The 288358-nt window shown below is 43.1% G+C and overlaps 5 protein-coding genes across 13 annotated transcripts; 2 read left to right on the top strand and 3 right to left on the bottom strand.

Moving 5' to 3' along the window:
- Positions 1–5165: 5165 nt before the first annotated feature.
- On the bottom strand, positions 5166–12350 carry NEFL (neurofilament light). 3 transcript variants are annotated; one of them, XM_030552031.1, is made up of 4 exons: positions 11222–12350; positions 8823–8947; positions 7342–7673; positions 5166–5798 (listed from the first exon to the last, which is right to left on the bottom strand). In XM_030552031.1, exons 1-4 carry the CDS (start codon positions 12281–12283, stop codon positions 5446–5448), a joined length of 1872 nt encoding a protein of 623 aa, XP_030407891.1. In that variant the 5' UTR covers positions 12284–12350; the 3' UTR covers positions 5166–5445. The 3 variants fall into 3 exon arrangements, with proteins under 3 accessions (XP_030407891.1, XP_030407892.1, XP_030407890.1); XM_030552032.1 differs by having other exon boundaries at positions 5445–5724; XM_030552030.1 differs by having other exon boundaries at positions 5445–5724; positions 7417–7673.
- Positions 12351–75119: 62769 nt separating this feature from the next.
- On the top strand, positions 75120–217165 carry DOCK5 (dedicator of cytokinesis 5). 4 transcript variants are annotated; one of them, XM_030552017.1, is made up of 52 exons: positions 75120–75171; positions 104320–104403; positions 114752–114792; positions 118447–118502; positions 121144–121240; positions 130715–130863; positions 133515–133650; positions 134440–134597; positions 135220–135301; positions 136995–137124; positions 139942–140014; positions 141453–141595; positions 142343–142468; positions 146507–146631; positions 147484–147582; positions 148683–148755; positions 150449–150552; positions 151860–152049; positions 153931–154028; positions 155460–155549; positions 156969–157069; positions 158458–158592; positions 160536–160647; positions 162235–162305; positions 163570–163676; positions 166466–166602; positions 167217–167312; positions 168576–168674; positions 175563–175657; positions 176567–176645; positions 178178–178278; positions 180525–180583; positions 181608–181762; positions 183714–183799; positions 184234–184390; positions 186445–186485; positions 186599–186689; positions 188911–189030; positions 189906–189995; positions 190818–190922; positions 192615–192756; positions 195324–195405; positions 196575–196659; positions 197494–197580; positions 198755–198931; positions 201807–201890; positions 202831–202968; positions 203084–203250; positions 204066–204243; positions 206936–207074; positions 209510–209625; positions 212048–217165. In XM_030552017.1, exons 1-52 carry the CDS (start codon positions 75129–75131, stop codon positions 212147–212149), a joined length of 5631 nt encoding a protein of 1876 aa, XP_030407877.1. In that variant the 5' UTR covers positions 75120–75128; the 3' UTR covers positions 212150–217165. The 4 variants fall into 4 exon arrangements, with proteins under 4 accessions (XP_030407877.1, XP_030407878.1, XP_030407880.1 ...); XM_030552019.1 differs by lacking the exon at positions 75120–75171 and adding an exon at positions 79402–79461; XM_030552018.1 differs by lacking the exon at positions 189906–189995.
- A 2234-nt stretch (positions 217166–219399) lies between these two features.
- Positions 219400–226552, bottom strand: GNRH1 (gonadotropin releasing hormone 1). The gene is made up of 3 exons (XM_030552029.1): positions 224330–226552; positions 222586–222681; positions 219400–219861 (listed from the first exon to the last, which is right to left on the bottom strand). The coding sequence occupies exons 1-3, from the start codon at positions 224468–224470 to the stop codon at positions 219820–219822; spliced, it is 279 nt and encodes a 92-aa protein (XP_030407889.1). The 5' UTR covers positions 224471–226552; the 3' UTR covers positions 219400–219819.
- A 93-nt stretch (positions 226553–226645) lies between these two features.
- On the bottom strand, positions 226646–242580 carry KCTD9 (potassium channel tetramerization domain containing 9). The gene is made up of 12 exons (XM_030552028.1): positions 242349–242580; positions 236264–236385; positions 235099–235142; positions 234817–234913; positions 234269–234327; positions 233556–233684; positions 232827–232894; positions 232617–232712; positions 231590–231739; positions 230497–230602; positions 230005–230138; positions 226646–229077 (listed from the first exon to the last, which is right to left on the bottom strand). The coding sequence occupies exons 1-12, from the start codon at positions 242394–242396 to the stop codon at positions 228961–228963; spliced, it is 1170 nt and encodes a 389-aa protein (XP_030407888.1). The 5' UTR covers positions 242397–242580; the 3' UTR covers positions 226646–228960.
- A 318-nt stretch (positions 242581–242898) lies between these two features.
- Positions 242899–270303, top strand: CDCA2 (cell division cycle associated 2). Of its 4 annotated transcripts, XR_003998993.1 has the most exons (16): positions 242899–243121; positions 245565–246268; positions 248177–248304; positions 250794–250947; positions 251891–252102; positions 253952–254039; positions 255252–255490; positions 255925–256012; positions 260448–260704; positions 261161–261212; positions 262304–262368; positions 263188–263325; positions 263854–264037; positions 266221–267536; positions 268894–269020; positions 269536–270303. XR_003998993.1 is itself a non-coding variant. In XM_030552023.1 (15 exons), the coding sequence occupies exons 2-14, from the start codon at positions 245725–245727 to the stop codon at positions 267492–267494; spliced, it is 3423 nt and encodes a 1140-aa protein (XP_030407883.1). In that variant the 5' UTR covers positions 242899–243117; positions 245565–245724; the 3' UTR covers positions 267495–267536; positions 268894–269501. The 4 variants fall into 4 exon arrangements, 3 of the variants coding, with proteins under 3 accessions (XP_030407883.1, XP_030407884.1, XP_030407882.1); XM_030552023.1 differs by lacking the exon at positions 269536–270303 and having other exon boundaries at positions 242899–243117; positions 268894–269501; XM_030552024.1 differs by lacking the exon at positions 269536–270303 and having other exon boundaries at positions 250797–250947; positions 268894–269501.
- Positions 270304–288358: the final 18055 nt, after the last annotated feature.

Below are 288358 nucleotides of genomic sequence, written 5' to 3'. Positions count from 1 at the left end.
AACAGAATAACATATATTTCTAAATATTTATAATACTGCATGTTTTAGATTAAATTAATATTTAATTTTTCCGGGGGGGGGGGGTTGTCTGCTGACATCTCATATCAAGCACAGTTTGAAGAGAGAGAGTAAATTCAGGTCATGGAGGCAAAATGGTTATTTCATTTGTCTGATTTGTACCAGTTACTTCTTAAAATCAGCATAATCACTGGAGGGATTAATTAATCTGAAACCCCAGAGAAGTTCATTAATTGATCCAACAGCCCCCATGAAAGGAATTTTAAAAATCTGAAGTTATGTGTGGCAGATACGTGTGTTTAAATTTAAGGACAGACATGCAAAGACTACTACTGGACTACCAGTGATCTCAATGGGTTTTGGGTCAGGTCATAAATTACTAATGGATGATTAATGAAGTCATAAAAGCACCACCACTGCTCAATAAGGGACAAGACAAGGTGAGCAAAGCAAATATAGGTCAGGACTGAGATTCATAGGGAGGGCTGTTTGGAAGGAACCTTATTCTGGGCCATTGCCATCAGTCCTAAATTTTCCAGAACTAAAACCCAGTTTAGAAGAAGAAAAATATGCTTCTTTTCTGGAAAGCTAGCAGCTGTACTTCACAGGATATATGAATGAGTCCCCATTCCCAGTGTATGTCACACATTACACTCAACACCTGGAGTTGGCTTGTTTTTCATTTGTTTGTGGCTTCCCCCCCCCAACAATGCTAAAAATAATATTAAATAATAAATGAATGGAGCAAATAATTAATGGTGAAATATTGAGCAAATACAATATCCACAATATCCTGAAGCTTTCAAGCATTTTATTCTACCTAAGAGGAAAACAAAACAAAACCAACTTGATTAATAAGAAAAATCATTGGTTTGAATACAGTTCTGATCAGTTGTGACCTATGGATGTTTTGCTCTCCTAAGATTCAGTCCCAGCATTGTGCTGGGGGGAGACACAATAGATCTTGTAATGAAGACAGAGCCTAGGGATGGCAACTTCACTGACTACCCTAAACTGCTGCCCAGATTAAAGTGAGAGGAGGAAAAGTTTCCTCATGTTTCCCCCTCTGCCCGTCTGGTTTACTGCATTGCGTCAAAAAGAGCTCCCAGGTTTATAAACATGAAACAAGTGTTTCTAGCAGAATAACTAGGTGCCCTGGGGTCTGTTCGAACTCCCACGCACAGCAAATACAGATTGTCCTATTCCTTTTTACCAACACAGCAGAACTCCAGGAACCAAACAAGGCTGAGCAGTCCCTGCAACCTGTAAATATCTACAGTACATTTTTCCCTGTCTGTTTCTTGCACATTTCCTAAAGAGCTGGCTTAAACCTTTAGCCTTTTCTTCCAACTAGCCTGTAGCGTGTTCCAAAGGATGAAGATAAATGGGATCTTCTACAAGAAAAGTGCAGTCAGAGGAAATCTTTGATGACAGGAGTCTCACTAAGCTTCTTTCATCTTTGTTTATTTGCAAATTTCAGGTAGAGCTGAAGTGGCAGAATAACTGTTTTAAACAAAGCAACTCCTGGAGGTAAAAGAAATACACAGGCCTGAATAGGGCAGGGGGCTGATCCCAGAAAAAACATGAATAGAGGGACAAGGCAGGTGAGGTAATATCTTTTATTGGAGCAACTTCTGTTGGTGAGCAAAGCAAACTTTTGAGCTTGCACAGAGCTATAGCAAGGTCAGTTCAGATGATATGCGAGACCTGGATCAACAGCTGATGCTCCTAGATGGTTTGACATTGTGCAGTGTTGAGGAGCTACAGTTTCTCCTGAAGTCAATGAAAGTGGTAGGTGCTCAGCATTCCACTAAATCAAGCCCCGAGGTGGGAGGCAAGCCCATTAATTTTGTACAGTTTTGCTTTAATGTCCTGGGGCCTGATCCTGAGGTCTATGGGAGTTCTGCCTGTAAGATCAGACTGTGATGTCCTATGAATATGGCAATTATAAGCTTGTGTAAGAAAGGCACATAAATGAAATTCCAAATATTCTATTTCACATTGATAAGACACTGCTGTACTTAAATGCTGCTTTGGTGGCCAGGGAAACCACTTAGCAAAAGACACAGGAATTATCAGGTAGTCTGAACTTCTCCTGCCTTCTGATCAAATGTCAAATAGCATTGCTTGTGATTTCCTCATCCTTTTCACCATAATTGTTATGCATGGTTGTTTTTGCTTCACTGGAAAGGGAAAGAAAATGTGTTTAAAATAGCAAGAATCTAACAGTGTAAATTTTTGATTGTGGTTAGCAGAATTGGCCAACTTTGGAAAGAAACTCTCCCACCAAGAAAGATGTTAAAAAGGAAAAGCATTCTGAGTTGTCTAGCTTCACGAGCATTACCAGATGTAAGGAGAATTAGAAAAAAAACTAGCTTTGACAGTGCTATTAGGATTCCTTGCCCAGAACCAGCAGTCATTCCAGTTATCACAGATTCCAAAGCCAGAAGAGATCATTGTGATCATTTACTCTGACCTCCTGTACAGCACAGGCCATAGAGAATGCCCAGAATAATTCCTACAGCAGATCTTTTAGAAAAACATCCATTCTTGGTTTAAAAATGGACCATGATAGAGAATGCCCTCGACTCTTGATAAATGGTTCCACTGTTTAATTGCTCTCACCCTTAAAAGATGATAGCTTATTTTTGTTCTCTCTGTGTGAGGACAAGGTTGCACTTCCTGAGTACCTTCTTGCTAAACTCCCTCATGGCTTGTCTACACATAAACCGCTACAGCGGCACCGCTGCAGCACTTCTGTGAAGACATTATCTACACCAACAGGAGGGGTTCTCCCATCTCTCCATAGGTAATCCACTTCCACAAGAGGCAGTAGCTAGGTTGACAGGAGAATTGTCCCATTGACCATGGGCTGTATACACCTGGTTGATTTAACTTGTGTTGCTCAGGGGTGTGGATTTTCACACCCCTGAGCGACATAGTTATAGCAATCTAATTTCCTACTATAGATCCGCCTTAGTTTCTATTCCACTGTTTCCTGGGAGTTTGGGGGGGAGAGAAATCTTTTTAAAGGCTGACACCACACAATCTCCTCTTCACAGCTCTTTTCTCACTATCACACAGATGCCTTTGGAAAAAACACTTGAAAACTCTTCAAAGAATGAAATACACCCTCTATCTCTTGAATGGTTTAGTAGGCAGAGTGGGGGGAAATAACCACTTACTATTTAAAAAGTGCTATCTATGATTTATTTCATTTTGTAAAAGCAGCAAAGAGTCCTGTGGCACCTTATAAACTAACAGACATATTGGAGCATGAGCTTTCGTGGGTGAATACCATTTCGTTGGATGCATGTATTCACCCACGAAAGCTCACGCTCAATACGTCTGTTAATCTATAAGGTGCCACAGGACTCTTTGCTGCTTTTACAGATCCAGACTAACACAGCTACCCCTCTGATGCTTATTTCATTCCGACTCTTAGGAGTGCTGTACATTAGAAAACTTGCTTTGGTTTAACTCCTAAATCAGTTTTAAATCGATTTAGCTAAACCTGTGCAAACCCTTCATGTAGACACATTTAAACTGGTGTAGAATCATAGAATCATATATTATCAGGGTTGGAAGGGACCTCAGGAGGTCATCTAGTCCAACCCCCTGCTCAAAGCAGGAACAATCCCCAACTAAATCATCCCAGCCAGGGCTTTGACAAGCCGGGCCTTAAAAACCTCTAAGGAAGGAGATTCCACCACCTACCTAGATAACCCATTCCAGTGCTTCACCACCCTCCTAGTGAAATAGTTTTTCCCAATGTCCAACCTAGACTTCCCCCACTGCAACTTAAGAGCATTACTCCTTGTTCTGTCATTTGCTACCACTGAGAATAGTCTAGATCCATTCTCTTTGGAACCCCCTTTCAGGTAGTTGAAAGCAGCTATCAAATCCCCCCTCACTCTTCTCTTCTGCAGACTAAACAATCCCAGTTCCCTCAGTCTCTCCTCATAAATCATGTGCTCCAGCCCCAGGATAATCTTTGCTTAAATTGGTTTAGCTTCATTTGGTAATTTATCTAAGTGAGACTTAAGTGTTGCGTAAGTCTTGTGCTGGCCCTCTGCATAGGGGCAGAATTTCATCCTGTGTCCCTATACACTAGCTTCAGTGCTGCTTCATTTATATGCACTTGAAATAAATATGCTCAGAACAAGACATGAGATACTTATCTTGTTTTGAGAGCTGCTGTCTTGTTTTGCATCTCTCTTCCCTTTCTAGTTGCTTTCATTTTTTGTCTACTCTGTGATCCTATTTCATGCAATTTTAGGCTGATCTTTGGAAGTTGAAAGTAATTGGGTGATTTGCAGTAGAAAGGAAGACTCCTGGGGGGAAAGTACGGAGATAACTTAGTGAAAACTCTATGGGAAATCAGGTCCCATTCAAGTAGAAAGATATAAATGTTTGCTGTCATTCCCCTTGAGTTTCTCATAATGCAACACAGCTTTGATCATTTTTATTAAGGAACTGATCCAAAGCACACTGAAATGAATTTCCATTGACTTTAGTGGGCTTTGGATCAGGTTGTAAATCATAAAGGACCTGAGTGATTCCAACTGATGCCCTCTGAGAACTGTGTTTGTGCTAGAATATGCTAATATATATATTTTCCCCTTTCTATCCACATTGGATTATCTCATATTCAAGTTGAATTAAATCTGTCCCTTATGCCAGTATGTGTGCAATGCAACTCCCAAGCTGCAATGTAAAGCCTTTCCAGAAGTGTAGTGACTATGGCTTTAAATCATGCAACGGAGAGCATACACTCAGACTGCTGTGCCCGTATGGAATCACTATTTCTTCAGTGGGGTTCTGCATGAACTTGGCAGTGTGTCCATGTGCTACACTTTGCAGCTGGGGGGGGGGGCTTATAAATACCCCCCCCCATTATTTCCTTCACTACTCAGACTGTTCAATACAGATTATATTCCAGACACATGAAGAATTTGTGAATGATAACTCAGTGCTTACATCCCCAAAAGCACCAGCTGAAGAGGAATATTTACCAATATTACATGTCCATCTGTATAGGACTGGAACATTAGTACTTTGTTCTAATCGTGTGTATAATTTCATCAGTCATTTCCAGATCTATTTGGTAACATATGACACACACTCTGAGAAAATTGTGTATGCAGTTCTTTATCTTTATTGTCTAGCTTTATTGCACATACTTTATTGAAGCCTTCATTACTTTACCACTCAAGGTTTCCATAGCTATTTTGAATTTAGTTTAAACATATTTTGTCTCCCAAGTGACTTAATTTTATTTTAAGGTTTTGAATCATCCAAATTGAACATAGCCCCTGAACTGATAAGTAAACACCATGCATATTCTGGAAGCAAGCCAATGGGCACTCTGCAAGCATACTGATACTGTGCATAGAGAAAAAACATCATAGAACTTTAACTTTAAACCTAAATTGTCTCTGAATTAAATACATGGTGCGACATTTTTAGCTCAGTAAATTTATGGATTGTTTTGTGACCTGATTGGGAAATCGACACACAGTCTAAATCAATCCTTCTTCTTCTCCTCTTTTCTCTCTTCCTCTCCTGCTGCCTCTTCCTTCTTCTCCCCATCTTCAGCTTCCTCAGCAGCCTCTTGGGATTCCTCTCCTTCTTCTGCTTCTTCCTCTTCTCCTCCTTCCTCCTCCTCCTCACCCTCTTTGGCTTCCTCAGATTCCTCCTTGGTACCTTTAAAAATTGAGCAGCAATAAAGCATTCCACATCTTGCATGTAGCAGCTGCTGAGCCAGGGTCTTGATTCTGCTTTAATTGAAGTAAATGATAAAACCCCTACTGACCTCAATGGGAGCATAAATGAACTTAGGCTACATCTACACTACAGCCAGGATCCATGCTCTGAGATCGAGCCACCAGCAGTCGATTTAGCAGGTCTAGTGAAGACCTGCCAAATCGACAGCAGATCACTCTCTAGTCGACCCCTGTACTTTACCCCTGATGAGAAGAGTAAGGTAAGTCAATGGGAGAGTTTCTCCCATCAACCACCCGCGGTGTAGACCCCGTGGTAACTTGACCTAAGGTACGTCAACCTATTCATGTAGCTGGAGTCGCATAGCATAGGTCGACTTACCATGTGAGTGTAGACATGGCCTTAGTTTGGGGGCTTCAAAAAAAAACTTATATTAAGTTCAGGGTGTGTTTATTTGGGCTAGGGCTTTCAAGAGACTAAGGGAGTTAGGCACTAAATCCTATTGAATTTTAAAGGGATTTGGGTATTTAACTTCTCTAGGCTCCTTTGAAAATCCTGGCCTTAAAAAAACGCAAATGATTGGCAACTCATTTTAAGCCTTGGTCCAAAACCCACTGAAGTCAAAAGGAGTCTTTCCACTGACTTCAGTGAACTCTGGATGAGCACATTGATGATACTCTGGAAAATGCACTATCTAGTTACAGATGAGCTTTCATACTAAGTGGATCTTAGATAACTGTTTAAATAAAAAACAAATTTGCTTTCAGATGCGTGTCGTTGAAATCCTCCCCCAAGGATTAATCATAGATCATTAATATCTGCCTGTTTAATTTTTTTTCCTGCTGTTTAGGCATTTAAGATTTTACAATCCATTGTTTAGTGCATTAGACTATGTGCCCTGAGAATGATTATAGCACCAAAAAGGGAATGAAGATTCTCTGTGGAGCTCTAGTTCAAAGACACAGGATAACAAAACAAATTGCAACAGGAACTGCGAAAGGATGCTCCCGAGAATAATTATTTTTAAATGTTTCTTTAAAAACTTCCGAGTTTAGTAAAGAAAGTAATGGAAAAAAGTACTTTGGTGGAAGGACAGTGGAAATAACTGGCAAGATCCCCAGCTGATGTAAATCAGCACAGTTTCACTGAACTCAATAGCATTGATTTATGCCAGCCGACGATCTGGTTCAAGATGTTCCTGTTCTTTTCAGGAATGTCTGCAAATAGTAAATTAAGTATTGTTTATTGGCTTGAGAATTTGCCCATAGCACTTTCTATTAACATAGCCCAATGCTCTTTCTTTGAAAGTCAATTGCAAAGCTCCCATTGACTGCCAGAAGAGCAGGATTGGCCTCATAATGTATTGAATATTCAATATTTGTCTGATTTCATCCTTCATATTGTACTTAGGTTTTCCTACACATGAATCATGGGATCAATCCAGCAATTCCTTACATATGTGAATAGCCCCATTTAAGCCAATGGGTCTATTCACTTGAGTTAGGAGTGTTTATATTAACAAAGATTTGCAGATTGAGGCCTCATATATGAGCACAGGTGAATTCTGGAATAGCATGCTTTGAAAGTAACCAAATGTACCTTCTTCCTCTTCTTCAGCTTCTTCTCCTCCCTTCTCCTCCTCAGCCTCCTCCTTCTCCTCCACCTCCTCCTCACCTTCTCCTTCTGAAGGGGGCGCTGCTTTCGCCACTTCCATTTTTGCTGCCTCAATAGTCTCCTCTACTTCTATCTGTTCTTCCTGAACGTGACTGGAGTAGTAAGCAGGGAAGGAACGGGCTGGCATCAAATAGGAGCTGCTCTGTAAACCGCTGAAGGCAGATCTGCCAAAGACTGGGGCACTCTGAGTGTAGCCACTGGTTATGCTTCCAACACCAGTGAAACTAAGCCGTGTCTCCTCACCTTCCAACAATTTTCTAGAGGAGAAAAACGAAACTATTATGTATTGTTTGTCCTGCAGTTGGGCCTAGAAGCACCATTCATGGGCCAGGACCGCACTGTGCTAGAGGCTGTACAAACACGGAACAAAAAAGATGATCCCTGCCCCCCAAATATTACCATCTTATACCCTTTTAGTAATAAAGACCATTATTCTACAATAAACAACTGTCTGGCAATTATACAGTGGTCCAAAAAGGATGGCATTTTATCAAATTGAGTTACAGAAGGTAGAAATAAGACATCAATGTGCATCACGGGATGTAAAGAACCCTTAGAAAGGGAACTAATAAAAAACAGCATGAAAATAACATCACTACACCAACAATGGAAGATAGTTGTATTCTGTTATCCTGTAGCACTGCACAGAGTAGGGACACCCAACAATTTGACCTCCTCCTTTTGTTCCAGGGGGTGCATGTTTAATAAATATACCAAGCAGTTTTATACTGAAAAAACACTCCCTTCCTCTACACTCAGATACAGGTAGTCAAAATAATTTTAACTTGGTGTTTGCAGTTTCCATTAATGCCTAAGATCAAGCATAAAACAATGATGTAGCAGTAAGTTTGCTCCCAAACATTAGCCTTCAGATGAGATTTTAAAAGCACCTAAGTAAATTGTAGTGGGATTTGTGCTCCTAAAACACTTAGGCACTTTTAATAATCCCAGCCTTTGTATTTATTATTTTAATTAGGCATTGCTGGTTCTAACAAACTTTTTGTATTCAACAAATATAAGCATGGAAGGTTTATTATATAGTGAAGACTTTGTTCTGAAGCAAACATTTCACCTTCAAATCATTTTTGGTTGGCTTTTTTTCTCTGAGTGGGTTTAGGGGCTAGTTAATAAAAAACCTGAAGAATAAAATAGAATTCTATAGGAAACCTGCAGCAGTGTTTTCTATAGTGATGAGAGAGTACAGAAAATGACCTCATAGTTCTTATCTATTTCAGATACCTATTAGTCTATGAAAGGCTAACACAGTCAGCAGCTATAATTCTTGCCAAATATTAGAGCTAATTATGTAAAGGGCTTAAAGCTAGTGAGAGGTATGAAAAATAAAATGGAATTTCTCCAGCTGCAAGAGAAAATTTCTGATTCACTTAACACTTTCTCCATCATACCTGTAGGCTGCAATTTCAATATCCAGAGCCATTTTTACATTGAGAAGATCTTGATATTCTTTCAGATAACGGGCCATCTCACTCTTTGTGGTTCTCAGTTCATTTTCTAATTTATTAATTGTGTCCTGTTGGGAATAAGAATATTCAAAGACATAAAATCTTTATTCCCCTACAATCCTATTAAATGTAATCCTGCTGCAGCAAGGGAATGTATTTGATGGACCCACGTCTGGCCTCAAATATAAGGCTGAAACTCTCATTAAGTGCCACACCATCTGATAAGGTTTTTCCATGCCTAACATATGATTCTATTTCATTTAATGGTTTTAAGATCCAAAGTGGTTTTGATTTTCCCTATATCCCACAAACAATTGCCAGAATATATTTTAGTCCCCACTATTTTTTAAAGAATAGGTGCTTATTTGAGAGCAGAAAGCAAGTTATGTTGTGAAGCTACAATCGTTCAATGGATAGTATTTTACATTTTAGCCTAATGTCATTTTTCTTTAGTTCATGGAACTTCATGCCAATAAACACAATGGGCCAGATCCTTAGATGGTATCTACTGGCATAGTTCCTCAGTGGAGCTACATCGATTTGTACCAGCTAAAGATCTGGCCCATTAGATTCTGTGCCCACTACCTGCATTTGCAGATATGTTTATCTAGTCCATTTCCATCCCTTTTCATTAAAGAAGTGATGGATTCTTTGCTAATTCAAACTAGTTAGTTCCTAATATGGTGGTTACTAAAAGAGAGAATGACCCTCTTGAATCATATCTTGTTTTAATGATATAATCCAGTACTTCTTACTATGGCAAAACTTCCAGTTGACTTTAATCACAGAGTCATAGAAGCATAGGACTGGAAAGGACCTCAACAGTTCATCTAATCCAGTCCTGTGCACTCAAGACAGGGCTACCTAATAACTAGACTGTTCCTGACAGATGCTAATGAAGAGTTTTACCTGAGTAAGGGCCACAAGATTTTACATACAGTAATAAGTGATTCAAGGACTAAATTATTCCAGAAATTTTTGTATTTTTTTAAACACAAACTCCCTTCATTTTTTTCTTAATTTTTTATTCTTTGCTTATTTTGCATTTTCTAGTATTATTTTCTTAATTACATTTTTTTCATTAAAGGATCAATCAAATCCTTTAAAAATGTATCCATGTAATTAATATCACCTAACATGCATTAGAACTAATACCACCAGTTCAGATTTTATTAATTAACTACAATATACAATTCATAACTCACCCAACCCAATGAATTTTAATCCTGTTAATAGAGCTGTACTCTGTTTATTAAAATGATCATAACTAACAATGTTTTTAATTGTAGTCATGTAATTAGCACTGTGTAGAACACCATTGTAAGTAATGCAGCTCATTTAACTGCATTCCGTTATAAGCATTACAAAACATTCATCATAACTAATGGCACCTTTTTAGTTGCTACTCATTTTGCTGAGTTCCGCTTATTTCACCAGAATTGGGTTTTAACTTAACCCTTTAAAAACCATTCCTGTAATGAATATACATCCTACTTAATGCAAACCTTTGTGTTACTTTCTCTTATACCTGAGGATACAAGCACCATGGACATTTTGCATTTAGTTGCAAAGAAGCACTGTCTATGTTCTGGGGGGTCCATGCCGAAGGGAGATCTCTTACCTGCCTAGAAGACTGCAGGGGTCAATTCCCTGAGTAGGGCCAGATCCAAAGCTTGTGTTAGTGTATTCCCACTGAATTCAATGGGCTTTGAATCCGACTTTAGGGGGTGGGGATTTCTGTACCGTGCCTGTACAGATGCTGGGGTTGCCGCCTTCATTACTTATCTAGGTGCTGGACAGCTCCCTGGGTCGGCGCTAGAGATAAGACACCCCGCGGTGCTGGACAGCTCCCTGGGTCGGCGCTAGCGATAAAACACCCCGCGGTGCTGGACAGCTCCCTGGGTCGGCGCTAGCGATAAGACACCCCGCGGTGCTGGACAGCTCCCTGGGTCGGCGCTAGCGATAAGACACCCCGCGGTGCTGGACAGCTCCCTGGGTCGGCGCTAGCGATAAGACACCCCGCGGTGCTGGACAGCTCCCTGGGTCGGCGCTAGCGATAAGACACCCCGCGGTGCTGGACAGCTCCCTGGGTCGGCGCTAGCGATAAGACACCCCGCGGTGCTGGACAGCTCCCTGGGTCGGCGCTAGCGATAAGACACCCCGCGGTGCTGGACAGCTCCCTGCCTGGGCGCTGGGGATGATGCCTGTAGCTACCGGCCCGGGCGCTCGGGATGCAGGACAGCTCCTGCTGGGGATACTGCACCGTTGCCCGCCCGAGTGACCTGCCCAGGCTCTGCAGGGGTCCCGGGTACCCGCCTGCCCATATCCCGGGGGAGGCTCACCTGCATGGCGGCGATGTCGGCGTTCTGCTTCTCCTCCAGCTCCTGCAGCTGCCTCTCCATCGCCTCGTTCATGCCGCGGGTGGCCTCGATCTCCAGCGTCTTGGCCTTGAGCAGCCGGCGGCTCTCGGAGATCTCGTCCTTGGCGGCGCGCACGGCGTCGGTGTTCTTGGCGGCGCTCTCGGTGAGCACGGTGAAGCGGCTGCGGAACCACTCCTCGGCGTTCTGCATGTTGCGCGCCGCCAGCTTCTCGTACTGCGCCCGGATGTCGCGCAGCGCGGCCGAGAGGTCCGGCTTGGCCGACACGTCCATCTCCACCGAGAGGTGCGCGTACTGGATCTGCGCCTGCAGCTCGGCCAGCTCCTCCTCGTGCACCTTCTTGAGGAAGGCCAGCTCGTCCAGCAGGCTGTCGATGCGCTTCTCCAGCTCGGCCCGGGCCAGCGCCGCCTCGTCCGCCCCTTTGCGCACCTCCAGCAGCCGGCCCTCGGCGTCCTCCCGGCTCAGGATCTCCTCCTCGTAGCGCGCCTGCAGCCCGCGCAGCGTCTCCTCCAGGCTCTCCCGCTCGCCCTGCAGCGCCTGCTTCTCGCCGCTGGCCTCCTCAGCCGCCAGGCGCAGCTCGCGGATCTCCTGCTCGTAGAGGGCGCGGAAGCGGGAGGGCTCGGTGTGCTTCTGCCGCAGCACCAGCAGCTCGGCCTCCAGCACCTTGTTCTGCTGCTCCAGCTCGTGCACCCGCTCGATGAAGCTGGCGAAGCGGTCGTTGAGGTCCTGCAGCTGCGCCTTCTCCTGGCTGCGGATGGACTTGAGGTCGCTGCTCATGGCCGCCACCTGGCTCAGGTCGAAGCTCTCCACCGAGGGCAGCAGGCAGCCCGAGGCCGACGAGGCGGCGTAGCTCCGGCGCACAGACACGGAGGAGACCGGCGCCGAGAGGCTGGAGTAGGTGGAGCGGGACAAGCCATAGCCGCCGCCGCCGCCGCCGCTGCGCACAGTGGCGATGTGCAGCCGGGGGCTCTCGGCGTAGCGCCGCTTGTAGGCGGGGAAGAAGGGCTCGTAGCCGAAGGAGCTCATGGCGCCGCCCGCGCAGGAGGAGAAGCTGCTCTGCGCTCGGCCGCCGCCCGCCCGCCCCTACTTATACCCGCACAAGGGGGCTCTGACGCAGCCGCCCCGTCGCGGGGAGAGGCCGCGGGCGCCGGTGTCAAGAGCAGGGAGCGCGCTGCGCCAAGGGGAGGGGCCGGGCTCCGCCTCGGAGACTGGGCTGGTCTGATCGCCCGCTCCGCGTCAGTAGTTCCTCTCAGCCCGCTTCAGCCCGTCCTCCCAGCTCCCCTCCCATCGCTCCCAGCTCCCATCGCCCCCTTCGCCCCCATCATCGCCTCCTTCACCCCCATCCTCCCGCAGCAGCTCTGTACCTATTGGGTTCCAGGACACAGCAGCTCTGTAGCAGGGCAGTTACCCCACTCCTAGGGGGAAAGGTAGGCTGAGTGGGGAGGCAGCCACAGCTCTGGCCACAGCCAATCAGGCCACAGCTGGCCCTGATATAAGGGCTAAGAAAAAGAGTGGGTCAGTCTTACTCCAGTCTTGGAGTGGGAAGGGCCAAGCTTCCTGGGAGCACAGCCTACTTGAAGCAGAGCAGTGCTGAGGAAGGGCAAGAAGAACTGGGGAGGTCTAGTCTGGCCACTCCCCAGGCTGAGGCCTTGTTAAAGCCTAGGGAGGTACTGGGGCTGCAGAGGCAGCTGGTCCAACCCCCTTGCTAATGATGAGTAGCCATTACAGACTGCAGTCTGCCCTAGCAAATGGGGCTAGATAACAACTGGCAGTAACCACTGAAGCAAGGTGGGCATCGGGGTTGGGGGTTCCTCTGGGAGGGGAGACCCAGAGTGTGGGGGTATTGCTGTAGGCGGCACCCCAAGGTAAAGGGCACCAGGGTCTGGGAAGGACATGGGTGGGGAGGGGGTGGGCTGAAGCAGGAGAGACACCAGCCAGCAGAAGGTGCTGTGAGGCTGGAATTGAGCTACTTTCTGGATGACCAACAGGAAGTGCTGCAGTGGTGAGTCCTTGATTTCTTACAAGCTCCCATTGCCCCCCCTTGTCCCCTTCCCTCCATCCCACCCCCAGGAGCTCCTATTGACCATCAGCCCCTGCACATCCAGCAGCTTCTTGCCACCCTTGTCCCATCAGTCTGTCACACTGTGTTGGTTTATTTCATTCCCCAGCTGCTCCTTAAACCCATCTCCATTAACTCCTTTCAATCCAACCCCTTTTCTATCAACTCCTTTCTTCTACAGCCCATCATCTTGTCCTCACCCTCCTCTCATCTCATCAGTTGTTTCACCCAATCTCATTCCAGTCCAGCCCTCTTCCCCCAATTAAATTGTGTCAGCCATCATCCCATCAGCACCTGATATTTCCATCACGTCCTTTCACCTGAATCTCCCCATTACCTACGTTCACTTTGTGAACTCTAGAACTAATATACAGTGGGCAGCCAAAGTAACTACAAATAATTCAGGATTTTTCCTAAGTCTCAAATCTATGCAGTGGAGATGGCTGCAAATCACTGAATAGGGATGTGATTCCTGCCTGTGTGGCTTGTGTAGTTTGTAAAGACCTTGGGGGGGGAATGAAAATGGAACAATTGCTAAACTGCTGGCTGACTTGGCACATCATTATTGACCACATCCATGTTTATTTCAAGTGAGTACTTAGTTTACCATATGCTCTGGGTGTCCCTAGGCTTCTGGTTGATAGAAGCTAGGACTGGATGATGGTGGTTGGATCACCCGATAAGTGTTCTGTTCCTTTCCTCTGAAGTATCTGATGCCAGCACCTGCTGGAAGGCAGGATACTGGCCCAGATGAACAATTGGTATGACCCAGTAGGGCCATTCTTATGTTCTTGTGTGCTACATGGATCTGATCTAAATCCCAGCCAGTGGAAAGACTCACTGACTTCAGTGGGCTTTGGATCAAGTTATTATGGGCCAGATTCTTGGCTGGTGCAGATTGGCACAACTCCATTGATTTCAATGGTTCTACACTGACACTCACTGGAGAGCTGATCCTCTAGTTTTGTAGTATTTTTTTTTTAATATCTGAGTTTCAAACTTGAGGAAAATAGGATTAGTAATAACTGGTCCTTATATAGTATTAAAAATCTGGAGCTCTAACACTCAAGTAGTCCCAGGGTGGGGATGAAAAGTGTGCAAAACCCATTCTTTTGGGTCAACAACTGGTGCCAGGAAGAAAGAGGGCTAGTGTCCTCCAGCTCTCAGACACTTTCAGGGCCAGCCATAGGCAAAATGGCACCCTGGGTGAATTTGTATTTTGGCCCCCACTGCCTCCCTGTGCTCCACACCCTTTGCCCCCCCATCATCCCTGGCCCCCATTGCCTCCCCATTACCTCTGCCCCCTGCTGGCTCCCCAGGGCCCCGCTTCTTCTTCCTCCCACCCCCCATTGTCCCAAGATCCCTTCTGGGGCTTTGCACCATAAGCCCACCCTGCTCCTAGCCTCTTGACCACAGCACCCTGGGCAGCTGCCTGCATCACCCTCCTGTAAGACTAGCTCTGGACCCTATAGAAACCTCTGCATACCAGCTGTGGTGTTGGGCTACTGTGTGGCTTAGTGGGGACCTTGTTAGCTAGGAAGAGAATAGAGCAAATAAAAGTCATTGTTTAAGCCTTCATCCCTTGGAAGTTTATAAGTATTTAGGGTAATGCTGGCTCAGATTTTTCTACCTACCTTTGTCCTACTGCTGTTTCTTTTCCCAGTGTGAAGAGCATAGTCTAGGCCCTGCTGTTTCACTGTAAATAAAAAACAACCTAAAAGTGAAAAGAACAGGAGTCCGTGTGGCACCTTAGAGATGAAAAAATTTATTTGAGCATAAGCTTTCATGGGCTACAGCCCATTTCATTGGATGCATAGAATGGAACATATAGTAAAGAGATGCCCCTCTGTCATGTACATTGGCCAAACTGGACAGCCTCTACACAAAAGAATAAATGGACACAAATCTGACATCAGGACTCATAACATTCAAAAACCAGTAGGAGAACACTTCAGCCTCTTCGGTCACTCAGTAACAGATTTAAAGGTGGCAATTTTGCAACAGAAAAGCTTCAAAAACAGACTCCAAGGAGAAACTGCTGAACTTGAATTAATTTGGAAACTAGATACCATCAATTTAGGCTTGAATAGAGACTGGGAATGTCTGAGCCATTACACATATTGAAACTATTTCCCCATGTTAAGTATCCTCACACCTTCTTGTCAAACTGTCTGTAATGGTCTATCTTGATTATCACTACAAATGTTTTTTCTCTTAATTAATTAGCCTCTTAGAGTTGGTAGGACAACTCCCACCTTTTCATGTTTTCTGTATGTGTGTATATATATCTCCTTACTGTGTTCCATTCTATGCATCCAGTGAAGTGGGCTGTAGCCCACGTAAGCTTATGCTCAAATAAATGTTAGTCTCTAAGGTGCCACAAGTACTCCTGTTCTTTTTGTGGATACAGATTAACATGGCTGCTACTCTGAAACCTAAAAGTGGTGGTGAACAGAGGATTGTTTATCCATTAGCATGTAAGTGCTCCTGCTACCTCTCCTGAAAAGCTGTCTGCATTTTTAGTACTCACATGAAAAAAACATGAATGTGGTCAATAGAGATGTGCTGAGTCAGCCAGCAGTTTAGCAATTGTCATTTACATCTGCTGAAGCAAAAACCTGAGGCTACACCCTTGCTGTATGAATTAGTTATGGGTCTCCCAGTTCCATCTGAATTAAACTTCCAGGGAAAGAATCCAAAATCCAGGCTTGTGCTGAATTCTATGGAAATAACTCTGGTGGCAAAGGACTGACAGCTGCTCAGCCATTTACTAGTACTGCATAGACAAAAGCAAGTAAGAGGTCCATGGAAATAAACACCTGTAATAAACAGTTAGCAAACCTCCCTCTCCTCTATATAATGCAGTTATATTCTATGTACCTAATCCATCATTGAGATTACAGACCCAGGGACAGATTCTCTGTTCTGCTAAGGCCACTTTAAGCAGGATGGAGTGGTCTCGATATAGCCAGTGGAGAATACCCCCTGTGCTGGTGAACTCTTTGCCAGTGGAGATGGCTCTGCTTCCTCCTGGCTCCCAGCATAATGAAAGAGAGGGAACATCTTGGAGGTGTCAGGGGCAGGGTGTTAGGGTGGGAGACAGAGAGGGGAAAGAGTGTGGGGGAGCAGAGGCTGGCAACATCTGATTCAGATCTTACACCAGTGATGTACATTAGGCTGCCCCATGCAGTCCTAATTTCCACTGGAGCTATGTTGCCCAGCCACCTCTCTGCAGCTCCCCTTCTCCACTCCAAACAAGCACAGCTAAGACAGAACAGAGACTCAAACCTCTGTGTTTAATATGTTACTACCATGTAATGTCATGTCATTCACATGCTACTGTATACATTGTGACGCGTACTGTGGTGTGATGCCATCTTTCACTGCACATCACCCACACTCACACGATTGGTGATAGAGAGATGCTATTATGCATTTTACTTTACAGCTTGGGGATTCCCCTTCCCTAGGCCTTTTTCTCATTCATAGATGTATTGCTGGTTAAAAAGCACCATAGGAAACTTTGGACATTGAGACCCACCAGGACCGGCGCTAGGGGTTTGAGTGCCCTAGGCAGCCGGCAATTTTGCCGCCCCACGCCTTGGTCCCGCGGCTCCGGTGGAGCTGCTGCAGTGATGCCTGCGGGAGGTCCACCGGAGCCACGCGAGCAGCCGACCGTCCACAGGCACCACTGCGGCAGCTCCACCGGAGCCGCCTGCCGCCCCCTCCAGCAAAACAGCACCCACCATTTATTCTGGCGCCCTAGCTGATTGCCTAGGCTGCCTAAATGGTAGCGCAGGCCCTGAGACCCACTCTTCACTTGCAGAGCACCAGTACAGCAAGGGCAGTCAAGGTCTGCCATGTGCGGCAGCTCTGAGCTGAACTGCAGAAACCATCTCTAGGTCTCATATTTTTCTGTGTTTAATTCTAATGCATTTTGTTCTTTGTGAACTAGGGACGTATCATATCTTTTACAAAAAGTTTCAGCTTCCTATATCCTAAATAACCCTTTAACATGAGGCAATACTGACACAAGTCATTGGTGCCAATGGGAGTTTTGTCTGCGTGGAGTAAAGAATTTGCGCACATATTGTATAGTATATAGAAGATGAAGAAAAATTTGCTAACAGGTATTTGTTTGTTTCCCTTGAGTTCTTGTTTGCTTTTGCCTGCCGAGTGGCTGAGCAGCTGTCATTTTATTATTTCAGCCAATTCCATATTGTTCAACACAATAACATTAATTTCTCCATTCTGAGTTTGTTCTGCCACTTGATTACAAGAGCAAGTGGAAACATCCAGCAGCTTCTTTCATCTAAACTCCTTCAGTGAGTGCCTAATCAGATGTCATTAGTTCTGTTTACATTTTGGATCAGGATTCAAAACCAGGCCACACAATCAGATGGCAAATCCCTCCTTGCAGCTTCAAGGGGTTAGAGCTGAGCCCCGGAAATCAATTCAATGGATGACATGGGTTTGTCTGCTTCAAGCAATTAAACCTAAATACAAAGAACAACCGATTTCAGATGTTTGTACAAATGAGCTCAAATTACCCTGGCTTGCCAGAAGTGAGGTGCACTCTTGGTGGTGAGAGTACCATAAAACAAGCCTACCCTGAGACCACTTTTGAAGAGGTCACTCTTTCCTTCTTCAGGCAGTCAATGGATCTTTTGTCTAAGTAAGAAATGCAGGTGCAAGTTTAAGATTCTGAAGGCCAGATCCTCAGCGGGTAAGAATTGTCACTGTGCTATAGACAAGCTATGCCAGTTTACACCAGCTAAGGATCTGGCTTTTGGATATGAAGTATCTCATTTCCCTGTGGTTGATCCCCATCTCCAGGTTGTTTTGTTACTAGAAAAACAAAATTTTATGCTGCCATAAAAGAAGTAAGAATAACCATGGCTTTGGGGTGATCATGAGTTCCTCCCTTCCTTTTTCCTCTCACTGCATGGTGAACTATAGGCCAGGTTCTGATTAGTTGTATCCCAGTATAACTCCATTGCTTTCAGGGGAATTACTCCTGACTTATACTAGAGTAAGTGAGGTCAGAATCAGGCCCATTATGTTGTGTGATATGTCACCCAGCTAATCTGTGCAACATAACATCCAGGTAACCACAGGAGGAACACATCAGGAGTAAGGAGATGACAAAGCCCCCTTTAGAGGCATCCACGTATCATACTTATCTTGCTAGCATTGTAACCATTGACATATGTTCCCCCCTTCAGCTGCTTCTCTAAGTCATTCTTTGAACCTGTTCATGTAACTTCCATCATTATCTTTGGAAACCTTTCTCTCCACATGAAGTACCTTCTGGCACAAAGAAGTTTCCCCTGGACTCTCCAAATATGCAGTGCTTTCTTATCTTCAAAATTCTTGCACCATTATGTTGACCTGATGCTTTCTCACTCTCAAAAAGATTAAATCCTGTGCAGCTGTTGTATCAACCAGTTTACAGAGAGTTGTATCAACCAGTTTACAGAGTTAGTAGTGTTCTGCCCGAACAATAACATGTTTAACAGTGATTAAGGCTGAGATTTTTCAAAAGAGCTTAAGTTCCCAATTCCCATTGGCATTCTGTAACATTTGGACACCAAATTCCTTGAAACTCCGTTGAAAATCTCAGCCTAATAGTATGCTTGCACAGCTGTGCTTGCAAAAATGGATGAGCAGTTACCATGCTTGTGCACACACATCCTTGATTAGTTGTGCAAGCAAATGGACACACATGAATAGAAATGGCAATTTTTCTGAGCAAGCAAATGGACACACATGAATAGAAATGGCAATTTTTCTGAGCAATTGCCTGATTTCTGCTTGCAGTCACAGCCAATGTATGTGCAAATAAGGCACGTGGTTTTGCATGCATTTTTGCATATGCGAGGGTGTGTAACATTTTAAAAGCCAGACTCAGAATATAAATTTTGTAAAAAATACACAACTGTTTAGGCATTAGGTTATGAGAGATATCTGCTGTAAAAAAACATACTTGGGCAGATAGGAACAGTAACAGTGATACAGACAATAAAATGTGTATTTCAGCCAATCTCAAAATGGGTTGCAAATATAATTTAAGCCTGACAACATCTCTAAGTATTATGCCTACTTTACACTAGGGTCACGGAGTGGTTAATTGAGTTGGTCTAAGGTTAGACAGGAAATCAGTGGCAGAGTCCGGCTTTGAACACCAGAATTCTAACTCCCACTCCCATTCTACAGCTATTCCATGCTCCGACAGAGAAGTCATGGAGAGCTTATAATCGCCAGTTGCAGTTTACACAAATGAATGTTGTCTGCCTCTCTGTTGCTTAGCCCTATTGAATATTGCTGGGTATAGCTTGTTTCAGAGACCTTGGCAGTGACTATATAAACTGCATCATTAGCCTGAAGGATAAGAACTACGGTGACCTGCAACAAGGAAGCATATCCATCTTTTATTAAGTGTTGATGCTCCCACTAATGCATTCATTGAGCTTTTATAATGAAATCAGCAAACATTTAAGAAAATTAAACTTCAGCTACTGTCTTAAGACCATGTGACCATACCAGACATAAATCATAGGCATATTTTCCTGTCCAGTTCTACTAATGCATCCCCATCCTGGCTAGCCACATAACAGCTATGTTAGCCTTAGGCCTTCCTTGAGCAGGAACTGCTGGTGGCACAAAGTGTAAAGGTCCGTGAAGGATTAAGCAGAGTCCACCACGCAATTCAGAGAGTATAAGGGTTCTGGATTTCAGGAACAGCTGAATCATCACAAAAGTATTTTTATGTATCTGTATTACACTAGGACTTAGAGGCTCCAAGAGAGATTGAGGCCTCATTGTACTAGTTGCTGTACCATCATGTAGTGAAAGACAGTCCCTCCCCTGAGGAACTTGCAGTCTAGATAGACAAGACAGGCAAAGGGATGTATAACAGGCAAAGGAAGGATAATTATCTTTGTTACTGATGGGGAGTCGAGGTTATGTGACTTGCCCAAGGTCACATAAGAAATTAGTGGCACAGCTAGGAACTGAACCCAGATCCCTCCTCCAGAGGCTTTATAAGACCATCATTCCCCAGAGTGTGGAGTCTAACTAAACCATGGGGGAGTTCATCCCTTTTTACTGAAATGTCTAGTTCTTCTGTAGAATTTTGAGAGTCTCCTCATCTCTGTGTATAGACAGAAGTCCAGTATAACTAATGTGAGTTACACACAAACCCCTCCAGGCCCTCTAATATATGTATAAAATATTGCTTAGCAAGACACAAGTATCCAGACATGGAGCAGTTTGGCATGTGCTGCTGGCAGTGGGATGCCAGTAAAATTCTCTGTGTTGTACTGCAGTTTGCTGGTGGAGTGCGGTAACAGAGAACAGCTGCGGCTGTTCAGCTCTGCTGTCTCTAAGCAAAACATTTAGGCAGGCAATGCACCTAATTTCCCACACCAGATCTTTTTGTGCAAATCAGGCTGCAGACACCGCCTTTGGGTCAAAGAAATGATTGACAAGGACTTGTGCATACCAGAGGGAATGCGAAATTCATGCCACTGCTCCAGTATTACAACAGTATAACGCCATTGAAACCAATGTATCTGCTAAGGAATAATCCCTCTCAGTGCTTTTCCCTGAGCAAAATAGCTTTGCATCACTTCATTGTGAGGCTATTGTAATTTACACAGTTTGGATGACAGTATCCACAAGGCTCTCACATCATGCATTACATGTAAGAATGAACGTGTTTCATCATTGCTAATAATTAGAGCTGGTCAGGAAATAATTTTTTTCCTTTAAACAAATTGATGAAAATGAAAAAAAAATCATTGTTGTCCACATTTTTCTTTAATGTTTTTTGGAAGGGAGGGTATTGAAAATCCAAAACATTATTTTTTTTTTATTTGAAAACTGTGGCTGAACTCCAAAGATGTTTCATTTCTCAAGATTTGGGGTCGTTGACACACACACACCTATACATTTTGACCAAAAAGGAACATGTTTTCATGTAAATTTTCATGTAATCCAAAAGCTGTTTTCCAACAAAAAAATGTCAAAAGAAAATGTTTGACCCATTGTCCTAATAATACTCACACCACCAGTGGCAAAATCAGTGGGGGACAGCCTTTAGGTGTATGTATGGTACCATGTCACAATGCCACCCACTGAAATCTTGCCTGTCTGCCCCTCAGGAGAGTCCGAGCCAAACCTGAATGGCACTGCAGCCCCATGCGCCAGGTCACAATACCCAGAGTGGGAAGCTGGCCCAGCCCCAAGGACCAGGAGCCACCACTGCCAAGTGAGTGCAGGGCAGGCTTGCCCTCCAGCACCCACCCCAGGCCCTCCCCTCTGCTCCAGTCCAGGATTAGGGTTGCAGTGCAGAGGCAGCACGTGCTGCTGTGGATGGTCAGTGTCCACTCAGGGAGATGAGAAGGAAGCAGCAGCAGAGCAGGAGAAGGAGGATAGGGAGCAACACCAATGACCCATCACCCCACTGGTTGCAAAACCTGGCTCCACCACTGAATGCTACTTATCTTAATCATTTTTATGTTAAGCACCAAGAATGAGCTGTCAGTGCTGTGCAAGATACAAAATAAATCTGGCCCTTCCCCCTGGAGCTCATAGTCAGAGTCTGATAAGGCAAGACAAACCCATGCTGCGTAACAGAAATGAAGCTAGGCCTATGTGTATTCTATTGCTTATGCAGCATATTGTAATGATACCCTGTATGACACTGCAATTAGTATCCTCTGAATTGAGTGACATACTGACATAACTTGTGATGGACTATCCTGTCAGTTTGTTAGGGGCCTAGCAGAGATCTCCTTTCAACATCCTCCCCTTGAATGAGAAGAGCTTAGGGTGAGAGCAAGGAATATACTTAGTTCTGTCACCAGAGGGGGAGCCCAAGAGTACAACACACTTATTTGAATGAGTCACACAAGAGGAATAAATAATATTCCCTGCCTTTGGAGGTCCAGTGCCTCTCATGATAGGCAGTCCGGCTGGATTAAAGGAGGTTCTCCCAACCTAATTCTCTCAGCTGAATTACAATACTGCATTTAGACCCAAATCCGGCAGCATGGGGGGTAAGGATTATCTCCTCTGCTGCTGCAGACTTTGCCTTCACCCAATTGAGCTACTGAGGTTGAGTTACTGGGAGAGGATTTGGGTCTTACTGAGCAGTGCTTTAGTGAACTTCAATTTGTCCAAATACTTAGTCACAGCACAAGATGAAAACTTTGTCAGTGGAACTTTACAGAGGAATAGGAGAGCATCAAAGCTCTTCACCGCTATGCATCCAGAAAGAGATATAGCCATGTGGGGCTTCAAGGCACTCAGAAACTAAGGACTGTGCTAACCAAGGTGTGCCATACCATAAAACACACTAGCATGGCTCGCCTAAAGGCTGAGCAGCCAACTCTTTTTTCAAGCTGCAGCATGCGCTGCAAATATCAGACTGTGATCTCGTCAGTGAAGGGACAGTCTTTTACTGGGTTACGGGCAGTGCCTACTAAAACGGGACCCTGATCTCAGCTGAGGCCACTGTGCAGCACTGTAATGCACATAATAATGATGAGAGTGATAATTACATGACTGAAAGAAAGCAGATCAACAAATTGTCAAAAATGTGCTTGAGCCGTTCCCAGCAGAAAGCTGTTACTAATTATCTGTTGAGATGGGATGTGGGTGGGTATCCATACATTATCTTTTGTGTACATTGCTCTTTATGTGTCTCTAGACCTTCCCCTGAAGTCAAAGGCAAAAACATAGATTTTCCTGTGAGCAAGAGTTGACCATTCATTGGTCTGGATATTTTCTTGTATCCTCTAAATATTTCCCAAATATTTATATGAATGAATTCCTACTGATTTGTAGCTAGATCTTTTGCTTAATCACTTTAGTCATATCTTGTTTCCATTTGTAAAATATGCATTCATAAAATCCTTTATTAGTTCTGCTGTATGTCTCTTGCCATACATACCCTTCTATCTAGCAATGGTATTTCTAGGGCCTCCACCCTCACAGTGGTCTAGATTCTCACAGGCATTTAGATGCCCAACCCCCACCAATTTCAATGGAAGTTAGGTGCTTAAATACCTTTGCAACTCTGAGCCTAAGCATCTGCCACACTCTCATACTGTCATTACCTCAGTAACAACTTATGGAAACAAGTGAACTTTAGTATTTAATAAATAAATAAATAAATAAATTCTCATTGTAACATCAATTTCAGACACATTTAACCTAGGTAGCTGACCAGACTATGTCTGTGTATATGTGGTATTGCCAAAAGGCACTCACTCATTTGTTTTAATTACACCAAAATCTCAATGGGATGTTGTGGCAGTTGAGCAGATGGTAATGAGCGTTCTCTTCTAAGTGACAGTCCGCTTCCTGTCTAACAGCAGAAATTGTGGAACACAGATTCTCTGTGGGACCAATAATTAATCCATGTGAGTTGCTGGGATTGTTCGTCTCATCTAGATTGCTGTGCCCCAGCTGGGATGGAACTACATTAGCAAGATGCAGTAATGCATTTATTGGGTCAAAGAAAGGAGATAAATCTTCTTTGAAGAGGCCTGATGATTCACAAATACAGCCATCGAAGTTCACCAGAAATAGCACTAACTTTGTTTTCCAGGAGAACTACTTGTCTATTTATTACGAGACTGGAAATAGCTCTTGAGGTTACAATGTAGGGAATAAATCTGCACTGGCAGGTGGAATGGGCAGGATAATAACCCCTTTTAATTCTCATTTCCATGCATCTGTTGCTTGAATTCATGGGTGGATTTTGTGATGCTATGATAAGGTGCATGTCAAACACTTAAATAAGCCAAACATGAGAGGTAATGCTTCACCTTTCAACAGCTGCATTTTGCACTGAAGAATGACAGCATGAAGCAGTGCTATAAAAGGGTTTTTTTGTTTTTTGTTTTTGCTATTGGCGGAAAGAATGAAATGGAGTTTGCAATTAGATTTGTAGGGCTGGATTCTTACCCGCATCTGGGGGTTTCACAGGTTTCCACAGACTTTGATGCAGCATAATTATATTCCAGCCACTTCTCAATGGATTTCTCCAGGCAGAGATAACTGGGGTGTAGAACAGCTATTGGTGTTGAGTGAGCTACAAGGGCGTGGCAGATTTGGGTTGATTTATTTCTCACTTGCTACAAAGCAATTTAAACCCTGTCACAGCTGTTGCAATGGCAGCCATGCTCAGGTGTGAAGATATACACATGGGTGATCGCTGGTGTATTTTATTTCAGGTCAATATTGTTGCAAAACATATGTGTTGGCAGAGAAGCAAATGATATTTGAATGCAGATATATTGATATAGAGAAAGAGAATAGAGAGGCAGAGATATATAGAGAGAAGCCATTTAAACTTCCTAGGAAATGGACATGCAATGTGCATGTAAACCGGAGACAAACATGCAAGCAGAATGATCAATATTAACAGTTAGTCCTCAAGCCTCAGCTGGTGTAAAATGGCAGCTCGATTGACATACCTTTTCTCCTTACTTGCTCCACTAGTGAAAATCAGCCCAGACTGTTGCATTTCATCAGCTGGATGTCATCAGACATCTCTCCATCTAGCACTCATGCTGAGACAGTTAATTTACAGATAAAGACATGGGGGGATTATCATTCCAAAGTGAGAGCTGTGCTGTTGATTTAAAACACCAACAAGGTTTTACAGCACGTCCAGAGAGAGTTTTTCTTAATCCACAGTTCTTGTCAACATACTGGGTCCATGTACCTAATGCCACCAAAGTGACAGAGTAAATGTGAACAGGAAATGTGCAGAGGACGTCTGGCTGCTGCAGAGTGATCTCAAGTATGCATTTCACTTCACTGTCAAAGTAAGAGGCCGCTGCTCCATCACTTTATGAATTGTAAATCCAGTCATGACCTACCATTCAGTTGTGTACTTTGACTTTCAGCGCTTTAAAGTTTGGACTGGAGAAGGCCATTCCACCTTTGGGAAAACTGGGCTATGAGGTATTTTCAAATCCTAGGATTGCAGCATTCGGTCCCTGGGTTTCCATTTCAATGTGAGGTGTGTGTGCTTAGGATCAAGCTCTATGGCCCAGATCTTTAACGAGAGTTAGGTACTAAACTCTCATTGAAATTAATGGGAGCTAGGTGCCTAAATACCTTTGAGGTTCTGAGCCTTAATGCCTTGAAACAAGAAGGGGTGTCAAAAGGAGATTTATTTAGCTTCTTGTTATAAAGGAATGTTATCGGCATTATAAGCAATCCCAGCATCAGAGTAAAATGGATTCTCACCTCCCAGGGATCTACAAGGCTGCAGACCCTGGGATTTGCTCATCCTCAAGTTCTCTGACTTCCACTAGCAGAAACCCCAGAACAGAGCTCCCAAAAGAAAGCGCAGAGTTCCTAATCCTGTTCCATTAGGGAGCCTAGAGCCAGCTGGCACCGGTTCACAGATTGGCTAGCTAAGAAACAAGGATGGCCAGGAATCTGGAGCATGGACTTATTTAGCAAATTCTCCAGGTGCCCTCCAACAACTGAGCTGCTGGGGCTGTAGGCACCCAGGTTAAATCTACCCTCCTTCAGTGGAATGCCTCCATACCATATCTCCTCCCCAAGGGGTGTAATTGACCCTATTTTGTATCAGCAGGAGTAAACTACGTCTCCTATGTTTAACATCTTATAGGATAAAATGTTACCACTGTTAACCACGTGCTATTCCCCGTAAGCATTACTGTCCCACATAATGACATTAATGACAGGGTATTATACTCTCTATGGTACCCATGAAGTGGCATTAGTGGCTTGTTGCCTGTCATAGTGTTCAAAAGAATAATCCAGCACACTTACATTAGCAGTATACTGTATCACAGGAAAGTATTTCATTTGGTTTCTTGGCCAATCCCACTGCAAACACCTGGAATTTGAACACAGTCTTCAGAAATATGACCAAAACTTATTGCCATTGGACCTAATCAAGCCCGTTTTCCAGAATGTAAATTATATTTATTATTATTTTATATACTCTTCTTTCTTGCCACTTCCCTATATGGGGTCAGTGACTTTTACTATTTTTATATATTGATTATTATTCTATTATTTCTACCATTTAGTAAAGCTGTTTGGAGTTGCACAAACCCTGGCTGGTTCTTTAAAGTGTTGTTTAGAGCCTTCCATAACTGCAAACCTAGAAAGAATATAAAAGTGACACTCTAGTACTAGACAGCCTTTCGCTCCTAGGGACTTGCTCAAACCTAGTACCAGCCAGTAATGACAGGAATTCATTCCCATCTCAACTCTTTGCTAGCATTCATGAAATATTCCTGCTGTCTGCCCATGGCACACAATAGCTTAGTCTCCAGAGGGCTGTATTATTTTAGTCTAATCCAGGTTATTGGGTTTAATTCAGGGATAACTGGGTGAGATTTAATGGCCTGTATTATACAGGAGGTCAGACTAGACAATCCCTTCTGTCTTTGAACTCTATGAAAAACTTCTAGAGGATCACTGTTCAATTCCAAGTGGACAACTGTCTGTATCACAAAAGCTATCAATACAGTTTGACAGGCTTGTGTGAAGTATCAGCAGAGAGACGAAGGACTAACTGGGCCACAGAGACAAGCCCCTTTCTCACTAAAGAAGGTATGGCCTTGTGGGTAATGCAGGAGAAAAGGCTTTGTTCCTGCCTCTGCCACAGACTTATTGTATGATGTTGGACCAGTCACTTCCCCTTCTAGGGCAGAGTCTCAGCTGATGTAAATTGGCTAGCTCCATGAAAGTCACCATCAATGAAGGATCAGCCCTTCCCTGCCTTGGTTCCTTATCTGCAAGATACTAACAATAAAGCATCTTTTCCTCCATTCTATGTCTGGTCTATTTAAATTGTAGGTTCTTAAAAGCAGGTGCTGTCTCTTGTTCTGTCTGTATGCTGCATCCTGATGGCGGTTAGGGCCTCTAGGTATTAATGCAGTATAAATAATAATAAACTTGTAGAGGTGATCCTTCCAGATCAGTTAAGACACAATGACAGCATAAGGAAAATCACACTGCTGCATCTGTTATTCCTATAAAGGAAGACTTCATTTTCCAAGGCTGTCAGTAAAGCACATTTTATGAGTAGTAAAATCCCCCACCCCCGTTTTTTTTTTTTTTGGAGGGGGAAGTGATTTATTAAACTACTTTTCACTATTTTAAAAAAAGAAAAGATTCTCTGTTGTTTATAGCCCCTATTGGAAGCTTAAAACAGAAATCAGCTACTTTAATTCAATTGTTTATTCAGTATGCTTAGTTGCTATCTGATTTTTTTGGGGGGTGTGTGTGTGTGTGTGTGTGTGTGTACAGAAACTAGGAAAATTTAGCACTGATCTCAATGGGACTGAGCATTGTGTGTAAAGTTAAACATGTGTAAATCTGGATGTGGGCACTGGTTCCCACTTATTTGGTAAAGCTGCTTGAAAACAAGGTGTGCACTTCTGTTTTCCCTACATTTTGTAAAAATCATGGAAATATTTCTATGCATACTAGGTTATCAAAATTAACAATAGAGCATCACTTGTTAATATAAGGGAAGAAGGGGAAATAGCTAATTGTTTTCTCTAGTCACATTATGAGTATAACTGAAGTATAAGATAAGATAATACATGCTTCATTATATTATTGTTATTATTAGTGGTCAGAAAATATTGTCATGGGAAATTTTGATATATTTTCTTCTTTCTCCCCTAGAATTTCTCAGGACATTTTTTGGTTTGTGTTTTTTTTTTTCCCCCTCCTTTCCTCTGCCAGTGTGCAACCACCTGTAACAATAATAATGTCGTTCTTGTTGTTCTTTGTTATTTATTTGTTTATAACAATGGAGGAGGGAGTAAACGGATTGCTTCCTGTAGCTAATGTGGTTTTTAGTTCTGATTAACACCCAAGGGCCAATGGACAAACAGTAATAAGCCTTTCACAGAGGCGGTGCTTGCAATGCAGATAAGAAGCAATGAGTGTGCAAAAGCGAAGCTGGTTGGCCAGTTTGCAGCCCCAGCACAGAGCTGCTGCAGTAGCATTGGGTTGTCAATAGCAGGGAAATGCCATGTGCGGCCCAATCTAACCGGCTGCAGCAGAAAATTTGGGGTCTGTTCTCCAAGTGAGGGTGAGAGGAGGGGAGAGCGAGTTGTTTCTCTCAGTGACACGATGAGTGGAGCTGAAGGGAGCAGAATGAAGTACATGCCCTGTTCTCTCAGCCATCAGATACTGTGCACGGAGAAAAGTGCATTGCAGATGACCCTGCACCTGGTTGGGCTGCTTCTGGGGAGGAACGTAGATTTCCTGGCTACCTCGCCACCAGAGCGCTAGTCACGCCTCTCAGCAGCCTGCACTGAATGTCCTGGCACAGGGGGAGAAGGGAAGGCTGGGTGCTCAGCAGCTCATCCTGAGTCACAGCTTCCTGGAAGGCTGCAGTCATGGGCCATGTTTCCCTCCTTTGCCTGTGCCTGCAGCGCCTCCTGCCTATAAGTCACCGTGATTGGAGCTGCAGCTTGGGGGTCAGGAGGGGTGGCTGGGTGGGTTAGGAGAGCTGAAGCCGCAGTGTATCTGCCTTCCCTTATGCAAAGCTGGGAGGAGAGCTGCAGTTCACGGGCTTGGGGTGAGGAAGGAGGCGTGGGAGAGGCAAGGCAACCCCCTGGGGTCATGTAGATGGCTGCATGTGGAATAGAAGGAGAAGGTAAAAGCTGCAGCCCTGGGTAGCACCGCTTGCCTGTGCATAACAGGGGAGGGAGGTGTAGATGAAGAGAGACAACCCCTGCGATTGGGGGTGGGGTGGAGTGGGCTAAAGCCCCCCCCATGCCTGTGCATAATACAGGGGCAATCCCTGTGCATTAAGGGGTGGACTTGGAGGGAGCTACACCTCCCTTGCATCACAGGAAATGTGAGGAGATGGAGAGAACTCTAGCCCCAGGCATGGAGGGGGGGGCAGTTAGAGTGGGCTACAGCCCAGTGGGCAGCATCCTCTGCTTGTGACCTGGGGAGCTGTAGATGCAGAGAGAGCTCAGGGTGCCATCCTGAATGGTATCTCCTGCCCAATCATCATGGGTTATGTGACTGGGGTGGGGGCATTGGTCAGGAGGTGAGGATTGAGCAGCTGCCCTGTGACACGACTTAGGGGGGAGTGGGGAAGCATCACTCAGCCCTCCTGTGCCCTCCTCCCTGTCTGAAGCTGCTGCTGCTTGCTGCTGCAGACCAGTTGCTGGCAAAAGTTCAACACTGCACCAACTTCCAAAGGAAAAGTGTAGGAGGGAGGGAGGACGAGAGGTCCGCATAGAGGAGGAGCGACTGTGTCCCAGGCTTCCCCTGGCCAGGAGCCCAGCTGCTGCAAGGTAGAAGGGAGTGGGAGAAAGCAAGCCTGCCCAGTTACTGTTCAATACCAACCCTGTCCCTTTGCACGGGGCTTGTGAACTTGGGATCTCGATGCCTTTCTCACTTGCTTCAAGGACCAAAATTCCCCATGTGGTACCAAAGCTCATCCAGAAACATTTCCCCCTTAGAACAGGTTTTATTCAAGAGATGAGGGATTTGGCTTCCACTTTAAGGGCTTTTGGCCCAAACAGTGTCTCTGCCCCAGGATTGCCAGCCTCCCCATCTCTTGTGCCCAGTGACACCAGGTCATCTGATTCCTTGAGATACCCTGAGGATGGGGAGGAGAGTGGGGATCATGCAAATAAAGTAATTTTAAAAAGTGAGGTGAGGCAAGGGTTAAAAAGTACAAAACAGCAAGAGAAATAGAGGATGGAAAAATGTTTGAGGCAGGGGGGTCAAACCAAACAGTGCAGGAAATAAGTGAAGGGGTAAGGAACAAACAGGGGGACCTTATATAAATCTTGTACCTCTTCTCCTTAGCTTCCTTTTGGCCCAGTTCTGCAACTCTTATGCTGAGCAATGCTAGCTGGTATGAGCAGCCCTGCTGAAATCAAGTAAGTGTTAGTCCTGTGAATAAGGGTTGAAGAAACTGGGTCCACTCCTGCAGTGGGAGTGGAGGGCCCTCAGCACCATGCAGGATCAAGCACACCGTCTGTAACTGGCCTAGTCACATTGTAAAGCACTGTGAGACATGGAGTTGTCTGCAAAGTTCCTTCTGGCCCACACTGGGCTGTTCTCTAAATAGGTGACGATCCCTTTCCCCACACAATGAGAGCCCTGGAGTCTTCTTTGCTTCTCTCAGTGAGTAGGAGCTGGGTATGTGAGGGTAGGACTAGCTTTTCTGCAGTGCTCAGTTGTTAGTAGCTGGGGGAGTGTAGTGGTATGGGGGCGTGTGCAGGGCCGGCGCTACCATTTAGGCAGCATAGGCAATTGCCTAGGGCGCCAGGATTATTGAGGGGGCGGCATTTTGCTGGGGGGAGCAGCAGGCGAATCCGGTTGACCTGCCACAGGCATGCCTGCGGAGGGTCCGTTGGTCCGCGGCTCCGGTGGAGCTGCCGCAGTCATGACTAATGGACCCTCCGCAGGCATGACTGCAGCAGCTGCACTGGAGCCGCGGGATCAGTGAGGGGGCGGCAAAATGGCCATGCGCCTAGGGCACGAGAAACCCTGGCGCCGGTCCTGGGCATGTGACAGCTTTGCTGCTGCTGTCAGGGGGCCAGGGCTTAATTAAGTTTGAGGGGAGTCTGCAGCTGTTATGGTTCTGGAGTCCCCTCTGTGCATAATCAATTCCTTCCCCTGGCTCTTTTACTGCCGCCCATGGCCGATGCCATAAATTACCTTAGTTATACCGTTCCCGGTTTTAGAGGTGAGAGACCCATCCTAAAGCTGGATGGCAGTTATAACAAACAAAAGCATTTTAATTTTGGCACATATCTGGAAGTCATGCACATAGTGACACTAATTACCTAAGTGCCTGAGTATGGGATATATGTTTGGGGGGCCCTCAAAATATGAAGGCCTAGGCTACAGCCCCTAGAGCCCCTGCATTAATCTGGCCCTGGTGTGATGTAGTGACTCCTTTGGTGGTCTCAGTGAGTAATGGCCAGGGAAGGGGAATGTGGCAGCCTCTCTTGTGCTGTGGCTGGGACAGTGTGTGTCCAGCCCTCTGGGGCTCCCAGTAAGTACTGGGGCATGGCGGGGGTGGGAGGTAGGCATCGGTGTGTCTCCTTCAGCTCTCAGTAGGTGGAGATGGGGCAGTGGCTTGTGCAGACTCAGTCAGGGAAAGTCGGTGGTGTCCTAGGATGTTCCCTCTTTGCCGCAGAATGATGCTGAGTCACTTCTGCAGCATCAGCTCCTCTCTTTGAGCTCCCCAGCCCTCCCTTCCCTCCAACACGGAGACTGATGGAAACAGCTCAGTTCCCTCTCTCCCCACCCCTAGCTTTCTCGCTCTCCTCTGCTGGGTGCCAGCTGAAGCAGCCTTTGCTTGAAAGAAATTATTGCAGTAGCCACCATAAGGAGATGTTGAATCTGTTCCCCCTTTGGTAACAGATCTTCCTGCTCCTCTAGGGAGTAGCAGTAATAGCAGATGAATTCAGTATGTGCTGCAGCAATTTTCTCCGTTAAAGAAGACCTCCTGGGCACTTAATCAGCAGTGATCATGCAGCTTCAGGCAGGCAGGTCTTGGAAGAAAGGTTGGGAGGGTGGAGAAACTTGATTTCTTGTTTATGCAGGAATAGGCAGCATTAAAACCCTCTGTTCTGTACTAAGGCTGCCACACAACCTCTCCCTCCTTAGGGTTTGCTGCAGAGACATCTCAATAAAGTTATACATTGCACGCAACGCAGCTTTGGAGAGATGTTCCTGGGGAGAAGAGAAAGTGATTCAAGAATCTAAATGCAGGATTGTGTCAGTTTCATGAGGGGCTGGGTTTGGGGTGAAATAGTTGCAGCATAAATATTGATAGATGACAGGGGGCGGGGGCGGGTTCCAGCAGGGGGAAAAAGTTCCACCCTCTTCTTGTTCTTGTTTGTCCTTTCAGAATGTTAATGGCATGTTTATGTCTTTGATAACAAATCTGAAAGGAAGAAAGTTATTTATATGACACACTAGTCCCTATTCTCCCCCAAATCCAAGCACAATTAGAGCATTTTTTACTGTGATTGGATCATTCATCGCCTTATATATACCTTACATCTCCATTATTTACTATCATATAGCTGTATCTTCCATATTTTATTACAGACAGGGCTAGCAGCATCCCCTATTTTTAACATTTCCCGACCCTTCCCCTTATGAAACTTGGTTTTCAATTGTTGATAATTTTGCCAAATTTTTAACCACTCAGGCTGATATTTTACATGCTAGTGGTTTGTCTAAGGTTTGAATTTATTTGTGTATTTATTTTGGAAAATTTCAGCCAAAATAGTTCTTGCGTTTCTGAGAATGATACTGGGGAAAAACACATTGTTTTGCTTATATTAAAAAAAATATATCTGGCCCCCTTTTCTGTGAAAATCTCTAGCACCCCGACTCTTTGGAACTGAGAATTGAAATACATCAGGGTGATAGTGTTTGTGTCAGGGAGGTGCCTTCTGCCATCACCATAATTAACTATGAAATTCCAGAGAAAGAATTAAATGCTTTGAGTGTTTTTTTAATTGTAGCGTGAACTGGTCAAATCCAATCTCACGATCTCCTTATTTCAGAGATTTTCAACAACTCAAAGGACCAAAATTGGTTTAAACAAGTGATAATCTTGTTTCACTAAAGTAAACTATTCAGATGCATCAAGAAAATACTATGCTAGTTTTGTGAGCTTCTTGGGGCAGAGACTTGTAGTCCAATGGTGCCCTGATTTCTGATTTTGACCTCTGGGCATTATTACTATAATCTACTATTGTTACTACTACTAATAATAGTGTCATCTTTGGAGACAGGTTACCAGACTATAAGCCAAATTTTCAATTTTCAAAACCGCTCAGCCCCTATAATCAGGGCCAGCTTTTCAGCAGAGTTCAGCTCTCCTTTAGCCATCTAACTAAATGGCCAGATTTTTGAAAGTACTCAGCACATTGGCTCCTGGGATTTTTTGAGAATCTGCCCATAAGTGTCACAATGAGAATTTTCTGGGTGATGAGCTCTTTTGAAAATTGGTTCTGGGTACTTGAAAAATTTGGCTCTGACCCCTTTTGAAAATCTGACCTCAGATGAAACATTGGTAAGATGTGTCCCAGTGGGTAAAAACTCCCATTTCCTCAGCATATTTTAAAGAAACTCCTTGCCTATACACTGGGCCTTTCATGCCTCCTTTTGTAGATTTCTTTCTAGCTCAAACCATGTTTAGTTTGATTCCTTTGTGACTATGCAGGTGTTAGATAATGAATGCATCATTTTCGTTTTGGGAAGCCAGTTTTTATGAGTACCCAGAATGGGGGATTCATTTTGGCCAAGTTCTGTGATGTTCATAAGTATCTATCAGTCTTCCTGTGTATAGCAGCTATCAATCATGTCTTTGTGGGAATAGTTATTCCAGGGATGAATAAGACTTTGCAGGATTTCACCCTATCCGTTTATCTATCTGTCCCTCCCACTTTATCATTAAGCTCTATGAGCTCAGTAAACTGCACTAGAACATTTGGAGAGATGTCTATGAATGTTTTCTATTAGCTAATGGGCAGATCATTTCCAATGCACTTGGTCTTGCTGCAAATGGAGCATTAAGGCCTTGGCTCTTTTTAAGTATAGTAATTTATCAAAGAAATAGAATCAAAACTGAAAAAAAACACTGCAAGGACTTTGTCCTGGTATTTCATTTTAGCATGTGGCTCCTTTGCTTGAATAAAACAGTAATAAAACATTGTCCTTGTCTGGAGCCTTTCATCAGAAGATCTCAAAGCGCATAACAAATACTACTGTTACATTTATAGTACTCTAGTATTGGCCTAGCTAAACTGCAGTTGGGTAGCTTTTAACCTGCACAACCAATGTTTTCTAAAAGTTATCTTTTATATCACCCTCATTATCACAGTATCTGGCCACCTCACCAGTATTAATGAAGTTATCCTCTCAACACCCCTGTGCTGTAGAGGAGCATTGTTCCCGTTTCACAGATGGGAAACTGAGGCACAGAGAGATTATGGGCCAGATGCTCAAGTGCTCAGCACCCACAATCGGGCCAGATTTTCAAGAGCTCAATTCCCATTTAAGCTCTTAAGTAAGGGCAGAGTGTCAAAAGAGTCTAGTGCCTCCCAGCAAGCCCCTATTGGGACACTTATGGACAGATTTTCAAAAGAATCAGCATCCAATGTGCACCCAAAATGCAGGGCTCTGTTTCAAAATTTGGCTCTTTTTTAGGTGCCTAAATAGGAGCTGAGCTCTTTGGAAAATCAGGCCCCAATTTTGTTTGCTGAGCACTTAGAAAAATCTGGCCTGAATGGTGCAAGGTGACACTAAAAGTCTATGGGGGAACCAAGAACTGAAACTGGGTCTTGTGAGTTCTATACCCCATGCTTTAGAGTGAAACCCATCATTTTTCAGACCTTCCAAAAATAAGTGCATAGTGTTGCTCCCATGGAAGTCAATGGGGGTGTGATGGGGCAGAGCAGCCCCACACTGGTACTGCAGGGGTTAACGCTTCCTTTCTAGCAGAGGAAGCCACACCCTTGAGGCTCTTGTGGACATGTTCCAACTGGAGAACAGGTATAAAAGCCTGCAGAGCTGCTCAGTCTGGGTGGCCTGATGGAGGGGAAGGAGGGTCTCTAGCAGGAACAGCCTGTGCTCCAGGATCTGGAAGCCAACCAAGCAGGACATGCCCTGATGGAGCACATCACAGCAGGAGAACAAACCGGAGGATCCCTAGACATCAAGGACCCGGAGATTATGGTAGGAAGTGACCCAGGGGAACTCTAGAGGAAAATGGCATTAGAGCTGCACAGAGGCTTGGTGTGTTTTGGGTGGATCTCTGCCGAGCCAGTGGCAATCCAGGCTGGGGGAGTGGCCCAGCACAGGAATCATACCAACTCTGGTTGCTAGGCTGCATTACCCTGCCAGCGAGGGGTGATTATATGGCTGTTGTGCCACACTGCCCTGGTGTTGGGGCAACTTCCATGGACTCTGGCCATTGGGCCATACTGCCTTGATGCTTGAGATGAGCCACATGGACTCTGGCTGCTAGGCCACACTACCTGGCTTGTGAAGGGGATTATATGTGCTCTGGCCACTGGGCCACACCACTCTGACACTGGGAGGGATTTATATGGACTCTTGCCATTAGGACACACTACACTGACTAAGGGGTGATTATGTGGAGGGAGGCCATTAGGCTGCATTGGGCTGCCCACAGAAAGGTGAGCATACAAACTTGGGAATGGTGAGGTTCTGACAGCCATTCTTTCTGCCCCCTTTCTCCCCCCTGCCCCAAAGGAGCAGTAAGGTGCCAGGACCACGACAGGGGGTTTTGTCATCAATTTCAATGGGAGACATGAGACTGGGATGAGGAATTCCTTGTGTAGTCTCTTATGCAAATTTGATTAATTAACATTGCCTTTAGGAATTTGATGGTTGCTCATGCTTTTTTAACAAGCTGCATCTTTATTGCAAGGGCCAATCAACAATACACTCTTGACCGAAAGCAGCCATAGCAATAACTTGCTTGTTGTCATCTGCAAAAATTATTGAGCAAAATGTAACTTTTATCTCAGTCAGCCACTGCACTGGGTATGTAAACCATCCCCATCAAAGGAACAATTTTCCCAATGAGGGACACAATTGGACTTGCTGTCCATGCATAACAGGAATGAGCATATACCACGTGCTCCCTGTAATAACTAGTAGTGCCCTGTTGTGGTCTGATTTCTTTTCCGTATTGGCATCCCATCCTCTCTAGTGAGTAGGGGATTTGCATCATGTGTATAACATATGATCACTATGGTTCAATGCATGTTCTTGTCAAAGCAGCACATGTTCTATGAATAGGTTAGGCACATATATGCTCTGCATTGGGAAGAAATATATCAGTTCATACAGATCCTGAGCCAGATCCTCCATGACCACTGTACAGCACTGGTATATTCTGCCCCTAAAATGAGGTTCAATCAACTGTGGGAGGATTAGCTCAGTATAAGGGGGAATCTCCACTGATGTAAAGCCCTTGTAGGCCTGCTGAAGGAAAAGGAGCATGGTAGAAGGAAGAGGGTATGGCCAGAATGCCCACAAGCTATGCTGGTTCATTTTTGGCCACACCATCTCAGCCTAAGTTAAAACAGCCTTTAGGCTGTGCCTAGGGGATAGAAAAAGTGACTGGACAGGACTCCTGGGTTGAACTTCCAGATTTGGGAGGGAGTCTGATATGAGATCCACTAAAGAGCAGGAGACTGGAAGATAGGACCAGAAAATACCTGCAAGAGTCTCTAGCTTTTCTTCTGCATTGCTCATGCAGTATGCTCTTCTCTCCCCCCAAAAACCCATACACAGCAAAAGCAGAGCCAGCATAGCTCACGTGTTTGTGCTTAATGAACGAAGGGAGCCTTCAGAGGATTTGCATGTTACAGGGATTGCTTGTCTTAATTTTCACAGAACAGCTCTCCCTTCCTTTAGCAGTTTCATTTATTTATGTTTTCCCATTTTATGCATTCATTTAGCAAAGCACATGAGATGTCAGAACTTATTACTGGTGGGTGAGACAGACAAGCTTTTGAGCTCAAACTTGTCCCTCTCAAAAGTAGTACTACCTTTTATTGGACCTACCCTACCCACCTTGTCTCTTTCATATCCTGGGACCAATACCGCTACAATGACACTGTGTAAAACTTATCTTTTTTAGGCTATGAGTTGAAGAATCTGTGTTTGCTAATGATGATCTGCCATCCATCAAATGCTCTGAAACGCCAAGGTTTGTAAGTAACATTTGTATTTCCAAGCAGAAGGTGCACATGCAGACCAGTCTGTTCTAAGACTTGGCACAGTGAGTTTTTCTATTCCTGAATGCTGGATCAAAGGCATGTTAAGAAAAATTGCTTAACCCAGGCCATCCTGTTTTCCTCACGCTCAAAAATAATGGGAAGGAAAAGTCCCATTGGAAGAAATGTAAGATAAAGGAAAATGAAGGACTGTAGCTTGTATAATCAGCTGCAGCCCCTTGGGGTCTAAATGCAGCAGCAGCTTTTGCAAGGTTTGCAAAATGTCCCAGGTAGGGGAGGGCAGGGTCTGGTCCTTAATGCTATGGTTCTTTGCAGGTTTGGTGGTGATTATTTATGGGCCAGATCCTCAGATGGTGTAAATGACTTCAGGGAAGTGTGGACGAGGGAGTGCCGGGGCTCAACCCTCCCTGGGGAGGAGAGGAGCCACACCGGCCTCGTCTCGTCGTCCGAGGGCCTCTGCCCTCGGGATCACATTCCGCTCCGGCGGTTTGGACCCTGTGTGCGGGACCGAACAGCTACACAATTAAATACTATGGGCCCAGCCCTTGGTTCGGGCAGGGCACCAAACACAGTTATCAGCTCTGGCCCTTTGGAGCAGGGCAGAGCAGTGGCGAGTCAATAGGGGCCCAGCCCTTGGTTCGAGCGGGGCACCAACAAACACAGTTACAGTTGGCTCTGGCCCTTTGGAGCAGGGCAGAGCAGTGGCAAAGTCAAAGGGGGCCCAGCCCTTGGTTCGGGCAGGGCACCAAACACAGTAACAGTTGGCTCTGGCCTTTGGAGCAAGGCAGAGCAGTGGCAAAGTCAAAGGGGGCTCAGCCCTTGGTTCGAGCGGGGCACCAACAAACACAGTAACAGTTGGCTCTGGCCCTTTGGAGCAGGGCAGAGCAGTGGCAAAGTCAAAGGGGGCCCAGCCCTTGGTTCGGGCAGGGCACCAAACACAGTAACAGTTGGCTCTGGCCTTTGGAGCAAGGCAGAGCAGTGGCAAAGTCAAAGGGGGCTCAGCCCTTGGTTCGGGCAGGGCACCAAGCACAGTTCAGTTAGCTCTGGCCTTTGGAGCAGGGCAGAGCAGTGACACTAGGCGGGAAGTGAGGGAGTCTGCCACCCGGTTACGGGTGGCAGGGGGAACGCAGGCCCACCCACTCCTCTGCGTTCCAGCCCGGGGCCCTAGTAGTGGCTGACGCCGCGAGTGGCGGTCAGTGGGGAGGTCCTGACCGAAACACACTGACATAGGTGCAGGGCCTTCTGCAGCCTGACTGTAGTCAGCTGCCCCCGGGCTACTTCCAGCCTCCCCCCTGGTTCCTGCCTGGTCCGTCGGGGTGTCCAGTACCATGGGCTCCTCCCAGTCCGGGCAGGGCGGTAGGTCCGGGAATACCTCCGGGACAGCGGACCAGGTCTGGTCTAGCAGCTCCTCGGGGCCGTAGTGGGGCTGGGGCAGCTCCGGCAGCTCCTCGTCATAGCGGCTGCGGGGCAGGTCCCACCGGCCTCAGGCTTCAGCGGCTTCCCGGTGAGGAGGGTCAGCAGGCACGTCTGCTCCTGCTGGCAGCCGGGCCCTGACTGAGGGCTGAGGCCCAGCTTTTATCCTTCCGGGTTGCCGCCTGACCCTTTGAGGGGCGGGAGTTCCTCCTAGCGGTTCCGCCCTGGGGGGTGATTGACGGGGCTCAACCCTCCCTGGGGAGGAGGGGAGCACACCGCCTCGCTACAGACATTACACGGATTTGGAGATCTGGCCTTATCTCCCTATTTGGAGAGAAATGCAAGAATCTCACATGAAGGAGATAAGGATCTTGCATGTAATAGTTGTAGGAGTGTCCATAATGAAGCACGATGCTTTCATGAAATTTTGAGCAGCTGATTCTTTTATCTCCTATGTGTGCTCCTTGCACCTTGGCTGAGGTGGGTCATAGGGATTTCAGAGGATGGAACCTCACATGATTACATTTAATGGACTGAAATATCTCACATACTCTGGATTCTGCTGCCTTGGTATTGTTATGCCAGCCCCCTTCATTCAGGAGCCCAGAAGCAATCAGCTACAGCCAGGAAAGCCCCTCAAGGTAATTTCCTTTAGAAATCTTGGGACAGATCCTCATCTGGCATAGGTGGATTACAGCTGCATTGACATAAACAGCACTACTTCCATTTACATCAGCTGAGGATCTGGCCCATAACGTTTCAATACAAGATCAATTAAGGTAAATCACATGACTTTGTAGCCCAAGCACATAGCCACTTTCTGACAACACAGACTAATGTCCTTATGACTCATGCTGGTTGAAACTTTTCAAAGTTTTAATGACCTTTTTGGGAGGGAAAGGAGGAAACATATTAAATTGTCGTGAAATCTCCCCCTTATATTTTTTGACCAAGTCAAATCATGTTACAGAGATGACACAGATTTATCAAATTCCTTCTCATGTGGTGTCTGTCTGTCACTTTCACTTATGTGTACAGATATGAAAGCTGTATATTTCTAATGTGTTCCTAACCCCATGAGATTTTTAGTGGCTGTTAGCTTCCCTGGTAGCTTTCCACTCCTCAAAGAGCATAAAACTAATTGGATCTATCTAGAAAAGATGGCGGTCTGAATTGATTCCCATTAATTAATGCAACGGGGGCTTGTCTGAACATCTACCCGGCAATTAAACCGGGTGTCTAACTACCATGTAGACATAACCTCTGTGCCTTGCCATCAGTTAAATGGGGATAATGGCACCCAGAGGGGGCAGCTGGGTGATGAAATGAAGGCCAGATAAGCATCTAAGAAAGATAGAAGTCAATGGAAAGGACTCCACTGACTTCTTTGGCTTTGGATCAGGCCCTTCCGCAGCTGTGGGAGGAGAGTCAGACCAGTAACTGACCACTTCTTCCAAAATCGGGGGTTATTTCCAGAGTTCTGTATTTATCTTTCCTTTCAAAAATAAAAAAGTTTTATTTACATTTCCAGTCCCCCAGACATCCATTTTCATACTTGGACAGGAAAGAGGAGATAAAACCCACCTGAGGTGCAATTCACCCTGCTTCCAGCTCTCAGGCAGAATCATAAAATAATCTGCTGTCTGGCTTGCCATAATAAGATTTTCAGCAGAGAGACCCAAAGTTAAATGAAATTTAACCTGTGTTTAGATTTATGCTGGGTTACTTGTGCTTGCAAAACACTCAACTACTCACCCTCTGTCATTGCAACCCATACACCAGAGCCCCACTCAACCATGATTATGTTTGAAAATTCCTGCTTTCGCTCATGTCAGTGGGGTTTTGGATCGAGAATGGATCCCAGGGGTTGTGTGTGCTAAAGCATTTTGCAGGTTGCAAATGGGGGCATTTGTGGTGAATTTCAGTGGATCCTAGGGACAGAATGCAGCTGCCTTATAGAAAAGGAAGTTGTGTATCAAAGCCTTGGCAAAGTGCACATGCTGCAGTAGAAGAGGTTGGTGCCCTGTTCTGTAGGATGCTAAACACCACTGACTCCTTAGCAACATCCACAGCCAGACCTTTAATGGGTTTTCAATGTGCACTGTTTCTTAGAAGTATAATGGCCACGATTTATGATTGAACCCATGGAGCTAAGAGCACACAGCTTGAGCTAACAGATTTAATCCCCTGTTGGGCATAATAGCAGACTCATAGCCTTTGTAGATCAGGCACCCCTGAACAGGGGTTACACAGTTTCATCCTTAGGACCAGCTCTTCTCCAGGTGGATGTGTTGGGTATAATTCATTATCAGACACAGCTGGGGATGAACTTGAGGCAGAGAGGGGAGAGACCAGGAGGGAAGGGGTCTAGGGCTCTCTCTTTCTCTGGGAAAGGAATTTTGAAGAAACTGTAGTCTGGAGCTAGCCTTTTTGTGGGTCCTGAAGTAGGGGTGAGGCTGCAGAGAGGTAGCTCTATGCATTAGTGTTAAGGAAGAAGAACATACATATGAGGAGAGCCCAGAGGGACTAATAGTTCCTACGTGGGGCAGGCAGAAGTAGCTTAAGTTACCTTTAGCTTCCTTTGGGGGGTTTTGAGTTTTCCTGGGGAGAAGCCAGGAACCTCCTTACTCTGACAGAAGAGAGGGATTGAAGAGGAGCACAGGCAAGGTGGAAGATATTCTTTTGATGTCCAGGATGGTACTGAATGCCCTTTACTTGGGACTCTGGTACCGTGGAATGGGTGAGATGGTATGTGACCTGGCTGGAGGGCTGAGTTACCAAAAGAACCAGACCACCACAGGGCCTGACTGTCAGAAGGGAGGCAGCTGGGAGGAAGGTTCTTAAGTGCTGTGCCCAGCCAAGAGAGGGTGCTCTGGATCATAAATCACTCTCTCCTCCTGGGGGTGTGGACTGAGGGGTGATCGAGTGGTATCAATACTGGCCACATTGGACTAGCTGCTGTCACACCTCTCTGCTAGATCAGAGTAAGGAAGGCAGGCAGGGAATAATGAGAAGGAGCAGATGGCTGGTGGAGAGGAGTCTCTGGAGCAGTATCGCTTGGGTGGGAAGGAGGCATTACCAGGTGAGCCTATGGAACTGGATGAGGTAAGAGCTGTGAGGTGAGTTGTTAGAGTGGGTACCGGTTACCATTGGTTTAAACAGCTAAAAATGGTACCTTATGCTACAACTTGTAAGTCAGCTAGAAAATGTGCCTGTCATAGCAACATGTTAACACACACATACAGAAGCTGATGTTTGTGTGGTTATTTCACTCAATTCATCCTCCATTGCTGTGCTTTGAATACTTTAAAGCAGCAAGAGCTGAGGGGGCTTTGAGAAATGTTCCTTCCTAAATATTTCACAATGAGACCCTTCCAGCAATTAGCTCATCTTCTCCAGGATCCGATGCATGGAAGCTGCTGCGTTGTTGTTGTTTTTTGTAGTTGGTTGGTGGGGTTTTATTTATTTACTACTTTGTTTGCTAATCCTACATCTAAGCAAACTACAGAGAAACGGGAATTGTGTTGCAGATTTGCTGCTTTTCCTGGTAACCTGCTGTGAATTATTTATGCCGTCTCCTTGTCGTCCTGAAGGCTTTCATTAAGGGAAAGGCATGAGTCTGCAGTTTCACTTATAGGCCTTGGTAGCATGGAGTATGAAAAAGATGCATCAGCAGGGAGCGGAGTTAGTTACCACAGTCATTATGAGAATAGGCTGCCCACCTCAGGAGATACCTTGTATATTAAAATTCAGACCAGATTGTAGTGAGAGGAAAATGGCTGTAGTAGATCAGAGTGATTAGTTATTGGCTGAAAAGCATCCTATTCTCCTGATTATACTTGTGTAAACCTGTTGTAACTGACTGAATAGCTGGGCAATGCATTGATTAAGGTCTTGATTCAATAAGGTACTTAGGCATGTACCTAGCTAAACAATAATACTTAGCACTTGACGAAGGAGGTCAGTATCATTCCCTTCATTTCACAAATGGGGAAGCTGAGGTGCAGAGAGGCCAAGTGACCTTTTGGAAGGTTACCCAGTAGCCCAGAAATAGAACTCTGCTCCCCTGGTCCAGTGCTCTATCCACAAGGCCACACTGCAATCCTGTTTTCAGTGGCACTGCTCACATATTTGCAGTTAGGTGCATATTTAAGTATCTTGCTGAAATAGCTTCCGCACATCCCTACTGCATCTTCCACTAGACAGGTTCCTATGGGAGCTACTATGCCACTTTGAGCTGCCCCCCAAAGCAGGAGAGCAATGGAAGTCCCCACAGGAATGTCTACCCATATATTTAGAATAACGCCTCTTCTCTGTCTGCCATACAGTGTATCTTGCTAGCTACCTTTTCTGCCTTTTCCTGTGTACTTTAGCTTTTAATCTTTACAAACATTGGTGTCTGCCCAGGGGATTCAGGGGGCCTGGGCCAAAGCAATTTCAGGGGGGCCCTTCCTTAAAAAAAGTTGCAATACTATAGAATACTATATTTTTATGGGGGCCCCTGCAAGGCCCAGGGCCTGGGGCAAATTGCCCCATTTGCCCCCCCCCCCATGGGCAGCCCTGCGAAGACCTGGCCATTTTGTGTCCAGGTCATTCAAGGCTATCACATGGACTCTGTGCTTGTAATACTGACAGACCCCAGTCACTGGCTGGTGGGATCGAACATGGGATCTCTGGAGCTAAATGCATGAGCTAAAAGCCATATGGCCATTAGCTAAGGCTCTAGAGCAGACTCATTAATCTCTCTCTAAGTGGTCTCGGTGCCATGAGATGCGACAGAAGGTGTGTGGGTTACACGTGCTCATGGCAACTTTCCTTTTGTTTGTTCTTGTCTTTGTTCTCTAACTCTAAGATGAAGGCTGTTCTGACCACAAGTATCCATTTGTGTCCAAAGAAGCATAACAAGTGTTCTGGTGATGATGATGGGACTGTACATTAACAAGAAGATTTGCCTCAGCTTCTCCTATGGCCACCACTGCTGTAGTATCTGAGCACTGCATAAGTAATATATTTATCCTCACAATAGCCCTGTGAGGTAGGGAAATGCTGCTATCCCCATTGTATAGATGGGGGAACTGGGTCACAGAGAGCCTTAGGTCAGATTTACAAAGGTGCTGAGGTACCTATCAGTGCCAGCGCTAGGCACGTAACCTGCTTCGGTGCTTTTGTAAATCTCTCAGGGTACCTGCATCTCTAGGTACCTAAATACCTTTGTGGATCTAGCCCTAAGTGACTACCTCAAGGTGTGTGTGGCAGTGGTCAGTTCCCTACTGTCTCCCCAGTCTTAGCCTCACAGCTTAACTACTAGACTATCCTACCTTCTGAGGTGTGGGCTTCCTGGTCACAAAAGGAACCAGACTAGCACTGGCCTAATAGTTACACTGCCTGTATGACATATTTTGTTATGTATCTGTCTTTTAATGCCTAGATAAATGGTGCTAGTTGTGTATAATGCTGAATTTTTAACTGACTTCAACGTCTGTATCTCTATGCTGGTATACTTGCTAGGTCAGTTACCAGTTTATGGCATAAAAGTGAATCTTGTAGCTTCTCTGATATGCACAGCTGTGGCCACACTTTTTAAATTCAATCAAGGCAAAGGTATAGACACCATCTCTATTAAATCCTCTCCTTATAAGGAGATGATGGATATCTGTGGCCATTACCTAATGCCATATGCTACCCTCAGTCATGTCCTCAGTACAATGTAAATTGCAAACAAAGGAACAGTCGGACACTGTTATCCTTTGTTCACACAGACCAGCAGACTAGCATTGGGATGGGAGAGGGGGAGAGAGAGATGATACAGGATTATTGTGCCATAGGCGTCTGACTGCATGATTCTTTAGCTTTTCATGCTACAAAGTATCCTGCTATGAAGTTAGACCACATGTGGTGAGTCTAATCCTGCTCCCACTGAAGCCAGTGGTATCTTTGCTATTCATTTCAACAAAAGCAGCATCAGGCCCAATAACACCTTATCGGTGGTATTGTGAAAGCAGCCATTGCTGTAGTATCTAGCTATCGCTGCTGCTGTTCCTTCAGCATATGCAAAGCCAGCAATAACAATATAACGTCACACTAAACTTTGGGTCTGTACATACTACTATCCCTATTGTGCAGATAGGTAAACCGAGGCACATCCCAATGATACTAAGGAATAGAAATCAGACATGTTGACTTCCAGTTCCTTGCTCCAACTACTAGCCGCTATTCCCTCCCAGCGGTGGCTATAGAATTTAGAGGCCCTGATTCCCTGTCCCACCTGCTCTAACTACTGGACACCACTCTCCACCCAGCCTCAAGAAGAGAACACAGGGGTCCTGATTACTAGGCCCCTGCTGTAATTACATGAGTATCATGTTTCTTTGAAGAAAAAGGAAGCTTTGTTTACTGTGACACAGATGTACACCACCATCCCAATATAGCATTTTATTTGGACAACCCTGCTCTGCATATTTATTTGAAAGAAACATTCAGTGCCTAGCACAATGTTGGTCCATGACTGGAGCTACTGGGAGCTACCCTACAATAAATAATAAACAATAGCAGTAAAGAGAGAGGCTCTCTAATAATTCATTATCTACAATCTTTCTAAACTTGCAGTTGGATTTAATATGGAAATCCATGCTAATTAGTCACTGAGCCCTATTTGATTAGCAGTGTGTTTGCCCAGAAAGCTTTTTTCTTCTATTATATTATTTCTGCCTGCCTCAGAGTGTGCTCATTGATTAGCAGTCCTGCTCAGAGCAAACGAATGAAAAATTACTACAGAAAATGTAGATTTCTTGCAACTAATCAACGAGCTGGCTTCCAAATGTCAGCAGGTCATACTGGAAGGGCAACTGTTGCTCTGGGTTCATCAGATGTGGCTGCAAACTGTACTCTTGAGCCCAAATGTGATTTAAAAATAAAACACTAGCCCTCTGGCATGCACGTGTCCTGGATTAAAACAGTCTGCCCATTCAGTCTCACTAGGATGCAGTTGTTTAACTGCTCATTTCTATAGCGGGAGGCTGGGCTGTGTCTACACTAGCACTTACATTGGCAAAACCTTTGTTGCTCAGGAGTGTGAAAATACCCTCCGAGCGACATAAGTTTTGCTGGCATAAGTGCTCGTGTGCACGGCGCTATGTCGGCAGGAGAGCATAATTGAGCTGGTTTTATGGTGTCGATGGGAGATGGCATAACCCGGCTACACAAGCACTCTGACAGCAGCACAGTTGTATCGGTGCCGTTGTAAGCTTGTAAGAGTAAGCATGGCCTAAGATATCTCCTCACTGTTCCGTTCCCTGTGTAAGTGAAAGGAATTAGGCATCTGAAGACTCTGCTGCTCCTTCTCGATTAATTTCATTGGGCCCAGCTTGCATACGCTAGCAAAGCAATTAACTCTCATTCTTCCTCCTAGTTCCTCTCCTGAAGAAGCTAGCTGCAGACGATATTGATTCAATGGCATCTTCACGGAAATGAGCAATTTAGTGAATAGTGGTTCTCTTGACATTTCATAAACTAGTATTTCCTCTTGCTGCATTTACCCAGGGGTACTTGTTACTCTAGATGGAATATCTTTATAATGTGGGCATTATAATACTGCCTAGAAGTCCCAGCTGATATTAGGGTCCTATCGTGGTAGGTGCTGAATAGACATATAATCAGTCCATGCCCCAAATAGCTTACCGTCTAAAGTCATGAGATACAGAAAGCAGAGAAGTAGATTTTCCCAAGATCACACAGCAATTTGATGGTAGAGTCAGAATAAGAAGCCAGGTTTCTTGTGGCCCATTTGTGTCCTATCCAGTAGATCGCACTGCCTCCCTCATTGCAATTCACCCAAACCAAAAAGGAATGTATCCAAATCAGAGACAGATTCGGTTTCCAATTCTGGTCTCACTCACATTGGTTTAACTCCATGGACTTTGGTGGAGTTTCTCTTGGTACAAGTCTTCATCTGAAGAGACTGGGAGTCTTTTCATTGACTTTCAGTGGGCTTTGAATCAGGTCATCACAATAACCTGCTTCACTGAAGTCAATGGGAGCTTTACCATTGATTCCATCAACACAAGATCTGGCCATGAGTGACTGGAAAATCAGGAACGGTGTGAAGGCTTATAAACCAAGATATGTTGTTAGTCAGGGGTAGCCCCATGGATATTTAAATAACTGGTAATTCTGTTTGAAAAGTTTTCTATTCAGTATATTGTTCCAATACTTGTTGATGCTCTTCATGGATCAGTGCATGTGTGGGGTGGAGGGTTTCACATGTACTTCTTCACAGCTAATACTTAAAATATTTGTTCCTATATATTGATAAGCTTTTTTTATACCTTTGATGAAATGCCAAATGGCAGCAGGAATGAGGCTAGAAAACTTTACTTGAGTCTTAGTATCCTTCTCTAGAATCAGATTTTGAAGAATCAGTTAGTATGATCAAATCTTACCTGCTTGCTTATTGCTTGGTGAGTCAATGGATGTTTTGTATGGATAAATGCTAACAAGATTTAGTGAGGTATCTTTCCCAAGATCATCTTATCTAACCTGTTTTTGAGTATTGGTAGCAGAATAGTCAGTGTCTGTGAGGCTTATAGCAATGAACAATGACAGCAAAACATGACATACTTGTGCAGGGGTAGATAACAGCAAGTTGATTATTGTTAAGTACCAAAGATATATCGGCAAGCCAAAAAAACCTTTAATCTACTGAAAATAACCTCTTCTTCTTCTCTCCAGTTTACAATGTCAATGGCTCAGCCAATCAGGGTGCTGCTCATGTACCAGGCTGGAGTGATTGCAGGGTTTGGAGTGTTTGAGTGGGCGACTAGCGTCCATGTACTCCTGAGTGGTATGCCAAGCTCTGACACAGACTTGCTCTGGAGCCTTGGGCAAGTCACTTAGCACCAAGGTTTGTCAGTTTTCCCCATCTGTAACTTGACTTGGGTTCTTCATGAGAGGAAAGAATCCTCTCTCCTAGGAGGCATACCCTACTCTAGCCTAATGGCACTTCTAAAGACATGCCTACATTGTAGGGGAAGATGTGATCCTAGCATAGGTAGGCATACCCATGCTCTCTTTCATCTAGGTAGCACAGGTAGGGTGCGGTAGCAGGGGCCAGAGTATGTACCCGGATCCCTGATGGACTTGTACATGCTCACATTGCCCCATCTTTCCTCTATAGTTACTCATACTAGCTAGATTAAAGATGGCATGGGCAGGTATACCGGTGCTACATTTGCACCTTTGCTTTGCAGTGAAAACCTACAGAAGCCACTAAGTGGAAGGAGGGAAAGACAGGAAGATCCATGAAGCAGGGAATGCTCCTGCTCCTACACCTCCCCCATGGAGCTGGGCTCTGTACCATGTGTGCTTACCCCCACATGGCCTCCATAAATCATGCTCCTTCCCTCGTGCAGCAGAATCCCAATAGCTCCCCTGCCATAGGACCCTCTCCACTCAAAAAAGGGGGCAGTGTTTTGCCCATTACTTCAGATTCTCCCCTTCTGTTACCAGTCCTCCAATATATTCCATGGATTCTGTGCACTGCAGACCCGTCTCCTTTTTTTATCATTAGTTAATCTATTCCTGAACACTTTCAATCCAATAATGTAATATCATGCAGTTTGTCTGCATTTTTGATGACCATTTTGATGACTCTTGCATATGAGAAGCTGTGTGAGGGGGGCGGTGTACAGAATCTATAATCAATTACCAGCAAAAGTTATGGCAGACAAATAATTTTGTCTGTGACCAAGTAGTGAAGATAGCTGGAACCTTTCTATAATGCCACTGTCTTTGGGGTTTCTTGCTAGCCTGATTTAAAACACTTTAAATACACCTTAGATTCACTGGTCTTGGTCAGAACATCTGTGCATCATCCTTCTTTGACATGACACCTAATCGCATACAGGGGATTAACAGACTTTCCAGTTGTGCTATCACAAATCATGGCACCTGAACTTTAGTTATGGGTTGTAGATGTAAGTAAAAGTTCCCGAGAAACAAGCTTGGAAAGCCAATCACATTTTGCAGCTTGAAAAGATGACTGCACAGTATATTCTAGGTTTGTGGCTAAAGACTTGGAAATGACTAAAGGTCAAAATTTTCAACAGTAAACTCTGATCGCAATTGCCCAACTTGAGACGAGTGGGGGGGGGGCGCTTTCATAACTACTAATCTACATTCCCTAAGAATGGAACCCATGAGTTCAGACTCCCTGGTCCCTTGCTCTGACCACTATATATGATTTTTAGAAGGGGCTACTTCCTGTTCTACTCAGCCAGTGCTGAATGATTTGTGCTTCTAAAGATCAGGCTCAGGGTGTCTCCAGCTGGCTGTTTAGGAATGGAATTACCCCAAACTAGAAGCCACCTTTGAAAGTAGTGGCCTTATCAGCCTCTGGGATTTATGCCAGACCCCAAATTAAGGGGTCTCAAACTGAGTACCCATAGCTAGCATAGATTGGGAGTATTGTGGAAACAGAATGGATGGTGGGAAGAAAGCCTTCTCTGGTTTAGGCTTGTCCAACCCTCTTCGTCAGAGGGAAAGCCCCCGAGATGTAGAGCCTTTGAAAAAGGGATAAAGGAAGATGAAAAATCAGGGATCCTGAAGGATTCCCCTGCTTCCCCCTCTAAATCAAAACAGGGGCCTGAGCTGTTGAAAATCAGCAAAGTTCTGTCAAAATCCAGTTTCTACCAGCTAAGGATCTGGCCCCAAATATCCATTCTGATCACTAGGTCCACAGTGGGCTGGAACAAAAACCGTCATGGAAACATCCTCTGACTTTGAGAGATTTTTGGAGCTCGACCTGGATGTGGACTTTGCTGTTTGGCCTCCACCTCTGCCTTTTAAAATAAGAGTCTATGAATGCAAAGTGCTTGCCTCCTTGTTTAATGCTCTATGGTGTCAGATGTGCTTCCTTTTCGTTCTTCCCTCCCCAGGGAAGAATCCATAAAGGCCTAATCCCAGTTCCCTGCTCAAACTAGTAGACAGACAAGGATTTGCCTGCAATGAGATCCTTGGGTTATGTGGCAAAGATTCAGCTGGAGAAACTGAATAGAGGGCTTGCATTCATTTTTCCTTACTGACAGGTTCAGATTCCAATGTGAATACAAAATAATGGCTGCATCCCATTATGTTCTTGTGTCATGCTGTCATAAACAGATAGCTAAGGGTTAATGTTCTTTTACCTGGAAAGGAGTAACCTGAAACTCCTGACCAGAGGACCAATCAGGAAACAAGACTTTTTCAAATCTGGGTGGAGGGAAGTTTGTGTGTGAGTCCTTTGTTTTTGGTCTTCTGCCTGTACTCTCTCTTGGCTATGAGAGGATTTCTGTCTCCTGTTTTCTAATCTTCTGTTTCCAAGTTGTAAGTACAAAGATAGGAAGACCATAGGTTTGTTTTTTTGTATTTACATGTGTGTAGTTGCTGAAATGTGTTAAATTGTATTCTTTGTGAATAAGGCTGTTTATTCATATTTCTTTTAAGCAATTGACCTTGTATTTGTCACCTTAATACAGAGAGACCATTTTTATGTATTTTTCTTTCTTTTTATATAAAGCTTTCTTTTAAGACCTGTTGGAGTTTTTCTTTAGTGGGGAACTCCAGGGAATTGAGTCTGTAGCTCACCAGGGAATTGGTGGGAGGAAGAAGTCAGGGGGAAAACTGTGTGTGTTAGATTTACTAAGCCTGACTTTGCATACCCTCTGGGTGAAGAGGGAAGTACTTGTGTTTCCAGGACTGGAAACAGGGAGGGTGGCATCCCTCTGTTTAGACTCACGGAGCTTGCTTCTGTGTATCTCTCCAGGAACCCAGGGAGGGAACACCTGGAAGTGAGAAGGGAAGGGAAATGGTTTATTCCCCCTTTGTTGTGAGACTCAAGGGATTTGGGTCTTGGGGTCCCCAGGGAAGGGTTTGGGGGGGACCAGAGTGCCCCAAAACACTCTAATTTTTTGGGTGGTGGCAGCTTTACCAGGTCCAAGCTGGTAACTAAGCTTGGAGGTTTTCATGCTAACCCCCATATTTTGGACGCTAAGGTCCAAATCTGGGAATAGGTTATGACACATACTTATGCCTAAAGGGTCCCTGTTGCTTGTGTTTGCAACCCTATTTTGACCTCTCTCTTTTATATATTTTAATTGCTTCAGGAAATAATTTGATATGTTATTGAGGAGTTCCTGCAATCAAGGCAGTATCAATTTTGTCTGCATGGCACAGCTACCCATTCAGCAGCTAATAAACACCACAGGCCTCTCCCAGAATGCACCCAGGTAAAGGCTGAAGGCCACATTCTGTGCTGCACCTCTCAGGAAGGGTGAGGACAAAGGTGGCTTAGCTCCAGGGCCTGCTACACCTCTTTTTGCTACCCCAAGTGACGAAGGGGGGAAAAAAAGATAAAGCCACAATAGGCGGCAGCTCTACTGAGCTGTTTCATTCTTTGGAGGCAGTTCGGCAGTTGGTCCCTCCCTCCAAGAGGGATGGAGGAACCTGCTGCCGAAGACCCAGACATGCCGCCCCAAGCACCTGCTTCCTGTGCTGGTGTCTGGAGCTGGCCCTGCTTAGCTCCTACCAAATTCTGGACTGGCACCTGGGGCTGCTCTAACTTGCACTGCCTGCAACAGCTCCCTGTGGAGCCACCAGGCAGCCAAGAATCGCTGAGCTGCCAAACATTGTCCATGCTCCCTCATGTCCTAACTGTGGGGCTGTGAGTGGAGGGAGGTGTAGGGCCAGTAAATGTTCAGAAGTCATCAGTCAGTGGGAGAGAATTCTGGCAGTGAGAGATCCCAATCAGGGCCCCAGTGTGATGGGAAAGATACACATGTGTAGTAATGAAGACAGCCTGGGCCCCAAAAAGCTTACAGTCTAAACACTGGTAGGTTGGGTGAAGCATTGAAGCACTGTCATGTCTGCATTGTACCAGTTCTTTGAAGGAGGATCCTGGAGTCTAGACTGCCACGCTGGCAATCTGACAAAAACTTCTCTCTGCAGCAAGCACTTCCTAGCTGAGAAGCTGCTGACTGAAATATCTCCTGGCCTTAACTATGGAAACTATTTTGCTTTGAAACATAAAAGAATCCTGTCTCTACCTAGCCCCCACATGTCCCAGTGGTTTCAGCTTAGACATTGCGTCAGATGTCTGTTTTCTTTTCCAACTCAGTGTTGAAGTTTGCTCCGAAGGGTTAAGCTTGCTGTTTGTCAACAGTATTGCAGCAAAGGGGATGAGGTATGTCTGAAGGGCAGAAATGATGTACTGCATCTTTAACAGGCCACGTCCAGCCCATTTGCTGCAGTCTCTGCTGCAGTGAGGTTTTACGTAGGACTTGCACGGTGCAGTAGCTATAGCTGCTCTCTTCAGTCTCCCCATATACAGATTGCTGGAGAGAACTTTACCCAGAAATTCATGCTCCTCAAACTGTGACATAATGCTGGAATGGTCCTTGGTCTGAAACAGTTAATCTATCTAACTAAGGGATGCTCTTTATAGGGCATCTCACCAATCCATCTGATTAGCCCCCAGTTTAGTTAGTGATTGCTCCACTTAGTCAAACTTTTGCAGGGGTACTGATGCTGTAAGTGTCACTGAGCAAAAAGGATCCCTTGTTCAGCTGTATACAAAGAGGTTTAGCCGGAGTTTTCAGTGCTATAAAGAGCAACTGATTTTTTAGTCATTTTGTATAGACATCAAACACACTGTGCTATGGCTCTGCTGAATCCATTTTGCAAAAATACCATTGAGCTGTTGAAGTTCCTTGCCATTGTTAATACTCTCTCTAAGCTTCTGGTCATGGAAGACAGCAGCTTTTCACATTTTAGTGCAGTAGCTGCTGAAGTGTTAAACAGAGAGCATTTGGATCTCTCTTCTCTGCTAACCCAGCATAACTGGAGTGTTAGTGTTGCTTTACTAGGCAGGTGACAGTTCAATACCAGATGCATCCCTATTGATTACTTGTTGGTGTGGTTCTGCACGTTCTTCACTGGTTCCAGGAGTGTGGTGTTTTGATTTTTTTGTAAATGTACAAACATGTATCGGGAACTACAGCATCGGTTATAAATCTTGTAAAACTGTGCATTCACTCTGTATGCCAGAGCTATCCAAAAATCACCCCGCTCTGTTTGTTTCAAGTAGCAAGAACCCAAAGTTTTCTCAAAGCAGCTCCTTGTTTATTACTTCACTAAGATGTGGCCTTATTAAAAGAAATGCTCTAATGCACCAGAATGCATGTAACCTTTCCTTGGGGGATTTTTTTTAACTGCTGTTGTGTTCATAATATACAACCAAGGGCTTGGGTTTGAACTGAAGCTGATGGCAAATCTCACATTAACCTCACTGGCTGTAGAACTGGGCCTCGATTGTAGATTTATTAGCACCATTTACATAATTATGGCCCTGACTCTGCCCAGCATGAGGCAACCCACTGAAATCAATAAGGCTCCGTGCTGGCATGAGGGTCCACCTCTACAGCTCTGTTTGCAAGATGGGGTCAATGATCATATCAGGGCAGAGGCCATGTGCCCACTGTACTTTTGGACCTATACATAAATAAAACAGCAAGAACTATGTCCTATGTCACTAGAATTCCAAGTCCCATTTAGACTTCAAATAAAATATTAGACTTGTAGGGGAAAGCAAAAGGAACAGATAGTATTTCATACAGGATTTTACAACCTATATAGTCACAGAGCCAGGCTTCAAAACTTATTGAGTGATGTTAACTCTAGTATAAGGCAAACAGACCTAGGTAAAATTGTTTGTCATCTTGAGTGAACAGTTCATACTGGTGCTGATTCATCTGTTATGTTTGTAGCCAGCTGTATGAGCTCTACTGCCCTCAAGTGTCAGTCCCTAGCAAGAGTGCAATTCCTGGCAGCGTCCACAAACAGATACTACTTTAAATGACACCCTTGTTTCAAGGGCTACCGGGAGCAGAAGCATTGGGGACTTCCAAGAGCAAAACTAATTTACTCCACCCTGGAACATGAAAATCAGAAGCCTTGTAGTTGTGATTTTCAACATAGATCCTGCAAGAACCTTAAATCTCTCACTAACTGGGTAGTTAAGAAACATATCTAGCCACACCCTTGTCTGTGAGTCAGCACAACTCTACTGACTGCAGTGGATAAAATTGTTCACTAACATTAAACTTTGTAGCCACACTGATTTACACCAGTTGAGGATCTGGCTCTGTAACCTGAGCACCACCTTTATCTCCTAACCACAAGATTCAGTAATAGATTCTTCAGCAGAATTTTGAGATGTGACCTTAAAGGAAATACCAGATTTAAAACAACAATAACAAAAACCACCATAGCTGCAAATACCTCATGCTTCTTCAAAAGAGAAATCATGGACCCTGCACTTAAAAAAATAATCAAGGAACAAACGCATCACTCCTCCTCCACTACTCCCTAAAAAGCAATTCAGAAAAAGTCTAACTGCTTCTGGGCCAAATTTACATCAGCTGATGATCTGGTCTAGAGACTTTGAATTAGTTTAGAACTCATTCTCTTGGTCCCCAAAATGCTAGTTCTGCAGGTGAGGGATGAAGGAAAGTAAAGGACAGAGGACGCTCTTGTGGGATGGAAGTGTGGCTGTTTGAAGGTTACGGTGACCGAGACAATGCACTTTTCATCTCAGAGAAACGATGGTGCCAAAGCAGCAGCAATTAGAGTGGAAGCAGCCTTTCAGAAGCAGACTCTGAAATGGACTCTGTCTGCCGGGTCTCCTGCATTTCCTTATTTGGTTGTTTTTGTCTCTCCTCACAGGGAGAGGAGGTTCAGAGAATTATAGCAATTTAAGGCTCATACTCATTACTCAGTGATGGGAGAAAGGACTGTAATATGGGCAATGGGGCTCAGAGCCTCAAATGGTGTAAATCAGCATAGGTCCAGTGACTTGAAGAGTTTGCATCAGCTGAGGATCTGGTCCTACATCAAGTGCCCAAACTTTTAACATGCTGAGCATCCTCAACTCCTTTTTGCAGTTGATTCTCCTTTTCCTTACACTAGCAACTGTATAGTTCTCCAAGATGTTCCTCCTTATAACATGAAAATAAGTGAGTGGGGCAGATCAAACTCATTTGCAATGGGAGTAGTTGCAAGAATTGTTTAGTCCCTCTCAGGAGTGGGTGCCTCACCCAGTGCAGAATTATTCCTTACAGCACATACTCTAGCCACAGTGCTGATTGTCTCAAATGATAGGGCTTCCATCTCTTTCCATTGCCTAATAGATTATGTCCCTCTCTATTGTCTGATTGTAACTTATCAGTGTTTCCTTGACTGTAGACATGATTCATTGTAGCTTTAACCCCAGTGCAGGCACACAGGCAAAAAAGCTGGAACAACTGAGTGGTGAATCAGATCCTGTGAATTTTCCTCTTCAACCTTAAAGGAAAGAGCTAAAAGCTCCTCCGCCCAGGCAGGCTGATCATGTGCCTCCTCAGCAGATTTGTCCCTTCCCTGCACTGCTGAAATAAATATTGTATGAACATGGTACTTGGAGACTGCTCATGGCTGGATGAACCTAAGGGAAACATAGAACCGCCTGTGTTACACCACAGCACTATACTGAGCTAGGGGATTTGATCCAGGGGGCCATATCCTGCTCTAGGTGAAATCAGGAGGAATTTAATCACCAAATTAAACAGCAATCAGGCCATTAATTGGTGTGTCTAGATTTAAATGTACCACCCTAAAAAAGATTCAAGACGGGAGAGTGTTAGTCCAGTGCTAGGCTGATTTACATCAGCTGAGGATCTGAAGTCAGTGAAGCTCTGTTGCTTGCCCTCTGAGAATCTGGCCTTCTATTTTGTTCTTTCTAATGCAGAGTTTGGTCCACTAATTATAGATTTAAAAAATAATCTCATCTAGTTGTGTTTCACAGCCCAGTTTGCACAACTCTAAATGACCCAAAGTGTAAGGCAGCAGAAAATCAGGCCCATCTAGATCATGGTTTAGTAGGTCATGCTCTCTGTATTAAAAGCTCTTCCACGTGTGAAATTATACTGATTGTTTTCACACAGCTTGAATAGTAAAAGGCTGCAGAAAATGACACAGCATGTCCTGTCTCTATCTCCAACTGAGGAGGCAGTAAATCGTGTATAACAGAAAGACCAAATAACTTCATTAAAAGCGAATGAAATTTTTTTTGTTCATCTTTGCTGCAGAAGGTTTAGAGGAAGCCCTGGCCCTCTGTGAAGCATCTCTTTGCAGCAACTCGCTATTCTGTGGGCCAGATCCTCAGCTCCTGCAACTTGGCACAGCCCCATTGATTTTAAAATGGAGCTCTGATTTACACCAGCTGAGGATCTGGCCTTTTGGTTTTAAGGACCATCAGTGGCACAGTGCCTCTGCCATAAAATGGTCCAGAGAGGAGTTTGCTGTCTGCAGTGTAGAGGATTTTGGTCTTCCTAAGATGAGTATGTTCTCAGTGAGCATGGAAAGTCTTTTGTTTTCCTTGTTGATCTTAGAGTGACACCTAGAGTGTACAAAGTGCAGTGACTTAGCTCTGCTAAACTTCGGCTGCTGAAACAGCCTCATGGAAGTGCTTTGAATAAGGTGTATTTAAGCCACTGGGACCAACAATCCACAGACTCTTATCTAGGCAGAATTCCCATTCCTGTATGAGGATTGCAGGCTTGGACTGTCTAACTTTAAGATCAAATTCCTACCCAATGCCTGCCCAGTACTCCTGTGTTTTAGCAAGTCTCATCTTAGACTTTTGATGTATTAGTCATTACTTCCCTTGAATCATATTTCCTCTCTCCAATACAAATCTCCTTTTTTACACAATAGGATTTTTCCGCCCTCAAGAGATCTGTGGCCAGGGGCTGAGACTGGGGATAGGGTGACCAGACAGCAAATGTGAAAATTCGGGACAGGTGGTGAGGGGTAATAGGAGCCTATATAAGAAAAAGACCCAAAAATTGGCACTGTCCCTATAAAATCAGGACATCTGGTCACCTTAGCTGGGAGTGGGAGTGGAGCTGCAGCCAGGCCATGGTGGGGGCTGGCAGTCACATGCAGAGCCAGGAGCTGAGGCTGTGGCTGGGGGTGGGCCAGAGCACAGCTGGGGATGGGATGGGTCTGGATGGCGCTCCCTCCCAACCCCCATGGGGGCTTGCCTGGGCCTGCTTCACCCCACCCCCAAGAGTCCTCTCTGCCCCCCTAGAGGGGCATGTCGCACAGTTTGGGGACCTCTGACTTAACAGGTGTAGTCTGCTCTCAAATGTCCTAACTATCAGGACCGGATATTTGACGATGGAAATCTGTAATGGAGATTTCCCAGGGGAGGGGAGAAAGGGAGTGGCTTTAAAAAAAAAGGAATTATTGATTGCAATCCACTTAATGCAACTGTGACATCTACAAATGGTTGCTAAGAATGAGTGGAGGCTCATTTCCAGCCTTAGAAATATTGATTAAATCTGACCACGTTACTCCCCTAGTGAGGACGCTTTCGGGAACAGGCTCTTCTAGCATTCAACATGTAAAAGGTACATTAAATATAAAAGTCAATATTCCAGACTCAGCTTTGATGGACGGGCACCACAGGCATTGCAAGAGGGGGGTCCCGCTAATATGCACTCTGCCGGTATCCAGTGATTCTTAATGAAGACATCTGACACTGTTTCCTATTTTTAATTATTTTGTATGATATAATGAGAGCAGAGAAAGCTGGTATCATTTGAACAATAAGTGTGACTATGGATCCTACAAGTTGCCCTTTGGTGATTTTTATTACAGAGCTACAGGAGCCCCATTGTGCTAGGTGCTGTATAATATATAATAAAGGATAGTCCATGACTCAAAGAGCTACACTCTAAATAGTAAAGATTCACAAAGGATGGAAGGGAAACTGAGGCATAATGAGATGAAGTGACATGGTCAAGAATAGAATCCAGTTCTCCCGAGTCTCAATCCATGTTACAGAGTGATAGAGTTACAATCTGAAGACAGGACAGTTTGAATTTAGGTGCAAATTTGGGGGGGCTATATCTAGGTGGACTAAATGGCTTTTCCAAAGTGAGCTCTTTTACAGACTGGCAGCGTTTGCCTACAATGCACTGTGCTGTTAGCAGTGTTTATTCTGCCAGAGAACATTAGATGAATTTTGCTGTCTCGCGGAGGCAGATGCCTCCTTACATCAGCCAGATATAAGGGAGCTGGGAGTGGCTCTCTCATGAAAGAGAGGATCTAGAATGTGGGCAGAACAATGCAGAGAGAGGAGCCTGAGGAGCGGCTAACACTGAACTGATCTGATTGTTATATTATGTTATTGTTATTAAAGACAGAAAGGGGTGAATTTTTGACCCTATACAGCTTATCAACTCTGGTTTAGAGCAGGTTGGAAACAGCACCGGCTCACATGCCCATGCAGCCCCATTCTTCAGTAAAGAATCTGACCCTAAGTAAACTGTACTGAACATTGACTTCCATCCAGCCAACTAAGGGATAAATTCTGCTCTGTTACCTGGGTGTGAATCTGGAATAACTCCATTGAGTAGAGTGACTACATATGTATACTAGGGTAAACAAGTAGATTGTGAGTCTAAGCTGCCAAACTACAGCTTTGGAGCAGAATTTATACTCACTAGTGGAATGCCACTGAAATGGAGTCAGTCACAGAATCCTAGAAATGTAGGACTGGAAGCAAACTTGCGAAGTCATCAAGTCCAGGACCAAGTTCACCTAGGGTCACACCAAAGATGAATTGGGACCTTTGAATGTAGCAGGCCTAAGGTGACATTCTGGTCCAATAAAGTCAATAGCAAAACTCCTGTTAACTTCATTAGGGGCGGGATTGCATCTATATTCTTTTATCGGGTGCTTGCAGAATAATTTTCTTCATTTATTTGTAGATATTAAAGCTAACTTCCATCACTGGCCGCTTTGCTATTTCATTTTTTGTGCATACAGAATGCCTATGTAATTTAATAATTGTTATCCTTTCTATTCCTTTGCAATCAAATGTCTCAGGAGCTGGGTGAAGTATGACACAACAGCAGCATTAATTTCCTGATGGAAGAATAAGCCTTGTTAACCAAGCTGTATTGTACCTCACTCATTATAAAACCAGTTTAATTTCCCATAGTGAATGAACTAATGGAGGATGATATAAAATAATAAATCCCCTAATAAGTTGCCACTCAATATTATTTTATCCATGATAAATTTCTACCAGACATTTATCTGCACTCTAGTTATTCAGTAAGATAGGACAGGGGTTCCCAAGCATTTTCACAGTGTGAACTGTAATTTAATATAGACACTGTGTTACCACCTCTCCCATTCAGAATCATGGAGAACATCAGTCCTTTCATTCACGGTTGTACAAATCCCTCGGGCTGCTACAACAGTTGCTTAAATGGAAAAGTAATATTAGAAAATGAGTTAATGTGGGTTTGATACACCTTAGCAGTTGGAAATTAGGAAGCAGAGCCATGTGACCAACCAGCTCTCCATAGACTAATAATCAGGTGAAAAGACCCTATCCCAACTAGCCACTTTACCATCGACCAATAGTAACTGGAAACAGAGCCTGAATAAACCCAGCAACCATTACAATTGTCTTTCTTTAGACTGTATACGTGATCTTTCTTAAAATTGCACCAAGTTTCAATCAAAGCAGACTTTTACCTTTTACACATCTAGTGGGGAAATGAAATCTGGTTTTTAGAGCATGGAATGGGATATCACGATTCTTGAGTCCTGTTCCAGGCCCTACAATATGCTTTACCCTGATTATTAAGGACAATTAACTATATTGTAATCCCCAGCTCAAAGAAATTGTTCATAAAATAACATTTTGCAAGGCCATGCTAACCCTAGACCATTCTTTCTCTCCAAATGTGGGTTCACCTTTAAGAATCAGAGGATGGTAAGACCAGGATTTGATACATTAAATGTAAATAGCAAAGAAGGAGATTCAGTGGAGTTATGCCAATTTTATACAAGTGGAGGATCTGGCCCCTTCAGTAGGATACTAATTTTAATAATAGTAAGTCAGATTTCAGCAGTATCTGTTTCATAAGATGAAATGCTAGATTTGCTGTTGGCCCAGGGGAACCTTTGTCATTGTATGTGGCAGCAGTAAATGGAGCTGAGTGAATTTTAAGAGATTTACAAGTGAGCTCTTTGAGCTGTCTAGCACTGGGGGGGGTTGATTTCTCACTTTGTCTCATTTCAGTAATATTGGGGTGTGGGGCTTATGGGAGTGAAGCGCCAGCTTTATGATGCTGAATTGGTGCAAATGAGTAATGTGTATTGTGCTGGGATTTGCAGCAGAAAAGATATGGAAGTCTCTTGAAAGAGTTAACGATACTGGGTTGCATCCTGCATTCCTTCCTCAGGCAAAACTAACACTGGTGCTTGTGCCCTGCATACAGATCTAATTGCAGGACTGGAGCTTTAGTTTGATGGAAGTTGTGCTTTAATAAGGAGAGAGCTTGTCATCTGGATACAGCACAGGTCAGAGATGAAGTTTCTGAGCTCTACCCTGATGTAGAGAGGGAAAAAAATGGGAAGCTTTAAAATTGTAATCAACTCATAAATGGAAATAGAAAGCTGTTCAAAAGGCTAGTGCCAACAAGTTAATCATTCAGAACCTGTTCATCTGAGGTAAAATATCCCAAAACTGAGTTGTTCAAAGTTGCCTTAAGAGTCTGGACTCCCAATTCCAATCAAAGAAAAGGGAATTGGATTCCAGCTCCTCTAGTCACAGCTGGAAACCCCTACGTACCTCCCTAAAGTAAATCATAACTACCATTCATTTCTAGGATGTCTGTTGAGGAAGAGGGACAAAACTCTACCAAAACCAATGTGTCCTATTCACCACCATGTTATATCTATATCATCATTGAAGATGACAGTTACACCCACATAAAATAGATTAATGCAATGGTGAATCAGCCTTGTTATTCTTTAGAAACCTTGGAAGCTCTTTTTTTTAAAACATATTGGGTAGATTTTGCTGCCTGATCCTTGAAGCCCTTACTCATATGAGTAATCCCATTAAACTTGATGTGACTGCCTCAGTTGAGGTAATGACTAAGGCCCAGTCCTTCCATTGAACTCATTGGAAGTTAGGAGCCTAAATACCTTTGATGATCGGATTCTAGTTTCCTGAGCAAAAGCTACAGAATCAGGCATTTATTTCTGATATACTTCAAAGCCTGAGATTTTCAAAGCCACTTGGGGATGTGGAAGCCTAATACCCATTCATCTGGGCAACTGATCATCCAAATCCCTTTGAAAATCTTTCTTTTTTGCCACTTCAGTCAAGATGGCAACAGCCCAGGGGACGAATGGGTCTGTTGCATGACACACAGCCTTGCGTTTTGTTTATATAAACATGAAACTATATTAATGTAATAATAATATGTGAAAATAACACAGTACTCTGCAATTGTTCTGCAGTGTCATTGATTTAGTTCGACAAAAGGTAAGGTAACATTTTCAAAAATATCTAAGTGGCTTAAGCGTTTAAGTCCCATTGACTTTCAGTGAGACTTAGGCTCATGAGGGACAGATTATTTTTAAGTATTTAAATGCTTAAAGATACATGATTTCAATGGGAGTTAAGTGCCTACCCATTTTTGAAAATTGCATTGTGTCTATTGGCATCTTTCGGTACCTAAATACCTTTTTAAAACCTTGCCCTGGGTGCCTAAGTCACTTTGAAAATATGATTTGGGCTCTTCAGTCACTTGGATGCTTTTTAAAATTTGCCCCAAAATAACTAAATATTAAACTTCTTTTTAAAAACACCTTCCCTGCTGCTTACTTTATTGTCTTTATTTGACCACAATTCCACCTTTAGAATGAGTTCCTCAGTCTCCCTACGCAATGAACATTAGTGACAGCTTTCTCGCCAGTCCTGTTCAAAGAGGTATTTTATGTCCTTAAAAACCAATCTCTCCCACATATAAATAAAACAAGAAACAAACGAACATCCATTCCTTTTAATCCTTGTGTCAGTGAGCTGTGCAACAGGGCTGCAGGTTTGCACAAAGGTACTGCTGGTTTCTTCCACTGCATTGTTTCCTTCTATCAAAGCAGGAACACACAGGAAACTCTGAAATATAATCCTAAGAGGCTGGCACCTTTATAAGGCATAATGTGATGCATTGTAGATTACACAGGTCATTAGTTATACTTCGGCTACTAAACTATTGCTCTGTGAACTTGCCATATCTACACTTGCTATTGTGTGTAAATCAAAAGACTGGATTGCAGTACATTTCACATTTGATGGTGTAGGTCCTCGGTTTAGCTAAAACAGATGTCTGTCCTTTCCCAGAGCTGGGCAGATGCTGTATTTTCTATGAGCAAGGGCACAAATTTTTTTTTATGTGTGATACTGTACAATGCTGCAAGACTAACACACCATACTTATTGAGTTGAATTCCATAGCAAAATTGTATACTTCTGCTCATATTTCCTTCTTTATTCTAGATACATCACTGCCTCTAAGAGTTATGTTTCAAGTTTACTGTAGTGAAATAAAGCTATATTTTATGGTGAAAGGATTAGCACCAGCCGCAGAATAAATCTGGGTTTAAATTACCAACCCCCATTAAATAATACCATCAAAGAAAATGACTCAAAATACCACCGGCAGGAAGAGGGGAAGAAAAGAGAGAACAGAAGTTAAGAAAATGCAAACTGTAAAGCCGTAAAAGTCTAAATCTGAACTCAAGATATATCTTTGTTTTGAAGAAAACACTATCTGAGAGAGAAATGTTGTGGAAACTTTAGCTAGGAACTCAATGGTATGAAACAAGATTTGATGGTTACACTTTAAAAAAAGCAGAGAGAGAGAAAGGATGGTCTTGTGGTTAAGGCACTAGCCTGAGACTTAGGAGCACTGACTTCAGTTCCTAGCTGTGCTACAGACTTTGTGCGTCCTAGGGCAACAAGTCACTTAGGCTTTCTATAATACATCCTTCTGGCTGATTATTATGCAAAAAGGGGCTATGATCCCAGTCATCTCCAGGTATTATTGTCAAATGACTAATAATTTAAGATCTAGAATCCACTAATAAAAAAATAATAAATAGTTAAAGTTGATTTTTTTCATGTGAAAAATTAAAATGGCAACAGCTAAACTCATATGTATAATGTATTTTGCATGGAATGTAGTAACTAAGAGAGCCTGTATCATTATATTTAGAAAAATAAAAGAAAATACATGTGAAATCAAGACAGTTGGGAGACTCCACTCAATGGATGTTGAGTGTTCTCAGTCCACCCAGGAGGTGGTCAGGAACTCACAGGATCAGGGCCTTTCAGGTATGAAGAATGCCTGGGAATCAAGATATTAAAGGGTTAGAAATTGCAAAGCAGATGCCTCTTTTAGACTTATTCCTTTGTGTCTTGTGACCACTACTTGTCAGCCAACTGCAGCGTTGCAGTGAATTTCCAACTAGCTATTGTTAAAGTTTCCCTTCACTGTATCAGTTCTTCGTTGTGTAGGTCTGCTTAGGACACCAAAACTTAAGCACGTACTCTGCCACCAATGGACTTAGAGGAAGGACCCTTCCTTCTTCTGATCCACAATAGACAATCTTGGGGACTTAAGAATCAGACACTGGCAGCTTCTTTTATCACGTAAGGAGAAACTCTTAACATAATAGGGTGCACAAATGTCCAGCCATTGTTTTGCTATTCTTTTATTGGCAGAAGGCTGTTTTATGGCAGGTTTGGATGATATAACCTGCCTTTGGCGTCAACAAACTTCTAAAAATAGATCTCCTTGAAGAAAAGATCACCTATGCAGAAAGAACCTGTGTCCAAATGTCAGTGGGGTGATCTCCTAGTATAATTGGTGGGAAGACATCTGTGATTTTTTAGGGATTGCTGTTTAAATGATATGACCTAGGGAAAAATGAGTGTTGTCATTAAATACCTGTATTCTCTTCCTGCTATAAAATCCCCATGCAAATGAATGTGTAACTATCTTGGCACTATACAAATACTATTAGGTTTATATAGATCCTTTGATCGATCTATGCAGATGAAATCAAATTTGCAACAAGGGCAGTTTAGGCTGGACATTATGAAAAACTTCCTAACTGTCAGGGTGATTAAGCACTGGAATAAATTGCCTAGGGAGGTTGTTGAATCTCCATCATTGTCCAGCCTGCTTTTAAAAATCCCCAAACACCTGTCAGGTTCCCTTCCAGTTTTAGCTAGATCTATAGGCACAGGTTAGAGTTGGGCAGAGAGGTAAAAGCTAGCAAGAGCTATATATGCAGGTGAGATCTAGATAGATCCATATGCTCTGGATAAGTCTATATACACAGATGAGAGCTAGATACATGGATAGATAAGATAAGCATAGATGCACTCCCCACAGGCAATAAGGAGCAACTAGGCAAAATCTAGTTTAAAAAATGGGATCAGATAACTATTTGGAGGGTAAATGATTGAGAGTTTTAAACAGCTAACTGCAAAGGCAATATTTATCTCTGAGCTTTCTGATTTTTCCATTCCAAAGTGTCAAATATTTCTATGAACAAAAATAATTTCTTCATAAAAAATAAGACACCATGGCTTTTTTGTGATCATAGAAAGCATAGTTATGAAATCAGAAGACCAGAAACCCACTAAATTATTACTGAGGAAATAGATATGCTGGTCTCCTCTGTCCAAGAAAACAACATCTATGGGAGCAGATATGCCAGGAAAACCTTGCAAAATATGCTTTGGATGCTGGCATCCTTGCAAATCTTCTGTGAACACACAATCTCCACTACCGAGTTACTAAAGGGAGAGATGGGAAATCCATTTCTATGAGAACCTAGCCATCCCAGTCCAATGAGATTTTCATACTATGCCAACTAAGAAAAGCAAGAGGGGATTCAGACTAGGCCAAACCCTGGAGATCCCTATGAACAAAGGGGCTTTAACCTGCAGGATGATCACTGCCTGCCTTGGAAAAGATCCCAGAAGTATATTCCCCTACCTCCACACACAAAGGAGCATTGAGGGTCATCAGTGGGATTCTTCCCATAGACTTCAGTGAGCTTTAGATCAGGCCCCACATGCAGACCTGGGACACAATCAATGGGTTTCTTCATTCCATGGATCAATTGGGAGCTAGATGATAGGGGCTGTGGGTTTGTGTTCACTGAAGTTTTAGCTCGAGATATAACTCAAGTGTTGCCCCTAACCCAGCTCCTGTCCACACACGCAAATCTCTAATTTGCCTTAGGTTGTACTTTAAACTTGAGCTGGCTGACCCAGGTGGGAGTGTGGGGTGAAACTCAAGTGCTGCCAGTGCTCAAGCTAGTAATCCAGTGGGGTTGCAGCTACTCTGTGCTGCTAATACAATGGCTCTGTGGTGCTTCAGTATTAGAATCATAGAATATTAGGGTTGGAAGAGACCTCAGAAGGTCATCTAGTCCAACCCTCTGCTCAAAACAGGACCAACACCAACTAGATCATCCTCTATGATAGAATCATAGATGATTTTATTCTTTTGGAGGTAACTCCAGCTAACAATGAGGTAAAGAAAAGCCTTGTATCTGCTGCTCCAACCCTTCTATGTTTTGAGTTCAACCTAATCACTCGGTGCTCGGGATTATTATTTAGTATTATATAATGGTAGCACTGTGTTGGGCACTAAGGAAACACACAGCAATCCCTGCTTCAGCTAACTTGTGGTCCAAAAGACTGGGATCAGCTAGGGAGAGAAGCTGGTCCTTGAAAGAGTCAGGCCCTGGTAGAATGAAAGATTAATAGCTGTGGAAATTGTGGGAAAAGACCGAATGAAAGGTAAATACATCCTTAGTTGGTATAAAACAGGGGAGCCCCATTGATTTCAATGGAGCTACACTGGCGTACACCAGCTCAGGATCTGGCCGACTAGGTTTCCATTGGATATGTTTGACCGTAATCTTTAGTGCTAATTTAACATTTCAGTAGAGGCAACAGGCCACTAAATGATTTAACAGCATCTGGGATGGTTCTAAATTAACTGTGAAATCATGTGTTTTTTTAAATGGATGATACCAAAAGACAATATTTCCTGAAACATAATGCAAGTGGGAACTAAATTGCGCTAGAGAAACATCTCTGTAGCACTTTGATAATGCATGGTGCATTTGTTTTAGCAGCTTACTGGAGAGAGAAATTAGCACTTGTGTTTCCAGTGAGGTTCAGTATAAAGTAGCATTATTATATAATTGTAGATTTCTGTCATGGGGTAGTAAAGTGACCTGTGAAATGGATGTAACAATACCTATCCACCTTTGTAAAGTGCTTGGAGAGCCACAGATATGACCCAAGTATTATTATATAAAGCAAATATGTACAGGTAGACCATGTTGAAACACTTGTTTCTAATGTTCATTTTGCACAGCTGTGTTTGTATATTGCATTGTGTTAGCTTTTTATTATTATCCATTGCCACATTGTCAGGCCTAAGTCAGCTCCTGGCCTTCACCATCAAAGACCTGTGAACCTCCAAAATGGCAGCCCGTGTGTTAAAATTAAGGTAGGTTCAGCTGGTAGCTTTAATAAGTGGATTCCATAAGCTAAAATCAATGCAACCAAAGATTTAAAAGAGCTGTTAAATCATCTAGAGTATTCCTTGCCCTGCCCGTGCAGTTTGTGGTATATTCCTTAGAGCTGTGCCAACATTAAATGACTCAGGTATTAGAGCTTCATTGCTTTCCTGGTAAGATACCTTTTCAGACTCTAATTGTAGAACACTGAGACATAGCTGATATCATATTAATTCTAGTATCTGATGTCCATGTTATTCTTTTCACCATAGCAATTTCATAGTGCCGTTACCCCCTCCAATGACAGGATAGCCAAGCTCTGCCACACAGAGTGCTTATTATGCTCTACATTTACAGTGAGATGTACGGTGCTCCCAGCCTGTAAACTGGAGTTTGATCTGACCTTACTGTGCTAGGTTCTGTACTAGCACAGAATAAGAGACAATCCCTGACCCGAAGAGTTTACAACCTAAATCCACAAGGCAGACAAGGAATCATTATTTATACCCATTTTACAGATGAGGAACCGAGTGGTCAAGTGTCTCTCCCAAGGTCACATAAGAAGCTTGTGGCAGATTGAGGAACTAAACCCAGGTCTCTAGAGTCCCACTCCTATGCTTTAGCTACAAAACCATCCTTATTCTCTCTTGTTTTGGATCCTTTACCATTATAACTACTAGGTCTTGCACAATGATGTCAAACTTGTGGTTACTGTTGGAGCTGCTGATAAGGCTTCCATAAACCTCTGACCAAATCTCCAAAAAACAAGGAGGCAGATGGAACTTGTCTTTAATGTTTGGGAAGAACTTTGAAATCCTCAGAGGAAAGATCTCGTGGGCTAGATCCTGGTTGCTTTTCTGTCTGCTTTGTACCACTTTGGCAATAAAAATCAGGCTAAAAACCATCTTCACCAGATGCCTGAGTATTTCCTTGGCATGGAGGAATCCCAAGGATGCTTAGGGCTAGTGTAGCAACTTCTATAACACCCCTTGCCATAGCATTGGGTTACGAGGACACAGGGATTTTGGGGCCAGAGGGAACTACTAAGTACAAACAATCATTACCATCATGACAGCCTTTTGGGAGGAGAGCTGCTGCCAGCCAATGCTCCTTAAAGAAGACAAGACACTGCCAATTGTGCACTTAAAATACAGACTGCAAGGGGCTTCGTGTTATAGGGGCAACTATACCCACCCATCCCCAAAAGTATGAATTTTTCACACTTGTTATCTGGTCACCCTAGGAGGAGATAGGTAAATAGTGAAATAAGAAATATTCTTTACACAGTATTAGTATCTTGCTGTCAGGTTAGACAGGAAGGAAAGACGGCCGTTGTGTTTATTCTTTAGCGAGACAAGCTGGGTGAGGTAACATCTTTTATTGGACCAACTTCTGTTAGTGAAAGAGACAAGCTTCTGAGCTACACGGAGCTCTACTTCATCTCTCTAATAGCCTGGGAGAGTAACAGGGTTGCAACAACACTGCAAATAATGGAAGGTATTTATTCTTTAGCATTTGTAGTTCTTAATTCTAACAGACTGGGGCACTAGAATCACACTCCTTCCGCCTTTTGGTTAAACTACAACAGTGGATTAGCTCAAGGGAGATAGTGTTATAGAGGCGTTCCAAGGTATTGTACAGAGAGTTCTTTCCAAGGATTGGGATATTGTAAAATTATGGGTTTAGACGAGGGCAGCAGTTGACTTCAACGGTTCAAAATGTTTAGCAATGTGCTGCTCTTTCCAATAGAAATTAAAAGCTAAAAAAGCACGTAAATTTCCAGCGCGTATGAAAAGGCAACAGAAATAGTTGGCCACACATTCTTCACTGACTTGGATTGACTACAATGTAATTGCCTGGGAAGTAAATCCACACAGAATTCAACCTTGACCTTTTATGATTTATATTTAAAAAAATCAGACTAACAACTGTTATGTTAGTCTGATCTTTTTTAAATATAAGTAATAAAAAATTGCCTTTTCATACACTGGAAATTTATGTGCTTTTTTATCTTTTAATTTCTATTGGAAAGAGCAGCACATTTCTAAACATTTTTAACTGTTGAAGCCAACTGCTGCCCTTGTTTAAACCCACAGTTTTACAATACCTCAATCCTTGGAAAGAACTCTGTACAATACCATGGTATCCGTACAATACAAGTAGATATCATTGTCCCCAGGCCCATGAGGGGCCGTGAATTGTCCATAGTCGCAAAGCAAGTCAATGACTGAGCTGGGAGTAAAACCCTTGTTTCTCTGTCTCCTTCTAGCTGGGTTATCTTGCAGGCATTGAGTTCCAGCCCTGCAATCAAACATCCAGGTAACAGATCTGACATACTGCTCACAACATTTACTATCTGTCCTTTAGCTCAGTGATCCACAGGAAGAGAATAGTTTTGCTCCTGCAGAGTGTATCTTCTTGTTCCTGGAAGACAATGATTATAAAATTCCCCCTCAGCAAAAAATAAAAAAAAAGAAAGCAAGAAAAATTAAAGTTGCACAGAAACTTTGAAAATCTGTCCGGAAAGGGTGCTTTGTATTAAGCTAGGTAAGTGTCTTTCTTGGGGACCATTGGGCCATATTCAGAGGTGATGTAAATTCTATTATCTAGACAGGGCCGGTGCAAGGAAGTTTTGTGCCCTAGGCGAATCTTCCACCTTGCACCCTCACCCAGCTAACCCCACCCCCACGGCAACTAACCCTACCTGGGGAGACTTTCCCCCCTCTCCCCCCTCGCCATGGCAGCTAACCCTGCCTTGAGAGACCTCTCCTCGTAGAAGCTAACCCTGCCTGGGTAGCCCACTCCAGCTCACCTCCACTCCACCTCCTTGCCTGAGGGGACTTTTAGGCGCCCACCTAGTTTGCCTAAATGGTTGCACTGGCCCTGTATCTAGATACTTATGTGGCCCCATCACAATAGTAACTGAGGAGCATCAATATCTTCAAGGATCTGGGTCTACCTTTGATTGAAATCAATGCAAGTTAGGAACCTAAATTCCTTTGAGGATCTGGGCCTGAGTAGCTCAGAACCATTAATGAATATATGTTCACAACATCCCTGTGAGACAGAGAGAGACTATTAATTTTTCTAGTTTTAAAGGTGCGGAACTGAGACAGAGATTAGGGGCTAGTTGAGGTTAAGGATCAACACCTCTTAAAATCAAATTCTAAAGTGCCTTGGGCTAAGATCACACTGGGAACCAGGAGCTGAATGTAAATCTCCTTAGTCCCAATCCAGTATATCAACCACCAGACCATCCTTCTACATTGCTAAATTAGTGTAGGTGGGCCAAATTCGTGTCTGGCTGTCATAAACAGATAGTTAAGGGTTAATGTCTTACCTGTAAAGGGTTAACAAACAGTGACCTGCAACACCTGACCAGAGGACCAATCAGGAAACGATACTTTCAAATCTCGGTGGAGGGAAGCCTTTGTTTGTGTTTTTTGGGTTTTGCTTGGTTCTCTCTGGGCTCAGAGTGACCACACGTACCTACAGGCCCTCTAATCTTCTATTCCATTGTTGTAAGTATAAAGGTAGAAAGGTGATATAGTCTTTGTTTTCCTTTATGTGCAAATGTGTATTTGGCTGGAAGTATTTTAAATTGTATTTCTATTGGAGGAGGCTGTTTCTTCAATTTCTTAAGCTGACAGACCCTGTAACTTTTTACCATCTAAATTGCAGAGATAGACCTTTTACTTTTTTCTCTCTTTTTATTAAAAAAGTTTTGCTTTTAAGACCTGTCTGAATTTTTTTCCCTTGTTGAGGCTCAAGGGAATTGAGTCTGTACTTAACAGGGAAGGAGAAGGGAGGGGAAGGGTGGAATCCCTTTGTTTTAGATTCAGAGCATGAATCTGTCTCTCTCCAGGAGACCTAATTTCTCTGTGTTGTGATTCAAGGGGTTTGGATCATAGTAATCTTCCAGGGTAACCCAGGGAGGGGAAGGCAGACAAAGGCAACGGTGAGGAAAGGGGTTTACTTTCCTTGTGTTAAGATCCAGGGGGTCTGGGTCTTGGGGGTCCCCAGGGAAGGTTTTGGGGAGAATCAGTGTATCAGGCACTGGAATTCCTGATTGGTGGCAGCTTATCAGATCTAAGCAGGTAATTAAGCTTAGGGGAATTCATGCTAGTACCCATATTTTAGACACTAAGGTATCTTTCCCAATTCTGAACTATGACACTGGCATGACTTCAGTCAGAACTTAGCCTATGGTTCTGTTGAGGGAATAGACTCCAGCTCACTCTTCCATAGCTATCTTGGTTAAGCAGTGTGTAAGCTGGTCATGTTGGGGCTCGTCCCTCTCAGGCACGGCAGGGAGCCAGGGCACCTCCTAGCACGCTGCAGTCCAGGTAGGCTTAGCCCCTCCGCAGGTGTTGAGGGGGTACAGGGTCTGCAAACAAGGTAGAGCCCAGGCCCTCTAGCCAGGGTCAGGGCTCTCAAAGTAAATAAGCCCCAGCCCGTGGACAGGGCAGGGCAGTAGCAGTTCAAGCCCAGGCCTCTAGCAGGGGCTGAGCAAACACAGTATCAGCCCAGGCCCTGGGCTCGGGCAAGGCACCAAACACAAGTCTAGTTAGCTCTGGCCCTCTGGATCAGGCCAGAGCAGTGGCAATAGGCAGTAAGAGGGGGAGTCTGCCACCCGGTTACAGGTGGCAGGGGGAACGCAGCCCTCCCACTCCACTGCGTTCCAGCCCGGGGCCCTAGCAGCTGTCAAGACCTGCTGCGATCAGTGGTGATCCTGGCCGCAACACACTGACATGGCTTTGGGCTCTTCAGGAGCTAAATCAGGGTCAGCTACCCCTGGGCCACTTCCAATCTCCCCCTCTCTGGGTACCTGGTCCTTGCCAGCATCATCTGGGGGGTCCCAGACCATGGGCTCCTCCTGGTACCAGTCATGGGGAAGCTCAGGCCGTTCCTCAGGGTATCGGGTACACGGCAGGTCAGGCCGACGTTCCTCTGGGTAGTGGGTGCGAGGCAGGTCCGGCCAGCGCTCCTCCGGGTAGTGGGCGCGAGGCAGGCTGGGCCTGGCGGGAGCCCGGGTACCAGCATCTGTCCTCTCCGGCAACCTGTACCCAACTGAGCGCTGGGGCCGGGCTTTTATACTTCCTGTCCCGCCCCTTGACTTCGTGGAGTGGGGGGAAAAGAACAGGCAGTGCTGGCTCCGCCCACTGAGGCACCTGCTCTGGCTCGTCCCTCTCAGGCGCGGCAGGGAGCCAGGGCGCCTCCTTACACAGTGATATAACTTTAAAAAAAAATTGAGCAGATATGACTGAAGACCCACAGGGAGCAAATGCGTGAAGGAGATGTTACTTGAACAGAGTCACTTTTCTAAGCCAGAAACACACACTGAGAGGAAGTCAAGTATCAGAGGGGTAGCCATGTTAGTCTGGATCTGTAAAAGCAGCAAAGAGTCCTGTGGCACCTTATAGACTAACATACGTATTGGAGCGTGAGCTTTCGTGGGTGAATACCCACTACATTCATCTGACGAATGTAGTGGGTATTCACCCACAAAAGCTCATGCTCCTATATGTCTGTTAGTCTATAAGGTGCCACAGGACTCTTTATTGAGAGGCAGGAGATCCATCTGAGACTGTTCACTACATACAGCACGGATGCTGATGAATCCTTACATTTAATGAGAAATTCACCAACTTTTCCTATTTCACTAATAAAAACACCAACGCTACTTACTGTTTATTCACCAGTTGTGTTTTGCTTTTGGTTTTCCACTTGCTGCCAAACATTTTCCTTGCCCCCATTGGAACACAGGGGCAAAATCTTAAACACCTTGAAAAAAGTTGTCATCATTACAATGTTTGACACCAGCACACAGCCAAAGTTACCTGACACCCATGGCACTAGGTAGCAGTAGAGGGTTGAACATACTACACTTCATGAGTCATTTAAAAAAAAAATCAGCTCCCACTTAAGCACCTAAGTAAGGGCCAGACTTTCAAAAGAGCTCAGCACCCAGACATATAGCCTGCATGCTGAGCTATACTGAAAATCTGGGCACTTGGTTTGGTGCCTTTTTTGATAAGCTGAGCCCAATTGTGGGAACTGAGCGCTTTTCAAAATGAAGCCCTTGTCTACAAAATATTTCTCTATCCCTCTTCTGTTCTCTGACAGTACAGAAAGTCACTTCAAAGATAAAAGTGTAGTCTGTGTGATAAGAAACAGGGCCGCCTTACTCAGAAAGAAACAGACATTATCCACTATCTAAGGATATCCTAGGGAGGGGCATTGAAACTGAATTGAATGTTTGCTCAAATGTAACACACTGCATCAGTGAGAAGAATGGTTAGCTTGAAGCATTGATCGAGATTGTCTACTGCTACAAGCACTTTAGGCCAGATTCTTGGTCCAGCACAGGAAAGCAAGAGTAAGACTGGCCTCCAGGAGCAATTGACAATTGCTCTTTCTCAGAAGGGAGGATGTCAGGGGGTGGGGAAGGCTGCTCTAAATTACATCAGGGGACATTTTGGATACCAGACAGAACAGAAAGATCTGGAGTTACCATTATTATTATGATCCCTTATCACATTCTTGTCAGCTGCTTCAAGTCCAAACCTAGCATGGTTGAGCATCTGATCGCATTGGCAAAGATCTCAAAGCATTTTACAAAATGAAGCTTCCTAAGGTGGGATGGGTGAATCTTGTGGATTTCAAGGATTTGCAAAACCCTTCTACCTGCTCAGATTAGTTATGCACAGTAGGAGAAGGAAAGGTGTTCTACACACTTAATCTTCACTCATTCTCATAATTTCATACGATGCTCACATCCCATGGTAATGAACATGATCTTGTAAGGTGCTGTGCATTTCTGTGAGGATCTGGTCTGATAAATCTTTTAGGGCCAGGAACTATATGCTTTTAGGGACAAGGTTATTGTCTTCTTACATATGCCACATGTCAACCACCTAGCATATAGTTGAGTTGGTGTTTATATAAAGAATAAATTATTTAACTTGTTCTGACTTGCATGTCTTTTTTTCCTGTAATGTAAACCCTTGTTTCTTGTACCAGTCATAAAACACACTCCATCTCCGAGCTGCTGGTAGAAGTTACCACAACCAGTTCCAACTATAAGCGTCAAACCACACTGCCTCTGACATTCATTGCTTTAGATGGGTTTGTCCAAATAAAGGTATGGCCATCATAAAAATACTGTGAGCAGCTCTTGGAAACAAATGCAAGACATCTTTTTAGTGAAGGGCCTGGGTTTTTCTAAAAGAAACTGGGTGTAACCTTGCAACACATCTCCACCACAGGATGACTAACTTACTGTGCATGTAAGAAACCCTTGAGCTACATATTTTTGACACAGTGGACCAGGTTTATTTAAAATACAGTATAGCATAGAGTGTTAGCAAGGACTGTAATAATAAAAATGGTTCTTTATGCCTGAAATTGAGGTTCTGTCAAGCAGCAAATAAGCCATGTATTGGGAGAAGAGGCAATATATTATTTATTACAGTAGGATGTACAGGTCCCATTCAAGGTCAGGACCCCACTATGTAAGGCATAACCTGAGTAGTGGCGGGAGTTGCTTGCCGCTGGACATACATACCCCTGCAAAACCATGGGCACATATTCAGAGCAGCTAGCCTATCCTGCTGCTGAGTGCTAGCTGAATGGGAGTTATTGCCAGGATGTCTCCTTGAGCTGGGAATCATGCCCCCAGCTCCAAGTATAAATGCACCACAAAGGTACATCCGCACTAGCCATTGCCCATGTGTGTGGTTGTGCCATAGCCTCCCATTGTCCACATTTATGTTATTTAAGAGACTGAATTTCTTGGGTCTGTTTGAAACCCTCCACTCCCTCTCCCACACTATAAATAAATGGTGGACCTTTTTCAGCAGAAGCAGATATCCAGGTTTGGGGCATAAGTTTCAAACCAGCACAGATCCATGTGCAGGAACAGGGCCCACACGCAATGTAAAAAATAAATTATGTGTTGAGCCTTTGAAATTGGCTCATAGGAGGTCCCAAGCCTGTCCTAGCTGAAGTCAATAGGAGTTTTGCCATTCACTTCAAGGGAAGTCTATAGTTCTAGTTTTATTGTTCCTGCAAAAATGTGCTCTTGCAATTGCGTTTCTACTGTTGGTAATAGTTTTATTGCAATGCTTTATTTATATCTGTTAAACTGAAGGGACTTTTAATTTAATTAAAATACCAACTAAATAACGCTGCTAATGCTTGGAAACGTTCCCCCCTATGGACTTTTGTTTTTTCGAGTAGGGTAAAAGGAAGGACTGGTAAGGGGGTCTTTCCCCAGTGGCCTCTGCTTTTTTCAAAATCGTCTTCTCCGATCTGTGGCTTGGCTCGCGTTTCCCAACTGCAGATCAACATCTTGCAAGCGAATAAGGAGGGGAAAACGCTTCAGTAGCAACAGCCACTGGAATAGATCCAGGCTGCAGTCATCACAGGGTTAACAAATCTTGTCAGAAACAAATCTGTGCCTTGCTGGAAAGTTGCCCAAGTCTGGTGAGGAGGGGGTATGTGTGTAGATCTGATTAGGTGCCCGGAGGATAGTGGGAAAGCGGTGTAGCTCCGAGCCTAAGGAAAGGGGGTATAGATCCGAGCCTGTACTGGGTGAGGGGTGCTAGATCCGAGCCCGGGGTCAGAGGGTGCTAGATCCGAGCTTGGGCTGGCTGAGTGGGTAGTGCCCAGGAAAAGGGGATGCTAGATCCGAGCCAAAGCTAGGTAGGGGTGTAAGATCCGACCCCGGGCTGGGGTGTGTGTGCTAGACCGGAGCCCGGGCTGCTAGACTCGAGCCCGGTCTGGGACGTGCTAGGTCCGAGCCGGGGGGTGCTAGACTCGAGCCCGGTCTGGGACGTGCTAGATCCGAGCCCGGGACGGCATCCAGGGCGGAGGGGAGGGCGCGGAGCAGGTGATCGCTCCCGGGGCGGGGAGAGCCGCTGGGGCCGGGCGAGGCGGGGAGTTGCCGGGAAGTTCGCTGCAGAGCTGCGGGAGCGGAGCGGGGCCCCTAACATGGCGGAGCAGCCCGAGGCGCCCAGCCCGAGACAGCAGCGCCGGGGGCCGGGGGCAGAGGAGCGGCCGCTGCCGCGCTGAGCAGCCGCCGGGGGAGAGCCCGGCCGCCCGCCGCCAGCATGACCCGCTGGATCCCCACCAAGCGGGAGAAGTACGGGGTCGGTGAGTGCGCGGAGCCGCCCGGCGGCGGGGCACGCTGGGGAGACCCCCACTGCACCCCCCGCCCAAACACTCTTCTTCTGCACCCCCCGCCCCACTGCACCCCCTGCCCAAACACTCCTCCACTGCTCCTCTGCACCCCCTGCCCCATGGCAGCCCTGCCCAAACACTCCTCCTCTGCACCCCCTGCCCCACTGCACCCCCTGCCCAAACACTCCTCCACTGCTCCTCTGCACCCCCTGCCCCATGGCAGCCCCGCCCAAACACTCCTCCTCTGCACCCCCTGCCCCACTGCACCCCCTGCCCAAACACTCCTCCACTGCTCCTCTGCACCCCCTGCCCCATGGCAGCCCCGCCCAAACACTCCTCCTCTGCACCCCCTGCCCAAACACTCCTCCACTGCTCCTCTGCACCCCCTGCCCCATTGAACCCTTTGCCCAAACACTCCCCCCTGCCGCACTGAACCCTCTGCTCAAACACTCCTCCACTGCTCCTCTGCACCCACTGCCCAAACATTCCCCCCTGCCACACACCCTCCTACACCCGGCACCCAAACACACTCCACTGCACCGCCGCCCCACTGCACTCCCTGCCACAACACTGCCCCACTGCACCCCAATTGCACCCCCACTCAAACACACCCCACTGCATCCCCACCCAAACACTCCCCCTGCACCACTGCACCCCCCACTGAAACACTCCCGTCTGCCCCACTGCACCTCCACCCAAACACTCCCCCACTGCTTCATTGCCTCATTGCACCCCCACCCAAACACCCTCTGCCCCTTGCATCCCCCACCCAAACACTCCCCCTGCCCTTGTGTGCACACTGCTCCACTGCACCCCCCACCCAAACACTTCCCCTGCCCCACTGCACCCCACAAACACTCCCCCCTGCCCCACTGTGCCCCCCTCTGCCCTACTGCACTCCCCACCCAAACATTCCTCCTCTGTCCCACTGCACCCCCTGTCTCCTAGCACCCATGCCTCACTGCACCCCCACCCAAACACTCCACCCTGCCCCTGTGCACCCCCTGCCCCACACCATCCCCACCCAAACACTCCACCCTGCCCCTGTGCACCCCCTGCCCCACACCATCCCTACCCAAACACTCCCCCCTTCCCCTGTGCATTGCCTGACCCACTCCCCCCACCCAAACACTCCCCCTCTGTCCCTGTGCACCCCTCACCCAAACACTTCCTCCTGCTCCACTGCACCCCCTGTCTCACTGCTCCACTGCACCCCCCACCCAAACACTCCTCCACCCTACTGCGCCCCCTGCCCCACTGAAACCCCCAACCCAAACATTCCCCCTCTGCCCCACTGCACCCCCCTGTGGCTCCCCCAGTGCTCTTTCTTTGGTGTATTGCCCCTGCCCCACTGAACCCCCCCCCAAACACTCCCTCTCTGCCCCACTGAAACCTCCAACCCAAACATTTCCCCTGCACCTCCATGCACTGCTTCTGGGACTCTCTCACCCCCAATGCTCTGTCCTCTCTCTCTGCCCCTACTCCACTGCACCCCCCTGCACTGTCCCTAGGGCTCCTCCAGTGCTTTGCCTTGTGCCCCACTGCACCACCTTTCACACACCCTGTCCCACCCCTAGTTCTCTGTACTCATGCCCTACTGCAACCCCACTGTCCCCCCCCTGCACTGGCCCCTGGAACTCCCCCCCTGTGCTCTGTCCTCATGCCCCATTGCAACCCTTCTGCCCCACTGCACCCCCCTGCACTGCTCCTAGGGCTCCCCCACCCCCAGTGCTCTGTCCTTGCTGTATTGGCCCTGCCCCACTGCACCCCTCTAACCCAGCATTCCCCTCCGCCCGCCACCCAAATACTCCCCTTCCACCTCACTGCAATGATTCTGCCATGTTGCAATCCTCTTCCTACCCAACATTCCCCCTCTGCCCCACTGCAACCCTTCTGCTGTCCTCTTCCAACCCTAACACTCCCCAACCACCCCACAACAACTTCCAGCCCAAATTCCGTCTCTCACCCCATTCAGGGCCTTTTGATTTCATCCCATCCACCCCCTCTAAATTCCCCCTTGGAATTCTTCTGACTGCATTTGGATTCCCTTCTCAGTACTCTTTGATTCCTACCCCACTTTGTCTTTGCCTGGAGGTTTCAGCTGCTGATATTCCCTGGGACTTTATTTAACTTCAAGCCCTTGGAGTTGGAAGGGGTGATCTGGCTCCAGTTTGGTTCTGTACTGCTCTGGTGTTTGCAATAATGCAAGTGTGTCTGCTGCCTTAGGACTGACCCTGTTTTGGGGGTAATTGTTGACTTGAGTCTGCCTCTAGGACTGTCTCCAAAGGCTATCAGGATGGGGAAGGACGGGAGAGACAGCTGCAGTGACTGTGTTGCAGTGTCCAGCTTCCCTGCCCCCATGGGTTATAGGGAAGGGAATGGGGTACTGAGGACAGAGTATGGCTGTGCCATGTTCTGGGGAGAGGAAGCTTTGGAGTTGTGTTATAGGGAAGTGGATACTGGGGAAGTGGGAGTGAAGAGATGAACTGCAAAAGCTGAGGTTGTATCTGTTACCAACTGCCCTGCCTGTTTGCTGGCATTTAAAAATAATCATGAAATGCTGATTTACTACTTCTTAGGACAAGCTTAGCACCTGCTGCAATGGTTTGCGAGTTCCCCCTTTTTGTGGAGAACGTGATACATTGAAAGCCACAACTTTTGAGCCGGTGTAGAAAATATCCTTTAGAAAACAAAAGAGCGGCAGGCAGGAAACCGCTAATGACACAAACCACCCTTCAGTTTGCTTGAGCAAGAGGACGCTTCTTTTCCCCTGGGAAACTTGTTGAAGTGCTGGAAGGTTTTAAATTGGATATATGAAAAATGCTAAGCACAGCTGCTGTTGTGATGCTGTTTCGTATAGTTCCATCCGCTAGTTCAAAGTGATCAAGGCCCCAATCCTGCACTCATTTGTACAGGATAGGGCATGTGCACTCACGAAAAGTCCCCATTGACTTCGAAAGGCTCCACATGACTGCTGGGGTTGGCCCACTGCACAATCAGGGCTGCAGCGTGGTTTATGGCTTAACAACATTATTAAACGTAGCACTGTCTTATCTAGCGACTCCCATGCTAACTTTTAGGGCGTGTAACATTTGCGCACCCTGAACTTTGTTTCTTTGTGTGCTGGCAATGACTCGGGCTGTCTCGTACGTCGGTATATTACATGGGTGGTGCGGGAGATCGTGTCTGTGGATTATCAGGGTTGCTCTGAGGGCTGCCATCTGGCAGAATGTACGATAATTGGCATAATGATGCCAGGTTAACAAAATAATCCTCACCCAAACAGTTGGGACTAGATGTGAGTTTGGGCACACTCCTGAGCAAGGTGTGGCAGGGGAGCTGCGCTTCAGAAACAGCGTTGGGAAGTAGCGTGACTCAGACGCAATTCTTTCATATTTCAGGGGTTAGTAATTTGCTGCTGGTCTATATTTTCCCAGAAGGCTGAGCTGCACTGGCCTGTGAGTAGGTGGAGTGGAGCCTTGGTTTTGCCCATTCCCTGATCTCCTGACATAGGAGGAGTAAGCAGGTGCACAGTGCTCTTATTCCTGTGCCCAGACAGGTATGTAAAGGGGCAGGGGAGGATTCTTATTTCCCCTTTACTTGGGCATGGAGTCCATAGAGTTCTGGCTTTTTTGTCTATTTCGCTAGCACATTTAATAGGGTTAATTCATCCTTTCTTTAACGAGCCAATGTTTGATGCTTATACTTGGCATGAAGTATTTCTAGTTCTCACTTTCAGATCTGGCTGGCTAATGGGTTACAGAAGCGCATGTCAAGTGCTTTTCTCCTAGGCCCCAATCCTGTGCTTGCAGAACATGTTTAATTTTACTAATGGGATGTGTCGTCATAGGTGCTGACTTCATGGGTGCTTGAGACATGGAGCACCCACAGAAAAAAATTAGTGGATACTTAGCACCCACCGGCAGCTAGCTAGCGCCCCCCTTCTCCACCACAGTGCCTCCCACCTGCCGGTGGCCCCACTGATCAACTCCTCCCCTCTCTACCAGCACCTCCTGCCCGCCGTGATCAGCTGTTCCGTGGTGTGCAGGAGGAGCCGGGGGAGGAGTGGAGGACAGGGCATGCTCGGGGGAGGGGATGGAACTAGGCAGGAAGAGAAGGGGCGGGGCAGAGCAGAGGTGGAAAGGGGTAGGACCTTGGGGAAGGTTGAAGTGTGGTGGGGCCTGGGGCTGAGTAGGGGTTGAGCACCTCCAGGGAAATGAAGAAGCTGGCGCCTGTATGTGTTGTGGTAGTAAAGATAAGCAGGTTTGCAAAATCTGGGCCTTTCATAATAAACGCTTAAGAGATTTTCTTTAATGCTTGAGATGGCACAAGATGGAAGAGCTGGGAGAAGGGGCATTTAACTTTTTCTCCCAACAATATGCTCTCCCTGAGGATTCCAGCCTTGAGGAGTCCCCTCTTATTGAGAGGATACTTTAATACCCTTGGTAAGACTGCCAACAAGGGTGTCTATTAGTGCTAATTATGCTGGTGTTTGTGATGAGGAACTGAGCTGAGACCACCAGTTCATATCATTTAGGCTATTAGACAGTAACAATTTTCATTCACTACTTGCCTGGGCCGTGTTTCAGCTGGTGGCTCAGTGAAAGGATCAAAGTTGTGTGTGGTTGTTTTTATTTATTTATTTACTTTGGAGGATAGAATAGAAACATTATGGCTGGTAGAAAATAATCTGTGTTTTTGAAATTACCATAATGACATTTGAATGTATGTCAAATGGGGATCTGCATGTTTTAACAGCATTGTGAAGAGTTCCCCAAAAAGTAACTGTTGTGTTCCAGTGCCATCCTTTGTTTTGTGCAAATTTCAGTACACTAAGATTTGTTTCCTGGACCGTTGTGACCAGTCTCCTCTAGTGGTTTGGCAGAATAACCTCTTCTCTTTGGACTCGGGGCTAGAGCGCGTCATTTGCAAAGTGTATTTTAATGAGTGTATCTGTATTATGCAAATATGCAATGAGATGCTTGAAGTTGTATGGAAAGGAGTTGCAGTTGACTCCCTGGGGTTCTTAATGTAATGCGTCCATCATCTGATGGATTTAAAATGATTAATTTTGTGACAAAGAAAACCCATAGCAGTATTCCTTTCTCTGCTGGCTCCTTTTATTAATCTTTGATCTATTAGTTCCACCAGATTTTGCCTACATTTACTAGAGTGTTACAAGACTGAGGTTCCTTAACTCATGTCATTTTCTTTGGTACATCAAGCTCTTTGCTGAATAGGGGTTTTAATTAGGTCTGTCAAGCGATTAGAAAAATTAATCGTGATTAATCGCACTGTTAACCAATAATAGATTACTATTTATTTAAATATTTTTGGATGTTTTCTACATTTTCAAATATATTGATTTCAATTACAACACAGAATACAAAGTGTACAGTGCTCATTTTATATTTATTTTCTATGGCAAATATTTGCGCAGTAAAAAACAAAAGAAATAGTATTTTTCAGTTCGCTTCATACAAGTACTTTAGTGCAATCTCTTTAACATGAAAGTTGAACTTACAAATGTAGAATTATGTACAAAAAATAACTGCATTCAAAAATAAAACAATGTAAAACTTTAGAGCCTACAAGTCCACTCAGTCCTACTTCTTGTTCAGCCAGTCACTCAGACAAACAAGTTTGTTTACATTTGCAGGAGATAATGCTGCCCACTTCTTATTTGCAATGTCACCTGAAAGTGAGAACAGATGTTCTCATGGCACTGTTGTAGCTGGCATCGCAAGATATTTGTGCCAGATGGGCTAAAGATTCATATGTCCCTTCATGCTTCAACCACCATTCCAGAGGACATGTGTCCATGATGATGATGGGTTCTACTTGATAATGACAAAGTAGTGCAGACTGAGACATGTTCTTTTTCATCATCTGAGTCAGATGCCACCAGCAGAAGGTTGATTTTCTTTTTTGATGGTTTGGGTTCTGTAGTTTCCTCATCAGAGTGTTGCTCTTTTAAGACTTCTGAAAGCATGCTCCAGACCTCGTCCCACTCAGATTTTGGAAGGCACTTCAGATGCTTAAACCTTGGGTGAGTGCTGTAGCTATCTTTAGAAATCTCACATTGGTAATGGTACCTTCTTTGTGTTACGTCAAATCTGCAGTGAAAGTGTTCTTAAAACGAACAACATGTACTGGGTCATCATCCAAGACTGCTCTAATATGAAATACTTGGCAGAATGCGGGTAAAACAGAGCAGGAGACATACTATTCTCCCCCCAAGGAGTTCTGTCAAAATTTAATTAACGCATTATTTTTGTAACGAGTGTCGTCAGCATGGAAGCATGTCCTCTGGAATGGTAGCTGAATCACGAAGGGGCATACGAATGTTTTGCATATCTGGCACGTAAATGTCTTGCAATGCCGGCTACAGAAGTGTCATGTGAATGCCTGTTCTCACTTTCAGGTGACATTGTAAATCAGAAGCCAACAGCATTATCTCCCGTAAATGTAAACAAACTTGTTTTTCTGAGTGACTGTCTGAACAAGAAGTAGGACTGAGTGGACTTGTAGGTGCTAAAGTTTTACATTGTTTTGTTACATAACTGCACTCAGAACCAAAACAATCTATATTTCTAAGCTGCACTTTCACGATAAAGAGATTGCACTACAGTACTTGTATGAGGTGAATTGAAAAATACTGTTTCTTTTATTATTTTTACAGTGCAAATATTTGTAATAAAAATAATATAAAGTGAGCAGTGTACACTTTGTATTCTGTGGGGTAATTGAAATCAATATATTGGAAAATGTAGAAAAACATCCCAAAATAGTTAATAAATTTCAAGTGGTATTCTGTTTTACAATGTGATTAAAACTGTGCTTAATCGCGATTAATTTTTTTATCACTATTAATTTTTCTGAGTTAATCGTGTGAGATAACTGTGTTTAATCAACAGCCCTCATTTTAATATCCTCAGTGCTGTCTCAGGAATCTAATTAAAGGGCCATGCATGCATGCATCCTTTCCATATTGCAGTAGGTAAGTCAATAGTATTGTTATCGACTCTCATTTCCTGCGTAGAAACGAACTGTTCGTTGTAGTGATTGAACTATACTGATTACTTTAAGAGTTTAAAGAGACAGTACATGGGTCTGCATTTGGCCTTCGTCAGTATTTCATTTGGATTGCAGAAAGGTTTTTCTTTAAATTGTCACATTATTTTCTTTCGTTAATCATCTTTTACTTCTTGCAGTGAACCTGAGGTGGTTGCTTAGTGATTTTGGTACCAGGTCTGAAGTACGTTACCTAGACTCCCTGGTCCAAAGTACTTTCAGATCCCACCAGGGTCATATTTAGAGGGATGAAGGACTGAGATCCGTAAATTTAGAATTATGCAGTTTACTGTGTGTGTGTATGTTAAACCCATTTACAGTTAATGTCTTGCAAGTAAGATTGTACTAATTGGCGGGGTGAGGGGGCCTCTGTCTGTTCTGCAGAGACTTCTTTGTCACTAAGGATTATGAGTGTAAAAATTAGCATCTGTGCTAGTACCCCCAGCCAGAGCTTCCCCTTTCCTTCCCCATAGCCATTTGATTATTTCAGTGAATGAGTTGGTGTCCTCAGGTGAGATTTGAGTGGACAGATCTCCATATCACACAATCACCAGCACATTAAGCACTAATAACCCCCTTCCTGGCACTGTTCTCTTGGGACCAAGCTGCCATTGCAGTAAGGGTGCATTACCGTAATTGTTTAACTCCACTCTCCCAAATCTGGAGTATCAGAAAAAATCGATTATGAAAAGAACTCTGAGGTTGTAAATGAGCTCTTATCTGCAGTAAATGGATTGTTTTTGTCATATGCCAAAAAGCATGACACATTTGTTGCCTTTGCAGTTATTTTTGCAGCAATGACGCATGAGTAACTTTACCTGTGAGAACACTGTCCCACATAAATGTCATGTTTTATCATTTCTTCTTGTCTAACTACTCGAAAGGTATAGGTCTGATATGCATATGGCTCATCATAATGGAAGGGGAGTGGGGGAGCGATAGCTCAGTGACTTGAGCATTGGCCTGCTAAACCCAGGATTGTGAGGCCACTTAGGGATCTGGGGCAAAATCAGTAGTTGGTCCTGCTAGCGAAGGCAGGGGGCTGGACTCAATGACTTTTCAGGGTCCCTTCCAGTTCTATGAGATAGGTATCTCTCTATATATTATATGTAGCTTTTCACTGTAAGGTCACCAGTTTGAATCCAGCTCATACTAGTAACTGTATTATCTGAAGGTTTAGGCCCCGGTCAGGCACGTGCTTAACTTTACATATGTGAGTAGTTCTACTGAAACTACTCGCATGCTTAAAATTAAGCGCATGCATGAGTCTGTGCAGGATCGGGGTTTCTGTGGTCTATATGAAGTGAGTTGGTGGGTCTCAGAAGAGACAACCTGCATTAAGGATTCTTTACTGTGTTATCACTACAGAAGGGCCATGGTCTATTATACCTTTACGGAATTTCAGTTTTAATTTTTGATAATTTTGTCACAAAATATTATTGTTTGTTCATTTTTAAAGATTTTAATCTATTTAATTTTTCACAGTTGTGGGTTTGAAGCATATTTTAAAAATGTGTTTTAATCTTTCACAATCATGGGAAATTATGGGGAGGTCAGACAATTCTTTTATGACAGTAAACATTGAGATTCAAAAAGTTAAAGCTTTATTAGAACACACATCAGTATTACGTGTCAAAATATACTAAGTAAATATTCTTCAATCAAACTCTAAGTTCTCAAGGAGCATTTTTCTTTCTTTGCCTATCTGTAAATTTCAGTTATCGATGGAAATATTTTTTCATCGGTTGGTGTGTGTACAGTGAAATCAACATTTACCAATGAAAATCTAATCCTTCAGAGCCTAATTATACCTTGGGGTAGGTAGCTGCCCTCAGTCTCCTGGACTGTCAATCCAGCATCTTCAGTTTTGATGTCTTTTTAAATAAATACACCTTTATAAAATGACAAATAATTACTTTTAATTGTTATAGGTGATCTGTTAAACTTGCAATATTCTTACCTTCTAGAGGAGCCGGGGCTTGGACCTATTCTTATAGAAGAGCAATATTCATACTGTGGAATTACCATGTAGGCATTTGAGTTACAATCAACTGCCTCATGTTATAGGAATGGCAGTAATTTTTCAAATGTAAACCTGTGCCTGCCAACTACATTCATAATTTATGGGACTAGAAATGCACAGGGACAGTGGATAAGAGAGCGCAGCAGAATGAGATTTCATTCATTTTTATTTTAAGCAACATTTTGAGTTGTGATTACTTCTGATATGGACGGTTGTCATGACTGGGCTATTGCTCAGACTGCATCTGGTTCTGCAGAGTGGTCTGTGAGTGTGTTTTGTGCTTTGCGTAACCTTGCACTGTCGCAGCATGTCCCACTTTACTGTTAAAACTGTTCCATGTTACTAATAGGCTTTATTATTGGACAACAAAGTTCACTTTAGTTTTCGAGATTTGTTTAAACTTGTTGCATGCTTATAATAGATACTGGAATGTGCTAAGTGAAGGCCCCAATTCTGCAGCCGGATGCATGGCTGGGTCTTTAAATGGATATAAGGATCAGGCCACGTGGATCCAACTGCAGGAGTGCATTCTAGGGGCTGATCATGCCATCCTGACCTGGGTAAAACTTCCCCTAACTCCAATAAGCATATCTCATTCTAAGGGTTTAATGTACAGACAGTTGCTCTGGTTTAACTTACCAGTTTTAAATCAGCTTAGGGTATGTCTTCACTGCCGGCCGGATCGGTGGACAGCGATCGATCCAGCAGGGAGCAATTTATAGCATCTAGTCTAGATACAATAAATCAACCCCTGAGTGCTCTCCCTTTGACTCCTGTACTCCAGCGCTGTGAGAAGCACAGGCAGAGTCGATGGGGGAGCGACAGCAGTCGACTCACCGTGGTGAAGACACCACGGTAAGTCGATCTAAGTACGTTGACTTCTGCTACATTATTTACGTAGCTGAAGTTGCATAACTTAAATCGATCCCATCCCCCCTCCTCCCCAGTGTAGATCAGGCCTTAGTTAAATTGGTGGGAAAATACTGCATGGAGATTATTATTATTTCAGTTTAACCAAACTTGTTTCGGTTTAGCTGAAATGGGTTAGTAGAAGGTTTAAACTACATTGAACGTAAGTCCTGGTCTATGCACAGAGTTGTATAGATATATCTAACGGTGTGATTTCTTTTATACCAGTTTCACTAAACTGGTGCAGCTTTTGTATGTGGACTCTCATATTAGTTTAGACCTGGTTTATATCAGTTTGGCTTGCTCTTGTAAATTTACAGATGCAAGCTAAACCGCTATCATGAGTTTTAAACTGATTTAAGAGAGTCCACATAGAAAAACAGCACCAGTTCAGTTAAACTGATTTATGTTTAACCATTGTGAATTCTGTGTGTATACAAGCCTGAGTTATTCTTGAACTAGAAGAGAAGTGTCCACGTGTGTGGGGGGTTGCACCAATTTAGCTAAACCTGTGCAAGATTGTGTGTAGACAAGGCCCGAGTCATTTTTGTGTGCATGAAATTGGGAAGCAGATTATGTTAAGTGCCTGTCTCTTTCTTATGGTTCTGATCCTATTTCTCTTGCGGTTAGTTAAAAGGTTAGTCAAAGGCAGACCCTCCCCATACCACCGACTGTAGTGGGAGCACAATGAAACCCTGTTGTGTTTGCTGCTTTGTCTTTTGGCAAAACTTTTTTTCAACACAGGGGTTTTCTTAAACACTCTCAACTGCATAATGACAGCCTGTTCCAAAACCACCTTAAACCTTCCTGCATTGATTTTTACCAAGTAATCATTCTGAAATGTACACTTCGTGTTAATTGTTCTACTGGAACATGTGATTTGAACCTTGTTTTTGCAAGCTCCCTGATTTAAGGATTTTCCCTCCCTCCCTCTTCTGGATGAAAAGGTATAATTTCCCAGTGGCCTTAAAACAACAAAAGTGAAACCGACCATATACTTCAGGATCTATGGCTGTACCTAAAGTATGAGTGATGCAGAAGTATTCTGTGCGCACGATACATTGTTTGGATGAAATCTATGTTAAATGATTAAAAGGGCAGGTTGTGTGCATGTGTCCAGGGAAAGGGATTTAAAAAAAGGGGGCCTGGAGGATGGTATTGGAGAACTGAGTCTATGTGCACGCTTCTCTCATCTCCTATACGAGGGTTTTTTTAAGACCATGTGCTTGCGTACCTCGGGTTGGCAGTTGACTGGAGCAGGGAACAGAAGAAGAATAGAGTGGAGCAACTTAAGTTTAACAGGACTGTATGGAGCCGACCAACCCAAGCCTGGCTAATGCTTTTCAGGGAAGGAGTTGCTGTGTTTTTCATGGGAAGGGAGGTGGGAGGCAGGGAGTAAGGTGACCACTGAATCCTGCTTTTTTGACAGGGTGGAGGGAGGATGTGAGGATCTGGGTGGCTTTTGAGGCACTGCTTTTTTAAGAAGAGGGGAGAAGGAGCCCCGGGGATCAGATTGAGAGGAGGGGCTAGGAAGCTAAATGCCTCCTGCGTGTCCAGGACAGCGAAAGGACAACAACAACAGAGGGGCACTGCAAAGGCATGCGAGGCAAGAGTGGGTGAAGATGTGCCAGTGGTAATCAAATCTACCCGGCGACAGGAGTGTGGCATGTAGGTGTGTTTAACCCAGGTTAGTAGGCTGTGTCCTCGGGGGAGGAAGTGTTGGGGAAACTTTCCAAGCTCTGTTCTGCAGAACTGCCACTGAGCTACTGATTTTCAGGGGTGGTTTCACTCATGGAGCAATTGCAGATTTGGGCATTTAGGTTGGGATTTTCAAAGGTGCTGAAGGAGATTAGGCACCTAACATCACCAGACAGGCACTGCGGTGGAACCCTCAAGGCAAGCGGAAAAGAAGCCGTCCAAGAAACATGTGGTGACGTGACCTTCAGGCTGATAGCAAAAAAATGGACTATACCTGAAACCAGTTAGAACAAATGGCCCAGGATAGAGGAATCTGGAGATCTGTTGTTGGCGGCCCATACCCTGATTGGGGTGACGGGCATGAGTGAGTGAGTGCCAATGGGAGTTCGAGGCCTTAACTCCCCTTTCGGATCCTTTCAAATCCCAGCCATAGCCTCTGATCCAACATCTGAGAGGACCACGACCCTTGCTCTGTGTTCTCCTGTGCTGTTTGCTTGTAGAATCTGTTTTAGATCTTCCTCTTAGCTGCCTAAACTTGTTATTTCAAGTGCAAAGCTGCAGAGGGATCTTTTCTTTCCCAGCTCCTTTCCTTCCAGAGGGTTATTGTGCTCTCTTTTCTTTTCCTAAATTGCTTTCAATCCCCTCCGCATGGCCAAATTATTACTTCTGTTACAGATTGTTTGGGTCTGGGGGTAAACTAAGGCCTTGGCTACACTGGCGCTTTACAGCGTTGCAACTTTCGCCCTCAGGGATGTGAAAAAAACACACCCCTGAGCGCTGCAAGATACAGTGCTGTAAAGCACCAGTGTGTAAACAGTGCCGCAGCGCTGGGAGCACGGCTCCCAGCGCTGCAAGCTAAACCCGATCAGGATGTGGAGTACGTGCAGTGCTGGGAGAGCTCTCTCCCAGTGCTGGTGCTGCGACCACACTCTGCACTTCAAAGCGCTGCCGCGGCAGTGCTTTGACGTTTCAAGTGTAGCCATGCCCTAGGACAAATAGCTGAGTTTGTTAGCTATCAGCTGTGTATTAGGAAGATTGTCTCAGCAGGGCTTACTTGCAACTGGAGGAGTGGACAGCAACGAGAACTGCATGGTTTCATAGAAACTTGTCCCCTCAAAGCTCTCCAGCAGCATGTCAGATTACAGTCAGTATGTCACCATAACTCTCAGTGGATGATCATGTCCTAATGGCATGACATCATGTCCCTTTAGGGTGACCAGATGTCCTGATTTTATAGGGACAGTCCCGATTTTTGGGTCTTTTATAGGCTCCTATTACCCCCCACCCCATCGAGATTTTTAACATTTGCTGTCTGGTCACCCTATGTCCCTTTCATGGGTGTTGCATATGTAACGCTGACAGATCCTGGTTGGCCACGGGCGGGATTGAACCTGGGACCTCTGGAGCTTGGTGCATGAGCCCCTACAACAGGGGTGGCCAACCTGTGGCTCCGGAGCCACATGCAGCTCTTTAGAAGTTAATATGCGTCTCCTTGTACAGGCACCAGCTCTGGGGCTGGAGCTACAGGCGCTAACTTTCCAATGTGCCAGGGGGTGCTCACTGCTCAACCCCTGGCTCTGCCACAGGCCCTACCCCCCACCCCCCTGCCTCCTGCATGCCACAAAACAGCTGATCGGGAGGTACAGGGAGGGAGGGGGAGGTGCTGATCGGCGGGGCTACCAGTAGGTGGGAGGCGCTGGTAGCAGGGCGGGGCAGCTGCTGGGAGGCTGCTGACATATTACTGTGGCTCTTTGCAATATACATTGGTAAATTCTAGTTCTTTCTCAGGCTCAGGTTGGCCATCCCTGCTCTACAGCAGCAGCTAAAAGCCAGTTGGTTGTTAGCTCAGGCTGTAGAGCAGACTCATTTTATCTCTCTCGTTAAGTGATCTTGATGCCACTAGATGGGACAGAGCACCACACCCAGAAGGGTTACACATACGCCATGGCAGTAGGTCAAAATAGGCAATATATAGTAGTGTTAGTACCTATTGCATTACTCTTTTACTAGCATTGCAGTCTACTTTGTTTGTAAGCCCTTGGAGGCAGGGATTATCTTTTTGTTTGGTTATGTTTGTGCAGCACCTAGCGCAGTGGTCACCTGGTCTAGCACTGAGGTCACTTGGCACTGCTGCAATAGAAAAAAATAATAGCAATAGAGTTCTTCGTATACAAGGGGTTTTAGTCTCATACTTGTATCCATTAGTTAAGACTAAGCAGAGCTCTGAAGCATAGTCTGATACACAGTTATTTTGTATTCATTTCCTGACAACCAATTAATTCTTGATCTGCTTGGGGTGTCCATGGCAAAATGTGGAAAAGCATAGCCAATGATGGACTTCAGCTTGTGATGAGTGAACAATTGAACCCATTTTCTTCTCTGCAGCTAGTAGCAACATTGGATTGTGGAGGCTTACCACATTCTTGCCCTGTATCGTGGCAGTGAAGGGAAAGAAAAAACATGTATAGTCATCCGTTTTAATTGATTGTTTCAGTTTGAGACAGACTTTCATTGTGTATAAGAGTATTAAGCAGTTTAGACGTCAGCATTGTAAGGGAGGCCGACTTAGGTTACAATTAAAAATGTTTAAATTCCTTCCCTGTTGTTAACAACTGATATTATAGCTGCTAGAATTTTAATACTTAGGTCCCGATTTTCAGAGACTCTGAGCACCTCCCTTTGACTTTAATTGGAGTGTTATGTGCTCAGCAATTTTGAAAATTTAGGTCCTTAGTTTTTCATGATGCCGGTGAACCCTGTGTGCTGCTTATTTATGTCACTTCACTTTGAAAATAAAAATATAGTCAGTTTCACTTCCTGGTTCTCTCATGCCAGCCTGCTGTTGCAATGTTTGGGTTGAAATCAATGCCCAGGGAAATATTTTAACTCCAGAACAAAACTGTTTTCACTGAAATTTAAAAAAAAAAGGTTTTATGTTTGGTAAAACTTCTTAAAAACAAACACCACTGAAGAAGTGACCATCTTTGCACATATTAGTGGAACAATACAACCGCACATGCTCTTTCCTCCAACTGCATTACGAGTCATGCCGATTGGTTGCCACGCTGACAGCAATGCAAAACAACTTTTAAACAGGAAAAACTACAAAGGGTCTGATTCTTCACTGCTGGACAACAGAGCATTTTATCTCTGAGATCTTATTTTTCTTTAATTTGGTTTTCAACAGTAAGTATTGTGTTAAAGTTCACTTGGTGAAGTTCAACATGCTTGGCTGGATAACTGGTCCAAATTTGAGTGCATAGGACTAAAGCAGTTGTTCAACCAGTAGGAGGCGCCACAAAATAACTGCATCCAAGATCTCTGTTTGATTCTGGTTTCTCAAATACAGTAGAACTTCAGTTACGAATGCCTTGAGAATGGAGGTTGTTTGTAACTCTGAAGTGTTCACAACTTTGAACAAAACATTATAGTGGTCGTTTCAACAGGTTAAAATTGAACATTGACTTAATACAGCTTTCGAATCTTTACTATGCGGAAGAAAAATGCTGCTTTTAATTATCTTAATTTAAATTAAATAAGCAGAGAAACAGTTTTCTTACTTTGTCAATTTTTTTTAAATGTTCCGTTTGTTTTTAGTAGTTTGTTTAACCCAGTACTGTGCTGTGTTTGCCTTGCGTGTGTCTGTGTTTCTCCTGCTGCCTCATTGCATACTTCGATTCCAAACGAGGTGTGTGGTTGACCGGTGAGTTCGTAACTCTGGTGTTCTCAACTCTGAGTTCTACTGTATTATGTTTCTCAAGTAACAAAACAATAGTCAGGTCTCCAAATGTAAACCTTTTAAGGGGAGATGTGTGCGCAAATCCTCCCTCTCCCATTTATGATTTATTCTTTTTATTATAATGTATTTTTGAAGTATATATTAAGGACATGGACAGGGTCAAACTCTTAATTTCTCTTCCTATTTAGTTAATTTCCACCTGGTAATCACCAAAAGCAGAATTCTTACTGTACTCAGTAAGAAGTAGGTAGTTCTGCTTTGGTTGAGATTTGTTGGGATAGACAAACCACTAACTGCGTATAACAGGAAGCATGATCTCTGTGTGTGTCACTGTCTTAGCCTAATAGTGTCCTTATTATCTTAAGTGCCTCACAATCTTTAATATACACTTATAAAGTTTGCAGACGATACCAAGCTGCGGGGAGTTACAAGTGCTTTGGAGGGTAGGATTAAAATTCAAAATGATCTGGACAAACTGGAAAATGGTGTGAACTAAGTGGGATGAAATTCAATAAGGACAAATACAAAGTACTCTACTTAGAAAGGAACAATCAGCTGCACACACATAAAATGGGAAATGACTGCCTGGGAAGGAGTACTGTGGAAAGGGATCTGGTGGTCATAGTGAATCACAAGATACATATGAGTCAATAGTGTTGCAAAATAAGGAAGCATCATTCTGGGATGTATTAGCAGGAGTGTTGTAAGCAAGACACAAGAAATAATTCTCCGGCTCTACTCCATGCTGATTAGGCCTCAACTGGAGTACTGTGTCCAGTTCTGGGTGACACATTTCAGGAAAGATGTGAACAGATTGGAGAAAGTCCAAAGAAGAGCAACAAAAATGAGTAAAGGTCTAGAAAACATGACCTGTGAGGGAAGATTGTCTAGAAAAGAGAAGACTGAGAGGGGATATAACAGTTTTGAATAACATAAAAGGTTGTTATAAGGAGGAGAGAGAAAAATGGTGGTTCTTAACCTCTGAGGACTGGACAAGAAGCAATAGGCTTAAATTGCAGCAAGGGCGGTTTAGGTTGGACATTAGGAAAAACTGTCTAATGATCAAAGTGGTTAGGCACTGGAATAAATTGCCCAGGGAGGTTGTAGAATCTCTGTTGGAGATTTTTAAGAGCAGATTAGGCAAACACCTGTCTGGGGTGGTCTAGATAATACTTAGTCCTGCCATGAGTGCAGGGGAGTGGACTAGATGACCTCTCGCAGTCTCTTCCAGTCCTATGATTCTATGATATTTATTCTCACAGCACCCCTATCAGGAACAGAAGTCTTGTGTCCCCATTTTACAGATGAGAAACTGAGAGGCAGAGAAACTTAGGCCTAGTCTATGCTAGAAAAGGTTTGTCTAATATCCTGCTTTCTGAATTATATCTGTAGGACAACACAGGCCTTCATCTAGCATTTTGGTTTTAAATTAGAACCATTCAATAACTAAAAATCACCACACTGCTGATTCAGAAAAGCATGCAAAAGTGACAGGGCTGGGAATAAAACTAGTGTATGTTAATTTCTTATACTGGGATCTTCCGGAAACACACGAATAGTGCTGGTTGGAAAAAAAAATCATGTGTTTATTATAAAAACAAACAAAAATGTCCGCCTTTTTTTTTTAATTAAAATTTCAGGTGGTTCCACAATGGGTCATAAGTGGGAGGAGGGGGAGGTTGGGAAAATGTAATATTTTTTTTCTAATTTCAAAATTTGATCTCATTTTCAAAATCTGAAAAGTTTAATAAACCATTTCTACACATGAGCTGTGAAACCCATAGTCCTACCAAAGAATTAGTTATTTGAGAATCGTCCCCTTATTGCCCAAGTGTTTAATTTGACATTTCTTTTAGTTAAAATTCCCTAGGAAAATATCCTTTTTAAGCAAACACATTAAACTACAATCCCAGCTAAATTTATAACTGATTTAATCCAAAACCATAAACACATTTATTCTTTTGCTAACAGAACAAAGACTGCATTTTTAGACCCACTGATTTTAATTTATGGCTGAGATGCCTAAAATATTTTAACGGTATCTGTGCCTTTGCTGGGAAACCTGCATTAATAGAACTGAAAAATAAAAATGAACTGCCGGATAACTTTCTAGGTGGCCAGTTCTTGGTCAGCTCCAAAGACTGAAGATGTTCAAATCCAGAGCTTTGGTTTGGATACATCCCAAATGCAGCACGCTCTTCCAGTTTAAATGATACAAGTATCTTTCTGGTCTGATGCATACTGTATTGAGAAAGCTGATTTGCACATATTTAAGATAAAGTGCTTTTAAAAAAATATAATGTACTTAAGTAATCTGTGAAAGGTTTTAGAAAGGTGTCCAAGAACTCACTCAAAACGTTTCTAAAGATGTAATAATTCTTCTGCCAACTACATGGGACATTATTCTTTATTTATGTCCTTTCCCACTTTCTAATCTTAGCAAGCATTGTTGCAAAGAAAACTGATCCCAATCTGGAAGGGAAAGTGCTAACTCTGTGCAAAAAGCTGGAACAAATGGTTCAGATAAAATTGAGATGAAAGTTTTCTGTTCATGACAACCTTAGCTTTAATCTTTCTGTAACGATACTATATTGGTACTTTTAAACTCAGTGCTTGGTGCCTGTCTTGTGTAACTCTAATACTTCTGCCAGGCAGTAAATATAGATATAAATATCAACTATCTTGTTCTGAAAGAGGTTTTATCTGCTGTTGGGATGGTTTAAATATTAGGGACCTAATTCTGGTTTACACCACTCGGGCAACGTAAAGGGGTCTCAAAGTGAGTGTAAATGTAATTTACCAGAGTTCCGTAAAGCGGCCTCAGTGTAAATGAGAATCAGGTCCTGGGTTTGTAGTACCTAAAGCCTCGTTCTTCATTGCCTTACACTTAGTGTAGTCATGTGCATTGGTGCATTGTGGGTATGAAAGCTGTCGTTCCGATCCAGTGGTGGCACGCTTCCACTTTGCACAGGTGTAAAAAGCTGACGGATGTGCAAAGCAGTGAGGCATTAATGCCAATCAAATCCTAGGAATCTCAGGATACTTCTCTCCATCATTCTGACAAAATAGGGCCACGTGGGGTTCTTTCGGGTAACTTTAAAAACTGGTAATATTCTGGGTAGGCATTGACATTCTCTATGGCACTGTCCATAAGAGTTTGCGTAACAGCAAGCTAGGTAGAGAAACTGACCAGAAGCCAGAGCCTGATTCCATTAAAGACACTGGCAAAACTCCCGCTGACTTCCATGATCATGTGGCGGTGGAAGAGAGATCATATTATGGATTAGAATCACTGAGCTAAAGTAAATCACTAGGATTTAACATATTTTTGAGAGATTAATACCTTTCAAGTTGGGTCTTTCACCTCTCTGAAATCTGAGCAGTAAGTAGCCCTGCAGGGTGTTTGCGGGGGAGGAGAGGGGAGCACCTTGCAAACACAATAGCGCACTTTTACCTAATCAGTTTTATAAACCACCTGTCACTCTGGGATCTAGGTGCCATGCCTAGACTGTAGATGAGAGTGAAAGCTGTCCAGAGGGAACAGTCAGGTCTTGTGTCCTGTTTGCAGGGAAGTTCAGTATATCAGGGATGAGAAAGGAATCAGATGCCTCTGATGATAAATGAATAAAGAATGTATGTGGCATGTAGATTCTTTTGTGAATTTGGAGCTAATAAAAGATGCCAGCTTGATAGTCGTAGGGTCTAAAGTCCTTTGTTTATCCTCAGAACAGGCATTCTGTGGGCAGTGACAGGGCTTGCTGCTGTACACCCTCCTGTCAATGTGTCTCAATCCTGCCCTGAAGCGACCACCTCTAGGAGTGAAAAGGAGACTTCAGTCTCATAGACTCCCATGGCTACACTGGTGCTTTACAGCGCTGCAACTTTCGCGTTCAGGGGTGTGAAAAAACACCCCTCTGAGCGCTGCAAGATACAGCGCTGTAAAGCCTCAGTGTAATCAGTGCCGCAGCGCTGGGAGTGCAGCTCCCAGCGCTGCAAGCTACACCCGTAGAGGATGTGGTTTACGTGCAGGGCGCTCCAACCACACTCACACTTCGCAGCACTGCCGCGGCAGCGCTTTGAAATGTCAAGTGTAGCCATCCTTCTTCTTTCTGCTGAGACTGCCAGAGGGGCATCAGTTGTGATGCAGATGTCAGCATCCATTGACAACTGGGCTGAGATCACCAGTTCATAGGCATTGAATGGTTATCAGGTGATGGTAATAATTTATTGGCATTGACCAGAACTGAAACAGTCAATGGCCTTAGAAACTGCTTTTCACTGAGACGGATATTCCAGGATATTCCTATCTTTCCTTTTTATTTGTTGGTGCTCTGTTCAAAACACAGGCACAATTCATGTTGAATGCAGGACACATGTGGAGGATTAGTAATGTATCAGGAACAAAAGTTGAGGGACCACACTGCCTCTTTACTGGAGTCTGACTGATCTTGTATCAAGAATATCCAGAATAGTTATAATTTGATTTGGAATTTGAACACCCTCAAATTTCAGAGATGCAATTTATGGTTTTGTTCCAGCGTTGATTCTGTGAAGCCCTCCAGATAGCTGCCCTGAAAAATAAATAGAAATATTGTCAATTGATTTAGTCCCCTTGGAAACTGACAAGCTTAGGCTGTTCTGGTCTGTGGGTTCTAGTCCCAGTTCTGCCCAGGGACGGCTCTATGTATTTTGCCGCCCCAAGCATGGCAGTCAGGCAGCTTTCGGCTGCGCACCTGCGAGAGGTCTGCTGGTAATGCGGATTCGGCGCCATGCCTGCAGGAGGTCCGCTGATCCTGCGCCTTCGGTGTACCCACCCCCGAATTGCCGCCGAAATTGTGGGACCAGTGGACTTCCCACAGGCGTACCGCTGAAGGCAGCCTGACTGCCGCCCTCATGGCAACCGGCAGGCCGCCCCCCGCGGCTTCCCGCCCCAGGCGCACTCTTGGGGCACTGGTACCTGGAGCCGCCCCTGGTTCTGCCACTAACTTGCTGTGTGCCTTTGTCATGTCACTTCCCCTTCTCTATGTCTCCATTTCCCATGTGTTGAATGGCTACGGTGATAGTTGCTATCCCTTCGAAATATATTTGAGATCGTTAGCTAGGTAGAGGGAGCTTTTCAAAGACTCAAATGGGAGTTAGGTCGCCAACTCTTGTTCATTTTCAGTGGGAGATGGGTACCCAACAGCAGTCAGTACCTTTGAAAATCTCTCCCATGGGTGTGAAGAATTATTTATTAGTAGCACTGGCTCAAGCCCGGGAGCCAGTCGACTAGAGTTGATTTGAGCATCCCTGACTCTGTGTGCATAGCGTTGTTGAGTTAAGTGTGACGGCTGTGAGACCCCACAGGTGCACAGTATTCAGCTGTGGAATATACCAAGCCAGTTGTTACGGTTCGTAGGGTCTGTGGGCTGGAGCCACATGATGGGCCTTTCGCACATCCAGCCTCCGCAGATTAGAAGGGCTGCTCAGACAACTCGCTTTCTTGACCATGTCAATGCAGACACGAGGATACCGCTGCACGATGACCTGCAGTACCTGCCAAAGACAAGATTAAAATACTTCAACCCTCTATGGAACCGCATCAAGACCCTTACCCTCAATTTCGATGCTGAGGCTCAATGGAAAGTCACATGGAGCGTTTCAACCGCTCAAAGCAAACAGCTTGTTGTTGACCCTGCCACGGAACCACTGGGCTTTGATGCATGTCAGTAAGACTGGTGCGGATTGAGTTACATCAGAGCATCTCATGGGAGATGTGGACAGACCTTCTTTAAATGGAAAATGAGGCAAGCACCTGCATGCAACTGTCATCACCAGGCACAAACGATGGAGCACGTCATTCCCAAGTGTCCCCTTCGTTTGGGATTGAAGGACATTCACCAACTCACTGCTGTGGCAATGTGCTGGCTATCAAACCTAGATATAAATTGTTAGTCATTGCTACCTACCCAAGCCATATGAAAGAAGAAGTAGCTTGAGCCTGGCATGGGGTATGTGGGATGTGTGCAGGCTTCCACGCATGCCTAACATAAGCCTTCTCTACATTAGAAAGGATTTGACAGTATAGTAATACCGGCAAGCCCTACTAGTGGAGACTAAGATTTTACCAGCAAAATAATTCTTTTACCCAAACAAAATAACCTACACCCACTAAAGTACTTCTCTGCTGGTATAACTACGTTTGCACTGGGCCTTTTGCCAACATAGCTGGGTTGGTTGGGGGTAATTTTTTTCATACTCCTGGCCAGCATAGCTATGCTAGCAAAACTTCGAAGTGTAGATCAGGCCCCAGTGTATTTCCCTTTTGGCTGGCACGTGCCCTGTTACTCCAGGCATGAACTGAGTGTGGAGAAATTATTTTGACTAAGTTTAAAATCCCTATTGGATTTTTAGAGTGCAAATAAAAAAAGGAAACGGAGAACCTGATAAAGAAGTACATAAAGCTATAATTATTTTTCCATATTACATATATGTAAAATAAAACACACACACTTGCAGCTAGGTAGTATGACTTTTGTGCATCATTATGATAACATAAGTTAGAATGCAAGAAAATAATATAAGCAATTACTGTGCACATTATACCAGCAAAAATTTAAACCCAACAGCAAGCTGTGTCGGTGGGGGAGTAGTTGGAATTACTGGGTGAAACTCTCTGGCTTGTATCAGAGGGGTAGCCGGGTTAGTCTGTATCCACGGAAACAACAAGGAGTTTGGTGGCACCTTGAAGACTAACAGATTTATTTGGGCATAAGCTTTCATGGGCAGTTCTTCAGATGCTTCTTTTCTGGCTTGTGTTATGCAGGAGATCAGACTAAATGGTCATAAACCTTCTGATCTCTGAAATTATTCAACTCTGTAGTTAGTGGGTGAAATTCTGGCTCCAATGAAGTCAGTGGGAATTTCAGTGGGGCCAGGATTTCATCCAGTGTAAGTGCAGTTACAGTAATTACTGTCTGTCTATACTTGTGGTTTTGTTTTTTTGGCTGTTTCCCTACAATGGATTCTCTTGGCGCTCTGTTCTCGTGGCATAGTTGTGCGGGAGAGAGAAAGGGGCTGTGATTGTAAAGTTCCTTTGTCTGGACAGGCCCTTGAGCTGCTTAAAACATGCATTTAGAGGCAGAATAGGAGAGATTTAAAGAATTCTCTCTGGTTTGATCACAGTGCTAACTGTACACATCGTAACTGTATTCATAAATGTCACATAAACTGGTAAAAGTCACATGAGCTTTGGAGTGTCCAGTACAGGGCTGGCTCCAGGCTTATCAAGCAGGTGCTTGGGACAGCCATTCCGGAGTGGGGTGGCACTTTCAAGTATTTGGCGGCAATTTGGCGGAGGGTCCCTCACTCCCAGTCGGAGTGAAGGATCTCCCGCTGAATTGTTGCAGATTGCGATCCCGGCTTTTTTTTTTTTTTGGCTGCTTGGGGTGGCAAAACGCCTGGAGCTGGCCCTGGTCCAGTAATAGCAGTATTACACCTCATGGCCCACACTCTGCTCCCATTGACATCAAGGTAAATATGTAAACTCCAGCAAAGTCAGTGGCGTTACTCCAGATTAATATCAGTGTAAGTGAGATCAAAATCTGACCATTGTTTTCTGTAAGCAACCATAGCATTAACAGGGACTGTCTTTTTGTTCTGTGTTTGTACAGCGCCTGGCACAATAGGGTCCTGGTCCATGACTAGGTCTCCTAGGCACTAGGGTAATGCAAATAAACACTTGGCAATAAATAATTGAGAGGAAAGATGACGAGTGTGAATATTTTAGACATGGAAAGATGGAGACTATATTACTTCTTCCTGCATAATCAGTTTTGCGTCAACTCAGCTGCCCACCTCAGAGGGCATGATTATAGTTAATTGAAATCAATGGAAAGGCTCCCATTAACATCAGTGGGCTCTGGATCAGGTCCTGAGTTCTTCTTGGTTTCTGAACAGATCCTGTTATGTAAGGTCAGGTGTACTCCCTGATTCCGCAGTATAGAATTTGCCACAGAATCACCCCTAGCTTCAAAATCTAGAATTTATTGTTGTTTTGGTCCATAAAATTATGAAGAAAACCCTCCAAATGTGATGCAAGTGTAACACATGCAGTGTTTTTTCTGAGTCTAAAGCCAACTTGAAACAATAAGTCTGAGACTGGTGTAAACCGTTTCCTTTTAGCTCAGCAGTTTAACTCTGAAACTTAATGGTGGCAGTTGGGCGAAGTGTTTTAAGTATGTGAGTAATCCAGTTTGTGTCAATGGAACCACTTGTTTAAAGTTAAGCAAATGCTGAACTACTTTGCTGAATTGGGGCCTTGAACGTCAGTATCGTTAACTATTTCATGGCTGATCATTTTAGAATAAAAACCCAGCTGATGTGTTTATTCCATGATGCCAAACCACAATTTTTTTAAAAAATCTGACACACAACTCTTAATTATGCTCTTCATCTGTTTTTTCCCCCCCAGCCATAAATGTCTGGGCAATTTCAAAAGATTTTCTTCCAAACATCAAAAAGGCTTTGTCCCTATTAAGAATGGGCTCCTTGGGCAGTTCCTTATTTTTTTAAATGAAGCCACTGTTTGTTGGCTCCATCTTGGCAACAGACAGCATACCAAGCGCTCTCCAAATGGGTCTCCCCAATGCAAATGCCAACTCTAGCTACATGTTCACTGCAGCATAAAGCACATAGTTCTCTTTCCAGACAATAGTTCATGACTCTTCGGTTGAAAGATGTAATGAGACTAGGGCTGCTCAGCGCAAAGGCACTGAATGTGATTCTTTGTTCAGAGAAAGCAAGGCTCTGCCTTCTCTTGTGAGATAGTGGTTAGGGAAGAAACGCCTTCTGAGAAGCGGGGTGTGTTGTTTGGAAGCTGTTATCATGTGCTCTTGAAGGAGGCGGGAGGGAGGGCTGGATATTTTGACCTAAATGAGAGATAATGGACCCTGCAGTGGTTGCATTTTGCAGCCAAGTAATCTACAGTTTAAACATGCTTAATCAAATTATTGGGTAACGAGGTTGTTTTGTTCTGTTTTGGATTATACACAGAAGGATACGTGAAAGTTTGTGCCTCCATAAATCTTATTTCCAGATGCTTTGGCTAAATTTAGTTGCTTTAAGAACATTTTATCCACTGTGGGTGTGAGGCATTGTTGTTGGTTTAGTGGTTAAAACAGGACCATGAGTTAGGAGTCCTGGTTTTCTTTTGCAGCTCTGCTACAGATCAATTGTCCATATCCTTCAACTGCCCTGGCTCAATGTCCCCATCTGTAGAAGAGAGAATAACACCCACCTTCGTAAAGTGTGTTGAGATTCTCATGTGAAAGGCACTGTAGAAAGACAAAGTATTTACTTGTCTAGGTACATACCACTCATTGGTGAAAAGCCCGTTAATATGTGGCCTTGCTGTTGACTGGATTGTCACCTTTTCGGTAAATGAATATTGTTGATATGGCATATATGGAATTGACCCAATGATCCTGATCCTGCTCTTGTTGTAAGCAAAGACAAAGTTCCAGTTGATTTTAGTGGAAGCAAGGTCAGGCCCAGTGATTTGCAAACGGTTGTGATGTTAGTGTGGCAAATTAAGTCTTCTCCAGACCACTTGGACAGTGTCTAGTAGAAAGTGAGGTCTTGTGGGTTTTGAGTTTGTGTGTCTGTGTTCTTTGAGTTTTTTCTGCTGCATGTGTGGCACTGGTGATACCTGATCTTTCAAGTCCCACTCTCTGGTGCTTCGGCGATCAGGAATGTACAGTACTATGTTTCATCTTGTGACCCACATACACAATGGAGCATATGAGTAAAACCAGACCTGCTCCTCACCTCAAATATACCATCCCTGCCCAGTTGTAACACCACTATGTACCAGCCCTTGCCGAGTTGTGTGCACTCCCTGTAGACTACACTGACTTCCCGCTCATTTGTGGCTACAATTCAGGGCCTGGATACCTTGGAGAGCCCTGGATAAATACTGGCTATCTCCTTTGACTGCATGGATAACTCCTGTATCCTGCCTCCAGGGATGATCAGTGTATGACACTTCAGAAGAAAGCAACCCCTAATCTCTGCACACAGCATCTAGCTAGTTGTGCAATGCTGTGTTTGTGGGAAATGGAATTCCTTCCTGATGCCTGCAAGGAATCAGCTTTTTCCCTGAAGCATGAGATTTAGTTCCCTTTATCTTAGTCTTTATAACTACAGTTGCTGCTGTTGGTCATAAAATTATTCATTGTCCTCTTAAATCCAGATGCAGTGTTTGCCCCTTTGACCTTCTCTGTTAATGAATTCCCCAGGCTGGCTACACATTGCTGAAAAAGTATTGTCTTAAATTTACCTGATGTTAATCAAATCTGGTGACCTCCTTTTTCTCATGTAAATGAGACAAAGTGATGCATTGCTAATAATTATGCTTAAAGAATGTGATTGTTAGAACAAGCCCAATTTCTCTCTCTCTAATGGCTAATACTTTTCTTCTGTCTCTCTCAGCTCAGATTAAATTTTCTAGACTTCGAGGTTAGTTTTGCACAACCATTTTCATTAGAGAAAACAAAGGAAAAGAACAGCTCTTCTAAGCTTCCAAGTTCCATAGAGGAAAGAACGCAACTGAGGCTTACTCATAAGAAAGGCAAATTTAACTTCAAATATTACTGCAGTTTGGGGGACAAAAGCTGATGTACTTTTAAGTTGTACATGAAGGATTTTTATGTCTTCATGCCAGGAACATGTTTATTTGGTAGGTGCATATTACTTTTTCTTTTAAGCCCCCAAAAGGTCAGTTTAAACACACACAATAAAAAGTCCAAACAGGCCATCTATAGCTATTTAAGCTGTCTTGGATGCAGCTGGCTCCAAGGAATAAGACAGCCCAGTAGCAAACAGTAAAGCTCCCAGGGAAAATATGCCAGCAATTTGTCTTTCGTAACTTTGCACATAAGAGTTGAGTAGGAGATTTTATATACAGTGACTCTGTGTTCTTGTTTAATTCAATCAAGCAAAACAAGATACTGTATATCTTGCCTATCTTTGATGAATAATGGCGTAAGTATGTTTCTTCTGCTCAAGGCCATTACCTGTGGGGTTCTGAAACATTTCCCCTGTATGGAAGGAGTCTTGCTGTCCTCTCCCGACACACACATCGTGGTATGCTCTTTAATGCTGAAACTTAATTTAAGCCAAATCTTAAAAAGGAGGATTGTGTAGAGCCCGCCCACCTCTGTTACACGCTGAACATCTCTGATTCTTTTTGTTGGAAGCTTAAGCAGTTTCTTATGGAGAAATGGTGATTTGCGTTTATATTGTGCTTTTTCGTTTCACAGAAGCCCAGAGTACTTAACAACTATATGTAGCAGTCACTTCACCTCCTTCACTGAAAAGCAGCCACCTTTGAGGTGGAACATTGCACGACATTAAACAGTGTTTTAGGACAGAGAGCGAAGTAACATCTAATTAAACCACAGGAGGAATTTCAGATGGTAGAATATAATTAGGCAAGTTAGAATTTGGCCAGGGTGCCTGGGTTTAATTTTTTAATTTTGTGGAAGTGCTATGGGATTATTAATGAGCACAGACTGTTGGATCTTAAATCACATCTGAAGAATGGCACCTCCAGTAGCCCTGTGCCCCCTAGCACTGCCTACTGGGATGTCTGTCCAGAAATGACTCATGGGCAAGAATTCTATTCACCTGAATCATCCGCACCACTTCCTGCTGCACCTTGGGGTGCTTTGGAGCTGTCCCATCCAAGTAATGGCCCAAGCCTTCCTAGCTTTAGTGGTCTGACAGATTTCCTGCAATGACAGCATGATTGCAGACAGTTCCTTTAGTCAGGTTAGTACATGGTACTTTTATGAAAATTTTCAGAAGTACTTGGTCTATCAGCCCTGTCCCCCCTCCCGCACCCTGAACCCCTCATTTCTGGCCCTGCCTTGGAACCTGCATCCCCATTTAGAGCCCTCACCCCCCTCCTGCAACCCAACACCCTACTCCAGCCCAATGAAAGTGAGTGAGGGTGAGGGAGAGCAAGCCACTGGGGGAGGGGGAATGTAGTGAGTGGGGTGGGGCCTCAGGGCAGGGGAGGGGAAGGGGGCAGGGCCTCAGGGAAGGGGCAGGGCTAGGGTGTTTGATTTTGTGTAATTAGAAAGTTGGCAACCCTATCCAGGAGGTTAGACTGGATGATCAGTGGTTCCTTCTGTCCTTTGTATCTATGATTCTTTGCAGGGGGGTAAACCTTAGTCAGTTGAAAATCTACCCCAATAATGCATTCATTGGAGTTACACCTGGTCTGAGTTTGGCCCAGTATCGATCAACACTAACAAAGCAGCATAAGAAAATAAGTGTTTATGGAAAAATGCCTATTTTAGGGGTTGCAGGAAATTCACATAACCTGCCCCTCATTGCTGCATTATTTGTAGCTCTATGGTATTTTAAAGAAAGTTAGTATGTGATCTGATTTCCGGTGTGGTAAGCCACAGTCATTTGTTTATATTGGCTCCAAGCCAGGAAGTAATATACTTCGCTGGGACGGAAATGATTGGCGTTTGATGTTGTGAATTTCCTGATGCATAATTTTTTTAATTATGTTCAAAGGGCGCCCTTCACATGCAAACTCTCTGAAGTAGGAGCCACTTTGCTAGAGTCAGCTGGTAACATTTGCCAAGTTAATGTCCCTCCTTAAAAATGCAGTGTACTTCCCTCCCACTGCTTCTGTACTTCACCTCTGCAATTCCTTAGGGAGTAGCTAGCCAAGAGACAACTGAAATCTAAATATGCCTTTGCTACTCAGAGTTTAAAGTCTTAGACAAATGAGAGAGCTTCACTGGTATACCTTAAGGTGTGAATTTAAACCAGTGTAGTTTAAAATGATGTAAAAGGCTATTTGTGCAGTTAAAAGCCAATTCAAGTTACAATAGTGCAACTTTCTAGTCTAGACAAGGCCTCAATGCTCATCATGACGGCTTTTCCCAAGTACGGTGCTAACTCTAGAAGGCTGCAGAGCCAGACTCGTGTAGGCATTGCCGGCTTGGGGTTTGATCCTGTTCCCATTGAAACTCAGTGACAGTATTTGCATTGACATTGTTTTAGTTAGAGATGTAGCTCATGGTGAATCACAAGCTTGCTTGTTAGCATGTTCCCTACTCAGACACCAGCAACACTCACTTATGCCATAGATGTGCCAGATCACTGAGTAACAGCTACGCTCTGCGGCAGCAGGCCCAGGCAACGAATATGGAGCATTGAAAATGAAATGGAAAATCTTCGTCTTGCGTGTTCTTGACAAAATTGCTCTCCCACCCGCTTTCTGAAGGGTTAGTAAATAAGGGCATTTGTCGTATAATTGGCCCAGGGTCAATGCTTGTGTAATGACTTCCCTTCCCCTGCTTGGGTCATTAGCAGCGTTTGAATGCAGAACCTTGAGCATCACAGCACAGGGCTCTGCCACTCCAGGTAGTTGCTAAGATGTTAATATGTTCTAATTCTTGAGTGGACCGGCTGCAAGAGGGAGATGTGATATGCACATTCTCAGTCTGTTACGCTTCAAATAGCTACTAGTCAGTAAAATCATTTGCAATGCTCTTCCAAAGGGTTTGGCCAGTTGCAAGACATCAGGTTGCAACATCTGATTATCTTCATACTCTCTGGCTCCACTTCACTTCCCGCGTGATTATATTTTTTCATCTCTCTCCCTCACTTCTAGCAATCTACAATTACGAGGCTGTCCAAGATGTGGAGCTCTCCTTGCAGGTTGGTGATACGGTTCACATTTTGGAGATGTATGAAGGTAAGTCCCAAACCACCACCTTTCTATATGGTAAAAGTTTTTAAATCTCTGAAACAAGTGTTTTAAAATTATATCCCTCAAAATTAAAATATTTCAATGAAAAGTTTAGGGAAAATGATTTTGTTTTGTTTTGTTTTGTTGCTTCTGAAATTGTTTGTGGAAAGTATTTACCACTTTCTGACCAGCTCTAGTAGGATACAAAACTTGGATCCAGATCCAAACTTCCAATTAAAGTCCGGTGGTGTTTGGCCCATTAAAAAGATGGGATAGTTTTGAAGTTTGCATCCAGAGTTTCCCAACTGAAGAAGCTTCTCTCAGGCTTGTCTCTAGTTTTGAAGGAGTTGAAGTTATTCTCAACTCAAGAAATACAAGGCATATTGCTCGTTTTGGCATGTGAGCATTCTTCATGTGCTACATATTTCTCTAAATTAAATGTCTGTGTGTGTAATATGTGGTGATGTTTGAGAAAGTTCCTGTGTAATAGTGGCACTTTCTTACTCTGAATCCTGTTTCCCTATCTCTCTCTGAGTTGCATCTGCCTGCCATATTGACACATGCAAAGAATTTAAATATTTGGTTCCCGGAGAGCTAGTGAATATGAATGCAAGCTGGATTCTGTTCTGCCTCAGACATCAACAAACTAAGGCCTTATCTACATGGGACATTACTGAATGGCAACCGAGTGTGCTGTAAGTTCACACCCTGGCTTGCCGCTCAGTAACGTCCTGTGTAGACAAGCCTTAGTTCCAGCCACAGGATCTTTCTTATCGGTGGGATGATGTAATGGATTTTCAGACCCAAGGTGCTCTTTTCAGATCTGCCAGTTAGAAAAAATCACCATTTTTTGATTTGTAAACTGAACTGAGACATCTCGAGGGAGAAGAGTTCCAGGACCCCAGAATATGTTTGTCACTTTATGGAGCCACTTGCGGCCCAATCAGCACACAGCTCAGCCCATGTGACATCCTCAGGGCCATACAGGTAGTATATATATTAGGTGGGCTGTATTCACACTGCACACAGAGAGCTGCAGATGCAGCCCACAATGGTAAATGGGTTAAGAGTCGCTTCTATAGTTATTTTATGACTCCTATCACCATAGCATCTGAGCTCCTTGTGTTATTATGCGATACTTGCTGGGTATTTGTCTCTTAAGTACAAGGATGTTCTGTATAGCACATCACTAGCTATTAAAACTGCTTTAAAAATGGTGCAAATGAAAATTAATACTTAGATCTTATAATACTTAGCTGTTAAACTGGACTGTCTAATATTTCTCTGCTGGGAACAGAATAGAACCAGCTGTATCCTGTGAAGAGTACACTACCCATATCTCCATTTCATGCTATCTCTGTTCTCTCCAAAAGGCCTTTTGTGAATATAAATTGTCATCAGACTTCTGCAAACTGCATCTTTGGGGGGAGGTGGGGAGAATATGTACAACTCCCCCCACTTTGGTATCTCCATTGAGCAGGGCAAGTTGCTTGCTTAGCAATTTGCTGTTAGTGAGTTGGTCTCCTTCCACTTCTCTTTGACCTTGACACTGGAGCCAGCCAGCCAGCCTGATCTTACATGTCAAAGCTGATTATACTGCTGATGGGTATGTTTACAGTGATGTGTGTGGTAAAGGAGGAGTGTGTTTGTAAGAGAGAGTTTAATAAGCAATAGAGCCAACATATGAGCCGATTTTGCAAAGAAGAGAGAGGCTTAAAGCTAAAAACAGCCTTTTTTTGTGAAGCTGGGTGTATCCTGAACTTAGAAAAAATAGGATTTTTACATGGTTGTTCAGTTTCCTCCTTAGCCAGCTGTTAACAGAGACGTCAAGTAGAGTAAATTAGTCCTCATGTTGTCTGCCATCTGCCTGAAACTGCGCAATTAGGAATTTAAACTGAGAGTGGATTGCAAGTTCTTTGCAATAGGGCTTTTTATTCTGCGTTTGTACAGTACCTTGCACAACAGGATCCTGATCCATGACTGGTGCCTCTAGGTGCTACAAGAACACAAATAATCATTTTATTGGAAAGACAAAGGGAAGTCAGGCTAGGCATTTGTGAATTATAAAGGTTCCCCCCCCCAAAAAAGGGGTGCAGGTGGCTCCTTGGGGAATTCTCTTACAGATATGGGTACCTGCTCCTGCCTTCAGCCCCCACCCCCCCCCCCCCCCAAAAAAAAAAAAAAAAAGGTTTCAACATAAAAACTCCAAATTTTCTTTTTTCTTTTGCTGTGGACACTCTTGGAAGTCTGTGTTTCCTTTCACTCGTGACCTCAGCTTTGTGTGTCTTGGTTTCCAGATGTGTATGGGTTGTTCTTTTGAGAACAACAGTGTTCCTGCAAGAAATGTCTTTATTCCTCCTGTGTTAATGCTGCCTCTGTACAAGCTGAACTCTAGCTTAACAAAGGCTTTTTCTCTTTTTTTGGTCTGAAAATCACTGGCTTTATATAGGTGCACAGGTCTCAAGTTCTATTTTACTAGATTGATGGCTTCCCCAGAAAGGAAGCTCTGCCCTATAAAGTTTTTTCTCTGGGGCATATTAGTTACACCTCCAGTTTCCATCTGAGGGGTTGCTCTGAATCATGCAGAGGAGTGACATGAACCTGGCTTTCCCATATGCCAGTTGAGGGCCCTACCCCTAGACTAGAGTCAGTTTCTTTTTCTGGCCCAATGAATATTTAATTATTTATACAAAGTGGAACAGCTCCAACACCAGAGATTGAGAGAGAGTCGGAGACAGTCTCTGCAGGCTGCTGGTTACGGCATTCACCAGAGATTTGGGAGACTCAAGTTTGAATCCCTGGATCCTGGTTTTTTTGCATGCACAAAATTTTTTTTTTGAAAAAAAAATCTTTGTTTTGCTCCACTTCAGAATGGAAGCAAATGTGGAAACCCTGGCATTTTTCATGAAATGGGATTCTTGTTTTCCAGCCAGCCCTAGTGAGGACTTATACTGAGTTACCAGGACGTACACAGGGCAATTTTACCTGCAGATGTCTTTCTCCTCCTTCTCACATCTAGAAGCATGCCTTCTATTTACTCCTAATGTTGGTTCCCCCACTCCTAGTTTAGGCGATTGGAGCAGGGCTGTATTCTCTCCTCCTCTGTATGCAGTGAAGGAGTCTTGGTGTATTGGGCAACTGGAGCTTGAAAGCTCTTTGTATTCTCTGTGCGTCTGGCTCCGCTCCGTCAGAAAGAGCAGAAATGCACAGTTTGTTCCTTAGCTGCGAGACAGAAAGGTTGAAGCCTGCACTTGGCTTCTTTGTATAACAATAAATGTTATCTTAATCTCAGCTGGCGGGAGAGCTCCCAAGTCATAACACTGACAGAGCTAAGCAAGTCTAGATTGAAGGAGGCCCATGAAAAGACAGGGAGCTCTGAAATGAACTAGAGGGTGATTATCTAAGACCAGAAGGCCTATGTGCTATTTGCCGTTTGCAGAGGGCCTATACACAGGGGCGGTTCTAGACATTTCGCTGCCCCAAGCACGGCGGCATGCCGCAGGGGTTGCTCTGCCGGTCGCCAGTCCCACGGCTCCAGTGGACTTCCTGCAGGCGTGCCTGCAGAGGGTCCACTGGTCCCATGGCTCCACCGAAGCCGCGGGACCAGCGGACCCTCTGCAGGCATGCTTGCGGGAGGTCCACCGGAGCCGCCTGTCGCTTTCCCGGCGACCGGCAGAGTGCTCCCCGCAGCATGCTGCCCCAAGCACACGCTTGGCATGCTGGGGCCTGGAGCTGCCCCTGCCTATACAATAAGACCCTGCTTATTAAACTCTGCTCGAGAAGGCTATATGGTGTTTAAGGCCTTGTGAAGGATGTCTGCCTTAGGGTGAATTTCACCCATAAGAGACAAGTCATTTCCAGTAATTAAAAAAAAAAAAAAAAAAGAGGATGGAGACTCAAATGGGCCAGAATCTCTAGCTGGGAGATATCAATTCCCTATAAAATTCCCTACATTGGGAATTGCCTCAAGGAACAGTTGACCCTAAAGGAAGGTCAGGGTACTAGAGTAATAGGTAAAACCTGAGGTCAGATCCACCAATGCGGGGGGTGGGAAGAAGGGGGCAATTGCCCAGGGGACCGGGTGCTTTGGTAGCAGCAGCAGCTGGGAGCCCAGGCCCTATTAAATCGCCCAGGTGGGCCGCAGGGCACCTAGGAGCGTGAGACTGCTCCGGGCCCCGTGCTTTGAGTCCCAGGTCCAGCATGGGCTGTCCCTGAAGTGACGGATTCATCACTGCTGCCCCTGGCCTTGCCCTCACCAGGGACAGTCCTGGCCCCGGGGCCTGGAATTTCTATCAGCAGGCCTGCCTAAGGTAGAGTAGATATAGTGTGATTTCCCTCCCTCAGCATTTTCCTATGCGAGAGAGCAGTGTTAAATTGTAGGTAGGACTCCCCTGGAAGCTGGCATAAACCCAAGTTAATCCCAGCCCCCTGTCTGGATGGTAAAGCAAAATCCCTGGCCTACCTCCACTTGTTTAGTGCCATTCGTGCCTTTAGGATCTGCATGTAGGACCCCTGAATAGCCTGGTGGTTTGGGCACTTACCTGGATGCAGGAAAGCCTGGTTTAACTCCCTGCTCTGAATTAGGCAGAGTCCTATGTGGTTTCCCCAGGCTATCAGCTATTCTGGATGGGTGTCTTTCTTTGGAACAATGTACCAAGAGTCATGGTGGATTCTGCATTATTTTTAAAATCCAGATTGGATGCTTTTCTAAATACATGGTCTAGGAGTTGTTGTGAGGAAGTTCTGTGGCCTGTCCTACGCAGGAGGCCAGGCAGATGATCACAGCAGTCCCTTCTGGCCTTGGAAACACTGAATCCAGGAGCCAAAGTCCATTGGAGTTGATGGAAAGTTCCCTGTTGACATCACAGACCTTTAGATGAGGTCCTTATAGTCCAGCTTTGTGGTTTGTGTCCTTTTCCCCTTTACTAAATGGGTGTTTGAAATAACGATTTAGAAGTCCTGATTATGGCCCTAGTGAGCAGGCCTGGGTTATTGTGAAGGGTTCCCTTTTCCTACAGTGGTAGAATCCAGCTGGAAGGTCAGAGTAATACCATCTCAGATTGCTGGACTAGGTTTTAGCCTTGTCCACGGTGGGAGTTTTGTCCAGTCACAAGCACCAGGATAGCACACCAGTTCAAAAGTGATGGTCACTATCTTGGCAGATATACTGGGATTTGAACCAGGGATCTCAAGAGCTGATAGTATGGTATGAGCTGCTACAGCTTGATCTAAGGGGCCCAGACTGTCTAGGCAGGAGCTGTAGCAGACTAGATCAGCACAGAGGGGAACCTGCAATGCACCGTTACCAGTGGGTTACACAATCCCCTTATGTAGGCAGGACACTATTTATTGAAACTGAAATAATGCAAACTCTGGCTTATAGCACCTTGGGTCATCTACACTAGAGGTTTGCCCTGGTGAAGCTACACAATTGGCTGCAGTCAGGGCAGATCCTCTGCATAAATGAGGTCTAAATCATTGACTGTGGTTCTTTCGTTGCCTACGCTGAAATGAATCTTAAAAACCTTCTGTCGTGCCTTGCTCTGCCTTAAGCTGGACTTAGCACAGGATGGTTTATTCATTAAACATCAAACATCTGGTCAGAGCCAGTCTCCTTAGAATTTTCCTCCTTTTTAAAGGAAACACACGTGCTGCCATTTTTTAAATGTGCTGCTTAGACAGTCTGGGGGTCTCAGATTTGGCACTCCATTGTAAATCATGAAATAAGATTTTTTCTTCATTATTCCGTCTGGGTGATCTGGCTGCACAAGTGTGCGTGCTTTTTTTGTTGAACAACCTGCTCCCCCGATAACAAGACCAGGCGAAACCCAGCCTGTTGTTTGCCAAGTGTTGGCTGGTAGCTGTTTGTAACTGGGGAAATGTTCTTTACACTGAATAATCCACCAAATAGCAATAAAAAGACACCGCTTTGCATGTGCATCCTAACGCTGCCCCCTGGGTGAACTGTGCCTGTAGAACTTTTGCAGACTTCCTCAGAGTTAGATTTCACTTTAGCTCTGGGAATCTGTCCTAAGGGGGTGCAAATTCCAATCCTGTTTGGAATCTCGTTTTCTAGCCCGTAACTTTTACCAGCTGTAGAAAATGGCAAAAACAGGGATAGAAGGGGAAAGAGCGCTCAGCTTTGGAGAGCTGGCCAAGGAGGTTTCATACAGGTGCAAATTACATTGTACTGTCTGCTTCTGTCTCAGACATTGCTTTGATTGCCACAGGTGAATGGAGGAATCCCTTTGTCACTGTAGTGCAGTGGCTCGCAGTGTGTTGCACTGCAGTGAAAAAAAAGGATGGCCTTGTTCAAAAGGAAGTGAACAGGGACTGAGGAGTTCTGGGGGTCTATTCCCAACTCTGTCTCAGTGTCTCTGTGTAACCTTGGGTGAGCCACTTACTCTGTGGGCTTCAGTTCCCCATCTGCAAAATGGGCATAGTAATATGTTTCTGCCCCTCCCCCCCACTTTGTCTGCTTCGCTTGTGTAGTTTGTAAGCTCTTTGTGGCAATGTCTGTATATGTATAGCACAACTGAGTTCCAGTCCTGTTTAGGATCTCTTAAGTGCTACTGTTACACAAATAAACCTAAACTTACAACAGCAAACAAACTTTTAGATGAGAGGTTAAAAAAAAAAATCTCATGGCACTTTTTGTAAGTTAACCCCTGTATCCTGCAAATTTCAACATTCTACCTCCTTAAATTTTCCTGTGGCATTTTCAACAGGGATGTCCGTATCCTTTTCAACTTCTGTCATAAACTGTTAAATAGCACACAGCAATACCATGTAACAGCTGCCCTATCACACCCCAGGAGTGGCTGCATTTCAGTGGTGGATGACATGAGTCCAATATATCTCATTTTATTATAGAGTCATTTATCAGTTTTCAGGAGAAAAGGCACTCTCTTTATATAAAAGTATTTTTATCTTAGTCAAATACAACTATCCAAATGAATAACAAATGTCTGGGCAGAGAAAGTGTGTGTGTGTGTGAGAGAGAGAGAGAGAGAGACTGATGTTCTCTCCTTTCCCTTTAGTTCTGGCATGAAAATCCTCGTTTTCATCCTAAAATTTATCCACTGTCATTCTTGCAAAGGGAATAAACTTGAGGGAAACACTTAACTACTCTACCATTTGTCTGAAGCTTCTAGACTTGTATTTGAAAAAAAAAAAAAAGAAAAGAAACAGCTAAAATGACCATTGCCACGAGCACTTGTTCACTGCAAATGATGAATAAAGTTATTTTATGCAGAGTTATTGTAGCCGTGTTGATCCCACGATATTAGAGATGCAACGATTCAGGCAAACTAGGTGGCTGCCTAGGGCGCCTAGTGATTGGGGGCGCCTAAAAGCCCACTCAGGCGAGGAAGTGGAGTGGAGGTGAGCTGGGGCGGGGGGGAGTGCGGGGAGGGCCTCCCGCAGTAATGGAAGGTGGGGGGCGCACAGTGGAACTGCTCCCCGCCCCAGATCACCTCCACTCTGCCTCCTCCACTGAGCACACAGCACCCGCTCTTAAGTCTCCTCCAGTCAGCGCCGCAAGTCTGGGAGGGGAGGAGACTTAGAGCGGCACTGGCGTGTTCAGTGGAGGTGAGCTGGGGTGGGCTACTCGGGCGGTGTTAGCTGCTGCAGAGGGGCAGGGTTAGCTGCCATAGGGGGTGGGAGTCTCCCCAGGCAGGGTTAGCTTCTGCAGAGGGTGGGAGTCTCCCCAGCTGGGGTTAGCTGCTACGGAGGGGGGGGGTCTCTCTGGGCGGGGTTAGCTGCAGAGAGGGGTAGTTGCTGCAGGGAGGGGCTCCTTGAGTGGGGAGCTGGGTTAGCTGCTGCGGGGGAGCGGGTTGGTTGGGTGGGGGGGTGGTGCAAGGTGGAAGTTTCGCCTAGGGCACAAAAGTTCCTTGCACCGGCCCTGGAGACACCTGGTATTTTGCTGTGATGCTGGCCCAAAGAAGAGCTCTGTGTAACTCAAAAGCTTGGTGTTCTCACCAACAGAAGTTGGTCCAGTAAGATATTACCTCACCCACCTGGTCTTTTGACTAATTTTATTGAAAGTTAGAACAGAATTTTGAAAAGATCAGAGGATGCACTGGTTCCAAGGATGAGTGGAGAGCATGAAGAAGTGCTGGAATATCGCTTTATGTAATAATTATATGTAACACAGCCCTTTCATTCCATGATTTCAAAGTGCTTTAGAAGGTGGCTTAATATCACTAAGTTCGTTGTACAGATGGGGAAACTGAGACATGGAGGGGTTAAGGATTTTAGCCAGAGCAAACCAGAGTTGCTGGGAAGAGTCTCATTGAGTTCACTGGGCTTTGGCTCAGGCCATAAATAGCTCACACTAGGCTGTTCAGATAACTATTGATGAAGCTAAGAATAGAATCTAAATCGCCTCATTCCCAATCCAGTACTTTATCCATAGGACCATGTTTAATGTATAATCCTGTTTTTATCCAGTGGAAGGCATGGTACCTTGCCCCACACCCCCAGAGCTTCTGGAATACAGAGGATTTTGTAACTGAACTTGACTGATTTTACAATTACTAGAGAAATGGGCCAGATTTGCAAAATCTGGACTTCTCTAAAGTTTGGATGTGGGGGCAGGGTGAGCACATCCAGGATTTTGGCTGAGACCTATCTCTGCCAAATATAAAAATACTTCCACAAATGCTTTTCGACCCTCTTCCCTTTGTTTTGTCACCTACTAATCCCCCACCCTCTTGTTGAGCTCTTTGCTGGCTGGGTTATCTGTACGTATATTGGAGTGTAAGCTCCATGGGGCAATGACTTTGTCTGCCCTGATGCCTCTGAGCACCACTCATGCCCTGTAGATAATAAATACCACGCCAGCTCCCCTAAGAAACAATAGCAACATTTGTGTGTAACTTCTACATGTCAATGCAAGCAACAACCAAAACAAAACAAAATGCCGAAGAGCTGTGTGCCAGGAAGTTAGTAAAGATGAGAGCTGAGGAAGCAGAATCTTTTGACCTTTGGAATAGTTATTTTAGGAGTAAAGTAGCATTATGAAAAAGGCAAATTTACCCATCATATTGCAGAAATGTGAAGCTGGAGACAATGTTTGCAGGTCAATGTTTAAAATAAACCTGGTTCTGTAGTTGAAAGGACACTGTTGTTGTTGGTTTTATTACATTAGCTTCTGGTGATCACCATAAATGGACAAGACAAAGGGTGGGAGACTAGTCTTTCCAGTTGGGGAACAGGCACACAGTGTAAAATGATTTGCCCAAGACATCTGTGTTAGAGCTGGGAATAGAAGACAGATCTCCTGAGTCTCAGGCCAATATCTTAACAAGACTGTCCTTCCTCTCCAGTGATTTAAATTTCCCACTTGCTAAGTAAGGCTCACTTGAGAGCAGCAGGACAAAATACACTCACTCATTCATACACTTGCCTTCCAGTCACCTTGAAATTAAAATGTTGACTGAACCCCAAGTTCTAAAGAGGGAAGAAATGTTCTTCTAAAAGTGATAGACTTCTGGTCTGCAAGAACCACAGCTATTACTCTGTAACCGATACTTCCCTGGAACTTGTCACAAAGGCAGTAAATAGGAATAATATCTCTATCTAGGGCAAATAATTTGTTGGTGTTTTTTTCCCTTCTCTCATAAAAGTGAAGACCGTTTACTAATTTCTCTTTCAGCCTTCCTTCACAGAAGGATTTCACATTGGTTGATGGGCAGCAGAGAAAGGAAAGTGTAAACATAAGACTCAAGCATTATCTACACAGAGAATTGTGTTAACACCCATATGAGAAAAAGGATGGTGTTAGGGTTAAGGCCGTGGCGTCAAAAGATTCAATTCCCAGCTCTACCACAAACTTCCTATGTGACCTTGGGGATGTCATTTTATCTTTCTATACCTGTTCCCCATCTATAAAATGGGCATAATAATACTTGTGTTCTCTTTCCCTTTGTCTATCTTGTCTCTTTAGATTGTTGGCTCTGTAAGGCAAGGAATCATTTTGCTACATTTATGTACAGCCCCTAGCACAAACGGGCCCTAATCTCAGTTGGGGATCTACGTGCTACCATAATAGAAATAATAAGTACTGCAACTGCTGAAACACAGTTCCAGCTAAAGGAGCAGGCCCACTGTGTCATTTCATAGTAGAAAAAGCCACTCTTCTTTCAAGTTCAGCCTTATTGTAAGGCCCATTCCCACTGACCTTGTTCTCACTGGTGGTACCACTGGCTTCAATGGGATATCTGAAGTGAGCAAAACCAGTAGGATTTGGCCCATGGATTATATGTGGTAAGAACAATATGTGTTGCTAATAGCTTTGCATGTTTAATTCCTGTATGTGAAGAGTCATTGTATTTCTGTTGTTCCTTGGCAGGTTGGTACAGAGGATATACCCTCAGGAATAAATCGAAAAAGGTACATTGTATTTTTCAATAATAGTTATTTTTATGTTACATTTTGCCAGGCCCTATCCAGCATTGTAATACCCTGTATTCCTGTGGTCATTTGATATATGGGTGGTAGGCTAGTGGGTACATCTAAGTGCAGATCCACGAATTCTGAAGGTGGTAACACCAGACTACTCCACCCTCAGCCACGTAGTGCATAATTCCACAGTTGCATCATGGTGTGGGGGGAGAGAACTCTTTCCTATTAGGAAGCTCCCTGAAGATCTGGTCAAGGTAGGGTGACCAGATGTCCTGATTTTATAGGGACAGTCCTGATTTTTGGGTCTTTTTTTCTTATATAGACTCCTATTCCTCCCCTTCCCCTCCCCCGTCACGATTTTTCACACTTGCTGTCTGGTCACCCTATGTCAAGGTGACCTTTGCATTTGATTATCATGGTGGGAGAGGGCCTTTGATGGTGAAAGCCCATCCTGGGCTTCATTCTGCAAAGTGGTGAGCAGCCTCCCCATTCCCACTGACTTCAGCCAGTGTTGCAAATCCTCACACCTGTCAGGAACAAACTCCCCTGCAGTCAGTCAGAAGGGGAAAAAAGACTGGAGCCAAAGCAAATTGCTCTGGGTTCTATTTATCTTTTGAAAGCCATTCATCAGCATATCTGAAACCCTTTTAAACTGCTCTGCTTTTCCTTTCGACTTGAGCTTTCTGGGGAAGACAATGTGAAAGCACTATTTTAATTGAAATTTTAGATGTCATTTATTACCAGGCCTTGTTATTTGGCGTCAAGATAAAATTTGGTGGGGCTGCAAATTGAAGAAGCAAAGAGCAGCACTGCAGCCGATTATTGATCTGAGAGGGATATATAGGGGACGGGAGAATCCTGACATTTTTATGAAACCAGCCGGGCTGCTGCTGAGAAAACAGAAGCTGAGTTAAGTGGAAATGGGAGGTAAATCAAAAATTCAGCTGCAGTTTTCATTTTATATGCTTCATGAAAGCTTGTTTAAAAAAATCCAGTTCCTGTGGAACATTTGGTATTTATTGTCCAGAGAGAGAGGCCCAGTGGAGGTGGGAATGGTCAGCAGCTAGCAGGATGAAGCCTATGCCAAATATATGTTATGTAGAATCATAGAGTTTAAGGCCAGAAGGGACCAGCAGGTCTATCAGAGGTCAGCCACACCACCTGGCACCTGCAAGCTAAGTCCAGTAAAACTGAAATGAGACCAAAGGATGACAACCCACAGGAGACGAGGCTGTTATGTGCCACAGGCAGAGAATAGGAGGACCGAGGTGCAACAGTGCCGGAGGCCCATGCAATGGCAGGGGAATAATTAAGTTAGATAGACCTAGATATCCTGGCAAGTGACTTGCATTCACACGCTGCAGAAGAACGTTTACTCCTCCCCACTACCCCCCGGTCACTGTCAATTTGGGGGAATATTCCTTCTGGACCACACATCTGGTGATCAGTTAGACCAATTATGGGAGCAAAAGGCAGCGAGCTAAGTATCACAGAGAAAAAAAGCTCAGTGCCACCTCAGAGCTCTGGTGCCAGTTGCATTATGATGAAATTAGCAGTATTGCCAGCATCAAGCATACAAAAAAACATGGAATCGGCTTAAAAATCATAAATTTAAAAAAAAAGTGGTTCTTCTTTGTCTTCTGGTTTGTGAGTCTTTAGGGTGCACTTGCTTCACATTTTCGCACTGTTCTTCACAACCACAAGGACTAGAAACTTAAAAAAAAAAAAAAAAGAAGTTAGGATTCTCAGGCAATCTCTTCTTGCAGCTGGGGCTTTAAGGAAGTCATCAAATGTCGTGAGACTCATGATAAAAACCCAAGGCTCTGCAACAAGGAGTTAACTTTCTCTCACTGAAACAGCCGGGTGTAAGAAAAGGCGTGTGTAATTGACTCTTACAGTTGGCTTTAAATGGGCTTTGTTAGCAAACTCCCATCATGTCAACAGCGGGGTTTTTATATGGTGATTCTGTAACCAGATGCCACATTTAGGGTGGTGTTTAACTAGACTCTCATTTCCTTGGTGTTGAATTAGGGCTAGTCTACACTGGCAATATTAAAGCGCTTTAACGTTGCTTGTGTGGTCGTGGCATAGTACTCCAAAAAACCCATCTCCACGAGGGGTGTAGCTCCCAGCGCTGGTGCACTGTCTACACTGGCGCTTTACGGCGCTGAAACTTGCTACGCTCAAGGGTTGGGGGAGTGTTGTTTTCACACCCCTGAGCTAGAAAGTTTCAGTGCTGTAAAGTGCCGGTCTAGACAAGCCCTTAATCACACAGTGAAACATCACTGGAATGTAGATTCATTTATTATGTTTTTAGTGGAATTCAGTGGAGCCTCTGGCTACGGAATCCTGTTCGGTGCCATTTGATCCTCTTCTGATTTCTCTTGGCTTATGAGAACAGTGGTAACTTTAGGCACTGTTTATCAATGCCTCCAGGTCTACCCTACTATTGGAACCCGTGCTATCTAGATTAAAGCTAACACAGATATGCCTACTCAGGCTACAATCACACATTTGCATACAGTTTAGACGTACACAATTTAGCTTAGCATACAGTTAGTATCTCATAAATGAGAAACACCCTTCAGTCATCATTTAGCCCTCTAAGTTCTATATTTTCTTTATTTAAGGCTTGCAAAGGCAGGGCTAGAGCCCAGAAAAGGAAGGCAGGATTCCTAGGTTCTGTTCCCAGCTTGGCCTCAGGCTCACTGCATGACCATGAGCAGCCCACCTACGCAGAGTTTTTAAAAGTGTCTCCTAATTTTGGGAGCTTCTGCTTTTGGGTGCCCAGTTCGATACTTCTAAGGGGCTTTTCTACAGAAGTACTGAGCACCCTCAGATCTCATGGAAATCAGCAGGAGCTGTGAGCTTTTGAGTTTGGGCAGCCAAAAACTGAGGGTTGTAAAAATTAGTGGATACTCTTGAACTTTTTGGCCTTAGCCTCTTGGTGTGTCAGTTTTTCCAATCTGTAAAATGGAGATAATGCCTACGTGGCCAGAGTGTCCTGAGGCTTAATTAATGCTTGTAAAGCACTTTGAGATCCTGGAATGAAAGGTGCTATAGAAGTGCAAAGTGTATATTATTATTAGTCTGTTTTACTATACCAGGGAAAACACTCCGTTATTATTAATCTATATATAAAACAGTCACAGAAGCTGATTCTAAGGGGTTCTTCCTTCTATATATAGCACCAAAAAGGATTTACTTTAAGGGAGACATCACCAGAATCTGGAATTCTGTTGCAGCTTCTGCCACTGAGTTGCTATATGACCTTGAACAAGTGACTTAACCCCTCCCTCCCTCCATTTTACCCATCTTTGTAAAGCCGTCTGAAAGCAACAGATAAAATTGTCTATAAGTACACAGTACTGTAGTATTATTATTATTATTATTATTGCCAGTTTGTTTTTCCTAGGATTTATTAAGTTTATACTAGAGCTGACATAATACCAACATAAAAGAAGACACTCTGATCTCAACATATATTGTGTTAGAGTTATGTTTTATTGTATTGAATTTTGGAAAAGTTTATTTGAGTTTTGCCCTGGAGCTCAGCTGATCACATTCTTCTGTTTTTCTCCTCCTTGTTGCTGAATGATGTATCAAATATTACAACATGATTTCCTTTTCTCTCTCTTTTAGGGCATTTTCCCCAAAACGTACATTCATTTAAAAGAGGCAACTGTGGAAGACCGAGGGTAGGTTGGAGACAATCTTGAGATGTCACGTGGTTAGCAGATGTGATTAGATGCCATTTCATAAAAGAGCTTACGTAATGGAGGTGCAGCTTGTCGTATGTGCAGTTGGTGTTTTTGCATAGCAAGTGCTATAACCCCCATGTAGACTCTTGGATCAGAATAATTTCTGGTTTTGCCCAAATGTTGTACATCCCAAATTGGACACATGCACAGAAGCAAAATAGCCCACTTGCAAAGATAAGAGTGAAATCTGCTAGACATGTGTATGGCAAAGCAGGTTAGTCAACTTACATTTTGGTTCTGGCGACTGCTGTGTTCATGACATACACACAACTCACAGCCAAGTGGCCATCAGAAGAGTGTGAATTCTTTCCTGTCTTGGAAAATATCTTAGGTAATGATTCCCAATCTAATTCTTAACAGTTGATTCTCTGATCAGTATGAATGGGGGGACCCAGCAGCAGCAGCCATAGGAAGTGACGTTAGAAGGAATTTTTTAATTCATATAGCCAAGTAATCACTGCAAGCAATGATCCCTCAAACTGGAAAACTGTGAATAGAGTAGACATGTCCATTCAGCATTAAATTTCTGGAGGAGATGCATGGGGAGAAAAAAATTAAGACTTAAAAAAACCCTTGAAACATATTTGCATTAAAAATGGAAAAAGAATACTCATAATTGAGAAAAACCCCAGAGCCACTTAGAAGTCTTAGCTTCTTAGTGTGATCATTAATTAAACATGTCTGTTATCTTTTAAAATGCATCTCTAAGATTTAAATGCCTTTCAAAGCTGCAGTTCTGCGATGCTGTGAACCCCCCTCCCCTGCCATGCACTTTTAAAAACTGCTGCAAACTTTCCCCACAGTGTTACTCTTGCACTTTCGGGTGCGATTCTGTTCTGACTTAGCAGTTGTTTAAGTTAGGGGCTCAGGTATGATGGTGATGAGCATGATGTAAGAACCTACATAGAATAGAATTAATTCATTAATATTGAATTCTGCCAAGCCAAGAAATAACTACATTGTTTTTAAATCACACCTTTTGTTATTTCTGTGCAAGTCTGGTGTAGATGCTACTAATAAGAGTGTACACAGAGGTATGCACTGGTTTAACTAAACTGATTTTAAAACTAGTTAAAGTTGAACAAGAGCAACCTTCCTATATAGACACAGCCTCTGTTTTCGGGTATTGGGAGGTATTTGGTATTTTGGTATCTTAGGCCATGTCTACATCTAAAATTTTGCAGCGCTTGTTGTTACAGCTGTATTAGTACAGCTGTATAGGGCCAGCGCTGCAGAGTGGCCACACTTACAGCAACCAGCGCTGCAAGTGGTGTTAGATGTGGCCACACTGCAGCGCTGTTGGGCGGCTTCAAGGGGGGTTCCGGGAACGCGAGAGCAAACCGGGAAAGGAGACCAGCTTCGCCGCGGTTTGCTCTCGCGTTCCCGGAGCCACCCAGCAAACCGCAGGGAAGGAGACCTGCTTGCTCGGGGTTCGGGGAACGCGAGAGCAAACCGGGAAAGGAGACCCGCTTCGCCGCGGTTTGCTCTCGCGTTCCCGGAGCCACCCAGCAAACCGCAGGGAAGGAGACCTGCTTGCTCGGGGTTCCGGGAACGAGAGAGCAAACCGGGAAAGGAGACCAGCTTGATTACCAGAGGCTTCCTCCTTCCACGGAGGTCAAGAAAAGCGCTGGTAAGTGTCTACATTGGATTACCAGCGCTGGATCACCAGCGCTGGATCCTCTACACCCGAGACAAAACGGGAGTACGGCCAGCGCTGCAAACAGGGAGTTGCAGCGCTGGTGGTGCCCTGCAGATGTGTACACCTTCAAAGTTGCAGCGCTGTAACTCCCTCACCAGCGCTGCAACTTTCTGATGTAGACAAGCCCTTACACACATTTGCACATCAGTCACCAGATATTCTGGTCTGAGATAGGAATGTTGCAATTACCACACTAGATCAGAGTCAGTGTTCATCTAGTCTATGAAGCCTGGTCTACACTGGGGGGGGGGGTGGAATCGATCTAAGATACGCAACTTCAGCTACGAGAATAGTGTAGCTGAAGTCGACGTATCTTAGATCCAATTAAAATTACTTATTTCTCGTCCTCACGGCGCCGGATTGACAGCCGCGGCTCCCCTGTCGATTTTGCTTCTGCCTCTTGCACTACTGGAGTTCAGCAGTCGACGGGAGAGCGATTAGGGATCGATTTATTGCTTCTACAATACATGTGATAAATCGATCTCCAGTAGATGAATCGCTACCCACCGATCCGGCAGGTAGTGTAGACATACCCTGACAATGGCCAATACTAATGCCTCAGAGGCAGGTGTAAGAACCTTGTGGGTGTGTAGGTTAATCTGTCCCCTATATGCATCTCTCTCCTGGATCTCTCATATCTAGAGATTGGTTTAAACCCAGAAACTTGAGGTTTCATATCTCTTCCAAAATTTTTGTCATCATTACCTAAGATGTCTATGGATATTCAGTTATGAATCTTAAGTTCTTGGCCTCATTGTGGCAGTGAGTTTCACAGTCATCTTACATGTTGTATGAAAAAAGAGAGATCCTTTTATTCTTTTTGAATCTGCCACATTTTAATTTCATTACATGCCTCCTTGTGTTTTTTCTTCTCTCCAGACAACATGAAACAGTGATTCCAAGTGAACTGCCCCTTGTTCAAGAACTTACTTCCACACTGAGGGAGTGGGCAGTTATCTGGCACAAGCTGTATGTGGTGAGTATTTACTTTCTTCCTTTGTTGGTATTTGGTCCAGGGAGAGGGGAGAAAAGGGCAGGATCTCTACTCCACCCAAGTCGAGTGTTTAAACAGAAGTATGCAGAAGATTTTGAAAGGACCTCACATATCCCCATCTTGTGCCCATGCACCCAGCAGCTGATGTTCATTTTTAGCAGATATTCTTTTTACGAACAGGGCCCCAGAGCTCAGTTCTGCCTGTAGGGTTGTTTGCTCTGGGAATCAGCTCCATTTTATTCTAACATATATTTTCCACTAACTGGTAGATCTTCCCATCTGATGTTTGCTAGTGTGATTTCCAGAGCTGCAAACAGTGATGTGATTAGAAGCAAAATGGTGTAAGTGCTAGACCAGACGCAGGGGGCTGTGATTCAGGATTTCTGGGCTCTGTTGTGCTCCTAACTCATTGTGTGATCTTGAGTGAGTCACTGATGCAGCAAAGTGCATCAGCACGTGCATAAGCCCCATTGACTTCAGTTAATCAGTGAGTTAAGCACCCATTGAATCATGGCCTATGATTTCCCTATGCTTCCATTGCTCAGTCTGTAAAATGAGCATAATATTGAACTAACTCAGGTATACTGAGACTTGGTATTTGGAACTTGTACATTGTCTTATACCTAAAAATCGCTCAGTATCGTTGTTATAATAAGGAGCTGAAGAAGTAGTAGTGACTTACTGCTATTTAAAAGGTGGATGAGCAAAGGATAGGTCTTGTAGGACCAAGGTTATATCTACTCTACAAAAGGGTACTGCTCTTGAGTAATTGAGTTAGAAGACATGGTGCGCACCATAGTCAGAGTTGACCAGGACAAGCCATAATCAGCATCATGTCAGCTGGGTGGAACTGCTTGTGTGAGTCACTCTTCACAATGTGAATAAGGATTTCTATAGTGCCTACAATGTCTGATTTAGTACCAGAGCACAGGCCTAGGAGTCAAGACCTGAAGCCTAATACTGACTCTGCCACTGGCTTTCTATGCATGTTTTGGCAAATTGCTTCATTTTGCTTGGCTTCAGAGATGGGGATAATATTTCTTAGCTACCTTTGCAGAATGCTTTGAGATCTCTGGAAAGCCGGTGAAGTGTTATGTGCATGAGCATATGTGCTGGTGCTTGGGGTGCGGCAGCACCCCCTGGCTTGAAGTGGTTTACAGTTTGGTTCAATGGCTCTCAGCACCCTCACTATACAAATTGTTCCAATGCCCCTGTGCGTGAGGGAGTATATGTATGTATTTATATAAAAGCACAAAGTATATATACCTATAAAATATAAATACTTCTGGTGTTGCCTTTTCCAGAACAGGCACAATCTCTGATCTGATCTTTCTCTTCCTGGGGAAATATGCCATCAAGATTGTTGGTGAAATTAGATTCAGAAACTCCCAGGTGCAGTGGAAGGAAGAGCCATCTCACTAATAATATTCTGTTTCTCAGACAGCTCTGTTTACTTTCCCTAACCTCCTTGATCTTTCTGTCTTCTGTATCCTGAAGGCAAGATAATAAAATATTTTCACTGAGTCTCAATCCAGTGCTTACTGTGCTCTGCAAACAATCTTTCCAGGCAATGGCCAGTACATATTTATTTGTTCATCAGACTGACTTTTGGTGGTGGTTTATCTTTGGTGGAAGGATTAGCTGCTTTAGAAGCACCCTGTATCTTTGTTTCCTGCCTGACGGGGCCATGCTCAGGGCCAACTTAATCGTCCCTGACTTTCATGTGAAGCAACACACAGGCTTCTCTGCTAGCACGGGATGTCGTTTATTTTCTCCTCATGCTGGGCCAGCCACTATCTCCACTAATGTTAATTTGAGTTAATCCCATCACGTTATCTTGTGCTGATGCATATTAGCTCTGTGTCTGCTGGGGAAGCAGATGAATAGGAGGTAGTGAACCATATGGGCTTAGCGTTATCCCTGGGGGAAATCCACTGAAATCGATGGTGTTTCCCTAGGGATAAACTCGATCCATTATTTACAATCATATCCTCTTTCATCTTTGTCCTCTTCTTCACGACATCTGAAGCCATTCAAGAAAGGGCATTTTCTCGCTGTTGGGTAGAGAAATTGGAAGCATTGTGCCATGACAGTACTATGACTGCTACTTGATCCTCCATGCACACCTTACAAGGTGCAAATGTGGGTTTCAACATGAAGCAGGTGTAAGCTGCTAAAGAGTCCTGAATAGTCTTTTTGCAAGAGAAATAACTTGTACAGTTCTCCCACTGCATGGTTTCTGGAGTGTTACATGCCTCGGATTGCATGTGACCTTGCACTTCTCTGAGCCACAATACTTTGCCCTAAGCCTGGATAGAACTGGCAGAGTGCACAGACCATTCTGCAAAAAGATCCCAACTCCAAACTGTCTCCTTCCTCTTACTGTGGACAAAATGAGGGAAAGGGAAAGGTCAGCCAAAGACAGCGCTCCCAAGCAATGCAGGGTGACAGCTACAGTGTTCCAGCGGCTAAGACAATAGGCTGGGGTCCAAAGACCTGCACTTTCTTCCTGGCTCCACTGCTGACTTATTATGTGGATCACTTCCCCTCTTCCTGCCTCAGTTTCCCCACCCAAGAAATGGGATGATGATGCTTGTCCCTCCTCCTTAAAGCTTGGAGATCTCCAGATGAAAAATGTTATATAAAGACTACGTGTTAAGTATTTGTATAGATCCATTGGGTGCCACATAATGACATCTCTAATTTTCACCATAGATAAATCTGGGTTGTTTTACATTAGCACTTAGCAGTTCCTGCCGAGATTGGGGCCCCTTTGGGCTATGAGCTGTACACACAGAGAGTAAGAGAGAGCTCCTTCCCTAAAGAGCTTACAATCTACCCAGACAAGTCAGGCAAAGAATGGGAGGGGAACCAGAGGTACTAGAGTAGGGAAGTGACTTATCCAAGATCATGCAGTAAATAGGTCATTGGCAGAGCTGGGACCAGATTCTTTGTCTCCCAAGTCTCTGTCCAGTGCCTTAGCCTTTGCACAAAGCTGCCTCTGAAAAGTTGGTAAACCTAGGCTGTTTGTGAAGTTGGTCATTTTGCTGAGCTAGGCTGAAATGCTGACTCGAAGAAAAACAATTCAGAGTTGAGAATGAATTACCCTTTCTTGTAGAGTGGAGTCTTAAGGCAGATTATAAATTCTGGAGCTTAATTTTTCTTCAGTCAATGGTTACTTCAAGCTGCACAGTATGTGCTCTGAGACTGTAGTTAAGATGAGAGAATAGTTTTAAATTAGCTCCAAACATTTTTCCTAGCCAGAGTAAGTTTGTCCTATTGAAAAATTTCACCCAGCCATAAGTGCATTTTGTTTGTGGTCCACAGAACCACAAGAATTTTTTCCACCCTCTTAGTTTAATGAGAGGCAAGATGTGATGCAATTGCTGTGTAAAGCGAGCATTTTATGCCTGGCTTGTTCCCTTAAAACCTTTCAGGTTCTAGCCTCAGAATCTGTTTTTCCTAAGAGCAGAAATATTTCCTCTTTTATGTGACTTTAGTATGTCAGCGTCGTTTTTAAAATAGACTTGGAAAACGTCATGGTTTGTAATGGATGCAAATTTATTTCCCCCCCTGCAGTATAAAAACACTCAAAGAGAGGAAAGAGGAAGATGGGGAGAGAATGGAAATGGAGAAGAAAGGGGGGATTTTTCTCTTTGGCAGCATATCATTTCACTGCTGTAATTTGTGTAAATTACAGCAAGAATTGCACCATAGTCTCCATTGCAGAGCATCTACTGAGCCTGAAAAATGAATCCAGCCTCTGCATGGTGTATGGAAATCTAGCAAGCACTAGTTGTAAGGGTAGCAAATCTAGTTTCTTTTAGGGTTGTGGAACAGAGTAACAGGGTGAGTGTAACACTGGGCAGCATTTAGCACAGCAAAGCTCCGCTCAGTCATATCGTTGTAGATCCCTGCCTCAGTCAAGGGCACGGTTTGTAAATGGCAAGTGTAATTCTGGGGTGCACACACAAGTAATAAATCTCCTGAAAAGTACAGAGGACCCTCACCTTCGGTTGAATTCAGTGGCAATTGAGGGTGCATAGAACAGGGCAGATCTGGGCGTCTCCTAGAGCTAGCAGGGAATTTATTTTTTCCTATGCAAAAATAGTTTGACAAAAGGGTTTCATAGAAAATATTTTTTTTGAAAACATTTTGGGTAAAAACAAAGTTGTTTTCAATTTCTGATGGTCAGATATTGTCCGATTTTGCAGATGGAGGGGTTTTTTTCCTGTGAAAACCTGAAATGTTGTCAAAAACAGACATTTCCCATGGACTTCTTTTTGAACAACAACAACCCTTTTCCATGTGGAAGAACAAGTGTAACAGAAAATGTTTTGTAGGCTCTAGCCCAGCTCATAAGTAAAACGAAGGACCACAATCATTCCACAAGCTGTGGAAAGGAGACACATGAAGAGAATTCAAGCTCTGGTTTAAAAATAGGTTGTACAGGTAGTCCTCGACTTTACAATATTTGAGTTACAACGAACGGCACTTATGACGTTTATAAATCGTCATATTTCGACTTTACAATGCTCGATCCAACATTGTTCCTATGGGAAATTCGAGTTTTGACGTTTTTGACTCGAGACGCGATTTACAGGAACCAATTGTGTCATAAGTCTGAGGACTGCCTGTATTGCATTTAGCGTGGTAAACTCCGGCATCCCAAACTTTTAGCATTCTTTGATCTTTAGTAGGTGTACATACATTGTATCACTTCCTGTTTGTCCACCATTGAAATTGAAACGTTTGCCATTGACTTAAATGGGAGCAAGATCAGGTTCTTTCTATTCCTTTTGTGAGAGGCATATGTTTCCATTGCTTCTAGATGAGTTAGATTTTTTTAAGCTGTTGCCTTTGTACGTGATCTATTTCATGCCAACAGCCCATAGAGCTTCTCATCAATCATGTCAACTGGGCTAAGATCAGTGCAAGATCTTGCTTTACTTCAACCCCTTTACTCAAAGTACATCAAAGTACTGATATATTGGAGCACATATCAATATAAAAATGGCTCTTTTTGGCACTGAAGTGTGAATAGACATATTCTCTGCATGGGCATTGGGAAATGGCACTCAGGTTTTTATCTAGAAGAAGAGTTTTTATGTGTACCTTTTGAGTTCATCCAGATTAGCTTCTGGAGGGTCTTCCACATAGAGAAATCCTATATTATCCACCCTGTTTTTGATATTTGTTGAAAACACACATTGGAAAAATGCAAGGTAAATATAGCTGTCCAGATAATGAACTGAAATAGGTTCCGGTTTTGGCTCTGACGCAGACTTCCTATGTGACTTTGTGCAAATTGCTTAATTTCTCCTTGCCTCGGGTCCCAATCTGTGTAATAGAATTAATAATGCTTCCTGACATCATGGGTGTTTTGTGAACTCCTCCCCTTCGCCCTCAGTAGCCCTGAACTGAAGCATGTGCAGGTTGCTCTGAGGAGATGATTTGTGTGCAGTGTGGTCAGGGCTAGTTGCTGTGAGAGTCTGACACTAGGTCGATGGTATTCAGAGATGTTCGTGAGACACTCATCGGCTCCATAGTAAATCCTGTAAATAAATAAAATGCAATATCTTGCTGTAGTCACATGTGGTCTCCGGTCACCAACAACAACCTTTGTCTTGTAGTTGGGGTTTAATATTTGTGTGTAACAATGCTGCTGACTTTAGTAATACAGAAAACACTTTTAGACAAAGCAAATACAGTCGTTTATATCCTTCCTCTTCTTTCAGAGAGGGACAGAGTAGAGAAATTATTTTAAAAAGGCGGTGGGGGGAGTTCATGCTGTATAGGGACAGTTGTGCATAGCTAAGCACTAATGGTATTAATTACAAGAATGTGTGTCTGTCTTCGAAACTGTTTTCGTTTTGGAGCTTTTTGCTCATAGTAAGGCCAGATTTCAGACACTGATCCCTAAATAGGATGCTCTGATTATACATTCATAATCAAGTGGGCAATCAGGGATATAGCTGCCCATTTTATGTCCCTGGTTTGTGATAGGGACACAATTTTAAACGGTCCATATTTGGAAATTGTGCCCACAGTACATATAGATAGAGATGGATTTAAGCCACATGTTTTGGATCTAGTTAGCAAAGACCCCAAAGTTTCTAGTGTTTGGATCTGGAGTATTGGTTTAGCTCTTTATAAAAGAAGGGCCATATGCAAAATTCCAGCCCAGGTTTAAATTTCAAACAACCTGAATTTCAGAAGTTTTGGGATCTGGGGCTTTGTTGTCTACTAATGAGTGGTTTAATCTTGGCAGTGGCTCAGCAAAGAGGCATTAGACGAGAACTCTTTGCGCTTGTTTTAGTGCATGTCCTGGGGGAGTCATTGACTGTGTTAGACTTGGGAGCAGTCCTTCTAGAATAATTTAAGGAATGTAAAGTTGAAAAATATTCTCCAAAATCACATGATGCAGTTATAATAATAATAATTATTGTTATTACATGGTGCAGTTGCTTTCCCTATCATGGGGGAGTTAATGTTTATATGAATTCATTGCGCAGGAGGTTAGAAATGACTATCTGCACCATAATCCTTATTATCCAGAGCTCTGCAGTCTTATTTCATGTGGCTATGCATGGAATAATTAAAAGTGCTAAGGTATGTTGTAACATAATTGAAACCAAAGAGTGTGTAATTAGAAAGTGCTTACTCATTTGATGGGTTGTAGGCCTTGTTTAGAACATAAGAATGGCCATACTGGGTCAGACCAAAGGTCCATCCAGCCCAGTATCCTGTCTACTGACAGTGACAATGCCAGATGTCCCAGAGGGAGTGAACCTCACAGGTAATGATCAAGTGAGCTCTCTCCTGCTGTCCAGCTCCACCTTCTGACAAAGACTAGGGACACCATTCCTTATCCATCCTGGCTGATAGCCATTAATGGACTTAACCTCCAGGAATTTATCTAGTTCTATTTTAGGGTTTATTAAACTCTGGCAACAGGTATTTTAAAGAAATCATTGGTAACTGAAGAAATCAAACAATGCAGACTTGGTGTAAGCAGTCTGTAGAATAGCTGCCATTGACACCTGCTCTGAATTTGGCCTGATACCTTTATATTCAGTATTTAATACTAACCATTAAAGTTTGTGTTCCTGTACCCTTTTGTATGACACCAATCTTAAATCTTATGGGTACAGGATGCAGGTGCCTTTTCCAAGCTGCTCTAAAACGAAGTCCACACACCCCTTTCCAGGGGCTCATTAACAATAGCATAACAAAGTTCATCTCAAGCCTTTAACCAGGCATGACTGCACCTGGAGTTCCTCCCTCAGGTCTGCTCAGCTCACACCCTAGATCCCGTCTTTCTAGGGAGCCATTCCTGCCTCTCATATAGCAATGTGTATAATGAACCACCTGATTCAGTGAACCAGAAGAGCCCACTTAACTCTTTCTCAGCAGGATCAGACCCTGGTAACAGGGTGATGTGTAGCAGACTAACACTGTAAGCCTGTTAAAGAAACATTTCTGATTTTGTCATTGGTAAATGAGACCTAGTGTCTATAATTTCCGATATGTTGCCTTGGACAGCAGGCTATGCCTGATGCTTAGCATAAATCAGGAACTTGCCATAATGCATTTGGGTGATTGTGCAATATTGGGGATGGGGGAGAGGAGGGGGAAGAATTCCTTCCTGAGCCCTGTGTGCAATCAGTTTGAGAAGCATGGGACTTAATTATTCATCCTACTCAGTGCTACTACAAATGTTGTAACTGGCCATAAAATTCTCCACGCCTTTTTAAGTACATTTACACCTGTGGCTCTGGCTCCCTTGTAGGAGTAACATGTTGTGTATATTATGAAGCACAAGTGCCTGCCCAATTTAATCTGGGGTGGAACCAGAAAAGGGGCATGTGAAATAGTCTCATTAATTAATTTGGGTGGGGGAGAGCTTCACAGAGTCATTTGTTTTAATAACATGCTGAGTCAGTATTTTAGAATTTTACATGCTGTTTTGTAATGAAAAATTAAAATGTATCTACTGTAGAAAACGCAAGAGAACAAATTACTGCTTTTGGGAAGCTTGTGTGGGAAACTTACTTAGATGGTAAGGTCTTTTTGCTCTGTTTATACAGTGCCTAGCATGATATTTGTCCTGGTCCATGACTGGGACTCCTAGCTGCTACCACAATGCAAATAGGAAATAACCAAGTTATTAATATTTATTTGAATTGTGGGGGCACTAAAGGAATAGATGAAGTCAAGACCCTATTGTGCTAAGCACTGTGCAGACCAACAATAAATGACAGTTGGTGTCCCAAAGTGCTTGCAATTGTGGCCCCGATCTTCAGGTAGACTGCTGCACCCACACAGTGATACTTTCACTTTGGCAAGCCTCTACAAGGGGCCCAAAGTCTGTATGTGGGCTATCAAATCTGAGTCTCCGAATGCAATGCCACGAGTGCCATGCTAACATAATGTCCCAGGAATTGTTGCGGGGGTGGGGAGATGGGGTGTCTTTGCGTTTTGGATGGATTTTGAGAGTAGGAGTGGAGTGGAGTTATGGGCAGGGCCAAAAGAGCAGACTGCCATGGAAATGAAGTGCGGGGACTCAATTCAGTTAGTGTTCTGACTTTAAAATGTAGTTGCTGATGCCGTGTAAACAGAGATGGAGGCCGGGGTTCTAATTAATCACATAGTGTTTCACTCAGGCAATAAGATAAAAGGAACCTTTTTGTTTATAATACCAACGAGATGGAAGAGTTGTTGAGGCTGGTGCAAGGAGAGTAGTAAGTAAGAGTTAGTATGATGAAATTTAGGACAAGACACATTCAGCCTAAATGTTATCTATATTGTAATAGAATAATTCCTAATAGCATCAGAGCTAAGATTTTAGTAACACGCAGAGGCCCTTAGCAAGGTTCAATATGTTGAGTGCTGTACAAACACTTAATGAGAGACAGTCCCCATTGCAAAGAGCTTGTAGTCTAAACAGACCAGACAGAGTGGCACTGGAAAGAGATGGAGAAGTGGCTTCCCAGGAGTCACACAGCAGGTCAGTGGCAAAGATAGAACCCAGGTCTTGTGAATCCTCATCCAGCACTTTGTCCACTAGACCATACTGCCTGTCTAATTTAATCAAATTCTGTCCATTCTATATTTAAGAAGCACTCATCACATAACAATTTGGGGGCTGGAATGTATTTCCTGGCAATGAGATTGATGTGGAGTTATCTCCTAAGGAAGCAGCAGAAGTCTCATTGCTTGTAGCATTTAAATGTAGACAGGAGGGGGGGAAAAAAACCCTGGAGAGTAGAAGATTGTAAGAAACAATTCTGCAGTGACACTGGGGGGGTATAATAAGTATCCTAGCAGGTGTTTTCTGTGGTTAGATGTGGATTTGATAATGGTTTCTATTGAGTCACTTTTTGGAAGACTTCTTGAGCTTGTGGTTTTTTGCACACAAGCAGCCTGAAATTATGATCCCTTTTTCCCCTTTAGGACAACAGGATGACACAATTTCGGCATTTACAGCAAATGACCTATTGCCTGATAGAATGGAGATCACAGATACTCTCTGGGACCCTTCCCAAAGATGAGCTGGCAGAACTCAAGAAGAAGGTCACTGCTAAAATTGACTATGGCAACAGGTAAACCCCACTCAGCGTTCCACATGGAACCAAGTTCCCAGCCAATGGTCTGAAACTAGGATTCCTAGGCAGGCACTTGGCTTGTGTAATCAGTATTGACCTGGTAGCAACAGCAGCTATCAATGGAGGCAGCATCTCTAAAAATAAAGTCATGGTTTCTCATCGGAGATGATAATTGCATTGCAAAGGCTTATTGGCACTTCATTAACTCCTTGGAGTTTCAGTCCAAGTACTAAAAGAAAATCCTCTCATCTGCTGAATTTAGCAGATAGCTCACAGATTTTGCACCCAACCCAGCAACTCTTATTTGTACTAATTGTTCTGTTAACCTCATTGTTAATGACTTGTGTAAGTAAAGGCTAAAGGATTGGGCCCTTCACTGGTTCTGTTACTTTAGTGCTGCCTGTATATGGTTAGGATAAGAGGCAGTGGATAGGATCCTGGGATTGAGAAGCCTGATTTCCATTCCTGGCTCTGCCACTGATCTCTTGTGTGTGACTTAGTTTGTTTCACCTTTTATCTGTTATGTCTATTGAGCTAGCAAGCTTTTCCGGGCAGGGGCGCTCGCTCTCTCTCTCTCTCTCTGTGTGTGTGTGTGCACGCGCGCGCGCAGGGGCTGTCTCTTACTGTGTGTGTGTGTGTGTGTACAATGCCTAGCACAATGAGGTTGTAATCTTAGTTAGAGTCTGAAGATAGTACCATACCACAAACAATAAAATGGTATCTGGATCCTCTGTTTTGGGGTTAGTGAAGCCAAACCCCAGCTGATGAGGGTTTGCAAATGCAGACTCAGCCTCCTCAGCCCACGTCCTCACTCAGATCTCTGGTGATTTACCTTCTGTATGAGAGAGAGAGGCACAAAATGAAACCCAGAATCAGAACAGCCCCACACAGTGGGCGAGTGCAGATCTGAATCAAAATACCCCTAATCTTTGGGGAGCACAAAGCTCAGAATCCTAAACTAAGCTCTGCAGCTCAGACCCACTGCTAGTGTCTTCTGATGTTGATATTGTCTCCCACCCATCCCTATCTACCTCACTATATTTAATTAACTGTGCTAGGCAGCCCCAAAAGGGAACTATTGAAATGTAATTGGAGATTATGGGCCTGCTTCTCTGTCACCTTGCGTCTTGTGCAGTCAATTACACTGGTACCAAATGGGCATAGAATACGACCAGATTAGAATGACAGTGTTTTACATTCACTGTGCGCTGGTACAAATGACATTCCAAGGTAGCACAGAATCAGACTTTAAATGATTTCTCCCTGGAAAGGGGACAATGGGGGTTCTCACGCCCATTCGAAATGTGACTAAGCCCGCTGGAGTGGATGTAGCAGCTTGGACTTCATATGCAAATGCTTGGAAAGAAACCTCATCTGTCTGAATTCTGCCAAGAAGCTGGCATCTCCCATGAAGTGTGGTTTGTGCCTGGCTGCCCAGGGTCAGGATTTAGATGCAAGGCAGGAACTAAACTGCTTTATGAGCATGTTAAGCGATACAGCTCTGTAGACAGCCAAAGCAGCATTTCATGGGTTTGTATAGACCTGGGATTGTCTCTGTGGCTCATTAATCTATTTGAAGGCAGAGTTGGAAAATTAGCCATTTAACCTTCTTGCAGAAACTGAGTAGATTTAACACATGCACAGATATATCCCTTAAAAATACATGTAAATTGCCATTGAAGGGGTCTCATCTTAGCTAAACTAATTCATTAATTCTACTCCTTTACTAGATATTTTCTTTACTTACCTTTTTTATGGTAGGGGGTGAAGGATGGTATTTCTGGGTATTAGGGCTACACACAGGATTGGTAGAAGAACTAAAAATGTCATCACTTCTCACCCAGCACCTGGTCCAGGCTGCAGTTTGATATCTGTAGTTGGCACAATTTTCTAAGTCTCTGGGGGGCCCTGTCTGGGCTAGAGGTTCTGGTCAGGTTGGTTCCTCTAGCATGACTGTAACATATGTGCAAACTCTCAATCAACTGTAGGTCATGCTGTCAAAGCCCAGTCCCCCCGCCCTCCCAAGGCTTCCACAGAACCAAGGCTCTGTCATGTCAGTTCATTCCTGTTTCCACCAGTGTGGATGGGGGTTGTAGCTCATGAAAGAGGGATGTGGGAGACCTTAGCACTTCCTCTGCCGACTTCCTCCTCTGATTGCCTCTGCAGATACAGAGAGAGAATACTTTAAAGGGAATTTGCATGGTAGTTCCATACTTGTATACTGTACCTCTGATCACTGCCTTTGAGACCATGGGGAGAACTGAGGGCTAGTTTCCTAGTCCATGTTATATCCTGGAGCAGTTCTCCAGGATTCAAAGGAAAGCAAAGATGGATATTGAACCTCCCATGTCATCGCTGACCTTCAATGGTAGCATGACAATATATTGTGATGTTATAGAGCTGTGAGAGTTAAAAAAGCAGGTTGCTGTAGTGACGCTTGTCATCTGTTCATCTTCCCAGCTGTCACAGAGATGGACTCTTCATTGGTTCTTTAAACAAATCCCTGCGTTGTTGTTGTTTTTTTAAGTTGCATGAACATTTTCTGTTCCATTTCCATACTGACATTAAAAAGACTCTTGAAATCGCATTTGCTTCCAACTTATTTCCAATTATTCTCGCTTTCCACCTGTAACATGGATACTGCCCAGGATCTTAGGCCTGGATCTGGTGGTGCGAGATGACAATGGAAACATTCTGGACCCAGATGAAACCAGCACGATTGCTCTCTTTAAGTCCCATGAGATGGCATCCAAAAGGATCGATGAAAGGATCCAAGAGGAGAAGGTATGTCCCTGCTTGTTTGTGGCCTTACCCCCAGGAAGTCACCTGTGCTCTCTGCCTTTGTGTATGTCAGCTGAGTTTTTGAGTAAGAGGTGTTATGCTGTCATAGTGGTGTTCTATCTGGCATCAAAGCTCAACTGAATTCCACTGTGCTTCCATTAAAAACAAAAAAGGAGGAAATCCATTTTAGTAATCCATTTAATGAGGCCTGGGCATCTGGAGCTCCTTGGCAGTTTTGAAATTCTCAGATATAATGTAACTTGCTTCTACCTTCCAGGTTTTGGCATCAGGTGCATGTTCAGTGGTAACTGCACTGAATCATCTTTTCAACAGCATCTTAATGGCTTAGGAGCCTGTGTCATTGACTTCCAGCCTATATTCTTTCTAAGATTTGCCCTTCCTTGTTCAATGGCTTTCCATGAGACTTAGACGGCAAAGTGCCATATGAGCACTTTTGGATATTAAATTTAACCAAACGCATTCTTCTTTTTCCTCCTCTAGTTAAAGACATTCAAATTGTGATCTATTTGTTGTTCTTGTAAACGTATATGTATGTTACATGTCTATAATATGAACCACTTTGGTTACCCCATGGGTACGGGACACAGACACTCCTGGGGTGCAACATGGGTTTCCTCATCAGTCCTCCTATCCCACTGAATGAATCAACCTTCAGTCCTGTCTAGAAATTAGTTGAATCCTTAAGGAGACCCAGCACTAAGCTTTATCCCACGTGAAGCCTCTGTTCTTTCCAAGGAGACTTCTTCATGTTCATTTTATCTTTCTCTGCAGTCTCTGCAACAGAATTTAGATCTCCGAGGGCAGCCAGTATTTAACACAACACATACCTACAGCCTGTACGTGAACTTCAAGAACTTTGTCTGCAACATTGGTGAAGATGCAGAGTTGTTCATGAGCCTCTATGATCCTGACCAGTCAAAACTGATCAGGTAGGTTGCTGCTGAATCGGAAAGTTTGCTCTTGTTCTGCGGTGACTGTGATGCCCCATCCGATGGCGCTGCAAAGAGGGCCATAAGGGAGGAGTTGGTTACGGTAGTTTTCTTCTTTAGTCTTTTGTTCTTTCTTTTAGTTACTCCGTCAACAGTGATTTGGGTAGGACAGGCTAAAATGAGCAGTAATAGGTCAGTATATAAAAGGCTGATATATTAGAGTCCTCTTGAGCCCATATGATACTTAAAAATTCCACAACACTTGTTAAACAGGTAAACATATTCATACCAGTACCTTAGTCAAATTCCAACTTGTCCCTTTAAATTCTACTTATCTTGTATCTCCCTGCAGTTTCCTTTTGGACTGAATATTTTTTCTTCACTACCTCCCTTAAACTGTGTTTATAGGTTTGGTGTGTTCTGTTAAACAGCTGCCTCTCTACACCCCAGAGGTGGCTGCATTTCACCGATGGGCGAAGTGACTTTCATGTATCAGGTGTATATCACTTGGGGATGAAAGATGTCAGCTAAAATTTTGTAAAGTGCCTAAGCAACTTAGATGCTTTTGAAAATTTTACCTAGTATACATGAATTGCAGAGGTTTATTTTATTTTATTTATAGTGAAAATTACCTGGTTCGTTGGGGCAGTAATGGGATGCCGAAGGAAATTGAGAAACTTAATAATCTCCAAGTGATCTTTACAGTAAGTTCTGTTGTGTTTGCAGCTTGGAAATTCTCCAGTGCTTAGTCATCCACTGTAATATTTATTATTATTATTTACTGCTTCTCTTAGAGAAGCCCCTAGAGTCCCTAATCAAAACCAGTCCTGTATAAATAACAAAACTATTATCCTCCCTTTCCCTTTTTTAATGAGTGCTGTATAAACACAATGATTCTCTTGTATTTTATGGGAGGAAGCTTTTGTATCTGGCAAATGCTGATTTACTTTGGCAAGATGACCTGAGTCAACCAGTATGTTACCAACCAAACTGGAAAGTTATGTGCAGTGTAAGTGCCACATCAAAGACGTGCCCTGGCTTTATATTCCTCACCACATAAATCTAGTTTGCCAGGATTTTCGAAGTGATTAGTAATTTTGAGTGACTCCGTGTTTGGCTGCCCAACTGAAACATTGAAATTAAAGGGATCTGATTTTGAAAGAGTGCTGCGTACAGTGCCCTTTGAAAATCAGGACCCTTTCACGATGTCTTAAGTTGGGCACTGAAAATCACATGTCACTTGGCTACCTCTTTGCAAATCATGGGGGCCATGGCATGTGTTCTTGATGTGCAAGGACCATACAGACAAAGGCTTTTGTAATCCTTAGCAGAGTAGCAAAGTGGCAAGCTTGATCAGCAAAGAAGTACCGAAGAGATAACATCTGATATGTTGCACGTCATTTTAAAACACAACAGCATTAATGGCACTAGAGTTAATTTTTAAAATGAGAAGTTGCACTTTCCAAAAATGCATGGATACTGATTATGTTTTCATTACACATTTGCTCAGGGAAATCATGTATGTATGCAAACAGTTGAGCTGCGTCCACAATTATTTTGCCAGCAGAAAGTTTTCCATGCTTTTTGCTTGGACAGTTAAGGTTGCACTGAGAAGGTGGGGTGTCTGCATTTGAAAATGTGCCCCATCATGTTTGTTTTTTAATATCTGTAAGGGTATATATTTTTTCCAAAGGCCACATTTTAAAGGTATTTCGATGCCTAAAGATGCAAGTAGGCACTTTCGGAAATCCTACTGAATGTCTAACTGCATGTTTAGGCACCAAAGTAGATTTAGAAATGGGGTCCTACGTGCCTTGTTTGTTGTTTTCAACTGAATTCTATTTAGGAGGAGTTGAGTTTGAGTGCATTGTTGGTTCTGCTCTTTGGTCGGGTTTCTGTGTCAATATTTTGCTCTTAGTTCTGAGTTTGTACAGGCATTAGTGAGCTAGCTGGCTGGATTATATAAAATCGCTTGTAACCAGCTGTTCGTGAAAGAATAACACTTCAATGTAATCATTTGTGGCATGTTCAGACTAGAAACAAGAGTGGCACAAGCTAACTGTCCTGTCATCAGTAGATAGTGCGTTAGTAATAACATGATTTACCATTGTTTCCAGGACTGGTGCTAGGAAGTCTTATTGAAGGACAAGGTGTTAAGAAGTTGCTATGTGTTAAAACTGTCAGGCGCATGCCATATATTTGCCTTAGCGACCCTTTTATAAGTGAGATTGTGTTTTCTTTCTTTTCAGAAATTTATTTCCTAATTTAAATGTGTTTGTCCTTGTCAGATGGCCAGGAAGTGATGAATATTGTCAGATATCTTTTTGTTTTTTCTACGTTCACAAAGCAACTAGGTTTAATTTTCTCTATGTTAAACGGTCTCTGCTGTTTCTCCAGGACCTGAGCAGCTTGGACGTAATCAGGCCCAAAATCAGCTTGGTGTGTCAAATTGTGAGAGTGGGGCACATGGAGCTAAAAGATGGAAAGAAACACACTGGTGGGCTCCGGAGACCATTTGGCGTGGCAGGTAGGAGATGCCAAGCTGCAGCAGGCATTAATTGAGAGGGACCGTAGTCCAGTGGATAGGACACTGGCTTGGGAATTGGGAGGCCTGGGTTCTTGGTCCTGTCACTGAACTTGGGAAAGTCAAATAACTTCTCTGTGCCTGTTTCCCAATCTGTAAAATGGGTGTAATAATACTAACCATCTGCCTTTGTAAAACCTTCTGAGATTTACAGAGGAAAAAGTTCTCTGTGATAGCTACATATTATTACTATTCATTACTTACAATGACTGGAAGTCTGTACCCAGTGACTGGAAGTTAGCTAATGTAACATCAATATTTAAAAAGGGCTCTAGAGGTGATCTCGGCGATTACAGACTGGTAAGTCTAACGTCGGTACTGGGCAAATGAGTCGAAACAATAGTTAAGAATAAAATTGTCAGACACATAGGAAAACGTAAACTATTGAGCAGTAGTCAACATGGTTTCTGTAAAGGGAAATTGTGTCTTACTAATCTATTAGAGTTCTTTGAAGGGGTCAACAAACATGTGGACAAGGGGGATCCAGTGGATGTAGTGTACTTAGATTTCCAGAAGCCTTTGGCAAGGTCCCTCATCAAAGGCTCTTACGTAAATTAAGCTGTCGTGGGATAAAAGGGAAGGTCCTTTCATGGATTGAGAACTGGTTAAAAGACAGGGAACAAAGGGTAGGAATTAATGGTAAATTCTCAGAATGGAGAGGGGTAACTAGTGGTGTTCCCCACGGGTCATTCCGAGGACTAATCCTATTCAATTTATTCATAAATGATCTGGAGAAAGGGGTAAACAGTGAGGTGGCAAAGTTTGCAGATGATACTAAACTGCTCAAGATAGTTAAGACAAAAACAGACTGTGAAGAACTTCAAAAAGATCTCACAAAACTAAGTGATTGGGCAACAAAATGGCAAATGAAATTTAATGTGGATAAACATAAAGTAATGCACATTGGAAAAAATAATCCCAACTATGCATACAATATGATGGGGGCTAATTTACCTACAACGAGTCAGGAAAAAGATCTTGGAGTCATCATGGATAGTTCTCTGAAGACGTCCACGCAGTATGCAGAGGCGGTCAAAAAAAGCAAACAGGATGTTAGGAATCATTAAAAAGGGAATAGAGAATAAGACTGAAAATATATTATTGCCCTTATATAAATCCATAGTATGCCCACATACTGCATACTATGAATACAGTGCAGATGTGGTCTCCTCATCTCAAAAAAGATATACTGGCACTAGAAAAGGATCAGAAAAGGGCAACTAAAATGATTAGGGGTTTGGAGAGGGTCCCATATGAGGAAAGATTAAAGCGGCTAGGACTCTTCAGCTTGGAAAAGAGGAGACTAAAGGCGAGATATGATAGAGGTATATAAAATCATGAGTGATGTGGAGAAAGTGGATAAGAACAAGTTATTTACTTATTCCCATAATACAAGAACTAGAGGTTACTCAAAGAAATTAATAGGCAGCAGGTTTAAAACAAATAAAAGGATGTTCGTCTTCACGCAGTGCACAGTCAACTTGTGAAACTCCTTACCTGAGGAGGTTGTGAAGGCTAGGACTATAACAGCGTTTAAAAGGGAACTGGATAAATTCATGGTGGTTAAGTCCATAAATGGCTATTAGCCAGGACGGCTAAGGAATGGTGTCCCTAACCTCTGTTTGTCAGAAGATGGAGATGGATGACAGGAGAGAGATATCACTTGATCATTGCCTGTTAGGTTCACTCCCTCTGGGGCACCTGACATTGGCCACTGTTGGTAGACAGGATACTGGACTAGATGGACCTTTGGTCTGATCCGGTATGGCCGTTCTTATGTTGTTATGCCCTCCATTCTTAAACTGCCCAGTTCTAGTCCAATGAAACCAAGGTGTCCCAGTCGATTTTAAAATCCTTATCATGGAGTCATTTCAAGGCTTGGATTTCCAAAGGAGCCTTAATGAGCTAGGTGCCCGCTTCCATTGAGCTAGGTACCTAACTCCCTTGGCCTGCTTTGAAAATCTCAGTCTGAAAACACACAGGGAAAATTAAAATTAAACCTTGAACTAAACAGAATGTGAAATCTAAAAGTAAATTCTGTGCTTTGATCAGATCTTTGTAAATCCCATCCATTCTTCTAGGGAAGAATAGACATGCTATAGGCTGGATCTATGAGAAAAGCTGTGTGTGGAAATTTGCTTTTCCTGCTAAAAGGATGAGAACACTGAAGGGTGGAACTATGTCAATCAATCAGATTAACAATGCAAATAGGACAATTGACTGGCTGAAGAGAGAGTTGAGAAAACTATTATTCATCTTCCAGGAGGGGAATAAGTATTTTCTGCTTCCACTTGGCTTTTGGAAAGTAATTGATTTCCTTGAGGGGATCAATAAACAGTGTGCAAAGCATCAGAGGGGTAACCATGTTAGTCTGGATTTGTAAAAAGCAACGAAGAGTCCTGTGGCACCTTATAGATTAACAGATACAATGTGCAAAGCAAAATTCTATTTAGACCTTGTTCACAGTTGGGAAATTTTGGCAAAATTTCCCCAGCATTACAACTGTTGATCCTGCTCCACCAGTCAGAACAACATGGAGGGAAAATTAGTATGGATGGGTTGCTGCTTATGGTTCCAATGCCATGTCAGCCAGCTCTGCTTGGTACTTAAAAAAAACAGTGGCCCCTTTAGTTCTCCCAAATTTGTTACCACTAGTGTAGCTGAACCAGAATTAGCATCTGTTGGGCAAGACTTTTTGTTTTTTTAACAGTCACTTAGCAGAGGTATAAATTGATCTTTGTTAAACTTGTCTCATTGCAGTAATGGACATTACTGATATCATACATGGGAAGGTGGATGATGAGGAAAAGCAACACTTTATTCCTTTTCAGCAGTAAGTATTGGACATCAGAGTGAGTCACAGAGCTGTATGAATCAGAGCAGACAGTCTTAGAGAATGGCAGTGTCTGTATGGGAGCTTTGGGGTGTATCAGAAAGAACTATGCAGATACGTTGGTTAATTGTAGAGTCTGACCCTTTTGAAAGAAAAAAATCTTCAGTCATGTAAAGTCCAAAATTTGCAGCAAAATGATTGACTCGAGTGCCATCAGTAAAAACCTCATCAGCATGATTTATGCTGTGTGACAGGGAAAACGACCACTGGCAGGGGGATGGCTGGTGGGTGGTATCTTAGCACTAGATTTGAAGTAGACAGACTCCCTGAAAGCATACGTTCAAATCATAGAAGGATGAACTGAGGCCAAGTCTACACTACGGGGTTAAGTCTACCCATGTAGCTGGAGTCGACGTAGCTTAGATTGACTTACTGCAGTTGTCTATACCACACTGGATTGATGGGAGAAACTCCCCCGTCGACTTATCTTACGCTTCTCGTTCTGATGGAGTACCGGAGTCAATGGAAGAGTGGTCTGTGGTCAATTTATCAGGTGTTAACTAGACCTGCTAAAATGATCCCTGGTGGATCAATCGCCGCAGCGTGGATCCCCGGTAAGTATAGACATACCCTCAGAGTCCTATGCACATTAGTGAGTGGGTTCCTATAAAAAAGACCTCGAAAATCAGAGGCATCATCTACTGTGCATGGGTATTGGGCATGGGATTCTCAATAGCAACTAAATGATTGGGAGCACAAATCCAATTGAATTTCCCTTGCCTGCACCACTGTGTATCATCTGTCTAAGGATGGAGTAGGAGGAATTGGGTAAAGAGGCTAGAAGTCAGAGGTGAAATGATTCCTGGCTGCATGGTTACAATTTTTGTTTTGGAGAGGAGATTCAAGCCCCAGAACCATGCCTTTCTGCCTCTCTGTTTAGACTGGCCCTTTGATGGCACTGTTAACTTGTTCAGAACGTTACAGTAATGAAAATGAAGCTTGTTTGGGTAAGCTGAACCGTGTTATTACAATCCTAAATATAGCAGTTTGTTTGGTTCAGCCAGCATGTCATTATGAGGGACTCTCAGTGGAGGATTTTTTATTCCTTTCATGGCCTGTTTATGTTACTAGAAAAACTGCCCCAAAGAGTGTTTTTCCTTTCCACAATAATGTGGATTTACAACCGTTTTTTCTGTCTGTCTGCGCGGCAGGGACATTTTAATTAGATATTAGCTCATGATGCAGAGTCTGGATCCAAATCTAGGATCTTCCAAAGTTTGAGGGTTCATATCTGGGTGGGGTGAGGTGGAGAGGGAGGGCTTGCTTTGGCTTGTTAAAGACCATAGGGGCCAGATCCAAAGGTCAGAGATGTTTGGATCCAGGACTTGCTTGGCCCTCAGTCTGCCTGCACCCCATCTTCTGTTGTTCCACTTCTCAGAATTGCAATGGAAACCTACATCAGACAGCGACAGCTAATCATGTCCCCTCTGATGACTTCCCATGTGATCGGTGAGAATGAGCCGCTCACTTCGGTCTTCAACAAAGTCATCGCTGCAAAGGAAGTGAATCATAAAGGGCAAGGTACATACATTGGACAAGGAGCCAGCTTCACAGGGGAAAGCCTCCCTCTCTTACAGAGGAATTGAATTACTTGTGAAGGTTCAGAAATCAAGGCCACTGGAGTCTCTTGCTTCCATTGGGCCGAACTGTGAAATGCTGCTATCCCATCACCAGAGATTGAACCAGGAACCTCCAAAGCTAAAAGCATGAGCTGCAAAAGCTCCCTAGCTGGGCTATAACAGACTCATATCCTCTGTGGATTGGGCAAGGAGGGGGACTGTAACAGACTCAGCAGTGGGTTACACTTACTTAGTATTTATTCTATCCTTATGCAAAACAGACTCGTCCATTTCTCTCACTAAACTAGTTTGCCACCAATGTTGTAGTTACCTTGGTAAACTACACTCCATAGCTTACATCCCCTTTTATCCCACTACATCCAGCCCCTCTGTTTTTCCTAAATGATTTGGATGTGTCTGAAACCTTATAGTTTGGATTCTGCCACCCTTGCTGAAATTAAATAGTACCTTACTCCAGTGACAGTTCCACTGAAATCACTGGCTCTGCTTGCAGAATCAGGTAATAGTCAGCCATGAGTAAGTGTTGGAGAATCAGGCCCAGTAGAAACTTGGGGTTGCATATATATATATATATATATGACAAGAAAATAGCCATAGTTTTCTCTCCTTAAACCCGGGGTTTATGGTCATACTATAGATATTGCACTTGTACCAGTAAACATTTATTAAGTACCATATTTTTTCTTAGGCCTCTGGGTCTCCCTGAAGCTGTTACCTGGAGACTTAGCCCAGGTTCAGAAGGATTTTTCTCACCTTGTCGACAGATCGACTGCAGTGGCTCGCAAAATGGGATTCCCTGAGATTATTCTTCCCGGTAGGTACCTTATCTTCATAGACTCATAAACTCTAGGACTGGAAGGGACCTCGAGAGGTCATCGAGTCCAGTCACCTTCCCTCATGGCAGGACCAAATACTGTCTAGACCATCCCTAATAGACATTTATCTAACCTACTCTTAAATATCTCCAGAGATGGAGATTCCATAACTTCCCTAGGCAATCTATTCCAGTGTTTAACTACCCTGACAGTTAGGAACTTTTTCCTAATGTCCAACCTAAATCTCCCTTGCTGCAATTTAAGCCCATTGCTTCTTGTTCTATCATTGGAGGCTAAGGTGAACAAGTTTTCTCCCTCCTCCTGATGACACCCTTTTAGATACCTGAAAACTGCTATCATGTCCCCTCTCAGTCTTCTCTTTTCCAAACTAAACAAACCCAGTTCCTTCAGCCTTCCTTCATAGGTCATGTTCTCAAGACCTTTAATCATTCTCGTTGCTCTTCTCTGGATCCTCTCCAGTTTCTCCACACCTTTCTTGAAATGCAGTGCCCAGAACTGGACACAATACTCCAGTTGAGGCCTAACCAGCGCAGAGTAAAGCGGAAGAATGACTTCTCGTGTCTTGTTTACAACACACCTGTTAATGCATCCCAGAATCACATTTGCTTTTTTTGCAACAGTATCACACTGTTGACTCATATTAAGCTTGTGGTCCACTATGACCCCTAGATCTCTTTCTACCATACTCCTTCCTAGATAGTCTCCTCCCATTCTGTATGTGTGAAACTGATTGTTCCTTCCTAAGTGGAGCACTTTGCATTTATCTTTATGAACTCATCCTGTTTACCTCAGACCATTTCTCCAATTTGTCCAGATCATTTTGAATTTTGACCCTGTCCTCCAAAGCAGTTGCAATCCCTCCCAGTTTGGTATCGTCCACAAACTTAATAAGCGTACTTTCTATGCCAACATCTAAATCGTTGATGAAGATATTGAACAGAACCGGTCCCAAAACAGACCCCTGCGGAACCCCACTTGTTATACCTTTCCAGCAGGATTGGGAGCCATTAATAACTACTCTCTGAGTACGGTTATCCAGCCAGTTATGCACCCACCTTATAGTAGCCCCATCTAAATTGTACTTTCCTAGTTTATCTATAAGAATATCATGTGAGACTGTATCAAAAGCCTTACTAAAGTCTAGGTATATCACATCCACCGCTTCTCCCTTATCCACAAGGCTCGTTATCCTATCAAAGAATGCTATCAGATTAGTTTGACAGGATTTGTTCTTTACAAATCCATGCTGGCTATTTCCTATCACCTTACCACCTTCCAAGTGTTTGCAGATGATTTCTGTAATTACCTGCTCCATTATCTTCCCTGGCACAGAAGTTAAACTAACTGTTCTGTAGTTTCCTGGGTTGTTGTTATTTCCCTTTTTATAGATGGGCACTATATTTGCCCCCTTCCAGTCTTCTGGAATCTCCCCCGTCTCCCATGATTTCCCAAAGATAATAGCTAGAGGCTCAAGACTGGTCCACACTACGGGGGGGGAAATCGATCTTAGATACGCAACTTCAGCTACGTGAATAACGTAGCTGAAGTTGAATATCTAAGATCGGATTACTCACCCGTCCACACCGCGCGGGATCGATGTTCGCGGCTCTCCCTGTCGATTCCGGAACTCCGTTGGGGTTGATGGAGTTCCGGAATCGATATAAGCACGCTCGGGGATCGATATATCGCATCTAGATTAGATGCGATATATCGATCCCTGAGCAATCGATTTTAACCCACCGATACGGCGGGTAGTCTGGACATGGCCTCAGATACCTCCTCTATTAACTCCTTGAGTATTCTAGGATGCATTTTATCAGGCCCTGGTGACTTGCAGGCATCTAACTTTTCTAAGTGATTTTTTACTTGCTCTTTTTTAATTTTATCTTCTAAACCTACCCTCTTCCCGTAAGCATTCACTATATTAGACATTCCTTCAGACTTCTCAGTGAAGACCAAAACAAAGAAGTCATTAAGCATCTCTGCCATTTCCAAGTCTCCCGTTACTGTTTCCCCCCTCCTCACTGAGCAGTGGGCCTACCTGTCCTTGGTCTTTCTCTTGCTTCTAATGTATGATAAAAAGTCTTCTTGTTTTCCTTTATTCCCATAGCTAGTTTGAGCTCATTTTGTGCCTTTGCCTTTCTAATCTTGCCGCTGCATTCCTGTGTTATTTGCCTATATTCGTCCTTTGTAATCTGACCTAGTTTCCATTTTTTATATGACTCCTTTTTATTTTGTAGGTCACGCAAGATCTCGTGGTTAAGCCAAGGTGGTCTTTTGCCAGATTTTCTATCTTTCCTAACCATTGGAGTAGCTTGCTTTTGGACCCTTAATAGCGTCCCTTTGAAAAACTGCCAACTCTCCTCAGTTGTTTTTCCCCTCAGTCTTGATTCTCATGGGACCTTACCTATCAGCTCTCTGAGCTTACCAAAATCCGCCTTCCTGAAATCCATTGTCTCTATTTTGCTGTACTCCCTTCTACCCTTCCTTAGAATTGCAAACTCTGTTATTTCATGATCACTTTCACCCAAGCTTCCTTCTACTTTCAAATTCTCAGCAAGTTCCTCCCTATTTGTTAAAATCAAATCTAGAACAGCTTCCCCCCGGTAGCATTTTCAACCTTCTGAAATAAAAAGTTGTCTGCAATGCAGTCCAGGAACTTATTGGATAGTCTGTGCCTCGCGGTGTTATTTTCCCAACATATATCTGGGTAGTTGAAGTCCCCCATCACCACCAAATCTTGGGCTTTGGATGATTCTGTTAGTTGTTTAAAAAAAGCCTCATCCACCTCTTCCACCTGATTAGGTGGCCTGTAGTAGACTCCCAGCACGACATCACCTGTGTTTTTTACCCCTTTTAGCCTAACCGAGAGACTCTCAACACTCCCATCTCCTATGTCCATCTCTACCTCAGTCCAAGTGTGTACACTTTTAATATATAAGGCAACACCTCCTCCCTTTTTCCCCTGTCTATCCTTCCTGAGCAAACTATACCCATCCACACCAACATTCCAGTCATGTGTATTATCCCACCAAGTTTCAGTAATGCCAACAATATCATAGTTGTATTTATTTATTAGCACTTCCAGTTCTTCCTGCTTATTACCCATACTTCTTGCATTTATATATAGGCATCTAAGATACTGGTTTGATCTTGCCTCCCAGCTTTGCCCTGACTCTCCTTTCTTTCTGCCATTATAGCCCGTGCTCCCTCCTGTTTCCAACCCATCTCCCAGGTCTTGTTCCCCACTTACCTGTGGGCTTTGCTCACCTGTCCCCGTCGAACCTAGCACAAACTTTGACTTGCTACCCTGCTTGTGAAGGATGTGAGAAGACACAGTGATTCTGGATTTACGTGTTGTGCAGAGCTCTGTTCCACAGCTGGTTGAAAAGCGTGTGATGTTTTCCACTTAAATTTTCAAATAAGATTAAAAATTTTCTGTTTTGTCAAAAACTTTCAGTAGAATTTCGGAATTTCATCCACAAAGTGAAAACTTTGAAAATTTTCAGTTTTGTTTCAGTTGTTATAGTTTATGTAAGGAAACCTGAAAAATGTCAATGAATGGAATTTTTTGTAGAACATTTCCATTTAGTCAAAAAGCCATCTTTCATCATGACATTTTTCCCCACCTGCTCTATTGAATTCACATAGGGAGGAATTCACCTTGGCAGATAGGAAAGAGAAATACAAAAGATATGAACTTGGTCATGGCATAATGGAATATGAAGCTCTCTTGTCCTTTATTCATGAGTCCATTTGTGGTCATAAACAGGTGTTGTGTGGAAGTCATGCATACAAGGATTATTAGCAAGAAGATTGGCACATGGTAGAATCTGATCCAAAAAGTGAGGTGAAAATGAGACCAGTAGTTCAATCTAGAGCTCTCTTAGTATCATTCCAGGATGCAAAATAATATTGTCAAAATCCCATGCTGGGGTGTGAAATGTTAACCCTGTAACTTCCCCCAGCTGGCTGTCCACGAAAAGCGGCTCACTGGGAGTCTCTTAATGTTTCAGGTGATGTTCGAAACGACATCTACATCACTCTAATACAAGGAGAGTTTGACAAAGGGAAGAAGAAGACTCCCAAGAATGTAGAAGTCACCATGTCTGTGCATGACGAAGATGGCAACCTCTTGGAGGTATGGTGGACCTACTTGGGTGGTGGGTGATAAAGATGTTGCTTTATGCACATAGTGGGCTGCTGCAGGATCTCCAGCTGAGATGGCCCTTGCGGAGATCCTATGAGCAAGGACTGTGTGTCTGTTGAATTAAAGTAATTCTAGGGGAATTTAGTAATTCTGTGATTTGCATTGCTGGGAAGAGCAATAGAAAATGTAATGGACACACCTGCATTGGTTGAAGGATGGATTAGATGACATAATGGGTCTTTTCCACCTCAAACATCAATAGGAGGCATAGGATATAGGTAAGGGGAGTGCGATGTAGTGTAGTGGTTAGAGCATGGTTCTGGGAATCAGGACTCCTGAGTTCTGTTCTTATCTCTGCTGCTTTTTATTTTTCTTCCTCCAAACTTGAGCCTTAAGTTTCAGTTAGTCACGTAGGAAACTCAACTGCTGGAGCATAGCTGAAGGTTGCACACCTTGGCAGCTGGAGACTTGACAGTAATTTACCAAAATAAACAGGTGTCTCACAGAGGCCTCTGCATGCCGAGCTTTAGGTCTCTGTATAACCCTAGTTTATTCCAATCTCTTATACAATGAATTTTAGGACTCAGTCCTACAAAACTTACACATTAATATTGATGTCAGGAAATCTTTGAACGTTAGGAGTAACATTTTAAAAAATCACCAAAATGATTTAGATGGCTAAGTCCCAGTTTCAAAAGTGATTTAGGCTCCTAAGTGCCCAAGTCACTTTTGAAAATGGGACTTAGGCTCCTAAGTCACTTAGGGTAAAATTTTAAAAAGCATCTAGGTATTTTTTCCTGACTTTATTTGATCTTCACCTTCTCCTCATCTTTTTCCCCAAAGAAAGCTATCCATCCAGGTGCTGGTTATGAAGGGATCTCCGAATACAAGTCCGTTGTTTACTATCAAGTCAAGCAGCCTTGTTGGTATGAAACCGTAAAGGTGAGTATGTGCGTTTTACAGTCCTGCTCCCTTCACCTGGAGCCTAAAGAATAGGACTAATCAACAAGCCTTGAATCAGCCAAGGACATGTAGAGTAGCATGTTGTCCTATGTGGTCTAGAGAGACAGTGTTGTCTGGTCTTTCAGCAAACAGGACTCTGGTCCACTTTCAGCTGTAGCTGAAGGATTTACTAGAAAAGGTATCATCACTGGATCTGTTGTGTGCTTCTAAAAATCATCTGCATCCTTGCTGTAGACAGAAGCAGAGTATCTTTGGGATAACTGAAGGGTTTAACTGCTAATCTGAATTGGAGGGAGTCTCTGAAATGGAAAGAACAGGCCTGCTTTTATGCACTTGGAATCCTGGTAAAATAAAACCTTGAAAGGCCCTTCCATTTACTTCCTAAATGTTTTTCATGATGAAGGAGAGAGAGGGTCCTGGATTCCAGACATTATTGAAGCTCTGATTGCATAACTCTGGCCAAGCCAACTGGCCACTTATATTACTGTAAGATGCTCTATAAGATGCTGCATCTGAGAAGAGCTTTCCCAGTAACATAAAGTACCAATGCATATATATTTGTGCATGTGTGTGTGTATATACACATGCGTGCATACACACAGAGTAATTTAAATACCTAGGTACCAATGGATTCAGGGCTGAAAGGCTTTAGCAAATGCTTTCATGAAGATAGTGCAAATTGGATTAGGGGGTAAAGTTTTCAAAAGAGCCTATGGGAGTTAAATGCTCAAATCTCATTCAGTTTCAATGGCATTTGCATGTTGAATTTCCTGTGATCCTTTGAAGATCTTAAACAGAACTAGAGATGAATTTTCAAATGTAGGGCCAGGGAAAAGAACTCCTGGATTCTCTCTCTGACTTTTTTCCACTGATGTGTTACATTGGGTAAGGTACTTCATTTCTAACTATGCTTTTCCCATCTGCAAAATGGTTGTTAGACTTCGGGGTGAGTGAGGGGTTGGAGCATGTCATAAGACTTGTTTTTGTTAGTGTTTGTAGAATATTTTGTGTTCCTCCTAATAAGATGCATATGAGAAGCCCTAATTGTTGTTCTGTTTGACCTCTCATGTAATGTTCAGGTGTCTATTGCAATTGAAGAGGTCAGTCGTTGCCATCTGAGGTTTACGTTCCGTCACCGATCATCACAGGAATGTAAGTACTTGAAGCGGAGACCAGGAAGGTTTCCCCCCATGTGTATTGTGCATTTTGTAGCCTAGATATGTTTGAGTGTCCTGCAAAGCTGGAACCAGCATTTGGCCTTCCTCCTAACTGTAGTCTGCTGGGAAGGGGATGGTTCGGAGTTGGGCATTGGCATGGACAAGCAAGGGAATGGTTTCTGATGAGCCCCTTCAACTTAATGGGTGAGCAAAATGGGGCTGCTAGTCTAAGAAAGCAGGCTTTTCCCACTGGATTTCCAGCACTTTTGCTTCTGATTCTTGTTGGAAATCCCTCAGCAGCAGCCTTTCTTGGTGTGTTTCAGCATTTCCACATCCTGATTGGAAGCAAGAAATAGGAATGACACATGTAACCGGGGATAGTTTTTTGAACCTTAAAATGGCTTTGTCTATAAAAATAGGAAAAAGGACTGCCTGTCTTTCATGCTGAGGAGCTGAACTACTCATTTCATTTTTAAGTCATTTACAAAAGTCAGTGCCGGAATGCAGTATACTCAGGTCTTGATGGCCTCGTTGCAGGAGGACTTTAGATCAAGTTCACGAGAGGTTAATAAGAAAGTTAAATAACCAGAAATCTCATGAAGCCATTTCAGAGCTGTGGGTGGCCTCATGAGATCAGATCAGTAGCTTGGGAAACTGAACCAAAAAGGGCTGTAAGACACTGTAACCAGGGCCTCCTTGGTTCTGCTTCTGTCTCAGTCAACAGATCATGCAGAGACCCTGTGCTGGTTCAACACCCTGTGCAGTTTATTTATAATTGAGTCCAACCATTTTCACAGTATACCTAGCGCCTTTACAAGCAGGAGGAGACCAATCTCTCTCCCCTTTGCACTCCTACTTCCCCCCTTTTCACTTCCTTCCTGTGCCTGTTTGTGGGCTCTGGCTAATGGGTTCATTAGCCTTTCTACCCTGCCCCACCTACAAATTAGGCACAGGTCTGCCTCATCAGCTCCATTCTGCTATGCCTGATTTGAGCTGCTGTAAACAGAGTGCTGACTCAGGGTTTCCTATCTAGTACTCTGTCACAGACAAATCCATAGAGTTAAATGCAAGAGGTGATGCCAGATTTGCAAAGATAGAGGCAGTAGGTATGAGGTCAGAAATGCATGCATTTGCATTCACAATTCCTGTGATTATATGTACAAGTGATTATAAGCTGTTTGGGCCAGAGACCATCTCTTTGTTCTGTATTGGTACAATGCCTAGCAAAATGGGGCCATGGGCTATGACCAGAGCTCCTAGCTATTGGAATACAAATAACAAATACATTAACATTTAAGGCTGTGATTCGCAAAACTACCTAAGTGATTTGAGTGCTCAATTATCATTAAAATTAGGCCTCCTTGGAAAATGTCAGCCTTAACTTCTGTGCAGAATTGCTCTGTAGGGATGCAAATTGCAGTGCCTTTCTTCTTGCATCTACTCATTGAAAATTTGGATATGATGAGGCATTAACAAGGAAGTGTTCCCATCTTATTGTAAAAATGGTCTCGTGCCTTAAGGTGTGTTGCAATGAAATAGTGCTTTTTAAACAGAAGTTACTACTCTTGCTTTGTTCCTTAGTAGCAGCAAGTCACAAAGGAACCTTCCCATGGGTTGGGAGCTGGGAGATATCCAAGAGACAGACTAGAGGCCCCACCTAGTGAAGGTTATGTTCTTTTTCTTTGCAGCCAGGGATAAATCGGAGAGAGCTTTCGGGGTGGCCTTTGTGAAACTGATGAATGCGGATGGAACAACTCTGCAGGATGGCAAACACAATTTAGTCATTTACAAGGTAGTTTGGGGGAAAAACGGTGGTTGTGCAATTCTTGTACTAGTTGAAATGTTTTTCTCAGCCACGTGTGTAGTCTCTTGGTAACACAAGCCCTACTTTACTCGCCAATGCAAAGATCCCTGTTAACCACCAGAGTCTGAGAACCAGTGACACACTAATTTGTGGTCATGATAAGCCACTATTAAATAAGGTTGCACTGGGCAGACCTCTGATCACTTTGACACAGGTCTGATACATTCTTGTAGTAGCTTGAGAATCCATTTTGCTTGTTTGCTGTATTTGGTCCCGTAACCCAGACAGCCTGTAGAGAATGGGCAAGGAGTCACGTCTTTTCCCTTTTTGCCTTTAGGAGGAGCTGTCTTTGACAAGGGGAGAGATACCGTGTTTTCAGGCACAGTAACAGAAAGTTAACCACTGCAGGGAACCACAAGGGTATTAAAGTGGCAGTAAAACTTCTTTAATCTACACATTATAATCTGCACTGGCAAAGTGGCAGTTGCTTCCTACTCTGGCAAAGATTTAATAGCGACTCGTGGAGTGAACTCTCCCAGTACTGGGATGTCATTAGTGTTTTATAACGTAGATAATACTACAATACATTTGTGAAGTGCATTGCTACCGTGTTAACTTCCATGGTATCATTAGATTGGATAAAATGTGTCAGAGAGAGAGAAACTCATATTTCAGGGTTTAAACAAAACCACCTGAAGCCTTGGGAAGGTTTTCGAAGTGGGCAGGCTATTCCATTGTAGGTTTCTTGTTCCTTCATCTGAAGCATCTGGTACTGGCCACTGTCAGAAATGGGATACTGGACTGGATGGGTCACTGATCTGTTCAGGTATGACAGTTCCTGTATTCCTGAGACTATCTATGGATAAGCTACAACACAGAGAAAAGAAACCTGGTCCGGTGGTTAGAGTCTTGGGAGATGCGGGTACAAGATCTTGTTTTGGGGGGAAATCACTTAGTATCTCTGTGCTTCAATTTCCCATCTGTAAAATGGGGTTGACAGCACTTTCCTACCCAACAGGGGTGTTGAGAAAATAAATACATTAGAAGACTGCAAGGTGCTCAGATACTCTGAGGATGAGGCCAGATAAGTGCCTTAGATAGAATGCGATTTTTCCATGCACAGTTTAAAAAGAATTCCAGTCCATAGCAGATGTGAAAACTGCCGAAAAAACACGCGGTCTGTTGGAGAGCATCTGTAGCTAATGAGTGCCTGCCTCTTATGTGGACAGGGGCAAGATGGAGTATTATCAGTATCTGAAATGACCCCCCCCACACACACTTTGTTCTGTCAACAGGGCGATAACAAGAAAATGGAAGATGCTAAATTCTACTTAACTCTTCCTGGCACAAAAGTAGAGGAGGAGAAGGACAGCCCACCAGGCAAAAACCTGCACCACTTGGCCAACTTCACCCCCACTAAAGACAGCACGAAGGACAGCTTCCAGATCGGCACTCTTATCTGTTCCACCAAACTGACCCAGAACGGTAGGTCTGGCACTAGCAGCGGGGTGGGCGCTATGCTGTGCTGGGAGAACTGTCTGCTAGGTGAACGAGGCCCTCCCCCCTTACACGAAGACTCTCTTAGACACTATTAGGTTAGAGGCGACTTTAACCTGCACCTTCTAACACCTTCCTGTTAGGGTGTTAGCAAGTAGAGCAACTCTCTTTTGGTCCTCCACTGTGAATCATAATGTGGGGCTGGAAGGAGTCTCAAGAAGTTGTCAAGTCCAGCACTGTATGCTTAGGCAGGACCAAGTAAACCTAGACCATCCCAGACAGGTGTTTATCCAACCTGTACTTAAACACCTCCAATGACGAGGATTCCACTACATCCCTTGGAAGCCTATTCCAGAGCTTAACTGCCCATGAAGTTAGAAAGTTTTTCCTAATATCTAACCTAAATCTCCCCAGTGCAGATTAAACCCATTACTACTTGTCCTACCTTCATTTTATGTGGCAAACAATTGATCGGTCCTCTTTGGTACAGTACTTAATGTATTTGTAGGCTGTTATCAGGTTCCCCCCTCAGTTGTCTTCTCTCAAAACTAAAGATGCCCAGGTTTTGTAACCATTCCTCATAGGTCAGGGTTTCTAACCTTTGCTCATTTTTGTTGCTTTCCTCTGGAATCTCTCCATTTTTTCCACATCTTTCCTAAAGTGTGTCCAGACCTGGATACAGCGCTCCAGGCTTCACCCCCGGGACAATTACCTCATATGTGTGACATTCCAGTTAATTCACTCCAGAATAGTTGCCTTTTTCATGGCTGCATCACATTGTTGACTTGACTTCAATTTATGATGCCCTATAAATACCAGATCCTTTTCAGCAGTACCACCGCCTAGCCAGTTATTCCCCATTTTGTGGCTGTGCATTTGATTTGTCCCTCCTAAATGAAGTATTTTGTACTTGTCACTGTTGAATTTCATCTTGTTGAATTCAGCACAATTCTCTAATTTTTCAAGGTCATTTTGAATTCTCATCCTGTCCTCTAATGTGCTTGCAACCCTTCCCAGCTTGGTATTGTCTGCACATTTTATAGGTATTCAGCTGGAGACAGGGCCAAAATCAGTGGTGATGGGTAAAATATATATGGGGGGGGGTAGGTCACATATTAGTAAGTGACTCTGAGACTGTCAGTCTTAATCTAGAAGGGGAATCAACATACTATGTGGTTTTGGGGTGGAGACAGTATAAATTATGCCAACTCAAACTTTCATTAGACTCTAAATTTGGCCTTCTGTGTCTTGATTGCATATTATGTGTCTGCTCTTCCTTTAAAAGGTAGTGATCAAATTTATTTGCAGACTGTGGTTGAGATCTTCCGAGCAGTCTAGGGGATTTACACACACATCCACTGGTAGCTTTCATGGAGGTTATGTCTCTAAATCTCCTAGACTGTTTTGAAAATCTCAGCCACAGCCTGTCACTGAATTTGATGTCCCTGGATGGTCCAGAGCTGTGATCGATGAAGCCCACAGCTTAACTCGCTTCCTAAAAGAGGCTTAAAGTGTAGCTTTAAGAAGCATTCCGAAAACTCTGAAGTAAATATAAGAATGTTTGTCAGTCAAGTCATTCAGTATGATGGAATTCCCAGCTTATGGGTGTCCTCTCTTAAGTACATGAGAAGTCTGCAAAATCATGTTTTGTGTGCTAGGATTTAAAATCATAGGTGTGCCTCCAAGAGCAAGGGCAACACTTGGCAAAGTTGAAACAGGCATTACAAAGTAGTATGACTTGTTTCTTATAAGCTGATACTAAAAACAAGCACTGTTTCCATTTCTTTATTGGTCTGAAGCCATTAGGGTAAATCAGCTCTGGTGTTCTTTGCGATCTGTCACTAATTGTCGTTGTTCTGTCATTGGTAGTTGACCTTCTGGGTTTGTTGAACTGGCGTTCTAACTCTCAGCACATCGCGCACAACCTAAAGAAGCTAATGGATGTGGAAGGAGGAGAAATTGTAAAGGTACAAGATCACATCTTCTGTTGGTGTACATAGAGATTTAGGTCCCAATCTTGCAAACACGTAGACACGTGCTTAACTTTTAAACCTTGACTACTGCTACTACTGCTACTTCGTCTCCTTCTTCACCGTATTATTTGTATGACCATAGAGCCTAGGAACCCTGGTCATGTAGTAGAAACCCACTGTGCTAGATGCTATAGACACAGAGAACAAAAGGACAGTCCGTGCCCCAATCTAAGTATAAGACAGAGACAACATGTGGATACAGATAGACAAGGAAGCACAAGAAAACAATGAGACAGGACTGGTCAGCATAATAGGCCGTGATCTCGGTATTCCAGTGAGTGTGCTAACTTGCTTAAAACGCGCAGGCTCATTTACAGGTGTGCAGTTACTGAAAAGTCCAGAGGTAGCATGGATAGTAATGAGTTTTAGGGGGTGTTACGTTCATAGCAAATACACAGAGCTAGAAACAAAACCTAAATACTCTTTCTGGAAAGTTGCAACAGAAAACTACTTTATTTGCAGGATTGGGACTGTAGGGAGAAGTCAATACAAGTTCTTGCAAAATATGATAATCAGGAAAACCCTGATCATTTTTTATTTATTTTCAGTAGCATCTAGATGGCCCCAGTCACTAGGTGCTATACAGACACACAAGAAAAAGACAGTCTGTGCCACAAAGAACTTATTGCCTGAGTCTGAGTGGCTTGAGAACTTCAGCTGAAAATTGGAATTTCCAGGAACATGAAATTCTGATTTTGAGAGAGATTTTTTTTTTAAATTTTGGATAATCGCTATGTCGGCTCACTGGGGTTGTGAAACTGGGGGTTTGCTTTGAAAGTCAGTTGAAAATTGTCTTACTTGCTGAGCTACTCAAGTGAAGGTGGCATGTTTGTAAAATCAGGACTCCTGGTGATTGCCAAAGGAATGTTGTGCTTGGAAGGCTTGTCCGTGATCCTTTGGCACAGAGCACAAGGTTGACATGCTCCGCTGCAAGCAGAGGCAATGTGTGGGCAAAGTTAGGGGTAAGCCCCTTTGTAGAGCCGGCCACTCCTGTACTCTCACATTGTGCCAGATAAAAAGGGGGCAGGGTATGGCAGATATGGGCTTACGTGTGATCTTCATGTTGGAGAGTTGCTCACCCAGTACTTCTTATTGACCTTGCTCCTGCTACTAGGAAGGAGCAATTTGGCAGATATGTACCAGCATGCACAGTGTGTGGTTGGGCTCCTCTGCATCCTCTGTCCTGCTAATCCCTTTTTACCTGTTCGTATACATGCAGCTTTCACACCTCTGCTGGGCCGGATCAAGCCCTTTCTGTTTTCCCTATGCTCCTGGGGGGAAAGGGGACCAGAAGAGAGGATTCCTGAGCAGCACTGCAACAGAAATAACCTCTGTTTCTGCTTCCCCATTGTGTTCTCTCTCTAGTTTTTACAAGACACACTTGATGCACTTTTCAACATAATGATGGAGATGTCAGACAATGAAACCTATGACTTCCTTGTGTTTGATGCACTGGTGAGTGGTTGTTATCTGCATATCCCGAAGCACCTTTATTTCAGCCATTTCTTCAGCCTGTCTTCTCATTCTGTTCCTATTGTTTCCACTGGACAATTGATTGGTGTCTCACTTAATGAGAAATATGAAATTATATTTAAATGCTGTTTATACTAGTCCAGGAGTCATTGGGTGCTAATGTAAGGCAAGGATATGAGATGTACTGTGGCTATTTCCATGAATATAATGAGAATAGGGATTAGGGTGACCAGATGTCCCATTTTTATAGGGACAGTCCAATTTTTTGGACTTTTTCTTATATAGGCGCCTACTGTCCCACCACCCTTGTGTCGTTTTTTCACAGTTGCTATCTGGTCATCCTAACAGGGATTGACAGGTACATAATTCCTAGCTCCTTACATATAACATTTTTCATCTGTGGATCTCAAAGCACTTTACACAGAAGGAAAGTATCCTCCAATAGACTGGACGTACAGAGAGGAAGTGAACTGTTCAAGGCCGCACAGCAGGTCAGTGGCCGAGTTGGAAATAGACCCAACACTTCCTGAGTGCCAGTCCAGCCCCTCTGTATTGGGCAATAGTGCCTCTCAACAAGAGAGCATTTTGTACAAAGATCCCAGTAAAACATCCAGCAGACGGTACAAAGACATTGCATGGAACAAGGAAGCAACTGTTTAATAAAGCTCAGCAACAGAATGTGATAGTTTAGAAAAGAAACTGAAGATCACTGTATCCAGCTGAAACTGGGAGGGATTTTGAGAGGCAGTGTGCAATTACTCAGGCCACAGTTTTAGCAAAGTTGCAGGATAAAGGAGCGCTATAGACGTAAAGTGCAAGGGGATCTTTAATGACTCCAGATGTTCAGAGCCTCACTTTTGAGCCTCACCTGAAAAACAGTGCCTCTAGCAGCATTGTGCCTCTCTAGCCTCTGCTACAAAAATATTGCCATGTGGACTGGAGTTAAGTGTCATTTACCAAATCACTAGTGCTACTTCTAGTTCCCCATCTGTCCACTGAGTAGGCCTAACATTGTCTCACCCGCCAAGGTGAGATAGAATCATAGAATATCAGGGTTGGAAGTATCAGGAGGTCATCTAGTCCAACCTCCTGCTCAAAGCAGGACCAATCCCCAACTATTTTTTTGTTGTTGCCCCAGATCCCTAAGTGACCCCCTCAAGGATTGAACTCACAACGCTGTGCAGGCCAATGCTCAAACCACTGAGCTATCCCTTCCTCTCAAGGTCATTATCAGCTGGCCATTATCAGCAGATACGGAACACCATCTATAACATTAAAGCTGAGCAGATAAAGCATAAGCAACCAGCAAAACAAAGTGGCACATGATTAGAATAAATTGCAGGACATTTAGTTGAAAGTCATGCAGTTCAGTAGTTCTGTCCCATTTTGTGTTTTTGGCAGGTATTTATTATTTCTCTGATTGGAGACATCAAGTTCCAGCATTTTAACCCTGTACTTGAAACTTATATTTACAAGCACTTCAGCACCACCCTGGCATATGTGTAAGTATCAGTAACCACAAACCTAGCTATCACAACGATCTCTTGCTACTACATAGACTAGATGTGATGTAAGAGATCAAGGTAGCATAGATATTAGGGTGTGTGGGTGAGAGAGAGAGGGTGTATACACCCATATGTTCCCACCCTGAGATCATCTTGAGAATAGAAGAAAATTATAATTATTTACTGCAGAAATAATATATGATTGAAATAGTTAATTTTAATCTTAGAAAAACATTGGCACTACCTTTGTAAACAGCCAGTCAAGCGACTGGCCCCAGTGTCCAGTTCAACTGTAATCCTGTCTCTTGAAATTATAAAAGACAGCCCCTTTTTTGCCTCACCAACTGCCAAGAGACTCTGCATTGCCTGGAACTCTTGAAACTCTTTGAACGGTTGTCTTCTCCTTCTCTGCACTTGTCGTACAATCACTGTTTGCAGAGAGTTATTTTTTTTCTCCTAGCTTGTAGAGGATTCATCATCCTCGCTGCTCCTTACTAAAAATAAACCTTTTTTATGTCTGATTTATGGATGGGCTGCCTCTCAGCTGCGTTGTTACCTGGCCTCGCTTTCCAGCTTGGCTCTACAGTGCAACATCCCCTGATACCAAGCGGGCTAGAGAAGTATACAGTGCTCGCCATACACTGTGCGCGCCAAAGGGTTTGACAAACAACGAGCTAGATTCTGGCAGTGCAGCGAGTGGGGTAGGCAAAGGCAGGGGCTGCTGTGCACTCAGCAATCCCTCACATAGACCCTGGGTTGCTCAGAGCTTGGTTAATAAGGAGGAAAAGGTGTTTGCTTGAATGTTATCCTCCCACATGCCTGTTGTTCTTTTGGAAAAGTGCAATGAGATCTTGAACTTCTCCCTAGACAGGGACCAGAGACTGAATAGTAAAGATGCACTGATACACCTTCCATCCAAGGATCTCAAAACACTTCATAAATTAAGTCTCAGGAACCCCTGTTTTTTATTAAAGGGGCCATTACCCCTTTGTACATGTAGGTAAACTGACGTCCGCAGCAACTAAACATCTGATTTTCAGAATTAATGGGCTTCTCAAATTCTTCATTAAAGCTGCCCAGGCTCAAAACTTTGAAAAAACAGGCCACAAAGTTTGAATTTTCGAAAGGACTTAGCACCCACTTTGGGGCCAGATTCTGGGAGCTGCTGGGTGCTGAGCCCTTTTGAAAATCTGCTCCCATGTGGTTTGCCCAAGGCCCCAGAGTGACTCAGTGGCAGAGCTGTGACTAGAATCTAGAAGCTCTTACTCCCGGTCCCTAGCTGTCTAACCACTAGGCCATGGTCCCTTTCTGGGATAAGGGAGCCTGGTTTAGCTTCTCCTGTAACTACACCTGCCTTTATTCTCCTCTTCTTTTCCTTTCCTAAGGAAACTCACCAGAGTACTGAACTATTACGTACGAAATGCAGATGTCGCCAGCAAGACAGATTTGCTGTTCGCTGCCCTGAAAGCCTTGAAGTATCTATTCCGATTCATCGTCCAATCACGGGTACTGTACCTGAGGTGAGGCAGACCCTCCAGACTGTGCAAAATATCCACAGTGGGTACAAGCTGGTATCGTTCCAGCCAAGGGAGTCTGCTTCTGATTTCCCCCAGCAGAGGATGCCCCTAGTTATTGAGAAAAGACAGACTGTAGAGAGGTCTGTGTGTGCGGCTGGAGATATTGATCAGAACAAGGGAAAACAACTTAAAACACTTTCCTTGGGGGTGACATTCTTTCTAATCATTCACATCTTACATAAGCTGCATTCAGCAATGCAGATAAGGAGCCTAAACTTCTTTTTATGCCTTCCTTTTTTAAGACGCTTCCTCATTTTAAGGGACTTTTGTGGGTATTTCTGCTAGGTTCTGTGAAGACCCGAAATGATTTAAAAAAAACCTGAAGGGGAACTCTGAACACTCTTTAGTGGTGAGAGAGAAATCCCCTTCTATATTAATCCGTTCAACAGAAATGTTTGCACATGATGGAGGCTGCCTGATTCTGCTCCCATTGAGCTCTTTGCAGCACACATAGAAATGCACTGTCAGCTACTTGAGATCACTTTGTATGTTGCCTCACACAAATGGGGTCCTTGTCCAGGAGCAGAGCTGCTAGCCACTAAGATAATACTACTAATAATTAATAGTATTTGTCACAGTTCAGGACAACTGCCCTTGTATTCTCCCTCTGTGGTCCACCCAGGGTTTAAGAGTTTCTGGCTGCCTGCCATCCTCTGTCTTGGGTGTCTCTCTCTCTCCTGACTGGTTGTTTTTTTTCAGGATGCACAGTTCCCTGCTTACACTGTGATATTCTTAGCAAGCCAGACTGCGTAAACAGGCCAGCATCTGTGCTTTGCTTACTATGAACACAGTAATGGCCCACAGTTACATGTTACCACACAGCTCTTTCGACGCAAGCACGTTTATTCTTAAGGTAGAAGCAATAATGAGAAAACGTATTAAAAACAATTAAAGAACTGAACAATGCTAAAAGGCTCAAATTTGGTCTCTGTCAGCTCCAACCTCAGGCTCTGGTAGGTGTCAATCCTTCAGAAACCCACAACTGCATTTTCCCTGTGGTTATAAGTTCGTAACTGTCTCAGATCTGGAACCAGAACCCAGGCTGGGCAGTGCAGCAGTTTCTTTATACAATGTAGGCCTTTGATATCCGGTCTCTGGGAAGAGGTAATCAGCAGACAATCACCTCTCCTCAGAATGTAGCTTTGGAAAGCAGGGTTTTTGCAGAACCAGAGGTGAGGAATATGCAGTAAGCTCTCCCGAAGTATTCCTCAGAAAGTCCACTTTTGTCTGGCACCTTTTCAATATAGTCCTCCCAGCCTCACACCACATCTCCCCCGTAGAAAGGTTATATATAATCCTAGCCCACAATAATACATAAACTTTGCATTTAATATAATGGACTCCAAAGATACATAAACTTAATAATTAAGGATATGCAGGGAATTCTCATCATGGTCACAGTATGTGCCAGATTGCAATATGTGTTCATAGCCTCAAACCGTTATTCACACCATTCTCAGCAGCCATTCAGGACTGTTTTCTCCTCTTAGTCCTTAAAAGCCAACACAGAATGAGCTGGATTCTCTTCTGGCTCGTGTATCATCAACAGAATTTGTAAACTATGCTTAAATGTCAAAGTTGGTGATCATTGAAGCCAGAAAGGATCCAGCTTGACTCTCAGATTCCAGGCTGAGTTTGAGTCATTTGTGGTTAGAAAAAACAAACTCCTCTTTTTACTGTTAAATTTAACAGATTTAATCTGGAAATCATTGATAAAATAAATCTAGAGCCCCACACAGCTACTTTTACTGTCACTTTTCATAACAAAAGAGCATTTTAAGAGGTTGCTTTGAAGGATAAAATGTATTTAAGCCATTGTGGCGGTATTCCTTGCTCTGGCCTAAATTGGTGTGTATAGCCAATGTGATGTTCCTGCTCTTTTTCAGGTTTTATGGGAAAGACGAAGATGGGGATGAGTTTAACAATGCAATCCGCAAGTTGTTTTTCTCTTTCAATGTCCTCATGGACCGACCACTAGAGGAGGCTGTCAAGATTAAGGTTGGTCTAAAGCCTGTTTTGAATGGTGGTACACATCTATTCTGAGGACAAGTAATCAGTTTTAAAGCCCCCAAAGTGTAACAAGTATTAATCTGAGCTCTTTAAGCATTGCACAACTGTGACGTATGCTAAAATATTGGCATTGAAATGCAGCCACTTCTAGGGTCGAGGCTGACACCCCAGCCTGCCTGTAACAGTGTCATAAGGAGGATAACAGTTTGGCCAGTAACATCTGGACTTATGAATGATTCAGACTGCAAATTATATGGAAACAAATGTAGAGAAGGAAAGTAATGAAAGACCAACAAGCTTTTGCCTGGGTCTTAACTTGCTCTGCTTTCTTGTTTGTCTTGCGTGAATTTTACTTGGGCCGTCTGAGTGAGTGAGGAACAGACAAGCCTGCAATAAGGCTTACTTGCTGCTTTCTTCTTTAGAATACCTCTGGCCAAAATACATTAATCGCTTTCTGCTGGAAGGATTGATTCTAGTTAAGAGAGTCTTCACACTTGAGTGTCTAATCTATTTAAAAACCACCTTCTCCAGTGCCTGTGTGGTGAGGGGCCATTCTTCCTGCAGCACGGAACGTGTTGTTCCCACCACCAAAAGCAGACAGGGAGAATGCTGCTCTACAGCAAACCCCAGGGAAACCTTCAGTAGCTGTCACACACAGGCACTCAGATGCTGCTGTGATGAACCAGAGGTGCCTAGATAGCTTGTTCTTGGCATTGTTCGCGGACATACTAAACCACAGAGAGCACCAAACTGTGCCTCTAAGGGGCAGTGCAAAGGGAGCACTTGGATGTATTCTGCATCAGGGAGAATGTTTCCTAGAATTCCCTGATTACACTGCCAGATGGGGGTCATTTGCTGCTCCCCTTTTATGGGGTATGGCATACCTTAAACCCCTTTCCCCCACACATGGGGTTGGGTTGGCTAGTGCATGCTCCTCCTTACACCAGTCTCAACAAGTTGTTCTTAAGGGTGGAGACAAATGAGCTGCAATTGAGCACAGGGCCTGTAATTCTTGTGGGGGCTGTGTATGATGGAAGGTAGGGTGGAGTCCAAGCCCCCCTGACTTTCTGACCATATAAGGGCTGGCTACAGTCCAGTCCAAAGAGTTTTAAATAAGAGCGAAAATCAGACATCACTGTCTTTTTCTTATCAAGTTTTTTTTAAGCTTGTGGCTAGGCCAATGCTGTGAGGAGGAAGGTTTTATTTTTAAACTCTTCTCCCCCCGCCCAAAGAAAAAAATGTAAAAAAACATTTCACATGTCTTTGCTTGCCTGCCCAATGCATTTTAATTTTTTCAAGAAGCCCAGTCCCTAGGACAGCAGTGTGTTCACAACCAGAAAGTCAAAAATAAGGCATTGGCTAGAAGCCTTTCATGCAGCATCCTTTCGGCTCTGATCTGCAAAGGTTACATTTTGGCTTAAATTTTGCTTTTGCCCAAACCAGATACTACCACTGGTGATGTGAGCCTTTTCCAATGATGTCAAGCAGCAAGTCCTCGAGCTTGTTCTCTTTTACAATGAATCGATTAAGCTAATCCAACCTCCTTGTGTGTGTGTGTTTTTTTTTCTCCTACAGGGCGCAGCTTTAAAATACTTACCAAGCATCATAAATGACGTCAAACTAGTATTTGATCCGGTTGAGCTCAGGTGATTGTGTTAAGCGTATTTGTTGTCTAAACCTACTATGTATCTTTTGGGGAGGAAGTTGGAAACTGTCCTAAAGCGTACAGTTCTAATCATTAATTACGTGACGTTGCACAAGCTGCATGATTTAATGAGAACCTTTCCTTGGAAGGGTTTAGAGGAAGCCACATAATGGTTTTAGAGCTGCAGCCCAAAGGAATTAGTGTGTTTCAGCTGAATTTTCCTTTGAGTTCTGAGGCTTTCTTCAACTGGAAATTCAAGGGCTACAAAGCCATATGGATGAAACCCAGTGACTATGATTCCATGAACCCTGGATCATTAGATCTCAGGTTGCCAAGGCCCAATGGATGACAAAGGCCAGACAGGAGGCATACAAACAATTTATTCATGCACAGAACTTAAAATGAAGTGGATTTGTTTTCCTCGGTGTAAATAGCTTTCCCTGCCTTAGTTCAGGAGCCTTATTTCGTTATAAGTAATTTGCAAATAATGATGAGAGGACACCAAACGTGTGCAGTATAATTGACTGTGGGACTAAAATGAGTGATATCCCTTGAAGCGGGGGATATATTTGGGCGATTGTGCTTGCGGTGATCAAAATGGCCAAGTTTCCCACAAGGGCTCATTGAGCTGATGTGATTAAGACACGTCAGTTTCACAGCCAGTGACACACAAGGGGGCGATGTGGCCAGCATTGTGTTTGACCACCTTTGACTGTCCTAACCTGAAGGGTCAAGTACCCATTTTGCAGCTGAGTGAACTGGAAGTAGTCCTTCAGCATGAGACTTGAACTCACAACCTTCAGGATGGGAGGCAAGCACCTTAGCTACTCAGCCACTGCTGCACCGTGTATGTTATCTAGCAGCCTTGCAAAATCTTATTTGCTTAGAGAGACTTAAATTTTATTTTTGTTTCTGGCAGGAAAGTTAGATATATATTTTCTAAAAATGGTTGAGAAGAGCAAATAAGTTCTGTGCCTGGGCTGATGAATTTTCATGAAAGCTTGTTGTAACGTGAGGTTAATTATCTGAGCGGTCTAAACCTGCTGATTCTGATCACTGTTCAGTTTTATTTTAAGTTCTTTAGTGAGCTTCCTGAAACCATATAACATGAGACTTCATATCGGTTTACCTTGAGACCGTTCTCAACACCATGGCACAACTGCTTGAGCAGGGGCACGGCAATGTAATATTACGTAGAACAAAGGCAACAGCATTCTCTGGGTGAAAATACTGACCATCTGTCTACCTTGTGCTTTGCATTCTAGCATCCTCTTCAGCAAATTTATCCAAAGTATCCCTGACAACCAGTTAGTTCGGCAGAAACTCAGCTGCATGACCAAGGTAGTGGACAGTGATCTGTTCAAACAATCTGGTGAGTAGTCTCTTGAGATCCCCAGAAACTGCAGGAAATTCACCTTCTCAAACAAATACTTGTCTGTAAAGTTCGCATCTCTTTTAAATTTCTCCTTCAAATCCCTCCTTAAAATTCTCCTTCACTGTGATGCCTAAAAAAAAAAACTTGGCAACAGCGAAGTTGTTGATGTGCTTGGGCCACTGCCTATATGCTGACCAATGCTGTCTCATAGATGGGGGTGGGAGGGTACAAAGACACAATCTGCTGTCTCTTATCTTATACTTGGATTGTAAGTTCTTTTGAGGGTAGGGACCAATTTTATGTTCTGTTTATATTACACCTGGTACACTGGGATGCTTGTTCATGACAGAAACTCTTAGTCACTACCGCAATACCGATAATTAATAAAAATTACAGTAATTTTAGTTTTAGTGTTGGTCTCAGGATAAGAATAATTTATTTTGAGTTCATTGGTAAGTTTTTGGTTTCCCTATTCCCTAAGCATAGCAATGAGCAGTAGTTAGAAGATGGTGAGATAATGGATCCCATGTCCAGTTGGCAGCCGGTTTCAAGTGGAGTGCTCCAAGGGTCAGTCCTGGGGCAGGTTTTGTTCAATATCTTCATTAATGATCTGGAGGATGGCGTGGACTGCACCCTCAACAAGTTTGCAGATGACACTAAACTGGGAGCAGTGGTAGATACGCTGGAGGGTAGAGATAGGATACAGAGGGACCTACACAAATTAGAGGATTGGGCCAAAAGAAACCTGATGAGGTTCAACAAGGACAAGTGCAGAGTCCTGCTCTTAGGACAGAAGAATCCCATTCACTGTTACAAACTAGGGACCGAATGGCTAGGAAGCCGTTCTGCAGAAAAGGAGCTAGGGGTTACAGTGGACAAGAAGCTGGATATGAGTCAGCAGTGTGTCCTTGTTGCCAAGAAGGCTAATGGCATATTGGGCTACATTAGTAGGAGCATTGCCAGCAGATCGAGGGAAGTGATTATTCCCCTCTATTCAGCACTGGTGAGGCCACATCTGGAGAATTGTGCCCATTTCCACCCCCCCCCCCCGCCCACTACAGAAAGGATGTGGACAAATTGGAAAGAGTCCAGCGGAGGACAACAAAAATGATCAGGGGGTTGGGGCATATGACTTACGAGGAGAGGCTGAGGGACCTGGTCTTATTCAGTCTGCAGAAGAGAAGAGTGAGGGGGGATTTAATAGTTGCTTTCAACTACCTACCTGAAAGGGGGTTCCAAAGAGGATGGATCTAGACTGTTCTCAGTGGTAGCAGATGACAGAACAAGGAGCAATGGTCTCAAGTTGCAGTGGGGGAGGTTTAGGTTGAATATTAGGAAAAACTTTTTCACTAGGAGGGTGGTGAAGCACTGGAATGGGTTACCTGGGGAGGTGGTGGAATCTCCTTCCTTAGAGGTTTTTAAGGTCAGGCTTGACAAAGCCCAGTTTGGGATGATTTAGTTGGGAATTGGTCCTGCTTTGAGCAGGGGGTTGGACTCGATGATCTCCTGAGGTCGCTTCCAGCCATGATATTCTATGATTCTATGTTGGGCACATTGAGTCAAGCCCTAAGATCATCACTAAGAACCATGCACTGTAACTCTTTGCTGTTATACGTAGAAGCAGTACCATGTCTCTCCAAGACTTTAAAACACAGATGCGGATACCAGGGTTTCTAGAACCCTGGTTGCTGGAAAGGCAGCCATTAAGTAACAGGCAGCAATAAATATCAAGCCATTTGTTAGGAATGTAAACATGGATTTAGGTGCCTAATTTTAGATACTCAGGGTTGAAAATTGTGGCCTTAAACTCTCTCTGCTTCAGTTTCTGAATCTGTAAAATGAGGATAATAATGTTTACTCTTCTTTGAAAAGCCCTTTGAGAGCTACAGATGAAAAGCCCTAGGTGTGTGCTATGTGTTACCATGATGTGAGAGGTTATAATCCCAAGTATGATTGCAGCCAGTAGAGGTTTTCCTTTATCTCAGAGGAGTTTGTGCATCTGTGATTAACGATACTGGATTCTGTTCATGCCAAGTTTTATCCAAGCTGCATAGTTTCCAGATTAACTGTGTACAGCCACCATTTGTTATGGACATCATATTTATTATAGGTACTTATCTGGCCCCCATTACCAGAGTAGAGGGGAGCGCCTCACGATCTTTAATATGTTGATCCTCGCAACATCCATGTGAGATAGAGAAGTGCTATTATCCCCATTTTATAGATGAGGGAACTGAGGCAGAAAGAGACTACAGGGAAAATTTTCAAAAGCACCTAAATCCCATTTTCAAAAGTGACTTATGTCCACATTTTCAAAGATATTCAGGCATCTAACTTGCTTCGGTGCTTTTGAAGATCCCACTAAGCTCCTATTTGCATCTTTAGTTGGCTATATAAGAGCTAGATAATATTATTAAATAACTTTGAAAAAGCTGGCCCTAAATCACTTTTGAAAATGCCTGTGTCACTTTTGAAAATTTTACCCGTAGACCCTTACTTAAGGTCATACAGGGAGTCAAGCCAGGCAGGCAATCAAACCTGGGATCTCCCAAGTCCTATGTTAGTTGGCCATGGGACCATCTAATATGTATATCGAGAGAAATCTCTCTCGTGCAATCTGTCTATTTAGAAGAGAGGCGATTTGTTCTGCCATCTACCTATTAGAGCCGCTGTGACATGATTTTAATTTTTGTGACTGAGTCAGAGTGAGGAGCACAAAGTTGTATTTTTGTGGTCACTTATACTTAGGCCATTGTACTGCATTGTTCCGTTTCTTCATTTCTCAGAATGCAGAGATGCTCTCCTTCCTCTACTAATAGATCAGCTAAGTGGCCAACTGGATGACAATTCGAACAAGCCTGATCATGAGGCATGTTCTCAGCTCCTCAGTAACATTCTAGAAGTGCTTGACTGGAAAGATGTGGTGAGTACGGGCTGTAGTCTAATGTCGTCCTCACTAATGGAGGAGGAACAAAGCCTTCTTAAGTGCACCTGCCAGAACCAGTCTTTATAGAGTTAATGAGACCAGATGTTCACAGAAGTTTTTCCATATTGGGTATTGGCATGAGACGTTTGAATCTGATTAAAGATAAATCAGATGTATCAAAACTGAATCTAAGACATTCTAGGACAGAACAAGGGAAGGTATGATCAGGTCATCCCCAGAGAGGTGATCCCCTGCTGATGCAACCCTTGTAGGAGGTATAGAAACAAGGGGCTCAAGTTAGAGCTGCCCTCAGGCTGCTCTAGCCTGCTCTAGGGACCGATCCAGCTCCAACATGGGGAAGATTAGCCTTCTGTGAATCCCTTTGCTGGGCCCTGGACTGGTGCAGAGATTTATTCCCCAACCCCCTTCTCGGGGTCTAAAACTACTTTCTATTTAAATGAATTTCTGTTGAGCAAAGATTCTCCTTTACTAGTGTCTTCTGACAATAAATAGCCACAGTCAGCCTGTCCCTTCCCCACAACAAATCTCTCTGTAGAATAGACCACACTGTGATTAATCTGAAAGAGCCTGTGCTTCTTTAATCTCTTCAGGGGCCCACTGCAGTTCACATCCAGCTGATCATGGAGCGCCTGCTGAGGAGAATAAACCGGACGGTGATTGGAATGAGCAGACAGTCTCTGCACATTGTGAGAATCTTTTGCTTGCTTCTGTTCTTTGCTTTCTACCCCCTGCTCTGACTCTTCAGCAGATTGGAGCTTTCCATCAGACTGCAAATTATGCTAGCGCATTACAAAATCTCTGTCCTGTTTCCTGCGCCCTGGTGGGGTCTATGGGGAGTGATGTGGAGGCCTGCCCCAGCCCTATTAAAATTGGGCCTGGATGGCTGTAGAAAGAGGTAATGGGATATAGAACTCTCTCTGCTAAGGCACCATTTTTAATCAAGTCTGAGGTGGTAGTGACTGCAAGTCATTATTGTTTGGTGACTCTTCTGTAGCTTGTATGTGCAGCATGTTTGGGTCTCTGTCCAGTTCCTAATAGTCAGACAGCCACATTGTAGAAACACTAATTAATTTGGTTCTGATGTTGAATGGAGTCAGATGCTGATATACCCTCAACCCTATAGATGTCCTCTCCAAGTCTGGGTGAAACAGGTTGGTAGGAAAATAAGAGGAGGTTTGCACCGTTGTGGCTTGCCATATACTTGATCTGTGGCTGGATAGAGAACTCCAGGGCTGTCAATCCAGCACTAAATTCACTTTATAAGAAGAGGCTTTGACCCTGGTAAATGGTTTCCATCAAATATGTTTATAATGTAGACTTGGAGGGTACCATTCTAAATGGATGTAGGAGAGTTCTGCTTTTCAAACTTAACTCCTTGTAGTTTCAGCAGTACTTGCACTAGTGATCAGATATGAAGGTAAAACAGTCCTGTCTGGGTAAGTATTTTTATTATTACTTACCAAACTATTAGTGTCTCAGTAGCTCAGAGAGTGACAGCCCAGATTTTTTTTTAAACTGCTGCTTGCATTTGTAGGAAACAAAGTGATTTCATTTTAATCTCTCACAGTAAAAGTTTATTTTTGCAAATTCCAGTCCTTGAAGGGATAAAGTCTGTCCCATCTCCTTTCCTCAAACTTAAAACTTAAACCCTATGAGAGGTGATGTCCAGATTAATATGTAGGTATCAACCCATTGCAGATGTTACTGATCTGGGGTGGGGGAAGGGAAGGGAAACAATCACATTAAGTGACCTTAGTACATGCATTCTTAGGCCCCAAGTTAGCAAAATATTTAAACGGATGCCTGACTTAAAGCACGTGTGTGGTCTCTTTGAAGTCAAGACTATTCATGTGACTAAAATTAGGCATATGCTTCAGAACTGTGCTGAATTGGGGCCTTAGTGCAGAAAGATAATTGACCAAGTGCCTTTTTTGTCTTTTCCATTGCAGGGTAGTTTTGTAGCCTGCATGACAGCCATCCTGAGACAGATGGATGATTTCCACTATAACCACTACATCAGCACTTTCAAAACCAGACAGGACATTATCGTAAGTCGGCTTGGCCTGGATTGCAGTCCAGTCCATGTAACATTTCTCTCTAATTTTATCCTATCCAGCTCTTATATTCAGTTCAGGCTCTTGCACCCATCACTGAGGAATATGAGTACCTAATATTGCAAGTATTAGTGAAACATTCACTTCACCCCAGCTGGATACAGCACTGCTGGCTGTTTGCTGACTCAGCAAAGCATCAGACTAGACTATCATGTGGGGTGAAAACAAATCTTTAGTGACTCTCTAAACCTGTGTAATTGAAGAGCTGGGAGGAAGAAGATAGAAAAATTGATGAAGATGACAGAAAAAGCAGAGGAGTTCATTTTCCCCTTCCTTTCTCTTCTCTATCCATGTATTCATCCCTCTCTTCTTTTCATTCTTTCATTTAGAACTCAGTTAAGAGGTTGGATTCATAGATTCATAGACTCTAGGACTGGAAGGGACATCGAGAGGTCATTGAGTCCAGTCCCCTGCCCTCATGGCAGGACCAAGTACTGTCTAGACCATCCCTGATAGACATTTATCTAACCTACTCTTAAATATCTCCAGAGATGGAGATTCCACAACCTCCCTAGGCATTTTATTCCAGTGTTTAACTACCCTGACAGTTAGGAACTTTTTCCTAATATCCAGCCTAAATCTCCCTTGCTGCAGTTTAAGCCCATTGCTTCTTGTTCTATCATTAGAGGCTAAGGTGAACAAGTTTTCTCCCTCCTCCTGATGACACCCTTTTAGATACCTGAAAACTGCTATCATGTCCCCTCTCAGTCTTCTCTTTTCCAAACTAAATAAACCCAATTCTTTCAGCCTTCCTTCATAGGTCATGTTCTCAAGACCTTTAATCATTCTTGTTGCTCTTCTCTGGACCCTCTCCAGTTTCTCCACATCTTTCTTGAAATGCGGTGGCCAGAACTGGACACAATACTCCAGTTGAGGCCTAACCAGCGCAGAGTAGAGCAGAAGAATGACTTCTCGTGTCTTGTTTAGAACACACCTGTTAATGCATCCCAGAATCACGTTTGCTTTTTTTGCAACAGTATCACACTGTTGACTCATATTTAGTTTGTGGTCCACTGTGACCTCTAGATCTCTTTCTGCCATACTCCTTCCTAGACAGTCTCTTCCCATTCTGTATGTGTGAAACTGATTGTTCCTTCCTAAGTGGAGCACTTTGCATTTGTCTTTATTGAACTTCATCCGGTTTACCTCAGACCATTTCTCCAATTTGTCCAGATCATTTTGAATTTTGACCCTGTCCTCCAAAGCAGTTGCAATCCCTCCCAGTTTGGTATCGTCTGCAGACTTAATAAGTGTGCTTTCTATGCCAACATCTAAGTCGTTGATGAAGATATTGAACAGAGCCGATCCCAAAACAGACCCCTGCGAAACCCCATTTGTTATACCTTTCCAGCAGGATTGGGAGCCATTGACAACTACTCTCTGAGTACGCTTATCCAGCCAATTATGCACCCACCTTATAGTAGCCCCATCTAAATTGTATTTGCCTAGTTTATTGATAAGGATATCATGCGAGACCGTATCAAATGCCTTACTAAAGTCTAGGTATACCACATCCACCGCTTCTCCCTTATCCACAAGGCTCGTTATCCTATCAAAGAAAGCTATCAGATTGGTTTGACAGGATTTGTTCTTTACAAATCCATGCTGGCTATTCCCTGTCACCTTACCACCTTCCAAGTGTTTGCAGATGATTTCTTTAATTACTTGCTCCATTATCTTCCCTGGCACAGAAGTTAAACTAACTGGTCTGTAGTTTCCTGGGTTGTTTTTATTTCCCTTTTTATAGATGGGCACTATATTTGCCCTTTTCCAGTCCTCTGGAATCTCTCCCTTCTCCCATTACTTTCCAAAGATAATAGCTAGAGGCTCAGATACCTCCTCTATTAACTCCTTGAGTATTCTAGGATGCATTTCATCTGGCCCTGGTGACTTGCAGGCATCTAACTTTTCTAAGTGATTTTTAACTTGCTCTTTTTTTATTTTATCTTCTAAACCTACCCCCTTCCCATAAGCATTCACTGTGTTAGACATTCCTTCAGACTTCTCAGTGAAGACCGAAACAAAGAAGTCATTAAGCGTCTCTGCCATTTCCAAGTTTCCTGTTACTGTTTCTCCCTCCTCACTGAGCAGTGGGCCTACCCGGTCCTTAGTCTTCCTCTTGCTTCTAATGTATTGATAAAAAGTCGTCTTGTTTCCCTTTATTCCCATAGCTAGTTTTGAGCTCATTTTGTGCCTTTGCCTTTCTAATCTTGCCCCTGCATTCCTGTGTTGTTTGCCTATATTCATCCTTTGTAATCTGACCTAGTTTCCATTTTTTATATGACTCCTTTTTATTTTGTAGGTCATTCAAAATCTTGTGGTTAAGCCAAGGTGGTCTTTTGCCACATTTTCTATCTTTCCTACCCATCGGAATAGCTTGCTTCTGGGCCCTTAATAGTGTCCCTTTGAAAAACTGCCAACTCTCCTCAGTTGTTTTTCCCCTCAGTCTTGATTCCCATGGGACCTTACCTACCTGAGCTTACCAAAATCTGCCTTCCTGAAATCCATTGTCTCTATTTTGCTGTACTCCCTTCTACCCTTCCTTAGAATTGCAAACTCTATGATTTCATGATCACTTTCACCCAAGCTTCCTTCTACTTTCAAATTCTCAACGAGTTCCTCCCTATTTGTTAAAATCAAGTCTAGAACAGCTTCCCCCCTAGTAGCTTTTTCAACCTTCTGAAATAAAAAGTTGTCTGCAATGCAGTCCAGGAACTTATTGGATAGTCTGTGCCCCGCGGTGTTATTTTCCCAACATATATCTGGATAGTTGAAGTCCCCCATCACCACCAAATCTTGGGCTTTGGATGATTTTGTTAGTTGTTTAAAAAAAGCCTCATCCACCTGTTCCACTTGGTTAGGTGGCCTGTAGTAGACTCCTAGCATGACATCACCCTTGTTTTTTACCCCTTTTATCCTAACCCAGAGACTCTCAACACTTCCGTCTCCTATGTCCATCACCTCAGTCCAAGTGTGTACATTTTTAATATATAAGGCAACACCTCCTCCCTTTTTCCCCTGTCTATCCTTCCTGAGCAAACTATACCCATTCATACCAACATTCCAATATGTGTATTATCCCACCAAGTTTCAGTGATGCTAACAATGTCATAGTTGTATTTATTTATTAGCACTTCCAGTTCTTCCTGCTTATTACCCATACTTCTCGCATTTGTATATAGGCATCTAAGATACTGGTTTGATCTTGCCTCCCAGTTTTGCCCTGACCCTCCTTTCTCTCTGCCATTATAGCCCACGTTCCCTCTTGTTTCCGACCCATCTCCCAGGTCTTCATGTTCCCCACTTACCTGTGGGGTTTGCTCACCTGTCCCCGTCGAACCTAGTTTAAAGCAGTCCTTACTAGGTTAGCCAGTCTGTGTGCAAATAGGGTCTTTCCCCTCCTCGAAAGGTGAACGCCATCTCTGCCTAGGAGTCCTTCCTCGAATAGCATCCTGTGGTCGAGGAAGCCAAAGCCCTCCTGGCGACACCATCTTCGCAGCCAGGTGTTCACCTCCATGATGCATCTGTCTCTGCCTGGGCCCCTACCTTTGACAGGAAGAATCGAAGAGAATACTGCCTGTGCTCCAAACTCCTTCACCTGTACTGCCAGAGCCCTGTAGTCACTCTTGATCCACTCAGCATCACGCCTCACAGTATCATTTGTGCCCACATGGATGAAGACCGGATAATCCTCGACAATGCCTCTGTAACATTTTGGATACAGGCCCCCGGCAGGCAGCATACCTCCCGAGATGAAATGTCAGGGCGACAGATGGGCCCCTCCGTCCCCCTCAGCAGAGAGTCTCTGACCACCACTACCCTACGTTTCCTATTTTCAGTGGTGGCAGCAGACCTCCCAGCCTTAGGGGTACAAGGCTTCTCCTCCTTTACTGTAGGGGGTGATTCTTTCTCTCCTGTATCAAGAATTCCCCTTCTGTTTGTCTGACCTGATGGAAAAAGCTGACAAGCTTGGAGCAGTATCTCTACTAATTTCCAAAACCAAGCTTTTGTGTTTATTAATAGAGCCATAGGGCATCTTGATTGCAAAACCTGAAAGCATGCACATTTCGATCAGGTTTCTGAAAAGCTCAACTGTTGTTGCAAATTTTTGGGGGCAGCGATTGTCTCTTTGTGATGGGTTTGTACAGCACCTAGCGCAGAGCATTCCATGATTTGAAGTCCTGGAGGGTACACCTATACTGGAATAAGGCGGATGGCACAGCTGTGGCTGGCTCAGGTCAGCTGACTCAGGCTCATGGAGTTAGAGCAGCGGAGCTGTAAAGTTCTTTATAGGCTTTCAGGCTCGGGTTGGAATGTCGAGGGTGAGGGTCAAGCATCCTTAGCCAGCATTGCATATGCATCCTCTGTGTTAAACCATGTATAGTTCATGATCTTCATGTGGTCTGAGTCCAACACCCAGGTGAAACAACACTTTTGCTCTTTGTTCTTTGAGCCCCTTAGGACCTGATACTCCAAGTAAAGCCTAAGTTTCACCCCCACCCCCCATGCAGATCAGACCTAGAGACAGTATGGCACAAGCTTCTGTGGTGTGACACTGCTCTAATTGGTAGTCAAAGTTCCTGATGGCTGTTCTGCACAGCTACAGCAGAGACAAGCATAGTGAACTGGAATACAGGCATGGGTAGACTTTGCAGTTGTGTGATTCTGTATTAGGTATTTCAGAATTTATTGTAAAATATCTGTAAACCACTATGAATGGCAGGATGCTACCTTTGCTTTCCTGGCTGATAATTGCCTGTGGTCTGTTAAGCAACATGGCCACCTGCAGGACACAGATATTTCTGCAATTTCACTGCCTAGACTGAAAAAGCCACTCAACTGAATAATCATAGAATCATAGAAGATTAGGGTTGAAAGAGACCTCAGGAGGTCATGTAGTCCAACTTCCTGCTCAAAGCAGGATCAACACCAACTAAATCATCTTGGCCAGGGCTTTGTCAACTGGGCCTTACAAACTTCTAAGGACAGAGATTCCACCACCTCCTTAGGTAACCCATTCCAGTGTTTCACCACCCTCCTAGTGAAATAGTGTTTCCTAATGTCCAACCTGGACCTCCCCCACTGCAACCTGAGACCATTACTCCTTGTTCTGTCATCTGCCACCACTGAGAACAGCCGAGCTCCATCCTCTTTGGAACCCCCCTTCAGGTTGTTGAAGGCAGCTATCAAATAAAACTCTCTTGAGTTAGTAACTCACCTGAAAGATTTCTGGAAAAGTATGCATGGTAAAACCTAAACACCGTGAAGGTTTTGCAAGGCTCATAAAATGTGTACTAGTCTTTTTTACAGATGAATCAGTGGAGTGAATCAGAGTCAGCTGGAAATGTTGTGGAAGAGCAGGAGTGCTGGGTGACAAAGCTAATTGAATTGGGACAACGTTTCCATTGAAGAACTTTATTTCAGGACAGCTTCACTATTCAGGAAGTGTGCTTAAGCAGAGTGAGGTCAATGGTTAAAGTTAAGCACGTGCTTAATGACTTTTCCTAAAACAGGGTATAGGCTTCAATCTTTGAAGCTATCGTTTGTGCTTCTCATTCACTCCATGGTTCAGTGCCTTCTGAATCATGCATTTAAATGTTCCTCTTACATTTTCAATGCATGTACAGCTTGTGCATGTGAGACAAACGAGGAAGGTGAATTGTATAAAAACAAAGCTGGTACAAAAATACAACTTCAGGAGACACTGGTCTAATATGTAAATTTGGAATCCAACTGTTACGATTCCTAAAACACAGAGAAATATGTCCATTAAATTATTTTTAAAATAATACCAATGACGACATGATTTATTTACAATTTTAAAAAAAAAATAAGCATCTCCTTGTGGCATTTTCAGCCCAGACATTGCAACGTTGCTTCTTCAGGTTAACATGCCTAGGAGTTAATTCTAGTCTTCGTGGTGCCCCATATCAAGCCTAACCCTTTCCATCAAGCGCTTATTTAATAATGCTTAGAGGAATTCTACTGTGGCAGCACCAGTGTCCATTTCTCTCTCTGCATTAGTGTCACTTTCCAATTCTTTAGTGCACACTATTCAACTCAGTAGCACATTTCTTTGCTGGTGACCTTTAGAAAGTGATGACGTCTAGGATATGTGCATGTCTGGTGCTTGAATGTGAATGTTACCTCTTAGAGCAGAAGAGAACCTATGAACATTTGAACCTTTAGAGACGGAGTTTCTTTCTTAGTCTAAAGTTAGATTTTGTCAGTATCACTTGCACAAATCCCACTCTTCATCCTGCAATTTGGCAGAAAAGCCTCATCTATACTAAGATTTAAGGTGTGATGGCTTTAACTTGACCAGTTTAGCTCTTGTTAAAGACTGCATGTCTTGTCTACGCTAGATATTTGCTAACATTAAACCTCATTTAGCAAAGGTCTAAATGGCTGGGGAATGACAACCCCCTCTATAATCTGTGTATATAATGAATAGTGCAGCAGCCCTATGCAATGTTTTCATTCATACATTTGAAGGGAAGTATTAGGTCAAAAGACTTTAAACACTTGTTTTGCTTTTTAATGCTCCCTACGCATCTAGAGATTGACTTGAAACAATAACAGATTTAATTGCATTCATTGAATAGATTTGTGGAGGGGATTTTTTTCCTCCTGTAATTTGATGGATGAGATTTCAGACATAATTTAGTTACGGTGATATATGCCATAATAAAAGATGGATTTCAAAGGGCCGGCATATTGATCTGTGATCAATGGAATCTGCAGTCACACATGTTTGCATCCCCTGCAATGTTTCCATCTGACTACAAACTAACTTTCTTAGACCTTGCATATTTTTTACAGGACTTCCTGATGGAAACCTTCATCATGTTTAAGGATCTGATCGGGAAGAATGTCTATGCGAACGACTGGATGGTGATGAACATGATGCAGAGCAGGTAAACAGCCTCTGCCAGAGGCTGCTACTGGTTGAAGGCTCATGTAACTTCTGCAGATCTTGTTGGCTCTGCGACTGAGAAGATTTTGCACTAGAATTGCTGCAAGTAAATTGAGATGTATTTCCTTTAAAAGTTCATATTGGTTTAAGTTAGCTTTGACTAAAGCCCTATAAGGTGGGCTTTTTTTTTTTTTATGACTTATGAACCTGCAAACTCTTTCTTCCTCTGTCAAAAGGAGTGTTTGCAAGCTTTCCCCCCAGGGATTGGATTTCCCTGCCAGAGATGCTTGCTTCAATCTGAGAAACCTCTTTATTTCAAATCTGTGGCATCGTCACTAGGGAAACTTAAAGCTAAACTGGACAAAAGAGGATGATCATACATGTAGGGTGCTAGCCCATAACCTGGGAAACCGAGTGCATTTCCCTCTTGTGCCACAGACTTCCTGTGTGATCTTGGGCAAGTCACTTAGCCTCTACGTTCTTCAGTTCCCCATCTGTACAATGGGGTTATTAGCACTTGCCTACCTAACAGGGGTGTTGTGAGGGTAAATACATTAAAGACTGAGTAATTCAGATACCACAGTATAGGGGTCATGGAAGCACCTAAGAGAGACAAAACACTAATAAATATCCTGTGTGGAACAACACAGTATTGGTATGGGGACTGGATGACCTAACAGATCTTTTCATTTGTAACTTCCCTAAATCAGGGATACTTCTGTTGAGAAACAGAGAAATAACCTTCACCTCCCACTGAGTACAGAGGATTTTGGGGAAAGAGAAGGATTATAGTAGAAGAGCTGAGGTCAATGGTTCGTGCCTCCTCCAAGCTTGTGAAAAGGAGCCGTACATTCAGGCATGTGCTGTTTCTACTTCATGGATGCCTTCTTATCTGTGTTTACTTTTCCAGGGTTTTCCTCCGAGCAGTAAACCAGTTTACCACTGTGCTCAACCGATTCTTTCTGGATCAAGCAAGCTTCGAACTCCAGGTGAGGATAAATTCAGTTCTGGGTTGTCCTGGCCACTTTGGAACTAAGGAAGTTCAGAGAGATGATGGATGCCCTCAGGTCCCACTGACACCAGTTTTGTTGTTGATATTGATGAGGGTGGTGGTGTTCGAACCTCTTGGCGGAAAAGTAGCATGAATGGGAAATTTCTAACCCGAGATGCTACTTGTAACATGGGCTTGTCCTCAGCCAATGATCTGCGGAGCATGTTCTGTGCTCATTCAGTATGCCATATAGCAGTGATGTGCTAAAGTGGGAGTGTGAAAGTATCTCTTTCCACCCTTTACTTTTGTGTTAGGTTGACTATAGTTTACTGGCACTTTGGAGAGATTTGATGGCAAACCCCTCTTTTGGGGAGGCATGGTCTTGTGGTTAATGCCCTGGGCTGGGACACAGGAGATCTATTCAATTCCTAGTTCTGCCACAGATTCCCGAGTGCGACCTTGGGAAAGTAATTTAAACTCTCTGCTACCTCCGTTCCCTGTCTGTGATATGGGGATAATACTTTCCTATCCTTACAAAGACACTGTGGAGCCCAAAACATAGACTAGCATCCCAGTGTGCTAGGCACTCTATAAACACAGAACGAAAAGGTGGTCTCTGCTCCAAAGAGCTTACAATCCAAGTATATGATCAGAGACAACGGGTGGAAATAGACAGATGCAAGAGCTCAAGGAAACAAGGAGACAGTATCAGTCAGCATGATAGGCCATGGTCTCAGCACACCAACAACCTAATTATTACATTTTTCATGGGCATCAGGGCAAAGGAGAGTTTTAAGGCGGGATTTGATGTATCTAAATTCATAAATAGTCTTCTGGGTGAGCATTTTAAATAGATCACACCAAAAGAAACAAAGTTTGATGGTGCAGATTGTGTAGCTCAGGGGTCAGCAACCTTTCAGAAGTGGTGGGCCGAAGCGCACAATAAATAAATAAAAATCTGAGGGTGCTACTGCAGAAGCGCAAAAAACAAACAAACAAAAAAAGCACCTGGAATGTCGCCCCTGGAATTGTGCCACCCAAGCATGTGCCTGGTTTGCTGTTGCCTAAAGCCGGTCCTGGTGCCAAGTCTTCATTTATTCATTCTAATGTAAAGTTTCACATGCCAATAACACATTTTAACATTTTTCTATAAGTCTGTAATATATAATTAAACTATTGTTGTGTGTAAAGTAAATAAGGTTTTTAAAATGTTTAAGAAGCTTCATTTAAAATTAAATTTAAAATGCAGACCCCCCCCCGGACTGGTGGCCAGGACCCGGGCAGTGTGAGTGCCACTGAAAATCAGCTCGCTTGCCGCCTTTGGCACATGTGACATAGGTTGCCTACCCCTGGTGTAGCTCTTAGTCAGCTTTTACACCTGTTGACCTCCTGTGGGAATTTATTTTTCCTCATTCATTGTAATTGTGTTTCCTCATTAATGCCTGACAGAGAATCTGCAGCACTGGTGACTAAGTAGCTCTATTGTTCTGTGTGTTTTTCCTTTCTCTAATCAGGTTTTTTTCCCCACAGCTCTGGAACAATTACTTCCACTTGGCAGTAGCTTTTCTCACTCACGAATCCCTCCAGCTGGAGAACTTCTCACAGGCCAAACGCAACAAAATTGTCAAGAAGTAAGTTCACATTGAAATGTGATCAAGTCGTTTTACTCTTGGAAAATAAGCCCAGTCTTTATATTGTGCTCATCTAATAAGGCACACCTGATACAATCCATTGATATGTCTGTAATGCATCACAGTGTGTGACGACAGCTCAGGTAGACATACCTGGGCTGTTTTTAATCTGTTTAGCTCGGGTACTAGAGCAGTGAAGCTGTGGCAACATGAGCTTCAGTGCAGACTAGCCACCCAAGTAATTACACAGGGCTCTGGGTGGGCTTGTACAGCCTGTGCTGAAGCTGTTGGTTGCAGTGTAGACATACTGTGAATGTGGGCTCTCTGTGACAGAACAGCTAGTGGTAGGTCCAGACAATGGTCTCTGCATGTTTGGGTTGAGTTTAAACATGTGAATGGTTTGGCTCATTTTAAAACAGAGATTGTTTCTTCTTTAAGGTCCAAGATAGAAGGTTTTCCTCAGCCATAGTCCTCAAAGTAAAAAATTACTGCTTCCCCAGCTGTAATGCAGGACAAATGAGCAATAACTAGCACATTCCTCCAGCATCCAGACCTCATCTTCTCACAGTTCCATTCCCTGCAGTCTCAGTATTGCCAACTGCGAGCCTTCAAAAATCCTGAGTCAGGCCTCCAACAATCATGACATGGGTTTAAAAATCTTGAGATTTTTTAAAAATAATTTTGGCAGGATTTTTTTTTCCTTTGCCTCTTGATTTCTTTGCTTTTAGGACGCACTCATTTTATGTTTTCAAGCTTTCCTCTGCAGTCATGAGGGTTAGAAACTTTTTTTCTTAATGGAAGCTGAGTTCTCCTGCAATCTCTTGATTCCAGAACCTGGGACTTTGAAAAAAAAAAATTGCAAGATTCTGGATAAAATTACGAGAGCTGGCTAAACTGCAGTCTTACCCTCCAGCCTGCTGTCAGAAATGCTTATGGTCAAGTGCTAACCTACCCTTCCCTCCTGGCAGGGTGCATTCACTCTTTTGGAGGGTGAATTTTAACCCACTTCTTGCCAGAATAGAAACAAAGGACTGGAAAGGGACCTGCTGGGTCATTTAGTTCAGTCCCCTTGTGTCGCAGGGAACCCTGCCATATCCAGTGGATGCTGGTTATTTGCAATCCTAATAATAACAACTTATATTTAATAGCAGCGTTTTGCCAGAACCAGTCCTGTCCCATTGACTATAATATTAATGGGATTTGGATATTGGCAGTAAACGGCATGCTGGTTTGAGAACTTTTTGGGGGGAAGAAAAGCCCTGGTCGCACGCAGGTTTGTGGAGCTGCAGCCAGGAAAGGAGGTGTGGGGACGTTCCTTCATTGGCTGCAGCCCTACAAACCTGCCAGTGGCCAGGGGATCCACCATCAGCACAGGAAGTAAGGGGCTGCAGTATCCCTGGGAGCCCCTGCTGGAATCCCAGTGGTGGGTGCTGAGAGGGGAGGCTGTGGGCATGGTAGCAGCGGGGAGGCACATCCCAGTACTTCCTCCTCTGACTGCAGCCCCACAAACCTGCCTTCCACTTGTTGGCAACCTAGAAAATAGCAACTGTTTGCTGGGAACCAAGAGGTTGCAAGTAAGGGGAATTCACTGCAATCCCATTTATAAAATTATCAAGTGCCTTCTTAAAACTAGTTAGGTTTCTTGTCCCTACTCCTGCCATTGGTTGGCTGTTGCAGAACCTCATTCCTCTGATGGTCAGAAATCTTCTTCTAATTTCCAGCCTAAACTTATTTATGGTTGTTTTATCCCCATTCGTTATTGGGCCAACATAATCCTTCATCTTAAATAGCTTTTCTCCCTTCCTGGTGTTTACCCACCTGAAGATCATAGAATTGGAAGGGACCTCAGAAGGTCGTCTAGTCCAACCCCCTGCTCAAAGCAGGGCCCATCCCCAGATTTTTACCCCAGTTCCCCAAATGGCCCCCTTAAGGATTGAACTCACAACCCTGGGTTTAGCAGGCCAATGCTCAAACCACTGAGCTATCCCTTCCCCCCTTGATATCTGGTGTCCATTCACCTCTTGGCAGATGGATGGTAGGGAGCTGCTTGGCCTTCAGGTCCTGAACTCCTTACCCTAGATGCCCAATATTCAGGGCTATGTTTTTAAAAAGGGCAGGCTAGTAGATTATGCAGCTGGGCTATTAAATTTCCCTGGCAGCTTAACAAGGCTAATTTCAATACATGCTTTTTTTTTTTTTTTTTTTTTTTACCTTCTTCTCTCATTTAATATTTTTCTCCTTTCTAGATACGGGGACATGAGGAAAGAGATCGGCTTCAAAATAAGGGATATGTGGTATAATCTGGGTGAGTTCCCTATCTGTACAGTTCACAATAATGTGTATGTTCTACCTCCAAAACTGGATTTCACTTCATCTATGAGATGGGGCTCTGCAGTCCATCCGCCTTGTGCCTGGTAGCTCTTGCACGCTGCCAGAGTTCCATGGAAGCTGTGGACACTCTGGATTAGCTTTCCCCTTCTGGAACTATGTGACAGTGAAAGCAAGTAGCACACAGACTTTGCCAAGGAATTTCTAAACCAGTCACACTTTACTCACAGACAGAGCACAAGAGAGATACAGGTCTATGGAAAAACAACACAACCTGCATGCAAATCCCTGCCTCAGTTTCCTTACCCCTTTGAGGGCCTTTTAGCTTTTGGTCAGTGTCTTATAGGGAGTGCAGGAGCCTTCTTCCTCACCTCTTCCTCCTGCATAGCCTTGCCTTCTTCTGGTCTCTTTTCTCTTGTTGGAGAGAGTCTCACATTTTAACAGCAGATTTGAATTACTTTGTCTCTCCCTGTCCTTCTGTTGTTTTTTTAACTTCTCCACTCCTCTGAGCTGCCACCTCTTTCAGCTCCAGTTAAAAGCAATTAGCAATTCATTCGCTTTTGGCTGATACCGGTCATTGTGCTGCTAGGGCAAGATTATTCAATTGTCAATGGTCCTTAAGGACTGTCCTGCTCAGGGACAGACACCCAGGTGCTGGTCCCCTTTCCCTTAATACCAGAGGCTGGTGTACAGATACAATCCAGTCAGTAGTGTTAATTCCCAGAAACAGATTCCCAAACTGTCACACCGTACAAAGGTTGAGAGTGGGAGTGGGAGAGTTTCAAAAGAGACTCAGTGATTTAGGAGCACAAATGGCAACGGGACATAAAACTGCACCATTAATGGGTATCACCCACTTGGAGAACTTCAGTGATACTGAATGTGTGCACTGTCTTCTCATTACCTTTGTATAACTAATGTGCTCTCAGATATAGATACCTGCTTTCAAGCAGCTGCGTTCCACTGAGCAGAGGCTGGGTCTCATCTTCTCTCTGTTACAGGCCCCCATAAGATCAAGTTCATCCCATCGATGGTGGGTCCAATCCTGGAGGTGACCCTGATACCTGAGCCTGAGCTGCGGAAAGCTGCCATTCCCATTTTCTTTGACATGATGCAGTGCGAGTTCAACTTCAGTGGGAACAGAAACTTCCATATGGTGAGGGACCGTAGAATCATCGGCACTGATGTTTCATGCCGTGTGGTGGGCAAGTAGGAAAAAAGCTAATAAAAGAGTTTCCTTTAAGTAAAGACGCATACCCAGCACAAAGCACTGTGGGAAGTCTATTGCGAGGCAGTTTTATGTGACGAAGGTAGCAGGAGACTGCAAGTCTGGAGTCTTGTGTTCTGTTACTGACTGTGTTGCTGTGAAGCCTTGGGCAAGTCACTTAACTTCTCTGTGCTTCAGTTTCCCCATCTGTAAAAACAGGTGAATACCCAATTGCAAAGGACTTTGAGATCCTTGGATCAAAAGGTGCATTATCAAAAGGGGGGAGGGATAGCTCAGTGGTTTGAGCATTGGCCTGCTAAATCCAGGGTTGAGTGTTCAATCCTTGAGGGGGCCATTTAGGGATCTGGGGGAAAAACAAAAAAACAGTCAGGGACAGTACTTGATCCTGCTAGTGAGGGCAGGGGACTGGATTCAATGACCTTTCAGGATCCCTTCCAATTCTATGAGATAGATGTATCTCCATATATTAAACCAATATTTCCTGTTTATCTTTATAGTGTTATTTATTTGTATTAACACCTAGACCAGAGCCCTGTTGAGCTTGGTGCCATTCAAGCAGCAGAATCAAAAGGTAGTCCTCGCCCCCAGGATCTTGCAAACTACATAGCAACAATTCGCTGAGGGTAACTTCTTGGCTGCAAATATTAAGTCGTTATGATCATATGGCACCGTTAACATCCTTAATAACCCCCCCAACAAAACTTTAGCCCTGACAACACCCCCATGAGTATCAATATCCCCCACTTTATTGTGGCTGTAGTACAGAGAGGGGAAGTGACTTTCTTGAGGTTACCCAATGTCCAGGGCAGAACCAGGACTCAAACACAGGTCTTCAACACACAACTCTGGGCTAATTCCACTGGACTTCTCAATGTATTGCTAGCCTGAAAATTCAAGTAGGGAAGGAAGAAAAAGAAGTTCTTTGCTTCATGCCCAGTTATCCCTTCAGCTCCAGCAACTGCCACTCAGAACTTTTCTTCCCCCTTTCCTCGGGGGATGCCAGTCATAAGCATCTCAACCAGTAGGCAAGGGACACTCTAATGACACTGGTGGTTCCTCTCCCTGGAGACATTTGAAATCATCCATCCAGGAGACAGCCTCCTTGATGTTCTGCCTTTCAGACTGTTTCAGACACGACTGTTGTCACAATGTGATGAATGTGTCCCTTAGCATTGTACAGGCACCAACCCTTCTCTGCTTGGATCTCAGTTTAAATACTCAGGGGGATCTTATTTTCCTCTGGGTCATCAGCCTTTGTCATTGTCTGCCCTGAGATGTAGTTGGATCGCTGGAGTGTATGGGAATTGCTTGAATGCTATGAGATGGTGGGGGTATGAATGTTTAAAACTGGTTATAGACACACCCTGGTATCTTGGGGCTTGAATGGTTACTTCTGGTGATACTGAGACGCTGGTTTCAAGAACACCAGTGGTAGCCTGGGGTATGAATGGGATTATATGCTTGATCAGGGTCACTCCTGCTCACACATATACAAAATCAACCTGATCATCAAATCTGTGGCTGGCAAGAAATTTCCTCTTCCACCATATTAGCAGGGGCCTTGATAGGGGCTTTCCTCTTTCTCAGGAGAGAATAGGGAATCATCCATTAGGATCAGGGAGCTATATCCCAGATGATCAATTTCCTGTGACTTCTGGTTTGAGGAGGGGAGCTTTTCACCTTTCCTGACTCCTTCCCCATCTTCTCTGTCTTTTCCTTGGGTAAAATCATCCTCCAGTTTGGCCAGTTAGATCAGTGCTCTATCATGGGACAATTCAGAAATTTATCCTGTAAAAACATCTGGGCTTCATTCCAAGTGCTCAGGATTTGTTCCTGTTTTGGATTTTTATCTGTGGTTTTTTTTTTTGTTTTTTTTTAGCTTGAAAACGAGTTGATAACGAAACTGGACCAGGAAGTGGAAGGGGGCCGAGGGGACGAGCAATACAAGGCCTTGCTGGAGAAACTGTAAGTGTTTGAAACACACTCGGAAGAACACTAAGAAACCCTAATTCACTACTTCAGATGAATGAGTAACATAGAGAAGGTGCAACCCACAGTGATCTTAATGTGAATTGACTACTGCCAAGACAGACTGATTGGCTTAACATTTTACTTTTGTTGTTTTTTTGCATTACAGCAGCACCTACTGGCTCCAGATTAGGACAGGGAGCCCTTGTGTTAGGTGCTGTATAGCTTCTAGCTTTCTGATGAGCAAAGCAGAGAAGCCAAAAGCCTCTATAATGAAGTTGCATGTGTCTCCATTAGAGTCTTTTGGCCCAGTGACTTAGGAATTATGGTAATAAAATTCTGTTAGTAGTAGAAGTACCATCCAGAACTTTAACAGACTCTCTCTTCTCTTCTGTATTTCTCTGTTCTTTCCTCGGGCGATATGTATTCAGCCTGCTGGAGCACTGCCGGAAGCACAAATACCTGTCGAGTTCTGGAGAAGTGTTTGCTTTGCTGGTCAGCAGCCTGCTAGAAAATCTCTTGGACTACAGGACCATCATGCATGACGAAAGCAAGGAGAACCGTATGAGCTGCACTGTCAACGTGCTGGTAGGAGGGGGAGGGCTCTGGTGCTAATTGACTGACTTGCTTTTAACATTATAATCATTGGACAGACCTGGTATTTCCAGAGTGCAGGTGTCAGGCTTAGGGTACATCTATACTACTCGCCGGATCGGTGGGTAGCATTCGATGTATGGGGAATTGATTTATTGCGTATCATCTGGACGCGATACATCGATCCGCTAATGGACGCCCGTACTTCACCTCGGCAGTAGGAGTAAGTGGAGTCGATGAGGGTGCTGCGTCAGTCGACTTGCCACTGTGAGGACGGCCAGGTAAGTCGAACTAAGATACTTTGACTTCAGCTACGTGAATACTGTAGCTGAAGTTGTGTATCTTAGTTCGAACCTCCCTGCTCGTGTAGCCCAGGCCTTAGCTTGCACCTGAGATTCACTCTGAAAATTGAGTCATTCCTGACTCTCCAGGAAAAAACAGGAGAACGTGAAAGGTGGGAATCCTTAAGTCCAGATTAAATATCTTTCTAAAAGACATATATTTAATCAAGCCTTTCGGAGAAATTCTACAGCCTGGAAATCCAGGAGGTCAGACTAGATGATCATAGTGGTCCCTTAGGCCATGTCTACACTTACAAGCTTACAGCGGTGCAGTGTACCGATATACCTGTGCCACAGTAAAAGTTCTCCTGAGTAGCCATGTTATGCCAATGGTACCTCTACCAGAGCTTGGGTACTCAGAAACAGCAGTGATCATAGAAAATTATAGGTTGAGGGAAGATAACCAAATGTTTTGAACCCCTGAAAAAAGATTCAGGATCAAATGTAGAGCTCTTAACCTCATTTGAACTGGATCATCTGTTCTTACTAACATTATTTGCAGGGATTGAAATGTTCTCATATACCACTTTATTACTCTGTTTCTAGCTAAAGTTGGGTGCAAAGCAAACTGTCAGTGACAAGCAGCTGCACACTTTAGAGTGGTTTGTCATCCAAACTCAGATATAGATTTCATGGCTAACCCCCATTTCCATAATACAGCAAGTCCTGGATTCCTTATTGTCAGAAACTGAGGTGAGGATGGTGAGGCCCAGTGGGTGCAGCTAAGGGTCAGAGCTGGAATCAGGGGCGGCTCTAGGTATTTTGCCGCCCCAAGCATGGCACGCAGGCTGCTTTCGATGGCTTGCCTGCGGGAGGTTGCCGGTCCTGTGGATTCGACGGCACGCCTGCGGGAGGTCCGCCGAAGCCGCAGGACCAGAGGACTCTCTGCAGGCATGCTGCCATAGGCAACCTGCCTGCCGGCCTCACGGCGATCGGCAGAGCACCCCCTGTGGCTTGCCGCCCCAGGCACGCCCTTGGTGTGCTGGTGCGTGGAGCCGCCCCTGGCTGGAATCAGGAATCAAGAGCAGGGTTGGAACAAGGCAGGAGTAGGTCTTGGAGCGAGGCTGGAGCTGGCTGCACCTGTGGAGTCTGTCACTATGAGGCAGAGGAGAGTTCTAAGTCATGAAGTGACGCTAAGAAGACTGAGCTGCTGTTTCTCCTGTGAGGCTTATATATGTGCTCTGAGAGTCACCAGACCAGCTCTTGGCCTGTGGATTGGCTGGGGCCTATCAGAAGAATGACTCATCCCTGCATGTGCCTTAGTTCAGGGCCAGCTTGTCACCTCGCACTTATAACTCCAAAATTGATAGGGGTTAGAAATTAAGCTTGGTTCCTTGACCCTCTCTCAGCTGCCAGTCTCTTCATGGGTTACAGAAGTGTGCCTGAGAGCCCACATGTCTTACAAGAGGAAGGTGCTTAGGCCATTAGCCTAGGACTTGGGAAATCTACATTCAACTCCTCTGCCACAGATTACCTGCATGATCTTGGTCAAGTCACTTAGCATCTTTGTGCCTCAGTTCCCCATCTAGGGATGATAGCACTTCCCTACCTCACTGGAGTGTTGTGAGGATGAATATATTGAAGATTGTGAGGTGCTAAGATAAGTACCTAAGATTGATAGCCCTAAACAGGTAATTTGCCTGATACACTGTGAATTTTGTAGTTTTTACACCAGCTTCATAACTGTGTGTGTTATTTTCTTGGCAGAATTTTTATAAGGAGAAGAAACGGGAGGACATATACATCAGGCAAGTTGTCTGCCTCCAGAATTGCATACAGAAATGTTTTATTCTCACTGCCTTTGGGCATGTCAGTACAGGAGCTTTCAGATCAAATCCCTGTTTGCTTGTAATTCGTCTAGGTATCTGTATAAACTCCGAGACCTACACAGGGACTGTGAGAACTTCACAGAGGCAGCATATACTCTGCTTCTCCACGCAGAACTCCTCAAGGTGATTCATTAGAGGCAATTTTAATATTTTTACAGAGTTTGGGGATTTTCAGGTTGACAAAGACAACCAAACAATGCAGGATAATAAATCTGTGTGATTTTTAACCTGAAGAGGCTGCCAAGGACCCAAAAAGTTTTGTAAGTTGCACATCAGGTATAAACTGGGTAGAAAACAGGTAGGTGATGAAAGCAGCAGAGTAATAACAGGGATTCCACAGCCTCCCTTGGTACCCTGTTCCAGTGCTTTTAACTATCCTTAGAGCTAAAATATTTTCTTAGAATCATGGGACTGGAAGGAACCCTGAGAGGTCATCTAGTCCAGTCCCCTGCACTCAAGGCAGGACTAACTATTATCTGGACCATCCGACCTGAATCTCCCTTGCTGCAAACTGAGCCAGTTATTTCTTGCCTGATGGTTGAAGGACATGGAGAACAATTGATCACCGTCATGATACAGACCTTCCTTTCCAAAGTGCTCTGAGATTCACTGATGGGTATTGGATTTTTTATTTTAGTAGTCTCATTGGCTTCAGTATGACTGCTCATGTGACTAAGGGGTTGAGGATCAGCACACTGGTGTGAAAAATGAGTATTACTTACCATTAATTGGGCATTCTGTGGGTATGGAGTTCAACCCAGGCATAGACAAGTGCCAGGTTGCACCTATCAACACCAGTGCTGAGTTTCTTTCCAGGACTGTTGGAGATAGTCCAGGGGTAAAATAAAGTGTATTGGGCATCCAGGGTACTGCTTACTCATAAACCTACCTGTTAATTTCTCTTGCTGCCACACCCCTTTCCTCCCACTTGTGTATCAATGAGGCCTTATCTACACACAGATGTGCCCTGATTTAATTAAACTGGTGCAAATTTCAGTGTGGATACTCTTATTTTGGCTTCAGAATGGCTTTTTGCTGTTTAGCTTGAACTTGTGCCAAAAAATCCTGTCTTGATATGAAATAAGAGCTTCCACACAGCCATTGGGCTTTGATTTGTTTAAAATGATACCTTAAATTAAAATTCAAGGTGCGGTGCTGCGTGTAGGCAAGGAATTATGTCCATCTCTCTCTCTCTTTCACACACACACACACAGTGGTTTAACTAAAGATGTGATTTTATACCAGTTTAGTTAAACCGGTGCAACTTTTGTGTGCGGACATGCTTACATCTATTTAAACTTCGCTTATGTCCATTTAGTTTGCATCGGTAAATGTATGTGTGCTTAACCTGTATAACCAGTTTCAAATTGATATAAGAGCATCCACAAAACAGTTTGCACAAGTTTAACTAAGGTCTCGGCTACACTTGCAGGTTAGAGCTCATTAAAGCAGTCCCAAGCACCCTAACTCCTGAGGTGTCCGTACTGGCAAGGCATGTATTGCACCTGGACTCTGCAGCTGGAGTGCTCCTGGTAATCCACCTCCACGAGAAGCATAACACTTGCTGCGCCCTGGCTGAAACACTCCAGCGTCAGTGTGGATGAGAAGTTGCATTACTGCGCTGTGATTGGCCTCTGGAAATGTTCCATAATCCTCTGAAGTCAAGCGGCCACTCTTGTCATTATTTTGAAATCGGCTGCAGGCATGTGGATATCCCCTTTCAAAGCTCCGTCTGCTCTGGGACAAAGCAAACCATTAGTGTGGATTGCTGCTGTTGTGAGGGGGGGGGGGGGAGAGGCGTCTGCTGCTGTCTGAACTTACAAGACAGCATGCTGACACATTCTCAGCCCCCCAAAACACACTGTCTCTCCCCCCAAGACACACAACACACTCCGTTACATTCCACACCCTACCCCACCCCATTTGAAAAGCACATTGCAGCCACTTGCACAGTGGGATAGCTACCACAATGCACTGCTTTTTGTGGCGTTGCAAGAGCTGCTAATGTGGCCATGCCAGTTCGCTTGCAGCTGACAGTGTAAAACACACGGTAGCGTTTTCCCTGCTGCGGTCTCCAAAGGCTGGTTTAACTCTCAGCGCTCTACATCTGCAAGTGTATCCAAGTCCTTGATTGGTTTTTAAATTGATATTAGTTAAACCAGTGCAACTTTTGTGTGTAGACAAGGTCTTACTCCATTTTCTGACCATTTATTGCTGCAGTGTAACTTACACCTCCCCTTGCATTGCTGTTGAATTTGGTTCAGACACATCCACAGGAGTTGAACCCACTCACATTTGGCTGAACATATCCCAGTTCTTTTCAACTGTTTTTCCCTTTTCCCAGTGGTCCGATAAGCCATGTGCTCCCCATCTGCTGCAGAGGGACAGCTACTATGTTTATTCACAACAGGAACTCAAGGAAAAACTCTACCAAGAAATCATCTCTTTCTTCGACAAGGGCAAAGTGAGTCTCCCTGTGGATCTTGAGTGTCTCTTACAAACAAATTGATCTGGAAAGATGATAATGTAACAGACCTGTGTGAAAATCAAAAAGCTAGGATTTTTTTCAAAGGATTCAATTGAATTTCAATGGGAATTGAGTGCTTAACTCTCTTAGACTCCTTTGAAAATCCAGTGCCACATGTGAGCCAAAGGTCTGCATGATGCTGAGTACCCTCAACTCTAGAGTTAGCAGAATATCGGGGTGGGGGTCATTACAGTTGTTTTTCTTTTTCCTCTGACAAACATTTGTATCAAAATTTTGAATGATGGGGGAAAAATTTGATCGATTGTACTGAGCTCCCATTAGCTGAATTCTTAACAGGTGGCTCCCCCATTCCTTCCCCCTGGTGAGCGTAACTGCCTTGGAAGAGTGGTTTCAGTTGGGGTGGCTACTCTTCAGGGTGTGTGCTGAGGAGAGGATTTGACCAGTAATATTTACAAGAAAATGCCTCATTGGCAAGAAGCAAAAAGACTCAGGATTGAGGCAGCATGGTCCAGTGGATCACTAGACGTGAGTCAGAAGACCTGGGCTCCTTTGTCATACTATCTGACCTTGGGCATGTCACTTCTCCTCTCAGTGCCTCAGTTTGCCCATCAGGGCTAGTGATACTGACCCTTCATTGTAAATCACTTTGAGATCTACAGATGAAAAGTGCTATAGAATTATCGTGAACATAGTCAGAAATATAGTCCGTATAGTGTGACACTCTCTGGAATGTCAGATGTTTTAACAAAAAACTACTTGTAGTCAGTAAAATTTCTTATTTACCTGTGGTAGATAATGAATGCTTTTATAATAAATGTTCTTTTTATTATTGTTTTGTTTCTTTCCTGGAGATGTGGGAGAAAGCAATCCAGCTAAGCAAAGAGTTGGCTGACATGTATGAGAACAAAGTCTTTGATTACGAGGGGCTTAGTAATCTTTTGGTAAGGTCCCTTTTTCTAGCATGGGTTGGGCTGCTGCATGTTTAAATGGATGTTGCTGGGTAGTTCAGGTTTTCGTTTGTGTAAAGATTTTTTGCAAAGCTTAATATTAAAGAGGAATATTTTCATGCCTGTTTTTTTAAACTTTCTTTTGCCATGAACATACATGAACAGAATATACCATAGTTTAAATTATACAGGTGTTTTACCCTCCTTTACACTAATAAATTAACATTTCTATACAAGTATAATACATTTTGCTCATAACTTTAAAACTATTTCTACATATCTCACTAGCTTATTCTTGCCGTAGCACCTGGCAAGCCGCGCTCCTGGACAGGACACCATTGCGCCTACACAGAACAAAGAGATGGGTTCCTGTCCTAGAAAGCTTACTGTCTTATTTAACCTGCAAAGATATAACCAGCTGCCGTTTGTGTCCCTGCTCCACTTCTGCCTATGCCTGGATGTTTGACTCCATTTTGTTTGGGCGGCCTCATATCGTGTTTATTTTGTAATATCTGTGAAGACAGTGCAGTCACAAAAATTGTAGCATTGATCTAGTGCATGAGAACCAGGAAGCGACATTGACTATGACCAAAACCAGTCCCTATGTCAGTGAAGTACAAGAGTGCTAACACGGGATAAGCAAACTTTAAATTGATGGTTTTTTACAATTCTTTTGGATTTAACAGTCTAAGTAATATTTCATAGATGTGTTGCTAATAGTACAGGGTGAGAAAACGACCTTGTAAATATGCCTGACAATGTCTCAGTGAGCTCAGAAATGAACACATCCAGGGTTCTCTTTTCCTTTTTCCCCAGAAAAAACGAGCCATGTTTTATGAGAATATTATGAAGGCAATGAGACCTCAGCCCGAGTATTTTGCTGTTGGGTATTATGGGATGGGTTTCCCCTCATTCCTCCGGGTAAGACTCCTGCACGTGTTCAGACATTCTAGTGATGGGTTCTATAGGAAACCCTAGAGATGAGATATCAGAGCTTTCTAGAGGATTTTAATGCCAAATACCTATGAATTGACCATCGAAATCACTTCAGTGGTATGAAAATCTCACTCTAAACGGAAATGGCCTGAATTCTCAATTACACTCAGGCCCCTTGGCTCTAGTATAAATGAGATTTCAGGACAGCTTGTTGTCCCTAGTCTGCTGGGTGATCCATGTGGTCTTATATGGGTGTCGAGGGAATCTTCCATATGTTTGTGTTCTCCACAGTGTCTTAACTGCTTATCCCAGTGATCTTCATTGTGACAGTGGGTTTTTTCTTGTAAATAATTGACCCCATGTGTCTCCAGACTGAATCGGTCTAATCCAAGGATATGGGTCACTTCACTTCAGAACGTTAGTGAGACTCTATCCCTCCCGGATGCACTGTAATGCAAAGATGCTTCCTGTTCAAGGTCTTAGTCGCCTACTTCCCCTTTGCCCAGTGGGTGCTCGACCCCTGCCCCGCCTGTTCTTGCCCCTGCACTGCCCTCGTCCCGCCCCCCTTACACCACCTTACCCCAAGTCTCTGCCTCTTCTCCACCTCCTCCCCTGAGCATCCCATGCCCCCGCTCCTCCCACTCCCTCCAGGAAAGTCCAAAGAGCTGCCAAACAGCTGTTAAGTGGTGGGGGGGAGGGGAGGACTGGGAACATGGCGCTCTTGGGGGAGGAGAAGACATCGAGGAGGGGGCAGGGGGAGCTTGACTGCCAGTGGGTGCAGAGCACCCGCAAATTTTTCCCCGTGAGTGCTCCAGCCCCAGAGCACCTACAGAGTCGGCGCCTATGTTCAGGGTTGCGTTAGTGCTGGATCCACACTGGCTATCATTTGTAAAGCCAGCCAGCATGAGTCAGAGGGGCAGGGTGCAACGTGTTCTGAAATGTTCCAGCCAATGTATTTTAAAAAGAGAAGGAGGGTGGCTGACACAAACATTTACATTTCACGCTGGGATGCCTTTGAAACTATTTGCCCTAAATGGAAACCAAGCTTATTAATACCAATTACCTGGAGTGGGACTGGATGGCATAGGGTATTGCCAATGGGAGACTTTCATTTCTAGGTCACCACTTTGAATCCAGCTCGTTGATCAAAAGTCATCACTGGTGGCCTGTGTGTCATGAGTTGGTGTCAGTCCAGTACTTAATGGCCACATTGCAGAACCACTGATCCAGTTGGCCAAATGATCAGCAGTCTCTGCGAGAGGCTAGAGATGGAATGGATCATGGACTTGCACATGCTTTCTTACCTTTAAAGGGGTCCCTCCAGCTGAGGCATGCCAACCTCTGTTGGAGGAGCTTGTTCTGCTGATGTCTATCAAATCTAGTTAATCAGAAAGTCTCCAGATGTGTCATTCTGAAATTTCCTGTCTTGAACCATGGTCACCTGAGCTTTTGGGGAGTAGTTTATCCACTAGACCATGTATGATGGAGGGATTAGTGGGTGAGGTTCTCTGGCCTATATTACGCATGTGATCAGACTAGATGGTCAGATTTGATGACAACTGTAATCGTCTAATCTATTAATGAATTCATAAATAAAACACATCTTGGCATAAATTTAAACCACCCAGATTGCAGCCCTAGTCATGTCTAATTCTCTTTTCTTCTTTCTGCCCGCAGAATAAAATCTTTATCTACCGTGGCAAGGAGTATGAACGGAGGGAAGACTTCAACCTGAAATTGCTCACCCAGTTTCCAAACGCTGAGAAGATGACCAGCACTACCCCTCCAGGAGAAAAGATCAAGTCTTCCCCTAAACAGTGTATCTTTTAGCTATTGTTTGGTTTGACATATTCAAGCCCTACTTCCTGTGCTTGAAGTGGCAGAATCTGTCATGCTGGTACTTTTTCTGCATAACATGTAATTAGACTGCAGAACTCATTGCCACAGTATGTTTTTGAGGTCAAGGACTTTGCAAAATTCAAAGAGGGATCAGACTTCTATATGGATGACATAGAACTAGAATAATTACAATGCTAAAAAATGAATAGGGCTATGAAACCTCATGCTTCAGAATTTAAACCAGTCTTTTAGAAGTTAAGATGACACTTCTGTGGGGGTCAGGTTATTCCCCAGCTACTCACTCTGGGGTTTCTTGCACCTTCCTAGCAAGTGGCTCTGGTCACTGTTGAAGACAAGACACTGGGCTAGATAGACCATGGGTCTGATCCATTCTGGCATAAAAGAGGTGAAAGTGGGGAACAAAGAGGTGCCATGTCTCATCTCTTCTGGACAGTGCAATTTATTGGCAGTTATGAGGAATCTGATTATTTCCTCCCAGAAGTTAATACTTTTAATTTTTGTAATCATTGTAAGTGTAAGTGCTGATGAAAGGTGCCAGGTTCATAGCCCTGGAGATTGATTTCCGCCTCTGTATGCTGGAGTAACTCAGTCAACAACAACAACAGCATAAAACTGGTGCAACAGAGTGGAGAATCAGGCTCAAGACTTCTCTTTGCTAACAGTAAGGGTGATTAACAAATGCCCGAGGGAAGTGGTGGATTCTCTTGGTGTCTTCAAGACCCAGATGCCTTTCTGGAAGTTGTGCTTTAGTCAAACACAAATTACTGGGCTCAGCGCAGAGATAGGTTAGTGAAATTCTCTGGTCTTTGTCAGACAGGAAGTCAGACCGATGATTTTTAATTTCCTTAAAAATCTGTGAAGTTCTCCACAGCAAAGACAGAGCTCAGGCAGCTTCCCCTGCACACATCAACCCGACCAGCTATCCACATAGAAAAATTCATGCAAGACGAAACTTGGTATCAAAATTGCCTCCTTCATTTCTGCTGTTTCAGCTGCTTCCTTTGCATCTGTTTGTGTTTGCACTAACATTTTGGCCAGGGATAGGCCTGAGCTGCACAACATGGCTGCAGATGTGAACTCTTCCCAAAGTTCGGGGATGTTTGGGTGCAGGGCTTTGGCTTGGTCCATTATAAAAAGGAGCAGCTGCATTGTTTGGATCTGGTACAGGTCCATTTCTGTCTCTTATTAAATCCATTTGAAAGGCCAGGCAGTACTATTGCTCCAAGTACACTGTTACCACAGATAGGTTGATGATTCTGTGGGTAGTTCAATGTCAAGCTTTTTTAATTTTTGTTTGAAATCCTGCTTCTTTCAGTCCCTTTAAAAATTTTAACAGAAGCCATATCCTCCCTCCCTCCTGCTCGCTCTCTCTATTAAAATAGCTTCTTGCCCTTTTATGGTTGTTTCACAAAAGGAACTCAAAAGTGTGTTACAGACCTTCATTAAACCTTGCAACACCTCAGTGAGATAAGGAATATACAGGGAATTACATCAACCACCATTGAAATGCAGCCAGTTCTGGGGAGGAGCAAAGCAGCTGATCAACAGCAATATTAGATGACAGGGCCAGATTATGTGTCTTCCTTTTCATTCAGGGTTTTACTTTTGGGGCGACTTCAGTAGAACAGAACAATGGCCCAAAATACTCCAGTAACACAAATCTAAAGTGTTGTGTTTTAGGCCACTATTGTAGACCATGGTATTATTATTTATTTAATCTCTATCATATCTCACTGGTGCAAGAGCTGGGGTGAGAAACACCTCTTCACTGTTTTAAGAAAACAACAGCCTATGTTTGTTAGGTAGCTTTATCAAAGTCTGTTTTATGGCCGAGAGCTTTGAAGTGGGCTCCTTATTGTTCAATGTACTTAGAAGGTCTTGAAGTAAGTACGTAACACCCCACTCTCCTCCAAAACACACACGTCTCTATGGAGTTGGGACTAGAAGCCTGTACTCTGAGTAAGTCTGCATTGCAGCTCAGAGCAAGCCTCCTGACCCAGGTGGGACACAGTCTCTTACTAGGAGTGCTCAAGCTATCCTGCCAAAAATAGCAGTGTGGCTGTTGCAGTTTGGGCTGGAGCTCCCTGGTGGTGGGGTGGGCTTGAGAGCCTGAGCTCCAGCCTGAGCCACAATGTCCACATTGCTATTTTAGCACCATCACGCCAGTGCCACAAGTCTGTCTACCCAGCTGGGAGGCTCACTCCCAGCCGAACTGTAGACATACTCCATGTCTCCAAAGCACGTGTCTGTAACACTCAAGGGAAACTCCATTAGCTGGAGGTAGTAGCAGCAGATCCCTTTGGCTCTTTGTGTACCAGTTCTTAGAGGGTGATGTGCGCACACACTGTTACACTCGGTCTTGTTAATGAACAATGTGCATTCTTTAGATGTCATGACAACAGCGCAGGGGACACGTGGCTTGTTCAGAAATCTGACACTGAAGAAAATGAGAAGGATTTTCCCTTCCTTCTTTTATTCTCCCCTCAGAGATCCTGGCGTTTTCCATCCTTAACAGGAATCCCTCAGATGTGCAGTGCTTTATAGTGAAGCCTGTGATGAACCTGCCACCCAACTATAAAGACAAGCCTGTTCCGGAGCAGATCCTAAAGTAACTTCCTTTCCTTTTCTTGTTCTCTCTTGGGAAAGCTGAGGGGGTTATCAAGGGCACCAACGCCAGTTTAGCCCACCTGAGCTGTGGTTTTCCTAGACATACGCGTGGAAACGTAAAAGCTCCGCATTTGCCACTGGCCGGTGATTATGATGCCAGAATATTTTCATTTCAAAGCATAGGCATCTGGGGAGGAGATGAATGTTGAGTTTTTAATGGAGTTCATTGCATTTCCCTGAGCTCAGCCAGCATCATCTCCCTTTATGAATTCACTCGCCGCTGGTTCTAAACTAACCATGTTTAAACACGCTTGTGTACAGCCCCAGAGCCTTCAAGTCCTACCTGCCCTTTTATGGTAGCTAGTGGCATCCTGTCATCCTGCAGGAGGAGTGGGAATTCCAAAGTTCCTTGATTGTTACAGAGTTGTGATATAAAGAGGAGGGCACTGGGAGTTGTCGTGCCCACATGGTCCAGAAGATTGTGTTTACAAACATGTAACCATAGGCGCTGACTCCATGGGGAAAAATTGGTGGGTGCTCTGCACCCACCGGCAGCCAAGCACCCCCCCCAGCTCACCTTTGCCTCCACCCCTGAGCACGCCGCATCCCCACTTCTCCCACGCTTGCTACCACAAAACAGCTATTCTGTGGCATAGCAAGCTGTGGGGCAGGGAGGAGGGAGAACGTGGCATGCTCAGGGAAGGAGGTCGGGATTTGGGGAAGGGGTCCAATAGAGGCAGTGACAGGGCAAAGTAGGGGTGGGGACTTTGGGGAAGGGGTTGGAATGGGGACAGCGGGGGGCATGAGCACCCACCGGTGCCAGGAGAAGTTGGCACCTATGCATGTAAGAGCTGTGTTTTAAATCTGGTAGGCACAGGACATCCTGATCTTCCACCCCCACCCTTGGCAGCAGGACCCACCTGGTGAGGAGAGCTGCTACCTAATCTCCCGACCAGTAATGGCATTGCAGGGCAGAATAGAGGATACTCACAACTTGATCCTCATCTCCCCAGGGCTACGGTATAGGCAGAATGTGGCTTTTGGCAGTATGCACAGGGGAGAATAAATTGTAGACCATGGCTGGGCCACAACCATGTTTCAACATAGCTATTTTTGGAAAAGAACAAAAGGAGGAGGAGAAACCCCACCATTTATTGTGTTCTTCCTCAGCTACTACCGAGCCAATGAGGTTCAGCAGTTCACATATTCCCGGCCGTTTAGGAAAGGAGAAAAAGATCCGGAGAATGAATTTGCGGTGAGTCCTTCACTTTATGTTCAAAACATCTTGATTCTTTAAGCAGTGAGGAAACTTCTCTTTGTGCATTGTCTTTTTCTTCCTTTCAAAGGGTCCTGTCACCTTGGTACCTATCGAAGCACCAAACAGTGATATGAAAATCAACAGATCTAGAACAGGTTCCTTATCTCCCCAGCTGTAGCAATGGGGTTTGATTGATTAAACGTGGGAGAAACCAAGAGCTGGGCCTGATACTGTGATCTGAACACGTAGCTGGGGGTCCTGCCATTTAAAATTCTCTTACCCAATAGCCCAAGATGGGTCTCCAGCAGCATCCCTGTGGAGTGCAAATGTGTGATTGGGGTTTGTGGTGGGTGTGATTATGTATGAGGGAGTCAAACCCAAACCCATAATAAAGCATCAGTAAAGACCACAGCACTTTGAATTTAATCCAGCAATTGAATGAGTGTAGCATGTTTGCATCTGTTTTTGTTGCTTTCGAGAAGAGCTGTCGCTGCTATGTAGCGGCTATGCTTGATGTGACGCACTGCCTCAATGAGTTGTATCCCCCTCTAGGGGCTGGTCCACGTAGAGGATAACAACCTATTATTGCAACTAGCTAATGGACTTACTCTGTTAGCTTTAATGGTAGGAAGCTGTGCTTTGCTGCCGAGTGGCCTGGGTTCTACCCCTGTTGTTGACCTGTCATGATCACATGGAAGTCATTTAATCAGCCCAGTGAGTTCCAACAGTCTGGTCTAGAGGTGCTGGAAGCCTGGCTTTGAGCCCTAAAACATGTGGGAGTTGAATTGCAATGTTTTCCGTATGACTTTGCCTTTTTAATTCCCCGACCAGACCATGTGGATTGAAAGAATGACCTACACAACTGCCTACACATTCCCAGGCATCCTCAAGTGGTTTGAAGCCAAACAGATTACAACGGTGAGTCCTTGGAAGAGGTGGATTCCAGTAAAGGGACTTTACATGTCAATATCTGGTCAGCATTGGGCTTTTGCAGGCTGGATCAGATCTTTGGCCCATCGTGTCTGATGTGCTGACTCCAGCAATGGCCAATACCTCATATTTCAGAGGAAGGAAACCCCCCTACCTTCTATAATGCACCTGGCTCTTTGAACAGTGAAAAAGGGAACCCCCACCAAATGCAAAATAAGTTCCATGTTAATTGTATGGTGCTATGGCCCAGTGCACCTCTATTTCAAGCCCACCACACATGGTGATAGGGAGGGGCCAAGTTCACCAAAAACACATTTTGTGTCCTTCAGTCCCATTGAAATCATGGGGATTTAAATAAATGCTTCAAGTTAACCACACACTTAAGTGCTTTGCTGAATTTGGGTCTGGTTCCAGATTTCTGTAGGTTATTGGCATGAGAAACAGTCTTTCTTAAAGATATGGTGAATGGGGCCCCTGTGCAAGTAGAAAGAATGAATCCTCTGTGTGTCAAGTTCCGAGCTGTTTTTTATGTGTCCATCACTTTGTGTCTTCACTGCATATTATCACTGCCCTCTCTGGCAGGTTGAAAGCTACATAGAGCAGGGGACAGTCTTAGACAGAAGCAGTTGTTGGGGCTCCTGCTCTTTTGGGGGCCCCAAGGTTCTGGGCTGACTTGAGAACATACAGGTTAACCTGATCTTCCCATCTTTCCAACATACTCTGGCAGCAGATCCCACAGGGTGGGGAGAGCTGCTGCCTAATCTCCCACTCCAGCAATGGTATTGCAGAACCTGAGTGGGAGACACACACAGTTTGATCCTCATCGCCCCTACTGGCAGTAGCATCAGATCAAGAGGAAATGACTCTGAATGACTGATCTCTGCTCTCATTGGCAGCAGGACACACACAGGGAGGAAGTGGGGAAAGCTGCTGCCCAATCTCCCACTCCTGCTGGACTGGAAGGAAGGTGGTACTTGTACCAATCTCCCATTCTAGCAGCAGAATTGGATCAGGAAGCCACTCGGAATCCCTTTTTCTGCTCTGCTCTTGGTTTGAGGCCCAGGCCTGTGCTATGATGTGTGAAAATTCACGGGCAGGATGGCGAGAGTTTCCAGAGAGGGTCAGCGAGGGATTTCTCAGTCTTCTCTTCGTTACCATTCAGGAGGAGATCAGCCCTTTGCAGAATGCCATCGAAACCATGGAGCTGACCAATGAGAAGATCAGCAACAGCGTCCAACAGCACGCCTGGGACCGGTCCCTGCCTGTGCATCCGCTCTCGATGCTGCTGAATGGCATTGTGGACCCTGCAGTCATGGGGGGATACACCAACTATGAAAAGGTCAGCTGACTCCATGTGGGGCTCATCTCTTGTCTAAGGTGTTGACTTTGGACTGAAAGGAGGGTTTTACAGCTAAAGCACTGACCTGGGGCTCTGGGTTTAATTCCTGGGCAAGTCACTAAAGGCATTTAGGTACTTAACAGGATTTTCAAAAGTGGGTGCCTAGGTAGCTTTTAAAAATCTGGTCCTTAATCTCTCAATGCCTAAAATGAGGAAGGTACTACTTTCCTTCTTTCTCTCATCACTGTTCTAATCTGTTTAGATTCTAGGCACAATAGAAAGAACGAAAGCAGAGGAAGGATGGTCTAGTGGTTAGGGTGCTAGTCTGGGAATGAAGAGAAATGGGTTCAGTTCCCTTCTCTGCCACAAACTTGGGCAAATCACATAGTTGCTCTGTGTCTCAGTTCTCCATCTGTATAATGGGAACAACGATACTTCCCTACATCACAGGGCTTTTGCGAGGATAAATATATAAAAGATAGTGAGGTGCTATGGTGATGGAGACCAGGTAAAGTGTGTGTGGTGTAGGTCTATCGTTAAAAATTAGACTGACTTAGCTATGGTGCTCAGGGCTGTGAAAATCTTCATGCCGTAATTAGGTCAAACTAACCCCTGGTGTAGAGACAGCAAGGTTGACAGAAGAATTCTTCCATCAACTTAGCTCCCACCTTTTGGAGAGGTGGATCAACTACATTAACAGAAAAACCCCTTCTGTTGATACAGAAAGCACCTACACTACAGCAGTATAGAGTAGAGTAGACCTAGATAAAAGTAAATTGTGTCTCAGTTTTTATAATCTAAAGTGATGATAGGAAGACAGGGATTTTTTTTATAATCACTGTCTAGCGTCAATATATATTTTGTCTTGATAGCGTGACAGCACAGAGCATTTGAATCAGAATGAAAACACAATCTGTCCCTTTGCAGTTTGTGCCTTTTTTTGGCATGGCATATATCTCCCTTGTTAATTATGCTGGGCTGAAGACATTTATTACTCCAGCCTCTAACCACGTTGCAGAGTCCTGAATAATGCCATCTCTGGCATGAAATGTAATGGTGGTTTTCATAGCTTCAGTGTGTGGTGCTGGAAACGTGTTTGATTTTAAAAGGTGTCGTGATCAGACAAAATGAGCCACAAACATTAAAGGGACTTGTGTCAGATTTAACCCTGGTGTGAATCCCCTAATTCCAGAGGGATTGCACACTCTCCACCAAGGATGAATTTGGCTAAGTATTTTCCCATTTTATGAATTAAAGTTGACATAAAGTTTAGAATTATGAATGGGAAGGCATTTAAAACAAGGAAACTCCAGGTATTTGTAATCACATCTGGAAATGCTCACAACCGGTTCATATTTTCCTACTTCAACTAAGGATCAGCAGAGAGAGAATTTGGCATTTGTGAGCAGCCTGAATCCAGAGCTTTAATTGAGTCACTGTAGCTGGAAGCCAAAAGTCTCCATTGTACCATGGGTGTGCTTTCTTCCTCTAATTAAACTCTTCCAAGAAAAGTAATTTGGGCCCAGCCCTGCAGTTCTCTCTCAGGCTACCCAGCTGTTGACCTCAGTGGGAGTTTAGGCTTTGTAAAGCCATACTCCATTGGCTCACAAACACCTGTACGTAAAATCCAGATAACAGAATGCCGTTTTAGAAGTGGATGGAAAGCTAACAAGCATTTTACCTGGAAAATGTTCTTATCCTGTGAACTGTGGTTGGGGGGAACTTTGAGACTACATTCAGTCACAGACCATGTGAATTGGTGGGATTTTAGTGCTGTTTTAAGGATCCAGATCAGGAAATGACATAAGAACATGCTTATCTTTAAGCATGAACTTAAATTCCATTGGCTTCAGCATGTGGTTAAAGCTAAGCACATACTCAAGTGCTTTCTTGAGTTTCAGGTGTTTTACGAACCAGGGACCTTAGTGGAAGGCTCAATATAGTCTTAACTGTGGAATCGCTACTGTTGCTTCCATAACAAAACCCCATATAATAGCTCTGCTGGGGAATCTGTTCCACATGTGCGCTTGGATTCCTCAGCACAGGGATACCCCAGGCACAAAGGTGGCTCATTAACCTTTTTGAGGCTACATCCAAAGAAGTGGGCTGTAGCCCATGAAAGCTTATGCTCAAATAAATTTGTTAGTCTCTAAGGTGCCACAAGTACTCCTGTTCTTTCTGCGGATACAGGCTAACACGGCTGCTACTCTGAAACCTTTTTGAGGTTGGAATTTAAAATTGTGCATTTGGGAACAACTTTGAGGGATTGCATGAGTGTACTTTGTTGCTTGTACAGTATGCTGGAATTTAAAGAGACTGTTACTAAGATGGGGATTGTTTTGGGGTATTCTGTCTTTTGGGTGGTAGGTCGAGTGAACGGAGATTACTCTGGATATTAACGTTGCACATAACACAGGTCAAATGCTGAGGGGGAAAAAGGGGAAATCAATGACATTTTTGTGCTAATGTTTTACCTTTTTTATTTTCCTACTGAAATTTTGAAAATCAAAAATATTAAACCAAGTGGTTGTACTTTAGCAAATTTCAGTGGAGAAAAAATGGGAAAACACTTGAGGGGGGGAAAAAAGCATTTTTCTTACAGGTTTTGAGAGAAACAATCTTAGCTCTTAATTTATTAAAAAAAAGAAGAAGAAGAAGAAGAAGAAGAAAGTTCTATCATCTGTAACATCACACTAGTTAAGAGACCTGGGAATCTTATTGAAAGAAAGTATTTCACTAAGGGCCCTGTCTTAAAAAAACACTTGTTGGTCTGAAACAGATCTTTGTCACTTGCTATTGGCATTCTTCAGGGTAAAAGCTGGCTATAAAGAAAACATAATGTTTTTATGCCTTCTGCTTTCCTCTTTGCTTTCAGGCGTTTTTCACAGAGAAATATATCCAAGAACATCCTGAAGACCAAGATCAGATTGAACTACTTAAGCATTTAATTGCCTTACAGGTACCATATTGGGAGGGGGAGAGAGAGGGAGGGAGAATTGCCACATTGTGTGTGTGAGAGAGAGATGTTGGTACAATATTTTGGAACACAAAGAAGAGAAGTGTTAGAAGAACACAGTTGTAATGCCTGTACAATTGTCCCTTTTATCTGAAAAAGTTCTATGCTATTCTTTAGTGGTCCAAAACACTGCAGTCGCACTGTGGCACAGGCTAACTTCCTCTCGACCCTAGTGGAAATTTAGCCTTGATTAGAATCACATGGCTAGGCCTACAAACACCTGTGCATCCAGTCCAGTTAACAGAAGGCAGAATACAAATACACATATATAATATAAAAATAGACTGAAGTAGATCAGAGCTGAATTTTAAAACTTGATGAAAAATTATCAAGTATTGTACCTAGAAAATGCTCTTAAATTTCTTTTCCTCCAAACAGTACTGTAGTGCTTTGGACTATTATTCTTAAATATGATGGGTATATTTTTCTCACTACCCTAAACAGTTGTTCCTCCCCTTTTCCTTTTTATTATTATTTATTTCGCTTCTTTACCCCACTTTTTTTTCCCCCATAATTGTGACCGTTGAAAAGTCATGCAGCCTGCCCTGCTCAGTATATAACAATGAAAATAGATAAGGAAGTTATAATGAAAATTCCATTGCAGTAGGATGTCAACTTGTTCCCATATATTTCCATGTAATGAAGCCAAGTTAAAGCTACTTTACAGTTGTATTGCTTTGGAGACTGAGTGCTCTCTCCACACTTTACATATCCCATGCTACACACATATACGATAGTGTGAACATAGGGGCTTGGAAGGAAAGAGAGAGAAACGCCTTCTCGACCCCTGCAGCACTCAGCTTGCGCTCTGGAGCATGAGAATTGATTTGCTTGCTTGCTTGCTGATACCATTAGCTCATAGTATTTTTGCGCCTTCTTTTAGATGCCTTTGCTGGCTGAAGGGATTAGGATTCATGGTGAGAAACTGACTGAGCAGCTGAAGCCCCTGCATGACAGACTGACAACCTGCTTCAAAGAGCTAAAGAAGAAAGTTGAGAAGCTCTACGGTGTGATAATTCTGGTAAACATGATTTGTTTGTTTAGTGCAGTGTCTTAAAGAAACAGCCCTGAATTACCCTCCCTTTGTGAGCAGCATTTCCCAGCTCCTCACAGCTGTTATTTAATATCGTCTGCAGCCTTCCTCTCTGACGGAGAGGAAGCAGAGTAGGTCAGGCTCCGTGGTATTGCCCTACATCATGTCTTCCACGCTGAGACGACTGTCTGTCACCTCTGTGACTTCCTCTGTGGTATCTACGTCCTCCACCTCATCTGACAGCACCTCCTCCAGGCCAGGATCTGATGGGTTAGTGACTGGGGGGAGTGTCAATGTCATTATCCCCACTTTACAGATGGGAAAACTGAGGCACAGAGAAGGGGAGAGATTTATCCAAGGTCACCCAGTGGCAGAGCTGGGAATTGAGCCTGGGTCTCCTGAGTCCCAGTCTGGTACCCTATCTGTAATTCTGCTAAATGATGTCTGGGGATTGGTCCTGCTTTGAGCAGGGGGTTGGACTAGATGACCTACTGAGGACCCTTCCAACCCTGATATGGTATGATTCTATGATGTGGGTAATATTACAATGAAACCACAGCATTTCTGTTCTCCTAAGAGAATCACTGAACCTTGGAAGATGGAGATACAAACATTTGTATGAGGTCTGTAGTCCAGTGGTTCCCAAATTGTGGCCTGCAGAGAGCTAGATGGTCAGTTGGGGCTAGCTCAGCTGCTGTGTTTCCAGCTGGGAAATGGTACGGAAGGGAATTGCAATCCTTTCCTGATGTTACTGTTCCACGTACACATTTGTAGCTGTGTTACTGCGGGGCCTAGATGCTTTGCCCACGGTCACAGAGCAGATCAGTGACAAAGCTGGGAAGAGACCCACCAGTTTTCCTGACTGTCAGTCTAGCGCCCTATTCATTGGACAACACTTCCTTCAATGCACAATACAGTGCAATTTCAAAAGTGCCCAAATAACTTAGTGCACAAGTCCCTTTGAAAGTCTTGTGCTCCTAACTCACTTTTGTACAATTACCCTTGTGCACACTAAAAAGAGATGGCCTTCTCACTAAAGGGCTAATGCTTCTTGCTTTGTCTCTGTCCTTGGGCATGGACTGCAGATCCATTCTCGAGCCTCTCTTGGAGAGAAGGCTGTCGACGGCTTCCAAGGCTGAAGAGGTGCCTGTCAAGGAAGATGCCGATAACCGGATTAACAAATTCAAGCGGAAGGACTGGAGTATTAGCAAGTCTCAGGTTATTGTGGAGAAAGAGCCAGAAGCTGAACTGACTTCCAAAACGGTAACGATAATAGTAATAATAATAAAATCCACAATGGGGGTTTCTAGTTCTTCCTTCTCCTTCCGCCTTGTTTGTCACTGGGATCTTCACTCAATACTGGGAGGGCTTCGAACACCAAAAGCCCTGGTCAGCTAAATAATTACTTGCCTGCTGTTTGGAAAACTTGTTTCAGGAGCCACAGTGCGACTTTGATTGAAAGTAGAAACTTGCAGTCCCAGGCGCTGAAGGTTCCACTAGAGGAGTGCTCAGCACCCTCGTTTCTCACAGACACCCAGGACTGCTTCAAGCGCTCAGTGCTGCACAGGATTGGGCCCTTGGTAGTCAAACAGGCAGCTGCTATCTAGCCACTCAAAGCCAGCTGGAGGGCCAGATCCTCAGCAGGTGTGAATCAGCATGGCTCCATTGGAGTCAAATGTATAGTAGCTGAGTATTTGGCCTGTGATTTAGGAATTGGTCAGGACACTAGAGCTTGAAAGAGAGGCTGCTCTGCCACAGATCTGTGACCTTGGACAAGTCATTTAGAGCCTTGTTTTTAACGTATTTTGGTGCATTACTCCCATTGATTTCAATAGGAACTAGAAGCCTGGCTGGCTCATGCCCTGAGGGAAAGTCTGCAAAACTGGTCTACACGCAGCTCTGGGGTTGAAGATGTGTTGAATTAGACCAGGGGTAGACAACCTATGGCATGAGTGCCGAAGGCGGCACGCGAGCTGATTTTCAGTGGCACTCACACTGCCTGGGTCCTGGCCACCGATCTGAGGGCTCTGCATTTTAATTTAATTTTAAATGAAGAACTTCTTAAACATTTTAAAAACCTTATTTACTTTACATACAACAATAATTTAGTTATATGTTATAGACTTATAGAAAGAGACCTTCTAAAAAGGTTTAAATGTATTACCGGCACGCGAAACTTAAATCAGAGTGAATAAATGAAGACTTGGCACACCACTTCTGAAAGGTTGCCGACCCCTGAATTAGGGCCTGATTCGATGCCATTGAAGTGCTACTGTTGATTTCAGTGGAAGTAGAATCTAGGGCTTAATCCATAGGTTGAGCTGTCAGCTGCTCTTTGCTTTAGACCCTGATTCAGCAGAGCACTTAAACATGTAGAAGATAATCAGGGAGAAAAGTCTGGCAGGTGACTTTGCTGTTGATTAATGCCCCACTGCACTACAAGTTGCTAAGAAAGGCAGAGAAGAATTCTTAGTAGACTCTGTACCTCTGAGGGTAAATTCCACATATGATTTGCTCAGTGAAACACATAAGTCTTTGGGGTTGTATTTTTCTTACTACATTGCAAAATACACAGATGTTGATTTGGAGATGGGTTTGTAGGGAAGTCAGGAGTCTGTTCCATCACTGACTAGTCCAGCCCAGGATTTAGGGAGACTCTGGTGTGACACTGGGCAGCACTGGCTGTTTAAATTGATCTGAAAGCTAGAGACCCAAAGGCTTGGCCTGTGTGCAGCAACCTCGATATTTCTTTCTTACATTCATTATGCCCAAGTCCTGTCCTCTTCTACACAGTGAAAAAACACACCAGTGTTCAGTGGCGAAAGAAGGGGGCTAATGCAATAGATCGCCACAAAGAACACGTTGTGTTCTAGAATCTATGTAAACCCTGCCAATTTCTCCTGACTAATAATGAAGTGTCATCTAGAAATGGACCAAAATATTGTATAGGCTAGATTTTCAATATCTGTGTCAAATGACAGCTGTTTCACTATTGCAGGGGGCAATGTTTAACATAAGAGGAACTGGGCAGGGACAGACTCTCTAAATGGAGCTTTCCAAGGCACCATCACCGCAGAAAGCCAAGAGCAGGTTAAATAAGATGTTAGTCTATCCATCTAGATACTCCTCCAGCTCCCATCTCTGTGGTATTTGAGCACCTTACGACCATTATTGAAAATTCCCTCGTGGCATTGCTGTGAGGTAATACCGGTATCATTATCCCCATTTCACAGACTGGGCAACTGAGGCAAAGAGGCTAAGATTTTCAAATAAACCTAAGGCAATTAGGTACCCAACTCCCAATCTGGGTGTCTAACTTCCTTAGGCGCCTTTGAAAATCTCAGCCAGAGAGGCGAAGCAATTTGACCAAGGCCGCACCGGAAGTTTGAGAATTGCATGTAGCTCTCCCAAGTTCCAAATCAATAGGACTTCGTGAGCAAGACCCATCCTTCCTTAGTTGGAATAAGAGAGGGATTGGTTCTGCAAAATGCAGCCTCTTGGACTGAATGACCCAAACGGTCTCTTCTGGTCCTGTTTACCTGAATCATTATTCTTTGCCTCCTTTCAGGAGCTGCTCCTTTCAAAAGTGTCCATCGAATGGCTAGGCCAAATGCAGCTATTTTCCACCCTGAATTCCTTCCCTGATATCAGAAGCCTGTTCCTTCCTTAACTGATATAATGAAATCTTTGTGAGCTATGCCATCCAGTTAGTAAGGTCCCCACTGAAAATTTGAACAGCAGTGCTAGCATCATAGGAGTTACACCATTTGCCTTTTGACATTGCTTAGCCAGTTCTGTGCTTGCACTCTTATGTTTCACCTGACCGCACCTTTCTGTCCTGTACGTGGCTCTTCTGGAACATGCTGATCCCTTCCTGACAGGTCTGGTTATTCCCTGTGTGCGCAGCCACCTCACCAACTTCAAAAGGTTTTGTTTACTCTGTGTTTTCCCTCAGACCACATCAGAAAAAGCACAGAGGCCAAAGAGTCTTCAGTTAGGAGACAGCAGACTGACATTGCTTCAAGCTTCCTCACTCCAGCAGTCAATCCCACTCAGTCCACCCCCGATCACTCCAAAAACCCCAAGAACCCACAGTAAGTCCTGTTGCACTGTAGCTTGCTTTCCACTTCCTTCTGGACAGTGTCTATGGTAATAGAATGTACCAGCGGTTCTCAAGCTGTGGGTCGGGACCCCAAAGTGGGTCATAACCCCATTTTAATGGGGTCGCCAGAGCTGGCCAGGGTCAAAGCCAAACCCTGAGCCCCAAAGTCCACGTGCCCCACCACACAGCGTCAAAGCCAAATCCCGAGGGCTTCAGATCTGGGTGGTGAGGCTCAGAATACAGGCCTCCTGCCTGGGGCAGAAGCCTTTGGGCTTCAGTTTTGGCCCCACGCCCAGCACAGCGCGGCTAGGGCGAGCTCAGGCTTCAGTCCCCCCTCCTGGGATCGTGTAGTAATTTTTGTTGTCAGAAGCCCGTCACGGTGCAATGAAGATTGAGAACCCCTGGAATACAGGCAGTCCTCAGACTTACGACACAATTGGTTCCTGAAACATCAGCACTCGAACATCCACTCCATTGCAGAACCGAGCATCATAAAAGTCTAAACCAATTGTTGTAAGTCTAATCCAGGTGTCAGTTCAGAAGTGCCATTCATTGTAAAGTCGAGGATTGCCTCTATACCATGTTTTTGTAGCAATAACCCTAGAACTAATGGCAGTGTCAGACCCAGGGAGAAAATCTGGTAGGAAAAAAGGTATTGAAAGAGACCCTGACTTTTACCATTCGCCTTTTGGCCTTTCTCTCTGTGTTACCAAAGGGGCTGAAATAACCCTCCTTAATTGTATGCAGCCCGTTCAATTGAAATTAAACTTCTTCCAGAAATAGTTGTTTTTAACCTATTAGGCTGGCTTCATCCAGGCTTTTCAATGAATGGTGTGAACAAATATTACTAGCTAAATTTCTGAGTGAAATGCCAGTGCAATTATTTGTGGGCACCTGGGAAATGAGAAACTCTCTCTGCAAATCAGGCCCATTGTATCTAGAATGATAGAGCATGTTCGTTTTATAGGGCCTGGTGATTTTTGTCACTATAAATCTGGAGTGGCCCCAGACAAGTCAGAGAGCTAAATGAATCCAAGACACTTTTTTTAACAGGTCTCTGGCTAAAGTCTTGGGCAAAACTTGCACTTTGTGCTGTAAATAAGTGAACTACAAATTCCAGATGTCCGTATCTCCCAGCTCTGTCTTGTGACAAAACATTTTATAAGGAGACATAAATTGCTGCTGAAATCTCAGATGGCAAATTAAAAATGTTTCACCTGTCGAAGAAGGATTTTATCTTAATAGATAAGGAAAGTGAGACACTTATGGAGTGCATCCCTTACATAGACAAATATGGGATTTGGTTGATGCAGATATAAGCTTTGGTGTGTGGGTGTGTGTACGCACGTGCACACACACACACACACACACACACACACACACGACACACACACGACACAGATTTAGAAAAAGTTGCATCACGAAGATGCCCGTTCTTATTTTGGTGATCTCTGCCATGTTTTAAAAGGACACTGTGGGTGAGGGAATCTCTTTTATTGGACCCACTTCCGTTGGTGAGAGAGACGAGCTTTCGAGCCACAGAGAGCTCTTGAAAGTGTGTGTCTCACCAACAGAATAATAAAAAAGTCCAATAAAAGAGATTACTTCACCCACCTTGTCTTTCTAATATCCTGAAACTGACACAACTACAACAACATGTTTTAAATGATAGAGGTTCACTTGTGGGGCCTGATTCTCCTCTCTCTCTTACACAGATACAAATCAGGAAAGTCCACTGAAACCAGTGTAGTTACCCTAGTGTAAATTTGGCATGAACAGAGAATTAGATCCTTATGTATTTTAGATGGTGAGAGATTGGATTATAGAAGCAGCTTGGGTCTGTGAGTTAGGATGGTATTCATGAGAGACCTGGAAGACCATTTTCAGAAATACACTGCAAGAACTAATATGTTGAGCTCTACAAAATCAGTGAAGGGAATCCAAAAACTTGATTTAAGTAGAGAAGCCAGATCATTTTAATTGTTGTTAGTAACGGGACAATTTCTCATGAATTTTTTTAGAAGGTTGGATACTTATTTACCCCATCAGTCAGAGTTAACTTCAAAGTGAATGCTGAGGTTGAAGCCTGAGTGGAAAGGAAAGCCCTCTGAACATTTCAGATGTGATAATGGATTCAATTTTCTGTTCCCCCAGGCATGCCTTGTTCACATGAGTTTAGAATCACGTTACAAATATAGAAATCTTTTGGATCTTTTGAAGTTAGGGGAATTACAACTGGGATTTTACTTTGACCCATCTGTTCAGGTTCATCTGCTAAAATGGTTGGGGGCCTGTTAGTAGATTAAAACAAAATAAAACATAGTAATAATTTTCCTTTAAAATTACATGAGGTCAATACCATTTCCCTCCCCCATCCCACCCTCAAGTCAGTCTTCTTTGACTTAAGTATCTTTTTATTGTTTCTAGGTTTTCCCTCCTTGCAGACAGATGGATTGGCAACTGCTAACTTCCAGAGCACCCCACCTCCGCCTCCACCCAAGAGCAAACCCTATGAGAATAGCAACTCCAGGAACTCTTTGGAGGTAGGGAAATTGGAACTGACACTCTTTTGGAAGCGGGCTCTTGAGCAGGCCACACCAGTGGAACTTTCCCAGTTGCTCTTAGGGTGGTGCTACTTGAAACTTGTCTGATCAGTTTACTGGTTTGCTTCCTGAAACCACAAGAGAGCAAGAAGTTTTCTGCTCCATGGGAAGGCAGTTTAGCCAGTCCCCTTCTTCAGCTGAAAAGAACATGTTTTCCTTGCCTTGGCAAAATCTGCTGTATCCAGTGTTTTGTGTTTTCTTGTTATTGAAAACACAAACTAACAGGATGATCTGGGAGTTTAATAATTATAGTCAGGGTGTAAATATCACAGTACTCTCCACTAATGAAAAAAAGAAGAAACGGGGAGTACTTCTAGGCCAAGATTTTCAGAAGTAACTAATGATTTCTGGGTGCCCAACTTTAAGACACCAGGAAGGAGCCTGATTTTCCCAGGGTGGGTAGTTTTCACTTTCTGAAAACCAAGGCCCCTGATATTAAAATTATTGACCAAGATAATTTTCTAGTCTTCATAAGTCACCATCTCATTGTGGTATCATATTATCTTCAATGTATACTACTGTCGTGCCTTTTATTGGAAAGCATCTGAAAGTGCTTCACAAGGTTAGCATGCTAATATCCATATTAAGGATCCTTTGATCCTGCACTGAAATGCAACCTGGAGAGGAACACAGCAGCTGTTTTAACAACGCATAACAACCTTGAATATCCCTTTGGAACAGAACAGGAAGAACGCCTTATCCAACCAAAGCTGAAGAGAAAGTTTAGAAAGGGATAGTGTAATAACCTGAGTTGGAATTTGGCCAGTAATACTGAGTTTTTAATATCATCATTCTTTATTTTTAAAAAAATGAAAATGGGACATTCTCGGCTCTGTCTACTCCATGAGCTGGGGTGGGCTTCCTGTGCCCATGTGCACATACTCACACTCGCTTGGTGCAGCCACAGTAGCGATAGTGGAGGCACAACTGAGCTGTGCTGAATACGTACCCACTGGTTTCGGGGAGTTGTACCTGACATGAATCAGCCATATCTCTGCTACTGCTACCCATGCTGCCGTGGCAGCACAGCTGTTTATACTCATGCTAGCTTGATGAGAGCTAGGAATAGGAGTACCCCAGCAGGGAATTGCTCCCCTAGCTAGTAGTGTAGAAGTAGCCTTGGAGGCCACAGTGCCTCTGGCCTCAGTTTTACATTGATTCCAAATGATGGCACCTCTCGCAGGGCTGGGACATACTCCAGCATCATACCATGGGACTGTTTCAGTTCTGACCTACAATCTCCAAAAACATGTCCTGCTAGGGATGCTTTAGAGGTCTCCTCTGCAAATCCTGCCCTAGTGTGATTTGACGCAACTTGAGACATGGGGCAGCATTGCTGCACGAGGTGGTCTGACTTCAGGAAACATGCGAGTGCCGTGGATGTGCTGGGAGTTATTGCGCAAGAGGATTAATGAAGAGCTCCCTTTCCCTGAGCCTTATAAGAAAACAGATTACTAACTTGTTGGTGCTACGTTGTCATTGACCTTAGTCTGGAGCCAGATGGGACTGATGCAGAGGGCCGTAAGGAGAGACTGTAAACATATTTTTCTGCACATTGCTTTTTAAGTCATAAAGCCCCCACCTTAACCCTTCCTTTATTTTCTCTATCTAGTTTTGAAATCCAGGCAGTTGAGGCTGAGCAAGGGGAGAGCACATGGCCTCTTGCTCACCCAGCTTTCTTTCAGGTCTTGCTTATTCCAAATGTGCCTTTTAATAGCCAATGTGCATTGGTTAAAGTAGCTGAAGGGAAAAATCCAAAGAACCCAAGAAAGAAAGAACCAAAGGAAGAGTGCAAATTTGTGCAAAACCAAGGGGCGCTCTTTAAAATCCCGTTCTTTGTGCAGGAAGGGTGTGACTTTTGTACTGGAACTCGTGGCTTGATTCACTGATTCCTTGCACCATGTGCAGTCATTTACACCATTGCAAAGAGATGTGAATGCTACCATTCTGACTGGGTTGCATTTTACACCCACCTGGCCCTCACTGCACCTGTGGAAATGATCACACAAGTTGCAGCTCAGTGGAAAAATCAGGCCCTTGGTGTTACTCAGTGGAGTTCACCCATCAGGACAGGTGATATTTCAAGGCTCCAGCACTGTAGGAAAGGAGTATTGTCCCCATTTTACAGATGGGAAAAATGTGGCACACAGGCTTGCTGAAACTCAGACAGAGTCAGAGGCAGAACCCAAATGTACTGATTCCCAGACTTGCGTTCTATCACCTGGTGCCAAGAAATTCCATTTGGAGTGGAACTGGAAGATTTGATCCTGAAATAAATAGCAGGGAATGCAGCACCAACTAGATGTCTGTTGCTGGTAGAGAAGAACTTCTCACCTCCTGGTTACATGTTTTATCTTTCCAGGTTGCCCCACCACTGCCCAGCAGACGTGAAGTCAAACCTCCCCCTCCGCCTCCGAAAGCAAGAAAATCCAGCGTCATCTCTTCGGAGCAGGGATTGCAATAAGGATTACCTCTGCATACCAAATAACACCTTGAGTGAAATGGGCTGCTTTTTCTTTTACTGTCACTCTGGGTCTTTCCAGCCCTAAAGACTGCTGATTCCATCTTCCCTTCCCTTCCCTTCCCTGGGAGTTTCCCCCAGGTAATTCCAAAATAAGCCACTTGAACTGTATATATTTTGCATTCCCAACCCTCTGATTTTCCTTGCACACATTAAGATATTAAGCCCGATGGGGAACCCTGTGAGCTTTAAAATGGAGACAGTGTTACCAGAAATCTGAGGCTCATACCCCAAAAGGGCTTGTCTGTACAGGTGGTGGTTCCACAAGTGTAACTGTATCAGCGAGAACCCCTTGTGCAGAGTTGCCACGCTGGTATAAAAAGGATTTGCAGCAGCACTTAAACCGAGATCAGCCACGTCAATGCAAAACACTCCTTATACTGCCCCAGCGTGTTTGCATTACAGGTTTATACCTATGCAGCTGCCCCAGTGGGGCGGAGAGTCAAGGGGGAGTAAGGGAGCCCTGATTTGCATGGAATGGACCAGATTGCAGCCATTCCCATCTGTGAAATGCAGCCCTTGGAGACGACAGGTGCTAACTTAAGATGTTTTGCCTAAATTCAAGCAGCCTCACGAGGTTCTGATTGTGTCCTGAGACCTGCTGTGAGAAAAAACGATCACCTGCAGGGCCCTGACGTCTCCGCTGGTCACCCCGTGTATTAAAGATGAGGGCAGGTTGCTCACGCTTGGGCCAACAACGGTGGTAGCTCACTCTCAGTGGAGAGTTTGGATTCGCCAACACTGCCTCAGACCTTTGCTTTTGATTCTTGTTTGAATACCGCAAAGCAGTTGATGCTCCGCTTGTGTTGCCCCACCTGCTCAGCCTACATGCTCATGGGACACAATAGGCTACGACATCTTTTATTTTTTTAAATAGCTGAACAATGGTGCAAAAAAGTCCTCTCTTCCTGGGTATGCGTTGCTTTAGCATTAACAGGTTGCAATTCTCATTATGGGCAGCTCATCAAGAGGACAGAGGTTATGTCTGCATTGTGAGAAAAGACCCACAGCATGGCCACAGCTGACCCAAGCTCGCAGGGCTCGGGCTGCGGGGCTATAAGATTACAGTGCAGATGTTCAGGCTGGGGCTGGCGCTTTGGCTCTGGAACCCCACAAGTGGGAAGAGTCTCAGAGCCTGGGCTCCCTAGCATCTACACTGTTGACCTTAGCTGTGTGAAAAATCGGGACACTTCTTTTTCCACATTGCAGGGGGTTAGTTGTGTACATAAGACAAAGTCCCTAATATCAAGATGTTTGGTCACCCTAGTTGTCCTAGGCTTTGAGACTTGGTTTTTATCACAGTATAGATGTACATCTGAATCTCATAAACCAATCTCAATAACCATTAGCCTTTCAAATCCCAATTGAACTCTTGGCCAACAACCTTCCAATCCACGCACTCACAAACACCCCCCCCCCCCTTACTGCACCCTGTTGTTGCAACTGTTCTTGTGCCTTTTGTCCTGTGCCTTTTGTCTGGGAGCTTCCATTGGGTTCTGCACACAAAACGCTTGGCCTAACTTTTAACGATCACTGAACTCAAATGAGTCACACCTAGGTCTGAGAGAGACATGAAAGACTGAGCAGTACACCCTGAAGTTTCTGGTTTCTTGGGTTGCTCCAGTTTCTTGTGGGCTGTGTTTGGTGAATATGACAATTATGCTGTTTAATGATATTTCATGGAATCAGTTCTAATTCTTCTCTCTTAGTTACTTATTCCTTTCTTCTGTTGTTTTCAGTGTGTGGCAGCAGCATTCTGTTTAATAAGTTTTCACTGCCTGATAGTCAATCTAAATTTTCTTCTATAACTTCATCCCATGACTCCTATCTATACCGCCACTTGCCACCCTAAATAATTCCTTTCCCTGTTTGGTGTTAACATCCTTCAAAAGCATGTAGACCAGTTTTGCGGTCCCTCCCTCAGGGCATGATCCAGAGACCGCGAGTCAATGGGCATCTTTCCATTGAATTTAGCAGGCTCTGGATCAGGTCCTTAGTCTGAATAGGTAGGTCATTATCATAACTCTTGTAATCTTGTTTCATGAATCAATCCCTTCAGCACCCTGCTCATTTTCATTGCCCTGTGCTCTGTCTATAGTTTTCTGGTCAGATGATGATCTGAATAGCTGAGGTCAATTTAAAAATGTGTACTTGTTCTTTTTAGCCCTGCAAAACAAATGAAAGAACTAGGTGGCCTATATTCTGCATTCCCTTTCTCTGTCTAGGTTTGTATATTATGATCATCACCAAAGTATCTTAAGGTATGTCTACACTGCAATAAAAAGTCCGTGGCACCCAGACTCGGAACCAGGTCAGTTGACTTGACCTCCCAGGGCTTGGGCTGCAGGGCTAAAAATATCAGTGCAGATGTTTGGGCTGTGGCTGTAGCCCAAGCCCAGACTTTGAGGTCCTCCCCATTGTGGGGCCTCAAAGCCTGGACTCCAGATCGAGCCCAGTCATCTACACTGCAATTGTATAGCCCCCCCAGCCCAAGCCCTGCGAGCCGAAGTCAGCTGATGCAGATATGACCTGAGTCTTTATTGCAGTGTAAACCATACTCTGTGTGAATGGATCAGAAACTTTTCTGCTAAGTTCTGATTGCTGAATCCTTATGCCTTTAATGATGATTTTGGTTCAGCCCTGTCCTAGCAGTGGATCCACCTGCAAACGTGGTGGCAGTTCAAATCTGGATCCAAACTTGGCAAGTGGAGCAGAGCTTTGGTTCAGGACCCTTTCTAATTAGAAGGTTAGGTCCTCAGGTGGTTTTAAATCATGTAGAGCCACTGAAAACACTGTTGAGGATGTGGCCTGCAATATTCAAAACATTTATCATTTAACATAGGCTATTGCTATGCAAACTAGTTCCATTACCTCATTGAAAAACAAAAGGCCTTTAAGCCTACGTAAAGCACTGTCCAATAGCATAGCAATCTTATTGAAATTATTTTTATTCAGACTGGAACAATCCAATCTTGTGTAATATGTTTCTCTGCTGTCTGTTTGGAGGAAAACAAACCTGCAGAAGCTGCTTTCACTGTGCTGCCCGTATGCCTCCATAAACAGATTGCATTCATTAAAGGCTTCTATCAGATTCACATCACAAAATAAGTTGGAGACATTTTAGAAGTCACACTGCAGTCACATCACACATGCCTACAGCTGTGTTCGCTATAGTGCACACACAAGTGTCTTTTGGGCAGCTGCCTTCTCCAGGGAAAGCTTTGAAAACCTTTCTGAACATCTTGACCATATTCCAACTCCGCCCCCAATCCCCAGAGCATCATATTGTCAGTTCCACATTACAGTCCTGGACATAGACATTGCTTGACTTGAAAGCCTCAGGGTTTTCGTTTTTTGTACCCAGTCTTTTCCTGCCATCCCTGATACACACATGCACACAATCTTGAAATCCTTACTCAAAACTCTCACTGAAGTCCGTGAGAACTTTATCTGAGTGAGGAGTGTAGGGTCTGGTACAAGTGAATAGTGTGTGTGCATTTTTCACCTTGTATTAATTCAGTCACTTTTCCAGTCAGTATCAGCCATGTACTTACTTAATTTCCTTGCAAAAGAGGAAATATTCCGAGCACAAAATGGATGCAATGGTAAATTTCCTCTCGCTCTTAACATCAGGCGGAAAGCATGAATGTTTGCAAGAACTATAGCTAGTGGCTTTTCCCACCATGAGTAAGAGATATAGGTAGGGATATTGCAATAGTCTGGCTTATCTCTAGTTTTATTTCTCTCTGTTTTGATCTACTCCATTGGCCTTTACTCGCTGGTATATTTTGTGTGCTAGCCAACTGTATGTAAAAGGAGAAATGGGGCCTGATCAAAAAACCCAGATTTGAACAACCCTGAAATTTGGAAAGAACGTTGCAGCCTTAACTCTAGAATAAACCAAACTCAAAACCTCAATCCAGACACCCCCAAACTTTGGATCCAAATCTGATCTCTAGCAACATCCAGACATTTCCTCCTTCCACCTGTGTTCTAAATTCTTGTTCTTTCCCATTTTTCAGCCTTGTTACAGAGAGGATTGATGGACAAGGTACCTGGTATGTAAGGGGTTAAAATGCTCTCTCTGCCATCCAGAAATAGCTGCTAGAAGTTAGGATTGTCAGCAGTTACTTTCCCTCCTGCTTGTAACTCAACAATACTAACACCTGAGTTACCAAGCAGCTAAACTAATCACCTATGGCTAACAGAGATAGAAGAAAGAACAGGAGTACTTAAGGTGTCACAACTACTCCTGTTCTTTTTGCGGATAGAGACTAACATGGCCGCTACTCTGAAACAGATAGGAGCGCTGTAGGAAGCTCTGTCGATTGCCTCTGAACTTCAAGAAGCCCCAGGCTTTTTGGTGGAGCTGTGTCTGATACAAGCCACATTTTGATTATTGGCCTTCATTAGTTGAGCTCTTAAACAGGTTGCTCCCCGGCACCAACTTGCCTGACAACTTCCTTGCAGTTTGCCTTGATGAGCTGGTTGCACCACTCAGGCTTTTCTTCTTGCTGGCTTGTCGTCCAGCCAGTTTGAGATTGTTCTAGTTTAGACCTCACTTCTACTGGAGGGGGATATGGCAGCTGTCGCAGAAGGAGGATGTGGAGAATTTGAGAGGTCCTGTGTGTTACCTTCATCTTTAAACTCTCGCCTATACTTGGGGGAGTTTTTATTTGCTCAGTCTTCAATCTGTCTCTAACTTGGGTTAGCCTCTCCTACTCCCTTTCTCCGCATTGGGTGGAAAACGTGCTCATGAATGGAAGTTTGTTTCCTTAGAGGTGTATTGCTGAGTGGAGTGCAGTGTTCAAGGGGTCATATCTTCAGCTGGTATAAATCAGATTGTTTCTATTGAAGACCAGCGGCAAAATTTTCAAGTATCAAAATGATTTAGGAGCCTTGTTCCCATTTTCAGAAGCAGGGTGGCCAGATGTCCTGATTTTATAGGGACAGTCCCTATTTTGGGGTCTTTTTCTTATATAGGCTCCTTTTATCCCCCACCCCATCCCATTTTTCACATTTGCTGTCTGGTCCCCCTATTGGGAAGAGACATAGGTCCTTAACTGCCAGATTTTTAAAGGTATTTAGGCATCTAAAGATTAAATCTATGGAAGCTAAGTACCTTGGCACTTCTGACAATCCCACTAGATACCTGTTTGTATCACTAGGCTCCTAAATAGCTTTGAAAATCTGGCCCTCAGAAACAGATGTCATTGAAAGTTTTAAGAACCTAAATCCATTTTGAAAATGGGAATTAGGCTTCTAAATTCTTGGAATGCTTTTGAAAATTTTACCCAGTCTCTCCCCAGGATAAGCTCCACCATGATGCAATCAGTCCATGGCAGAAATGAAAGCTTACTTTTGTGCTGACCGTAACCGTTAAACAAAAAACCAAAAACCTGGAAACCAAAAATCCAGTCTGCACTGAAAAAATATTTACATAATCCCACTTCCTAGTTATACTCTTCAAAACGAGTGTTATGCTTCAATTCCCAGAATGTTTTAAATCACGATTGGAGGTTTTCTTAAAAGATCTGCTTTAGTTCAGACAGGAATTATTTTAGGGAAGTTCCTGGCCTGCATTATGCAGGAGGGCCGACCTAGATGATCACAATGGTCCCTTCTGGCCTTGGAATCTGCTAGTCTACTCACATTTTTTCCAGTGAGAAATTTGTGCACCCTTTGCTTTTCAGGTGCTTTTAATTTAAAATTTGTAATGCCAGGATAAATTTGATTTAAATTATTACAGGTTCTTATCCATGCCTGGGGGAGAAATGGGCAGTTTTCCCTTTCAGTGGATTATTAGATTAGGAAAGGAGGTTGACTCAAGTGAAAACTGTTCTGGGAGCGGCAGTGGCAGACAAGGCAGCCGTGCCTATCGAGGAGTTGTTGAAAATTTGCATCTAATAAACTTTCCTACTTGTGCCTGCCAGCATACCTTCCACAAATGAACCGTGAGTTAGACTTGTAGTGATAATGTAGGATTTGTTGCTCCAGATTTACTGTCCTTATTTATTTTTATAATTGTAAATGGAAATATTAAAAAGACTGATATGTCTGTAATTTAATCTTTTTTTGGTAGTGAAGACATTCCTGAATACTGCTGGTTCCCTTTTTCAATCCCAGCTGTATGTTAAAAGCTGCTCTATCATATATATCACTGTTTTCATTTCCAGCAACAGCTGTAGACCAAACTCTTTAATTGCCCAGCAAGAACCTCCCTCTAAAATTCCAGGGGAACCTGAAAACACCTGAGTAATATGGTGGAACTGATCTCCTGACATTAAAGGGAGCGACTTTCTAAAGCGCACACCCAGTGTTGGCCTAACTCGGGCCAGGTCTACTCTACACACTTCAGTGTAACTACATCACTCAGGGGTGTGAAAAATCCACATCCCTGAGTGATGAAGTTATACCAGCCGTATAGACAGCACTGTGTCAGCAGGAGAGTTTCTCCTGCCAACATAGCTACCACCTCTAGCAGAGGTGGAGTAAGTAAGCTGATGCGTGAGCTCTCTCTCTCCTGTTGGCTTAGGGCATCTTCACAGTGTTACAGAGGCGTAGCTGCACTGTTTATAGTGCAGACTTGCCCTCAGCTTCTATTAAGTCTCACTGGCTTCCACTGTCTATGTAAACTCCTCTCCTATTACAGAATATAACATCCTAATGAGAAGTGAGTTAGGCCAGCACTGTGGGCTCTGGAAAATCCCAACCCAAAAGTTCATAATGCCACATACTTTTAACGTATACAGATAATATTGGCTTGATCTATCTTCCTGTATGTGTTAATTGATGATGTTGATATTATGACAATTTAATACCATGAGTAGGGGATATGTTCCTCTTGAATGCTGGGGAAACTTACTTTTATGTTGCGGCATAGCTTCCTTCCTAACAGGACCAGTTTGATTCCTTGGAGGTACTTGACTTGATTATTTAAGTTTTTAAAACCACTGTGGGCTGCAAGTAGCTTCATAGCCCTCTGCAGCTGACGCATCAATAGATACAGCTTCTAAACTAGTTCTGAAGAAAGGGCCAGAGCCAAGCTTTGGAAAAGGGATTCTGCACCTCTGACTAAATAGCATATTATTTACTGAGACTGTAAAGCCAGCTGTACAAATATACGTGTTTTGAGAACAGCGTGTTTACTGTTGTAAAGTTTGTAAATATTTTTTTAAATAAATGTAGATTGAGCGAACCAGGAAAAAAAACCTGAATGTCTTCCATGCATGGACTATTGAAATGTAAGTGAAATTGTGTTATTTAATAGTAGGTAACTTACATGTATTATACTAATGTCCAGAGGCCCCAACAAACATTACGAGCCCATTTTGGTGGACACTGTTTGTACACATGAAAAGTCACACAACAGATCAGTGGCAAGTAGAACCCAAGTCTCTTGAATCCCAGTGCATTGCCCCAAGCGGTCATTTATCTTATCCAAGAGCTAAAACGCTTCCCAAAAACATATTTCCAACATCTCTATATGGTTTTTGCATTTGAACATTTATGCACATGACACTGTAATCCAAACAGAGGTCAGACCTTAGAGCTAAATCATTACTTTGAAACGTTACAGTAACAGCTCCTTTGTTCCATTTGCCTTCATGCATTCAGATCTTCTTTCGCCCCGCGTCTCCTTCAATCAGACTTGCCTGTAACACACATGGTATGACTTTTTTTTTTTAAAGAAGAAAAATTACTTGGTTTGGAATTTTAAGGCCAGGTGAAATACTAAAATATTCTGCATGGAGGGTCTCCATCAGGAAGAGGTCTAGACCTGCATAAATCTGAACTAAGTGGCTCTCTGCCACCTGCTTATGTAGGTGATAGTACGCCATAACTTACATTTATAATAGTTCCTTTCATCTCACTCCTACATCTAGCACAGGGGTACTCAAAGTGAGGGTCAGGACCCTTCGGGGTCATGAGCTGTCAGTCTCCACCCCAAACCCTGCTTTGCCTCCAGCATTTATAATGGTGTTAAATATATTAAAAAGTGTTTTTAATTGATAAGGGGGGGGGCTGCACTCAGAGACTTGCTATGTGAAAGGGGTCACCAGTACAAAAGTTTGAGAACCACTAATCTAGCAGTTTGCTCACCCCCGAAATGCAGCCGTTTCTGGAGTGCAACACAGTTACTGTTGAACAATGAATAGCAACAACAGCTTAGGACAAGTAGTGAAGAAATGTAGTCATTTGAAGTATCAATATGTTGTGTCCCTATACAAAGGTAGCCTTTGACCAGAATACCAGAGCTAAAATCTTACTTTCTGCTATGGTGTATCTTAGGACTGTCACAGCACCAATTCCTGCAGTATCTAGGCTGCCATTCAGGTACTGACCTACCTTGCCACATCTATTGTTCTTGTAGCCTGAGATTCTGTTGATCTAGTCTAGGGAAATATACTGTCCTTCTCCCAAACTATAATAGGTAAATACTTTATAGGGCTCCCATTACTATGGTATGCAAGCACCTCAGAATCTAAGGTATTTATTCTCGACTCCCCTATGAGGTAGAAAAATGTGGTTATCCCCATTTTACAGAGACACTAAGCCCCAGATTTTTCAAGGTAGATAAGTGCTTAGTGGGATTTTCAAAAGAGCCTACATGTCTAATTCCCTTTGAAAATCCCACTAGGTGTCTGGCTGCTTCCATAGGGCCAGATTTTAAAGGAATTTAGGCACTTAAGTGGCTCACCAAAGCTCACATAGGAAGTCTGTGGCAAAGCATGGAGTTGAATCCCCTTCTGATTCTCATGCTAATCCACTGGCCTATCCTTCCGTCTCACTATGTTCTGTAAATGTAGGGTGTAGAGGATAAATTCTGGTATCAATGCAACTAACTGACCACCTCAGAGGTCAGCGATTGAATTGCATAGAGCAGTGGTCTGCAAGCTTTTTATCTTGTGTGCCCCTCCCCCCCACGTACTGCTATCCATGCCCTCCTCTCACACCTTGGGGACCTCTGGCAAAGAGATTGCTCTGCCCTTTAGCCTATAGATGTATTTTCTCTGGGAAACCATTGAGATTAGCCTCCCTGAAGCCATCCCCCCTCCGGACACATTCATATCACCTTGTTTTCCACGGGTTGGTTGCATAACATCCCTGTAACAATTTCAACACTTGGTGACATGGAAAAGTTATATAGGGAAAAGATTGAATGTATTTTCAGTGTCATTCAGCAGCAGGAAATGAGGAGCCAGCAACAAATGACCAGCCAGCTCACTGCAGACTGCAGCAAGTGGGTTGTGGACAATTGGTGGCCCACGGGCCACAGTGTGTATGACATGCTACAGGAGAAGCAGATACATAATAGTTAATACCCAAGGCATAAATTCTTATGCTTCTGCATTAAACCCTTCTTTCATCAGATCATGTAACAATGCAAATATATTTTAAAAGTAATTTGGGGTTGGCAAACCTGAAAATCCAATTAGTGAGCCTTCAGCTATGAGAAAGAAAGGAAAAGACTTCCTTCTAAATGGGTAAGAAGCATTCAAATGACTCACTGCCTGCTTTTTCCCACTTCCCCAATAAAGGTTTTCACAGGAGAAAGATTCTTGTGTTAATACTTTCAGAAATTATTATTCATTATTTGTATTGGAGTAGTGACTAGGAGGCCCAGCACCCTATTGTGCAAGGTGCTGTACAAAACCCCTGCCCCAAAGAGTTCACAATCCATACAGTTTGCATTTCAAGTCAAAGCGTACTTATGTACACATCTGCATGGTCAGAGTTTGGCCCATACGTTCTGCAGACTTCTGAGTGCTGCAACTTTCCAGGGCCGTCTCCTAGCCGAACTTTGCTTTTGTTTAGTCGGTTGAAGGTGAGACTTAGCAGTGGGTAAATAGGAAACCAAGCTTTTCAAACAGGACTAGTGATTTTGATTGCCTCAGTATTTAGGTGCCTGCCCTGAGACATCACAAAAGAGTCTGATTTTCAGACAGTGATGAGCATCTGTCCCATTTAAAGTGCCGATTGGACATATGAAAATGAAGGCACGCAAAACCCCTTGTCATGTCTGAAAACCTTTGCCCAGAATTCTAGGTTGGACACTAGACCTCTCTGCTCTACTGGTCTGTTCATTACGGTTCTGCTATTTTTGCTTTGGAGCTTGTACCAGAATAGACACTCCACACTCAGGGCACACTAGGGGGAGCAGCATCCATATGGCCTGATCCTTCAGATGCCAGATTTATTCTGTGGGATTAACAAACTGTGAATGCTGCAAAGAAGTGGGATGAAGGTAAAATTTATCTGACTTTGATTTTATTTTCTCATTTGGTGCAGAGGCAGAACCGGCATTGCTAAGCACCAACACCCCCCAAAAAGTGGTCCTTTGAGTTTCTGTTACAATAAATCAAAGATTTACTTACCAGAGCTCCCTTCAGACCACCAAGCACGGAGCGCTGATGTGGGCCAGTGCATTCAAAATGCTGCAGTTCACCTATTTTTTCCATTTCACTAGCAATCTGAATTGGAAGAGGATACAAGTCTCATGGAAAGAGAATCTTCTGCTAGAGGACCACCCTGCTATGCTAGATGGACATGCTTTTCTACTTCACAAGTTCACCATTCTCCCTCCTCCTGCACAGATCCAGTGTTATCCCACTTTTGTTATAGTAAATTTCACAAATGCTCATGAAAGTAGAGATAAATCAGAGAGGTTAGAAGGCTCTGGCAAATGGAAATGGTGGACAGAGGCTTTCAGCTCTGGTTACTAGTTTGACTCCAAGTGAATGCTCAATGTATGATAGCATCTATTGGGTGTCTGGGTTCGCCCGCCCACTGCGAAGCCTGCCCACTGCTAAAGGATCCTCCCCCAGCCTAAGGGGAGGAACCACAGGGCCACAGAACCCACTGAGTGCGGGGGACAACTAATAGAAGCAATGTATGATAGTAGAGGGGCAGTTTACCCTCTCCTGAGAGAAAAGGTTAGGCTGATTGGGCAGTAGCCACAGCTGGGGCCATGCCTGACCTGTTATAAGGGCTCAGGGAGGAGCTGGATCAGTCTCTCTCTAGCTGTGGAGAGAGAAGGATCTAGCTGCTGGGGAGAAAAAGGTACCTGGAACAGAGCTGGGGTGCTTTAGTCTGGCAACTTCCTAGGCTGAGGCCTTGGTAAAAGCCTAGGCAGGTACTGCAGCTGGGAGGTGCAGCCCAGAGCTAGGCAGAGGTAGTTGGTCTGACCTCCTTGCCAGTGATGAGTGGCTATGACAGACTGCAGTCTGCCCCTGTGAGCAGGGGCTAGAGGATGACTGGCAGTAGCCACTGAGGTAAGGTGGGGCTAGAGGGTTGTGGATTCCCCTGGGAGGGGAGACCCAGACTGTGGGTTACTACTGGGGGCAGAACCCTGAGGTAAAAGGGCATGAGGAGGGATATGGGGCCAGCAGCACGTGAGATACCAGCCTGCATTGGGTGCTCCATACCCTGGAAAAGAGCTAATTCCCTGATGACTGGCAGGAGGCGCCGCATTGGTGAGTCTTCTGTTTGCTACAGTGACCAATTACCAGAGGGCAGCTGTTCCTTGTCCTCGTGGAGTGAGTGTTGCCATAACAAAATAGCTAATTGGAACCTTAGCTGACAATATAGCAGAGAAGTTACAGACTGACTGAAACTGGAAACCATATTTCCCTCTCATTCTTAGAGGTGTTCCCTCCCGTTAAACATGAGATGCTCAGATTTTAAAACACACACACAGCAGTGCTTAGACAGATAGGAGCAGCTGCCACTGTGTCTCTTCTATGGCTAGAACTGGGTTTCCAGGGCTATCTAGCTGGCCTTTTTCACTACAGTGAAATTTTTTAATTTTTTCAAAAAAAGTTTTAAATGTCCCATATCATGTCTGCACTGCAATTATCGACCTGCAGCTGGCCAGCGTGAGCTAGCTCTGGCTCAGGCTGCAGGGCTATAAAAGGGCAACGTAGACAGCTGGGTTCAGGTGTCTATAGTGCAGTTTTATAGCCCACGGCCCTTCAGCTAATGGCAATTAGTGGTTGATTAACTGCAGTGTAGACATATCTTTAGATTCTCAGGCTGCTATTCTGCTTGCATCCCCCAGAGGACATGGGGGGGGCGGTAAGGTACAATGAATAAAGTGTCATTTTAAAACCAAAAACCTACCTCCTGGAATGATTCTACCAGATTTTCAGCATCCCGCTTTCCTCCCGGTTGCAGGCCATAAGACCAGTGTTGCGCCAAGCAAATCTCCACAGACAGAATAAATATGAGGAACCTTACAAAGAGCTTCCTGGTCTTCTCCATTCTACCGGAAAGCAAAATATAAAGCAAAAATAGTACAGAGACTGAAGAAATATGGTGGGTACTCTAATAAAAAGACAAATTTCACTTAGACTTGCAAAAAGCTGCTGAGAATCCATTGGTCACAAATTCCTCCCTGCACCCCACACCTGATTATTCAATAATCAGTTTATTACATTCAGCTTATGCTCAATTCTGTTACTACAAAATCATGACTGTGTTTGTATTTCTGGAATGCATCTTAAATTCAGCTGTAGCTCAAGCGAATTCTAAAAAGTCTGGATGTGTTCAATTCCAGGATTTAGGGTTAGCCCATTATAAAGAATGGCCACCTGCAAAATTCGAATGCCTCCCCAGAGTTTTGGGAGCATCTAGATCCCAAGGTTTTGGTGCAGGCCCACACAACTGATCCATTCAGTTTAATCAGTTTCTGTTCTAGTACCTTAGTCCTTGAACAATGCTCTGCAGTCTTTCACAATCGAGTATCTCTAGACACTGAGCGTGCAAAATGTAATGCATGGTCTGGTTCAAGTACATTACCTGCTTGATGAGAGGCGCTGCTGAATGAATAATCCCAGCTCTGCTTCTTCAGAAAATATCCTACATGATGTACTTGTCAGCTTGCTTTTTATATACACATCTTCCCAACCCTCCTAATACTGAAGCTTTCCCTGCAGGTGACAATTTAATTGTCTCATGTGGACTGCAATTTTGTTCTTACATTTGCTAAATCGTACCAGAAGTGAAGCAAGTAATTGAAAGACCCCCCAGGTGTAGCTATTAAAGTCAGCTGAGTGTTGTCATTAAGAGCCATAAGCAGTCTTTATTTTAAGAAGACATAAATCAGAGGTTCCCTAGGGAAAAATCCTCTTTTCTTTTCAATGGCTCTTAATTATTTTAAATAGAAAGTACATCCTGGGTAAGTTCGGAGTTGAGTTGTTGAGTTGCCAGGACTGCGTGCGACTGTTTACATGTACGAGTTTGTTAAACGCCAAGCATCAGACCTCAGGGGCCACATTTTACAAAGGGCTGTTTCCATTTAGGCACCAAAACAAGCAGCCAGATTTGCAGAAGTGCTCAGTACATTTGAGTGCCCCTGGGTGCGGAGATACTTTGAAAATCTGACCCTTTTGCAAATGTGGTCAATAGTTTTAAGTGCTTTGAGATTCTTGCTGCTCTAAAGTTCAAAGTATAACTTAGCTGATACAGTAGACAATTATTACTTAGATTGGGGCATGAGTCGTCTTTTTGTTCTGTGTTTCCACAACACTTTCCCCTATGCGAGTGCTAGTCCATGACTTGGGACTCCTAGGTACTACTGCAATAACAACATTGATGCCTTTAAGCAGTGACCGTTACACCTTTTGGAGCTGAAAGGCATTGCAAACTATAAATATGCTGATAGCTGCCTATAAAGAGGGGTGAAACTCAAACATAGCTGCAGAAATCTGAACTTTTATCCAGCTGTTTGCTCCCAGGCACTCCATTTTACGTTTAAGTGGTGAAATATCCACTCCACTGTATTTAGTAGCCCATTCACAGTCTTCCTATCCCCGTTCTGATTAATGGATTAAAAAGTAATTTGATAAAGATTGAAGTATTAAGGAGGATTTAGTTACTTTGGGAAAAGAGCAATTTTCTGTCCTAATGTAACATCTCAGCAGGAAGGATTAACACATGACTCCTGCTGATACAACTAATCAAGCTGTTAAAATGATTTATTAAGCAAAATAATACATAGGAAAGGACTTGCACAGTTTATTTCGTGTATTTTAGAATTCAAAACCTTTCCTCAAATCAATAATAGATAAGCTTTGCAGATACACAGGGCCAGATTTCCAAGTGTCCCACTAACACAATTGGAGACAGATTTTCAAGTGTTCAGGACCTAGCAGTTCCCATTGTGATTCAGTGGCCACGTGCTGAAAAACCTGGCCCCCAGTTACGATGCTTAAAAGGGAGCTGAGCTCTCTTGAAAGTCTGCTCTGCATTTTTCAAGGTCTAGTCATTAATGCTTTTAGTACACAAAACTTTATTTGCTTTTCACTTGCAAGTTTAAGACTTTTTCCAGATTATATTTTCCTTGGTCCACCTAAATAAGTCATATGTTACAAGACATTTAAAATGCTTTGCTGCATTTTCACAACTTTACTCAATTAAAAAACAAGACTCCGTATAAACATTTTATACTATTTATTGATGCAGCCAGTTTACATTAGGCTAGAACCTGCATTTTCAGAAGATGCCATTATTGGCTATTCCTGCAGTCTTGTCACAGCAAAAGATGTACCTAAAACGTGTTTGCAAGTGAACAATGCCTTATGCTGTGAGTATTCAAGTGACTATCTGTAAAAGTTTAAATATAATTTATACACACTGATTATGAAAATAGATTTCTCCCATACAATATTCTACTTCTGCCAGCTACAAAAATGACAAAAATAATTCAATTAAGTACGTTTCTCCAGCTTTACTCTCCCTTCTTCCTTCAATGCATGTACATTACTCCTGTTAAGGAAAGTGGTACATTAAAAAATGACCCTATATTTATAATGCAACTTCTTGCCATGAAGATAAGTGTTTGTCCAATAAGTCAAAAGGCCTAAGAGCCTGACGAATCCCAATTCTGCTCCAATTGGCTATGTGACCTTGAGGTCAAGAAGGTCATGTGACATGATGGAGTCAAAACCAAAACAGCCCCATTCCCCCCTTGTCATGTACTTTTTGGGAGCTGATCTTTCCTAGGAAAATAAATGGTTTTGCTGTAACCTTTAAGACCACACCATCTTCCTTGTACAGAAGACAGTAGATCTGCACTTCTACAGCTAAAAAGACGACCCACTGAAGTAACTGTGACAATTTAGATCATGGTTAACAATGGCAAGCTCCGCAATTATAACATCATGCTACATTTGTTCCTATCTTCCAGTAAGATTGGTATTTCCTTTGATTTTGACTTTGGGGTATTTTAAGTTAGTGAGGTAAGTATTCTTGAGGCACCCAGCTCTATTTGGTATACAAAGTCTGTGCTTGTTTGATTGTATACAGAATAATCAGTGACATATGAGAGGGTCTCAACTGATGTTACAGTGGAAGTAACTTCTTGAGTGAAATTAGGGTGACTAGATAGCAAGTGTGAAAAAACAGGACAGCAGTGGAGGGGTAATAGGAGCCTATATAAGAAAAAGCCCCCAAAATTGGGACTGTCCCTATAAAATCAGGACATCTGGTCACACCAAGTGAAATTCATTGCTGGACAGAGATCCCATAAGGCTCTCTGCACTGCAGAAACTCCATGGTTCCCTGTGCACTAACAGATAAAGAGGGGTAAAGGAAAGGAAATTTTGCACCAGGGAAGTGGCTCCCATGGTTGCTCTGAATAGGCCCAACACAGAGCACTGGGGAAGGTCCATGCTATCCATTGTTTCAGTGTGCAGAATGCTTGCATATCATGTGTTCAGGGGCAACCACTGCCATTCCTACACAGCAGTAGTGACCATGGAGAGAAAGGCTGGGCATCAGGCCCTGGGTCTACTTTTCTGGAGGAATCAACCGTTTTCCCCTTCCCAATCCACACTTAATTTCCTGTTTTAAAAAACAAACAAACAAAAAACCACCACATGTACTTGGGCTTGGTGCTAGAAGGGACACGTATAAGCTAGAGAGATTTTCACTTGTCACCAGTCCACACTGACATCAAAAGGACTAAATAAGTAGTGTGCATCTTGGAACATGCTCCTTTAAGTTCTAATTATAACAAAGCTCTGCTGTGCATAAGGATTTTCTAGTGAACATATAGTTGCAAAGATGCTTCCACTGTATATTTCAGAAGTTGGTTGAGCCACTGCATGCCTAAATGCAAGCTACTACCAGGCCGTGTTACCTGTGATGACTTATTTAAATGCTGTCTGCCCCTTTCTCTCCCCTCCTCCTCCTTCTTCCCTCCTCCAAAAAAAAGTACCTGAAAAAATGTTTTGGGAACTTTATCCCCACAACATTCATCATTTAATATGCTGTGCATGAATAAAGAAACTAACTGTGGATATACTAATGCTAACTGTAAACCTGAACATTTCTGCTACTGTATGTGACTAACATTTCATATATTTATATTGCAGATACAAATGTAATAAATATAATTGCATATATTGTGCTTTATAAATTAAAATCCTAAAAATGCATTAAAAAATGAGGTGATGCTAAAACAAGTCTATTTAAAAAAATACATAACATTCTGGTTCTAAAACCAGCCCACTTCCCTATCTCCATTCAAAAGGTAGCAACAATGTCTATTCCTATACCTATTAAATAAAAGCCCCCTCCCCCAAAAAGTGATCAGAGGTGTTTCCTTAGGCACTACTGAAGATATAAATTATTGTCTAATAAATGGTATGTCTGGATTATAAAGGGAGTGGGTGGAGAAAGAAAATCATGATAAGTGTTTTCATTTCTTCCTCTTCAACAAGTATTCTTCCAGTCAACTGTGCCAGGTCCTATCTGACACTCTGAGACATGTGTAAAGGTGTCAGCATCTCTTCAAAGATAGCTCCTTTTACGTTAGAGCCTCTCAAGTTAGCTTCCTGTAGATCACAACCCGATAAGTCACAATTCTAAAGGATATAAAAGAAAAGCCTCTCAGGTTCAGCGTACAAAGAAATCCTTTTGTATTAGCTAAAACTCTCATAACAGTACTCCCAGCTTCTGTAGAATGGTAGTTAGAGCAAGCTAGAATTAGTTGGACACTATTACCCTAAATTAGCTACTTCTGGTAAACTATTTCACAGTGAGACTTTGGTTACTTACCACAAGCAGCTACAGTCCAATTTATTTTTAGTGAAGGAATTTGATAAGATACAATATAAATATCTCATCTCAAACTAGCATCCTTTAAGGCATTTGAAGCACATTGAACAAAGCTGATGGAAAGATAATCGTTGCCATGCCAACAGACATAACTGAGGGGCATATCAGCAATTTCCTCCATCATAACAGGTTTATAGTGCTTGTGAACATACCAATTAAGAGAAGTAATTTTTCTACAATATAGACACTTAAGGCATATTGCATGACTTCTGACAGCAAGGCAGGCTCCCCCATGCGACCCTGCTGAATGTGGCATGATTCTCCTCAGTAAAGTCAATAGCAAAGCTCCAACTGTCTTCAATGAGTGCATGATCTAGCATTAAAAGTTAAGTGTAATAAAATCTCCATACACATTCGGATGTGTGTGTCACTTTAGAAGAAAAGGCCAACAATCTTTCTGGCAAGCTGAAAACACTATGGTTTGAAGTCTATTCCTCAGCCTCTGGGGCAAGTGTAAAGTAAGATAAAAAAGTACTGACACACTGAGATAGGGGTGATTTGGGGCAATAAAAGGACAAATTAAAAAAACTGACAGCTGCTATACTTAAAATCAGTGCCTCTTCATTGCTACTTCTAACCTTGCTAAGACCTTCTATCGATGCTGATGTCTAATAATTCTACTGGCAGTTTAGTTAAACAAGTTACTGTGTATGAAACAAAAAAAGATTACTCACTTCTAAGTCAGTTCCTGCCAGAGTTGCTCCTCTGAGGTTACAGTTTTTCAGCTTTGCATTTTTTAAAGTTGCAACTCTTAGATTAATTCCTGTCATCTGACTTCCTTCCATGTCAACACCTTTTAGGTTAGCACCTAAAATACACAAACAATAGGTCAACAACAACAACAGAAAATACTCTCGAGTCAAATTCACACAGCCAATCCCCTGCACTAAGCTAGGGTGATCATAGGCTTTTGGGACTTGCCCAAATTCAAAGCAAGTGGTGGCAGAAACAAGATGAGAACTCAGGAGCTCTTGCCTTCCAGTAACATGCTCTCAATTCACTAACAAATTAGTCTCCTCTCAAAGATATTGATTCCACAAATTAAAGTTTGAAACTCTGCTATGTACCATTTAACTTCAGTCTCAGCACCGCTTGCACTTTTAATCTGTATGACTCCCAAAGCAAGTGGATACCAGAGAAAGAGAGAGACTGACTATTTTTGTTACCTTCCAGGTTAGCTTTAAGGCCAGAGGGATCTTCAAAGTTACATCCTTTCAGCGATGCCCCTTCTGCATTGGAACAGAGCATCTTTACACCTTGTAGGTTTGCACACTGGCAAAGAAAGATAAATAACATAAATAATTGGAGATATACCAATCTCCTAGAACTGGAAAGGACCTTGAAAGGTCATTGCATCCAGCCCCTGCCTTCACTAGCAGGAACAATTTTTGCCCCCAGATCCCTAAGTGGCCCCCTCAAGGATTGAACTCACAATCCTGGGTTTAGCAGCCCAATGCTCAAACCACTGAGCTATCCCTCCCCTTGTACAGGTACATGCTATCAGTAAAATTCTTCACACAGCTCCAAGAACTGCTTGTCAGATCATATCATTTATCTCAGGTTATGGCTACACTACAGAGCTTGCAGGAGCGCAGCTGCCCACTGTAAAGTTCTCTAGTGTAACTGCTCTAAGCTGATGGAGAGAGCTCTCCCGTCGATTTAATTAATCCACCCCCAACAAGCAGTGGTAGCAGCTCTCCCGCTGCTGTCCATGCTGGTGCTTAGATTGGTGTAACTTATGTCACTCAAGGGGGTGGCTTATTCACACCACTGAGCAGCATAAGTTATACCGACGTAAGTGGTAGTGTAGACATAACCTTATAATAAGGCTTTGAAACCCATTATAGCACAGCATATCATGTCATCTAAGGAGGAGGAGTGAAAGCTTGTAACACTGTTCCCCTGCCAACCTCCTAGAATGGTGAGTAGTGCAATAGCACACAGCAGCTCAAGACCTAAAGCTCTATTTACTTTAGGCCTATACTTCCATAGAAACTGATTTGAGGAGGGAAGGAAATTTAAAACTTTGGGATGAACTATAAACTTATCAGGCACTAAAAACTAAGCAAAGTCGGTCAGATCAAGTCTGTGTGTAATCAAACATTTTAAATAAGAGTTGTAAAGTGATCTATACATTCAAGAGCTTGCAAAGGTTTTTAAAACAAAACAAATGTGGCTACTTTGTATTTGTTCCGAATATTGCTCTTCTACACTATGTAACACTGAACAGTTCAGCCTTTCCAAAGATGCAATTCTCACGTCAAGCACTGATCCAGAGAGGTCAGCTCGTTCAAGATTTGCACAGCAAAGGTTGGCATGGGCGAGGTTGCAGCGGCTTAAGTTAGCCATCTTGAAGTTTATGTATCGAAGATCTAACCGAGAGAGATCTGCACCACTGAAATTTAGACCCTAAAAAACACAAACAAAATAAAACCAGAAATTGAAGAGGAGGTTTAGTCGAGTGGTCTAAGCACAAAAATGAGTCAGAAGCTTCAGAGTTTTAATCCCAGCTCTAACACTCTCCCACTCTGTGACCTCTCTCCCAATCTTTCTGACTCAGTTTCCCATTTCTAAGATATAAATATTATTTTCATCAGACAAGTAGTGGAGCATTAGTTTATGTAAGAAGCTTTACAAATAAAATTGTTTTTATTTATAAAACACTGAAGCCCTAGACATTTACTGTTACAACCTGCTTGAAAGACTTTATAATTCTATTTCATCCCCACACATTTTTTCCCTTGTATATGTAAGATAAAACATTAAGATGCTTACCTTCATTTTGTATTATACTTAAATCCAGATCTTAACAAATATGTTCTCAGAAAGGTGAATTTACGTAAGGAGCTTACAACATTACACAAGGCTAACCAGTGTTCTCAGTCCCTTAAACCAAAGAAAAATAGATGCAAGAACACCTTCTGCTCCATCTGAGAGCTAATGAAATATAAATGCAAAACCTCATACACTGTCCTTGTTATGTTAGTTCATTTTGCATCTAAATAGGGAACTGATTAGTTTGATGAATGTCTGCTACATGAAACCTTCAACCGAATATAATAAAAAAAGACAAAAAGCAAAACGGAAGGGCTTTTTTTCCCTGCATAATTGGTCCTGGATTAGCCATATCTTTGAATCAAAACCTCCTGTCTCACATTTAAAAGGAATTAAAAGGGAAAAAAGGAAACCCCACACACATGGCTTGGACTTCACATCACTAATTGTCACATGAGATATAGGGCATTTTGCTAATGGACTTTAGTACTATAGTTCAAAGCTATTATACCTGACAGCGCAGTTCAGACTTAGTTGGGGTTGCCAGCAGAAATCGGACAAATTCCTTCCGGGATATAGGAGAATGATCCTCAGCTGGCTGAGAATTCTGCAAGAGAGTTGCATCAAAGAGTTTAAAACTAGTGAGACCTAAAGAAGTGAGACCTAAAATTGCTTTTAAAAAAAACCCCAAGACGTACAGTCAAATACAATGAAAAGTTACCTTAATAGCTACTTCCAGATGTTCAATCAATGAATCAATACCAAAAAATCTGGCTTCTTCCAAAACACCTAACAAAAGAAAAAGTTACTTGGCTATTTAGAAAATAAGGGCCCTTTCCTGAATTATGCCAAGTTCCCTCCTTCGTTGGGATATGAGGAAGTTTAAAACCTCCCAAAATGTAAAGATCTGTCCCCAGGATTGCAAGTGCATAATTCAATTTTTCCCCACTCCAATTTACCATTTAACTCTCCGGAAGACAAAAACCATCTCTTGGTGAATTTAAACAGTCCACAAGAAATACATAATATAATTGTCAACCATATACATTAATTAGATGTAACTGGGGTGGAGGAAAGGAGACCTTATCCACAGATTAAAGGAAAAATCATTCATCAATTTCATAACGGTGTGTTTCCAATACAAGCAGTGTAGAAGTTCTGGAGTACATGTGGGTTAAGGAATCATACCCAGAATTATAGTAACAGGTTGGGGCATGCTAAGAATCCTCACAACTCTCAAGCTGCATAGGTATGAATATTTTATTTTCATTCAACTGTAAATCACAGAATTAAACTTAATCAATAACAAATGTACCAAAGTTTTTAAAACTTTTACAACCCCTCAGATATACATATACAACTCGTATTGATGCCAATGTATGTACCTAGGGGCGGAGTTTAACCTTTGAGGGTAAATAAATTTTAGGGATGTCACATAGGTAATACACACCTAGCAAATTAATGCCATCATTTACAATGAGCTGCCCATGACGCAAATAGTTAAGAATTGGTTCGAAGTATTCTGGACTGCGATCAATTAGGAATGCTCCCCTGTGATCCTGCTTATTCCCCCAGGCATCTGTTTCCACACAAAAAAATATGCATGGTATTAAATTTGATACAGTGATAACTTTGCATATTCAGATTACTAATGCCACAAAGTACCCTCACACCTCTCCAAGTAACAGATTGTAATGAGTTAAATAAAAGATTGACTTGAAAGGGACACAATTTAGAAGAGAATGGAAACTAAAAAAAAAAAAGAGGGGGGGGCAATTGTGAATCTAAAACACAATTTATGTTAGAGTGTGAGAACCAGCAGGTGAATCAATATAAATTAGAGCAGAACTGGACTGTTTTATTTTTACTGGAGCATAGACTGTATTTTTGTCTCTTGAATAGTGTTAGCACATTGATTGCATTACTTTAAACAATGGTCAAATCAAGAGTGAGTTGCAACTAAAAGCATTCATAAGTATTACTAGTTGTAATTTACGTTTTCAAGATGTCATACAAACGTTAAGCACAACTGGTGAAAAGTAAAGCATTCTAAGTTCTATTTTGGTACTCTTAACATATACTCATAAGGAGGAGGTGTCTTTAAAAAAAAATTAAAAGTGTTTCTGCTAACTTTAAGGAATAAGTCTATTTCAAAATACCAACCTTTATCTTTAAACATATGGGCCAGCATACTGTCAGGTTCTTTATTAACTAAAGTGCTCCTGGAAAATAAAGCAAACTCAATTGATCTTTACCTTGTCTAGCTCAATAGATCCATTGAAACAAATCAAGAATTTCCTGTACCTACAGTTATGAAAGTGATGAGAGTAAGAGACATATCTCTAAATTACAATGCTGTACCAGACCTATTTTCGGAATGTGTATAGTGTATTAGGTCAAATTTATTCTCATAAGACATCTTACAAGGAGAGAGCTTATTTGATTGATTAAAAAGTACAGCAGAGAAGATTCCAAGTATAATTTTCTGGCAAGTTTTTAATACCATCTGAAAGCTGTTTTAAATCAGTAATAGTGTCCCATAAGATAACTGCACAGAAAGATTTTCTCCCAAATAAGTGATATTTTTCAATTTTTTTTATTTGCCCTCTGAAGACTCACCAAGTGAACATACAGTGGTTAATGTAATTATCAGTATCAACTCACAGAAGTCTAAAGTTCTTTGAAAACAAAAATTAAAGTTATATTCCCACCGTGTAGTTGTAAAGTATCGGCCTCCAACATTTAGTGTTAACCAATCCGTGTGCGACCCTGTTAGTTCTTCATGAAATTTTACGTCTGTCTGAGGATCTACATTGATGAAATGTACAAAGTGATCTTTAGTCAAGTATATTTCTGAATAATCCCACATAAGATACCTTTTTTGAAAACTGTTTGCACACTGGTGAAAAGAATTTTCATATATATATTTTACATTTACTTCAAATCTGTTTCTTCGTAAGGCAAAATGTTAGTCAACCCTCACACACACTTACCAATGAATGGCTCCCCTTCGCAAACAAACAAAACATCATCATCCCTAGGGGCAAAAGGAAAAAAAAGTGAGTACTTTTGTATAAAAAGTCATTAGTCCAGGGTTAACCCTTTCCCAATCAGTTTGAGGCAATGGAAATTGATCATTTACTTAGAGCCTTAGCATCCAATTCTGATCTCCTACTGATTTTATGAGTGTAAACACTTAATTTCAATAGAGATACTCCCAATTTACACCAATGTAAGCCAGGCAACAATCAAGCCCTCTGTCACTTTGCAAGTTTAGTTCAGTTCATTAGTTGTATCTCCTGTAAAATGTATAGTACACCTTTCTCTCGATATAACGCTGTCCTCAAGAGCCAAAAAATATAAACGCGTTATAGGTGAAACCGCATTATATTGAACTTGGTTTGATCCACTGGTGTGCGCAGCCCTGCCTGCCCGGAGCACTGCTTTACCGCGTTATATCCAAATTCGTGTTATATTGGGTCACGTTATATCAGGGTAGAGGTGTATCTGTTCTCTCTTGTCTGAAGTAAATACAGTCTTACATGTCTAATCCTGCAACCCTCACCCATGTAATTCACAGTCGAAAGGGCTGAAGGATTAAGCCACATACGTGCTCTGTGCACTGGTATTCCTTTAGAATACACATTTCTGTATAACAATTCAGATAGGTGTTAAATGTCATAACATTCAACTTATACAAGCAGCTTAATTTCTCCTCAAAATTAAAAGAAACCCAAAACAACACTTTGGCTTTAATATCATAGCATTTCTGTTTTGGCAAATTAAAACATAAGATGATCTGCAGATAGGAGAATGCTAAAGGGGGGAAATGTTAACTCTCTCTTGCTTCAGGGCATAAAATGACTTCAAACAAGGTTCAGGATGGACTCCACAGAGTCATGCATTTCATAGCTGACCAGGGGCACTTGTGATGGGATTTGCTTTCCTCCAAAACATCAGGTATTGACCACTGTTAGAAACAGGTTATTAAAAAGTCTAGTTATTGAAGATCCAGGAGGACAGCCCTAAGTTTTCTAACCAGTATCTACACAAACTGTTTTTCGAATGGCTTCTATAGCACTTTCTTCATAAAATTTCATATAACAGCATATCAGTATCCATATCAATTAAGTTAGCTTTTGTTTGGACAAACATTACCTAATCAATGCGATATCATCAATGAGTCCACCTTTCCCATTGTACACACTGGTCGCTTTTATTCCAAGCTTATTACTAGCCACAGACAGCAAATCTGATAATGTCCCATAAACAGCCACCACCTATAAACAGAAGACATGTAATTTAGTGCTGCAGATACTGTATGTGGATAATTTTTCTAGACATTTAAACTACTGTTTTAAAAAGAAGAACACACATTACCTACACTTAATATGAAGGGGAAAAAACAACAAGCCCCCACGCCACAATCTAATGGCTCTCTCTAATGAGCTGAAAAAGTTTTAAAGTTTGCTTTGGTTGTGTATTTATAATAACTAAAATACCTTGAGCATTCAAGGATTTTTAAAAAATATTTTTTATTGAATGTACAATGACGATTAGAATCCTACTCTATCTAGTAGGACTTAAGCCTCTTATTTCAAATCCCTCTAATTCTCTCTCAATTCTACTGCTCATGAAATTACTGCAAAATTTCTTTGAAACAAAACACACAGCAAGTCCTCAAGAATAAACAGCCAAGGGGTCGGGGGGTGAGCCTCCAGGGTATCAAAGTGTTTACAATTGGGAACATTTGAAGTGTCATGCCGGGTCAGGCCAGTGATACATTAAGTCCATTCTGAAAGTAGCCATTCCCAGATGCTCAAGAGGAAAGTTCAATAAACTAGTGAGCAATTTGGAACAACCTGCTCATGAACATTTCCTAACCCCCATCACATAGTGGTTTATTTGTGGCCTGAATCTTGAGACTTTACATCCCTTATAAAATATATATTAACTTAATTTTAGATGTTCTCATTGTCCATATAAATGTGCAAGTCTTTCTTGAATCCTAAGCTCTTGGTCTCAACAGTAGCCTGTAGCAGCAAGTTCAAGAGGTTAATTACACATTGTGTAAAAACAAAAATAAGAATCTGTGGACAGGTAATAATGTTACTAAGCTCTCAAAAATAGCATAATTCTTAAGCAAACTGGCACTATGCTCTATCATTCAACAGAGCTCTATTTTTTTGTACCAAAATAGAAACTAGTTTTTTGATGTGTCACCCCATGGACACTGGTTTTTGTTTGTTTTTTTTAAATTACCAGGCATTGCCAACTATCAACCCATGATCCAAAGGCAGTATATGGAATTGAACAGTGTAGCCGGTGATCATTCCTCTGTAATAAGCATGTCCCATGGAGACCATAGGTCACTCCATGCCTTGCTCCATCTTTTTTGCACGGATTACAGCCATCCTTATTTGTTTGCTTGGACAAATAACAATGGCTGTTATCAGTGCAAAATAGGTTCAAGAAAGCTGCCAGTGAACGATATGCAAATTCTGTAGTAGCACCATCTCCCTTAGCAAAATTATTCCTCCCATCATAAAGTGACCAACTACTTTGTGCCATACATCAGTTATTGGGGGTGGGAGGCATAAATAATTAAGTGATGAGGATGACCAGGAGATCTGCCATTGGCTCTGTGTATTGCCGCAGGTGAATAACAACTTTTGGATATCAGTTTGCCCATGTGCAAAGTAGGAAGTTATTACTTCTTTACCTCTGTGGTAGGAATAGCTAGTTATTCCATGGGCAGTGCTCTGAGCACATGAATGGCACTACAAGTGCCAAGAATTTTAGAAATGCAAGATATTGTTAGACAAAACACAATGCTGACATAGTGAAAACAAATCAAGGTGGGAGGAACTAAGTTACTGTTTAACTATTCTGAAGCCAAGTAGTGCAATAACCAATTATTGATGTTGCACTCATCAATGAGAGCACCAGCCCAGCCACTTACTGCAGCCATAACTAAACTTCTGACTTGGGCAGATGAACCATATGTATAAAACCTAGCAGAAAGCACAGTGATCCAATTGTTCCCATTTGTCAAGTGTTAAGACTAGGGGTGCTATCATAACCAGCCCTAGCAACAGATTGGAATAGAAGAAACAGAATCAAATCTGTTACTGGCATTTACTCAAAAAAACACTGGAGCATTAAAATGCTGTCATAGCTGTGGATTTCTTTTCCATTCTATTTCTCCATCTCCTCTTTCCCAGGCACTTGAAATGTCAGGTGTTTAATGATATCAAGGTCTTGAGAAGGTCCCTGAAGTCAGAATCTCCACAAAATGCAGACTGGGAGAACTGAGTAGTGCTCAAGGTACAAGACAAGCACCAATTTTGTTGTGTGTCAGAACAAGCTTAGCCAGTTCCAACCCAATGCATTATTTATGGTTTCAGTGCCTCTTCCTAATCACCACACTGCCTATTTTTGTTTGGATGAGAAAAAGGGGAACGGAAAGAGCTGTCAAAAAGTGAGGAGGGTGAGGGGAAATCTAAATAATTGATCCTCACTGGACTGAGACCAAAAAACCTCACCTCACCCTAATAAAAGCTAAAAATATGGTGAAGGACAAAAGAAATGTGCAGGTGCGTTTGCAGGAAGGGAGGGTGAAGGGCGGAAAATAAATGAAGTTTCAAGAAAGCAGAAAAGGAAACAAATGCTGACATTTATAAGACAACTGCTTTTATGTGCATAAACAGAAGATATGAAGATAGCTGCTGAAAGAATATTACATGCACAGTATTGTAGAAGCACTTTCTGCTGCAATATCTCCATACTGGTCAATTTATACAGTCCAACTGGCTCTGGCTAAGAAAGCAGCAATTTAATAACTTTTCCCACAGGACCGGGGCTGCCAGGCATCCTGCTGCTCACAGAGAAAGTCAACTAAGGGTTTCAAGGAGGAGACGATGGGCCAAACTGAGCCCCAATGTAAGTGAGCTTAACTCCACTGAAATCAAATGATTGAACCTGGTTGCTCCAGGACTGAATTTGGTGAAGTGGCAATAAGCAGTGAAAGGACCCCCCAATATTGCAAGTATTTGTATATACTGATTGCTTAGTTTTCAACTAAATATTGCTCATTTGTTCTGTTCCAGGGCTCTCTAACATTGCTTTCTATTGCAACAGTGAAGACTAAGTCAGTTCTGTCATTCCAATTAAATAACTTAGGAGATGTAGATCTAAGACAAAGTAGGAAAACGAGCTAACCAAGTGGGTGAGGTAATATCTTTTATTGAAACAACTTTTGTTGGTGAAAGAGACAAGCTTTTGAGTTTATACACAGCTCTTCTTCAGATCTTGGAAAGGTACTTAGAGTGTCACAGCTAAATACAAGGTGGAGCATATTTTAATACCTGACGGTTGGTCATTTCTTTTTAAGATTTGTACACTGGCTAAGCCTTGAGAACTGAGCCACTCTCCTCCTTCAGAGATTATTTCAGAAGACTCAGACAGTGATTAAAGTTTAAGATAATTTGTTAGCAGATAACTGAAAGTTTAGCTATATCATGGTAGTTGGAGATGGAAAAGACAGGCCATCACAGAGTCTATTATTGAAAATGCATGCTTATCTCCCCACCCCCACCCGACAGAGGAAATATCTCACATTAAACCAACACTACATTAAATTTTGGGCTAAAGACCAATCCAGCCTTAGATGGCTATTTATAAAAACAGAACCATAAGCAGCCTGCAGACTTTAATTTAAGACCTGTCACTGAAAACTAGAAGGAACAGAGCAGGACCTGCATTAACAATGACAATGTGAATGTGACTTTAACCACATGGAACCAAGACTCAAGCAAGGAATTCCTAGTCTCTTTGAAATCCCCCCTTCTCCCCCCCCCAAAAAAAGAAAAAGAAAAGTTAGTGAATACTTTACATATGCTCACTCTTAATGAGCTCAATCGCATTCCCATTGACTTCAATAGAAGTAGGACTAGGCCTAGGCCATAACAGAGAGGATCAGTGGAAAAAAAATCAGGCAAATGCAGATGTTCTTGAAAGAGGCTAGACCCAGATACTGAATTACTATATTCTACCCATAGAACTGGTATAGGATGGACAGCAATGCAAAGTTCCCCCATCCTGTCCTGCCCATGTGTCCCAAACCTATCCTAGAGGGACCCACTCTAGGGAATGCAAGGATAATTCAATCTCCAAGCCATGGAAAGGAATTGCTGCAGATGAGGCTGAAGTTTATTACACGTAATAAGTACATGGTAATAGATCCTTAACAGTGCACCGAAATTCTAGCATCCCTATAAATAAGTCATTCATTTTGTAATTTTAATAGTGTAACATCTTATTCTTAATACAATAAAAAATATTGAATAAAACTTAAAAAAGCTTGAACTTCCTTGTTTGAGGGAGGGAAGGAAAGAGGGATCCTGTACTGCAGGCAGGGAGAAGAAAATTAAGGGTCTAATCTTGCAAGGCACAGAGGACCCATAACAATTAGAGATTTCACCAGAGGTTGAAGGCAATTCCCTTGTGCGTATAATAGAAGGGTATTTATAGAACAATTCCCTCCAGGTAAATATGATTCATACACAGACACTATTAAGTTTATATATTGTCTTAAGAGGTTTAATTGCTATTTTGGTTATGTCTCTGCATGGCCAGAGATTTTAGAAGTAAAAGAACTATTACTACGACTACTGTATACTAGTATTACAATCAGACTACACTGAGAGAAATTTTTCAAAACATGAGTACCCAAGATATATGCCTGTAGATTTATTGCAACATGTCTACCCACACAACCCTGCAGTATTTTTCCCCCACCTCAACAGCTACAAACAAGTTAGCGAGACTTAAGTCATTCACACAAAATTTGTGCATACCGACTGCTGTGCCTGAAAAAAACAAAAATCCACCTTTCTAGACAGATTTGAAAACCCTGCCTGCACCATCAGCAACCCTATGGTACGTAAACAGGGTGGATTTTTTAAATCATTGTTTAAATCACCAAGTGGAAAGTCTCATTTTAAAACATCAATTTTAATCAACTTTTCCATTTGTACTTCAGGCATTTTCTAAAAAAACCAGTCCTCTCCTTGGTTAAGATCAACATGTTTTCATGGTTATTTACATCTAAATAGAGCCTTTACACTAAAACTGGCATATCTTTTTGCTACCTCAGAGGATACATTGTAACTATATACATTTATCTGAGGAATTATATAGCATATTTTCAGATTCTTACTAATTGTACATTTTTAGTATATTAGGAAATGGTGAATGATATATTGCTTCTTTACTAGATGGTGAAATTTTTGCTTATTACTTGTGTCAAGCTGTATTAGGATGGTACCTGGAATTTAAACAAACACACAAAACAGCATATACAATTTGTTTTTATTAAACAAAATAACCTTAAATATTTTGGATACATAAACCTCATCAAAAAATGTTTCATATTTATAACTAAATGATTAAGTAAACAGAGAGATTAACTGTAGCCAGTGAATTAAGCTGATTATTTCAGGTCTAGGAAAGTTTTCAAATATACGTAAGTGAAAGAGAGTGGTGCTTAAGTTCCTACATGCCTAAGTATTTTGAAAATCAGACAGTCTCCTAAACTACTTAGGCTAACTACTGTGCTACACTTATGAAGTCTGACCTCAAAAGTCACATGGTTTTCCCTCAACTCTTTTTTTAATATGAAAATGTAGACTTTAACTCAAAGTTTTTGATAGAGGCTCATGGATTCAATATATCTGCGTATTACTGAAATGTTTTAAGAGATTATAATAAAATTAGGTCTTATGTTTTGTATTAAATTCAGATTTCATTTTAAACAGGTATATCTTTTTGAAAAGAAACACATAATTTGAAGTAAAATAAAATCAAATTTAAATTTAAAAAAAAATCCTGATTTTTATCCATCCTGTTACTTACACTGCACCAGAGAAAGATGCATCATGTACTGGTATTTAAGTTGCACCAGTATGATTTACAACATCTGGACACACTACTCCAGCCAAATTAACATGGTGCCTGCAAGGGCACCCACCACGCATGCACAAGGATTTACACTGTGAGTAGGGTGGCCAACTTTCATTCGATGACAGCCTGGAGATTTCATCACAAGACATCATCTTAAACCAGGGGTAGACAAGCTATGGCTGCGTGCCAAAGGCGGCACACGAGCTGATTTTCAGGGGCACTCACACTACCTGTGTCCTTCACCTCAGAACCGTTCCCCCTTCGCCAGGCCCCCGCTCACCTTCCCGTTCTTGGGGGTGCCATTGACGAACAGGGTGACCCGCCTCATACTCCCAGCGCTCCTGAGGCCACGGCGCGTCTCCGCCAAACCCGGAAGCCAGCACCTCTGAGTGACAAAATCCGGCCCCAATCGGAGACCCACTTCCACTCCTCCTGCCCAATGGGAGGCAGACAAGGGTGGGGCGTTCCTCCATGCGGGTGTGGAGGTTAGGCAGAAAGGATTGACAGGGGAGAACGTTCCGCTTCGAGGGGCGGGGTATCGGTGTTGTCCAATCAGAGCTCTAAGCGCGAGGGGGCTTGAGAAGGGCAGGGTTACTTGAGAAGGTTACTCGTGATGGGCCAAACAGCACGAAAAATTACTCCCTAGACTTCTGATTGGCTAGCGTGTGTCACGTGGGGATGGACCGCCCGTTTAATGGGCTGTATTTCAAAACTAATACGCTGGCCAATCGCGTCGAAGCTATGTTTCCTGCGCGCTGCCGGGACTCGCTGCAGGGAAAATAGTCCTAGCTCTCGCAGAGGTTTTCAGAGATTATTTGAGCCCTTAAACCTGCTGGAGGCGGCCTTCTCCCTGCCCCCCCTCACTAGTTTGGATGGCATGTGCGCAGGTTGATACGGCTAGGAGGAAGGGTGGCTCTCAGTGCGGGCGGGCTGACCCTGCGGAGGAACACGCATGTGTCGGCCGTGGATGAATTTGAATTAAGAGGCGGGTCCAGCCTGTCAGCCGTAGTTTTCCCCGCGGTCGAATCGTCCAGGCTTCTGGAACCGTTGTGGGTGAGGTGGGGGGTATGTGAGCGAGAGAGGGGGGTTGGGGAGGGGGGCTATGAGAAATGGAGGGGGGATAGAGGGGCTGGGGGACATGAGAGAGAGAGCGGTGCTAGGGGATATGAGGGGGCGGGGTGCTGGGGGATATGAAAGGGGATAGAAGGGGAGGGGTATATGAGAGAGGGTTGGGGGTTACAGGGGGATATGAGGGGGGAGGGGGATATGAAGGGGAGGGGTATATGAGAGAGGGTTGGGGGTTACAGGGGGTATGAAGGGGAGGGGGATATGAGAGAGGGTTGGGGGTTACAGGGGGTATGAGGGGGGAGGGGGATATGAAGGGGAGGGGGATATGAGAGAGGGTTGGGGGTTACAGGGGGTATGAAGGGGAGGGGGATATGAGAGAGGGTTGGGGGTTACAGGGAGATATGAGGGGGGTAGGGGGATATGAAGGGGAGGGGTATACATGAGAGAGGGAAGGGCGATTGTAGAAAATGAGATAATGCCCATGGAAACAACTGGATCTATATGCGGAGGGGAAAAGACCTTTGGGCACTGGGGCTCTTCTCCGCTTCCCCTCCCGGAGCCGTCTCACCTTCCCTCGTAGGACCTTTTTTTCAGCTGCTGCTACCCCCTCCAGTGACACCATTGAGAACCAGTGCAGTCTACTTGCCTTTCTCTTTGTGTGGCCCCCACTGCACCTCCTTTGGGTGGGGGGGGGGAGAAACGTGCACCAATAGGTGTGAATCTTCCAGCGTGCCCGTCCAAAATTGCCCTCTCCTCTTTTCTACCCATCCCTGTCACCTTCCATTTCTTTATGTTGCCCAGTCATATGCCAGACACCTCCTGTGCCCCCAAAAGCTTCCAATCTAGTTAGCCCAACAAAGGGGACAATAAAACAATTAGAAGTAGGTATGTGGAAGCAAGAACCAGATTGTGTGCTTATCAAGCAAGCCACGTGCACAGCATGGTACAGCAGGCTTTTTTCTTTAAAAGCATCTGTTATTTTTAAAGTAATGACCTACTCTTAATACTTGGCAGTCTCGGCTTTTTCCCCACACAACTTATGCCAAGTACCAAAGCAGTCTTTCGCTTTTCAAAGTGGGAGGGACTGCTTTGATAATGAAGAACTGTAGCATTAGTTACTTCACAGTGTTCTTGTAATAATAGTCACAATGTGACACAGCTTAATTAAGCATTGTTGTGATGCTATAGTGCAAGACTTGTGCTAAATAAACTGGGTTTAATTTTGGGTGGTTTATTATTTTGTTCTGTTTAACTTGACACTATCCTATTACCCTACTGTGGGTGGTAAAATGTTTTCTTTTTATTTAAATAAACAATCTGATTTGTCCTGTTATGCTTACGTGAACATTATCACAGAAGTTGGAGATTTCCTTAATGAATGTGCTAGCTCGGGGTAGGCAACCTATGGCACGCGTTCCGAAGGCGGCACGCGAGCTGATTTTCAGTGGCACTCTCACTGCCCGGGTCCTGGCATCGGTCCGGAGGGCTCTGCATTTTAATTTAATTTTAAATGAAGCTTCTTAAACATTTTTAAAACCTTATTTACTTTACATACAACAATAGTTTAGTTATGTTTTATAGACTTATAGAAAGAGACCTTCTAAGAACGTTAAAATGTATTACTGGCACGCGAAATCTTAAATTAGAGTGAATAAATGAAGACTCAGCACACCACTTCTGAAAGGTTGCTGCCCCCTGTGCTAGCTGGTATTCACTTTCTTGCTTGTGTGGTGTTGTCAGTATCTGCCAAAAGATGATTGGGATTCTAGACTGCAAATTGTAATACTTTTACAATGTATGACTGGTTGAACTCCCAATAGATCTTGAAGTCAGTGGGAGTTTTGGCTGCTCTGCACTTCTGGGTGCTAGTTAGGTGCCAAAATACAGACTTAAGAAGTTAAAGTTAACTTTAGACATTCACTTTTTGAAAATCTTGGCCAAGTGTGTTTGAATGCTTAATTGTGTGTATGTGGGAGAAGATATTTAACTCTCAATCATACATTGAAATAAATGCATCTCATGTTCAGTGTGTGATAAGTGCCTCAAATTAAGCTTCAGCGCTCCAGTGCAATCATATCTATAGTTCTACACACTTAAATCTGAAGTTTATTTCAAGATGACAAAACTAAATGCAATCTAAGTAGTGACATTTATGTAAACCAGAACTCTACTGCACATTAAAATTGTCACTCTGTAGTATTAACACAAAAAACTATATGCACAAGGGGCAAGATTTAAAATAGATTTTTTGAGGGGGTCTTGAATTTTCTGACTCCGGTGATTTGGAAATATCTACCCTAATGTTGCTTTAGCATAGTTTTTGTGTATGTGTTTAATATAGACATCCACATACTTCAGAATACTGTGCATATAATATCTGATATTTACAGTAAACTTCATAGCTAACATTTCATACTTGCCTCCATAGCAAGGACAGCTGCATCTTCTAACAACTTTACACCGTCTGCATGTTGTGGCTGTTGCTTTTACAAAAAACCATGAACATGTTCTTACTGACAGAGCCGTGATTACAAGAGAACAAGAAGACTGATTGTATTTTTTTGAAAGCTCAGAATACAGCACTGACTATGCGCAGACAATCTAGACAAATTATAAACATTGTTGCTGATGTCAAAGAAAATATGAAAGGAATTATTGAAGAAGATAGAGAGATTTCTTCTATGCCTGTTTCAAAAAACAAGATTGTCAGAGTGGATGAATCAAAAAGCACAAAGGTTTCAGAAATGGAAAATGTAAATGGCAGGAGACCCACAAATGTGCAGAAACCCAGAGTGAAATGCAACAAATATGTGAGGAGAAAATCATATCAGACTATTAAGGATGATAGTAATCTGACAGTTAATGAAAGCCTTTCTGTTAAACAAAAAGGAAACTTGCTTGAACCTTCCTTGTCCTTTTTGACATTAGACAAACTGCAAAGTCCTTTTTCAGAAGGCAGACCCACATTTTTGGATGCTGCATGCTATCTGACTCCAAACAAAGGTGAAGCAGATGTAAAACCTAATTGTGGAACCTTGGAGAAACTAATGAAGAAACCTATTGATTTTGCTAGTGCAACAATAGCTGAATTTGGGATTACTCCAGAGTCTTTTACTGCTAAGCCATCTGTAGGTAAGGGTTGATAATGTGACTCTAAAAATGAAAATTTCAAAATATTGTGCTTCATATGTGAGTGAGAACACATCTGGTATCTTGCATAATTTACATCTTAAATATTTAATGGTGGACATGAATCCATCTCCAGAAGATTAGGGCATTTGAGACCACTTGTAAATGGAAACTGCGCTTAAATTGGGTTGAAATGTGGTGGGTGGAAGCTGTCATTTAAGAGAACTTATTGGAAATCTGAGGGTCTTAATTTATGATGAAATCTGTTTGTTTAAAAAAATGAAAACAAAACAAAGTTGTTATAAAAATCCCAAGATTGCTGTTGTAGCTGGAAATACTGTTGAAATAGGCAACAGAATTGGCTTCTCACAGACCCAAAAGATCAAAATGTTTGAAGGTGCTTTTAAGTCTGACTGTTATGTTGCCAAATCTCACTTACAGTTCATCAAACCAAAATGATACTGTAATAGATAAACAGCATAAGACACCCATAATGCAGAGATGCTGAGTTAAACATGACCATACAAAATGGAAAAATGATTTATTTTCTGAATGGTTTATCTGATTGGGTGGATGGCAGTTTCATTCACAGAGTAATAAGACATAATGGGCACTTCTGGTAATAACAGATATAGGTTTTATAAGCAATGAGTTGGAAATAGTGCAGGAGAGAGAAATTGGGAGGAATTGTCCAACATTCACCCTACTTGGCATATAGAGTAATTTCCTATTAATCATATGTTTTCTTGGGTAGAAGGGAAATACTCTGGCTTCTAAAGCCATGTTCAGCCAACATGAAATCATGGGAATAGGATCAGCTGGAGGAAATTTTGCAAAAGTAACATAGGGAACTTTCTTCATTCCATGTGCTTTATAGCCAAATTTTGATGTTTCTGTCAATGGCACAGACTCATAAGTACAACTAAGTGTGCAATTTCACAATCAGTAGGTAGGGCTTCCTGAAATCCAAATGATGATCATTTTACACCGTGGTAAAGTAATGGTGATTATTCCACAGCACAACTTCTTATATATTCTAGCTACATTAACATTACAATTTTCCACTGTCCCTGTCTAAAGGCACAAAAGTGCAAAGCGGGATGCTAAACATGTTTAGTAACCTATCTAGGAACTGTATATATGGTTCCCCCAGGGAAACAAACAGTGTTAGGCCTCAGTTTGGGGATGGTATGGGTTTTGTTTTGGGGTTTGTTTGTTTTTTTTTCAATGCTAGAGGGCTGAGGGAGGGTAGTCTGTCATGGCATCATTCTCTCCCACTGTTAGCCCCAAACCCGGTGGAAATTCCAGCAGAACTTGCCATGAAAGCTTACGTTGATCATTGCAGCATTAACTTTCTATCTCTTGGGTCTTGTACTCTGAAGAAGTGTTGACTGTAAGAACTTTCATGCTGCCAAGGAAAGGGACACCAAGGGGCTGCCCAAGGATTGATTTGAGGAAGTTTTTCCTTTAAACCTTTTTGTTTTTACTTTCTGTGAAAACCTTTTCTTGATTTCCCTAACTTTCTGCATCACAGTACTGTTTAACTGATTGTCTTTTGTATCCAGAGAGGAAACTGTTTTATGCTCTCTGGAGAGAGAGAGAGAGAGAGAGAGAGATCACACACACACTCTCTGTCTGTCGCTCTCTCTCTTACCTCTTCCCCAAAACTGTTGTGGAGTTTTCCTTGTCTAACAGTATTTTAATTAGTCCTGTGAGTTAAGTAATACACAACCAAGGTTTCAAATACTTGCTGTTTTATTTTTCCTTCTAATGAAGACAACATTGCAAATATAAAACTTTGCATATCACCAACAGTTTTTTAAATAGAAGCAATTTTCCTTCTATTTTAACAGACTTGTAAGTTTTGTCCTGAAGCTTCATTGTGTCTTTCTTGCATTGTTTTCATTTCAGGGAAATCCATGGCTTTAAAACTTAGGCGCAGATCTACAATTGGAGTACGGGGTTCCCCTGAAAATAATAGCCTTATTCGATACCTTGCCCAACAAAGGAGGAACAGAACAGAAGACCCTTTCACAAAGGTGGGAATTTTTTTCAGAATTGTGCAATATGGCTAGTGGAGGAAATCAGCTTCAGATATTTCACATCTTGAATGCATGTGACAATGTTCACCATTTCATTTTTATAGACAAAAGCTTTTTTTAGTTTAGATTTTGAATAAGAAAAAAATCAGATTAAGGATATATCTATACTATTGTCTTAGTCGACCTATGTTAGGTCAACTTAGTCACCGCAGTATTTACTGTGGTGGCTGATGTCCACAGTACCCACCTATTGGTGGTGCGTGTCCTCACCAGGAGCGCTTCCACCAACTGAAGAGGGACAGTGACGGGGGCTGAGAGCCAGAGCTCTCAGCTCCCCACTGGAGCCCAGCTGCTCACTGGGCTTCTCGCCTCCTACCTGGTGGCGGGGTGGGGAGGGAAGCCTCCTGGGGCTTCAGGCCTCTGGCGGGGAGATCCACACCCAGAGTTTAGGGCTGGGGACAGCTGGGTTCCTAGCTTGGGGGCTGGAGCAACTCAAGCTGGGAGCCAGGAGCTGGGCTTTCTTTTGAATGTCAGAGCTGCAGCAGAGCTGTGAAATTGACAAGACAGCAAACAGCCAATTTAAGGAACACAGTGTCTATACTGACACTTCATCATCCTAACATGGAGGTAGAGTTACTTTGGTATAGTAGGGCACTTACCCTGGTGGGAGTAAGGCTGTGGTGTGTACACCGACATAATTAGGTTGTCGTAAACTGCCTTATGTCAACCTAACTAGTGAAGACCAGGCCTAACCTGGACTGAAGGAAAGAGAAGGCATGTCTGATGGAAGAAAACAAAAATAGAAATAACATAAATATCCTTATGATAATTAACACTTAAGAATGTGAAGGTAAAGCTACACTTCAAAAACTGTCGAGACCCTCTTCATTCCTCCCTGATCTCCCATCCCCACCCCAGCTTTTGCTAGCTATTTCCTTGTATATTTGTTGCTCAAGTAATGTTAATGAACCCCCTTTTAAAAAATCTTAGAGGAAAACATGTTAGATGAGGGCTACTTAAAAACTTTGCTTTAGAACAGACTCAGACTGTTTTTACAGCTTAATCTTTACAGCCCATTTGTTAAACTTCCTCAAAGTGTGTACATCTGTTTGAGTTATTGGATTGAAAAACTTTGTTCTATATTGGAATATTAAAACAAGTTTAAATACTGGAACGGTTGAGAGTAGATAGGAGAAACCTAAAGATAAAAAAAAATATTACAGTGATGTTGTACTTCTCCCAAAAACAACATTACAAACCCAGAGTATTCTGAATTAAGGTTACGTTTAGAATAAATTGGAACATGTTAAGGTATGGAGAGTCACATATAAGTTGCCCAAAAAATCTCAACTTTGCCCTGCAATAACAATTTAATTATGACAAAGGCAGTTTAGTTGGTGTGGTCCCAATTATATTAGACGGACTTGAAAGAATCATTCACTTTTTTCATATTTTTTTCCCTCTCATGGTGTCACTACAGGGCTAGATGCCTTATGTGGATGTTGTCATACCTTTACATTTTTGGATTTCCTATAGGTGTACATACAGCTCCTGAATTTCTTGGATTCATAATGTTTGGTTTTTGCAATAATTACAGAGTATTAAGACTGTTCAAGGTGCATTTTTAAAAAATGCACAAATATTAAATTTCTTAATGAATCCAGTTTTTAATTACTTTTAACTCTTAGATTAACTACAGAATGAATTTAAGATCCATTACTTCAAGTGCTGTTAGTTTGGGAAAGGTTAATTTTTTTCATACATAAGAGGCTGTATTCCTGTTTTAAGTGCAAAAAAAACCCATCCCAGCCTTAATAATGGAGTTAAAACAACATTTCTATTATTATGTAGATATCATCTGTTACTATCCTGTAAAATATCACTTTAAGATATGGTTGCTTTTTACATATGTTCAGTTCATGCTCTTACATCATAAAGTGCCTGTGTGCATCATAAGGTTCTGGCCATATTGAAGACCTGGGGTCCAGTGTTCATTTCACTGGACCTATCACTAACATGTCATTGAAGTCAAATTTTTAACTGTCCTTTCTTTCCTCTTCTGAGGTATAACTGGAGGTTGATTTCTTATGGGGAATCTAATATTCAGGAGTTCTAGATGTGTCGGGTGTTTTTTTAATAAAATGTCTGTTATATGTAGTTATATCTAAAATATAGAAAGATGCTGTTACTCATACAATTTAGTTTACATGAATGTGAATGAGGAGGGCAGAAGGACAAGTGTAGGAGAAAGAGAGTCAAACTGTATTGTTATGTAATAGTATATTTGAGATTAATCCCTTTTCTACATTGTTCATCGCAGAACTCGGGGATAGTATCCAAGTGAAACGTAAGGCCATTTTAAGATGCACTTATTTGTCTCTTTTTTGATTAAGTTTGTGCTGTTGTAGTAACATACTTATTCCTCTTAAGCATTTTTAAGTTTCAACTTTTAGAGAGCATAAATGGATTATTTTTTCATGTCCTAGCAGGCCAGCCCTTTTAAACATCAAAATGTTGGCTCGCTAAAGGATAAAATATCTGCCTTCCAATCATCTTTTCAATCAGCGCAAGAGGACGAAGAGAGGGCTTGCTTTCCTGGGCTCTCACAGGAGGAGAGTGTGTCCCAGGGAGCAGGCAATTGTAAGTAATCTGTATCTGCAACCAAAAAATGTCATAATGTTGATAGTAATTTAATTTTGATCTGAATAGAAACCATAAATGATTGTTCTATTGTAATAAGCCAGTTTCAGGATGAATCTTGAATCATGATTTCATGGAATAAAAAGGTAAACTAACTGTCCAAAAAGTATATTAACCATAGTCAGAATATTACTACATAAAATTTTAGAAAGTATAAACTATCAGAGAAGTTGCTTAGGCAACAGATGAACACACTGGACCTTTCAGTTAATCAGGCTTCTTGTCTTTTACTTTTCATTGAATGTGTTTTTATTCACTTTTTATTGTTTGCCCCTCTTTCATAATGAATTCATTGATCTAGAGACTGAAATCAAATTACTATTTGCAAATTTTTCATTGGTCCTTACATTTCTGGTAACAATTCCAATGTATGAAGATTTGGTGTCCAGTACCTTCAAAAATGCAGTAATATTTGGAAATTACGTTTTATTTCTTTGTTATATAATTCATGTACTCAAATGTGGAAAGAACTCCAAATCATTGATAAAGTGCCCTATCCCCTAAGGCCTGTAAGCCATCCAATAGGAAAAGGAAATTAAACAAATGTTGCACATGAAAAGTCAATGTAGCTCAATGGTAAGTATAGAAAAGATGCCAGAAAATACATTGCTATATTCTATTTTATTACTTACCTGAGCCCTTTATACTACTGCTTTCCATATCATCCACAAAATAACTATCTAATTTTGGTTATTTGCTTTATTTAAACCCCCCAAGAAAATGGAAATAAATAATACAGTACTACTTGCAAAATAGAATTCAAAAGATATTCTTAATTTTGTCTGACTAGAGAGACTTCTAGCTTATCTATCTTATTCAGTGAGGGGATGTAAATGATCTACATGGAAAAATCTAAGGTTTGTTTATTAACTTACAAATGCAGCTCAGAACGAACCACATTTTACAAAACAGCATGAACAGTCTCAGTTGAGCGAAAAGTTCACATCTGAACGCAAGAGTGTTGCTTACAGGGAAAACTTGAAAGAAAAATTAACTAATGGTAATAAAACTGCAGCTAGTATCCGGGTATGCAAGATTGTCTCTCCACCAGAGGAGGTGCCCATCATTGAAACTACTACTGCAACAATTTCAAAGGTATGTGTATTTCTTTAAGGGGATGAGGGGAATTCATTATGAAACTGCATCAGCAGATCCCTCTTGTAGGAATTAAATTCACACTGTGAGCAGCACAGCTGATGTAGCAAAAATCTGTTGGGGGCACTGGTGCACTGACTGTACGTTGAAATTTAGTCTCACCTTCGTCATCCTTAGTTCCTCTTCTGTCACCAGCAATTATGGGCCCGATACCACAGTGTGGATGTCTTTTGAGTTTTTTAATTTTCTGCTTGTGTAGGCTTAAAATGTGTTTGCCTGCTGTAAAGTGTTCTAATAGACAATGTTATCTTTTGTCTTGTAATCACACACAGGTTTAATTCACAACTTCCATTTACAGAAGTGAATATTATTTTAATTTATAACTTACTACATTTGGCATCTGTAGATTTCTTGTACATAGATCAAATCAAACTTCAAAGTTCTACGTGAGGGTAGAGCTTGATGATGATGGTACAGAGCAATACCTTTTCATTGGAAACACCCTCCATGTGTGCTCTAGGTTCTGTCTGTTACAACTATGAGATTCACATGGACAGATTTTGAACATGTTGGTTAACTAATGTAATCATTCAGAAGAGATGCAAAACAAAGGTTCTCCATGCCTCTCCTCCTCAAGGAAAAAGGCATGTTATTGCCCGCTGCACAAACAGGGGAAGGGGAGAGAAACCCTACTGGATGTAATACAAATTCTACTTAAGATAAGCCATACATCAGAATTGCTAGCCCACTGGTCTATCTTGTCAGGTGTCCTGTCTGATAGTGGCCTCTATCAGAAGCTCCAGAGAAAGGTGAAAGTAACCTGCAACAATAACCAGCCCTTAGGGAACTTTTCTTCCTAACCCACATCAGTTAGTGGGTACTTTGTTCCCTGAAATATATTACTACTTTATTTTCCTTATTTTCATTCCCAACTAGTGTACCTCTGATTTTTCTCATGTACAGACATTTGAAATCCTCTTCTGAATTCTGATAAGCTTTTGGCCTTGCTGATATTTTGTTGCAATAAAGTCAACTAACGAGACTAGTAATGTGATAATGAAAACTGTATTCCTACAGAGGGAAATTACCTGACTCTTTAACATGCATTATATGCTCAAAGGAAAAAGTCATAAGCAGCAGTTGCTATTAAAGTCACCATTTGCCAACAGTTACCTCGCAGTCCTTGCCTACAGATAGACTAGAAAGTTACCTATTTGGTCCTGTACTGACAGCCTTCCAAGTGAACTGCAAAGCCTTTTAATATTTTATCCTCTTCTTTCTTCATATATAAATGGGCCTCAGGCTTGTCTTCTGCTGGGATTTGGTTTTATTTTGATTTGCCTGCCTTCCCTGTGTGTGTTTTGAGGACTAGAATTGAGCATTTGTGGGGGGAAAGAGAGAGAGGATGTTTAGTCAGAAAGCTTAACTTTTTTGGTTTGATTTATTTGCTGTTTTAACTGAAACACTTGGCAAACATTTAGAGAGCTTTTTTTTTTGTAAAAGATTCAGCACCCTATCCCTTCAGTTTAGGATTGAGAGCTCCAACTCTTGTCCTCCAGTAGCTCTTCTTTGTCCTTCCCTTGACGATCAGAGTTGATACATCAGAGGTGAAAAATAAGCATTTGAAACCACTCCTTTAAAAGACTATGTAGACATAGAAACAAACTTCAATGAGCACAAACAAAATAAATTTTATTTATGATTCACTTCTAGTAACTTCAAGTAATGAAGCTGTGTTCAGGTTTTTGCTTTAAAAATATACATGACTTTTTATATTTTTGAAAACTCTTTTACTGTGTTTCCTTGCATATCAATATTCTGGTAAAAAGCTATAATTTTCTTTTTCTAGGAAATTCCCTGTACGCCACCAGTTACTGAATCTAAAAACTTATCTTTAGAGATTATTCCACTAATGGGCATCCCAAAGACACCACACAGTAAGAAGATTCATCACTACTTTTGTTAATACTCTATTAGAAGGTTAAAAACTAAATATGCCTTATTAATTATGTTTTCATTTCACAAGCAGTGATGCTATCTCTTTCTGATTAGGAGTTTCAAATACAACAGAAGTCAATATAGCTTTGTAGTCTATTACCAATGCTGGCAAGAAAGGTGCCATAAATGATAAAATACTATTCAATTGCTGCTGCAGAGGAAGCTCAAATTAATCTGGTTCCCAGATTTGTGCAGCTCTTTTTTTCTATAAACAACAATATTTGGAAATGCTTCTTTTAAATGAGAATCTACTAGAAAATTAGGCATTCTGTACCCTAACAAGAGTAATAGGAGATTCTCAAGAGTGCAGAAAAGAAAAGAACCCAAAGATAGGAAACAGTCTCGTGTAAATGATGCTTTTGTTGTAATTTTGATATTTATTAATCACTCTGAGTTTGCTTTGTTTTTCTGAACCTCTAATGGTGTTACCTTTAAAAAGCCTTTCTCTTCTAAAAAGCTTTATTTTATAACTAACAAGTATTACAACACATTACAAATTTACATTCTAATAAGTTTCAATGCCTCTTCTTTCATACTTTAATGTTTCCTTTCTTTAAGTACTGCAGCTCTAAAAGCTATTATAATGAGGAGTTAAGTACTCATATAAAAACAGTTTTCCAGTTCTCAAAATATTTAGTCCAGCAATTTGGAATGTCTTTTGTAAAGTTTCATATGTCACATAAATAGTAATTTATTTGAAGCATTCCTTGAAATAAAAATATCATTAGACTCTAAGAAAGGTGAGATTATAATTAAGGAACTTTTATGATTAACAATGATTTCACATAAAAGTGTGATAATCCATCTCTCATTGACCACGTCCCTTAACAGCATGTTAAATCTCCAGAAAATAGGGAAATATAACAGAAATGCTGTCACAATCTTAATATAAAAGAAAATAATTGCAGTACTATAGCAGCTATATTTTAAACACAGGAAATAAACTACCATATCTGATATTGTATGGTGGTAACTCATGCATAATGCATTTCTAATGGAGAGCACAACACCAAAAACCTAACTTCTGGGGAATTCACATTTAAGCAGCTTTTGAGACTAAGTAGCAACATGCATGTATTGCAACAAATGTTGAATTTTCAACATTACATCTAAAGCCCTTAAATCGTGATATTTATATATTCATTTTGAAGACATTACTTCTGAGTGTATCAGTGAAGAAGTTGGAGGTAATACTGGATCACAGCTAAGCGGAAAGAAAGTTACCTTTGCAGAAGAACTGAACTTGGAGATATTTGATGAAACCATGCCACTTGTTAGGCAACCACAAAAGGGAAACCTTCCATCCAGTGAACAATTCCATAATGGCTCCTCCTGCCTTCGATCTGTTCTGAAGAAAACACCAGTAAAACTACTGATGGAGAATGTGAAGGTTGGTGTATTTATCTCATCCATAAATATAAACTTGAAACATTAAAGAAGCATTACTGTGTTCACTACTCAGTAACTTTTGAACCATGTTTTCCAAGAAATATCTTTTTTGACCAATGGTATAACAAAATGCACTGGAAGTTGCATTAAACAATTGTTAGGTTATAAAAGGGGTATGTCTGTGACCATTTTTCATGTCAGAGGTTTGTCTTAATTTGTTTTGAAAGTTTCAGGGGACCTTCAACATGTACAATACACATTCTACAAAACAAGATTATCTAATCAGTTTATGCTAAGTACTAGTACTTAAAGAAAATGACTTTCATTATCCTTTTTCAAAGGTGAACACTGGATAAATTAAACATGAACAGGCAGGCGTTGTAACAATAATAGGTATTACACTACTGTACAGAGTAACACTGTTGATCTTAATAGGAACGCATAAGCAATACTACTGGCATGGAAGGAAATGAACCTCTTTTATTCTCTGATCTCTCAAGAAGTTGTGAAGAACTGCAAACAGGTCAGACTTTTTTTTTTTCTTTTTTATACTATCATAAACTTTATTTCCCAGTAATTAAAAGGGACACTGTCAAGTTGAACTTGATGCTGTTGCTGCTGGTCACTTTGTTGCAGAACTTGAGGAAAGAGTGCACATAAGCAGTGCACAAATGTCATCCTATTTCATGGGATAGGTAGTACAACGAACAAAGAAAAAGAGGAAACTGTCTATGCAAAGTACTATCAAATTCTCAAAGTGAATGGAGGTGGGGAAAGAAGACAATATCACTAATTTTCTTTCTTTCAGCGATCCTTGCAGTTATACAACAACAGGTACGAAACTTTAAGATGGACACACGACTTCAAGTTGACAGTGCCCATTTAATATTTTTTAATTGTGAGAAGATGTAAGAAAACTGAATATTTAATATGCCGCAATATCCTTGGGATATAACTTTTTAAAATACTTTCAATTTAAAATGTTTTTGTGAAAAATAGGTCACAGTAGGATTATATGATGACTGTCTATCTGAAATTGGAAATGACAGAGGGGCTTACAATAGGTAAAGGAAGTTACTTTTTGGCCTATGGCCAAAATACCATCTTGAGCTGTGATTCTGTTGAACACTGAGTCAGTTCTTAATGTGGAGAACTTTTAAGACCGGGAAGTATTAATTGGTTTCCTTAGTAGCAAGCTTCCTACCCTCTGATTCAGTACTTAATACTCCAGGGCATACTGTAGTTCTGGAGGTGCCATTTTCGCTATGCTATGTTAAACATGAGGTTCTGACCACCTGAAGTTATAAGAATTCCATGATTCTTTTCTTAAATGTTAAAGTATTTTCCCTGTTTCCTGGCCAAATTACAAATTTGGCCAAATTCCTACTTCATTATGCATTCCGCCTATCTAAGCTACTCTTGTAATGTCAGTTAGATATGATTCAGTTTGCTTTGTCTTAAACTACTGTGTAGGATTGATGCAGGCTACTAAACAATGACCATGTCTTACCTGAGTGCTGACTGCACTTGAGTGATGGAAGAAGATGGGGTCCAGCCCTCACAGACTCCAGTGTTGCAGCAGGGAAGGAATTGTCTCGCATAGGCGTAACTCTTTTTCCTGCACTGCCACTCCCCCCATCCCCTCCCGCCCTGGTAATTATCTGCTAGTGTTCCATACCAAAAGCATACTTCTACCCTGTATATTGACTTAGCTGCACTGGGTGGCATATTGGGCTGCGGGTGGGGAGCAAACAACTGTGCATCTCTCTATCAGTGTTATAGAGGGCTAACAATTTGAGTTTGCCCTGTATAAGCTTTATACAGGGTAAAATGGATTTATTTGGGTTTAGACCCCACTGGGAGTTGTGCATCTGAGTGTTAAAGACAGGAACACTTCTGTTAGCTGCTTTCAAGTAAACTTGCAGCTTTGGGGCAAGTAATTCAGACCCTGGGTGTTTGTTGGAGCAGATGGGAGTGTCTGGCTCAGCAAGACAGAGTGCTGCCGTCCCAAGCTGGCAGGGAAAGCAGGGAGCAGTAATAGTCTTGGCACATCAGATGGCGGCTCCTAGGGGGTTTCTGTGATCCAACTCGTCACAGGTGGAACCAAAAACATGCTTAGGGTGTGTGGGGATGGAGGAGCAATGACACAACATCCATTTATCTCTTCTTCACCCAGAGCCAAGGTCCAGGTTGCTGTACAGAGGCACAGCTGAGTTATGTGCAGCTCAGGCCACAATCTTGCCCCTAATTTATTAGTTGGTGAAGTACTGTGGATGAAAGGCACTATATATGCAAGATTACTATAATGTTCACTCACTCATAAACACTTCACAATTTAGAAACCTGAGTGGTTCTCCATACCACCCAACCAATGTATCTCCCTTCTTTTCTGAAGTGACTATCTTTGATAGGTAGTAGTTTAGTTTAAAAGATGCTCATTGTAGTGGTGGTGGATGGATAACTGCCCTCCGAGGTTGGACTGAGACCACGAGCATGCAGGCTATTGAACTGATGTAAGGTGATAACTAACTTGTGATATTGTTCTAACACAGGGGTAGGCAACCTATGGCACGCGTGCCAAAGATGGCACATGAGCCAATTTTTAATGGCATGTGGCTGCATGCTGGGACTCCATGTGTCATTAAAAATCCTGCCGACACGGCAAGCCGCGGGGTCCGCGGTCCCGCGCTGGAGCACTGGCCGAGTGCGGCAAGCTGCCGGCCCCTCCCCCGCCTTCCCCCAGAGCCCTGCCGCCACCTGCGCAGAGCTCTGGGGGGCTGGGGCTGCACGTTCCCATGGGGCAGCGTTTGGCTCCGTGGGGAGGGAAAGACACTCCCTGCTCACCTGGAGCCCTGCTGCCACGCGCACAGTGCTCTGACGGGCGGGGCGGAGCAGGGCTGCGGGTGGGGGTGGGGGGGGTGGCGGCAGCAGGGCTCCGGATGAGCGAGGAGCCTCATGGTAAGGGGGCTAGCTCCGGGCCTGGGGGGTGGGGGTTGGGTAAGGGGTGGGGGCAGTCAAGGGACAGGGAGCAGGGTGGGTTGGATGGAGGGGTGGTTGGGGGGGGGTCTCTGGAGGGGGAAGTCAGGGAGCAGGGGGGTTGGATGGGGCATATGAGTCCCGGGGTCAGGGCAATCAGGACAGGGAACAAAGAGGGTCCTGGGGGAGCAGTTTGGGTGGGGAGGGGTCTCTGGAGGGGTGGTCAGGGGACAAGGAGCTGGGGGGGGTTGGATGAGTCAGGAGTTGTGGGGGGACTGGTAGGAAGTAGGGGTGTGAAGAGGGGTTGGGGCAGGCAGGTAGCGGTTGGGGGGGTTGTATTGGTCCAGAGTTCTGAGAATCCTATCGGGGCGGGGAGCAATTAGATAGGCATGGGAGTCCAGGGGGTCTGTCTGGGTGTGGGGGTGTGGATAAGGGTTGGGGCAGTCAGGGGACAGGTAGGGGGTAGGGTCCTAGGGGGGGAGTCGGGAATTAAGGGGCAGGGAGGCTTAGATAGGGGTTGGGATCCCAGCAGGGGGTAGTCGGGACAAGGAGCGGGGGGGTTGGGGATTCTGGGGGGTGCAGTCACCCAGCCCTCTGCCCTGATCTCCTTCCCCCCTACCACCACACACAGCCCTAAGCCCTGTGCCACCCAGCCCTCTGACTCCTTGACACCCCCCCATGACTGCAGCCCTGACTGGCACCCCCACACATACCCAGCCCCCCTACCCTGACACCTGCACCCCTCACATCCCATGCACCCTGCTCATCCCCACCCCCACTCTGAGCACCAAACGGGAGCCCCTGCACCCCCACTCACATTCCCACCTGTACCCCTCACACCACATGGGAGCTGCCCAGGTAAGTGCCCCCACACTCAAACCTCCTGCCCCAACCCTGAGCCCCCTCCTTCATTTTAGCTCCTGGCCAGACCCTTCGCCCCCAGCCCTGTGCTCAGTCCACTCCCACCCTCAGCTCAGTGCAGAGAGAGGAAGAGAATGGGCCAGAACCAGGGAGAAGGTAGGTACCCACTGTATGTGGGCAGGGCCGGGACCCCAGACCGGCACTGGGCTGAGCGGGTCCGGCAGCCAGGATCCCGGCTGGCAGGAGCCAGAGGATGGAACCCCTGAGCGGCAGTGAGCTGAGCCACTCAGCCCACTGCCGGTCTGGGGTCCCGGCCACCAGCCCCACACAGCCTGCTGCTGGTCTGGGGTTCTGGCTGCCAGACCCTTCCCAGCTGGGTTCCTGGCCGCAGGCCCCACTCAGCCCACTGCCGGCCTAGGTGAACAGAACCCCAGACCAGCAGTGGGCTGAGTAGATCGGTGGCATAAGATCAACATTTTGATTGAATTTTAAATGAAGCTTCTTAAACATTTTGAAAATCTTGTTTATTTTACAATACAGCACTAGTTTAGTTATATAATATATAGACTTGTAGAGAGAGACCTTCTAAAAAACATTAAAATGTATGACCGGCACGTGAAACCTTAAATCAGAGTGAATAAATGAAGACTTGGCACACCCCTTCTGAAAGGTTGCTGACCCCTGTTCTAACATTTTCACCATAACCATCATTTTAACACTAATTTTCAAGCAATATTTGGATACATCAGAACCTGGCAGTCCATCTTGCCTATTGAATAGCTTCTTCAGAAGGATCCTGAAAAAAGAGTAATTCTAAGATTCCTTTTTTATAGTCAATAGTTTTCTATTTCTTTCTACCAAAAACCATAAAGCAATTTGTCTTCAGTTATATTTGAGTTTCTTGTAAAACTAGGTCTCCTATATTTTTGTCTCCTTTTCCCTTAGTTCTCAAATCTGTAATACTGTAAATCCATACTGAAAAATCCTGTTGACTTCATTAGGAATTCTGTGCTTGAAATAATTGCCTGTTCACGTCTCTAAATAAAATAAGAGAATTTGAAGTAAAATATTTCCATTAATCACATTTGAGGTTACTATGAATTTAATATCTTGTGTTACAGATAGAAGCAATACTAAAACAATAGACACAACAGATGTGTACAGCTCTGAAAAGCCAATGAAGAGAAAGAAGGTTACTTTTGGAGACGATCTAAGCCCAGAAGTATTTGATAAAACCTTGCCTGCAAATACACCATTGCGTAAAGGAGCGACCCCAGTCAGTAACCCAGGATCACAAAGCGATAGCCCTTCCACAGTAATAAGTCCTATGAGAGAACCTTTATCCCAGCCAAATTTTGATGACTGTGATGGTGATGATGTGAGTTTGCTTCAATTTATTACAGTGGTTTTTTAGTCTCTACAATCATTTTTATTATTGCATTTTGTTCCTTTTTAAAAAAAAAAATTTAAATGTTAAAATCTGGACTAATCTGATGTCTTGGAATCGTTATTCTTTAAACATTAAATTGTTTGCTTCATTTGCCTTAGGCATCCTGCATAGCTGTTCTGCCTGCAGATTTGCCATTGGGAGTGAATTCTGTTACAATATTGGAAGTATGTCATATTTAGTCTCATTTTGTTTCTTGGGCCTTTCATACTTTTTGTAGAGACATTATGAAACGTGTTGTGTGTGACAATTAGTAAGTTCCTTCATCCTGTAAAGAAAGGAAAATTCCATGAGGCCATTCATATGCCATTTTAAGCAAGTTTTTGAAACATTGAAAGAAGGCATGTGTGTGAATTGAACGTTTTTGTTTTGTTTTTGTAAATACAGGAATATGTTAAGCCTCTTCAAGAGTCTGTAGCAGTCCCTGAGAATATGAATGGTAAAGTTGGGTTATAATATGGATTCTTAGTTTGTATATTTGATATCTCTTGGCATTTGTGTATCTTAGTTAGTGAAAAATTTTAGGGAACGATGCCAAGGACACATGCTTACATTTGATATTGAAATATGTTTAATGCTGCTGTTTGATGAAACTTGAAAATAACTTTGGGATAAACAAGACACAATGTTGAAGCATCAGAAACATTAATTTTTCACTGGCATGTAGGCCAACTCAACCGCACTGAAGCCTCAGAATTTGTTTGGTGTGTGTGCCTGGTCGAAGTTGAATTTACTGCTTGTTTTTCATGTTTTTTAACAACTGAGTGCCTAGTGTGATCAGCATGTAAAAAATGCATGATGATGTGGTGGAGCATAAAGGCATTATCAGCAAGCGTTTAGGATTTGATTTCACATTCTACCTAAAAGATATTTCTTCTATCGCTGAACCTACTTTTGGTTAGACCTACTCATTTATGGCCTGATCATGCACATTGAATCATTGGGAGCTTTGCCATTGATCCCAGCTGGATACAGGATCAGTCTCTCGGACAATGTTAATTCCTGGTGAAATCTGGCTCTTTTAGTGTGAGGTCCAACATGAACTGGGCTTAGTAACTTGGATATATCTGTTTGTTTGTTTGGGGTTTTTGTTTGTTTTTGAAGTCTGTATTAATATAGGGATTTTTACAATGTAAACAACAAACAAAAGCCAAAAACAAATTAAAACTATACAAATAAACAAGGTATGTGCATCTCTTTTTAAGTAACCATGTTACCTTGCTGCTGTAATCTTTTGTCTTCCCTTTCCTTACCCCAAGCCGTTCAGTTTTTCTTACCTGCTTGTTGTAATTTGATCTAAGACTGTACATTTTTTTTCCGGGAAAAGGCTGTCTTGTTTGTTTGCTTGTTTGTTTGCTTGTTTTTTAAAGGGCTTGGCATACTTTAGACGCTAAACAAATAAGCGTAATTAAAAAAGGGTGAGACAAGGTGTATAATGAGAGGAGATATATCTGAAATTTCCCAAGACAAGTATATCTTTTGTTCTTACATAGCTTAACCAAGATTCTTCTTTTCTAATGCATTTAACAGAAATTAATTCCTCTGATAACAAAAACTCTTGTACTAGAATAACCCGGTCCTCTACTAAAAGAAAGGTAAGTATTTTTAATATTTTCTTTTGGTAATTTTTATTGAACTTCCAAATAACTCAAATTTTATCAACTTTTTGTATTGTTAGATGTTGGTGACAAATGATTGAGAGCTTCCCTTAAATAATTTTAGAAATAAATATTGCTAAGATTAACAAAACAGTGATGTTTTCATAATTTTAAAAGTTGGTTTACTTTTTCCACACTCAAACTTGCACAATTATAAACTCTTCTTGATTAATTTTCAAATTTAATTCCTGTTCACTATATAATTTTTTTGATTGCGGTAAGATCTTTAGAGTGTGTGTGCGTGCGTGCGCGTGTGATAGGGTTAACATTACAGTTAGGTCAGTATGCTGCAGGTAGTGATTGATTTGGTGTTCCCAGCTAGCAATATTAAACAAGTATTAATTGATGTGTTAACTTGCTGGCCCAGTAGTCTAATAGCAGCATGACACCCAACTATGAGCTATCAGGAACTTGTGGCTCACAAAGTTTCTTGCACAGGATTCTAACATTCCAATACTATTCCTTTCTAGACTCTGCATAGAGGAGCTCTAGTTACAGGGTGGGGCACTTCAATGAGGAAATTGGTCTTCTGGAGTATCCTATCTACCCTCCTTAAAATAAATATTAAAAAAGAACAATATTTAACTCCTTGGGGTGGGAGTAGGCTTTGTACATCTTTCTTCCTCACTGCAATAATTTTGCTACCGTGACTTTGTCGGTTAATCAAGTGAAGTAAACATAAGGTTTATAACTTTGTTATGTCTTCTGGTCTCTAGTATGTACTCTTTTTTTGAAAGAATTGATGTTCCTCAACAGTATAGCAACATTTCAGAAGAGACTGGTGTTACCATCTCGACAGATATAACATCGAAAAATGCTCAAGATCTTAAAAATCTAAGAGAGAGCAAGGTTCAAAGAGGAAAGGAAAACAAATCTGCCCTCAAAAGGATACCAGTAAGTAACCGCACACTGCAGTTGGGTGAATACCTCACTTAATTTTTCCTGTCCTAGATGTCTCCTGAAACTAGTTTCTGATGGATGTCTTCGATAATTACAAGATCTGCTCATAATGTTTTTTGGCAAGTTTGTTTTTATGCCAGTGCCAACATACTCTTTTTTAATCTTATATGTGTCTCACTCTCCCTAATCCCTTCCTGTACCATTGGTGAAGCTGGGCCCAATAGCCTTTATATACCTATAACTTTTATACCTTTTTCCTTGAGACCTCTCTTATGAGAGGCAGGGGAAACCTCATACAACAGTATAGCACAGAAAGGACCCCTTAAGCTTTCTATAAGAAGCAACTCCCATACCAGTTATTGTATTCAACAATGAATAACTTTGGTCTAGTTACACTTATTTGCTTAAAATATTATCTAAATGCATGCTTCTCCCTATAAATAAACTGTTAGTTGATATAGATTTATTGGAAAAACTTAAAAAGGGATAATACTGACTTGTTTTTTTTCTAAACCTTTTCAGAAGGTAAAACTTAAAGGTTATGGAGGAAAAAGAGGAAAGAGAAAGGTAGAAAAATCCTTGTATGGTCAGAGAGAAGTAGCTTCCAAGAAACCTCTTTTGAGCCCAATTCTTGAGATCCCAGAAGTCTTCTCTTCTGTACTATCTTCTCCAAACTCGCCTAAGACACACATTCTGCTCTTCTCAGGTAATACTTTATCCCTTTCAGCCAGTTTCACTTTTGTTTCAATCAGTGATAAAACTGTAAAAGCTGTTAACTTTCTTGCCTCTACGCATATATAAAAAGTCTAATAAATCTGACCTTTATCATCATGTGAAGAGGAATCCTGGAGAAAGTGGAGGAGAGAGAAAAAATCGTACTTCAGTGATATGATCCAGGAAATCTATGGTACTGTTACAAAGCCCCAGCTGGATAAAACTGATCTGTTACAATATAGCAATTTAAATTGAAATTGTTACAAGAAGAGCCCATCAAATAAATGGGGTGATGGGTAAGGCAGAAAATCCTTGAGATGGTCAATCCTAAAGTTTTTTGTTTTTTGAGGGTTGGTTAGGTCCTCAACCTCAGGCTATCTTGTGTGATTTTTAGTTTAGTTTACTGTAAATTTTTTTTTTAAATGAATGGATTGACACACCTAAGAGACCATAGAGGTACACTTTATCCATTACATTAAAGAAAAATTTTGGCCAGGTTATTCTGAATACTTTAGAAGAACTTGAAATCTGCATGTCGTTAATCACTGATATGCCCAAAGGATGTTTGATTAGCTCACTTGCCAAATTATATCTACGTTTTTTGAGCTTTGGACAAACTCATAATTGGATTTTAAAAAACAAAAAAAAATTAGTCTTAAGCATCTGTGAACAAACTGGAAATCTTATGTTTCCCTGTCTACTTCTGTTTTAACGTTTTACATATAGTGTAAGTCTGCATGCACACAAAACTATGGTTCTCTAAAGAATAGATGCTCAGGCTTTTGGGATCCTGTGATCCCACATCATGTGACTCAGTCTGTATAGATTTAGATCTGTTCCTCCTTTCTAAAAACTGCAACAACTAGCTTCCAGTTTGTCTCCTGGTAGTGAGGGTCAACTATTTTATAGATATTTTAGTTAAACTGATATTTCCACCTCATGAATACTGTATGTTTTTATTTGAACACCAGCAATATGCTTCACACTGCACAAAAGAGAAGACTGGTTTCCTGCTCTCCGGAGCTTAAGTTCTCAGACAATACAGGCATGTTGCATAGGACGACCAAAAGATCAGTATCTTATAGTGCTTCAAAAATGTTAGGATTTTTTTAACTAAAAATTCATTAGCTGGTACTACAGTTGAGACTTGAAGCATTCTGATTCATTTTGAAGGATTTGAAAGAAGAGAAGTGTAATTGCTTGTCCTGTCAGGACAGGAAGAAAGTTTCAGGCATGTGTATCGTAAAAGGAAGTGCAAAGGAGGAGTGTGAAGGAAACAAATGGAATAGTAGAAGTGGGAAGCTTAGTGCAGAGTGCTAAATTTTAATACAGTGAGGCATACAGAATATGAATTGTAATACTGAATTTTCAGCGGGGACCTTGTGACTATAATGCAATAGTAAGTTAAACAGCTGTAAGAAAAGACAGACAGAAGCATGCATGATGTCTTCACTACTGTAGCAGGCAGGCAGTCTGCTGACGTTGGTTATGATAGCTTGGAGCATGTTATCTGTTAATAGAATTCTCTTTGAGCCATGAGAGAGAAGGGTTAATGCTTTCCTTCACCTGCACCCCTGTATCCTTTAAATTTTCTCAGTCAACCCAATGTGGAGTGATCTTTCCACTGGGAATTGTGACATTTTACCTCTCAAATCAACTTCAAATAAACCCTAAATTAATGGGAAATGAAGAGGCATCTCAAACGCTAGTATCAAAGCCTGTTTCGGATTAGTGTTTCTGTGCAGCTCATAATTCTGCCCATGATTGAAGTGATATTGCCTAGCTGGTCTTGATGCACATTAACATGTCAGGCCTCCTCTGAAAATATGCGGCTTCCCAATGCTTTTTATTAATTTGACTGAAGCCAGTCGGTCTCTTTCAAACTTTTCTATAAAATTCTGATTATTTGTAGAATAGTCTGACTAGAAAGACTGTATGCTTGAGTAGATGACCGGTGCAGAATAGCTTTGACAATAACTGCCAACGTTAACTACTTGAAACTGCTGTTCTTTGGGAGGAGGGTGTAAAATACTGTGACGGTTTTACTTCTTGGTAATAAATTGAAACTCTCTTTTTGAAATCTACATTTACTTTCAGGTCTTCTCTTGAGTATAACCTAGCAAATTTGTGTCAATTTAGCTTTTTTTAAATTGTAAACTTTGTATATCCTTTTAGATTATTCCAAATCCAGCAATGCACACATAGGATCTATGAATGAAGTTGTTGAACAGAAAAAAGTGGTTGGAAGAATCAAAAGGAAAATGCCTATAACAAACAAATGTCCAAACACTAAAGAATTTAACATTGTAGAAGCCAGCAGTATCAGTGGCATCGAGTGTCAGTCATCAGACAGTGGCCCTGGTCCTGCTTCAACCGTTAATATTGAGGTGCTTAATATACAGGAAAACATTCAAACAGAAAATGAACGGGGATCACCCTTAATGTCACTAGAACAGAAAGAGAGTGATGTTTGTGTGAATAATCAGACCAGTGAAGAAGACAGCAATGCTAAGATCAGCTGTCAGCAGTCTGAGCCCAGTTCATCTATCATAAAATCAAATTCTCTTTTGCCACTACTAAACATTGTTACACGAGAAATTAAGAGTACTTCCCCACTTGATACATCTGGCGACAAAGAACGTGAAAAAGCGAGAGATGTCTTAATAGAAAATGGATGTATACTGGAAAGTGATCATTCTTCAGATAACTCAGAGATGCTAAAGGAGCTAGAGTTCTTAAACCTGCAGGAGATCAGTGTAAGTGAAAATATTCAAACTGGATGTTCTGTAACGGACTTTGCAAGGGAACGAACAGCTGACAGTGATGCCAGTCTTAAAAGGTTCAAAAGGTCTTCAATAAAAGGCAGGAGAAGCACGATGTACCTTTCTGAACTTGAGAATCTCCATTTTGAAGCATCTGAAAACAATTTCTCTAGCTCCTATTCTAATGAGCAGGAACCCCGAATAGAAAATGACTCAGAAATGTTTTGTGATCTACATTACTCTATAGAACAGTCCTTCTTGAAGGTGAGTGAAGGTCATGAAAAAAAGGTAAGACGCAGTATGAGGCTGCATAAAAATGCAGAAAATGAGGGACTTGTGTGGATTAAAATACCTATTGAGATTCACAAGAACTCTTTGTCAGATTCTGCTTACAAATCAAGGAGGACGATGGATGCATCCGTCTTTAAAGAATCTGAGAACATTCATCAAAGACAAGAAAATTGGATCCAATTTTCAGATTTGGGGAAAGAGAACGATGAGTGTGTTCCTGTTGCAGGGGGTTCTTGCAAAACACACAGGAGGAGCATGTGTACATCCACTTCCCACGAAGCCAAAAATATAACTCAAACACGGAAAAAGAGAAGGGCAAGCCTTGTGTACAATGATAAACATTACCAAAAAGAGTCTGAAGTGGAAGCATCCTTTGAGAACCATCCTAATGCCTAGGCAAATTGAGCCATCCAGTTTTTTGTTTGTTTTTTTTTAAAGGTCAGTATTTGAATGTAGATTTTCTTTGGCTTCAGTTCAGTTACCTGTATGTAGAAGTGTCACTTAAGTAATGCCCTGTTTCTGTTTCTCTGGTCACAAAGACATTTGTATAAGTATTCATTTTACTTGTTCGTTTGCCAAGTAACTTAAATTGTCCTTTTGGCTTGACAGTTTCAAAATGCTTGGCGAAACAACTGAGGAAACAACGCAAGCTCAGCGTTGACAGGTCCAGGTGTATTAGTCAGCAATGGTGGGCAAACAAGGGTGAAGTTATAATCTCTTGATGCTAGGAATCAGCGCTTACTATTTCTAGCAGAAATGGTACTGGTCACACATCGTGATGAAATTTTTCTTATAAGAATACTGGGAGCTACAAGGATCGATTTAATTGAAGCAGTAGTAAAAGCTGTAACAAAAGAACTGTCGAGAATAAATACACACTTCCATTATTTATTGGAAATATAAGGGGTTTCAATCAGTTGAGGCAGAAGAACATGCACGCCTCCTTCCTGTGGAAAGGATAGCCATAGATACTAGTGAATTATATCCCAAGATACGTTTTGTTCCGTTGCTGTGACATTTACTGTCAAAGGAGAATAGTGCTTATAGAATAATCTGCTTGTCTTAGATGCAAGATTTCTTTAAGGAGCAAGACCCAACTGCTTGCTCACATTCTTTAGGGTTCTTTATATTTAGATCTCTTCATATTTAGACCCACTTGGAAAAAAAATTACTCTAACTAAAATACATACTGTATTATAGAAGTCCAGGGTTTCAAATGTTCGGTTGCCCGTTTTGTTTTGTTTTGCTTTGAGGCAGGAATTATGGTTGATTATGCTTAGCCTTGTGGAAAGCACATAGCAGTATGTGTTTGCCCTTGAAACTTTGGAGTGGTTACTGGATAAGATATGGTTTATGGGCAGACTCAATATGCATACCCAACTTACTATGGTACAATCAGTAAGTGAAGTCTCTTATTCCTCCACTTGCACAGAGAAATGCCAGCAACCATACACATGGCTCTCACCTGTTGTGGGAAAAGAGAACCAAAGTTTATGGATCAAAAAATGTAATATTGACAAACTGTTCAGGGGAGTGGGAAATAATTCATTCTTGATGGTGTTGGGTCTTCTTGACAGAGCAGGATTCAAACCCTAATTCCATTGTATTTAGAAGCCTATCATCACAGTCTGTAAAAACTGAGTTTCTTTACTACTTGAGCTATGATGGCTTCAGGAATACCCTTCCAGCTGTAATTGTTTGAAGGCTTGATATTTTCTATCTGCTGAATCCTGCTTTATAAATTGCTTTTATAAAAAATTACTTTTGAAATCCATGTAACTTTTTTTTCCCCCAGATTTCAAAAACAAGTTAACAAATAGAGATCGTCTACAATTAACACAACAGTGAAGAAAGCTCCTGCTGGGGTGCAGACTTTTCCCATGTTCTGCAGAGACTTTGCTTTACCATCTTGGCACCAGCAGGTCTGGAGCTCCCAGTGCTATGGACTTGTGTACTTTACATTCGCACTAATCTTTAAGAAATACCAATTTCTGCAGAAGTATTGATAAGCATGTTTAATCTTTAAAACAGGAAGTGTTGTGTACAGTAATGGCTAGAAAAGAATATGAACATGTCCAAAAAATGAAGTACAGTACTGCACTGTGAATGTTTTAAATACTCGGTGTATATGTACCCAATACAGTACTCAGTAGCTGACCTGCCATCTTGCTGTTTGCTTATTTCTAGTTTGAGCTATAGAAGGTAAAATTTTGAATATGGTCTACTTAACACAATCAGTATTGTTTTCATGTTTCATGCTGTTCTACTTCAACTGTGAGGTGAAATATGCCAGCTTTTAAAACCGTTTCTTAATATTGAAAAATCATCTCTGTTGTAAACTTGTTTGACCACTTTGAGCTGGAATAAAATTTCTTAAGTACTTTTGGTAAAGTTAGAAAATTACATTGAAACACTGTCTGTCTTATCCTATCTGCAGAGACCAACTGCCAGTCTTTCAGAAACAAGAACTACTCAGGCAGCTTTGCAAGAAACTTCATCAAAAGATATCATTTGTATTGTACTGTTGATGAAGAACTGTCACTGAAATCAGGACCCATCCACTTTCTTTTACTGTTTCATCAACCCTTTTTTTTCAAGTCTTCATTAACTAAATGTTTGCATGTTTATCTGCTCTTCCTGTTCTCCACATTTTTGGAACTTGAACTTATTTCTGGAAGAGAGTCGAATATATTCTCTCAAATGTTAGCAAAATTAAATCTACCACAGTGAAAATTTTAGACTTTGGTTTAGAAGATACGAGCATATTCAGTTAAATTTTGTTGGAATAGCAATATCTTTGTTTTACCAGCAGAGGGCAGTGTGGCATGAATTTTGCACTGGGGTAGACCTAGACAAACCAAACTTCTTTGTGAAAACTGTCATGGATTCAAAAAAAATCTTTAAACAGTTCCCAGACCAGAATACTGAATTGTCATAATCGCTTGTTGGTTCAACACAAACTGTTAATTGCAGCTAAACTCTGGTACTCTTATTTTATACTTAATTAATTTTTCTTGCCTATTTCAGAGCTTGTGGGGTGGGGTTGGAAGAAATGATTTGAAGGTTAAAATAAAACTAAATGCATTTTCTGATTAATAACATACTGTAATCAATATGAGATAGTAAGCTCTGTGAAGAGACCACACTTCACCTTGTCTTGCAAGACTGGGTGTTTCTGTTGGGCTTGACTACAATTGTACTTTTTCCTGGAATATATTTTTCACTAGGTACTTAAGACAGTTTGTTTTATATGGTGTATATGTTGCACTGCAGATATCTTACAGTACTAGGATGAGCCTCTTTAGTCCAGTATTAAAGGATTTGTTCAGGTGCTAGGAACATCCTAATGTCTGTAAGGCTGGAGAAAACTCTGCTTGTGTGAAAGATGTATTTTTTCTTAAAAATAGGATATCTAAGTATAAATAGATTTTCTTTCCAGAATAATTACCCCAGTGATTTGGGGGAGAGAGAGACCTGGTTAAAACAAATGTGTAAACAGGGCCACAGTATGTTTTATCCATATCCTTGAATCCTGTGTAAGATCTAAAGTCACTTCTGCTATTGGACACAGCTCTGTTGCCCACTGTGTGCAAATCTTTTTTTAACAAAGATGATATGCAGTATCATTTGCGTCTCCATTGCTGAGTACCATTTACTTTGATTCATCCACCCAGCTGCTTTAGCATTTAAACTTTCTTAAAGATCACTTGTCCTCCATATATGCAGTATTAACTAAAATTTTAAACTGCCTATTCAAAAATTGTTGTAACAAAAAATAATGAACCAGAAGATGATTGAGGAAGACTGAGAGATTGTAAACGGGATTTGCAGGGGTTATCTGAGGCTAGAGGTTGGAACCTGAAAACAGGTGGAAGAAATTGTTGGGGTGCAAGAAAGAGTAGTAAGAGACACTAGGGGTAAGATAGGCCACATCCTGGGAATAAGGATAATGAGACAGTTCTGATGTTCGAGACTCTATTGGACTTTCAAGGAAAGCAGATATTCTGGGATAGGAGGCTTTTCACCTGTGGCGGTGTGTGTATGTGAGAGAGAGAAGCATAATAAAAAAAGGACATGAAATTTTCTCAGAAATGAATGCATATAAAACACTGCTCCTTTCACAATGGAAAGTGTGTACCTAGACTCCTGGAGCCATGAGAGAGCCACAGGGTGGTTACCAGGCTGCTGTGTAGGAACTGGAGCCAGGAATCCATCAAAACTACCTGCATTTTTCACAAAGATGAACAATGAGATGGGGCTAAAATGTAATGTGGAAGGGGATTTGTGTTTCACGTTCCTAAAATTGTGGTGTTAAAGTTAAGTTTTTAAGGGATAATATAAAATTTGCATCTCTAACTTAGAGGCAGCCTCCTGTAAGTGCTTCTTTATTGCACAATGACTTAATAGGGTATGCTAGGATAACATTTAGGTAGCATGGTTGGGGGGAAAGTAAACCAGGTTTTGGAGTCAAGATATTCTGGTTTGTAATCCTAGCTTTGCCACTTATTGTGGCCTTGTTGAGAATAGGTTTTAAGTTATCCTGTTAGGTCAAGTCAGCAAGCTCAGTCTAACATCTACCACTTTATTCAAGACAACACAATCATGCTTTAGAATGTGAAAAACTGGCAGAGTTAAAGCCTAGCCTTGGGTTCAACTTGATTAGTCAAGTACACTCTAAAGTCTGGTGCTTTATCCTGACTGGAATTGTAAATATGTTCCTTAGATTCAACTCATGGATTCTGTGCCATCACAATTTAAAACCTTGTCTTGACAAAGGCCAACTTTGCTTATAAGCTCTTGAGGATGGTGATGGTCTTTTTGTTTTGTGTTTTTGTTTTTTCTTGTATAACACCTAGTACGATGGGGATGCTGGTCTGGCTGAGGCCAGATCTACACCCCCACAGCTTATACCAGAGTCCTTTTGCCAGTATCTCTTATGTCCTTTGGAGAGATGATTTAACGATCCCAGCAAAAGGAGTTCTTTGGCTGGCGTAAACTATGTCTGTACTGGCAAAGCCTTTGTAGTACAGACTATTCCAGAGACTCCTAGGCACTACCATAGTAAAAATGATTGTGGTTTTTGGCTAACCTATTTCACCTCTCTGCTTCACTTTCCCTAGCTGTATAATGGGGATAGTGCTTCCCAGCCTCATAGGGATGTGAAGATTACTTAATGATCACGTGATGTTCTATATAAATTCCTAGTACGTAGACATTAGATCACCTCAACAATAGTAATAGCTGGATTTAAGTACGTATTGCTGAGTAATTACATTTATCAGATTCCTATGTAATTGCTACGTAGTGACTGATTTACAGGACAAATATTTCCTGGAAATGTAATCATTATCTTGTCACTATATTATGTGATAGACCCAGGCCAGTTGGGAACAGCAAAGTAGTAGAAGGGAGGTATATTGGCCACTGGATACGCAGTTTTTTGTTCCCTGAATGAGCAGAGCAGGGGCTGCTCCAGGCTAATGAGAACACCTCACTCCAATTAACCTGCTAAGAGTTAGGTGAGGCTGTTAAGCACCTGACTCTAAGGCCCCTCTGGTGCTATAAAAGGGCTCACTCCAGTCAGGCCAAAGAGAGACAGGGAGCCAGAGGAGAGGAAGTGCGTGTGAGGAACTGGGAGCAAGAGGTGTGCAAGAAGCTGAGAGTGAGTGGGCATAGTGCTAGAGAACTGAGAAGTACAAGTGTTATCAGACATCAGGAGGAAGGTCCAGTGGTGAGGACAAAGAAGGTGTTGGGAGGAGGTCATGGGGAAGTAGCCCAGGGAGTTGTAGCTGTTGCGCAACGGTACCAGGAGTCACTTTAGACAGCTGCAGTCCACAGGGCCCAGGGCTAGGGCCCAGGGCTGGAACCCGGAGTAGAAGGTGGGCCCGGGTTCCCCCAAACCTTCCAACTCCTGATCAAACACGGGAGGAATTGACCTGGACTATAGCTTCTACCAGAGGGGAAGGTCTCTGGGATGTTTCTTGACCCACAGGCTAAATTTGTGAGGTGAGCAAATCTGCCAATAAGCACAGGACCCACCAAGGTAGAGGAGGAACTTTGTCATAATTATAATTACCAGGTCATTAGTCAACTAAAGAAGCAAAGAGTAGTTACATACAACTTGTCCCCTATGTTGTGAATTGTTAAATCATAGTAGAATATTTGAAAACTACCTGTAGGGGATGCAATAAACAATGGGAATTTGTTTTTTTTCCCCTGAGTTTTTGTACCGTACCATCAGAATGACATGAAGAAAAATACAAAGCATGAATTCCTGCAAATTCATGTTTTCTGGAGTTCAAAGAGAAGGGTTGGAATCTTACTATAAATGTTCTGCTAATGGCAGTTAGTGAATTAACTTATCTTTCCAGAAACTACACACATAAGAGTAAATTAGATAATTTATTCTGGATAGACTAGAAGCATGTTGTTTTCATGGAGGAACAACAGCTATTCCTTTTAACCTGCAAAATAATTCTAAATCTTTTAATAAAGAGAAAATTAAGTGAAATGAATAACTTTGCTCTAATTTACTGATAAATGATAGTAACAAACATCTACTGGTCTTTAACTGTATTGTAATCACAAGCTCCTTTTATGGACATTTTCTTTACATTACTTTTATTGTTGTGTTCTCATCCCCCTCATTTCTAAATACCTGATTATTTTCAAAATATGCTTTACTGTGCAAATGCTATGTATAAAATTTAATTGCACCTATTCATGGAGCAACTGACATCAGGCCAAAATGTTTCATGATCTGCTGCTCATCCTCTTGGCCCTGCAACTGAAGATGCTGTACAGTCTACCCAAAACTGAGTTATAGCTGTGCTGATGGCAATTCATTTGGCAAGAGGTAAACAAATGACATTATTTCCACATCATTAGAAACATCTCAATGATATCTTGAACAGAATACTACAAAAGTAGTGAAATCTAATTTTCAAGCTTCTAGCAGGCTATTAAACAAGGGGGAAGGATGTTTTTGTTTCATAAAAACACTGGGAAAAGTGTAGTTGTCTCTTTTAAACAGGCATGTTTTTAAAGTAGGTAAGCAACATATTTTGGATGAGGTAAGGTAGGATCCGATTGTGCTACACTCTCTGTGGGAAAGGTACAATTTCATCTTTGACACTCAGACAAGCAGGCTAATATATTAGTTTTGTAATTAAGTCTTGTAAATTGTGCATAACAGAGCGTTTAACTACTTTAACCAAGCTTTGGATGGGGAAGAAGAAAAAACCCAGTGTGCATTGGGAATGGAGGCATGGAACATATTCCTTAACTCAAACCTGAAAAACCTGGTGTTAGTCTTGGGTGATTGCCAATGACCCTTTGACTCCCATCTTCCTGCCCCCTGCGTGGATTTGGAACTGGTCAGCCATTTTTGTTTTTGGAAGGGAGAGGAGACAGATATAATGAATGGCTTTTATTGTGCAATATTTCAAAACCTTTTGACTGTATTCGGATGGGATGGAAAATGTTCTACCCTGTGCCGTAGCCAAAACAAACAAAACATATTCCCTAAACCTGGATGTGTGTTTCACTCAAACTGGCAGTAGTTACAGCTTGACTCTCAACAAGAATTTACTTTGACAATTTTTAGCCCTTGTTCAGCTGAATGACACAGCCAAAGAAAATACTTGGAAAAAAAATTAATATATTTACAGCTTGTAGGTGCCATTTATCTTTTCAGTACAGTGTGTAGTTTAAGAAACTTCATTAGTCGGCCTATATTTTAGATTTTTCTCTCTTTTTTTTTTTTAATTAGTTTGTCTTATTAGAATACTGAGTCTGAAGGAAAATGTTTTATGTAGCTCCCACTTGGGCGATAAATAGCTGAGATTCAAGGATTTAAAAGTTCAGGGGCTACCACGAAACTGAATATTCTGCAGATCCAACAAACTAGCAGTATATGTTCTTGATGGAAGGCTACCAGAGACTAGCTTCCAACTCTACTAAACTTTGGTTTAACTACCCTCTTTATTGCACAGCCTTACTGCTCTTTTCTGACATTGCAGATCAATTTAGGGATGAGGTTGTACGGTGTAATCAACATAATTCATGTAGTGCAACATGTTTTATGACCTGAACAAACTATAGTTATTAACTTTTAATGTATAGGCACCCATGCCCAAAGGCCTCTGGGTGCCATAACATTGCAGAATTAACCATAAATTAGCAAAATAGGCACCATGCCCGACCGCCCAAAACCAAATCTTATAAACCTGACATCCCACCCTCGAAGTAAAAATCCCTTTGAACAAATAAAATATGAAACTCTATCAAAATGTTCTTGTTAACTAAATGAAACAAATAAATGAGCCCTGTGTTCTTTAATTATTATTTTGTAGATAAATGATGCAGATGAGGCATCTCTGAAAATGTGAAAGGGAAATTGTAAAAACAGATTGTGATCATGTAAAGAGAAGCATGATGGACTGAGCATGAAACCGGGAGCCAGGAACTCTAAGAGTTTTATTCTCTGCTGGTGATGTGCTACATAGTCTTAAGCAAAATCTCCAATTACTGTGTGCCTCAGTTTCCCCCAATTGACTTAGGTACCAATAACCACAGATTCTGAGTGCAAGGCATGGATTTAATGCAGTCATACACTAATTCCGTTTGTCTTCAGTATAACTCATGTACCCTATTCTGCCCCAATCTGCCATAAATAACCCACTTACAGTCAAAAAAATGCTTGACTAAAAGATGTATCTTGTTCCCCATATGGAAGGTTAGTAGCGCTGGGTTCCAGTAGTAAATAATACTTGCCTACCTCACTAAGGCTGTATGGGAATTCATGTTTGTGCTGTTCTTTCATGTAAAGTGCTCTGAGCCTTGCAAAATTGTTGTGAAAACTTAACTAGGCAGGTACAAAAACTACTAACTGCTAATGAAAAAGTAATTTTACTCTGCCATCAGAAAGAAATTTACTTGCCCCTGGTGCATTATACAAGGAAGCCTTTGCAAGATTATATATGCTAGGAAATGTGCACTGCTCATTTTAGAAAGCCAATGCTTAGCTTTTACATTAGAGATGTGAATGGTGACTTGCCTCCTCCCTGAGGTGGAGGAGGTGGGCATGGCTGTTTGGTCCAGCATGGTTTAAATGTGGGAAAGAGATCCAGAATGAGGGACAGGAGAAGAGGAAGCTTGTAAGGGGACTAAGTTCACCCTTCCAATTTTTTTTTCCCTGTAGCTTTTTGGGTCTTGGTGGGAGGGCTAATGGAAGAATGGCTTCAGAAGTGTGGTGGATAACTCGTGTTGGTCTGAAATGAGGGTGGGATTGTTGAATAGTATTTGAATCTTGAATTCCATTTTTCTTTAATCCTTAGAGGAAATTGTACTTGTCCTCAGTAAATCACACTTGCTACCTTTCCACTTCAGTGCTCTGTACAAACATTAAGCCTCATGCCCCCTGCAGGGGACCTTAATCCATTTTAAACTTGAGTAGAATAGCAAGCAGTCGTTAAATGACTTGACCAAGGCTACAAAAACACTTGTCAAAGCTGGGATAAAAGCTCAGGGGTTTATGGATCCCACTATGGTGTCCAGGCCCCTACATTATGCATGAGCCATATATGCTCATATTCAGTTTCTCTTTCTCCACCCCAACAGGTGCCCTCCCCGCTACCACCAGATACGGCTTTCTCCCCACAACAAAAAGAGGCCCAGCATGCCTAATTAAGGATCCCACAGCACTGCAACCCAACCCTTTCCACTTCTGTATGTTCTTGCCTACCTGCTTCCTCTCTGTCACTGGCCCTGCCTCCCTAATTCTACCTTTTGCCAGTCATGTATGTATGCCTGTGTGAACATTCCCTGCTGGGTTGCAAACTGATGATCCAAATAGCAAAATGGGGCAGTACATAGCATGGCACAGGCAAGACTGAGAGTCTGGAAGAGAGTCAAAATTCTGCTGCCAGGAACCCTTTCTAATGCCTGGCATTGCCCCTTAACAGAGTAACAACCAGAGCTAAGGTGTTCAGTGCCTGCAACCTGGCCCTGTGGGTAAGGATTGAAAAAAGTGATAAGGCTGCAGGCAGAATAAATGTGTGTTTTCATATTGGGGCAGAAAACAGCTGACGCCTTAAATTCTTTCATTTTTGTTAACAAGGGAACCCGCCTGCCCACCCAGCTCTGAAAGTTCCTTTTTCCATTCCACTAACTTTAGAGATGTTCTGTTTCTGTATATTCTAGCATGCTTGCCTTCTGCTTTCAGTATCTAATGCAGTGCACTAGTATGACCATGCCAAAAGCTGTTTAAACAATATTAAGATGTTTTCTTCAAGTTTCTCCCTAGGAAGATACTCTCTTTCAAGAGGAATGTTTTCCCGAGAGCATTACATCATGAATTGGTTCAGTTCTTGCCGTAAGAAATTGGACGAAATGGTGGAGAAGATCTCCTGGGGAAACATACTTATGCTGTTAAGTATTCCCATTAGAAAACTTAGAAACTGCTTACATATTACTATTCTGTCTACATTTAGCCTTTCACCTTATTGCAGCTGAATGGGTGGTTGTTGTTTTTTTTAAAGAAATTTGAACCCTTTTTGTCATCCCTCTTCCCCCCAATATCATGTGAGCTGAACTGTGGCAATAGACTCTAGTACTTTTGACAGCAATAGTGAATCAAGGTGTATTTGTGTGTGTGTGAGACAGAGAACTGTTAATGAGGTTGCAAGTATGAAAGCTTCCTTGGAAATGTTGAATTTGGCTTTTGTTTGAGCATTAAATGAGAGGAACTTTGGAGAAGACCGGAGGTTGGAAGGATTGGGGAGGATTTATGGGACAGCAGCCATATGAACAATGTCTTCCCTAGACTCGTATTGGATTTCCTCATGTTTACGAAATGGTTCTACATGAAAGATGGGATACTTGATAACGTATCATTTTATCAGTAAAAATCACAGAACATTTTTGCCAGCAAGAAATATGATCTCATTGCATTTCAATAACAACTTAAAATTGGGAGGAGGGGGACAATGGACTCCATGTAATATGCAAGTTTTACTTTGTGTATAAAAGACTGTGAAACTGTTATAAGTCAGAATGTCTTGTAGTTTCATAAAGCTTGGCATTGTGCTTGCAGCAAAGGCAATTAAAAACCCATAGGCACCTTAAAAAAACAACCAACTTTAAGAGATTTAATTCAACAACATGGGTAAAATAGATTAAGACAATTCCTCATTTCAGCCTGCACAGCTACTGAAATACAAGAGCAAAGCTATCCATCATCAGAATAGCTTACAGGAAATCAACCCAACAGTGAACTCTAGGACATGACACTGTTTAGTAGCAATTGCTGACCAGATCGAACAGACCAGAGAGACGGAACTACACTCATGCTAGGAGAGGAGCCCCCCAGAGCATGTCAGAGAGACACTGACATGCTAGTGAAAGCTCATGGAACTACCCACATTCGTTCCATGGATAAAGATAGAACGTTAGCTCCAGCGTGAATACCTGGCACCTTTTAACCGCCCCTAAATTCACTTTAAAACGTGAATGCATTCTTCTCAGACAACTTCATATGATACACAATTATAAAGGTGTAGGGCTTAGCCTATGCTTTCTAACTGCTCCTTGTATTAATATTTTGCATCTATGTTGATGTAAAGAATAGGTAAAAAAATTGCAGGCAAGCTTTTAGTGTTCATAACAAGAAGGGCTATTAACCTGGACTGGCTGTTGAGGAATTAGCACCGAAACTATTGACTAGCAATTGGCACAGAGGCAGACATTTTTTAAAACTATCTATAATATTAAATATACATTAATTACAGGGTGCCTATTGTCTTTTTTTAACTAGTTTCAGATTATGGAATTGTCCCAGGAAAAAAAAAGGAAAAGTATGTAACGAAGTAACATTGTTGGAAGAGACTTATAGCCCTGATCTGAAGCCCATTCAAGTCAATGGAAAGATTCCTATTTTGCATCAGGCCTTATGTTAGTATTTAATGATCAACTGTTGTGTATTTGGTTGTCACGGTTTTTGTTCCTATGGCAACTGAGTTAGATTATTGGGGGATAGCCCAGCCAGCTTCGGCCAGTTAGGCGAGCTCTGTGTCTGTAAATAAATGGTAGTTTTGTTAGCTGTCTGCTGTTTGGCCTCAAGTGATTTCTTCCTAAACCAGCTGCCCCCAAGGATATAACAAGTGGCGATGACAGATGGGATTCCGGTGCTGCTCCAGTAATAGAAGGAAGTAGAAGTCAAGGTAAAGAACAAATAAACAAAAAAACTGCTTGTTTGCACTGACTGTGAAAGTGAAACTAAAAATCATGGCTACTCTGACCGGGCCTCTGGAACCTTTTGATGAGAATATAGTGCAATGGCATGTGTATACTGAGCGTTCTGAGCTTTTTGTTATTGCAAATGACATTACAGAAGAGAAGAAGGTGCCAATATTCTTAAGTGTTGTTGGGGCTAAAACCTACTCCCTGCTACGCAGCTTACTACACCCTGTTAAGCCTGAGACTAAATCTTACAGTGACATTGTGGAAATCCTGGGGTCCCGTTTTTCCCCAAAACCACTGGTAATTGCTGAAAGATATCGGTTCCACAAAAGAGACCAAAAAGAAGATGACAGTTGTACAATTCGTAGCAATTTAAAAAAAGCTAGCAGAACACTGTGAATTTAAAGAGATGTTAAATGATGCCCTGAGTGACAGGTTAGTGTGTGGCCTGTACAGTGAAGCTATACGGAAGCGCCTACTGACAGAAGCTCAGTTTACATTACAGAAGGCTGTTGATATTACTGTCTCCATGGAACTGGCTACAAAGGAGGCGCAATACATTGGTGCATCCCCTAGGGTGCAAAAAGTGTCACAAGAACCTACCCACAAAACTGTGCAGAGTCAGGAATGTTACCGCTGTGGTAAGCCAGGTCACCAGGCATCAGAATGCTGGTGGTGTAAGGACCTGGTGTGTCGACACTGTAGCAAAAAGGAACACATTTAGTGTGCCTGTAAACAGAAGAAAGAGGCCTGTGGTCTGGCCAACAAAAAGAGGAACCCTGCATACCCTAGAGCAGACCCAGGATGATCAAGGTGACACGTCATCTCAAGAAGAAGTGCCACTGCATGTTTTGTCTTTGGCGGTGGGCTCACATGAATACTGGGTAACCCCGTTGTTGGATGGCAAACCTATACACATGGAACTGGACACGGTGCAGCCGTCTCGCTGGTCTCCGAGACTGTGTATAAAGAAAAGCTACAGCATCTTCCACTTAAGGCAACAAAAACTGTTCTGAAGACGTATACGGGAGAAGCTGTGCCCATGTTGGGCACTATTGATGTTAAGGTGGAGCTCAATGGACAGGCTGCTAAATTGCCACTGTTTGTGGTGAGAGGTAATTACCCAGCCTTAATGGGTAGGTCTTGGCTTGGGAAGATTCAGCTGAACTGGGCAGAAGTGCACCAGATGACTAAAGAAGAAATCAGTCTAATCCCTATACTAAGGAAACATGCTGCTGTTTTTGGAGAGGATTTGGGAAGTATGAAGGGAATCACTGTGACACTGAACATTAAACCTGACAGTCCACCAAAATATCTGAAAGCCCGAACTGTGCCATATGCCATCAGGCCAAAAGTTGAAGCAGACCTGGAGCGCCTGGTCACCAATGGAGTCCTAATACCAGTTACCCATAGCCCATGGGCCACTCCTATCATTCCAATAGTGAAGAAAGATGGCTCTCTCTGAATTTGCGGTGATTTTAAAGTCAGTGTCAACCCAGTGTTGTGTGCAGAGCAATACCCGCTTCCCTGCATCGATGGCCTTTTTGCAGGCCTGGCTGGGGGACAAAAGTTCAGTAAGATTGATCTGAGTCAAGCATATTTACAGATGCACATCGATGAAAAGTCCCAAGAGCTGTTGACTATTGTGACTCATAAGGGGCTTTATCGATACTGTTGCCTACCCTTTGAAATAACGTCTGCTCCCGCCCTGTTCCAGAGGGCTACGGACTAGATCTTGTGTGGCTTGTCAGGAGTTCAGTGCTATCTGGATGATATCCTGGCCACTGGAAGGAATGAAGAGGGTCACTTAAAGAATTTAGAGGCTACCCTACAAAGACTGGAAGAGTATGGCCTACGAGTTCGCAAAGACAAGTGTGAATTCTTCAAGCCCTCTGTTGAATATTTGGGACACATCATTGATTCTGCAGTCTTCATAAGGCCCCTGCAAAAGTTAAAGCTATTGTGGAGGCTCCCCCACCTTGAAATGTAAGCCAGCTGCGCTAGTTTCTAGGACTACTGAACTATTATGGAAAGTTCACCTCACAGTTAGCCACACTGCTAAAACCACTTCATGAGCTCCTTGGGCAGAACAAGGCCTGGAAGTGGACTGAAGCCTGTGATGTTGCATTTAACAAAGCTAAGGATGCATTGCTAAATTCTGGCGTTCTAACGCATTTTGATCCATCCTTACCCCTACAATTGGCCTGCGATGCCTCCCCTTATGGAGTGGGAGCAGTCGTGTCACACATTATGCCTTCGGGAGAAGAGAGACCTATTGCTTTTGCTTCACGCACTTTAAGCAAAGCAGAAACTAACTACGCCCAAATCGAACATGAGGCATTAGGAATTGTTTTTGGAATTCAGAAGTTTCATCAGTACCTGTTTGGGCGGAAGCTTACTCTTCTCACAGACCATCGACCTCTGACGTCAATTTTTGGACCCTACACAGGCATTCCCCCATTAACTGCTAGTCGTATGCAACGTTGGGCATTGTTACTTTCAGCGCACACACATGAAATCAAATATCGGAAATCCACTCTGCACAGCAATGCAGATGGCCTCTCAAGGTTGCCTTTGCCGGTCAAACATCAAGATAGTGCCCAAAAGGCAATCTTCTACTTTGAACAGGTAGAGAATACACCCATCACTTCTACTCAGATAAAGAAGGCAACTTGTGTTGAACCAGTATTGTCCCAAGTTATGGACCTGGTGATGCATGGAAAATCTCGACAAACCTCTCCGGTCTCACCCGACCTTATTACCTACATGTACAGGAGGACGGAGTTATCAGTCCAATCTAGTTGTTTGTTGTGGGGGAGACGTGTCATTATTCCACCACCACTGAGATCACAGATGTTAGAACAGCTACATTCCGGTCACTGTGGAATAGTGCGCATGAAGGAAATTGCACGAAGCTATTTTTAGTGGCCTGGATTGGACAGTGCTATTGAAGAGAAGGCAAAAGCTTGTATGTCATGTCCGGGTGTGAGGAATGCACCCCAGTGGGCACCACTACACCCATGGGACTGGCCTGAAAACCCATGGCAACGTATTCACATTGACTTCGCTGGCCCCCTTGAAGGAAGCATGTTCTTGGTGGCAGTAGAGCCCATTCTAAATGGCCAGAAGTCTCTATAATGCAGTCCACTACTGCAGAAAGTACTATCCAAAAACTACAGGGACTCTTTAGTCGTTTCGGTCTGCCAGAACAACTTGTGAGCGACAACGGACCGCAGTTTGTCTCTCAGGAGTTTCAAAATTTTATGAAGGCAAATGGGATACACCACATCACGTCAGCACCATATCATCCATCCACCAATGGATTAGCTGAAAGATTTGTGCAGACCGTGAAACACACTTTGAAATCAGCAAGGGAACAACACTCCATTCAGAAGCTTCTGGATACCTTCTTACTTTCCTACAGAGACACACCTCATGTTACGACCCAGGCATCCCCGGCCTTTCTAATGATGGGACAACAGCTGCGCACTTGCTTTGATCTGCTGAAACCTTCTGAACCCCGACAAATTATGCAACATCAGCAGCAATATCAAGTCATCAGACAGACACCCAGAGCAAAAGACCGAACCTTTAGCCTGGGACAGCCAGTTTTGGCTCGGAATTATACTTACGGAGCTAAATGGGTCCCTGCCACGATCATCACTCAGACAGGACCTGTTTCCTACACAGTCCAGACTGCAGAGAATCTTACCCGGCGGCGACGTAGATCAGCTGTTGCCAGGTCATGCCAGTCCTCAGGACACATCTGCAGTTGAGTGGTCTGACTTCACCTCTTCTGGTGAGACACCGAATCACAAATCAGCTGTTCCTGACTGTTCTCCTCCATTACTGCCGGCGGCTGAGATACCCCTTTGCCCAGCACGAGCTGATACCACCTCTTCACCTGTTCGTGCTGCAGACCCTAATTCCATGGTACTTTCAGGTGCAACACCACCAGAAGTTCGCCGTAATCCACCTACAGACAGAAGGCCTCCTCATCGGCTGGATATTTAGCAAGGGTGAACCCACAGTTATGGGGCAAAATAATCCCCAGGGTTTAGCCGGGAATGGAAGCAGTCTACCCTCCTTCTCTAGTCTAGTGTGTGTGTTTTTATTTAGGGGAGATGTTCTTATTGGGGGGGAGGAATATGTTGTTGTGTATTTGGTTGTCATGGTTTTTGTTCCTATGGCAACTGAGTTAGATTATATGGGGATAGCTCAGCCAGCTTTGGCTGGTTAGGCAAGCTCTGTGTCTGTAAATAAATGGTAGTTTTGTTAGCTGTCTGCTGTCTGGCCTCAAGTGATTTCTTCCTAAACTGGCTGCCCCCCAGGATATAACATCAACAATAAGGGCAAAATGTTCTTGCAGGATCAGCACTTTGGCCCAGAGCCTCAACATATTTTGGGGCCTGACGCCCACTGGGAGTCTTTGAGGGTCTGGGCCTATCATCCATAGTGTGAATCTATGCTGAACATGCATATTAAGGGAATGATTGTGGACAGTATCTCATGGACATCTTTGGAGACTCTTTTTCATCCACAAAACAAGGAAAGGGGGGTAGGCCAGGGCAGTGCAAGCTTTGCACACACACCCCACCACCACCCTTTTCCAATGTTCCTCACACTTGAGCCTGCAGGGTCACCTCTGAGGCAAGAAGGGAATTTAATCCACATGGTTTATTTAGTCTCAGGTGGAGCTGACAAGTTACACTAGAGGTTTTTATGATATGGGTACTTCTCCATAAGGAAACAAGCTGAGCCCATCAATGTTGTATATTCTGCACTGAGGCTGTGCATGGAATGTGCAGTGGACATATCCATTGGAATGCCATATACAGAAGGTGCAGGAGAAATCCATTCAGGATAACAGAATTCTTGTAATACAGAGACTTGGGAATTGCTTGCAGTTATAGAGAGCCTGTGTCCTTCAGAGTTCGTACATCTTGGGTGAAATCCTGGCTGCACTGAAGTCTAAGAAACTTTTGCTGTTGACAGCAGTGGAGCTAGAATTTCAACTATGGTATTTTTAAGTAATACATTTTAATTGAAAAAGTCTCCTCTTCAGCAACCCTCTTTCCCTTGTTTTACAGTTCATGTGTATCAAAAAATACATCTACTGAATAATCAAAACATCCATGAATATTTGGCAGAAACTGGTTATTTAATCGATAGCTGTTCATGAATGATAAAAAGATGCCCAAGAAAAAATTCCTCCTTTATTATCCATTTCTCCACTACTGAGCAAACTTTTAAAATAATTGTTGCTCACAACTATAAACTGCTTACACCAAATTGTCCCCCATTTGATTAAGATGGATGGTAGTTTTATTTAGAGCAATAATAATTAAGGCTCTGGTGGTGAGCAAGAAAATAACAAATGAATCTAACAAAAGCTTAAGGAGACACACTTAAATTGAAAAGCATTTTTAAAACATAAACCTTAATTTGGTTACTACTAACTCCAGGATAACTAAACCTGAAAGATTATTGAAGACTACATTACTTTTCATCTTTATATATCTACTGTGGACCTGGAATGCCAGAACACGCCTGCCTCATAGACAATTCTAGTTTGTGGATAGATGGGGAAACAAGTTTAAATGACTTAGCCAAGGCCACATAAAATCTGTGGCAGAGCTAGAAAGAGAGGCCTTATATATAAACTTTCCATTTCATTCACAGTGCTTAGTGATGTACGGTCTATTTAGTTCTGTGCACCAACAATTTCATACCTTTGTTTTGTAGTGAAGAAACTGAGCCCCCTACCCCCACCCCCGAAAGGCAAAAGAAATGTATAACTATCTGAATCTTCCAATAAAGAACAAATGGCACCTTTTCTTTATTAACTATATTTAACAAGTGCTATGATAGCAAGTCTTCTGTATGCCATCCCCATTGCTGCTTTCTATTGCAGAAAAATTTCCTTTTTTACAGATTTAAATTTTTTTATTAAAGCTAATGCTAAATGTAATGTTAAAGCCTGTTAAAACACAGGTTAAAGAAAGTGTCTGTACATCTAGGTATAAAGCTTAAATTATTCAAAAGTACATTTGGTTTAAAAGTCTTAAAATACATATAGTACATCATCTGCAATATCCCAAATTTGAGGTTAAAAATTTAATAGTAATAGTTTTATTCTTCTTCGAGTGATTGCTCATATCCATTCCAGTTAGGTGTGTGCGCGCCGCGTGCACGTTCGTCGGAGAAACTTTTATCCTAGCAACCATGGCGGGTCGGCTGGGCGCCCTCTGGAGTGGCACCGCTATGGCGCCCAATATATATCCCAGCCAACCCGGCCACCCTTCAGTTCCTTCTTACTGCCCGTGTCGGTCGTTGGAACTGTGGAGCGTGGCCTTGCTGACCTCCACACTCCCTAGCAGCTCATTTTCTCCTTATCGTGTTATACCGTAGTTGTAGTTAATTGGTGTGTGTGTGTGTGTGTATATATATATATATATATATATATATATATATAGTTAGACAGTCAGTTAGTTAGTTAGTGTTAATAGTGTAGTTATTAGTTATAGTTTGAGGGGATGGGGGATCACCCCCTTCCCCGCACCCGGAGCTCATGCCCGGCTCATCGGGTTTCAAGCAGTGCTCGGCTTGTCACAAGCCTATGCCGGTTGGAGACCCCCATGACTCCTGCTTAAAGTGCCTCGGGGAGTCACACTTATCGGCTAAGTGCTCGATTTGCAAGTCTTTCAAGCCGAGAACCAAGAAGGAGCGAGACATTAGATTAAGACAGCTCCTTATGGAAGTGGCCATGACACCTCCACCCTTGGCACCGAGCACAAGCCAGCCGGTAAGCAAGGGCACCGCCACGGCACCGAGCGCTGCCTCCTAGAACTCACGGCACTGGCCTCCGCCGGCGCCGAAACCGGCTCCAAGCCGCTCCCTCTCCCCGAGGTCGAAGACGGCGAAGGCACAAATCATCCCGCCAACATCCACATCGCAGCCAGAGCCTGTGCCAAAGACGGACCGCCTGGCACCGATACCTGCCGTGGCACCGCCTAAGCCAGCACCGTTGACTCCGACCCCACGAGGGCCGTCGAGTCCGGCACCTGGTGGCTCCCCGGTGCGCACCGTGGTAGAGCCTGCTTTGCCATCTACCCCGGAGACGTTTGCCACAGCCAAGGATCTGATTGCGAAAACCGATGTGCCACCGCCCTTACCCCCGGCACCGCCGGTGCGGGTACTGCATTCAATGGGCAAACCGGCCCTGACCAGACCAGCTTCGGTCAGCGTAGCAGACCGGCACCGCTCCAGATCGCGGTCCCGCGGATGCTCTACTTCGAGACGTCACTCACACTCTCGACGGCGATCTCGGTCGCGGCACCGGTCAGACTCCCGGCACCGGTCGACGTCTCGAGCGTCAACCCGATACTCACGGTACCGCTCCAGCTCACGGCACCGTGGCGGGTACCGCACCTCCAGGAGCAGGTCGAGACAGAGAGACTCGAGATCTCGGTCGACCTCCTGGCACAGAGCCGGTCGCAGGTCCCGGTCTCGCTCTCGGCACCGTCACCAATACCGACACCGGTCACCACAACCCAGAGGTGTAAGGTCTGTCGGAACCTCGGCTCCAACTTTCGCTGCTCCACCATGGCCATCCAGAGGCATGTCGGCGTCCTCCCAGGCAGGTAGCTACTACGACCGGGACCAGGATCCCGAAGTACCGCTGGGAGTGTTCCAGGACCCCCGCCTGCAGGACGTGGGGTCTCAACAGTGGGTTTTTTGGACACCCTGGGCATACCATCAGACCCAGGGTGACCCCCTGCCCCAGACCTGTTCTGCCACCTCAGAACATCGGGTACCGGAGGCCACGGTTTCCCGCCCCCCTGCGGTTGAGTCAGATAAACAACTGCCACCAGACTCCCCGGGTCAACTGGAGCAGGAACCGGTCCAGGAGCAGGAGACCACACAGGATGCCCTCATCCCCAGAGTATCCTCCTCCTCCTCCTCGCCAGATGAGGCCGTGGCTGGGTCTTCAGCATCAGGGCCCCCACCGATAGACCTCAGGGCCCACCAGGACCTCCTCCGCAGAGTGGCCCTTAACATCAACCTACCTGTAGAGGAGGTCCCAGAGGTTGAGGACCCAGTAGTGAGCATCCTCTCTGCGGACGCGCCTACCCGAGTAGCCCTCCCATTCATCCAAACTATCCAGTCCACTGCCGATAACCTTTGGCAATCTCCAGCCTCCATTCCACCAACGGCTAAGAGAGTGGAAAGAAAGTACATGGTACCCTTTTGGGGGTACGAGTACCTGTATGTCCACCCTCCTCCCTCCTCCCTAGTTGTTCAGTCTGTCAACGACAGGGAACGGCATGGCCAGCAGGCACCGGCCCCCAAATCCAAGGAGGCTAGGCGAATGGACCTCATGGGTCGCAAGGTATATTCAGCTGGGGCCTTGCAACTCCGTGTGGCCAACCAACAGGCCCTGTTAGGCCGGTATAACTACAATATATGGGTGGAGGTGGGTAAGTTCTCCGAGCTTCTACCCCAGGACTCACACCCAGAATTTAATGCATTCCTGGAGGAGGGTAAGAAGGTGGCCAGGACCTCTCTACAGGCCTCTCTCGACGCGGCTGACTCAGCAGCCAGAACCTTGGCCTCGGGAATCACTATGAGGCGCATTTCCTGGCTTCAGGCCTCCACCCTACCCCCGGAACTGCAATATACCGTCCAGGACTTACCCTTTGACGGGAAGGGTTTGTTCTCGGACAAAACGGATTCCAAACTGCAAAACCTGAAGGACAATCGAGTCATCATACGCTCGCTGAGGATGCATACACCTTCCACCCAGCGTAGACTCTTCAGGCCCCAAACACGCCGCCCATACTTCCCACCCTGCCAGAGGCAGGACTTCAGTAGACGGCGTGGCCGGGGGGGGGCCCAGACGCCAGTCCAGCTCCCAGGGAGGCCAAAACCAAGGGCCCTCCAAGGCACCACCGGGCCCCAAGTCCGGCTTTTGAAGGTGAGCCCGGGGACGGCATACCAGCCTCAAGACAGGATCCTTC

Source organism: Gopherus evgoodei, chromosome 2 (genome assembly GCF_007399415.2).
Source record: "Gopherus evgoodei ecotype Sinaloan lineage chromosome 2, rGopEvg1_v1.p, whole genome shotgun sequence".
Taxonomy (NCBI): domain Eukaryota; kingdom Metazoa; phylum Chordata; order Testudines; family Testudinidae; genus Gopherus; species Gopherus evgoodei.
Note: the sequence above shows the minus strand (reverse complement) of the source record. Positions and strands in the feature narration are given on the sequence as shown.

What these genes read in the sequence shown, in the direction of transcription:
- NEFL (XM_030552031.1), bottom strand. Translation starts at nt 12,283, where the DNA reads ATGAGCTCCTTCGGCTACGAGCCCTTCTTCCCCGCCTACAAGCGGCGC. An exon ending in CCGACATCGCCGCCATGCAG is followed by an intron (nt 8,948 to 11,221) that starts GTGAGCCTCCCC and finishes TATTCCCAACAG; the next exon opens with GACACAATTAATAAATTAGA. An exon ending in ATTGAAATTGCAGCCTACAG is followed by an intron (nt 7,674 to 8,822) that starts GTATGATGGAGA and finishes TTTCTCCTCTAG; the next exon opens with AAAATTGTTGGAAGGTGAGG.
- DOCK5 (XM_030552017.1), top strand. Translation starts at nt 75,129, where the DNA reads ATGACCCGCTGGATCCCCACCAAGCGGGAGAAGTACGGGGTCG. An exon ending in AAAATTGACTATGGCAACAG is followed by an intron (nt 130,864 to 133,514) that starts GTAAACCCCACT and finishes GATACTGCCCAG; the next exon opens with GATCTTAGGCCTGGATCTGG. An exon ending in TCTACGGTGTGATAATTCTG is followed by an intron (nt 202,969 to 203,083) that starts GTAAACATGATT and finishes TATCGTCTGCAG; the next exon opens with CCTTCCTCTCTGACGGAGAG.
- GNRH1 (XM_030552029.1), bottom strand. Translation starts at nt 224,470, where the DNA reads ATGGAGAAGACCAGGAAGCTCTTTGTAAGGTTCCTCATATTTATTCTG. An exon ending in TGGTAGAATCATTCCAGGAG is followed by an intron (nt 222,682 to 224,329) that starts GTAGGTTTTTGG and finishes CTTCCAATTCAG; the next exon opens with ATTGCTAGTGAAATGGAAAA. An exon ending in GTGGTCTGAAGGGAGCTCTG is followed by an intron (nt 219,862 to 222,585) that starts GTAAGTAAATCT and finishes TGTGTGTTACAG; the next exon opens with GCAAGTCTGATTGAAGGAGA.
- KCTD9 (XM_030552028.1), bottom strand. Translation starts at nt 242,396, where the DNA reads ATGAGGCGGGTCACCCTGTTCGTCAATGGCACCCCCAAGAACGGGAAG. An exon ending in CGATACTTTACAACTACACG is followed by an intron (nt 234,328 to 234,816) that starts GTGGGAATATAA and finishes TTTATTTTCCAG; the next exon opens with GAGCACTTTAGTTAATAAAG. An exon ending in TCTCTGGATCAGTGCTTGAC is followed by an intron (nt 230,603 to 231,589) that starts GTGAGAATTGCA and finishes TTTCTTTGCCAG; the next exon opens with TGTGCAAACCTACAAGGTGT.
- CDCA2 (XM_030552023.1), top strand. Translation starts at nt 245,725, where the DNA reads ATGCGCAGACAATCTAGACAAATTATAAACATTGTTGCTGATGTCAAA. An exon ending in CTACTGCAACAATTTCAAAG is followed by an intron (nt 252,103 to 253,951) that starts GTATGTGTATTT and finishes TTCTTTTTCTAG; the next exon opens with GAAATTCCCTGTACGCCACC. An exon ending in ATGACTGTGATGGTGATGAT is followed by an intron (nt 260,705 to 261,160) that starts GTGAGTTTGCTT and finishes TTGTAAATACAG; the next exon opens with GAATATGTTAAGCCTCTTCA.